Genomic DNA, 288,358 nt, shown 5'->3' on the forward strand with positions numbered 1-288,358 from the left:
AATTAGCTTATTTCTCTGACTCCTTAAGGACAAATGATAGAAGAACTGTCCATTCCCAGTACGGTGGAGAGATTGCTTGTTATACCAGACTAACAAGTTATAGTTTATTTCTTTGGTCTTCTCTTAAAATTACCGTAATATGACTTGAAGTGAGTACAGAATTTCTACTACCTACCCTGATTTTATATTTCTAATAAGGCCAAATACATTCTAATCAAAACACTGAGAAAGATGTTAAAATGTCCAGAATCAAGCAGATTGAAAAATAATAGCTCACTAACATGTGCCAAAAATGAGTTCAGAAAGACTTATATGAATTCACACATGCATTAAGAAAATGACGAAAAATAAAAGCAAACATAGTGTTACTGGCCTTGTACCAGACAATATGAAACTGTTCAAAGTCTTATTTAAATAAGAACAAAATTTAAAAGAGGAAAACAAAGAAGCAGCGAAAAAAGGATGAAGAAGAAAGCACTATAGAAGAAAGGAAAAAAGGAAGGCATTTATGCTATAGCAGAAAATATAGAGGTTATTTTTAAGTGTGCCATTGTTGAAGAACCATTTTAAAACATAAAGGTATGATCTATGCAACTATAAAGCGAACGCATGTAAGAAACAATGAGATGCAAAAAATAATTTAGAGAAATCAGCCCACATACATTAGGATGTTAAAATTAACCTTCAAACAGATGAAAAACACCTTACCAAGGGTAATACAGCATGTTGGGAATCATCTGTTGAGGTAAGGAAAGTAGATTCAAACAGTTTTATAACTTCACTAGAAGAAAATTCACAGTATATTTATGAACAGGAACTAGGTCTATCACTAGCAGCGCCATATGATTTTACTTCCATCTCTAAAAATTTCAAAACAGGATAGTCAACACTAGAACAGCTTTCTTCAGTCTCAGAATATCCAGGGTATTGATAATAACCTTGAGTATCTACTAAAAAGAGAGACTATAATCATTTTACCTTTCACATTTTCCCCCAAACTGTCACTGTCCCATGCCAGAAGGACATTCTTGCGTAAAAGAAACAATGTTCATGCAATATTCGTGTTAGATAGTTGACAGTGCAAGCTGTCAAGCTCCCCAAGTTGTATAACACAGATCAAGGAACATTTTTGATTAAAAAAATAAGAAACTGCAGTTTTACATTCAGTCCACTGAAATAAATAATATAGGTATGAATAAAACCCAGTGCATGATGATATTACAGTGAACAAGATATACACATGGATCAGGTGGTATGTTAGAAAAGGTTCAGGGAAGAAGTGACACCTGAACTCAACTTCGAAGGACAGCTGATCTGAGTAGTTCATGTTTGCATCCAGAGGTTAGAATTCCGAGATCCAAAGTCAGCAAGTTTTATTTCCTCTGAGGTTTCTCTTTCACTTGAAGATGGCCATCTTTTCCTTTGTCCCTAGGTGATGTTTTTTACGTGTTTGTACATCCCAAATCTTTTCTTTCTGAAAAGGTACCAGTCACATTAACTTAGATGTCATCCATATGATATCATTTTACTTTAATTATCACTTAAAAGGCCATATATCCAAATGCAGGTACAGTCTAAGATACTGAACACAGAACTATAGCATATACATTATGTATAGAGATATATAATCCAGTCTATAAATTGCTCAATATAAAAATTTACACAAATTTAAGATACTATTAAGGAGGAAATAGAATTTTTATTGCAGAGAGTAATATCATTTACAAGATGGATGAATTTGGAGAGGGTACCATATATGCCATATATATATGTATATCTACATATATACATATGGAAGTATATATACATGTATATACATATGTATGTAAGTATATAAGTATATATACATGTATATGCATATATGTTTTACCTGTATGTTTGTCTATGTCTATGTATTTAATCTACATCTATATATGTAGATATATATGAGTGTGATAACGTTTTGAACTTACTTTATGTTCTATACATGTATTTATGTATAAATGTATCATATATTCACTTTTCTCCTTAGTCATTAACAAACTCTAGAGTTGAGGCATATTATTCAGACTTGACACAATGAGGACTTCATTAAAGCCACACTGTGAGTCAATGACCTCAAAACCTTGGTTTTCCAGATATAAACAAGAAAGCACTTGGAGAGAACATTTCTACTCCCGCATGGCAGGGTGTATTCTGAAATGAGAGAAATAATTAAGTCACACTTCTGTGATGGAAAAAAATAATGAAGAAAGCAAAAAGACCTAATAATGTTTCTAGGTACAACCTGGTTCTTACAGAACAGAATGGAAGGATCCAAGGGAGCTCTTATTCTAAACCAGATTTCATGGGCTTGGGTACACCTAGGTCCCCTAGTTAGTAAGTGGTCTTTAGAACATAGTATTTAGAAGTGGTATTTGTGGTCTTATTCTTTTGCCTCAGGAATTTTTATTTTTAATAATTATCAAGGACCTCACGGTGACACAAAATAGTTCGTGTTAACCTAAAATATAAAACCAATAACTTTTGTTTTTTTCAGTTGTCGGCCTAAGTGCTGTCTTGTTTCTGAGTTCTTCAGTTCAAGGTGAGCACTCTACCACTTGAGCCACAGTGCCACTTTCGGTTTTCTGGTGGTTTATTGGAGATAAGAATCTCACAGTTGTTCCTGCCGGGACTGGCTTGGAACTAGGCTTCTCAGATCTCAGCCTCCTAAGTAGCTAGGATTAGAGGAGTGAGCCACCAGTGCCTGGCAGAAATCAGTAAAATTTAAAGTATGGTTAACAAGGATAGATTTGGTTTACAATTTTCTAAATCTCTAATGATGATCTCTCATGATAGAAGATGGTTGATTTCCCCCACCCCCATCTACTTCTTTCATGGCTAGCATGTTTTTATTTTTGTTTTGTTTTTGTTTTTTGTAATACCACTTTGAGGACTAAAGAATTTGAATCTCAGTGATGAATTTGGGTGCTCTAGTATTTGGTAGACAGACATTTAGAATTGTTATATCCTCCTGTAGGAGACATTCTTTATTAGTATGTAATGTCCTTTTTTATCTCTTCTCAATAATTTTAATTTGAAATATATTTTATCTGATATTAGGGTTGCAACTCCTGCCTGCTTATGGGAGCCCTTTGTTTGGTAGATTTTTGTCCCAGCCTTCGCTTTCAGAATGTTTGTTTTTGGAACTAACCCATATGCACATCAGTAGATGAATGGATCAAGAAAATCTGGTATATATACAATGGAATTCTATGCTTCCATCAGAAAGAATGACACCACCACATTTGTTAGTAAATGTAAAGATTTAGAAAAAATCATATTCAGTGAAGTAAGCCAGACCCAAAAACATATGGGTCCCATAGTTTCCCTAATTTGTAATAATTAGTATACATCTAGGATAATAGTACCAGACAAGCAGAAAAGCTCAAAAGCTGTGCACATGTGACCATATAAGATGATGCTAAATGAAATGAACCCCAAGATATGGACACAAGAGTTTTTTCTTTGTTGTTGTTGTTTCTAAACTATGTGATTTTTTGGTTTCTTTTGTATGTTCTTCCCCCTATGTCATATCCCCTGTTGTCACTGTATTTGATTTTGGTACCCTGCATCTTGTATATACACTTGTCTAATTTGAGGAGGAGAAGACAATATCAAAATGCAAAAACAAGGACACAGGATTATCCATGGTAACAATGATATTCTCTAGACACCATGTTGGAAACAAACTTGACTGGGGAGGGAAGGTATAGTAGTAGAAAAACAAAGGAAGGGTTAACCATGTTCAACAAGAAATTTACTCATTACCTTACTCATGTAACTGTAACCCCTTTGTACAGCATCTTTACAATGAAATAACATTTTTTTTAAAAAAAGAGAACTTGAAACCATACCCTGAATTTATATGGCCAAGACAGTACTAGCTAATGGGTTTGCACCAAGAATATAGTGCAAGTATCTGACAGCTGTGCTCAATATATACCATTTTAAAAATATGTGTACGAGCTTTTTGGCTTCTTGTCATATTTAAGCAGATAAGGATCATTGCACACATTAAAAGAAAGGGTGGGAAACCACTTACAAGTTACATGATCTATGGGATCTATGGCAAGTCATCTTTTCAATCTACCATATCTCTATCAATAAATTGCAATAATACTATTACATCACATATGTTTGTAGGTTTATTAAAAGCAGTAGATCAGATATTTTATATAGGTAGTATAGCCACATCCTGGCACTTAGTGATTACTAAATCAATAGTAACTAATATTTTCATTATAATTAGCATATCTTTTTGATACTTAATTTTTGAGTTTATTTGCTTTATTAGCATCATTTAACCTTCATGTTTGTAAAGTAGGATTATCACAAACATTATATTGTAATCAAAACAGTTGAGATACATAAAATCTTTGCTTTTTCCAATAGTTTTTGCTTCAGTAAATTCCTTATTATCTATTTTTATTATCTTGAATTATTTGTACAAAGGAGTTGTCATTTTTAAAAGCAATTTATGAATACAGTGTCACTCCTTTCGACATTCTCATTCATCCCTCCCAACTCACCTTTCCCTTGACTTTTTTTGATATTGTAAGATATGCATTGAATTTTTTACTGCATTCTCCCCACTTCTTCTCTTCAATCATCAATCCTGATTCCCTTAACTCCAACCTCTTCAACTACTTGTTTCTTGGTGTTTAGTTTGTTGAGTTGTAAGGAATTACATTAAGTTCTCTCCTGAATCTATCATATTTTTGCAAATATCTTTCTTGGTGTTTAGTTCATTGAGCTCTAAGGAATTATATTGAGTTCTCTCTTGAATCTGCTATATTTTTGTAAATATCTTTGCAAGTATTTTTGTAAAGAGATTTACATACTACCTGAAATATTTATTATATATTTATACATTAATATAGCTTGCACATATGAGAGGAAACATGTAACCTTTGTCTCTCTGAGCCTGACTTCCATTTCTTGGCAAATGATGAAATATTCTTTCCAATGGATGAGTAATGTTTTCTTGATCACCATCTACTGAAGAGCATTTGGACTGGTTCCATACCTTGGCTATGGTGAATAGTGCTGCAATGAACATAGTTGTGATGGTTGCTTTACTGTATCCTAATTTGCAATCTTTTGGATAAATGTCCAACAGTGGTATTGCTAGATCATAGGGCAGTTCGATCTTTAGTTTTTAAAGAAAACTCCATACTGCTTTCCAGAGAAGTGAACAAGTTTGCATTGCCCAATTTTAACTACAGAGCTCCTGACTAAATCAATATTTCTTTATTATAAAAAATAGTTTTATGAAAAATGACATGATCCTGGTTGTCTAATAATTGCCAGCCATGGTTTCCATAATAATGATAGAAAACCAATGACAATGTTGTAATTTTTCATTTCATTCTATGTCCTCATTTTTATTCTATATTCTCAACCTATATAACTTTGTCTGTTCTTATATAAACTCTAGACTAAAATTTTTAATCTAATCTCAGAACAAAATTGATTTTGAAGTCATTCATTCCTGTCTTTTCCAGAAAGTATTTTTAATCTTTCTAACCCTGAACCAATTCCCAGTAGCACAACTGTGATCAGAGTTTTGCTTCTGTTTTGCTTATAGTTTAAGATCTGTATTCCTTCCCAAGAATGGTGAGATATCTTCTTTGGTGGATGACCTCAAGAGCTTCTTTAAGATAAGGAAAATACAGCACTTAACTCAATTCCTCCACTGACGCTGACATCAATGTAGTTCATCAGGACTGAGTCGAAGGCAAGAAGTCAAAAGCTGGAAGGGAATGAAAATTCTGTGGCTAGGGAAAAGACAACCAATCCATAAGTACTGAAGTATAATTCATCAAGTGCTAAAAAACATTGTATAGATAATCAATTCATGAAACCAGCTGTCTTCTGTCATGACAGAAATTAGAGATAATTCAGTGAGAAAGTTCAAAATAAAGCCCTAGATAGAGTCTGAAATATGATCATTACAATATAAATGGCCATTCTTCATGTGTAGAATCCGTGCTAGAGAAATGTGTGACATTTGCTAGTTTCGTAAGTGGCTGAGTATTCTTGGAACTTCAGGCATGCACTCCAACCAAGGAATGTTTGTCAATGAAATCCAGAATCTCAGCAAGTATGATCAGGCAATTTTAAACATGGGAGATAACATTTCTGACTAAAGTAATTGCTAGTATCAGCTTTACCATGGAGGGAGTACAGAAAATGTCACTATGGTCCTTAGAAAAATATGAAAAACTTGAAAATTAATTAGAACACAGATAGCAGGAAAAATGATCACCAGAATTTTGAAGACATAGGTGAATTCAGATGACCACAGTCCAAGATATGCACCTGATGCACACATTGAAGTCATAAACAGGTCTGGACAAGTAATTTTGTTGAATTTCTAGAGGCTAAGTGTGGATTAGCACAAGATAAAGAAGATATTCCCCCAAACACACACCCAAACTCTAACAAGTCAAGAACCATCCTTTTCCCTTCTTTCTTTCTTTTCATTTTTGTCTATGTATTTGAAAAAGTATACATACAAATGGAAATTAGAATTTCAATTGAAGAATTAAAAACTGAGCATCTCAATGGTTATGCTTCTTTTTTTAAATTTTTTTATTGTAAAAATACTGTACAGAGAGATTACAGTTACATGAGCAAGGTAATGATTACATTTCCTATTAAGCATTGTTGCCTCCTCCTTTGTTTTTCCCCTACCATCCCTTCATTCCCACCTCCACAACTACTTCTTTTAATAGAACCAAACAATAATTCTGTATATTTTGTCACTTGACCTATGATCAAAACAATTATTTTTCTTTTCCCTTTTGTATGGTTAGAAATAAGAAAATGCAGAAACATGGTTTTTATCTAAATAAATAATAGTGCAAGTCGAATATGGAAATCCTGAGGGATTTTCTTTGTAATCTTTTGAAATGCTGATCAAAATCAAACAAGAGAATGCATTGACAGGTCTGTCAATATATATATTTATAGTTAATATAAATTTTGAGTACTGGCATTTACTATATGATGTTATGTATGTAAATTGTTTTAGAAATAATATGCAACAGACTTTTTATTAAGTTAATAGTATGTAGATTTCGATGTTACTGAATACCTACCAGTGGTATGAAAAATAATAAACATAGCCATCTTAGCAAGAATTGCATGCATAACTTTATTTTACAGTAATTGCTTGCTGAACTTGCTGTACTATGAGGCAAGTTTCATGACTATCTTTCAGAAATGTGTGAAAGCACTTTGTTATTCTCCTCTGCATTTCTGCGTTTTTATAGTCCAGTTCATTTTGTCTGCACTGTGAAATACCTTAAAGGGTAATGTGGTATTCTGACTCTGGTAGTAATTTATTACACCAGTTAATCTTGTAAAATTGCCCTCTGGATGTAATAATTTGTTATTCTTTTATTAGACCTTCTTTTGCATACTGTGTTTATCATAAAGATGTCACCATTGTGATGCCTAGCAACCATTTCAATGTTCCGGAGGTGTTTGCATATATTTTCCTGGGGGAGAGATCCACGCGGTCCCTGTATGGGAGAGCTGTCAATGATTTCTGATGTATGAGGATAAAAGGAGCCCCTGCTGCAGACTCCAATAAGCTCCAGTCATGGCCCGAAAGCAGTGACTTGGGCATCACTATACCGTGTTAGAAAATGTGTCAATTATCACATGGACCGCCTAAGGGTATTGCCTGGGTCTAGGTCATAAAACCATCAAGACTGAAGGGGGAGAAAATTGATGAAGAAGTAAGTTGAATTAATTGATAACGAAAAAGAAGCCTGTATATGGAATGTTCGTGGTAACTTGAGACTCCCCAATTTTTTGTCAGAGAAGCTTTCCTGTGGATGATCCCATGAGTAAAACTAAAACTGTCTATTATCTTCTCTGACATAAAGTGTATATAACTGACATTTTAGGCATTTCCTAAAAGTCAGTCAGTAGTTGTCAAACTAGTCAAGAAGCCATAAAAATAAAAATAAAATCATGCTAATAATGTTACTGCTGTTTTGCTATCATTGCGACTCTTAACATACCATACCACTGTTGGTGTGTGAATGCAGAAAGGGACACTAAAATATATTGCCCAAGACCAAAGCCAGGAAATCTTTATGCACCATTTATGTGGGTTTTGGTGCAGTTTACTCACAGAAGGCAAAAATTACATATTTTCATATATTTAGAGTGTTTCTGAGCAGTTTAAAAGGACCTCTTTTCTATAATCTCTTGTGTTACCCTGGAATCATATAATTATATTTAATGTCTATTTTCAGATAGGATTCCTTTAAATTAAGAAGCCTGTAGAACAGCGTCTAAAACAAGTCACTTCACTAGGCAGGAGACATTATTAAGGAAATTTGTTCTCTATATAATATACCAAAAATACCAGCCAATCAAGTTGTTTTGAGGAAATTGAAATTTATACAACAGCACTAAGTCCATAACATTTTAGATAATTCTGAGTAGAAACTTTGCTCAAAATAATGAAGTAGTTAGCCCCACACAGAATTTGACATTCCCAAGATTGCAACCTCAAACTTTCCCAGAGAAAATGCATCTAGAAATCAAAGGATATCAAAGGAAAATAGACTCCATGGTTTCCCTCATTTGTAATAATGAATCTTAGAAGATCACAATAGCTCAATAGTTATATATATATATGACCATAGAAGGTATGAAAGCAAGAGGCTTTTCTTTTGTTGTTGTTGTTTTTAATCTAGTATATGAAGTTACTTTTTTTCTTTCATTTTTCCCTTTGGCTGATCCCCTGTTGTTACTGTATTTCATTTTGGTACTCCCATGTATTGTATATATGTTTATCTGAATTAGGGAAGTGAGGGGGAACAACAAACTGGTGATACAAAGGGCAAAAGGTGAATCAATGCAACAGCGATACTCACAAGACAGTATGTTGGAAATGAACTGTACTGTTGGGGGGGCAGAATTGGTGGGAAGGGGAACAGGGAGAAAAATGAGGGAGGGAGTAACAATGCTGATAAGAGATGTATGTACTCACTACCTTACATATATAACTGGAACCATAGAAGCTTGTGAAGAATGCAAATTCTTAACCATCAAAAAGAAAAGAAAAGAAAATGTATCTCAAAATATTTTGGCAGCATGTAGGTCCACCAGTTATCCATCCTGCAGTTGATACTGAGCAGAAAAATTGCTTCTATCTTGTAATTGTGCAATAACTACAAATTTTCAGTATTAAGAAGAACATGGGAAAGATTTTAGCCATTCTTCCATAAGTAAAATGGATGCTATGTTTTTTGTAATGGCAGTTTGGGCTATAGTGGTGATTTTGTTTTATTTTTTGTTTTGTTTTGCAAACTGGTTTAAAATTTAAATACATTGTTTCATATCTTTTTTAATTTTATCAAGGTGATGTATAGAGGAGTTGCAATTAAGTTACGTACTTAAGGTAGTGAGTACATTTCTTTTTTTAAAAAATACGTTTTTTATTGTAAAAATACTGTACTGAGGGGTTACAGTTACATGAGCAAGGTAATGAGTGCATTTCTTATCAAGCATTGTTACCTTCTCCTTTGTTTTTCCCCTACCCTCCCTTCCCTCCCACCTCCACAACTACACTCCCACCTTCCTCTCTCCCCTCTTCTCTGCCTACATTGTAAAGCTCGTTTTTCAACATAGTGTCTTGTACATCTCATTGTTACAATGGGTCAACCTGTATCCCTATTTAAACATTTTGGGTTTTTTTCCCCTTCCCCTCCCCAAGCTAGAGAAGTATATATACAAGATGCAGGGCACCAACATCAAATACAGTGAAAACAGGGGTTCTACCATGGGGGAGGAATATACAAAGTAACAAAAAAAAATCACATGGTACGTTAGAAACAATAGCAAGAAAGAAAAAAACCACTTGTGTCCCTACCTTGGGGTTCATTTCACTTAACATCATCTTATCTGGTCATATGCACAGAGCTTTTGACCTTTTCTGCTTGACTCAGACATATACTAGTTATTGCAAATAAGGGAAACCATGAGACCTATGTTTCTTTGGGCCTGGCTTACTTGTGACCCTCTCCTTTCTTTTTCTTCCATTCCCCCCGCAATTCCCCTACAAGTTGTAAAGTTTCCTTACATTCTCTTTATTCAAATTGTCTTCTTGCATTTGATTATTTCCTTGATGGTAAAAATAAATTTTGCAAGAGAAAAAGTCATATAAGAGAAAACTCACTTTGTTAAAATATTTACTAAGGCCTTTCAGCTCTTCAATTTGAAACATGTTCTGACTACCAGAGAGTATTACACTGAAACTGACAGAACTTACCGAGCCATGCCTCCTCCATATTCTGTCTTTGCATACACTGATTCTATTTTTTCTAGATATAAAATTGGAAAGTGGCACAATCTTCCAAATAAAGACTTTTTTTCAATTTATAGTGCATATGCCAATTAGAATATGGCAAACCAAAGAATCTGGAAGTTTACTTTTCCCACATGTTAGCCATGAAATTGCTTAAATTAAGAGCCTTCATTATAGCATGTAAAATTATGTATGTAATAAAAAACCTAACTTTCTTCATAAAGCTGGAAAAAAACAGAATCATTCCTATTAAAATGCTATATGTCTCAGTAAACCACAAAATATTAGTTGTAAACAACCACTAGACTCTTGAATTATTTGGCTCCATCACTATTGCAATCATTTTTTAGTTGCCTGGGACTTTTTAATGTACACAAAAAGCTGTCTTCTGGTAGCAAAGTGAAATAAGAAAAGCATATTCTATATATCAGGCTATCAATTTATAACATTTTCATTTATTCTCTTTTTGATTATAATTTTAGGACTTTTTCCTGAAATGAGATAGACTATAAAACTATTTCCCAAAATGTGCAAAATGCATCCTGAAATGGAACTCTAGAAAATCAGTTTGGAGATAATTATCTTCCAAGAGTCTCAAACAAAGACACAAAAGGACAGGTAAAGAAAAGTTTCAGGTCATGGTAAATTTCCTACCTGAATTTGTATAAAAGAACCCTTTAAAATAATACCAATAGTTCTTTCTGCCCATAGACATTTAGTAAGACCTGTTCTAATAATGTATAAGGATAGAGAGTAGGTATGAAAAATACACTTTAAAACTGACCTGAGTTGTTTGTTCTTGTTTTCAATAAAGAGTTTTCTACTTTGTCTTATTGAAACACATTTATCTTGCAAGGATATCAGAGAAAAGGAATCAGCCACTCCTCCTCCAAGATAAATGGAAACTCTGTAATCAAAACTTCTATATCTCAGGCCTATAACAATACTCACTTATTTGTACATGTGACATAATGGCTCCAGAAGAAGGACTGCCTGCAGAGCACCATGTTCTCCTGAATAATAAATAATGAACATGCTGATACCCATGCTAGAGGGAACCTTCTTCAGTCACAGTAGAATTGCTTTGCAATGCAACCTATAATAATTGACAGGATGCAAATAATTTGGCTACTAGAGAATATGCCACAATTTGTTGCAATTAGATTCAGTTTATGTGAAAGAAAGCAGAAGTAGCTAGACAAAAGCCTTTTAAAAAAACTTTTCCACATAAACAATGTCCAGAGATATGGATATGTAGTTTAGCATTATTATACACTTCATAATTAAAAGAAATGCGAGTCTCTTACATCTTTAGCTCATGGGTTTTTCTCTCCAAATAGCTGTTCAACTACCAACACTCCAAGTTCATACTTTAACAAGAACTAAATTTGAAGGATGAGAAAACTTTCATTGTTGAGGAGAGAAAAAGAACATTAAAATCAGGCAGGTGCCAGAGGCTTAACTTGTTATCCTAGTTATTCAGAGAATTGTGATTTGAGGTCAATCCAGGCAAAAAGTTCATGAAACCTCATCTCAAACAATAGCTGGATGCTGTGACATATCCTGTTGATCCCAGGTTTGCAGGAACTATGAAGAGGAAATCACAGTCCAAGGTGGCTCAAGTGAGAGACAGACAGAGGGAGAAAGAGAGAGAACAGAGTGGGGTGGGGGAGGAAGGGAGGGAAGGGGATGAAGAGAGACAGAGAGAGAGAGAGACAGAGACAGAGAGACAGAGACAGAGAGACAGAGATAGAGAGAGACTACTCAAAATACCCAGAAAAAAAGGTTGGAGTTTTGGTTCAAGTGGTAAAGTGCCTACCTAGCAAGTATCAAGTCTTTAAACACCAGAAAGAAACAAAAACCTAAACAACACACCAAAGTGATCCTATTACATGATTAAAGAACAATGAATTTTCTTTCCCTCGCATGCTTCCAGGCTCAATGCTGTTTGTTTGTGTGATCATTAAGGTCACAGAATCCTTTTGTCCATTCTTCTCCATCATTCCTAAGGTTCCATCTTGACTTTAAGCCTGGACCTGAGGCATGAATGTGTCCAACTTACAGCTTATGGAAGGAACATGTGGAATAAGAAGAGGGAATGAAATGGAAGAGAAAAGAGAGAAAAAGGAGCAAAGAAGAAAAAATTCTCTCCTGTCTCTTACAAAGAATGTCTACCTTCACAACCTAACCACCTGCCAAAACCCCACCCCCTCCTAACTTCATCCAATGGATGTGAAAGCTTCTGCATATGCATTTTGTAAGGACTCCAGGGTTTACCAATAAGGAAAAAGAAGACCCTATTCAATAAAGAGAACTGATAAGGAAAGAGGAGATCTATGCAAGTGGGAAATAAGGCCTACTGTGTGTTTCTCTTGACATACAAGAGAGCAAGATGATAAAGATAAAATTAATGATCATGGTATAATTTAAAGAAATTAAGATTACATAGATATAATTGGTTTTAATTAAAGCCATGTTTACAAAATATTATTTCTTATTGTTATTTCAATCATACCTCTGAAGACTTTGAAAAGGCTCAGAGCTCAGCATTATATCTATTTAAATACAATATTCTAGGTATTTCTGACTTTATATTTGACACTCAGCTTCACTTAATGATCTGCATTTATTGTATTTTGCCATATTATTAGAAGCTCATTCCTATTAATGGAAAAAAATTATTAGAAGCTCATTCCTATTAATGGAAAAAAAGAAAGGAAGAAATAAGTTGAAAAGCAGAGAGGGATGGATAGATGTTGAAATATACAAACAGATGTCTAGACAGATAAGAGACAGATAGAAGATAGATAATTTAGATCTTGTTACACTATACCTTATAATTATTCTAACACTTGGAAGCCCTTGAAAATATACTTTGTGGTAAAAAGGAAAGCCATTATTTCTTAAGATAAAAAATAATTTTGACTTCTGTTTGAAGTGAAGTATGTGAGTTAAGTCGTTCTAACAGCAACAATTCTCACAATATTGTGTGTTGTGCTTTAGTAGCAATATCCATGAAGTCCTCACAGTGTTTTACCTTCTTGTCAAAGCACATAAATGTGATCATTTATGTGAGGGTACTAAGTCCAAACCAGAATAAACTAGCAACTGAGGAATTAGTGGACAATGCCATTTCGTTTCATTCAGAAGGGTTAGAATTCAGTTTAACTTACCAGGAAAAGTAACTTTAGGAATAATGCTATAATTGCTATGTCTCTATATGGGTAAGCAAACATATGTTCACATGCAAAAACACACATGTAACATGTCTTCAAAAGAAAAGCTAAGGTTGCCCAGGACTCTGTCCAATGCGGTAAGAGGAGACCAACAACACTTACTATACACTAGAACATTGCTTATAGAGTATTAGTGTAAATATTTAAGTTCAATATGATGTTATAGACCAAGAAGTCTTTTGTCAAATGAATAATAAGCAGTCAGGAGATCAGAGAGTTGTTCTGTCTTGTGACCTAAGGTGATAGAAGAGTCAGAGCAAATGTAAACCAGCTGGGTGCTCATGCAGAGTACACAGGGAGTGGCTCTGAGTCCTTGGATGTGTGTACACACACAAATCTATGTGTGTGCTTGCTTCTGCCTCCTGTCAACTGTTCTCATTAGGTGGGATAAAGACTCAGGCACATGTTTAATGTAATTGCTAGTAAATATGGTAACTATTTTCTTCCACTAAAGTTACAAAAAATTCTTTGAATTTTCTATCAGGGACTAAATTTGTAATGGAAAATGATGTCTGATGGTGTTTAAAGGCAGAGTATGTCACGTTATAAAGCATAGGTCTCTTTTAAGTTATTTTTTTTAACTTCTTGACATGTGTCACAATTTGGAGTTCTGCTCTCATGGGATAAATGCCAGATTACATGGTGTAGTATTTTTATCCTCTGTACTTTCGCTGTAGAAGCATACAACATCAAAGGAGAGGCAGATCACTCACATCAGCAGAAAATGGAATACGACTATAATATGCTGGCTTTGATCTTGCCTTCTAGTAATTATCTTGGCTACATGCATGCATGCATGCAATGAGAGTACGATTTGAATTAATAAGCCAAGAAATCTTAGAAAAATGTAAGAGGTAGCCCTGAATATAAACTTTACCTCTACTCAGCTTGATAGACTGCAATTGAGTCTAGCAAATTGTGAGTTCTTAATTTAAAGCATTAATCCTGAACTGTTATTCTCTTTTTAACTTGTCACTTTCATTTAGTACTGCATCCTTGACAATTAAGGCATTGTCACTTCAATGTTCCATTCACCTCTACTGTAGAGCATTTAGCTAACTTTTTATCTTATTTCATGTAGGTTTTCACATAACAGGATCTAAGGTTAAAGTAATCATTATTTAAAAAGTCATTGTCACAGGGAAGTCTACTATCATTAAAAACGGGTGTAAAAATCTCTGTAGAAAGTCTTTGATCTGGAAAATAAATCATCCACATCTACACAGGATTTATATACAAAGTATGAGGATATTGATTTCTTAATCAACTCCATTATGTTATATGAGTTTGTTTACAAGTATTTTTGCTACATTGGGTACACAAGATTTTATATTTTCCTGCATAAGAAAAAGTTACCATGTCTATTGGAGGCAATCAAGTAGGTATGTTTGTTTCAACAGCTAGTATTTATGCAGTATTTGAAGTTTTGATTTATTTTGTAACTTGATTAGCTTCAATATAAAAATATGACACTCAGTTAACACTAAGTTATAGAATCTTTAGATTGTAAAATGTTTTCTAAAAACATTGTGTATTATCTCAGTTGAAAGCTTACTTCATGGACAATAATATTAGGGTTGCTATCATCAACTTTTTTGTTATCTGATCTATGCTTGAAAGAAACTAGGTCCAGTGGGTCCAATATATTCCTTTTCTGTCAACCAAATGTAAGAAAATTAGATTCCTATGAATTAGAGTCCCCTGTCAGGATAATAGGGAAGCAAATAGCTATTCCCTTCCAAATCATAGCAAAAGAGCTTTTCAATCTTAGGAAGAAAGGTCAGAGGTCATTAGTGAGTAAACTAAGAAAAGACAGAATTTCTTCAAAGAAATGCTCCCTCTCTCTAAGTGGAAAACAATTCCTGACTCTCTCTGCTGTCCAAACTCATTTTGTAATAAATGAGAAACAGAAAATTACCTTCCAAGAAAATAGCAACCACAGATTTTATGTTTTTAAGTGTTGTGAATTCTACTTCATGGTACAAGCAATAATAAAAATAAGTATCTATGTTTCTAAAAGTGGTGTCCAATTTTTATCCAGTGATGTGTTGAGAGAGCTATCTAGAATACTTTAAACTGATGTTCATATGCCTTCTGCAGTTACCAAGAAAGGAATGGGCACTCAATGATACACATCCTTGTCTCTCATCTCAGATTTCCCATATCCTTGATTGCTCTAGAACAGTGAGAAAAATCGACTCTGGTCTGTGAGACAGAAGCCAAGCAGGAATTCAAGTTCAGCAAAAAGTTAGGTTTTTGTTTGTGGGTCTCACCTCCTGGAGTGCTGACAAGCAGGAAAGCAGCCATCGTTATAAGTATGTGCTAGATTTTCCCTGTGGTTTTATTTTTCACTGTGGGTAAAATGAGCAATGTTGGAGGTCTGCAGACCAATAATTAGCTAACTCTAAAGTAAGCATCCAGTGTTCAGCAGTGGGAAAACGTGTACAAAGTGAGCTTTGCCTCTACTGAAGTGAAGCCGAACCAATTTAATTTGGGGGGGTGGGAGGAGTAGTTAAAGAAGGATGATGCATCTATGCATCTCGATCAAAGTTCTTCTTTCAAAGACAAGTATATCGAAGGGTGGGCCTACTATGCTGAATGAAGGAATCCTCAGCATTCCAACTGGCCTCTTGCTGCAGAACTTTCATGGCCTCAGTAGCTTACAGTCCCACCAACCAAAATCTGAAGCCTTGTCTTTATTTATTTATTTATTTTGTTGCACTCCCTCATTGCCAAGTTCCTTGGAAGCTTATGTGTTGAAGAAAAGGTCACCAAAGTTAAAGTGGTGGCTGGGAGAGTGTCCCACATAAGCAATGCCTGTTGCCAGTGGCTGTTATATGTTCACTTTTCCAGCTGAATGAAATCCAACAGGAGCAGCTTTGGATTTCGGCTCACATCAACCCAATCCCTTCAGCAGGTCTGGGGATATTAAAGTAGGGGTGATTTAGGGAGCAGTATGTGTCAGCCTCCATCAGCCCAGGAAGTGTAACATACCACTCAGATCTGGGAAGTCATTCAGCATGGCTGTGTGTTCTCACCACCGCCAAACAGTATTTAAGCACAAGCTTTCTGGCTTAGTGCGTTGAATAATTGTGGTACACTCTTTGAACAGAGAGAAATCTAAGACATCCAAAGTGGTTTAGGAACACCGAAAGCTTCCTTCTCTGGTTTGTACTCAAAACATCAAATATATTTAAACTGCTGAAAAGTTATTTTGTCCCAGGAATGTGTAGATTCCAGGATCAGCACCAGAAATAAAAGTAAATTATTCTGGTAATAGAACATTGTGGTGTGAAAACCTCTAAACAAACAATAGCTCCTTCATGATCTCCAAGCCTATCAATTATGTTTATTATTTCTCCGAATTGTGGCATTGAAAAAAACTTTAGTGCTGGGTTGTTTATAGCACTTGCATATTTCTTCAGAATGCCTCAGACAAAGAGACAGTCCTGCAAATGACAGACTATAATTTCCATATTTCTACAAATCTCTTTAATTTCCTAAATATACAACAAAAATTTCTTTCTGAGGTCTCTGTGACCCAAAGACTCAGACCATAATTCAAACTCCTACTGTCCAATGTAAGCAACATGGGATAGAATTGTGGGTTTGAGGGTCACATCTGGGGGACAAGCCATTTCAGAACCATGGGTAAACCTTTCTTCTCCATATGGCATGCCTTATGGACTACTTGACTCTTTTTCTTTATGTAATTATTTGTGAAGAAATTAAACCCAGTGAAAGTCCTGTACTTACTGCTCTGATTGGATCTATACACTTAACTTAAAATACAGACACTGGAGACATTCTATTTTGGAATATCTGAGTATAAGTATGTTTTGTTGTTTTCTTGTGGTGCCAGCCACATAATATAATTATTACCTTGATCTTGGGTTTTACTGCTGAATTCAATGTTTCAGAATCTCTTTCCTACACTAGCTAAAATTACTTCTTTTTAAAAATTTTTTTTATCATCTTACCAATCAGTTAGTGAATCACTAAATTTGACATAAGATTAAAAGAGATTAGGATTTTTAATTTTTTTAATCTTTATCTGAGGTAAAATACTGTTAACACATAGAAGATAAATTACCTTTCCTTCACTCTTCAGCCTTTTAGTTCCAAAAAAAGTGATAAAGATTAAAAAGTTAAAATTCGGTAATATTGCAATGTAATATTAAAAATAAAATAGTTGTGATTTTACAAAAAAGTAAAAATAATAATTTGAGTTTGGAGGTCCATGTGTATCAGAAACTGTTTTTATGATCAGTAAAACATAAAAAGGAAAGAGAAAATTCAAAAAAGAGAATAGCTGTGAGGATTCCAACATATATTGGAAAGCTTACAAATACTTTCTGTATACTAACTACTGAAAATATTCTAGGAATTTTCATTTTGCTAATTGAGATAGAAATCCTAGTGAACTGGCATGTGGGAATTATTTTTTCTCGTTCTGGGGCTTTAACTCTGGGCCTGGGCATTGTTTCTGAGCATTTGTGACCACAGCTAATGCTCTACCACAGGGGACACAGTTCCTCTCCAGGCTTTTTGTTGTCGTTGTTGTTGCTTGGAGAAAAGTCTCATGGACTTTCCTGCCCAGGCTAGCTTCAAACCATAGTCCTCAGATCTCAGCTTCCTGAGTAGCTAGGATTCCAGGCATGAGCCACCAGTGTCTGGCTGGGAATTTTCTCACAGAATTCACATATACCAGTATCCTGTTGTTAGTTTATAATTTGGACTTGGGGATCCTTGCTTCTTTTATCCTATTTTGTTTAAAGACTCTTTAAGTAATTTGAGTACTTGACATGAAAACACCCCACTACTTATTTTATTCGACTGAGGGGATGTTTCCCAAATATCCTGAAAACAGGATTAGTTTTACCTGCTATGATTTTGTGCCAATCAATGAAGTCATCCACCCCTCTCACAGATCACTGAAGTGTATCTTCTCTGTCACTGTGTGAATTTCCTTTAATTAACACAATGAGTAAAAAATGTAAAAAAGTAAAACAGAACAATTATGTCAATAATGTAAATATGCAGAATGAAACCTGTAGGTGTCCTTTACAAGCAGTGCATTCACAATAAGCACAATCAGCCAAATGTATTTATATATATATATGTATGTATATATGTATACATATATATAACAGTTATTATTTCTCTTTATACATCTCAATATACAGAACATATTGGTGCGATTAATGTTGATGGCCAAACATACAGTAATTATTTTTATTCATTGCCTCTGTATTTCATGCGACTTGAAGCACTTTCAGGTTCTCTCTCTCTCTTATCCATCTAAAGAGAACAGGAATGTCTTCTTTAAAAAAAACCTCAGGCTGGGAAGGTGGCTCAGTGGTAGAGCGCTTGCCTTGCATGCATGAGGCCCTGGGTTCGATTCCTCAGCACCACATAAGCAAAAAGAAAAAAGCCAGAAGTGGCGCTGTGGCTCAAGTGGTAGAGCGCTAGCCTTGAGCTGAAGAGCTGAGGGACAGCGCCCAGGCCCAGAGTTCAGGCCCCATTACTGGACCCCAAAAAAAAAAAAATACTATTAAAAAAAACCTCAGTTGGTCTCTTCATGTTGATTTAAGGTTACTGATAATGTTGTGGAAGCAAATATTCTCTTTTAATTCTCCCACTTTGCCCAGAGCCCGTCTATGATCCTTCTGTTTAGAAGTAGCTGGGACCACAGGTGTGCCTTGAACTGTAATCCTCTTATCTCAGTAATTGGTCCAGAGTCTCTTATCTTTTGTTCTCCTCAGATAACTTCCCATCTCTCCACCCTTTCCTGTTCATACATCCTAAAGGACACAGATATAACAATTCATTTCATTCTGGATGAAGTCCTCCTGGATTTGTCATACAGAAATGCTGAGAATGAGGTACGTAGCATGGACAACCTCCAGAGAGATATTGAGAAATTTGACATTAGTCCTAATTGTAAAGCAGTAACCAGGAAAATAAAGGATAATCCAAGTGAGAATGGGAATGTACTACTTTGTGTAGACAGGTAGCTCAGATGATTTGTATTTTACAGAGGCAGTTAAGAGAATGCTGACCATTGAGGGCTTATACTTTTATTCTTAAATGCTCAAGAGTCTGAGGTTTGAGGACTGATATTCAAAACCAGTCTAAGCAAAAATAAAATAAATAAAAATTAACTAGAAAAAGTTAAAAGTTGAGAGTTTGACTCAAGTGGTAGAGAGCCAACTTTGAACATGAGTTCAAGGCCCTGAGTTTAAGACCCTAGTACCAATATAAAAAAAGAACAAAAAAAGAAGAGAGAGAATACTGTTTTTCACAGGATCCTACCTTTGGGTCCTGAAGAAAATAATTTGTTAAAGTCAGTACTCAGTTTTACACCAACATGTGAAATATTCCTTAAGAAAGTTAAAAAGAGAAAAGCAGAAGCAAGAAAGAGAAAACAAGAAGAGGAACAAATGGGACACTCACATGCTCAAATAGTGACCAAAGATTACAGTGACACAGACACAATAGTTAGACTGAATGCAGTTACAAAATAATTTTAGAGGTTACTCAAACAATGGGACCAAGAAATTTTGATTGTTCTGGTAATCAATGGTTTGGTAAGCATGAGAGCATACCACAGAACCTTAGGAGACTGTAAGTTTCAGCGAAAGGAAAGAAGCACATGGTTCAGGCCACAAAGAGTTTAATGGGGGAGAGCAAACTGTTAACCCACACAAGGTGGAGGTGTGTGGAGAGAGAAGAGAAGAAAAGAGAGGGAGGAAGAGAGGAAAAGAAGAAGAGGGAAGAGAAGAAGAGAACAAGTGGGAGATGGATGCATTTAAAGAGAGAGAGAAGACAAGAGAAAAAAGAGGGAAGGGGAAGGACTGTGCGAGAGTGGGATTATATAGGGAACAGTGAAGGTGTAACCATGGCAGATGCAGAAGTGAACTCCAAGCCTGGGGAACCTCTCATTGTCCTAAGGATGTGTGACCAGGGTGGTTCAGGAAGTGAACTCAGCACATGAGGAAGTGACTTCAGAGTCTGAGATCCTTTGCTGACTCACAGTCAGGTGATTGACAGTCAGGTGATTACTGATTTCAGACAGGCTATATGCTGTCTTTCATGAAGAGGATGTGGAGAGAGGCTATTCTCCCAGGCTGGCCTAACAAAGACATTTCAAAATACAGATAAGACTCTGAAATCAATTTCATATGGCTGAAAAAATAATTAACTGGATCCATTATGAAACCACACTAAATCCCATTATTGGTTAGGAAAGCTTTTTAACTAGTATAACCAAACAGCAATTCTGATTTCCTTATATTTCTGTTTCTTCTAGTTCTAAAGAAACATGTAACAATATTGAGATATGGGAAATATAAGAAAACACTTCAGTTCTAGTATGGGAGACAGCTTTATTTCAGCTTTTCAGCTCCCATGTCTTGGTTTTCTCTCACTCGTAAACAGCAGGATAGAGGAAGGTAGTATGAAGGTTATCATTAAGCAAAGTCAGGATCTCATTTCTCTCTCCAGTAAGTCTTCAATTTTGAACTAGGGGAAATGGCAAGTTAGCATAGAAGCTGCTCCTAAAAATGCCCAGCGTATGGCAGTTTCTTTTATTTTAATTTTTATTTTGTGCCAGTTCTGGGGCTCGAATTCAAGACCTCACACTCTTGCTTGTCTTTTTTCACTCAAGACTGGTGCTCTACCACTTAGGCCACACCTCCACTTTCAACCTGTTGCTGGTTCCTTGGAGAAAAGCATCTCACTGACTTTTCTGCCCTGATTGGCTTCTAATTTTAATCCTCATATCTCATTTTCCTCAGTATCTAAGATTACAAGCATGAGCCACCAGCACCTGACTACAAACTATTATTTTGAAAATGAAGTATTTTGATGATTAAAGATGACTTTTTTTAATTCTACTTAATTTTTCAGCACATAATATTGGTTCTAGTGTCCTGCAGAATTTAGGGATGGTGAGGCTGACATGCTAAATGTAACCAGCACAGACTTGGATGAAACAACATGAATGACTGGAAAGATGGTACGTGGTGATTACAAATTATATTATTAAATTGGCTCTCATGAGAATTCTTACTTTTACTAAACTTGGTTTTATTCTGCAGTTAGTTTCCTACACATGAAAGTGTGTTAAGGATAGGAGAACTGGAACTACAACTTGCAAGTCAAAATTTTACACCATCACAAAGCAGGAATAGCTCCATAATCTCTAACATTGGCTATGCTTTTCCATAAAACTAAAACATCAATATTTATTGATATAGTATCAACATTAGTGGTTATCCTTCTAAGTAATTATGTATTTAAATTGATGGGTTATTTTTTGCAATGACATATAATTCTACCTTTCAAAGTCAGAAGCTTTCTTCCATCAAAAGAGCAAAATGATAAATCTAACAATGTCATTGATAATGATAGAATTTTAGGCATTAAATATGTGCTTTAAAATGTAAAGCAAGATAATATTTAGATCATTTTTGCATGTGATTAGGTACTAAATTATATATATATGGGATACCTCATTTTATCAAATGATGTCTTTACATGTATAGTTAAATAAATATTTATTTTTAAAACTCTTCAGAAGAGAGGGGAAAGGATTGTCTTTCATCATCCAGATTCTTCTTTTTGGATTCATGAAGGATCAGTCATGCAATTTTTCAAATACCAGAGTTCCCAGTCAAAAAGGTACAGCATGTAATATTCCAGGAAATTACATTTCAGAATTTAACAGTAACCTCCTTATGAGGTTTCTTCCTCTTGATCTAGGCAGCATTATTTAAAACCAAATCTACATCTTATTGCTTGTTTTACTGTGAACACAAGATTAACAAAGCAAAATACATAAAAACAATTTTTTACTTTCAAATTTGAACTTTAAAGGACATTTCCTTTGTATCATTAAGTTCTTTACAGAATAAATTGTGTGTGTATTTGACATTTTTTCCTCTGAAGAGACAAAAATACAATATTATGCTATTTCACATATATATGAGATAATTTAAAAATAAATAAAGGCAGTAGGATATACACATGGACAAGAAACTCAGCTTCAACTTTAATTTGTCATTTTATGTCAAATGGTGGGTCCTTACTTACATGTAAATAAGATAAACATGAAAGATGAAACTAGCTTTTATATTCATATTGAGTCTTGTCTTATATAAGCTCATAAAGATGGGCATTAATGTTTATTCTATCATATTTATGTAAATAGTTTAAAATTAAATTAAATAGTTTTCTCATGTGTAAATAGTTTTCTCATATTAAATAGTTTTCTCATGTGTAAAATAAGGAGTACTTTGGATTTTGGTTGGAGTTTAACTAAATAGAAAGTAAAAGATGCTCTTTTATTTGTGATATTGTTTATCTGGTCTATTAGTGCTCACAATCATTCTATCACATATATGTTTTTTCAATATTTTCTTTTGGGGAGAGGATATATGATTATAGAAAATCATAAGATAAAATAAACAGCTTGATGATTTATAACCTTTCTAGGCAGTGGGCAATGAATATCATTCAGTAACTAGCTTTTTGTCAATACACACATTACAGAAACTTTCTGCTTGAAAATTTCTAATTTATCAAATTATTATAATTATAATTTATGCAGTTGTTTTGAAGAATATTATGTATTTGAGGAAGTTAATTTATGAACTTAGATTAATGTGTAGTATACAAAAAGAACTCTGTGAAGTGTTGGCTGTTATTATAATTAATTTCTTTAAGCTCCACAATGTGAATAGGCATAGTAGCTTATTTGTGTAATCCAACTTACTGAGGAGGCATCAATTGGAGAGCTTGAGGTTTGAAACCAACCCAGATGCAAATATCCTGAGACTCCATATCAAACAATAAAAAGATAGGGATGGGTCTGGGAATGTGGCCTAGTTGTAGAGTGATTGCCTAGCATGCATGAAACCCTGGGTTTGATTCCTCAGTACCACATAAACAGAAAAACCTGCAAGTGATGTTGTGTTTCAAGTGGCAGAGTACTAGCCTTGAGCAAAAGAAGCTCAAGCCCAGTAACCAGGCTCTAAGGTCAAGCCCCAGGACATGCAAAAAAAAAAAAAAAAGCTCAGTTTTCCTTCTGTGTATAGAAAACATAAACAGGAAGATCACAGTTTGAGATAGCCCAGTAACAAAGTAAAGTCCTATTTAAAAAATAACAAAATTAAAAGAAAGGACTGAGAACATGGCTTAAGTGATAGATTCTCTGCCTAGCATCCCCAAGGCCTGAGTTTAATCCCCAGGAATGTCAAATAAACAAGTGATCTAAAAATATGCTGATAAGAATACTTAAGAATAATTACCTTTAAATATCTATGATTTTAGGGGCGTTAATTTTAGTAGATTCAAGCTTTCTCATTAATGTTTATTTGTAACTCATTATTTTAATTTTTTACCTTCAGTTCATATCCTGAGAAATTCAGTTCTGTTCCTGTTTATGTTTAACTTTACAACTGCTATTATGATTCATGACGGTTGGGTTGATAGCTAGCATTATTTTTTTTAATTTTTTTATTTTTTTATTGTGAAAATACTGTACAGAGGGGTTACAATTACATGGGCAAGATAATGAGTACATTTCTTATCAAGCATTATAGCCTCCTCCTTTCATTATTCTTATGGGAGACTTAATATTTAAGTCCATATCAACCTGTGTAACATTACTTAGATTATGTTTTGCTCACAGTCTTCAAATATACTGACTTAAACTAGTGTAACTAATTCATATAATGAACTTACTTAACTAAAAATCTGAGTTCATTTATGAAGTTGTTTATGAGAGAAAAACCTTTAATGTTAGCTTCATTTCTTTCAATCTTTGCTGTCACCTACCAATACTCCAAGACATATAAACTACATAAACACACACACACACACACACACACACACACACACACACACACACACACACACACACACACACACACACACACCCATCTAGTGTGATTATGGTTTGTCTTCACAGTATCAGATTTGGCTTATGAAAAAGACTTGATATTTATCTAGGCATATACTACCAGTCACCTCTCATGATTCCTGTGACCTCTACTCCCAAAAATGAACAAGAAATAACATGTTTCTGTCCTTCCTCTATTATAATTTGATTGCAGTAATTACCTAATAATCATGAATGGAATAAGTAAGGGCCACAATCATTGCCTTTGTAGCCATTTAACCATCTGTCAGTCAGATTGGAATCATCTGCTACACGTGAGGTCTTCTGCCTAATGTATTTCTCTGCATTTATTGGTCAATTAATTCATTCTATTTTATTTTGCTATTTCCTTTGCAAATCAAAAGGTATAACAACGTGCTGTATCTGGCCTGCTCTGGTTAAAGTTAAGTATTGCCTTTTTAATTTCCACTTCCAAAGAAGATAAGTGACAAATGACATAGTAATTTTCCTATTTCTTCATGTTCATAAAACATTGATAATATGATTTTTACCTTCCCTTTGTTCTCAATTAAATGAAATGCTCCAATACAATTAACATGCTCTTGCAATTTAGGTTTTCTTTAGAGGTTTCTCTTGTCTCTGATTAACAGCATTTTCCATCCATTCTGAGAACCCCCGACTGCTATTCAGGATGTTCCATTATGCCTGCCAGCTATAAATACAATTGTGAACCAATATCATTTTAATTGTTTCACTAATAACTTGTTTTAAATGATTCAACAGTCATCAGGAAAGATAAGTGCTCTTGTACCCTGCAGGCTTATGGGCATGATGGTATGAGGCAATGTGGAGAGCTGTATCAGAATAATGAAACCGTATGCAGAAGATAATGACAAAGCACTCACATTGCCACAAAGATAAATGAAAACAGTAGATCTTCTTTGCTCAGTAATATAACATCCGTTTCTAGCTCCCATTTCAATCATTAGACCATCCAAACAGATTAATGCACAAATACACATAAGCAACATGTCCCATAGTAACAGCCATATGCTCCCATTTTTTTCCAGGCAGACTGTGAATGATGGAGTTAACGAGCTATACAAATGCTCTTGTTAATTAACCAAAATTGTTACTTTCTCATTTGAGGGGGGGGGGGTTTAATAAATTAGACTTAATTACACCAGATAATTGCAACTGCCAGGCACTAAGCAACTCCTCATTCTGTTCTTTTAGTGACAAATCAACAATTGCAACCCTTGCCTATTTGTGTGGATGAATTTAATAAGCAAACAGCCCTTTTATGTTAATGGTTTACTGGCATTCACGGGCTTGGCAGAAGAAATGTGCTGGGGGAGGGCTTACTAATGGCAGCACATAATCACATTAATTAAAATATAACTGCCATTTAAAGATTTGTAGTGTGGAATTAGAGCATGTTGGGAACTGAGAAAAGCAAGCTAGAGTGCATATTAGCACCATTACTTCGTGTTCCCTGCACAGCAGTCAGCAACCTCATGTGTCATAAATGTAATTTATGAGTGCTATTTGCTTTGAAATATATGTTTTTAGTTCACTCATTAGGATGTAAAAATTTGCAATGTCTGCTTCAGGAGGTTCAAAATAAATTCACTAAAAGTTAAGCCTTATGATCTGCTTTTAACAAATCCCTCAACAATGATTTTTTTAATTACGACTTTTATAATTTCTTGAAATAAAACCAACTGTCTCCTTTTCTGAAGACGAATTTAAGGCTAAATGCCTATCAATTGTAGACTTTTAGTTATATAGTGGCAGGCAAATTTTATTAGATCTCTAATAAATATAATTCCCAGTTTTATCTCTTTGTTCTTGAGAAGGTTGGTGAAAAATTCTAAGTATTTAAAGTTGGGCACATGCAGAGAAGATAGTTGAGAAATTTTCTTATAAAGCTTCTCATTAGTCTTTCTCTGGGATCCACTTGTCAGTTTTATAACTGTCCTTGATCTAAATCGATCTGCTTTCCGTGTCACCTAAAAGAGGCTAGGAATGTTCATAGGATTAGTTGTCATAGGACCATGACAATACCTTGGGGAATATTCTTAATTGATTGTTAACAAAGCCAAAAGAATTATAGTTTAAAGAAGTAGCTTTCTGTAACCAGATTGCACCTTATTAAAATTTTTTAGCTTTACCAGTGTAAAATTTTACAATGAGCTATTATTTTCCTTCATTCAACCAACTAGTTAGGTACCATAAGTTCTAAAACTATAAACTTAGCTTTCTAGTAGATGGAATTGGCTGAAATGGAGTGTGTGTGAATCTTGTAAACTATATGCTGCTCCCTTTTTTTTATAAACTTCTAAGAAAACTTTCTATCACAAATAATTTGACTATGGTATAACTAATAAGACAATTGCTCTACTAGACTCTTCCCCACCCCCAAACTAAAAACAGCCCAGCCAGACTAATGGGATATGTTTTTTATGTGAAGTCCAAGGCTACAGTTGATCATGTTGGTGTAGGTTAACATTTGTACAACAGAGAAAGCAGCTCTCCCAGTGACAAGTCCTGCTTCTCTGGCCTGGCAAGTCTGCAATAGGTTGAGTGGATCCAAATATAATATTCCCTACCAACTACAGCTGTTTTTCTCATAGAAAAAAAGAAGACATTAAGACATTAAAATACACATGGAAACTGTGATAGAATCCCAATGCTTATCGGGGCTCTGTTGCAACTTCCCATTGCTACTTTTTTACTTAGTTTATTTGAAATTAGTTTCATGGCATTGTAGGGTAGACATTTGTGACATGGGAAATGTTTCTGCTTACTAAATAAAATAAAATTTGTATTGTATCATGCTTTTAGTTTTCACATATAGATCTTGTTTCAGTTCATACTTGTACTTCTGCAAAAAAAAAAAACACTGTAGAAATGTCATTTTTGGAGTGCAGTGTACTTAGTGTGAGGTAGTCATGGAATTTCATGAATGCTGTCCAAATATGGTCCAATGTAGTCATTTAACCAATTAAGGTACTCACCCACACAAATCACAAGTGATCAGTTTGAGTTCATATAACCATCAAATGGAACAATGTGGTAGATCTGGGAAAAATATCTAGCTCTTTGGATTTTTCACCATTTTTCCTGAAGAATTTGCTTAAAAGAAAACCTAAGGAAAACTTAGTTTGGGATTTTTATTTTGTTTGTTAGTTGTAGTATATGTATTTCATTTCCTTTTACTCTTAATTTGAATTAATAAATATACATTGATATATCTTGGAGTAGTCCCCATAGGATCAATATTTAAAAGATGCAAGGACCTATGTGGCAATTATCTAGTTTCCTAGAAATACATAAGCTCAGTATCACATAAAGTTCTAAAGTAGTGATACGTGTTAGGTGTACCAGAAATAGAGACAGTGCAATCAGTATCGATTAAGAAAGGTTGATTATGTTCAGAGTAAAAAAATATATGAAGCAGAATAAAGTGCAGTGAAATATATCAGTCTTTGTACTGTCACAGACTAAACATTAGCAAGAACATGGCAAGAAATGGGGGTTCGGTTGAAATCCTATGACTTATGCTGGGCACTGGATCAGATGGTTGCAAAACCATTGGCAAGTTCTTCCCAAAAGGGAGTCGTATCATATATTTAATTAATTATTAGATGACAACTCAAAAGACAGACTGAGTAAAAAATTTGAAGCAGAAAAACAACTCAAGTAGATGTTTACAGGAAAGTAAATCAGTAGAAAGATTTTTAAAAAGAAATATAGCTGGAAAAGATTGAAAAGAAAAAAGTTTTTTTAAAACTTAGCAAACATTTGTATTTTGAGGAATGAGAGGAGAATAATCTAACTCTTTTATAGGCTTCTGATAAATCTACTGGCTTTAAATTATTTCCAGTTGATTCTATTCCCCTCCCTGCTTTTGATATCTGTTCTACTATGAAGAAGCAATTACTTTTGTTTGATTTAGTACATTGGCTGCAAGATAAATTTAAAATTAAGAAAGATAACTTTTGGATATTCTAGTAAAAAATCTACTTACTAATCCTGAATTGAGTAATTGTATTATTTATTCGCTGAGTGTGTTACTTTGAGCAAGATATGAACCTATTTCAGATCAGTTTCTGAATATGTAATACAGTTTTATGTTAATTTTATAATGCACTCAGTAAGCTGATTTATTCCAGGTGTTTATTCTAGCATTGTGGCTATAACATAAGTGATGAGAAAGTGGCATGTTATCATTCCTGCTGGCTAAGAAGTAGGTTTAAGGGAAGCTGCACAGACAATTGAAGGTTCCATTGTAAACATCTCCACTGTCAGGATTGTGAACAGTACTTCTGTGAGCTCCCTTAACATATGGCATCCTGTTGATATAGAGCATGTACTTAAGAAATATTTTTCTAATGTATGCCAAAAACCAAATGAATGTTCCTATCCAACCTCCCACAAATAAAGAGGACTCCAACTTGCTCTTACTGTCATGTATTTAAACTGAAAGAAAAATTCACCTGCAACACTGCATGCTCCACTAAATGTTAAATGACAAGGCTGAGTTTGCAGTAATGAGATTGGGGAATGTCATCACTCCACAGGCACTGAAGCCAAGTTCATTGCAATTCAATGCTATAGCATGGGGACTTGGGATGCTTAATTTAGTGCTATCATTATTGTTTTTATATAAGAAAAGAGTTAGAATTGGAAATAGCCACTCACAGATTTCTTGGAGTGCCCTGACTTTAAGAATGGGTAAGTGGTTTCTTTGGGCCATTACTGACATCTAGGTCCCATGTACCAACTTCCTATGTTACAAGAGGCTGGCATCTGATTATGGCTGTCAGAATGGTAAAGGTGAGGACTATTCTCCAAATCAGAGCATAAAGATGAGACTGATTCCCTTTAAAAGTTTCCGTTCTAGTTAGAAAAGATATTTAGAAAATTAGGATTGTGGGACCCTATTTTAGCCATACTTTTACTCTTCACATTACTCCAAACTGTTTAAATAATCAGTTATTTTTAAATAAACCAGTTAGATAGCATTTATCAGATGCTGCATCATCAGTAATAATAAAAATACCATACATTCTACTATACTAAAATAATATCAGCACAACCAACCATAATGACTGAAAGAGGGAAATGAATGAGGAAACTGCTCAGATTGCTTAGGGGAGATTAAAATATTAAATGACTTATAGTTGTAAACCATCTGGATTTTTACTAAGTAGACTGAACAACAAAGTCTTCACTTAATGTCTTGAATGACCATCTGGGAATATGGAATGCCATATGGCAGCTAATTTCACTCCCATGGCTAAAATACAGTCTGTATCCCCACTCTGACAGCTTCAAGTTATGACACCCTTCCAAACTTGGCAGTTATTCCCAGAATTAGATTTCAACTTGAAATAAAACGATCTGGTTGAACACTTGACCCAAGACCAAGTGTCAAGTGTGACTAGTAATTTCTAGGGAAAGTACTGAGCCTAATATTCCTCTTCCTGCTCTCTGCTCAGTCACAGACAAGTGTGTGCCTTTGGTTTTCCTTTTGCATAGTTGTCTTCCTTGTGCATGACTGTACATTATTTTGCTAAATGTCTTTATTGAAATACATATATAAATATACACACATAAACACACATTACCTAGTAACATATTTTGTTGCATCCTAAAATAGTAAAACCTTGAAAGATACAATAGGTACTCAATGAAATAGTATAATCTAGCTGGGCGCCAGTGGTTCATCCTATAATCCTAACTACTCAGGGGGCTGAGATCTGAGGATCATGATTCAAAGCCAGCATGAGCAGGAAATTCCATGAAACTCTTTTATCTCCAATTAACCACTCGGAAAACCCGAAGTGGCACTGTGGCTCAGGTGGTAGAATGCTCGCCTTGAGCTGAAGAGCTGAGGGACGGTGCTCAGGCCCAGAGTTCAAGCCCCACAACTGCCAAAAAAATAAAAATAAAATAGTATAATCAGTCTACATAGCTAAATATTAGGATCTATATTGGTCAGAGTAAAAGACATAGATATTTATCATAAAAAGTAATATATTCTATGAATAATAGAATGGCTAAAGATGTGGTATTTAAAGACTGTGTACTGAGTCCATGCTTCCAAGTTTAGACACTTTCTCTAGAACTTAGTAAATCATTAATATTGAGGTTAACTTTATAAATCATAATTTTGAAAAAACAGAAAGAACTTCTTATATGGCCAAAGATGAAAGTGAAGATTGCTGCTAGTCATATAGAAGTCAAATTAAATTGAAATATTTAACAAATGTAACAAAACATTAAAACTTATTTCTTTTTTATCAATTTCAATAAATTGATAAAATTCAATAAATTTCAATAAATAAAGCAATGTAAAGAAGAGAATTTATGGGAGTTACAATCCTAATATCAGATAAAATAGACTTCAAATTAAAATTAGTGAGAAGAGATAAAGACTATCAGTATATACTAATTAAGGGATATCTCCTTCAGGTGGATATTACAATTCTAAATATCCACCAAACAGTGGATCACCCAAATTTATCCAAGAAACACTACTTTCCCTAAATTCAGGAATGAGACAAGGATGTCTACTCTCTCCAATTTAGTCCTAGAATGCCTTGCTAGAGCAATAAGACAAAATGCAAAGATATAGGGGATCCAAATAGGGAAAGATGAAGTAAAACTCTCCCTCTTTGCATATGACATGATCTTGTCTTTAAGGCATCCCATGAACTCCACTCCCAAGTTACTGGAACTGATCCCAAACGTTGGCAAAGTAGCAGGGTATAATACAAACTCTCAAAAATCAATGGCAAAAATAAACCAAAACAATTGCTTTTCTGTATGCCAATAACGAGAAGAACGTGGCTAAAATCAGAATAGCAACTCCCTTTGGAATAACCCCACACAAAAAAAACCTAGGAGTTAACTTAGCTAAAAAAGTGAAGGACATCCATGATGAAAACTTTAAAAACCTGAAAAAGGAAATTAAAACAGAACTTAGAAAGTGGAAAATCCTCCCACGCTCCTGGATTGGAAGGATTAACATCATGAAAATGGCAATACTGCCAAAGGCCATCTACAAATACCTACCCACATCCCGACCCTATATTTCAATGAAATAGAAGAAGCAATCCAAAAATTCATATGGAACAATAAAAGAACCCAAACAGCAAAAAACAATCCTTAGCAGAAAGAACAGTGCTGGGGGAATATCAATACCAAATTTCAAACTCTACTACAAAGTCATAATAATCAAAACAGCTTGGTACATGCACAAGAACAGACCTGAGGACCAATGGAATAGAACTGAAGACCCAGAAATGAACCCACAGACCTATAGCTACCTATCCTTCTATAAGGGAGCTAAAACATTAGAATGGAAGAAAGTCAGCCTCTTCAGTAAATAGTGCTGGCAACATTGGTTAAACAGCTGCAGAAAACTAAAGTTAGATCCTTATATATCACCCTGCAACATAATCAACTCCAAATTGATCAAAGACCTCAAAGTCAAAGCAGACACTCTGAAAACATTACAGGGAGGAATAGGAGAAACTCTAGTGCTCGTTGGCACAGGCCAAAATTTTCTTAATAAAAGACCCAGAAACATAACAAATCAAAGTAAGTTTGGAAAAATGGGATTGCATGAAACTTTAGAACTTCTGCATGGTAAAGGACATAGCTAGCAAGATCAGTAGAAAGCCTATGGATTGGGAGATCTTCACTAACCATACAATCGACAAGGGTCTCATATCTAAAATATACTTAGAACTCAAAAAATTAAGTTCCCCCAACAACAAATCCTCAAAGAAACAACTGCCTGATAAATAAGTGGGCTAAAGACTTAGAGACTTCTCTTAAGAGGAAATAAAAATGACCAATAGACACATGAAGAAATGCTCAACTTCTCTAGCCATAAAACAAATGCAATCCCCCATGGTATAACCCCTGTTTTCACTGTATTTGTTGTCGGTGTCTGCCTCTTATATATACACTTCTCTAATTCAGGGAGGGGAAGGTAAAAAACAAAATGCTTAAATAAGAATACAGGTTGACCCATTGTAACAATGAGATGTACAAAACTCTATATTGAAAATGAACTTTACAACTATGGGCGGGGGAAGGAAGGTATGGTAGGGGGAAAACAAAGGAGGAGGCAACAATGCTTGATGGGAAATGTACTCATTACTTTGCTCATGTAACTGTAACCCCTCTGTACAGCATTTTTACAATAAAAAAGTACATTAAAAAAACTGGAGCAAATGTTTAATCAAAAAATGCAAATCAAAATAACATTGAGATTACACCTCATCCCAGTAAGAATGGCTATAATCAAGAAATCTATTTTTGGGGTGATTTTTCTTTTTTTTAAACAAGTTTTTTTATTGTGAAAATACTGTACAGAGAGGTTACAGATACATGGGCAAGGTAATGAGTACATTTCTTATCAAGCATTGTTGCCTCCTCCTTTGTTTTTCCCCTACCATCCCTTCCCTCCCACCTCCACAACTACACTCACCCCCTCCCCGCATCTCCACCCCCACTCCCGCGTTGCCCCGCGCCTAAATTGTAAAGTTCGTTTATCAACATAGTGTCTAGTAGATCTCATTGTTACAATAGGTCAACGTGTATCCCTTTTTAAACATCTTGTTTTTTCCCAACAGATGCTGGAGGGGATGTGGCCAAAAGGGAACCCTACTGCGTTGTTAGTCGAGTGTAAACTTGTTCAGCCTCTTTGGAAAAAGCAGTATGGAGATTCCTCAAAAATCTAAACATATAACTCCCCTGTGACCCAGCAATCCCACTTTGGGGCATTTACCCAAATGATCACAAACAAGGCCATACTAAAGCTTCCCAACTATATTTATTGCAGCATAATTCACCATAGCTAAGATATGGAACCAACCCAACTCAATAGATGAATGGATCAAGAAAATGTGGTATATATACACAACTGAATTCTATGCCTCCATCAGGAAGAATGGCATCGCCCCATTTGTTAAGAAATGGAAAGACTTGGAAAAAATTTTATTAAGTGAAGTAAGCCAGACCCCAAGAAACATAGGTATAAGCAGAAAAGGTAAAAAATTATGTACTTATGACCATATAAGATGATGTTATGTCTCTCCCCCACGGTATAACCCCTGCTTTCACTGTATTTGATGCTGTTATAATTTGTGGAGGGGAAGGGAAAAAACAAATTGTTTAAATAGGGATACAGGAGGACCCATTGCAACAATGAGATGTACAAGTCGTTATGTCGAAAAACGAATTTTACCACTTTGGTGGGGGGGCGGAGGAGGGTTGGGTTGGTGAGGTGGGGGGAGGATGGGATGGGAAGGGGAAACAAAGGAGGAGGCTACAATGCTTGATAAGAAATGTACTCATTATCTTGCCCATGTAATTGTAACCCCTCTGTACAGTATTTTCACAATAAAAAATAAATTAAAAAAAGATGATGTTAAGTGAAATGAACCCCAAGATAGGGACACAAGAGGTTTTTAATCTTACTTGCTGTTGTTTTTAATGTACTTATAATGTACTGTGTGATTTTTTTTTTTTATTTCTTTTGTATGTTCTTCCCCCATGGTATAACCTCTGTTTTCACTGTATTGGATTCTGGTGCTGTGCATCTTGTATATACATTTTTCTAATTTGAGGAGGGGAAGAGAAATAACAAAATACTGAAATACGGATACAGGTCGACCCAGATGACAATGAAATTTACAAGATACTATGTTGAAAATGAACTTTACAACTTCTTGGGAGGGGGGATGGAGGAGTTAGGGTGATGAGGAGGGAAGGAATATTAGAGGAAAAACAAAGGAGGGAGTGACAATGCTTGATAGAACTGTACTCATTACCTTACTCATGTAACTGTAACCCCTTAGTACAGAATCTTTATAATATATATTACATATATAATATATATTTATAATATATTTACTTATAAGTAAATTTTAGTGGCATGTGCTTGATTAATTCTTGGAGAAAAAGACAAAAAAGGAAGTTGAATGAAAACTACTTTCTACTGATAACATATTTTCCTGGGATCAGATAGAGTCACATGTAGAGGAGTAGTATGGAGTTATTTTCAAAATTAAACATCATAAACAACAGAAAAGGTTTAAGTATTCCAGACTAAGCTAAGAGTATGTTTCCTAAATCCCAGGAAAGAAGAACAATTTTAAGTGATCTGATGGAAATGATCTGATGTCATAAGTATAAAACAAAATTGGTAAGGAATCCCCACACCTGAACAAAGGGTCATTTTGGAATCAGATAATACCTAGTAGGTTCAAGTGTTAGATTACAACAGAATCATCATGCACAATACTGCCTTCCCTCTCTTACCCCAGAACTTGAGAAGGTCCAAAAATATGAAAGGTGAACTAATTAGATAAAAGGTTATATAATTGTCATGCCAATACTAATTAAACATTTAATTCCTAATACCTAGGAAAAATGACTTATAGTATAATAAAAAAAAAGTGATTCCCTAACATTTTATTTGAGAGACATGATTAAGTCCACTGAGTCATATGTTCAGAGGAAAATAATGTCACAAAAGAAAAACCTTATCTGAAGAGATATCAACAGTAAGTATCTCAGGGGTAAAGCAGTAGAAATGAGATACAGTTCTGCAGCAGGTGCAGGAACATGCACAAACGTGTCATGAGCTCAGCACCTCTGAAAAAGGGAGTAGATAGAAAAGGTTTTAGTGGAAGAGGAGCCAGGGGGAGCTGAGAAACTAAAAATACCTGGGAAGAACCCACAATGTAAGGAATACTACCTAGGCATACTCCCTCCAATGAAGAATGTGGAAGGGAGAATACCTTCCTTCTCTATTCTTATTATTACAGTAAGCCGAATATCATTTCCTAATATCCACCCAGTCTTTCTCAAGTAGATTCAAGAGCCTGCCTAGGATGAACACATTACTAATGATAAAAAGCCATTTGTGAAAATAAATAGGTGCACCATTAAACAAATGGTGTAATTATAAACAAAGTCAATAGTTACAATGGGCTCTCAAATCAGCATGTTTTTGGTTCTCATGGAGATATGTACTCAATCAAAAAAATCAATGAATATTAAACAAATAAAAATTTATATTGAACATGCAGGAATAAATAGATGAAATAGATAGTTAAATTGCTATAGTCAAAAAGAAAATTATTGGACAGGAAGTTGAATAGTTAAAGAAATTAAATGAATAAAAAAATAAGATTAATTCAGAGGGTGAGATATATTTTATTGGAGTTTATATTAGGTTAGATAGAAAAATACCCCAAATTTCAGTGGCTTAGGGCACTGAGGCTTTATTTTACAACCTGAAAAAGCTGATGTATAACAATCCTCCAGTATAGCATCCCTCACATGTCAGCACAGTAATTCAAATCAGTGGAAATGCACATAATACAAAATACATACATAACTATCATACATGCACACCCATGAACTAATTGCTCAATGCTCCCACTGTACAATTTATTGCCCAAAGCATGGGACACAGACAAGTCCAGTTTAAAGCAGGGAGGAATAAGAAGTTGATTTGTGAATTCCTTTCAAAAAGGAAAAGACTTGCCCTAGTGTCAGGATGGGCAAAAAAGAAAAAAAAATGAGCAAGAAGTACTGATGAAAGAAAGTATAAAGAATTGTTTCTCAAAACTTCAAACACACATTTATCTTTTATGGAGATTTACTAAAATTATATACTAGGTGTTAAGCATAGTTCAAAATACAAGTTATCAACAAAATTTTAAGAGGAAACCAAAAAGATATAAGCCTTGAAATTATTACATTTAAGTAATAAAAACTAAAAGAGTAAGTGAAAAAGGTGGCAGCTTTTGATAAGAAAAATTGAAATGTACATTAACCAAAAATAAATAAAATGGAAGTTCAGAAACAAAAATTATTACAAAATTAATAGAATACCATATAAAATTATTTACAATGATTTGGAAATTATTATTACGAAATGTAAGTCTCTACATTAGTCTAAAGGAAAATATATATCATTTGATTTGAAATAGGATCAAAGAGGAAAAAAATGCCTATATTCTCTTTTTGCACAAATGTTTTCTTTGAAATGTATACAAAAATGCAATGAAACAAAATAGATTACTTCAGTATGAAACAAAATGAAGTGTTCTTTTTTCCCATGGATAGATATTAAATGTGTCTGAGACTGATGATGATTCTCAGATCTAAATAAATAAATAGATAGATAAATAGATAAATAAATGTCAGCTTTCTTTAAAAGATAGATATAGATTATTTTAAGAGCTATATATAACTAAGAATAACCATCAATTTTCATTTGGGTGGATTAGAGGACAAATTCATGTGTGTACATTATTAAAACAAATAAAGGTTATTTTTAGTAAACCCATTTCAGAGAAGAAATTGAAAAAAATATGAATAGAACAAAACATTATAAACAAGCATTTTCCTTAAAATGTATATTCTTTAAGGATAATTTAAATAATATATTCTAAAAATAAGACACGAGATGAAACATTATTTAAGAAAACATCTTGTAACTACTTTTGGTAGGTTGACTATCACATTCCTTGAGTAAAATGTGTGTACTGCTTTGGAACGCTTCTGGGATACAAATTTTCACCTAGTTCATATTGAATCTCCTTCATTGGCCACATGTCCACAATCTTTATGCTTATAAAAGAAGAATTGAGCAAATGTTAGGCAATGGCAAATCAAATGATGGACTCCTATTTCACTTTAATACATAAATGGCAGTAGAAGTTCTACTCTGGTTCAAATATGTATAGATTATTCAAGAAGAATGAAGAACACAAACTCAAAACAAGTAAAAGTTTAATATGTGGCACTAAAGCATTTGAAATGTTTTGGGGAGAATGTAGAATAAAAGGGTATGTTTGGAAGGAAATCTTATCTGGTGTAATGTATTTGTCTTTCATCAATACTTCTTTATAATCTGCTTCATGATTCTCTGTTGGATATGTTCTCACCATCATCTTTGAGGGGCTCCTTGATGCTCCTATAGTTCTCAGAAGATCCTGATGGCTTAAAGCTGTAATGTATAGATAAAACCTCAACTGTTCTGCAACAACATTGACCTTGCTTGTGGAAACAAAGCCAACCACTGAACACTGTCTGGGTTTGTCTAGCTTAGTGACCATTCCTGGCAAAGGTAGAATCTAGGTCAAAAGTAGTCAATTTACTTATTATTAATTGCACATGGTATACATATTTATCATATGATAAACTTTTAAAAGATCAATGGATATTGCTTTAGCTTCTTTTAGAAGAAAAATGACCCTCCATTTGTCAATCTGACCATTTTTACACAGCCAAGGCTGAACTTTAGCCTTGGCTGTGTAAACTAGCACAGCCCAAGAATGGATATTTGATCTTTGGCCTCCTTAATCTGCTCAGATTTGTTACTGCTTTACAACGTGACTGGCCTTTGTCAATGTGAGCAATTTGGGAACATAGCCCTTTCTAGAACAGATTACATTGAGTGAAAGAGAGACATAGCAATTTTGGAGACTATGTAATAGAAACTAACCCTGACAGAGAAAAACTTTAGGAACTATTAGAGCACTGATGATAGGCATAGACAAAATAAATACATAAGTATATATATACATATATATATATATATATATATATATATATATAATATCATCATGTACATGTAGGCAGAAAAAATAAAATTGCATTTCCTTTCCACAGTGCATAGAGGAAAAGGTTCAGGCTGAAATTAGGGGAAAAGGCAGTAGTAAACTTGTACAGAATCCTATCATTCTCAGCAAATATTGCAAGGAGAAAGAATAGAAAATTTATCACTTTAGGAGGACTTGTTAAATTTAAAGAATGGATTTTGGTGAGATAACATTTGTCTATAATAAAAGTTGTAATTAAGGTACTATAACAAATAGAAAAGAGAAACTCACCATTGCCAAGATATTTAGGTTTTATAATAAGCACTTGTAATGTATATGCACATGTTCAGATACAAGCTAGAGGAGAAAAAGCTGTATAACTATTGACTATCTACCATTATGCTTTGTGTGAATTGACTGAATCAAACTTCCTAGAGGAGCTCAGACATAAAGGATTATAAGGCCTACCATTGGGGAGATGAAGGAAGGAGCATTTCAAAGAGCAGAATATAATGCACAACATGAAAAGTGAAACAATGGGAAATAGATTATTGTGTTTGAGACAGGAAGGAAGATGCCAATCCTCTTTTAGCGCAAAAGAGACTCCAATTTCTCACTAACAAAAAGTGGAATACTAGCATTTCTTTGAGAGTGCCATTGGTTTCTTCAACAACGCATGCAAAGATTGATGGTGCTTGTAGCAATGACCTTTATAGTCAGAATAAAGGCAAAAGGAAAAAGTCTGAGAAATAAGAAATTAAAAAAAAAAGAAGAAAGATGTTACTGGAGTCAAGTCAACTGAGTTTTTAAGATTATTGGAAATAAGCATAAATAAATCTTTTTTTTTAATTTTTTACTGTGAGAATACCGTACAGAGGGGTTACAATTACATGGGCAAGATAACGAGTACATTTCTTATCAAGCATTGTTGCTTCCTCTTTGTTTCTCCTTCCCATCCCTTCTGTACTCCCCCTCCTCTCCCCACCCGATCCTCCCCCCCCAAACCAAAGTTGTAAAGTTCGTATTTCGACATAACGACTTGTACATCTCATTGTTGCAATGGGTCCACCTGTATCCCTAGTTAAACTATGTGTTTTTTCCCTTCCCCTCCAAAATATTTAACAAATACATAGTTTTTTTTCAAATTTTCTCTGGTGACAATTTCAAACCGACACTTTTGGAATTGTGAAAATACTGTTTCCATGCAAGCCGACCAGAGTTCAAGCCAAAGCTCTGTGGTTATTCCCTTGATAAATGCTTTACCACCATAAAGTGTGAGTTCATTTCCCCTGGTCAAATGTAGGAGTGGCAGTGTTCCTGATTTTTTGTTTGAAAGGCTGAGGAGTTGGTTCCTCCAGGAATTCATTTCCTCTAAGTGTTTGTTTTCTGTCATGTTTCTTTGTGTAACATGGTGTTCATCAGAGAAGTCATATCAGATCTAAATACTGGCATGTGACTATAAAGTTTTATATATAAAGGATGTTGCTTAGCTGTTTATGTTATATAAAAGCAGTTTATTTGGGAGGAAAGGGTCACCAACAATAAATCAGTAATTTTTCCTTGCTGCCATCAGTAGAAACTGATTCTTGCTTAGATCAATGCATAAAAAAGTTAGTTTAATATCTTTGAAATATCTCAGCACTGACATCTCTGTGTTTAGAAATGAGCATTATAAGCCTTTAGGATGTTTTAAATGAAAAGGAAAAATATTGAAGTATAAGTAGTTTATACAACATTGTGATTATTATTGCTAGTGATAATAACATCTACAGATGATGAACAAATAAATATATATTTTTCAAATTTATATGTTCATAAAGTCACAAGTGAATTAAAACCTGGTATTCTTTACAGGACAGTACATTATCTTCTATACACACAAATAATTATGAAAGGAGAAATCAATTGTCAGAATTTATTAAGTAGTCTACCTTACATCGATCATGCTATGAAGCATTAAAAGGCAAGTTAGAAAGAAAATAATAATTCAAATTATTGAGTTATAAATACTTTGCAAACCAATTCTTTTGATGAACTTATTTCCTGATCAGAGCAATGCTATATAACTTTTGATCATTGTTTATTTTTTCCATCTGCACTTCTTTCAAGTTCAAGTCTGGATTATCTTGAGTTTGTTGCTTTTCCCCCATTAAATTGCTTGAACCCTATCTCAAAGCCTGAGCCATGCTTATGTTACATAACACCCAAGGGGAAATTTGTTTCCTGTAGAGGCTCAGTTAAAAAGATGCCTTTCCACATAAGGAACTTTAATTTTTTTCTGAATATACATTTTTCCCTGAATGTGAAAATCTGCTTTTCATTATAGCATAATGGTATGTGTTTTTGCTGGGGCATTTGTGATCCAAAGCTTACCTCAGCAGGGTCACTTCACAGTCTCTTAAAGTGAATGCGAAGAGCAAAGCTTAGGAGGTACAGTTCACCAAGCTCAAGTTCAGCCAGGCAAGAGCATGGCTGTGTTGTCCAAGTGGAGTCATGTCTATCAATCTGCACAAGAGATCTTACCTCTCTGGGAACCTCATAGCTAATTGTTTTTAATTAAGCCCACATTTCCAAAGACAACCAAATTAACAGTTCGTATTTGCACAAGGTTAAATGAAGAACAAAAAGAAAATAATGTGTTCTTTGATATTTGTACTGGTAAGTTTTCATTTTATCCAAATTAAAAAATATTATTTAGTTATTTGGGTTTTTTTTCTTAGATAACTCCCTCCATCCTTCCTTCCATCCCCCTCTTTCTTTCTTGTTTGCTTCTTATTCTTTATTTTTCTTCTCTCTGTTTCTCCTCTTATCTGTTTCTCTCTGTATCTCTGAATCTGTCTCTCTCTCTCTGTGTCTCCTTCTCTCTTTCTCCCTTTCTTTTTCAATGCAGGTACTAGGGTTCAGACTCAAGGCCTTGTGCTTTTTGGAAAACATCTCAGCATTTGGGCTATGTCTTCAGCCCCTTTTCCTTTGATCATTTATTGAAATATTGCCTAATGCTTTCCCTGGATGCCCACTTGGTGTAAGTAGCTAAGACTACAGGAGTGAGCTTCCATACCTATTTAGATATCATTTCTTACAGAGCATAGTAAATATCTATCTAGGTTAGAGAACCTTGGAGGCTGAGTAATTGACATCTTGATTCCTATGCTGAGAATTTCATGCTCAGAGTCCTAAGGTTTTAAGGCGTATAATTTCTAAAAGCCCAATGGTTGGCTCTGAAAACAAGCAGAAGTTTTGCCCATGGCACAAATAAGGAGAGTAACTTTCTCTTGGATAATTTCAACAGTCTATAATACAGAAGTGTTATAACTAAGCATTAAACTCTTCCATGATATTTGTTACAATGCAGTTATAAGTAAAGTAGATAAATAGTTTGGAAATTATGCTCAACAAAGTTTCAAGTAGGAATTTCTTCTATTTACTAACAAATATCAAAAACCAGACTTTCTTAAAGAATGGAGTAAACATAGTCCAAAAACAGATACCATAATACAATTGCATGTATGTAATGCTTAAGGGTTTGCAGAAACATTTTTATTCTAGCAAGAATGGATTATTATTCTTTTGTACTCATTCTTTGAGAAAAAAAAAAAAGATTAGCCCAAGAACACAAGTTTTAATTTCAATCCCTCATCATCATTAAGAGGAAAAGTGATTAAATATTTAGCACTCACAGCTCCCTGTGGAGTGGTTATTATCATGCCCATTATAAGATGAGAGGAAAACACTAAGAAGGATTAAATAAATTGCCTAAGGACACACAGCTAGACAGACAGTGGCACAAACAGGATTCAAACTCAGAGTTGATCTAAAGAGTATTCTCCTTTATTTTTCTCTTTCTTTCCAATAAATTGTCATTAACATCATGTTATCTAAAGAGCCTCCATGAGTTACAAATAAATATAAGGTTCTTTATTCTATGAATTATCTGAAACTGAAAATGTACTCATAAAATGATGTTGTATTTAGAGATAAAGGAGAGACTTACCATTAAGATTAGAGTTTTCAAGGAAAGAAAATGAAACCGGAAAATGAGTAAGGGAGCCCCAGCTGGAAGAGGAGAATGCTTGGAACTAAAGTTGCCAGGAGAGTGGTTGTCTTGAAGTTCTTCCAGTCATCATGAGAACCATGTACACATGATGCAATGTAATATGCAGTGAATGTTAAGTGGGATTTTTATTTGTTGAATTAAAAAGCATGGGGAATAATTACCAAAGTAATTTGGCTGAAGTGAAAATTTAATGAAAAAAAGTAGCAAGATAAAATTGGGCACATAAATGAAAGGGAAGAATGATTTTCCTACTCTGGACTCTGGCCATACTCCATTAAGGAATAGCGAGGTCTTTGTGAATTGGATGATGAAAGACAAAGCTAGAAAAGTTAGTAATAGGAAGAAAAGAACCCATGTTCATGAAACCCTACATCAATTATGCATATAACAAAAAGAGAAGTCTTCAGGTGCGAAGGTCTAAGTGAATTTGGATGTTCACAAAGGCAGCTTTCATAGGCTGAATAGGAGACATCTACTGCAACCATCTTCTCTCAGTTCTTCCATCAGACCAAGAATGTTACCCCTCTTCCTATTTATTGGAACAAGAGGTACTGCAACAATCTTGCATGTGATGCATCTAACATTGTTCAATACAAAAATTAAAAAGCACACTACAAAAATACTTAAATGAAAGTCTTTCAGAAGTGAAGCCATTCACACAATCCTCTATTTTACCAGAAAATATCTTTCCTATAAATACATGGAATCATAATAATGTTTTGGATTCATTACACTGACTTAATAAAGCTCCGACACTTGAAGAGAAAGTAAATAAATCCTTGTAAATATATCCCTCTTAGCAAGTTTCACCTACAATTAAAAATATAGGAACAAATTTTAGCACTAAATAGAATTGACTTAATTATAAAAGAAATAAATGTTTAAAATGTGATTAGGATTCACTATTCAATTCAGTGTGTCCTCATTTTGCATCTAGACTAACTTAGAATGTGACCCAAAGACAAAGCATCACCATCTTAAATGGGAAAAGACACTGGATTTCTGCGTTAATTGAACAAAAAAATTCTTTCTGATTTAAGGGGAAACCATGATAATAAAACCTTAGGCCACAAAGAAAACATCTTAATTCAGCATAAAATTAAGTTTTTAAAAAAGTAATACAGAAGCCTACTGACCTCTTACTGCAAAATTCTTACTGTAAATTTTTTTTTAAAAAAAAAAGGAAAGAAAAATACAAAATTATAAGATCATCTGTCATTTGGACTGGGTAAAATCCAGCCTTTTAAGTATTTGTTTTAATCCTCACCTCCCACAATAATCAAAATAAAAGAATATTGGTTACCTGCCACAAGTCAAGTCCAACACCAAAGCACAAGTGCATTGTTATTATGTCCCACTCTCTTATAGAGTAAACTAACACCCAAAAGTCATCCAGAGTTGCCCTTCAAAATCATTTGCAGCTATTTGTTATTTAATCTCCAAAACAATACATTTGTGACAAGGGTCAAGATCTATTTGTAGGCAGCCAGGTGCTTAAGTCAAGTCACAGGAAAGTCGAGTGTTTTAGGGTTTCATTCAAGCAGCTCAATTTTCATCTCTGTTTAATAAACCAATGAAAGTAATAATACCTAACCCAAATATGTATGCAAAATGCATGATCATAAAAGATAGATATCTTAGCTGCAATAAAAATTTTAAACCGAAAAATAAATAAAAAGATGGTTCATACAGCTGTGGGGCTTGAATTTACAAAGGAGTATTTGTTAACACAGTAATGATGGTAACATTAAGAGTTTATGTCTCTTAAAAGTTCTTCAGAGCTCAGACTATTCACTAATACACTGTGACAGACGGCATATAAGTAGGCCAATGTACCACTTTGTGCGGGCTTTTGTTTTAAAGTTATTAATCCACAAAGGAAACCAATAGGCATATTTTCTAGGAGAAAAGTATAAAAGCAGAGCTTATACATACAAAAAATAAAGACTGGCTTCGAACCAGTACTGAAATAATTTGAAATAGATTGCTCTCCAAAACAAGAAGGAAAAATAAATACATAAATGCATAAATATATACATAAGGAAATAAATAAGGAAATGGCTACCTTCTTCCACTTTCAGTGTGAAGAGACAAAGGCTACTCATCTTTTTTCCATTAAGCCTTATATCCTACCAAATCTAATATTTCTCTTTTAACAATATATCAAATATCTGTGATGTAATAGAGACAATACATTCTCTTCAGTTCTATATCTCTACATATACATACTTACAATAAATTAACCATATACTAACATTTGATGTGGTCACCTTTTAAAAAGTATTTAAACATATTTAAATATAACTAGATTTAAATGTGTTTAATTTTGTATGCGTAGAGAGAGGGAAAATTTGAATATGAAGAAGGGTTAAAAAGAATAAGATATGGGTTGGGAGATACGGCTGAAGTAGTAGATGGTCTGCCTAGCAACTTATAGACAATGAGTTCAATTTTGAGTATTGAAAGAGAATGAGAGAGAAAGAGAGAGAGGGTGAGAAGGTACAGGACATGGTGATTATAACAGAAAGAATTCTAGTCAGCCCTCTGGAATCTTGTCTGTGCAGAAGCTTGCAGCTTACTTATTTAGACAGACACTGTCTCTGTGCCCCTTTACCAAGCAACAGACTAGGAGGCAACACATCACCCATGAAGTTCCATTTCACTGTTTGATTACACATTTTTGCATAAGCAACAGGATATTGTGTACCATAGTCAAGCGAGATGGAAAAATCAATGAACTAAAATCTCAGCATTGGAATTTGAACTAAGAGTCTCATACTTGATAGGAAAGAGCTCTACTACCTTACTTACACCCCAGTCCATTTGCTTTTAGTTCATTTCCCAGAGAATGGTCTGACTCTTATGTGGGTCAGCCTCAGATCTTTATGTTCCTCTCTTTCTCTCCTGAGTAGCTGGGATTACACTAGGCCAAATTGCATTGTAATCTTTTAGATTTGTTTCTAAAATGCAACAAGGATAGACTAAAATTAAAGAAAGATTATTTTTAATTTAGTATGTTTTTCATAATTATTGAATACATTTTTAAGAGAAAAGACTAAATTTGAATATCAAACATATTGCTAAATGTTGTATATGGGGCCAAATATATCCAAGGAAAAATGCATATGTTCTTTATCTGTGTCTATTGTATCTTTATATGGAGAGTATTGCCCATACCTACATACACTTTTAAGCACAAACAAATTAGTCAATGTGTGACTATGAGAAATTATTTTTAAAATTATGCATCCTCATATAGATACTTAGGATCTGAATTCTGTGATGTGAACATCACATTTCTGGCCAAAATCTCTTTAACAAGTTATTTTGACTCTATCTCTAACTTTGTGTTGCTATTTTTGTTGTTGTTATGATTAGTTGTGGGTCTTGAATTCTGTTCCTGAGTGCTGACCCTGAGTTCTTCAGCTCAAAGCAAAAGCTCTGTCTCTTGATCCACAGCTCAATTTCTGGTTTTCTGGTGGTTATTTAGAGATAAGAGTCTTGCGGACTTTCCTGATTGGGCTGGCTTTGAACCACGATCCTCAGATCTCAGCCTCCTGAATAGTTAGGATTACAGGCATGAGCCACCAGCACCCAATAAATGTTACTGTTTTTTAAAAGGAGCTGACAATAGGCTTTGTATGGAGTACAATCTACTGTGACTTAGAAAACAATGACCAACATAATAAATGTCACATATCTATCCTCCAACAAGAGATAGTTAACTCTTGAGTGACAGGTATCACCAAACAAGCTCTGTAGAGCTAAACAAGAACTCTCTGAGAGTTCTTCATTTTACTGTAATCATAACTGAATTCTTTAATTCATTACTACCCCACTCTAGCCTATAGTTTCCTGTGTTGAAACAATTCATGAGCAGATTCCCATTTTGTTTTTATCTTTTCACTTGTAATGAAGGAAAATAATTCATTAGCAAATGGTTACTGAAGAAGTGTTATATGGCTTGTACAATTCCAGATTCTGGGGATACTTGAAATCTATATGGGAGATTCATTCAATGAAGGAAAAGGAACTAGAGAATGTGAGTTTGAGAAAAGACCTACCAGAAGAAGGACCAGAAGAAGGCCAGTAATCCAGGATGATATTGAGGCATAGATCTAATGGTAAAATAACCACCAGTGCTAACACCTTCAGCAGGACCAGGCTTGGTGTTTAAGGAATCACAAGAACCAGTGTGCCTGGAGCAAAGTGGAAGGGAAATATTTATTATGAAGCATCAGAAGATCAAATTGTGAAGACCTTTGTGAAAAATGTGACTTTTTCTCTAAATAGAGCATAAAACATCAAATTGTTTGAAGAGAAAATATGCATGATCACATGTAGTTAAAGAAGGATAAAAAAACACTTTAAAGCAATGTTTCATGGCAACATTGAACATAGATAATTAGGGAACAAGTGATAATCCAAAGAGAAGGCTATTGGAAAAATAATGGTAGTCTCTTGGCTGAGAGTAGCAAAGATAAGGAAAGCTCCTGAGAACAAAATGAACAGGGCTTGCTCAAAGATTAGGTGAAAATATGAGAAAGAGAAAGTTTAAGGACAACTTCAATATTTTTAAAGTAAGTTTTTTATTGTGAAAACACTGTACAGAGGGGTTATAATCACATGAGCAAGGTAATGAGTACAGTTCTTGTCAAGCATTGTTGTCTCCTAATTTGTTTTTCCCCTACCTTCCCTTCCCTGTTGGATAAATGGGATTGTATGAAGTTGCAGAGCTTATGCCTGGCAAAGGACATAGCTAGCAAAATCGAGAGAAAGCCCACGGATTGGGAGAAGATCTTCACTAGCCATACAACGGACAAGGGTCTCATATCTAAAATATACCTAGAATTCAAAAAATTAAGTCCCCAAACAACAAATCCTCAAAGAAACAACTGCTCAATAAATACGGGGGCTAAAAACTTAAAGATAAACTTTTCTGAAGAGGAAATAAGAACAGCCAATAGACATATGAAGAAATGCTCAACCTCTCTAGCCATAAAAGAAATGCCAATCAAAACAACATTGAGATACCACCTCACCCCAGTTAGAATGGCTATAATCAAGAACTCTAATAACAACAGATGCTGGAGGGGATGTGGACAGAAGGGAACCCTACTGCATTGTTGGTGGAAGTGTAAACTTGTTCAACCGCTTTGGAAAGTAGTGTGGAGGCTCCTCAAAAGACTCCACATAGATCTCCCATATGACCCAATTCAATATTTTTGAACAAGACTCTAAATAAAGAAAATGACTTTCAGGGAAGTGGGAATCTGTGAGATAAAGTTTGGGAAATCCAGAAAAATCTGGAGAGTGTGGCAGTGAATTTATTTAAACTTTCATGTGATAAATGATGGATGATACATAATACATAGATTGGTAGCCACATAGATATAAATAGATAATGTCACTTTATCAAGAAAATAGATTATAATGTTAAAGTTGGTTCTGCTGTGTTGGGCTCAACAATATAATAATGTTTTGGCTATTACCATTACTTTCCTATCTTCTACCCTATTTCACTCATTACATTCATGCAAACTGGTTTGAAAAAAGGTATTAACATTTATTTGTTCAAAATAACATTGAGATTCCACCTCACTCCAGTTAGAATGATCATTATCAAGAAACAACGGATGCAGCAGGGATGTGGCCAAAAGGGAACACTACTACACAGTTGGTGGGAGTGTAAACTTGTTGAACCACTGTGGAAAGCAGTATGGAGGTTGCTCAAAAAACACATAGAGCTCCCTTATGACCCACCAATTCTACTTCTGGGCATTTACCCAAATGATCAAAAACAAGGCCATGCTAAAGCTGCCAGCACAACCATGTTCATTACAACATTATTAACCATAGCTAATATGGAACCAATCCAGATGTCCCTCAGTGGATGAATGGATCATAAAAATGACACACAATGGAATTCTATGCTTCCTGTATATACATGATGGAATTTATGCTTTCATCAGAAAGAATGACATCACCCCATTTATAAGGAATCATATTAAGTGAAGTAAGCCAGACCAAAAGAAGCATAGACTTTATCATTTCCCTCATTTGTAATAATTATTATATTTTCCTAGCATAGTGCTAAGAGATCATCACAATAGCTCAATAGCTAATTAACTCCGAAATACGGAAACAAGACATTTTTCTTTGATGCTGTTGTTTTTAATGTACTGTGTGAAGTTAATTCTTCTTATTTCTCTTGTTTTCTCTTGTTTTTCCCTGTGGTTTATCCTTTGTCATCACTGTATTTGATAGATATCCTGAGTATTGTACATACATTTATATGAATTAAGGAAGGGAAGAGGTGAGACAAAGGACAAAGGTCAAACCAATGCAATAGTGATATAAGACAACATGTTGAAAATGAACTTTTTTCATTTTCAACATGTTGTCTTGGATGGGGAGATATTTAGGGGGAGCGAAAGTGGGAGAAAAAGAAGAGAAGAAGTAACAATGTTTGACAAGAAATGTACTCACTACCTTACATATGTAAATGTAACCCCTCTGTACATCACCTTGACAATAAAATTAAATTAAAAAATAAAATAAAATAAAATTCATTTACCCCCACTCAGAGCTGCAAGAAGTAATTCTGTAAGTATGAGACACTTATCAATTCTTGTTTCTATGCTTTGCCAGCACTCCACATTCAGCAATTACATCCTATCTTGTGTCCAAATCTCCTTGAACGCCAGTCTCAGAAATAGCAAAATGTATGGGGTGATTAGTGACTCAGTCAAAGGTGAGAAAAAAATGACACAAAATAATTGATGGCTTCGGACTCTCTATTGTAGTCAGAATAAAGATCTCTAAATAGGAAGGAAAGAATGAGGAAATTTGTCCATTCCATCAGTCTAAATGTTGTCTTCTCCATTTTAGGAGTTCTCCATTTTGTTTGTTCTAAGTATATGTACCAATATTGGAATGAAATTGTATTGATTCCTAAGAATTTTGATGATTCAGTAGCTATGATGGTTTCACAGGTACATTAATGTACTTATCATTATAGACTACATTAATGTACTTATCATTATAGACTACGAGAGAAGCATGTTTTCTTTTTTACTTATTTTTTCTAAATGAACATAAAACAGTATGGGTATCTCAATAGTTGGATCTGTTACTTTGTGTTGCATACATTTTGATTGTTTTGCAATGCTCTTTGTTTTCTTTTCTTCTTCTTTTTTTTTGTTGTTGGTTGTGAAGCCTGAACTCTGGGCCTGGGGGCTGTCCCCCAGCTCTTCAGCTGTAGACCAGCACTCTACCACTTGAGCCTCAACCCCACTTCCGGCTATTTCTGCTTATGTGGTGCTGAGGAATCGAACCAAGGGCCTCATGCATGCAAGGCAAGCACTCTACCACTGAGCCACCTTCCCAGCCTCTTTGTTTTCTTTCATTACTTTGTTTTATTTCATCAAGGATTTATTTCACCATGCTAGGATGAAGTAGTTTGAGATGACAAACATTTTTTGCTCTCCACACAGGAAATGGAAGTAAACTCTCCTCTGTCATTACTTTCTATTGTCATTTATTCTTAATCAAATAAAAACATTTCTCAATGCCATTCCTCCTTTTATTCTAACATACTGCTTCTACATTCTTCAAATGCTCAAAATCCACCACATATGTACTAATACAATGAAAGTCACCCTTTGGAATGTCGCTAAAACAATGCGTGTTCTATGCATTGAATCAAAATATGCATACCCCTGTCCCTGTATTTCCAAAGCTGTTTCTGATTACTGATTGAAAATTCCCCTGTTCTTCATTAAAGGTTGAGATTCTTTTAAAATGCTTATTTACGGCTGCATGGTCCTCAGGGGCAGACTGTGGATTTAATTGCCTACAGCACCAAATCTCTTTTAACATTTGGCCAACTAAGCATTAGGTAACTTGTTGGCTAAGGGGCACCACATTCCTCCTCAGTGTATGGATCAGGTAGCTACAATCCGATATGCTTCATTTACTTCCAAGTATTATTAACACTAATGAGCATTATAGACACACATCAAGAGAGTGGAGAGAATAGAGTCAGTGCTCCTCAGACTTCATTAAACATGGGGTCCCATTATCCAGAGGCAAGATTCTAATTGTAGACTGTTCTTTAAAGACAAGAAAACAAATACTCAATAATTAATAATAATTAAAAAAAACCTGCTGCTTCCATGTTTAATGGGTAGCTCATATTCAAATAGAACTGTGAGTTGGAGAAGATACTTCCGGAGGGTGAAAGAAGATAATTAGTGTAGTGTCATAGAAAATAATTCATTAAATTGTGAGTTTTGCTTTCTCCAACTAGAAGTGAAACTGTCAGGTGTCCAGGCTAATTGTGTGTGTGTGTGTGTGTGTGTGTGTGTGTGTGTGTGTGTGTGTGCTGTTGGAACTGTGATCCAGGAGGTAAATTTCTCATTTAAGCTGAAATTTTGTGATGTGAGTTATATCCTGTTAATTACTGTTTGTGCTTATTTGCCTTTAGCTTTGTATTGGCGATATAAAATTAATACAAAAATTAAGGGGTGCCTTCACTCTTGGAAAAATCAGTGAGAGTGTGTGTGTGTGTGTGTGTGTGTGTGTGTGTCTGCATGTCTGCATGTCTGTGTGTTGTTTCTGTGTGTTTGAGGCCAAGTAGATTTTCAAGGTCTCTTCTAAAAGGATAACCTTCATACGAGTCACAGAAGTTTAAGTACAACTCTGGATTAGCCCAGCTTCAGCGAGGTTAGACACAAAGACCGGGCGCCTACAAAGAGAAACGATAAGCACTTATAATAGGTATCACTCAACACAGCACCAAATATAAATCAAAACTAACAAACACCCTCCCCCACAAATCCTCTCAAGTTAAGTTCCTTGAATTTAATTATTATAGCAAATGGTAATATAACAAGGGTGTCTACTGTCAGGGAGAAATGTTGAAAACAGATGTGAACCACGCGAAGCATATGTAAAACACATGGGATCCGCCGCAAGGTCACGGGACCTATGAAGGAGCACATGTGGAGCTCGTGAGCCACGTGTGGACACAGGCTGGGAAATCACGTGCTTCTCTTCACTGCCAAGACTCAGATCATATTCTAAAGAAATCAGGGGCTCTTAAATAAACTTTGTACTTCTTAAGGTAAGTGGATACCTTTTTGTTTAAAATCCCTTAGTGCAAGCAGACAAGGTTCCACAGATCTAACTCAGTGCTTGAAAATACTCAAATCCTTGTTTCACTCCTGTTTTCCTATCCCAGGGTAATTCAGTCGATTATTCCAAGGGAGTAATGATTTCTTCCTTGCCCACAGCTAAGTCTTTGAGGATACCATAGCTTATCAGGAAACCTAAGTAAACAGGGCCTAAGTGTGAGAATTAGGAACATGTATGCCATGAGTGCCCTTTTCTTCCTTGACATAACCAAACTGATGCATTTGGAATAAAATTAAATGCTTCCACACATAGGAAATTATTGAGGTGTAAAATCAAAGGATAATATTTATTTTGTAAGGGGGACAATAAAATATTTATATACTTTATTACAAATATCAAAAAGACATGGCCCTAAGAGTAAATACTTTAGATAGCTTCCACGTATATTTTCGTAGTACTTTATTTATGAGTGTGCACTTATTTGTTATCTAAATATATTATTTAGTTAAATCTCCTACAACATTATAGTACAACTAAAAATACCTGTGGAAATAATAGGATAACCAAAGCAAGAGTCATACATAGTTCGGTTCCTTAGTTCTAGACATTATTAATCCTAGTATATCACACAATTTTGTGAGTCTATGTTTTTGTGTGAAACAGGTTTGTTATAAATTTTAATAGGCATCTTGTAATTTCACCAAACATTTTGTGCAAAACTATACTGTAACTAACAATCCGTATGTATGTCAGTTATTTTCATCCACACTACACCTATGAGTAATGCTGAGATTCAGGAACATAAGCCAATTGTCACATAAGCAATAAATAGGTACCTTTTCCTTAAAGTTCACTTATTCTCTTTCAAAAGGCAAAGCTAAGCAGAGTATGTTCTTATTAGCATGCCATTCTTTCTAATAGCAATTCGGCTGACATTTACTGACATCACAACTAGCCATAAAGAAAACAATATCTCATTTATATTTTTTAAATATTACATTTTCCAAAAGGAAATAACAGTCGGGGTGCATCTGCCTTTTTATTTTTTTACTTTTTGGTTTGTTTGGCAAAAAAAAAAAAAGCATGGTTTCCTTTCTTCAGTTAGTATACTTAGGTTCTGCAAACATGATAAATATGCCATATACTCATTAAAACAAACTAAGAATCAAATTCAGGCGATAAAATTCAAAGTTCAAGATTTTTCACTGAGATAAAATACTGAAATATAAGACTGGTAAGGCAGACTTTCAACATTGTTTACTTGCATATTTATTTATTTGCATAAAGATGATGGTGCTATTAACAATGAGGTGATTGTGAGCAAGCACTATGACTCATGCGCATATTCCCAGCTATTTGGGAGGAGGAGATTAGGAGGGTCCATGTTCAAGTCTATCCCCCAAAAAAGTTAGTGAGAATTTTTTTTACTGAGCAAGCAAGCTGGGCATGACAATGAGTGCTTATAATCTTAGCTATGCAGGAACTGTATATAGGAAGTTTATAGGGAAAGATTATCCCTGATAAAACTGTGAAGAAACCCTTTTAGGAAAATAACTTAGTGGAAAAGTACTGAGTGGGAAAGGTGATTCAAGTGGTAGAGTACTTATTTAGCCTAGAAAGCACCAAGGCATGAATTCAGATCCCAATACTGACAAAAAAAAATAAGTATGTGATGGGAAAAACAATCAGATTAATGGGAGGAAACAAACACAAAATGGAAAGCAAACAAACCAAACAAAATAGAAAAAAACCCTCTTGTTTCCATTTCTTGGAAATTTTGATAAATATCATTTTACACTATTCGTGGAAATGTAAACTTGTTCAACCACTGTGGGAAGCAGTATGGAGGTTTCCTAAAAGACTAAACAGAACTTCCCTATGACACAGCAATTTTACCAACTCCTATGCAATTATCAACTAAATTTCAAAAGGTCACACTAACTACCTGCACAACCATGTTCATTGCATCATTGTTTACCAAGATATGGAATCAACTTAAACATACTTCAATAGATGAATAGATCAAGAAAAATGTGACACACACACACACACACACACACACACACACACACTCACACAAACACTGGAATCCTACATTACCATCAGACAAAAAAAATGATATTGCCCCATTCCTAAGGAAATGAAAAGACATGGAAAAAATTATATTAAGCGAAGTAAGTCAGACCCAAAGAAACATAGGTTGCATAGTTTCCCTCATTTGTAGTAATTAGAATGTGCCTATAAATCTATAAATAAACCCAATTGATGGTAAAAGACAAAACCTATACTTGGACATGAAAAATTAAACAGGATTCTAAACATTTACACAGTGAGACCAAAGGAGGATATTCATATAAAATGATGTTTATTGGAATAAACTTCAAGAAATGGAAACAAAAGTGTTGTGGGGTTTTTTTTTGTTTCGTTTTTTTTTTTTTTGCCAGTCATGGGACCTGGGCACTGTCCCTCAGCTCTTCAGCTCAAGGCTAACACTCTACCACTTGAGCCACAGCACCACTTCCAGCCTTTTCTGCTTATGTGGTGCTGAGGAATCAAACCCAGCGCCTCATGCAAGGCAAGCACTCTACCACTGAGCCACTTCCCCAGTCCTTGTGTTTTTGTTTGTTTGTTTGTTTTTTCTGTTATTTCCCTTTTGTTGTTGTTTCTTAATTCTGTGTCTTTTGTCCTGTATGTAAGCTTACCTGATTTGAGGAGGGTAAGCAAGGACACAGAAATGGTGGGACGAAGGGTAAACTAATGCAGCAGTGATACTCAGTAGACATTATGTTGGAATGAACTATACAACTTGCAGGAGAAGGGAGTAGGGAAGGAGAAAACTGGGAGAAAACCAGGGAAGCAGTGACACTGTCCATAAGGAAACATACATGTTACCTGACTTACGTTACTGCAATCCTTCTGTATATCACATTTACAATAAAAAGAAAAGTTTTTTGTTTTTAAAAAAAGAATCAGAGAAATGGGATGAATAGCAACACAAAATGGATCTGAATATCAACTTTTGTTACTATTTCCAACAGTAGACAGTTAACTTCCTGAAAACTTGCTACTTCAAGTTGCTGATTGTCCTTCGTATATATCAGTACCTATTATTTCTGTGCCATTAGTATCATCATCATCATCATCTTCAACTAGTTTAACAAAACAATTTCAATTTAAGATTTCCATTTAAGTGGATGATGGTACAATATATTTTGGTACAATATATTTTCTACTAGTCTCTCACTTATCTCTCCATCCCCACCAGTTTCCTTGTTCTATTTTCATGGAGATACAATGAGTATTACAATTCTTTTTTTTTTTGCCAGTCCTGGGCTTGAAGCTCATGGCTAGTGCTCTACCACTTGAGCCACAGTGCCACTTCTGCTTTTTCTGCTTATGTGGTGCTGAGGAATCAAACCCAGGACCTCATGCATGCAAGGCAAACTCTCTAATACTTCTACCACTCTACCACTCTACCAACTTCCCAGCCCAGGAGTATTACAATTCTATTCACCCACACTCCCTCTTTCCATTTGCCAACAACCCTTTCACTAACCTCCACCTTTCCTAAATCACAATATGTGCAGGTTCCTAATTTTTATTTTGTTGACCTGTATGTTTCACCATCGAGTCTTATGCCTGTATAGCTTACCTTAGACAATTTAATGTTGTGTGCATGTGCAAATGACCCTGTATCTGTTCTTTGCAAATTTCAGTCTCTTATCTCTGAAAGTTGCAAAGCTAGTCTTCTCAGAGATATGGTTTTTTGAGCTATGTCTTTTCTTGTATAACTTTTTCCTTAATATCTGGCTCGTTGTCATTTATATTTTAAAATAATATCTTTTAATCACTGAAGTGAACCCTTCCTAAAATATCCTCAAGATTTTTTTTCTGTTTTTCTATGAGTTTGTTTATATTTTGTGCCTATTTATTATCTTGTCTTCTCAGAAAAATGTGCCAGAAAAATCATTTATATTAACTTTATGTCCACAGTGCTTAGCTAAGTTATATATAATTGACAAGAGAAAATATAAGGTGAAAATATAAATATAAGGTGATATCATTTTGCCTTTTCTTTCTGATTGACAAGTTCACATATTCCATTTGGGTGCACTGGTGATGTTCAGTATTAAACTAATTTTAACCCTAGAACATGGTCATTAAAATAACCAGTGTATTGGATTTGGTTCATTTCTCTTAATTTAAGTTTGTTGAAATCATTTAGCCTTGTTTAAGTTGTTGAGATTTATGAAGCATCCTTTAAAGAAGTGACTAGAGAAGCTGACTGTCTCTTCTTGTAGGTGATAATACGTTAGACATGATGTGTTATCACTTTGCATGAAAAACTCACCCTTTCCAAGAAGCTGGAAAGAATATTTACATCAGTCTAGCATGTGTAATTATAGACAACATCACTAAAATAGATCTTAAATTCTTCATTCTGGATTTTGACACAAGACTGGATACCCATTTGGATTATCCCTGTATCTCCACTGGAAGTACACAAAGAGCAATATTTTGTCATTTCAATTTACATACCCCATTGACATTTCTGCATTAGAGATGTGCAGCTGAAAATGTGAACCTCAGCCCTTTTCATTTCATCTATATAAACCAGGAGGAATCAGAAGCACTACACCTTCTGGATGTGTGCTCCCTGCCATGTGCAGGACAGACCTAGCTTCACCCAGTGCTCCGAAGGGGCTGCTGATTGTAGAAGCTCACATTTGATCCATGTAAATTTGAGTCTGCTGATTAGTTTCTCCCAAGATTGAGTCTTTCACATGAAAAGAAAAAGGTTTCTAACTGAATCACAACTGATTTGTCTTTTCTCACCCAAATCTCTCTCATCATAATCCATGCACTCCTGTAAAACCACAATTAGGATCAAGATGTATAGAACTTACATGAAAGGTGATGCTAGACTGGTTTTGTAATCAGCTAGACCCTTCCCATCTTATCTTAACTGAAGTTTCTCTATCCTTTCTTTTTTTTCAGTCTTTATCCTTTCATTTTGTCATTGTTCTTACTACATGAAGGCTTTATGCTTGTGGAATGTAATTTCTATATTGGTTGGCATGACTTCTCCTACAACCATCTTTATTGATTCCTAAATGACCAACTGAAATATCATCTACTTTGAAAATTTCTTCTTTTTAATTTTTCCAGATCACTTTGTACTATGTGCATAGAGGACATCATCACAGTTATGAACACCAGTCACATATGCATCCTTCTTTTTTTTTTCTCTTTCCTCATGGTAAAATACCAGAGCTTTTTATCTATTTATTTTTTTTATTGTGAACATACTGTACCGAGGGGTTACAATTACATGGGCAAGATAATGAGTATATTTCTTATCAAGCATTGTAGCCTCCTCCTTTGTTTACCCTTCACATGCCTTCCCATACTCACCCCTGCCCTCCCGTCACCCAATCCTCCCCCCTCCTCCCACCAAAGTTGTAAAGTTCGTTTTCGACATGACAACTTGTACTTCTCATTGTTGCAACGGGTCCACCTGTATCCTTAAATGACTTGTTTTTCCCCTTCTCCTCCACAAATTATACCAACATCAAATATAGTGAAAGCAGGGGTTATACTGTGGGGGAGGGACATACAAAGCAGCAAAGAGATAATCTTATAAATGCATTAGAAACAAATGCATGAAAGAAAAAAAAACATTTAAATACATATCTGAAGGTTCATTTTCCTAACATCACATTATCTGACCTTTTCTGCTTGAAAGTGCTCCACCTCCCTAGCCATAAAAGAAATGCAAATCAAAACAACATTGAGATACCACCTCACCCCAGTTAGAATGGCAAAAATCAAGAACTCTAATAGCAACAGATGCTGGAGGGATGTGGACAGAAGGGAACCTTACTTCATTGTTGATGGGAGTGTAAACTTGTTCAACCACTTTGGAAAGCAGTATGGAGGTTCCGCAAAAGACTCCACATAGAGCTCCCCTATGACCCAGCAATCCCACTTTTGGGCATTTACCCAAATGTTTACAAACAAGACTACACTAAAGCTACCAGCACAACTATGTTTATTGCAACATTATTTACCATAGCTAAGATATGGAACCAATCCAGATGCCACTCAGTAGATGAATGGATCAAGAAAATGTGGTATATATACACAATGGAATTCTATGCCTCCATCAGAAAGAATGACATTGCCCCATTTGTTAGGAAATGGAAAGGCTTGGGAAAAATTATATTAAGTGAAGTAAGCCAAGCCCAAAGAAACATAGGTCCCATGGTTTCCCTTATTTGCAATATCTAGTATATGCATCCTTCTTATATGAGGAATTCTATTATACCTATTTATATTCCATATGATCCTGCATGATTTAAACAGAGAATCCTCCAACCCCTCAATGATTTAAAGAGAGAAAAGTAACCAATATAAAAAGAAAAGAGAGAGCCCAGTTAATGCACTATGTCAAAATGTGCTTCAGAAGAGAATTAATAATTCATCACTCAATCTCAACAGATTCATTTTTAAATGGGAACAGTCCTTAAGATAAAGTAAATTTTTTAAATTGCAAACATGACTGTCTCTGTTTTTATAGAGTATTGTGTGTATGTTGGAAATTTTTTAAGCAGAACTTATTCTTTTGTTTTTATGATAACATTACATTTCAATATTTTACCAATTATTATAAGCAAACAGTACCTGTGTTTATCTTTTTCCTTTCACTATCACAATTGATTTATCACTGAACTTTGTTTCCTTCCTTCATTCACAAGGATGCTCTTCATGAACTCATCTTTAGATGATCTCAGGTAAACAAATAACACTTCTCTGAAATAATCACAGTATCTGAATTAATCAATGATCACTAAGTATTTGCAAGATGTAATATACAAGGTGTACTTTGGCTCACTAGGTTGAAACATGAAATAAAATGCAAAAATAACCATTTGTGATGTTACAGATTTCTGATGCTGTGATTATTGAGCTGTATAGATGTAAAACACCTCTGATCTGAGGTTCTCTTAAAGACACAGCTGTCCTAAAGAGACAGAATACTATGCAAACTTTAAGGAACTTGCAATGTGAATGTGTTCTATGCTCTCTTTGTCTCCCTTCTCCCCTTCCATTTTCTTGTCCCCTTCCCCTCTCCCTATCCCTCCCCCTCTCTTTCTACTTCTCCTTCTCCCTCCCTCCCTCCCTCTCTAGCTCTCTCTCTTCCCCCCTCCTCTCTCTCAAAAGGAAACACATGTTGGTGAGGATTTGGATTCAGAAACTGCATCCTGAAATTCCATTGTGTTGAAGTTTTGTTGTTTCCTTTTAAAATCATCTATAAAAATCACAATAATGTTTTTTTATTTCATTTGAGTTGTTTTTAAAGAAATACCAGAGACAATTGAAAACAAATTTGAATTCCCTCTCTCTGTCACACTCATGCAAACATACATGCATACACATATATAATCAGAAGAACAAAAGACTGATAGAATAAATGTATTGATTTCAAATTTTCTTCTGTAATAAGCAGAGCAAAGTGGAATGTGCTGCGCCCTGAATGCTGCATGTGTACTTAATTGTGCCTGAAATTTGAGACTTGCTTTCCCCCCAAGTTTGCTGCATTATACTGTGAAGTCTATAAACAAAACATTGAAATCACTTAGGCCAGATCTGTCCTTATATCTGTATTATGGCAAATATTATTTCAACACACATTCCCAATACTAGAAAGCACGACATTGTGAAAACATTCCTTATTATACTGTCATCACCTTTCAGTAACCTCTGCAGCCTTCCAAAAGATTTTCTTTGGGTCACAAACAGGTTTGCTCTCATAAAACACGCTGGAGCATTTCTGATACCAATGCACACATCTAAACCCATCTATGTTGAAAGGATGTACATATAAACAGCAGGAAGGAGGTTTATTATAATGTCATTCTTTTCTGCCATGGCTTGTTGGAAGGCACGCTCATAAAAGAAGTTGTGGGAAGTATTTCCAGGACAGGGTATGGGAATTAGGCACATAATTTTGACAATAGTCGGAGCAGTGAGTTTAGTTCCACCCACATATCCTTATTAACTGCAAGCTTTATTTCCACGCTGCAAGACCTCAAGTTCCTGGTTCCAGCAGCAATGCTATCTGCCAGCACCCCATAAAGCTTTATTTCCCCCTAGGTTTCCATGATATGACACATTTGGAAGATGTTCAGTTCCTACCTTCCCCTGTGGACATTCATTTTGTGTATTTTTATTGTTCTCTTAATTATCTGCACATAGAGATTAATTCCAGAATGTACAAATGGGCTCCACTGCGATTTCCACAGTACACTCTAGATGATAACATCACTTATGAATGCTAGTTACAAGATTCCAGGCAGGCGTGTGGTTGATCTGAATGTGTGGGACCACGGCATTCAGATATCTGCTTTCAATTTGTCTGCGTTCTTTTCCCCTGTTATTTTCTCTCTTTTATGGCTGTATTAATTGTTACCAGAAGTCCCTATAGTACTGAGCAACCAAACAATGGAATGTAGCACATTAGTAATTACTGTTTTGTTCTATCTGACTAAAGTGTCAGTGCAGCATAATACTGATATCTTGGGAAACATTCACCAAATGTCGATTCTCAGGGTATGGCCACTAGCTGATCACCAGGGCTGTCCTGTGATACATTATGGACCCAATTAACACTGATTATACTTGCAGAAATAATGAAAGTTCTTAAGAAAAATAAGGTTAAGAATTAGAGCCCAAAGTTTATAGCTGGCATCCAAACTATACACTAGCAGTATAGCTTGTTGAGTTAGCAGCAGAATGGGAGTATCCTTTTAGTATTTGGCCAGCTTTAGTTCTGCGTGTAATTTTTGACAAGATTGCCATATCTTTTTCACTTAAAAAAACAAAAAACAATATTATAAACTAATAAACACTTGGATATGATTTTTTTAAATGAGTAGACCCCACAATTTGTGACAAATGTTACTCCCACAGATTTAGGCTGAGAGATCCTGGCAACAATACAATAGTATTAAAGCTATCCATGGTTTGCATGCTATCAGTTGAAGAATATGGCATAGATTTGTAGATTGCGATGGAAGTTAGATTTGATTCAGCCAATGAAGAGTAAAGAAAAAACACTTCCTGGTATAAAATCATTGGGATTTTTACTTCAGCAATGGTTCTAGAAGACACATAATTTCCGTTAATTTAGAAAAAGAAATAATAATAAGCTTTCTTTCCCTCCCTCTCATTTCCCTGTGGTTTTAATTTAAAAAAATGTTAGTCATCCTAGTTGCATATTGGAAGCATTGAAGAGTTTGCAAATAGTAGTGTCTTGACTTCATCCAGAACAATCAAATTAGGATATGGAATTCTCAAGGGTGTGTTTCAGGAATGGGCAGATTTAAAACTCCTCAAGTGACATCAATACGTATTCCAAATTATGAACATTTTGAAGTGTTTAGCACCTTTTCCAAGGTAAATAGCATCATGCAATCTGGTAGTGTATACATATTTGTAGATTATACTCACAGTAGATTAAAGCTCACAAATGATATTGTATTGCATATCAATAGGAAATATATCTTTTGCTTATATGACTGTGCAAAAGGTAGAAAGCTTGACTGAATGATAATAGTACACTTGGTAGCAAGCAACACCACCTTTTGTCTCTTGCTAGAATGCAAGTGTTCAACTGTAGGGACAGATTCAACAGCCATATTTACTCACATTTATGTTGAGTCCCATCATTCTGTTGATGTGGATACAAATGATAGGAATTTATTCTTTCCATGGTTAAATAATATTCCATATGTACCCTATTTTTTTATCTGTTCATCTGTCAATGAACACCCAGGTTGATTCCATATCTTGGCTGTTGTGAAAACTGCTGCAGTGAGCAGATGATGCAGCTGTTTCAATACACTAATTGCCTTTCATGGGATCTGTATCCAATAATGAGATTACCACATCTGATACAACAATTTTATTTTTAGCTTTTTCAGGTATCTCCATATTATTTCCCATAGTGACTATATTATTTTCTATTTGTACCTCTGTCCTTATGAACTGATACCTGTTTTCACTAAGTACAACATGGTAGGTGTTTTGTATCATACCAAAGCTCATATGTTGAACTATTTAGTCTTAAAAGTTAGAAAATCTGGTGTCACACTGATGATGACTCATGTATTCATAAATGATTGTATGGAAACATTGCTCTGTGTGTGTGTGAGTGAGTGAGTGTGTGTGTGTGTGTGTGTGTGTGTGTGTGTGTGTGTGTGTGTGTGTTGCCCAGAATCAAATTCAAGGCTTTTGTTCATGTCAGCAAATATTACTGACCTGTGTTCAATCCCTGGAAGCATTACCTTTATTTCTACCCATAATGAAAACATTTTGGGTTTTCAGAGATAGAATATGCCAGAGATAGAATATACTCAAGAGTTCTGTTTTATAAAAGAGAGCATTTGCTATTATAGAACACTGTCATCACTTCAAACACCACTGTCAATTTTAGATTTCCACATTGCAATGCAGAATGATTTTCCAAGGTCCAGAAATGACTCTGGGAAAGTCAATGTAATATTAGTAACACTAGCAAATTCTATTTAGGATATACATTAATGTACATGCACATGAACACATATATAATTGTTTACTATTTCAAAGAAATTACTAATATGATTTCTCATGTAAAATGAACAGTAGTTCATAAAACCCTGAAAAATATAAAGAGCACAATTCCTTTATAATAGAAATGTTACAAAAACATTTCTAGTCCTAAAAACTACAGAGAACACGTGGAAAACTGAAAGTTTCAGTATGTAAATTAAAATAGCCAAGCTTAAAGGAAATCAAAAGAGGCTTCAGTTAAAAGTACCATCTCCAATATTCTAGTGTGCCCTGGGATGAACAATGTAGAGAGCCAGATCAGACAGGATCTCTGAATGTAGATCATATTTTATCAAAGCCAACTTCTTGGTCTGCAAGTGGAACAAAAGACATAGTTAAACGAATGCAGAAATAATGAGGGTTTCAGATTTCTAACCTAGGCACCAAAAGATGTTCTCTGAGATTTCAAAGCATAGGAGTTCATGCCTGAAATTGCACCACTGCCTTAGAATTCCCACATTCCACTGACAAGATTTGCAAGAGCAAAGGTTTCAGCCACTGAATTTCCACATTTTTATAATGAGAAGAAAACACGTGTGATATTTTTCCTATAAGAAATTTGTAAATATCAGTCTTTATATTATTTGACAAAGGAAAGTTTGTGTTCTATAGAAAATTAAACTCGTTGTTATGCTTCTGATTCTAGACACTAAGATTCAAAATACTAGGTGTTTGGCTATTGCTTGGCAACTGTTACCAAAGAACCATATCTTAACATTTCAGATTTGATGTGCAGTTAATCTTAATACATTGGGGCTGGGAAGGTGGGCAGTAGTAGAGTGCTGGCCTTGCATGCATGAGGCCCTGGGTTCGATTCCTCAGCACCACATAAGCAGAAAAAAACAGAAGTGGCACTGTGGCTCAAGTGGTAGAGCACTAGTCTTTTTTAAAATATTTTTTGTTGTAAAAATATTGTACGTAGGGGTTTCAGTTACATAAGCAAGGTAATGAGTACATTTCTGATCAAGTATTGTTGCCTCCTCCTTTTTTTTCCCTCTACCATCCCTTCCTTCCCACTTCCACAGCTACACTCCCCACCCCGCCCCCCTATCCAGGCCTAAATTGTAAAGTTCATTTTTTAACATAGTGTCTTGTACATCTCATTGTTACAATGGGTCAATCTGTATCCCTATCTAAACATTTTGTTTTTTTCCCTTCCCCTCTCCAAATTAGATCGACATCAAATACAGTGAAAACAGAGGTTATACCATGGGGGAGGAACATATACAGCAACAAAAAAATCACATGGTATTATAAATATGTTAGAAACAATAGCAAGAAAGAAAAAAATTACTTGTGTCCATATCTTGGGGTTCATTTAGCTTAACATCATCTTATCTGGTCATATGTACATAGCTTTTGACCTTTTTCTGCTTGTTCCAGACATATACTAGTTATTGCAAATAAGGGAAACCATGGGACCTATGTTTCTTTGGGCTTGGCTTACTTCAGTTAATATAATTTTTTCCAAGTCTTTCCATTTCTTAACAAATGGGGGCAATGTCATTCTTTCTGATGGAGGCACAGATGGCATAGAATTCCTGTGTGTGTGTGTGTGTGTGTGTGTGTGTGTGTGTGTATTCTTGATCCATTCATCTACTGAGGGGCATCTGGGTTGGTTCCATATCTTAGCTATGGTACATAATGCTGCAATAAACATAGTTGTGCTGGCAGCTTTAGTATGGTCTTGTCTTTGATCATTTGAGTCAATGCCCAAAAGTAGGATTGTAGAACACTAGGATTGAGCTGAAGAGCTGAGGGACAGTGCCTCATCCCAGAAGTTAGGCCCCACGACTGACAAAAAGAAAAATACTAACATTGTTCAGTGACATAAATATTTTGTAAACAAATAAACAGAAAAAGTAAAAGTAAGCCTCTTATTTATTTTTTTCTGTCAAAGATCTCTAAAATGATTTTTCTGCCTTCCTTATTCTTTGTGATTAGGAGCACAGAAATGGAATAAAACCCAGAACATCAGGGGTTCATACACACAGTCTTCCTCTTGTTACCAAAGTGGCTTAATCCCTATGAACCTCAATTCTCATAAAGTAGTCCTGAGAATACCGCATTTTCATTATTCACCTTGCAGAGCTACAGTGATTTTACAACGTGAGCATTCAGCTCTACTACAGTGTGTTATCGACTGTATTATTAAGGCATGCTTAACAGGAATCTACAGCATAGTATTGAGCCATCTGAGTCTAACTTCCAATAGAAGAAACTATTTGTATGTGCTAATTGGCAGTAACAATACAAGAATTCAATTCAAGCCTCTCCAAATTACATGACTTATATTCAACTCCAGATATGACAGAAAGTTTAATATATATAGATATATGCATAGAATATATAGTATATATGTTTTGAAGTTATATGTAGCATATATGTTAGATACAGAGTAGCTATATATATATATACTTATAGTCTTGAAAGTCATATATATATATATATATATATATAAATATACACACACACACACATTTCTTGTAAGCTGTTACTTCTAAAATACTATTGAAAGCCTGAAGAAATTTGTTCCTCTGAACCTTCAGTTGTAATTCAAATGGTGCAGAAACATGGAATTTTTTTAATGCTAGGAAAAATGTGAAAATGACTCACTGTGTATCTGTTTTTCGCAATAACTGAAGTCCTTAAACAGTAGTGATGTATAAGTTATCTTAGCATTTCATAATGCCATTGAGAAGAAAATCAAATCCATGTCTCACATATATTTGTTCTTATAAAGAAAAGCCACTGCCTTGCCCATAAAGGAAGTAAATCACTCATAACATGCCAACATATAGTCATATGCAGCAACTGTGAATAGGTCTGTCAGAATATGTCCCCTGAATGGCCAATGTAATATTACAAAGAGATGTGTTTCTTAAGAATTGATTGGCTTACTGTGCTTAATATATCTTTTTCCAAGTTTTTTTCATTTTCTTATGAATGGGGCAATATTATTCTTTCTGACGGAAGCAGAGAATTCCATTGCATCTATATGCCATGTTTTCTTGATCCATTCATTCACTGAGGAGCATCAGGATTAATTCCATATCTTAGCTATGGTAAATAATACTGCAATGAACACAGTTTTGCTGCTTTGTGATCATTCCGGTAAATGGGCAGGAATAGGATTGCAAAGACATAAGGAAGCTCTATGTTTACTCTTTTGTGGAACCTCCAGACTTCTTTTAGGAGTGGTTGAACAAGTCTATATTCCCACCAACAGTGTCTTAGCATTCTCTTTTGGCCACATCCCTGCCGGAATCTATTATTATTTTTATAATGGCCAATCTCAATATTGTTTTGATTTGCATTTTTATGGCCAGAGTGGTTGAGCATTTCTTCATGTGTCTAATGACTATTCTTATTACTTCTTCTGCGAAATCTCTCTAAGTCTTTGGGATATTTATTAATTGGATTGTTGTTTCTTTGATGATTTGTTAGTGGGGCGTTTAATTTTTGAGCTCTAAGTATATTTTAGATATGAGGCCCTTGTCTAATGCATAACTAATAAAGATCTTCTCCCATTCTGTGGACTTTCTATTTATCTTGCTAGCTATATTTGCCATGCAGAAACTCTTCAGTTTGGTGGAATCCCATTTTTCCAGTCTGTCTTTGATTGTTGTGATTCTTGATCTTTACTTAAGAAGTTTCAACCCATGCATAGGAGTCCTAGTGTTTCCTTTATCCTTTCCTGCAATATTTTCAGGATACCTGGCCTTGCATTGAGGTTATTGATCCATGTGGAATTGATTCTGATGCAGGGTGACATATAAGGTTCTAACTGTAGTTTTCTGCCAGCATTATTTGTTGAAGAGGCTGTCTTTCTTCCATCCTGTGTTTTTTGTTCCTTTATCAAATATTAGGTGGTTATAGGTGTGTGGATTAATTTCTGGGTCTTCAGTTCTATTCTATTGGTCCTCAGGCCTGTTCGTGAAAATGTAAATTTGTTTAAGCACTCTGGAAAGCAGTATGGAGGTTTCTCAAAATGATTATATAGAGCTTCCCTACAACCCAACAATTCTACTCCTGGGCTTTTTATCCAATTGACCAAAAACCAGACCACACTAAAGCTATCAGCATAACTATATACATAGCAGCATTGTTTACCATAGTCTAGATATGGATTCAACCAAGATGCTTCTCAGAGGACAAATGGATCAAGAAAATGTGGTATATATACACAATGAAATTCTATACTTCTTTCAGAAAGAATGACATTGCTCCATTTGTAAGGAAATAGAAAGACTTGAAAAATTATATTACTCAAAGGAAGCCAGATCCAGGGAAACATAGGTATGTGGCTTCCCATATTTTCAGTAATTAGACTGTGCCTATAAATCTATAAGTAAACAAAATGGATACTAAATAACAAAAATTTATACTTGGACATGATTAATTAAACAGAACTCTAAACATGAGCACAGTGAGACCAAAGGAGTATCGTCTTAGGAGAGGATCGCAAAGACTCAATAGATATTTGTATATAATCATATAAAATGACATTTATTGAAAAAAAACTCCAAAAAATGAAAACAATGTTTACTTTTTATAAATTTTCTTGTTTTATTATTTGATTTTCCCCTTTTGTCACTGTTTTAAGTTTTGTATTTTTTGTCTTTGTAAGTTTATCTGTTTGGGGGAGGGTAATGAGGAACACAGGAACAGTGGGACAAAGGCTGAACTAATTCAGCAGTGATACTCATTAGACGTTATGTTGAAAATGAACTAAACAGCTTGTGAGTGTTCACAAAGTGTAATCTTAGGAACAAAGAACAATTAAATTACCAACAGACAACAACCAAACTTGTGAGCGCTATGATCTTAGACCTTGCAGTGCAAAACTATGGAAAGACATATCTGCCCTGTACTTTTCTAGCCTCAGATATTTTGTTATAGCGGCACGAAATGGACAAAAGCAAGCCAGTCATGTCCCTGGCATTTGTCTTTGTGTGGGAAATATTGATATTGAACAGTGGATATGGCTATGTCACCCACACTAAGAAGTCTTTTTTGAAGTCATGTGTAGTTCTTTACCTTACTCGTGAGGCTTTTCTAACCATGATTAATAGAGCAAGTTCAAGGGTATGAAATAAAAATGGCGTTTTAAGATCCAAAGAATAATTAGCCTTTTCAAGTTGACTGAGATTTTTCTGAATAGAGGGTTATTTGGTGAGAACACACATAAAATACCATTATTGTTGCACCCATGCCTTCCCCAAAGTTCATCCACAAACTGTCACACAACTCACTACAACCAGACTATCAGTTCTGTAACTTCATAATCAATGAGTTTTCTAAACAAATAATAGTCATTGTTCACAAACTGAAAATCCATGCATCTTCCTTCTTTCCTTAAATCACCATTAGTTAATTAGATGTACTCTGGAAAAATTTCTTATCACATCTTCACCATGGCACTCTTGTTGTGTTTGTAATGTCCCTGTGTTTAGTAGCATCTAATTATGGCAAGTGACAGCATATCACATGTAACCATTCACAAATAAGTTCTTCTATTTTATTTACTCCTTGAGAAACTTAGTAGAATCAACCCTTCATGGAGTCATAACAACTGGTTGAAAAGTTGTAAAAAAAAAAGTACACAGAGAAAAAGTTATGAGAAAACTTTTACATATATATACATATATTATAAAATTGATAAACTGATTAGCTGGGCACCGGTGGCTCACACCTGTAATCCTAGCTACTCAGGAGCCTGAGATCTGAGGATGGCGGTTCAAAGCCAGCCCAGGAAGGAAAGTCCGTGAGACTCTTATCTCCAATAAACCACTAAAAAACTGGAAGTGGTGCTGTGGCTCAAGCGGTAGAGTGCTCGCCTTAAGTTGAAGAGTGCAAGGACAGCGCCCAAGACCAGAGTTCAAGCCCCATGGCTGACAAAAAAAAAATGGTAAACTGATAAAACTAACTGATAAAATAGTAAATCAATTTTAAGAGGTTTTTAGATTAAATTATACCTACTTTGTGAAGGAAATCTCCAATCAAAGGGCATTGATGATATGATTTCAACTAGCCTCAATAGAAAATCAAGTTAATAGTTATCTCTGGAAGAGAATAATACATTGGTACACAAACATTGGAAAATTCATTTACTTTGTCTAGGAGAGTTTTTCAGAGGATCCATGTACAACACAAACTGCCACATAAACTTCCCAATACCATTGTATTTTTTGTTTGTGGAGCAAAGTAGCTTACATAATAAAATATTCCAGCAAAGAGGATTATTCTGCTTTGGTCCTCACTCAAAATTAGAATTCTATGTGATAATCTGGTAAATAATTCTGCAGGAGGTTTAAATTTTATATATCATGCCTCCCCATTTCAGAGGCAAATAAAGCATCAAGTACAACCTTCAATGGTGGAGATCAGCCAGGTGAGGTTTCTTTTGCATAACACTCATATTTCAATAGGTGCTTAATATTTCACTCATTCTCTAGTAATTTTTAACAAACCTGAAAGTCCCTTGGATGTTTCCAGTCTTTGATTTTACCATACATGGTCCTTATCATGGAACCTTGAATATGTACTAATTCCTGCTTGTCAGCCCAAGATGTACAGTATCATCAATATGGTAAGTTTGATTCTCTGAAATGAGGGAGGGGCAAAGGCCAGGTATTGAGAGAGAAACTCAATCTTATCAATGTTATGCTTCCAATCAAATTTTTGTATATCAGACTAAATTTTCCTTCCATATGATATACTAAAAACTAATAATTTTTAGGTAGAAAATTATTTCCATACTGAGAACTTTGTGATCAAGTGGCCATTTCTACAGGCCATTCCCTCTTAATTTCTGCTCTAGCCCTGTTCACCACTTTGATAGCATGCTTCCTTGTCTCTGATGGCCTGTGCAGCACACAGAGCTTTTCTATTCCTGAAGAATCACCAAGGGACTTTTCCTGAATGTTGAAATTTTGATCAATATAGGAAGGGGATACACTGGGTATCCTGAGGCATAAGTACATAGCTATAAAAGGTTCTTAGATTGCAAATATATCCAAGCATTCCCAAATTCACAAGTCTATGGTTCATTCCTCTGAAATAAATTAGGAAACAAATTGCTTTTTAAATTTCAGTTAATGTAAGTTATATTGTATCTAAATATCATTCCAAGATAAGAGCAAGGGTGAAAACTGGTCTCCTGTAGTGAAAATATGAATCTATTGTAATTACAGAGTGATAAATTATATCATTTCCTATATGATATAGATACTAAGGAATCCTCTACACTTTCAGGTTATATTTAAATGGTTGTTATGTAATTTTCTCATGAATAAGCCATATGATATTCATGCCTCCGATATGTACTGGAAGAGCCCTCCACTCTAAAATGGAGGAGTAAGTCTTGAAGGGATTTGGAAAAACTGAAAGTAGGAAACATAGCCTTTTTTCAGAATACTGGATGATTTTTATGTCAACAAATACCTATTTATTGGTACAAAGGGAAAGGGTCAAGGTAGTTTTATTTCTAAAACTGAAGAGTTTATTAAGTCTTTCCCAATCATTCTTCCAAATTAAATATAATTTGGAGACACAGGACCAAACTTTAACCTATATTATAAGTATATTGGACCAATGACTAGAAAAGTCAACAATTGCTGGGAGTCAAACCTAGAATTTCTCTACTCCCTTGCACTTTAAGATTTGAAAGTATGGGCAGCTGACTTACTTTTTTTCCTATAAACTCTTCAATTCAGTTAGTGGCAGTTAGTCTACACTGTGGTTCTTATATTCAGCATAACATTCATGTCATCTTATCTGCTGAAAAATTTATCCAATAGGCAATTACAGGTGACTACAGCAGATAATTTAAGTAATCATATTGTCACTGTATCACAGAGACTATAGTCATCATCTTTCCCACAGGTAATATTATGTTTTAAAATTTCACCACATCAGACAAAAAAAATCCCAGAATCCTCTCCCTGTAGCTGGTTTCATGGAACCAATTCTGGTAGTAAAATTCCATTAATGTTAGATAACAATCATAGTAATCATTATTGGTGTTTCAAATAGAAAGTTATTTATTTAGAATAGAGTAGTTATTCTTAGAAAGCCATTAAAAGACTGGTCATTTTAAGATTCAGAAAACTGCAAATAAGTCTCCAATTTGTCACTAACACTGGAGAAGGCATAAAGTTTCACAAACCATAAGGACGTTCTGGCAATGAACACATCTGGCTCCAGACATAAAGCAGGAAGTTTACAAGAAAAATTCTGGAGATTAAAACAATCCATTGTGTTCCCCACAACTATAGGAATTGCAATAAGGAGGTACTATCTACTTTCTTCCATGCTTATATTAGTGTTACTAGTTTTAAGACTCTCAACACGACCCTTAAAACAGAGAATATGGGAAAAACAATACTGGGCTTTCATCTGGAAGAACATGAATGGGCTGAAAGCAGAGCTAAGAAGCCTCATGCTTTCTAATAAAATAGCCTTGGCTGTCCTGGCATAGTTGATTTGTGTTGGATTCTGTGGAATGTATGGATTACTGAACATAGCTAGTTACATAAGATCTGCCTTTGATGCTCATAGTTTTCTTGAAAAACTAATATCTTCCACCTATCTTACTTTTCACAGTACTTCACAATGTTTATAGATATATTTACTTATTTACATAGATATGTGTGAAAGATTATATGTCTGCTGAAGGTTATGAAGTAAAAATAGAAAAGTAAGATTCTGGAATTTTTTCTGTGCACCTATAACTATACTGATGTCACTGTAGGCACTGTCGGCGTCTCTGACCAGAATGACTGACCCAGATTTCCATCCTCCCTTCTTCTGTCATACTTCTCAGATGATACTCCATAAAACACAACCCTAAAAGATATAAAAAGCTAAGAACACACACCTGTATGCACGCATGTTACTGATCTAACCAAAGCTTTTCAATAATTTGACAGGGCATAATAGAAAAAGTTCAAATGCCTTAGTAGAATCAGTTGTGCATTTGATACACTTACAAGTCTAGCATCTCTCCACCTCCACTGTGAGGCATGAGTGTTTTCAATCTTTAGAGGAAGCTTCTTTTCAACTGTGTCTGATTCTGGTGAACTTGGTTAGTTACTTTATAGTCAAAGAGACTTGTATATAAGAGAGATTGAGACAATGAGGTCTTTCTTTTGCATGTACCATGGGCACATATCTTAAGTAAAGCTAACCATTCAGCCTGTGAAGAATTAAACTAAGTGACATTTCTGTAAAAATTATCTGTTCTTTAGGATTATAACAAGGAAGACAAAGGTGAAGAGCTGTAGCCTTGAATTTGAATATGTAACAAACATCTTTTGCATTTTGAAATAAAAGTTCCAAGAAAGGGAAGGAGGAGAACTGTGCTTGGTTCTAGCCACACCTATGTCTTTGTCTTTTTCAATATTTTCAATGCAGAGACTCTCTTTAATGTCTATTATATACCTATAGAACAGTTAGTTCACAGTTTCTGTATCTATTAAAACGTTTGGAGGAGTTCCGGGAAGATGGCGGAGGAGAAGCTGGAATCTGAACAAGCTCTTGCATAGAAAACAGTTTCAGAGTTCCAGTGAACAGTCCCAAGCCAGAGAATCACACCAAGTGTGCCATCACAGGACAGAGAGTTAGTCAAGAGAGGAGAAGCCAAGCAGACACATCTGAGCTCCTGCCAGCAGCTGCTGCTGCAGCGGCAGGGTCGCGGTGGCGACCACCGCAGCGGGGGCATGCCTGAGACACAGTCCGGGATGAAGGAGCCAGACGCAGCGGATGAGCGGATTCTACTCAACACCAGCAAGAACCGACAAGGAGCGGACAACTTCATCCTGCACTTTGCAGACCAGAGACGACCCAGGATCCAAGACTCAGCGTGAGTAGAAGCCCGACTTCCTCACTCCTTCTCAGGGAGCAGAGGAGGGAAGGCCACCCCTCCCCCCCCAGCACCGGTGATCTCCATCTTGGATACCGACAAAGCTCGGAGGAGCGGCTAGCTCCAGCTCAGGCCTTGGAATAAAACGAGTCATTTAGCAGGTCACAAGAACTTAACGGCGAAGTGACCTCACAGACTCAGTTCCATCCAGGGAAAAGTCACCCAGCTCAGGCGCCAGCCATTGGAGTGGCTCTCCTCACCGGGTAACCAGAGCCAGAGGCTGCCCCTCCCTCTAGCAGCCACCACAATCAATTGTAAAACAGAAACCCTGAGAATGGCTCCAGGCTGGGTGCTGTGAGTTTTTTTCACAAAATAGCCCCAGGGAAAAGCTACTGTTTGTTGAAAGGCCTCAACTCTACCCAGAACCTAGCCTCATCACTGAATCCCCCTCTTTTGTGATTCTCAAAGCAGGTCACCCTCCCAGTAAACTAACCTGGGAGGAGGATCTCAAAATCTTGGGTAAAGCAGAGCATTTTTCTGCCTGTTCCAACAAACTGACTTAAGAAACCAATCAAGCCACAGGACCTCAAGCTGACCAGAGACTCCAACCAGACTCTGGTTACAGACAAAAGGGAGATACAGGACTCTTCCCACCCCTCCCCCCCCAAAAAAAAATCAAAGAACTTTTTTTTTCTTCTTCTTCTTTTCTTTTTTTCTTTTTTTTTTGTTTTGTTTTTTTTTTCTTTCGTTTTTTGTTACCTTATATATATAAAAATTTTTTTTCCTTTTCTAGAACTTTTATTAATCTTTAATTTTTGCCTCTTCTGAAAAAATAATTGTTTTCCAGTAACTTTTTTTTTTTTCTCCTCTTATAATTTTTATTTTAGGAATACGTGAATATGTGTTTTCCTTTCTTTTCTTGTCTTCTTTCTCTTTTTCTTTCATTCTTAATTATTTTTTTGTTTTTTGTTTAGCTCTACTGAACTTCTGATCTTTTCTTCTCACTTTCCTATCCTTTCCACCTTTTCCTCTTTTGTTCTTCTTTATGTGACTTAACTCTTGTCCTGCACATCCTCAGATAAAGCCATAGTTAACTAGTAGACCCTATCCCCCATTGTGTACACACTTAATCCACAAACTTATTACTCAATTCAAAACCTCTGAGACTTAAATTCATTAGTAGCAGTACTACCTCTTTATACCTATATAATATTTTAAGCATTTTTTTAAAGTTTTTCACATCTCCTCTATGTCCCTCCCTTTCTCTCAACATATTCACATCCCTCTCTAAATAGATGGTCTTTTAATATCTATAATAACATTAATTTTTACGTTTCTATTTTTTTTCTGGTCTCTTTTCATTCCCCTTTCCCTTTCTTCTTTTTCTCTCTCTCTCTACTTGCATCCTACCCAACCTATTTCCTGCATTGTGATTAGGACATAGTTAACTCTCCCTGTGCCTCCCCACACCAATCTATTCCTATTTTTTACCCACATCTCTCCCTAACCCTAATAATTTCTGGTTTTCCAAATTCTTCTCTGCGGTTCAAAGTCCTTTAACATATAGTTGTTTGATGTCAAATAGATGTATCTGTTGAACTAGATTGTATCTGTAGACTATTGACTGTACAAATGCAAACTTTGGTTGATGGTTGCCTTAAGATAGTGTTCTAGCACAAAACTGGTGCTATCTTCATCTCAAATGGGCAGAGTAAGCCGGAAAAACACAAGAAAAATGGCAAATTCGGGTATCTCAATTCCCAATCTTGATAATCAGGGGTTAGAACAGATAATGAATAATCCAGAGGAGAGTTCCCAAATAGCTCTACAAATACTGCTGGCAAACATGATAAATGAGAAGTTTGACAATGTACAAAGGACTCTGTATGAGCGTGATAGGGAGAGAGAGGAGGCATCCCAGAAGTTTATACAGGAATATCATAAGCGTGAGGAAGCTACTCAAAAACTGATACAGGATTTGCATGAACAACTTGAGAATACTCAAAGAGAAAGGGAGAAATGGCATGAGCAGGCTAAGAACACTCAAAGAGATCTGCAGGAATCCCACGAACGGGAGGAAGCTAATCAAAGAGTAATACAGGAATTGAGAGACCAGGTAGAGAACACACAAAGATCACTAAAGGCATTCATGGAATCCATTAACAAAGAGCTGAAGGAAGTCAGGGAGACCACAAAGGGAACGCTGAATGGAACCCAACAGAAGGAAAGGGAGCCCAAAGAAACCATAACCAATCAACTAAGCGATTTGAGGACAAACACTGAACACCAAATTAAGGAAGTAAAGAAATTCATACAAGACCTAAAACAGAGCTTCAACAAAGAACTTGAAACCATCAAAGCTGACCAACTAGAAGGAAAAGAGATAAAAAAACAAAGTAGAGAGTCTTGACAGCAGGTTAGACCATGCAGAAGATCGAATCTCAGGGATTGAAGACAGCCTAGATATTATAGAGAAAGAACATACAACCATCCAAGACTAGTCCAAGAAATATGATAGATCTATCCAACACCTGGAAGACACCATCAGAAGGCCTAATCTAAGGATAATGGGTGTAGAGGAGCACCTAGAAACAGAAGTTAATGGTCTAGGAAATTTGTTTAACAGGATCCTAGCAGAGAACTTCCCAAACATGCAAAAAGATAGGCCTGTCCAGATACAAGAAGCCTTTAGAACCCCAAATAGACCAGACCAGAATAGGACATCCCACCGCCACATTATAATCCACACAGGATCAACTCAGAACAAGGAAAAGATCCTTAAAGCTGTCAGAGAGAAAAGGGTAATCACTTATAAAGGGAAACCAATTAGGATCACCTCAGATTTCTCAGCAGAGACAATCAAAGCAAGAAGAGCCTGGAATGATGTATGCCATGCCCTAAAAACAAACAACTATCAACCAAGAATACTGTACCCAGCTAAACTCTCCTTCATAACTGAAGGCCAAATAAAAACCTTCCATAGCAAAGAAAAATTGAAACAATACATCTCCACCAAACCAGCCCTACAAAAGATTCTTAAAGATGTCCTACACATAGAAAACCAACAAGACCGCAATAAAGGCCAAGAAACTGTACCCAAACTGAGAATCCAAGAACCATAGGAAGAACCCAGTTTTCGCAGCCCCCAAGAAGGTAGATAACATGGCAGGAACTCCCAAATACCTCTCAGTCCTATCTCTTAATGTTAACGGACTGAACTCTCCAATTAAGCGACATAGACTGTCTAGTTGGATTAAAAAACAAGACCCTTCTATCTGCTGCCTGCAGGAGTCACATCTTGCCTGTAAAAACAAACATATTTTCAAAGTTAAAGGCTGGAACAAAATCTACCAAGCAAACGGACCGCATAAACAGGCGGGAGTTGCAATCCTAATATCAGATAAAATAGACTTCAAATTATAATTCCTGAGAAGAGATAAAGAAGGTCGCTACATACTAATTAAAGGATCTCTCCTTCAGGAGGATATTACAATTCTAAATATCTATTCGCCAAACAATGGAGCACCCAAATTTATCCAAGAAACACTACTTTCCCTCAAATCCCACATAGATCCAAAGACATTAATTGTTGGGGATTTTAACACACCACTCTCCCCACTAGATAGATCAACTCGGCAAAAACTCAACAGAGAAACCGCAGATCTAAACAGCTGCATAGATCAACTAGACTTAACAGACATCTACCGAACATTTCACCCAGTAGCACCAGAATACACGTTTTTCTCAGCAGCACATGGAACGTTTTCTAAAATAGACCACATTTTAGGCCACAAAGCAAACTTGTCCAAATGCAGAAACATTGAAGTTATACCTTGCATTCCCTCTGACCACAAGGGAATAAAATTAGAACTCAACACCAAAAGCCACCAAAGAAAGTCCGGTATCACATGGAGGCTGAACAGCAAACTGCTGAATCATGAGTGGGTCATGGAAGAGATTAGAAAGGAAATTCAAATGTTCATGCTATTCAACAAAAATGAACACACAAAATACCAGCTCCTCTGGGACACAGCAAAGGCAGTACTCAGAGGCAAGTTTATAGCTCTGAGCTCCTACATCAACAAATTGGAGAGATCTGAAACTAACAATTTAATGAGACATCTGAACCTCCTTGAAAAAGAGCAGCAAGATAAACCCCAATCCAGTAGATGGAAAGAAATAATCAAAATTAAATCAGAATTAAATGAATTAGAATCCAAAAAAACTATAGAAAGAATCAACAAAGAGTTGGTTCTTCGAAAAACTTAACAAAATTGACAGACCCTTAGCAAATCTTATCAGAAAAAGAAGAGAACACACCCAAATTAATAAACTCAGAGATGAGAATGGAAACATCACCACGGAAACAAGCAAGATTCAGAACATTATAAGGGAATACTTCTCAAAACTTTATGCTAATAAGTTTGAGAACTTGACAGAAATGGACCTCTTCCTAGCAAATATTGACATGCCAAAACTAAACCAAGATGAGTTAAACTGTCTTAACAGGCCCATATCAAGCATTGAAATAGAAACAGCAATAAGAGACCTCCCAGCTAAGAAAAGTCCAGGACCAGATGGTTTTACAGCGGAATTTTACAAGGCCTTCAAAGCAGAGCTCACAATTCTCCTCCAATTCTTCAATGAAATTGAGAGAGAAAGCTCACTACCGAACACATTCTATGAAGCCATCATAACCCTCATCCCAAAACCAGGCAGGGACTCATCAAAGAAAGAGAACTATAGACCCATTTCTTTGATGAACATTGATGCAAAACTTCTCAACAAAATTTTGGCCAACCGACTTCAACAATTCATCCAAAAAATCATACACCACGATCAAACAGGATTCATTTCAGGGATGCAAAGCTGGTTCAATATACGCAAATCAATTAATATTATTCATCACATCAACAGGAGCAAGAATAAGAACCACATGGTTATCTCAATAGACGCAGAAAAAGCATTCGACAAGATCCAACACCCCTTTATGATGAAGGTTTTGGAAAAATTAGGAATCCATGGAACATTCATCAATACAATAAAGGCTGTATATGACAAACCTACAGCCAGCATTATACTCAATGGTGAAAAACTAAAGCCATTTCCTCTTAACTCAGGAACAAGAAAAGGATGCCCACTCTCTCCACTTCTCTTCAATCTAGTATTAGAATGCCTAGCTACAGCAATAAGACAAGATGCAGACATAAAGGGGATCCAAATAGGGAAAGAAGAAATAAAACTCTCCCTCTTTGCAGATGACATGATCTTGTATTTAAAGAATCCCATAGACTCCACTCCCAAATTACTCAAGCTGATTCAAAACTTTGGCAAAGTAGCAGGTTATAAAATTAACCCCCCAAAATCAATGGCTTTTCCGTATGCCAACAATGAGAAAAGTGTGGCTGAAATTAGGAAAGCAACTCCATTTGTAATAGCCCCACAAAAAATAAAATACCTAGGAATTAACTAAAGAAGTGAAGGACCTCTATGATGAAAACTTTAAAATCTTGAAAAAGGAAATCAACACAGAACTTAAAAAATGGCAAAACCTCCCATGCTCCTGGATTGGAAAGATTAACATCGTGAAAATGGCAATACTTCCCAAGGCTATCTACAAATTCAACGCAATACCTATCAAAATTCCACCCTCATTCTTCAAGGAAATAGAAGAGGCAATCCAAAAATTCATATGGAACAATAAAAGACCCCGAATAGCAAAAACGCTCCTCAACGGAAAGAACACTGCTGGAGGAATATCAATACCAAATTTCAAACTCTACTATAAAGCCATAGTAATCAAAACAGCTTGGTATTGGCATAAGAACAGACCTCAGGACCAATGGAATAGAATTGAAAACCCAGAAATGAACCTACAGACCTATAGCCATCTAATCTTCGATAAGGGAGCTAAAACAATAGAATGGAAGACAGACAGCCTCTTCAGTAAATGGTGCTGGCAAAACCGGTTAACTACATGTAGAAAACTAAAGCTAGATCCTTATATATCACCCTGCACCAGAATCAACTCCAAATGGATCAAAGACCTTGAACTCAAAGCAGACACTCTGAAAACATTACAGGATGGAATAGGAGAAACCCTGGGTCTCCTTGGCTCAGGCCGAAATTTTCTGAATAGAGACCCGGAAACACAACAAATCAAAGAAAGGTTGGACAAATGGGATTGCATAAGGTTGCAGAGCTTCTGCAGGGCAAATGACATAGCTAGCAAGATCAATAGAAAGCCCACGGACTGGGAGAAGATCTTTACTAGCCATACAACGGACAAGGGTCTCATATCTAAAATATACTTGGAACTCAAAAAATTAAACCACCCAACAACAAATCCTCAAAGAAACAACTGCCCAATAAGTAAGTGGGCGAAAGACTTAAAGAGAAGCTTCTCTGAAGAAGAAAGAAGGATGACCAATAGACACATGAAGAAATCTTCAACATCCCTAGCCATAAAAGAAATGCAAATCAAAACAACATTGAGATATCACCTCACTCCAGTTAGAACAGCAAAAATCAAGAACTCTAACAACAACAGATGCTGGAGGGGATGTGGACAGAAAGCAACCTTACTTCATTGTTGGTGGTAATGTAAACTTGTTCAACCACTTTGGAAAGCAGTATGGAGGTTCCTCAAAAGACTTCACATAGAACTCCCCTATGACCCAGCAATCCCACTTTTGGGCATTTACCCTAATGTTTACAAACAAGACCACACTAAAGCTACCAGCACAACTATGTTTATTGCAGCATTATTTACCATAGCTAAGATATGGAACCAACCCAGATGCCCCTCAGTAGATGAATGGATCAAGAAGATGTGGTATATATACACAATGGAATTCTATGCCTCCATCAGAAAGAATGACATTTCCCCATTTTTTAGGAAATGGAAAGGCTTGGAAAAAATTATATTAAGTGAAGTAAGCCAGGCCCAAAGAAACATAGGTCCCATGGTTTCCCTTATTTGCAATATCTAGTATATGTTTGAATCAAGCGGAAAAAGTCAGAGAATGTGATGTTAGGAAAACGAACCCTCAAATATGTATTTTAATGTTTTTGTTTCTTTCATGCATGTGTTTCTAACGCATTTATAAGATTATTTCTTGGTTGCTTTGTATGTCCCTTCCCCACAGTGTAACCCCCGCTTTCACTATATTTGATGTCAGTATAACATGTGGAGGAGATGGGGACAAACAAGTCGTTTAAGGATTCAGGTGGACCTGTTGCAACAATGAGAAGTACAAAATGTCATGTCAAAACCAGCTTTACAATGTCGGAGGGGGGGAGGGGGGTATGATTGGGTGGGGGGGAGGGGGAAGGCTGGGAAGGGAGGTGAAGGGTAAACAAAGGAGGAGGCTGCAATGCTTGGTAAGAAATGTATGCATTATCCTTCCCATCTAATTGTAACCCCTCTGTACAGTATGTTCTCAAATAAAATAAAATTTAAAAAAAAAGAGACAGAGGCAGGCAGGATTAAATAAACAAGCATTGTCACAAAAGAAAAAAAAAAAACGTTTGGAGAAATTAAGGAAACAACTTGAAATGTAAGCACTTTCTTTTCTATAAAATCATTGAGTTCAAATTTTGAATCATCCAAATAATGCAAAACATCTAAAAACCAAGCAAACAAGAACAACAATAAACCCCATGACAATCAGCTTGATTCAGTGCTACAGAAAGAGCTTTATTATCTAGTGTGAAGTTGTGTGTTTTTATGAATTTATACATTTTGTTCTTACATGCTCCTCTATTTGTGTGTATGTGTGTATGTGGTTTTGTTTATATTCTCTTCAACCTCCTGTATGAATCCCTTGCATCCATCATCCTCTTATATGAATAGATTGCATATCTTGTTCAAGAGTATCTTCAAATCTCACATTTCCACTAATCCTTTCCCAGAAATATTTCCTGTGTACTTTTCCATCACAAGTCTTACCATATTTGTCCTTTCTTACATATAGAGCTCCTGTTTTCCTTCTGTCTCTTCTGTATACATGCATGTATGTGTGTATGTATATGCATATGAATGTATGTATGCATGTATGTCTTGAAGATCCTTTTCTTATTATTTGGACTCATCTAGGAGACTGTTTATACAAGATAAGTTCACAATACATGTTTATTGAATGAATGAAGTAATGTACTCCATGCCAACAGTTTTTACTGCTTTATTTTCTCTTTTACTAAGAAGAGATTTGTTTTTAATTTGGTTTCTATTATATAATTCTAATTTAAGTTTATAGTTAAACTAAATAACAAGAAGTGGATGTGTGGCTCAAGCAGTAGACAACCAGCTTTGAGTGAAAAACCTAAAGAGGAGTTCCCTAATCCTGAGCTCAAGTCCCCAGTACTGACATTCACAACCAACCAACCAACAAAAAGAACCACACATAACAAAATGAATGTATTCTGTTAAACATTTGTAGCATTATATTATCATGGGCTAATTTATTTTCTTCTTTTTTATTTTATTTGTGTGTGAGCATGTGTGCCTATGTGCATGAGTGTATATGTGTGTTTGTGTGTACATGGCCACATGTGTGTGGGGTGTATTTTTATACACCCCATCTCCACTTTCCAAGAGCTTTGAGTATAGGTATGTGCCACAACATCTAGCTTTTAAGTGCTTTTGGATATTGCTATTTACAGAAAATATCTTATAAAAGTGTAAAAATATGGTATGTTTCCCAGTTGCAGTCATAGCAAAATCAAACCCTAAGAGCTAAATTTTAAGGTCAATTGATTAAATTCTACTCAATTAAGCTAAAATTAATTTTGTGTAATTTAAATTATTGGACAAAATGTATGTAACATGTTAAATGAGATATAGGTTTTTTTGGCACCGTAGAAGGTAGAAACATTTATAAACACTAATTTTGGTGGAGAATGCATGAACAGAGAATACACTTTTGGTTTGTATATCAAAGTTCACATTTAGAACTTCACCAGGTGCTTATGCCTGTAATCAGAAGGCTGAGATCTGAAGATCACAGTTCAAAACCAGAAAATTAACCACCAGAAAACCAAAATGGCGCTGTGGCTCAAATGGTAGAATGCTGGCCTTGAACTGAAGAGCTGAGGGACAACGCCCAGGCCCAGAGATCAAGCCTCAGGACCGACAAAACAAAACAAAAACAGAAACAAAAATACCCTTTTTACCCTCTTATAGTAACTCTTTACCCTCTTATAGTAACATGATGTCAGATAAAAATTAATAAATCTAACTAACAGTTAGAAAAGCCAAGCTTTTATAAGTTTTTATATCATGTCTTAGTACTATAATGCAGCATATTAATAATTATGAAACATATAAATACCAAGTGTCATGATTAACCTCCAGATCAATTTATTTTTTATCAGAATAGTAACAAAGCAAATTACATAATGGTTTTACACTCATGTGCTGCCTCAAATTGTTTTGGTGAGATTTCAACAGTTTTCTTGGTCCATCATCCTCCAGTGGTACAAGTAACTGTGGCCAATGCAATAACTTTGGCAGTGGTAATGCCCAGATGACAACCTCTGAAGTATGTTGGTCCCAGCAGTAGCAGGGACATCTGGAGCACTTTCCACACTTGAGATTTTCTTGGCTTAACTCCACATCCACAGCTGTGTGCTATCTCCAGTGCTATTTTCAAGTAGAGGAATGTGGCCAGACAATAATATGTCTGTTGTGTCCTTTCATTATGAGACAATTCAGAGTGTGTCTGTGTCTCTGTGTGTATTGATGCTTATATGTATTTATGACTATATTTTGCTCTTGAAAAGGAATATATATGTATATATGTATACTATATGCCATTAATGTAGTCTTGCTATGCAGACATCTGTGTATGCATTTATATATGCAACATCTGAGCCAATTATTCAGAAAATTTAGCATTTGAAAACTTTTCTTTACTGTGGGATATGATTATTCTCTTTACTCTTTTAGTACATCAGTACTGTGCATGTACTGCCAAACTCTAGATGCTTTGAGAAAGTAACATGGGAAAATGAAGATTACTTAAACATAGCCCAGCCACTACGGAAGAGATGATAGTCTTGCCACTGGGAAAAGGCATAAGAGTTTGAAAAGTCATAAACAAAACAGCATTTCTAACTATCCATTATTTAAAAGCCTCAAGCTACAACATCTATTTTTAATTATAATTATAGTTACCATTTATCCATCAAGAATTGTGCTTCTCACTATGCATAATTTATCTTATTTAATTCTCACAACAACCCAGTAGAGTAGATATTAATTCCATTTCATGTATTTAAAAGAACATGAAGCTCAGGGTCCTCAAAGGTCATAAGTGAAACCGCAATCATTCTATCTGCTCCCAAAGGTCAAAGCTTCTACTAGTTTCTCACTTACAGAATCCAGCCCAATTGCTTGCCAGTCAACCCATTTTCTGAAATAAGTCATAGGGTAAACATTCAATTGTGTAGACTTCCAAACACAAGCACAAAAAGGTCTCAATCGGAATAACCTATTAAGAAGTAAGAGGACATCCCAGGTGGAGTATTTTCCATTAACAATAAACAAGGTGAAGTTGGCAGAGCAATTGGTAATACAGTTGCCTTCTCTGCAGCACTGGCCAATGCACACACTTTTCCTCCTATATAATTCCCCTTGGAATATTTGTTTTAAGAAACAGTATCTCATTATAAATTTTTTTAAAATTACTTCTGGGCCTTGGTGGCTTAAGCCTATAATCCTAGCTACTCAGGGAGCTGAGATATGAGGACAGTGGTTCAGTCAGCCCAAGCAGAAAAGAGACTCTTATCTACAATGAAATATCCCCCTCCTCAAAAATGGCCAAAAGTGGAGCTGTGGTTCAAATGGTAAAATGCTACCCTTGAGGGAAAAAAAAAAAAAAAAACTCTCATGGAGAGTACCCAGGCTTGAACTCAGTTCAAATCCTAATACTGGCAAAGAAAAAAAAAATCAATTACTGAAAATTGTTATCAATACAGTATTTTTCCATCTTATTTTTGCAATGATTTCCAGCCCCCAAAAAAAGAAAAGAAAAAGAAAGAAAAAAAGAAAGAAATTGAGGATTCTAGCTTTTAATATTGCAGTCGTATGTGAAGTGCTTCCTTCCTCCTCTTATTCACATCTTGTCACTTGTTTTCTGCTATTTTGTTTCTGATATATGGAGTTAGAATTACAAAAAATGATTTAAATTATTGAATAAAGTAATACGAGTAAAACAATTTTTAACATGCCAAAAAATGTTCCTGTTTGAAGTAAAAGTTTTTGAAAAATCTGAATTATTTATTTGTTTGTATTTATTTATTTATTTTGAGTGGGCATTACATATGATAGCTGGTACTGTATCACTTCAGCCATACTGTCAAGGCCTTTATATTTTGTTATTTTTGTAGATTAAGTCTTTGGTTTTGCCCAAATTGACAGGGTCAGCAATCCTCCTTCAAGTAGCTCCTTTCATGTCCAGGTATGGACTACTACAGCCTGCTTTTTTTTCTTGATATGAGATCACCTTAACATTAGACCAAAGTTAACATTAAAACATGATACTCTTGATCTTGTCTCCAGCATAGTCACATGCCTGAATCAGTGTGAGATCTCCCACCAGCTCAAAGGCCTAGCTTTTAAAAATAATGTAGAGTGAGGTATTATTGAGTAAATTCAGTCAAAACAAAAAGCAAGATAGGAAGACAATACAAATTACTAATCTATAGACACCCTGTCTAAAGTTCCCACAGTTTGTACAAAGAGGTGACGTGCTATCTTTTTCTGGGCCTGGGCGCTATCCCTCAGCAATTCAGCTCAAGGCTAGCGCTCTATCACTTGAGCCACAGCACCACTTCCTGTTTTCTGGTGGTTTATTGGTGATAAGAGTCTCACAGACTTTCCTGCCCAGGCTGGCTTTAAACCACAATCCTCAGATCTCAGTCTCCTGAGTAGCTAGGATTACAGGCCTGAGTCACCTGTGCCCAGTTTAAAAGGAGATCTCTTTAAACAAGGTTCTTAGGGCACCTCTCCCTCTCCCTTTGCTCCCTCCCCTTTCCATTCCCCTCCCCTCATTCCTCCCCCTTCTCTCCTGCACTTTGCCTCCTCCTTCCCTCCTCTCACTCCCCCCCAACTCTCTCTGTCTCTGTCTCTTTCCCTCTCAGTCTTGAACAATTTGCTCACCAATGCTCTCTCTGATTCTCATTGTATGTGTAGACTATTATCCAGTCCAAGATTTTATCCAGAGCAGTTTTGACTTATATCACATAACTCCCTATTAAATTTTTGGCTAATCTACTGACCTACTGTTTATCTCAGTACTCTCATACCATGGCCCAGCTGAGACATTCACTTGAATCGAAATTGTAAAACACTTATAGAGGAATCTCAGAGTCACAATTTTTAAAATATTGCTTCCAAATTGTAAACAAAATAAATCTCCTTCCTTATTTATGCCTTAAAAATACCTGAAAATATCTTGTACTTTAAAGTAGATGCACTTTTACTAGGATTATTATTTATTTTAAATTCTATATTAAATTCTATATTCATATATTTCATTTCATAAATTTTCTATGTAATACATAAAAATGGAATGAAGTTTATATAATGACCTAAGTTGAGACTGATTCCTGTATATATAAGTTTATTTTCTTCATTTTCCTCAGTGGGCATATTCTCCACAAAGGATTCTTTTTATTTTCGTGATGATTTTATAAATATGATTCCTTTACTTTATAGACTACTATCTTCCTTGCAATATTGATGAGAAGTGATGCCAATTAACATCATTTTTCAGTGAAGACATTCATAAATTCCGTTATTAAATCTGACATCACTTACAGGACTTTAGGTAAATGTGCTCAATCAGTGAAGCAGAACTTTTACTGGTTTTCAAATTGGAAACATCTTTTTACATAAATGAGTGTGGATTCTTTCAAATGTTACACCAGTCTATTATAGTTGCAAATATTACACGAGTCTATTATAGATCAACAATGTTTTTCCTGTTTCATATTATTGATTTGTCTGGGTTGTCTTTTCTTAGAATCGTCTTGTTACATTTATTCAATAATTTTGTTAATTCTTTACCTATTTATTTATTTGAGACACTGCCTAGGCTGCCTTCAAACTGCAGCCTGACTCAGTCTCCTGAGTGTTGGTATAACAAGTATTGACCACCATGACCAGCCTTCATGTAATATTTTACTACCAATATTTTCCTTCTCTTTTATAAACAATTTGGAAATGAGTTTCCAATTTTTCCATTCTCTACAATAGTTTACAAAAATTCTGTGACTTCTTTTTTAAATATTTGTAACAATTCACAATGATACACAGGTTTTAGGATTTTCTTTGTGTGAAAAGTTTTATTCATGAATTTATTTACATTCATTGATTTCTCTCCTTATCGCACTTTCTATTTTATCTTTCAAGAGCATTTTACCTTTCAAGAGCTCCTTTCATTCAAGTCAGAAAATCATAGTTAAAATGTACTACTAAGCTCTTCTGTGTTTTATTGGCCTTCTATATGCTTCTAGTGAACATTTGTGTATGCACACAGGCAAACACTGTAAAACAATGGAAACCTGTTTTGAACAAAACATTCAAAAAAGTGTGTGTGTGTGTGTGTGTATGTGTGTGTTTCTCTTGTAGACCAGAGAGATAGCAGAAAAACCCTCTAATAGAGTGTATAGTCTTACTGTTGAAGGCATAGTACATATATAGATACATATATATATATATATATATAATTTTAAACATAAGTGAGTACTATTAAAAATCAAAGTCAGAAAAATACCAGTTATCATAATAGATTGAAGAAGAAAGTTTTAATTTTGGTATAGTACTAACAGGATATTAAAATGGGCATTTTTGGATAGAAATCCAAATACTATCTTCATTAAAAAAATCTATAGAAGAGATACATATAACAAATATAAAAACCAAAAGTCCAGGTGCTTATATTGTCCTGAACATGGTAAGGGAGGCTGAAGTAGTTCATACAAGGTTTTGCAGATATACAGCCTGTACAAAATATTGAACCATTTAGTCATGAACTGAAATCTCCACTACTGTGGTTTAAACTAAGCTTTTCCTCTTTTAAAACTGATTTAATTCTGAGCACTAGTGCCTCACATCTATAATCCTAGCTACTCTGTACAATCATTTTTAGTGATGTTAATTCACCTCACATTAAGAATCCTCAGCTAATCAAGATAGAGAAGTTACAGTACCGAAAATTATTAGTGTAATTATTTCCATGAGAATCAAATAATTACACTATATAGACAAAGTAAAACAAGAACATTCATGGCACATAAATACATAATAAACTCAGCTTCTGAACATTTTTTAGTATTCACTAAGTGTTCTTATTACTTCAGCAGTTCCCTGAAAGTATTAAATGCATGAGTTCACCTCTGTAACCAAGTTAGGAACTTCAGGCTGGGAAGGTGGCTCAGTGGTAAAGCGCTTGCCTTGCATGCCTGAGGCCCTGGGTTCGATTCCTCAGCACCACATAAGCAAAAGAAAAAGAAAAGGAAAAAGCCGGAAGTGGCGCTGTGGCTCAAGTGGTAGAGCGCTAGCCTTGAGCTGAAGAGCTGAGGGACAGTGCCCAGGCCCAGAGTTCAGGCCCCATGACAGGTTCCCCCCTACCCCCCCCCAAAAAAAGAAATGAATACAAAGTTAGAAACTTCATAGGCATCATTATCACCGTGACCTGAGGCAGATGGTGACAGTTTTTATGTTATGCTTTGTCCATATTAGGAACTTGTATTGTTCCCATGAAATATTTTAGTGCATTTGTTTCTTATGATAAAATTTTATCAAGCAGCAAACTCATGCAAGTGAAAGAAACAGTTCATAGGGAAGAGGAATTAGAGGCCTGGCTGAAATGGTAGAACACTTGCCTAGCAATTATGAAACACTGAGCTCAAATATCACTATAGTGCCCTTCCTTAAATAAAAGACTAAAGGAGGAAGTGGAGCTATGGCTCAAGTGATAGAGCACTTGCCTTGAGCTGAAGAGCTGAGGGACAATGGCCAGGCCCAGAGTTCAAGCCCCAGGACTGACAAAAAAAAAAAAAAGAATAAAGGAGTAAAGGTAACATTGTTATAGCTGAGACCATTCAGACAATTGGGAATATTTGAATTCCACCATGGTTTTCAGGATGCAATTTCCTTGTAGATAAACAGATATATAAGTATATAATAAGTATATAATAAAAGAATAAGCAAAATCTGAGTTCATGCATATCTATTCATTTCTAATTGTCTTAATTTTTGTACTATTAATTTTATTGTAGCTGTCAGGTAATAAAATAAAATTAGATTAAACATGTATTGTTTGTGCTTTCATTGAGACTTTAATGGAAATCAGGACAATATTCTTCAAAATTCTAGAAAAACCCAGACATTTCACTTCAACAGCCTATTTAGAGAACTATGCCAGGTGAAATCCAACTTCATGTTTTCTTTCCCAAAATGTAGGAATTTCGAGGGAAAAAATGTTCTCTCCTTCAAGGGAAAACATATCAATAATGAGTACTTATGATTTTACATTGCAATGATATTTGGAGCCAATTATGCAGATAATCATAAAATATTTGTAAATGTTTAGGAAGCCATAAAAAGTATGTATTTCCTGAATATTTTCCAGGGATGTGCTTTTTTATATAAGAACATAGACATTGTTTTCACATCAAGCCCTTCCAGTCTTAATGGATTCAATTTGTTTTATCTAACAAACTAGAAATAAAATGGATTAGAAGAAACTGAATATATTTGCTTCTGAAATTGCTGAGAACACTGAAAATGGAAGATAGTTCATGTTCCTTTTTCTTCTCTCATATACTTTAGACAAAAGGCTCTGCAATTAATCCTATAATAATTTTGTCTCAAACCAAAACAGCTCTATCAAAACTATAAATTCTGTATATAAATACTGTTTTAGACACTGATGTAGTTTTATTACATGTGTATGCATACTGGATCTAAGACATGTAGAATAGACCAGGACAGCATGCTCTTGTTCTGTAGCTGCTCTAAAATAACAACTATTTGGTCCAAGTCTACCTTTGCAAAAAGGGCATTCTTTTTCTTCTGAATTTCAAAGAAACAATAAAAGGATGTCTAAAACTAGCGTCTCTAGACATTAAAGATCATAGTCATCAACCTTCCAGCAACTATTCTAAAAAAATCCTACAATTTTTTGCGTAGGTGGTTATTATTTTAATTCCAATAAAGTGTTAAATTTACTATTTAAAAATTTTGTTTCTCTATTTAATTTTTAACAATAATAATTTATCAGGAAATATGCTAATCTTTACATACAGAAAAAGGTATCTTAAAAATAAATCCAAGCATTTTTAAGATGTTCTATATTTTAAGTTGTCAAAGGCAGAAGAATAAAATCAGTACTTTCATTGAATCTTAGAAAGAAACATAACCTAACTGAAATTTAATACGAAGAAAGAATTTCAAATTTTACTAACTGATCTGTCACTGACATTCTTTCCCACAACTGACTGTCCCAGGAAACTTAGTATTAAAACTTTTAAGATAAGCAAAGCTGCCTCAATATCACCTAGGATATGAGTGTACTTTAATTTGCTGGTTATAAATAAGTTCTAATTGTCTGGGACCGTTTTGTTATTCTCTCTGGTTAGGTATTGATTTTTGTTCTTCCTATAGTTCCCAAAAATGTAAATCAATAGGAACAGCAGATATGACAATAAAAATCACCTACAGGAAAAAAATTTATGTCATATTTCTAAGTCTATAAAAATTTTGGTCTATAAAAATTCTACCATATAAACCAGTATTTTTCATCATCCTTCTTAGAACAAGAGCAGCTCATTTTAATTTTGAAAATAAAATGCTTATTGTCATAAATTTTACAATTCAAAAGAATTTTTCCAGAGTATCATTATCAATTTCCTCAAAGGAATATTTGATATTACTGTTTTGTAGTACTTGAGACCAAGGTATATGTTATTCATCTTTGTAGCCCAGTGCATGCACACTGCTTAGCAATGAGTATATTTGCAAGGATTTGTTTAATAAATGCAGTAAAGTATTCAATCAAAATAATTTAAAACATTCTTTAATTGTAACAAAAACCCAGATCTGAGAGCAATAAGTCGGCTCAAAATCCTTTCCAACCTACCCTATTTCTGGGTCTATAATATATCATTGATTTTAACATGTGTGTATGTGTATGTGTATGTGTGCATGTGTATGTGTGCATGTGTGTGTGTGTTGGTCCTGAGGCTTTAATTTGGGGCTTGAGTGTGTTTTTTGCCCAAGGCCAGTGCTCTACCACTTGACCCACAGCTCTACTTCTGGCTTTTTTGTTGGTGATGATGGTTAATTGGAGATAAGAATTTCACAGATTTTTCTGTTCAGGCTGGCTTTGAACTGAAATCTTCAGACCTCACCCTCTTACATAGCTAGTATTACAGATGTGAGTCATCAGCAGCTGACTTAAGCATTGGAAATGATCAAATATTTTAATAAAATTACATAATTTCCTTGTTATCCTGTGTATATTATTAAATAACGTCCCAATCAGTGGTAATATATCATTGATTCTGATTATATGATATGAACTTGAATCACAGAAATATTAATTTATGTAATATTAGTTAAGATATTTGATCAATACTGTCTAGAAAATTCTCTTTATCTTTTAAGAGAGTCTTCCTCAAGGATAGTACCCAGGAACAAAATAGATAAAAAGAGAATTTAAAATAATTCTAAATTAAGGGTGGATATCTTTTTAATATTTAAGGTATTTCAGATACCTAATTCACCAGTATGGACTGAACATATGGCTAGCTATAAGTAATATATGCAATGAAAAGCAAATTGAGATTTCCCTTCTGGAACAAAGCAATCATTTTATATTTTACATATGGGAAAAAGTTTATTCTGCTAAAAATATACTACATTGCCCTCTTCTAGTTCATGACATGTGCCACCCATAGGTCCCCAGCTAAGAACGATGCTATCATCTATACATCAGAGGAGAAAGCACCTGTGTGCTGTGTTGATAGTCACTCTAAACAAATATTTATACAGTTGAGATGAGAGATAGAAAATGTCAGTCCCAAATCCACCCATGATGGCACATACACCAGACAGATGACAAAGTCTGGCTCAGGTTATAAAAGCTTCTGAAATACTTGAATCATATTTTTGCAACCCTTGAAAGAATTCAGGTTGGAGATTAGGAGAAACCAGGCTCAGTTCTGTCCATAATCCCCTTTATCTGTCTTCTAGCTAACAAAATGAAAACCTTAAAGCCAGACTGACAAACAGAGTATGAAGGGCCTGCTACCACATTGAAGAAAAAACAACAACAAAAATAAAATAAAAAACTAGGCAGCTGTATGTTTAAAATTGCTTCTTATATTACCATTATTTTATATTGTTGTTAATTATAGAAATAATGAACTAACTCACTATATGGCAATATTCTTCTAAATTTTCTAATAGATATGGCATTCTGTAAATTATTACTTATAACTTAATTCTTGTTTCACAGGGCATACCATGAGGAATGTGCAGAGAAGGTAAATCAGTGTGGAAACAAATGCCTCTCAGGTCCAGAAGTTTATTAAATCTCTGACACTTGAATTGATTAAGGTGAAAAAGCATTTAGAGGAAGTCCTTAAGGAAGGAAAATGGAAAGGTCATAACATAAAGGAGAGAAGCTTCCAGTTAGATAGTAAAAAGTATGTATGATCATTCTATGCAGATGGGACCAGAAGCCACAAGTAGGAAAAACAGTACAGGTGACAGGTAAGATTTTGTTCTAACATTGATATTTCAAGAGAGATGAAGAGTAAATTAATCATTAAGACTCACTGATTTCATAACATTCAAATCAATTTTTAAAAAGGAAAAAGAGGAATGCAACCATTCAACAGGAAACACTGATCCAATACTGGGAATTTTTCCTCCCAAGCTAAATACATAATGATGGTGATCAAATTGTAATAACAAATAAAACAGCAAGAGAACCACAACAAGCCAAACAACTTAGGAGAAAAAAAGGGAAGAAAACTGTATTCCCAGAATTTAAGGGAGCAACAAAACCTCAACATTAGAGCAATACATAGTAATTCAAGGAGAACTAGAACCAAAAAGCCTTATTTCTGAGGGTTGGGTTATAAATATCTGTTGATGTTTTCTGACAAACAAAATAGATGCTGGAAAATAATAGAATTATATTTCATAGTTCTGACATAAATTGCTATCTAAATTAAAATTATGTGCCTATTTGAAAACACATTAAAGTACAAGAGGTAAACAGACATTTTTGTTCATGGACAGATAAAACGATTTTCACACATCAAACAATAACTCAAAACTAAAAAATACACTCATGTCAGCCACTGAAGTCATCTGAGAATGTTAAAAAACATTTTGATAACTGAAAAAAATAGTTTTTGTTGTTGTTGCTGCTGTTATTTGTCTGATTAGTTTTTCACTTTGGAAGTGAATCTCAAAATCTGGGAATTAAAAACATTCTCATATATTTTAGGAAGGAGAAAGGTTCATTTTCTAAATGAGAATGAAAAAGACAAAAAATAAAGTAAAATGGACTTGACAGAAATGCATGATTTGATGACAAAAAGATTTGAGAAAAAAATTAACCCTTTTAAGTAGGAGGTAGTTAAAAGAAATAGTACTAAAATACTAAATAAAATAGATATTCTAGTCAGAGTTTGAATTTTACAGGGATACAAGGAACTATTACAAGGAAGATGAGATAATGATTGGAGATAGACTTTATATAACTAGGAAAGTACATTGAAAATTTCAGAAACTACTCAACTAAATATTGTGTTCATGGTTCAGATAAACATTGAATAATAAAGATATAATGATAATAATGTATATAGGATAATAAACAATATTTTTATTTTCATAATAAAACAATAATTGTATTATTAAATAAGGAGAATACTTGGAAAGATAAAAACATGCAAAAATAAATAAATAACAAGTCAATAAACAATATCAATAAACAATAAATCACAAGAGAGTAAACACAGTTTTAAGAATTCCAATGAAATGTGATAGTGTAGACTTATAAGCAATTGGCAAGGCTGAAACAGAAGGATAGTGAACCAGCCTAAGCTACACAGTGAAATCAGGTCTCAAAAAATAACAAACAATAGAACTAAATTTTACTTTACTTTAAAAAGACACATATAAACCCTGTATAAGATGAAACACCATACATAACTCAAAATAAATGATGCATGCGATGTATGTTTGTCAGAATTATGTCTGTCACATAATGATGTGATTTTTTTTCCCCTGTGCCAGGCCTGTGGCTTGAAATCAGGGCCTAGGCATTGTTCCTGAACTTACTTGCACTCAAGGCTAGCATTTTACCACTTGAGCCACAACTCCACTTCTACCTTTTCTCATGGGCTTGCCTGCCCTGGCTGACTTCCTGAGATCCTCAAATCTCACCCTCCTGAGTAGCTAGTATTATAAGCATGAGCTACCCCAGCATGATAGGTTATTTTAAAGACAAAGCAAATGAAAGTTCTAAATAATCAACTTCTTTACAAATGAAATTGGAGCTATTTTAAAGTGTAAATTGGGAGTTATATCAGATGTATGGTGCCAGTGAAATATGAGAATAAAATACAGTAGAAAAAAGATAATTTGGGGCTAGGAAGGTGGCTCAGTGGTAGAGCGCTTGCCTTGCATGCATGATGCCCTGGGTTTGATACCTCAGCACCACATAAGCAGAAGAAAAAAAAGCCAGAAGTGGTGCTGTGGCTCAAGTGGTAGAGCACTAGCCTTGAGCTGAAGAGCTGAGGGATAGTGCCAAGGCCCCAGAGTTCAGGCCCCATGACCAGACCAAAAAAGAAAAAAGATAATTTCACCTTATGAGGTTTTGCAGACATAAATAGCATTTATATAATACAGGCAGTTTGACAAAAGGAGGTTGGGAGCATAGCTTTAATGGCAAAATGTTGTAACTATGACCTCATTAAGTTTTTGCTTTATATGCAAGAACAGAAAATACAACTTGTCTTCATAACAGATCTTGTAATATAAATTTGAGATGGCCATGCTCAAATGGCTTTGTAAGCTGTCATTTATCCCATTACCCCATATTTTTCATAGTCTTTCTCATGGCAGATTTCACTGAACAGCACAGTATTAATATGATTTTAGACAATATGGGCATTAATTCAAAATTATAATTGTCTCATGAATATCTATATTATGCAATGAGTTCACTATTTCTAATCTATTCTTCAATAAGAATCTAGAAATGAAGAGGGGCTGTTAAGGTTTAGTTCATGAGCCAGTTACCATTACAGAACATGCTAGGTGTGCACAGGTTTTCTTTGTATATTTAAAATAACAGGAATTCATTTTACATTTAATTGATGGGCATCTCACACACACAACTACTTTGAAAATTCTTGTATATAAAGAGAGATTATCTTTTCATTGTTATTATAAAGGTGATATATAGAGGAGTTACAGTGACATAAATCAGATAATGAGTACATTTCTTTTTGTACAATGCCACCCCTCTCCATGCTCTCTCCCAGTTCTTTGCTCCCATACCCACCCACAAATAGTATAGTTAATTTTCAACATGAAATCTATAATTATCCCTAATATTATAACATTTAATATTTCAGGAAAAAATTCCTCATAATAATTTGTCTGGGCACAATAAATAAGACAGAAATGTATTAAAATCCAATTTAAAGGTCAATAATTTATTTAAAACCCAAATTCCATAGTGAAAGCAAAGAGACTAGTTATTATTGAAAGGCAAATAATGTGTAAACATTATTAAAATACATGTTGCTCCATTTTAAATAGTCTACAAAAGCTGCAACATCCATTAGTGTAGTTGTTTAAGCTTACTATCTTTTGATTTTATTATAATGTTAAGGAAACCATTTCTTATTAACTAGAAAGTTACTATAGTGATAGAAGTGTGGAATTTTAAAGTTTGTATTGAAATTGGGCTTAGAAAAGGCTTACAATGAGAAGTACAAGTTGTCACGTCCAAAGGAGCTTTACAACGTCGGTGGGGGGCGGGGGGGAAGGATTGGGATGGAGGGGAAGGGGGAGGCTGGGAAGGGATGTTAAGGGTAAACAAAGGAGGAGGCTGCAATGCTTGGCAAGAAATGTATGCATTATCCTGCCCATGTAATTGTAACCCCTCTGTACAGTATGTTCACAAATAAAATAAAATAAAATTAAAAAAAAAAAAAGAAAAGGGTTAGGAAGATCTAAATTAAGTCTTTGTTTTTGAAAGTTTGAAGTAATCATAGGAATATATCTTATCTCCAAATCTAAAATCAATGCGTCTTATCATGCATATGCATTAATTCATGTTAGTTATTTAAATTATTTTGTCTAAGCTGTGTAAAGCTGGTAGGAAAATTCAAACAAACATGTTTCCTACACTTTGCTAAGCATGCTATAAAATAGAAATGCTCCTATTATTTATTTCATTAGAATCTCTTGAGCTTCTTGAAAATGATTGTTAAATTTTGGAAGCAATCTCCATGACAATGGAGACTAGTACGCTCACAAATGATCCTACTACAAAGTCCAGACTTTCATTATTCACCCATTCCCCTTTGTTGTTCTTCAAATTTCCCTTTTATATACTATTTAGAAATTATGTAGGCCAAGCACTGAGGACAAATGATGAATTACTGCTTATGGAGAAGAGATATAAATATCTTATTGCATAAATAAACAGATAAAACAATGTTTTGTAGACCTCATAAAATAAGGCCCTATACACAATTAACAATTAAAATGCCAGTCGCCGGTGGTTCACGCTTGTAATCCTAGATCTCAAGAAACTAAGACGCTTGTAATCCTAGATCTCAGGAAACTAAGAAATGAGAATCGCAGTTCAAAGCCAACTCTGGGCAGAAGAAAAGCTACAACTCTTATCTCCCATTAACCACCAGGAAGCAGGAAACGGAGCTGTGGCTCAAATGGTGGAGCACTTGCCTTGAGCTAAAGAGCTCTGGAACAGCGCCCAGACCCAGAGTTCAAGCCCCATGACTAATAATAATAATGATGATGATGATGATGATGATGATGATGATGATTTTATTGCCCAGGAGAAAAATTGGGCATATGTAGGCAAGCTAGTATATCTTTTATTCCTCAAACAGTGTAAACATTTACAATCATTGAAGGGAATAAGAAACTCAGATACCGAGGATGAGAAAAATTACAGGGAAAATAAACTTGAGAGCAAATTAAAGACGTATTTTTTATTCTTAACCAAGGTTAGCCTGTTTTGTTACGTAGCATTCATTAAACTTAACGTTTTTCCACCTACAATTTGGACTCCAATGTAAAATACTAATATTTTAAAAGCAGTAATAATTGGATTCATTCACAAATTGATACCAATGGATCAACACAATAGACTTATTTGTTGGAAACAAAATAGGTATAAACATCAAAGTCATTAATTATACTTTGTCATCAAGGTGGACAGAAGTTATATTATGTAAAGGTCACTTGTGGGCTAGAGGCTATTTATTATTTTCATCAATGACTTGGATGATAGAAAAGTCTGTGAACTTAGTAATTTACAGTTCTCTTTAGTTGGAAAGCCTGATTAACACTTTGAATGTCAAGATCAAAATTCAACATGACCATAATATGACCTCAGCAAATTGGTGAAGTGGTTTTGAACAATGCAATTCAATAAAACTATGTCAGATTCAGTCTCTAAGGGGATTGGGAAGGAAATGAAAATTCATAATAATGTAAGTGATACTATTCTAGTGTGAATGTATGTGTGTGTATTTGTTGGTAAATGCACATAATATGGAATATAATAAATAATATGTAGTATGACTATTCTAGTGTGAATATATGTGTGTGTGTATTTGTTGGTATATACACATAATATGGAATATAATTAATAATATGTAGTATGGCTTGAGGCAAGAATTTAATGCCAGCTTTTAATTTGTTTTCTCTCCTCTCTTGGAATAGTGCTTAACTCTTTATAGATGTTGTCTTTTCCTTCTTTCCTTCCTTCCTTCTTTCCTTCCTTCCTTCCTTCCTTCCTTCTTTTCTTTCTTCCTTTCTTCCTTCCTTCTTCCCTCCCTCCCTCCCCATCCCTTGCTTTCTTTCTTTCCTAAGGTACTCTAGATTTGCCTCAAACTTTCTTTGTAACTCAAGCAGGCCTTGAACTTGAGATCCTCCTGCCTTAACCTCCTGAGTGCTAAGATTCCATAGTGTCTCTCTCTCCTCTCTCTCTATATATATCCATATATATACACATATATATTCAGAATATATCAATTACTTCCCACCATATAGTTATGTTACTGTTACTTAATATATTATTCAAAATATGGAGTTAATATCTACCAAAATTAGAGGGTATAGGAAAAACTAAATTCCCTGCATCGCAGCACATATTCTGTGATGTTATGGTAGAACTGAGAGGTAAAAGGTTCACAGAGAGGTTATCCTCTGAAACAAACAACTGGTAAACAGCAATGTCTGTAGAACTGGATGCCATATTAAAAATACTGAGTTGCTGTTGACATAGATAGAATGACTCAAAATAAGTCCCAAAATGAACATCAGAAAGGCTACATGTTGACTAGACTTCTTAAGACAAGCAATTTGTATTTTAGGGTAAATGCAAGATAGTTATTTTCTTTAATAATATTAATGGTTAATGATTCAATTCAGTATAATGCTTTTATTGTACTGATTCTTGGCTTTAAAATTCTCCAGGTGAGGAAGAATGGATAAAACTATCCTTAATTCCTTTACCATCAATTCTAAATTCAAATTGAGCTGTTTTATTTCCATCCATGAGTCAATAGAGACATGCACAGTAAGCAAAGTGGAAATAAGGGTAACTGGTTAATTTCAATTGCCATATTTAATGAATCTCAAAGAAATTCAGCTGATGCATGTCTTTGAATGATTCATATTCAATTATTTATAAATACAGTGGGAAAAACTGCAGAAGCCCAGAAATTTTAAAATGGTGAAAAGCCTGAATCACTCACATTTTTTTCCTACAGGTTTTCCTGGACTGTGCAGACCAGATGTTAAATGTATTTATGTCTTTAAATGCCTGTTTTAGAATTTCATTGGAAGTACTTTAATATCCTTATTTTAAAATTATCTACTTTAACTAGAATTCATTCACAAAAAATTCATGATTTAATTTTTCTAATTGCTTCTAATTGAGACTTATGTTTTGAGGAAGATATAAAGATTCAGAAATAAATTAATGTAGGTATATCCATGAAGTATAATCATATTTTTACACAGAAGCTCAAACATACATTTGAGAAAAGATAGCCATTTCAATAAATGGTACAGTGAAACTTGGATAGCCATGGTCAGAAGACTAAATCTAGATTCCATTCTTTTCCATACAATATTAATATCAATTCAAAGTAGATCAATGATCTAATATAATGATCTTAATATAAGACCTGAAACTTGGAAACCACTGCCTGAATAATAAGAAAAATACTAGAAGATATTGTCATAGGCAGCTACTTATTGAATAGAATGCTGACATCTCAACAAATAAGAGCAAAGCCTGACAAACTGAACTGCATCAAACAAAAAAGCTTATGCATGTCAAAGGAGCTAGTCAATAGACTGAAGAGACAGATTAGAGAATTGGAGAAGAATTTTGCCAACTAAGGATCTGGCAAGTGATTAATTAGAATATATAGGGAGTTCAAAAATCTAAAATTTTTAAAGAACCAAAACCTCAGTTAATAAATCATCAAAGGAACTCAACAGGCAATTCTCACAATTTTTTAAAATATGTTTTTTATTGTAAAAATACTGTACAGAGGGGTTACAGTTACATGAGCAAGATAATGAGTACATTTCCTATCAAGCACTGTTACCTCCTCCTTTGTTTTACCCCTACCCTCCTTTCCCTCCCAGCTCCACAACTACACTCCCCCCCTCCCTACCTAAATTGTAAAGTTTCTTTTTCAACATAGTGTCTTGTACATCTCATTGTTACAATGGGCCAACCTGTATCCCTATTTAAACATTTTGTTTTTTCCCTTCCCCTCCCCAAGTGTATATACAAGATACAGGGCACCGACATCAAATACAGGGGTTATACCATGGGGAGGAACATACAAAGAAACAAAAAAAATCACATGGTACCTTATAAATATGTTAGAAACAATAGCAAGAAAGAAAAAACAACCACTTGTGTCCCTATCTTGGGGTTCATTTCACTTAGCATCATATTATCTGGTCATATGTACATAGCTTTTGACCTTTTTCTGCTTATTCCAGACATATACTAGTTATTGCAAATAAGAGAAACCATAGGACCTAGGTTTTTTTGGGCCTGACCTACTTCACTTAATATAATTTTTTCCAAGTCTGTCCATTTCCTAACAAATGGGGTGATGTCATTCCATGGAAGCATGGAATTCATATATATATATATATATATATATGTATATGTATATATATATGTATATGTATATGTATATATATATATATATATATATATACATACCACATTTTCTTGATCCATTCATCTACTGAGGGGCATCTGGGTTGGTTCCATATCATATATATCCCAATTTAAAAAATAATACCAAATAATAAGTAGGTGAAGAAATGTTCAATATCCCTGACCATAGAGAAAATGTAAATCAAAATGGCATTGAAATTTTATCTCCCTCTAGTCAATTATGTATAAATACATTAAGCACATAAATACCATGATTGCTAGTGAAGTTCTAGAGGAAAATGAAGCCTTATACAGTACACTGATGATGGAAATGAAAATTTGTGCAACCACTATGGAAATTAATGTGGAGGTTGCTCAAAAAATTATAAGCTCAAGGACTATAAAGTTAAGAGACTACATATATATGCATGCATATATATAATATATATGTATATGCCTATATATACACAAATATAGGAATATATATCCACATATATAGGCATATATACACACACACATATATATATATGACATATTTATAATTATTGGACTGTTGGAATAGATTAGCAGTAAAGAAGAAAGGGAATGTTTAAGAGTGAACAACAGAGAGGCGTTGGTGGCTCATATCTGTAATTCTATCTGCTCAGGAGGCTGAAACCTTAGGATCATGGTTCGATACCAGTCAAGGCAGGAAAATCCATAAGACTCTTACGTCCAATTAACTACCAGAAAACCAGAAGTTGCACCGTGGCTCAAAGTGGTAGAGCACTAACCTTGAGTGAAAGACCTCAGTGACAGCCCTTAGGTCCAGAATTCAAGCCACATGACTGACAAAGAAAAAAATAGTGAAGATAGTAAAAATAGGATGACTTCAAGTTGTTGAGTAAGTAGTAGAATTGGAGAAACAAAATAAACGAGATTTTATTCTGGCTAAAACATTGTTATATGACTTATGTTATATGTTAAATCCTTTTCTACAATAAGAACACATACATTTACACAAAAGTAATGATAGGAATATATAACATGATTTTTTTGGAGGGATTATACTAATGGGAGGGGTTAAGGTGAAAGAAGTCAAAGTACTTCAGGTACTGGGATGGAAATGGAATAATAATACTTGATGAACCTGGTTTGGAAAGAGTAGGATGAAGGATGAGGGAGACAGACTAAGGGAAAGTCTGATCAAGATACATTGCATGCATATATTAACCTATCAAAATGAACTCTGTACAACCTATTACTTACAAATTGATGTGAAGTGGAGGAAAAGAGTATAATACTGCTCCTATTTGTTTTATTTGCTTAGTTGTATATTGATTTTCTTACTTATTTATTTTCACTGAGAAGTGTTTATGGTTGATGTCTTTCAATTTATATTTTCTGTTTAGTATCATATTTTTGTCTTAGCAAAATTTATTAAATTATTTTTCATTATCCTTTTATTTTTGCAATACTTTGGGATTAAACTTAGGGCTTCATATTATGTTAGTTCTTTAGTACTTGAGCTACATAACCAATCCATTGACTTTTAATTTATTTTTCATATAAAATCTTGTATTACCTTTGCCCAGACTAGCCTTGGACCAGTGATCCTCAGACCTCTACCTCATGAGCAGATGGAATTACAGTCATACACCATCATACCTAGATCTTAAAAATTATGTTTCTACAGAATCACATATTTTCCTATGTCTTCTGTAAGTTTTACATTTAGTTGTAGTAACTGAATTTATATCTATGATCTAGTTATAATTATTTTATGATGATTTTAGATAAGGGTTGCAGTAACTTTTCTATATTGCTATCCAATTAATTTGTTGTTAATCTAAAACAATGCTATAAAAACACATACATTTAAACACATAATTTTATATTTTAGGATAGCTACATTAAAACTTTTGGAATGTAGAAGTAAAATGAATTCAAATATGGAAGTAAAATAATTCTAAGACTAATTCAAATCCTAATGTAAAACTTTACAATCACATGTACACAAAATAGCAACATAAAAATATGAAAATATTAGTGATATTAAAAAATTTTTAAACTTTAACTGAAAGAGCTAAAAGAAATATTGCACAAAGTAAAAGTATAAAATGTCTATTAAGCATTTGGAGGCAGCAGCAAGGAGAGAAACAGGAAGGTGAAGCTATCCATGATAAGCAGAATGTAAACCATTTGAGAATTACTGCACCTTTAGAAAAGGAAAAAGAACTACAGAATAAAATAGTCATAAATCTTTTAAAGGGAGATTTCCAGCCAGAACAAGGAGGTAAAAGTCTACAGGGGGTTAATTAGGCAAATCCTAGAGATACATCTTTACTCCTGGGCTTGACGTGTTAAAGATGTGTGTGCTTTCTATTTCACTTCATCGAGGCTTACCTGCCTGTTTTCCTTTACTTAAGGATGTGTTTAGCTGCCTGTTATACAAATTCCAACACACATGGTAAATGTATTTTGCTCAGTTTTCTTGTTTTAAGGCCCATCTGATGTCTCATAACACTATTTCTTTATCGGACAGATGCACTATGTGTAACTCAAGGTTGAAGATTTTCTTCCAGTGCTTTAAATATATTATTTTATATTCTTTCATCCCACATTGCATCTGGTAAAAAGTCTGTCATAATTCATATCTTGATTTTTTATGCTTTTCTATAGCAGCTCGTGAAATTCTCTCTATTACTGTTTTTAAACATTTTATATAATGTGGTGGTAATATGTGTGTTTCTTGAGGTTCATAATGGCTTATCTTCTGGTTAAGTTCTTTTTTTCCCATTTTTAAATATTTCCCCCCTTCCATCACTCCTTGGTTTCTGAGAGTTTTACTTATGCATGTAATTTAGCTTGGTAGTACCCAATAGAATGTGTAAATGTCTAAAGATCAAAAAATGAATTATCATATTTTGATTTCTAGACATTTATCTGTATTTCAAAGATTGGTAATTTTAAAAAAGATATGCAAGTATATCATTAATCATTATTTTGAAGAAATAAAATCTATTTTCTGAAACAGTAGACTACATATATTATACTTACATATAGAATAGCAACTCTAAACAAGGAAAATACTATGTATAATGCTTCTTAGCACTCTTTACTATAAAATCTAGAATGTTAACTGGAGTAGACAATTGGAAATTCTTATATTCAAAAAGCATTTTTCAACTGCAAAATGCTAGAAAGTATTAAAATGTTGATTTACAATGATTTAATGAATATAATTTTAATACAGCATTATATCTTAAATAATAGATTTATTAGATGTAACAAGCTATAAGGAATCAATAATAACACTTGATAAAAATTATGCTTGTTATTGAAACCACTCTATCAGTTTCCTTCGCAAATTCTCATAGATTCACTAAATGAATGTTGGTCTACAGATTTTGTTTCAGAGAAAGGAACTTTTAGTCTATTTACAAATGATAAATTAAACTTTAAATTGAGCAAAAATATGAAAACTCTTCTTTTCATGTACAAGTTTTAATATTACCAGGATTAGGATAGGGCTTGAACCATAGGGTGCTGCGACTGAGGGTTGAGGAACCTTTGAGATGGAGATGTTCCTCTAGTAGTCCTCCTTCCTTTTGCTCTTTTATTTCCAGGCCATGTGATCCTCCACATTCTTCCTAATATCGCCATTTGGCCACCCACCTGTACCAAAGATATAGAAGAAGCAAGTCTATCTGTTCATGGTCTGAAACCTCTAAAACTCTGAATCAAAATGAAGTCTTTCTCTTATGATGCCATTATGTCTAGCATTTCTGTAGCAGCACCAACACTGAAAGCATTTTTAATAACATTTGTAGATAGTGTGATAGTGTATACCTCCTCTCTTCCTATCTATCAATCATCTATCTATATCTCTCTATATTTATCTATCAAGATATCTAATGCATAGAAAGCCAGAGAGATAAGACCTTGTCTGTTAAAAAATTTCATCTTGCCGGGTGTCAGTGGCTCATGCTTGGAATTCTATATACTCAGGAGGCTGAGATCTGAGGATCACAGTTCAAAGCCAGCCTGGGCAGGAAAAGACCATGAGACTCTTAGCTCCAATAAATCACCAGAAAACCAGAAGTGGCTCTGTGGCTCAAGTAGTAGAGCACTTGCCTTGAGCTGAAGAGCTCAGGGACAGTGCTTAGGCCCAGAGTTCAAGCCCCACAACTGACACACATACACACACACACACACACACACACACACACACACACACACACACACAAGCACACACACTCACACACAATCCATCTTCATAAACACCCAAAGTATACCTAAAGAGGGATTTAATATCCTCTCAAGCTTCATCAACCTAAAACTTTACACAGAGTTGCCTGTGTGACTATAGGCCATAACCCTCTTTTTAAGGACTTTTATTTGACTAAACAAACACAAAAGAATGTACTACTATGAAACATTTGTTCCCCTTTGAGATGTAACTCATCTCCCTCATCTCCTATCATCTTACCATTCACTCAAATCAAAGATATATTTCTTGGGGGTCTGTGAGTCAGAAATCATCAAGAATCATAGAGATCCTATATTCCAATCTCCTCTTGAAAGTGGAAGTCTAATTTCTTGGGCAACAATTAGCAACAGGTCAGCAAATGTGCTGACCCTTCCCATAACACCTTGGGATACTCCTCCTGAAGTTAACCCTGTCCTTAAAAATCTCAGTGTGTTTTTGGTTTTTTTTTTTTTTTTTCACAGAGAGGCTATACAAACTATTACAAGAATCTAAGTAAAGTGTTTCCAAGCAATTTTATTATATAGGGAGAATTTTTTCTTTGATAACCTGTGTTTATGTGTGTGATAGTATGTACATACATATATACCTACCACACATATACATACATATATACGTGTATAATACTCACATGGATCAACATACATTCATAAAATAGCCACTGTAGTACAAATTTCTTAATTTTCATTTTTGGCTTCTTATGATTGAGCTTGTTTTTATTAGGAAATAGTAAAAATACTTTAGAAGTATTTTTCAACAACAAAACATAGATATTTCAAAAGAGATAAGAGATTTCAAGAACAGGTTTTCTAGAACTGAGCATGTATAACAAATATACAATGGCTTGTTTTAGTCTGTTGATTAATTTGACCACACATAAAGTAGATACTTCATTTAGCACCCGAGTCTCTGAAACAATAGAGAAAAATGAAAGTGCATATGTTTAAAATGTGCATGGATTTCTTTTCTCAGCTACAAAACATTTTTACAGTGATACACAGGGAAATATATTTTATACAATGACATTACGTATTTATACACATACATACACACACCATTTATAGACAGAAACATGCATATACAACTGAATATATGCTTTTGCACTAAGGACCTTAAAAAAGCAAACACTAAACAACTGTCCTATTAATATGTGGGCTAAAGACTCAAAGAGAGACTTCTCTGAAGAGGAAATAAGGAAGGCCAATAGACACATAAAGAAATGATCAACTTCTCTGGCCATAAAAAAAATGCAAAACAGCATTGAGATTCCACCTCACCCCAGTTAGAATATCAAGAAATCTAATAACAGATGGAGGGGATGTGGCCAAAAAGGAACACTAATGTACTGTTGGTGGAAGTGTAAACTTATTCAACCACTCTGGAAAGCAGTATGGAGATTCCTCAAAAGAGCACATAGAGCTCGCCTATGACCCAACAATCCCACTTCTGGGCATTTATCCAAACTATCACAAGCAAGGATATACTAAAACTACCAGCATAACTACGTTTATGGCAGCATTATTCACCATAGCAAAGATATAGAACCAACCAAGCTGCTCCTCCGTAGATGAATAGATCAAGAAAATGTGATATATATGATATGTAAAAGAATGACATCATCCCATGTGTAAAGAAATGGAAAGACTCGGAAAAAAATCATATTAAGTGAAGTAAGCCAGACTCAAAGAAGCATAGGTCCCATGGTTTCTCTTACATGCAATAATTAGTATACATCTAGGATAATCTTAGCAGATGAGCAGAATAGCTCAATAGCTATGTACATATGCCCATATAAGATGATGCTAAGCAAAATGAAATCCAAGACATGAGCACAAGATGTTTTTCTTTGTTGTTGTTGTTTTTAATGAACTATGTGGTTTCTTGTTTCTTTTGTGCATACTTCCCCCTAGGGTTTATCCCCTGTTGTCACTGTATTTTAATTTGGTGCCCTGGTATTTTATATATATATATTTGAATTAGGGAAGAGAAGGGGAATAACAGAGTGGTGAGACAAAGGACAAGGGGGAACCAAAGCAACAGCAATATTCACAAGACAGTATGTTGGAAATGATCTGTACAACTTGGTGGGGGGGGGGAGGAATTGAGAGAAGGGAAAGTAGGAGAAAATGGAGAGGATAACAAGTTTGACAAAAAATGTACTTATTACCTTATTTATGTAACTGTAACCCCTCTGTACATCACCTGGACAATAAACATCTTTCAAAAAACCCACTAATTTTTATATATTTTTTATTTTTCATATTTTTTATTGTAAAAATAGAATACAGAGGGGTTAAAGTTACATGAGTAAGGTAATGAGTACATTTCCTATCAAGCATTGTTGCCTCCTCCTTTGTTTTTCCCCTACCATACCTTCCCTCCCTCCCTCCTCAACTCCCCCATCCACCCCCTCAAGGTGTAAAATTCATTTTCTACATAGTGTCTTGTACATCTCATTGTTACAATGGGTCAACCTGTATCCTTCTTTCTTTTTTTTATTGTGAAAATACTGTACAGAGGAGTTACAATTACATGGGCAAGATAATGAGTACATTTCTTATCAAGCATTGTAGCCTCCTCCTTTGTTTCTCCTTCCCATCCCTTCCCATCCTCCCCCACCCTGTATCCTTATTTCTTTGCAGCATTTTGTTATTTTTTTTTAATGATACCACATAAAACACTTCTATGTACTACGCACTCTAAAATTGTCTATTCCATGTTCATCAGTGCAAATAAAACTAAGGTCATGACTAACTAAATAGTGGTACAACTTTAATCTAAAAATCATGGTTATGTATCCATATAGGATTTAAAGCTCATTGTTAACATATCCATAAGTTGGTTTTATCATAAAAGTAAAATAAAATATGTTCTTTATATATAGAACAAACATTATAAGATTACATCACCCAAAGAAATAGTTTCTTAGTTATTTTCTGGGGCTTTTGCCAATAGGAGTGGCTCTTTATAAAGTTGTGGATCAAATATAAAGTATTTTCTTAAATTAAATATTAAGACCAGTGTGATTTGCAATTTGCCAAACCATTTAAAAGTAGATTCTAGCAAGGAAAGGACTCATTTACTAAATTACTGCTAAGGAACTCAAAGGAAAAATATGTTAGTTTAAAAACAGAAACAATAAGTATACAAGGACAACCATGTATCTTGAAAGAATTGTTGCTTGCTTTCTCTCTTCATTTGCAGATTTCAGGGTGGGAAATGACTCACAGGTCTTTTAGTCTTTCTTTACTTGTTGCCATAATTCTCTTAAGGCTCATACAGACAAGGAAAAGATATGAGAGGTAAAAATAATGCAATGAATTATACAATATTCATGAAAACAGGTATTGGTTTAAAAACTGTACATTTTATGTCATGAAGTCATGATAAACGTTATAATTAATGACATTGATAAGAAAAAAGAGAAAACATTTTTGTTCTTTTTTTTTTGTTGTTGGTCGTGGGGCCTGAACTCTGGGCCTGGGCGCTGTCCCCCAGCTCTTCAGCTGTAGACCAGCGCTCTACCACTTGATGAGCCTCAGCCCCACTTCTGGCTTTTTCTGTTTATGTGGTGCTGAGGAATCAAACCGAGGGTCCCATGCATGCAAGGCAAGCGCTCTACCACTAAGTCACCTTCCCAGTGCCATTGTTCATTCTTTATATGATAGCCAAAATAGGAAATTTGCTGTAGGCTAGAAAGGAATTACTTACTACTAATTATTACTACTAATATAGGAATAACTACTAATTATTTAGATAAAAAATGTATTCATACTGATAACCATTCATAATATTATGTACTATAATATTAAAACTTAAAAAATCTATTCTGTGGCCATAAAACATTTTCATAAAGAATTTTAACTTTGCTATTATAAAATATAATTTTAAAAGTTTATCTTCATTTCTATACAATATGTTAGAAGTTTGGAAGATTTTTTAATAAACCAAGATTTTGCAATGATTTTATCAGTGTCCCTCTCTCATCCATCTATTTTTCTTTTCTTTTTTTTTTTTTTTTTTTTGGTCGGTTGTGGGCCTGGGTACTGTCTCTGCACTCTTCAGCTCAAGGCAAGCGCTCTACCGCTTGAGCCACAGTGCCACTTCCCCACCTATTTTTCTGTTTGGTGAATTGCAAAGAAAGGTAAAGTAAATGTTCTTTGTCTCCATTTATTTATTCATATTTATTATTCATTTGTACTAATTAAACTAATGCAAATATGTGAAATTTATTCCTTGAGTAAATGATTTTCTGTTTAGAGCATGGAGGAATTCAAGATGTAGCATCATCAAGACCTTCAGCTGCTTGAAATAATATTTGTTGCTTTTTAACCTGCTTAATCAAAAGTAAAATGGAGCTAAATTATACCTTCCTTTTGACTTCAGGTGAGGATCTTATAAGGGAGATTATGTGAAAATACTGGAGTATAGTATATTCTCATTAAATACAGTTCCATTTTCTATAAAACAATCAATTCATTACCTTGCAAATCTCTGAGATATGTATGATATCAAAACATTAATAGAACACTGACTGGGCCAGATTAGTTTAATTCTTTAAATTTAACATCGAATTTAAAGAGTTGCTAGACCAAATAGTTGGAAAGCTCTGAAGCAAATCTCTGCTTGAATTAATTGCAAATTTAGTGAAAAAACTCTGTGTGTGTGTGAGTGTGTGCTGTGTCCTCTATGAGAGAGAAGGGGGAGAGGGAGGAGGGAGGAGGTGGGGAGAGGGAGAGGAAGGGAGAGAGAGAGGGGGAGAGAGGGAGAGAGAGGGGGGAGAGAGGGAAAGAGGGAAAGAGCAAGAGCAAGAGACAAAGAGAGACACACTGAGAGAGAGGCAAATCACGTTATGGATTTTAAAACAGAAAAGCTAAGAACTGTTTCTGTCTACCTGCCACTGTCTGGGTAATTGTCAGTGTTTTTAACCCTACCTCTTGCGCAAGGCTGTCATTTCACTAAAGCTGATCAGGTCAGAGTGTGTGCTGGGCGATCTGTTCATCTACAGCCAATGTTAACACAATAGAAAATCTAGGCAATCTCACTCTCTTGGGGTTTTTGAATTGTTCCATTGAGCATTGAGAGAAAACTGGCTAGCGACTTGCACGGCTGATGGAGTGGCAGTCCCAGACAAGAGAAGAATGAATATAGTAGTCCCTTGCTATAGTAGTCCCTGCAGTTCACTTATTGTGGCTTCACTGGATCACGGTTTGTTTGTTTATTTATTTATTTAATACATAAATAACGATCCTTCACCCATCTCGGGAGGTAGGTTTCGGAGACCCCCACAACAGGTGAAAATCCGCAAAGCAGGCATAAACGAACTGCAGTATAGCAAAGGATGACTATGTAATACTGCTAAGGCGGTAAGTGAGGAGCACTGTAAACCTGGACAATAGTGGTAGAGGGAAGGCAGAGTCAATCAAAACACGCACACACTCATTTATCTCACATAAATAAGTTAAAAATTCATGTGGGCTGACGCACTACTTTTTGCAGTGTGTGAGTCATGAAGAAAAACGAACAAACATCCCCGATTCTACATACACATTTAAATATGGTGAAGGATTTTGGAAAGCTTTGCATTTAGTGTGGAAATTAAATATAGGCACTGGAGAATCCTGTACTGGACACACGCGGGTGTGTCCTGGTGAGCAGGTCTTCTACAATCTACTTGGAGGCCATCTCTTTCATGCAACCAGTCCTCAAAAAGATGAGGGTATGTCAACCCGCCTCTCAGCATACCTTCAGCTTTACATCAAAACCTGTCAAAGGCCAGCAGCATGTCAGGGGACATAGTAAAACCAGAAAACGTCCAGGAAATCCAGATGGGGTGGGTAGCTGACAAGGGCTACACTTAGTAGATAAGGCCTTGCCAGTGCAATGAGTGCTGACCAAATCTACTTAAAACCCTTCACTAACGACCCGGGCCAAGGTCTGAGTCAGGGAAGGAAGGTTTCTCAGTTTCCCTGTTCATAAGTAGCATGGGGAGAGTGTTTCCCATTATAGTCACTTCATAAAAATGCAAGCAAAAATATCTTAGGCTTTTACTTGAAATATCCTTGGCATCTTATGTATAAAATATAAGTGTACTTGGGAGTATAAAACTAAATGATTTATTTAAGTAATTCCATAGGATTCCTGGTGAAATCATGAACAAATATTTCTGAAATAAACACATTTGTAGCCCAAAGATCATCACTGCTAGCAGAATTAACTAAAATAAAAATAGTATTATCAGTTTTATTTTTAAAGAAAGAAATAGAACTTATTTGGTAGGAATTAGGACACTAGACACACTTTAATTCTTCAAATTAACATGCAACCAGTAATTACTAAAATGTGGTAGGATCTCCAATGAGCTCAACCCTACTTCCCACCCACAGACCAGTTCCTATTTTGGCATTGACTCAGTATAAGCGCCAAGAACTGCATGGGTGAAATCCCTTTGGGCAGTGTTAAGGTACATCATTTCAAAAGCACAGCATGTGCTTGTGCAATCCAAACCCATTCTTATATTAACATGCTCACCACAAAATATGTTACTCCACAGAGATGTCAATTCAGCATTCTCTACCAAATTCACACAAGCAGAAAAAAGACCAAAAAAAGTTTTATCAAAGGCTTAGCCAAGTATTAATAATAGTTAAGCCAAGCATAGATGAAGAGAAATATTAAGATGAAAAACTCTCTAATCAATATGTGTTCAAATTCATTTCTGGCTTTAACACGGACGTATTACTTTAAATAAATTAACTTCTGTGTGTTTTCCTTTCTTCACCCATCCCATAGAATTAGCAAGCAGTGTGAGTTTCATTCAATTTTCTCATGTCTGTATAATTGTATAGGACTGAGGAATACACACTAGCCTTGAAGCTATTGACCACGCTAAAAGGGGACAGCATGAAATGAGATATTCAACTGACTTAAACAATACAAAAAAGAACAAATTTGTATAAATTCCTAACAAAATCCAATTTCTTATTAGTAGTTAATAAGTAGTTAATGAAATAGTTAATTCAAATATGTTATAATTTTTTCCTTTTTTCCCTTTTTTACATGGATACAATAGAGTTTCTAAATTTCATTGTAATTCTATTGTACAGTTCTAGCACATCATGTAGTAAGTCCTTATTACTTAGTAAATAAATTAAATGTTTTTAAATATTTTGACTCTGGAAAAGGAATGAAAGAGCTATTAGTACTTTGTTATTTCAAATATTTTACATAAGCATAAATATGAAGAAATGCAAATTTAAACCTAACCTTTGTTTGCATAAGTTTACTTAATAGAAAATTCACATTCTATCTAAAGATTGAATTTTCTTATCTTTTTTTTTTTCCTGGGTGCCAGTTCTAGTGTGAGAACTCAGGTCCTAGCTGCTGTCTCTGAGATTCTTTTGCTAAAGGCTCTACCATTTCAGCCACTTCTGGGTTTTTGGTGATTAATTGGCGATAAATTCTCATAGACTTTCCTGCTCAGTCTGGCTTCATACCTCAATCCTCAGATCTCAACCTACTGAGTAACTAGGGTTACAGGAGAAGATTTAGACAAGAATGGTTTAACAGATATACTGTTTTTTCCACAAGAACACCAAATACTAGGTAGAGTGAAAGAGGAGAGAAATGCAGAAATAGCACCTGTGAAGAGATAGACCACAGAAAGCAGGAACAAGCACTCAAAGAAGACATACATAATAGAAATAACCATCCAACGGTACATAGAATAGAATGTGGTTACTTTTGAGTTCAATCTAAAATAATATCTAAAGTTCTACTCCAAATCATTATAAGTAGTCTATTTTCAGGAAGAGTCTTCTGCTGCTCTTGTTTGATGGTGTGAAAAAGAAGTACAGGTTGTTATGAGGTAAAGATGTTTATAAAAGTCTCTGGTGATACAGGAAGAAAGAATCAGAGGAGATGAATTCATCAGAATCTAGAAATCAAAGAAATGACAAAGGCAAGTATAGTTTCTTGGAAGTGGGTGGGTCTAAGTGGTCTATCATATAAGAATTAAATTTCAAACCCATCAATGAAACTAAAAAAAAAATTTTTTTTGGGGGTCCGGTCGTGGGGCCTGAACTCTGGGCCTGGGCACTGTCCCTCTGCTCTTCAGCTCAAGGCTACCGCTCTACCACTTGAGCTATAGTGCCACTTCCAGCTTTTTTCTTTTTGCTTATATGGTGCTGAGGAATCGAGCCCAGGGCCTCATGCATGCAAGACAAGCTCTCTACCACTGAGCCACCTTCCCAGCCCCATGAAACTAAAAATTAATTAAGCTCAGCCTATTTGAGAGGGTGGGGTTTCCAAGGAACTGGCAATTAAATTATATTTACTGATACCTTTGGAGTAGGAATTACAAGAGTAAAATAATCGTGGCTAACATTTATATATTAAACATTTCATTTAAATTTTTTTCAATAGACTGGCTCTTTGAATCTTTGAGTAGATATAGTTAGGAAATATTATTTTCTCCATTTTAAAGATAATGAAACTGAAGAAGGCTAAGAGAGAGATGGTCATTCAGAAATTAGGTTACAGAAATACAAACACTTATACGTGTGTCTTCAGTAGGTAAATGTTATTTTCTTTCATTTCCATATATGTGTGAGTCTCTCCTCAGTAGAAGAAATTGCAATTATTCTTTTTATTACTATTAGTTTTTATTGTGAAAATACTACACAGAAGGGTTACAACTTCATGAGCAAGGTAATAAGTACATTTCTTTTTTATTATTATTATGAAAGTACTGTACAGAGGGGTTACAATTTCATGAACAAGGCAATGACTACATTTCTTATCAAACATTGTTGCCTCCTCCTTTGTTTCCCCTTCCCATCCCTTCCGATGTCCCGCCCCTTCTCTCTGGCACCCCGCCCCCACCAAAGTTGAAAAGTTCGTTTTTTGACATAAAGACTTCTACATCTCATTGTTGCTATGGATCCACTTGTATCCCTATTTAAACAATTTGTTTTTTCCCTTCCCCTCCACAAATGATACCAACATCAAATACAGTGAAAACAGTAGTTATACCGGGGAGGAGGGACATACAAAGCAACAAAGAAATCATCTTATAAATATGTCAGAAACAATAGCAAGAAAGAAAAACTATTTGAGTCCTTATCTTGGGGTTCATTTCGCCTAACATCAAGTTATCTGACCGTTTCTGCTTGACTCAGACATATACTAGTTATTGCAATAAGAGAAACCATGTTTCTTTGGGCCTGGCTTACTTCACTTAATATAATTTTTTCCAAGTCTTTCCATTTCCTAACAAATGGGGCAATGTCATTCTTTCTGATGGAGGCACAGAATTCCATTGTAAATATGTACCACATTTTCTTGATCCATTCATCTACTGAAGGGCATCTGGGTTGGTTCCATATCTTAGCTATGGTAAATAATGCTGCAATAAATATAGTTGTGCTGGTAGCTTTAGTATTGTCTTGTTTGTGATCATTTGGGTAAATTCCCAAAAGTGGGATTGCTGGGTCATAGGGGAGCTCTATGTGGAGTCTCTTGAGGAACCTCCATATTGCTTTCTAAAGTGGTTGAACAAGTTTACACTCCAACCAACAATGCAGTAAGATTCCCTTCTGTCCACATCCCTTCCAGCATCACTTGTTATTAGAGTTCTTGATTATAGTCATTCTAACTGGGGTGAGGTGGTATCTCAATGTTGTTTTGAGTTTCATTTCTTTTATGGCTAGAGAGGTTGAGCATTTTTTCATGTGTCTATTGACCATTCTTATTTCTTCTTCAGAGAAGTTTCTCTTTAAGTCTTTAGCCCACTTATTTATTGGGCAGTTGCTTCTTTGAGCATTTGTTGTTGGGGGACTTAACTTTTTGAGTTCCAGGTGTACTTTAGATATGAGACCTTTGTGCATTGTATGGCTAGTGAAGATCTTTTCCCAATCTGTGGGCTTTCTATTGATCTTGCTAGCTATGTCCTTTGTCATGCAGAAGCTCTGCAATTTCATGCAGTTCCATTTGTCCAACATTTCTTTGATTAAGAAAATTTCGGCCTGTGCCAAGGAGACCTAGAATTTCTCTTATTCCATCCTGTAATGTTTTCAGGGTGTCTGCTTTGACTCCGAGGTCTTTGATCCATTTGAAGTTGATTCTGGTGCAAGGTGATAGGTAAATATCTAGCTTTAGTTTTCTACAGGTGTTTAACCAATTTTGCCAGCACCATTTACTGAAGAGGCTGTCTTTCTTCCATTCTATTTTTTAGCTCCCATATCGAAGATTAGATGGCTATAGGTATGTAGGTTCATTTCTGGGTTTTCAATTCTATTCCATTGGTCCTGAGGTCTGTTCTTGTGCCAGTACCAAGCTGTTTTGATTACTATGGCTTTGTAGTAGAGTTTGAAATTTGGTATTGATATTCCTCCAGCAGATCGTTTTTGCTATTTGGGATCTTTTATTGTTCCATATGAATTTTTGGATTGCCTCTTCTATTTCCTTGAAGAATGAGGTTGGAATATTGATAGGTATCGCATTGAATGTGTAGATAGCCTTGCGAAGTATTGCCATTTTCACAATGTTGATCCTTCCAATCCAGGAACATGGGAGGTTTTTCCACTTTCTAAGTTCTGTTTTGATTTCCATTTTCAGGTTTTTAAAGTTTTCATCATAGATGTCCTTCAGTTCTTTGAAATTACAATTATTCTGTACTAATTTTCATATTATGGTTTTAATTCCTGGTGTTGATTCTACAATAGTCATCCTAGTAGATCGTTGAGTAAGGATGAAGTTGTTGATAATAAATTTAATAAACATCTTCAATATCATGATCCTGAATTTAATGAAGAAAACCCTAGAAATTTGAAAACTCTATAAAAATGTATGGAGGGAATGAAAACTAATGAGGCTTCAGCATTACATTGCTGAATCTAAAAACATTCATTTAAGTAACATTTTTATATAAATCTAAGTGTTACAAATTCTGTGTGCTATCAACTATATTCCTGTAAGAAGAGAATATGAATCTTCAAAAATCACAGCTTTTAATCTCAAGTTACTCCCAGTCTAGTTAGGGAAAGGCATACAAGAATTAGAAGGCAAGGGAACAAACATATAAAAGTAAGAAAAGTTATTAGCAAAACACAGAGACTCAGAGATTGGACTCTGTGAGTGAATATGAATGAAGGGTATCCTGGGTCAATAGCCACTAATCAATATTTATCTGGAGTATAATGTCTTGTTTGACCAGAGATAAGATTTTACAGTAGATTTATTTAATAGGTAATCATTGGGTAACTGTTAAGCTTCTCGCTTTCCATCCTTTCTTTTTTTCTCTCTTTCCTTCCTTCCTTTCTCTTTCTTTTTTTCTCCTTTTCCCTCTTCCTCCTTCACTCCCTCTCTATTTTTCACCCTCCTTCCCTCACCCTCTTCCTCCTTTTATATGTGACGTTAGTCAAGTTATTCAACTTTCAGAGACAGTTTCATTCTCAATAAAATAAAAGAAACCTATATTCCACCATCTATATTTCAATCTAAGGAAAATCATGTTTATAAATATCACCAGACATATATTACACGTCATATAAAATATAACGTAGCTGAATATCATACTTATTTATCAAAAAATGTATGAGACAAATTGATTTTCTTCCAGATGTTGTTAAGAATACCAAAGCAACATTAGATGTATTAATACTAAGTTAAAATATGGAAATATACTAGAAATTGGAATAAGCACTCTATGAAAGTATTTTTAAGTTTACAATATAGAGTATCATGTTGCATTATTTATTTGTTTGTTTGTTATACAGTGTCTGGAAATTTCTTTTCATTACTTCTTGACTACCATTTTTCTTTATTTGAAAGTGTGCTATGAACCCATTTCATCTGTTTCTTTACTCCGTTAAATGCTTCGTGCCTCATCTCCATGTATGGGTACAAGCAGCCTTCTGCAGTATGTGTAATTTGTAAGAATGTAATAAATGCCTCCAGAAGACACAGTCTGAACCATCACCACAAAATGAAAGCATTGGAGCTAACTACACGCAGAACCAGCTAAACTAAAAGCAGCCCTTGCAAAACAAACCATTCTTTTCTTAAGCAATCAGTGCAAATTGCAAAGGCAACAAACATTTTAGATCCAGATGAAGAAGCCACAGACAATCCGCAAAACCTCATATGAAATTTGCCACATATTACAGAACTAGAAGAAAACATTTGGTGGTGTTAAAAGGTGACTGGGCCAGGATATTCTCAGAGTTTCTTAGAACTCTCAAATGCATGAACTCCAGCCACTGGCATCATTTCACTGGCATTTTCCACAGGGTGGGGCATTGGAAACATCTTTATTTAATTATGAAATGCAATCATTGAGAAATTGTTAATTTTACTAAAAAGGAAAAGGCATAATATGAAATAAACAGAAAATGTGTCAAGAAAGTGATTGTAATTAGGTCCATCAGATTTATTGAAAATATGTGCTCCAAAGTTGGGGGTGACAATGAGCCCAGAAGAGTCTAAATAATGACTTTTATCTCATGAACAAACAAACGAACAAACAAAAACCATTGTATTAGGACTCAGGGAGGCCAAATCCAAATTCAGAAACTGACATGCAGAATTTCAAATGTCTCACCAATATTTGAAAAATGTGAATAGAGATGCAATGAAGAATTGATATTTGGATTGTATTCTTAAAATAAAGCAAATATTATAAGACCCTAATTCATGAGAATGCTTAAATTGTTACCATGTAGTAAATCTACCATATTCTCAGAGTGTTAACATTTTGAAAAACAATGTGCTCTTCTCAGTTCTGATTCCTACCCTCAGTTTTTCAATCATCACTGTGTGTGGAATCTTATTTTAATATGAAACATATGGGATTGCTTTCTTAAGAACTCATCTATTGTCTTCACAGAATGCACAATTCCTCTTATTTCATCCATTCTCTTTTTATTTCTTACCAAGGCTTCTGTACAGATTTGGACTTTTCTTTCAGCATGTAAGAAATAGCAAAAGACTATAAACTTTCATTCAAATTATGGCTATTTACAGGACAACAGGAAAACATAACCATTACTTCATTACTGTATTAGTTTCCAAGGATTGGTTTTCACTATGATGTGATAATTTTCAACTTAAAGTTAGTTTGTTTACTGGGACAGAGAAAGAGTAGCTCCTCTATCCAAGTCTAGTATTGAATGCCATACAAAGCAGAACGTCCTGATGTTGAAGAGTTAACAACATGCTTTGTAGATTTGGGCATTAAGTGTTTCAGAAAGAACCCAAGATAAAAGGCAAAATTGACCACCTATGGTATTGAGAATTGGGTTCTAATGGAAGAAAGTGTGTGGGTAAGGGAAATGTCCCTGCAGAATGTACTTAGACCTCATCTCCTTCTTCTCTTTCTCTCTTAGTGTGATGACCTATGATGAGCAGTCTCCTCGGCTTTGTGTGTCTACCATGATGCCGTGTGCCACTAAGAGCCCAAAGAATCAGAGCTCAGCAACCATGCCCAGAAATCTCTTAAACTAGGGTCCAAATGAACCTTTCCTCCTCCATATGTCAATTATTATTCTCAGGTATTATTCTTTTCAGTGGTAGAAAACTAACACAGTTTGTCAGCAATATTGGATATTTTCAGACTAAGTAACATGTCTTCCCTTTTCACTGACGTAAAAGAAGAAAGGGTCTGGGAAATAGCCTATGTGTTACCTGAAAGTTATGAATAACAAGGGATTTAGAGAATGACATGGGAAAATGTTCACAAGCATGGTGACTTTCAGATGGATTAATCATGATCTCTCACTCATTAACTCCTGCTTTGAAGACCAAATTAAATTAGCAAGTACTACATTCTAAGTTAAGAAGGATACAGTTCATACACTTACGCACATTACAACTAGTGCCATGAAATATGCACATATGTATTACTCTTACGTCACAGAAATATTAAAATTTTATTATTGAAGATTGATATTATCATACTGTTTTTTCCTAAAATGTATTCTTTCAAGAGTATTTTCAACTATGTTAACTATACTCTGTGCTGAAACATTTACTTAACTGTGTATTTCTATGCTAATTAGCTTCAGGCATTTGATTATAATATTTTCATGATATTCTATGGCATGCAACTTTCTAGATAATGCATATTATCAATATATTGTTATATATATATATATATATATATATATATATATATATATATATATACACATATATATGTATTGTCGGTTTGGGGGCCTGAACTCTGGGCTTGGGCACTGTCCCTCAGCTCTTCAGCTCAAGGCTAGCTGTCTACCACGTGAGCCACAGCACCACTTCCAGCTTTTTCTGCTTATGTGTTACTGACGAATCAAACCCAGGGCTTCATATCTGCAAAACAAGCACTCTACCACTGAGCCACCTTCCCAGCCCCTATTGTTATATTTTTATTAGTATTGGTTACTTAAGAAAAGAATGCATTCATGAAGATTTCTAATTTTACCTAATGATTATACCTAGTAAGAGTTTCAGAAAGTATTTATGTGTTCTTATTCAAGAATAACTCTTACTGTGGCCAAGATAAGCCAAAATTTAAGCACTGACATTTCCAAGCAATGTTTAATTTTTACACAGCAATAATTCATATAAACTCCTGCAACCATTCATATTAGTACAAAAAGGAGACAAATGGAAGTATTTTGTATGGTTGTATAGAGAAAGACACACAGCCATGTACAGACAAAACATGTACAGATAACACATACAAAAAGGATGGATACTTCAGAAAATAAAGGTACAAAAAGAGTAACAAATGGGAGGAAATAAGCTCATTCAGTGTTCCTAGAGTTTTAAAACCAAGATAATCAGAAAATAGAACCTAAATATTTATTTTACATTAGTGAAATTATAATTATAGTGAATTTATTTATTATATTGGTTGAAATAGAAATAACTACAATAATTTCTAGTGTAAATTAAGATAAGCATATGGACACCTGACTTGTTTTAGAAATCAACTATAGGGCTGGGAAGGTGGCTCAGTGATATTGTACTTGCCCTGCAGGCATGAGGCCCTGCGTTCAATTCCACAGCACCACATAAGCAGAAAGAGCCAGAAGTGGTGCTGTGGCTCAAGTGGTAGAGCGCTAGCTAGCCTTGAGCTGAAGAGCTAAGGGACAGCACCCAGGCCAAGAGTTTAGGCCCCATGACCGACAAAAAATAAAGAAAGAAATCAGCTATAAATACCCATGCCATGATGAGGAAATTCCAAAGATATGTGGCTACTTCAACAATGCTGGTAAAAGAAGCACACTGGAAGTAATTTGTATGTCCAAGGGGATGATATTCCTTTAATAATTTATAGTATATCCATATAATTCAAGATTAGAAAATGTGAAGTACATAGATCCTTTCTTACAAGTACAGACATCAAAATACATTAAATAAAAATTCAAAACATTTCATAGTGTCAAGTCAATGTATAGTATGTATACCCACAATGGAAAAGTTACATGTTCATAAACTACCTTAATGAAAGCAAGTACTTACAGTGTCACTTCTAGATATATATATATATATCTTACCTTTTAAATTTATCTACACATATATAGTCATAAAGAATTACCTCTTTGTTATTTTGGCTCAGTTTTCTATATAAAGAAATATTATATCAGAAACTTAAACATACAATGTACTTTGATGCTATGTAGAACCTAATCAGAACAAAAAGATAGACCATAACTTTTAATCCATGATTCTCTTCTCAATTAGATTCACTTTATGATAAAAGTAAATAGGATAGGAATATAGAAAGTAACCCAAGGGAAAATTTGAAACAAATTTTAAACTCACTAATGAAAATATTACTTCAGATCTTTTAGTTATGCAATATGGAAGTAATATAAATGAGAAGTGATAAAAATGGATGATGCCAAAATTAGAAAAATATGAGCAACAATGTTCTACTCAAACTTGATATGACATTAAAAACTCTCTCAATTAATGTATTGTTAAAGAAATGGAGGAAGAAGAACAATTAAAAATGTGTTAAAATGTAGATCAGAAGATAAATGAAATAAAAGGGAAGAAAGGAATGTAGAGATTGTTGTGTAACTGGTGAAAGTGGCCTGTAATCCTAGATACTCATGAGTATTGTGGTCTGGAGCCAACCTGGGCCCACAAATCCTAGAGACTCTGGTTTTTAAATGACCCCCAAAGAGCCAGAGGTAGAGATATGGTTCAAATTGTAGAGTGCAAGCTAATGAGCTTGAATGAGCAAGAAATGTAGAGTGAGGACATGAGATCTTGATTCAAGCCCGATTACTAGTATTAAAAAAAAGGGGAGGGCAATTATGGAAGTGAAAGAATAGTCTGAATGTTCCTGGTCAATAATTCCAAAAGAATTCAGTTAAAATTTGCCTTTGATTTGCTTAGGATATTGGTAAATACCACACAGATATATCCAGAGACATACACCTTAAATAACAATATAAATAGATTAAAATTGAGTGAACTAAACTTTTAAAAATAATTGAAGTCTACGAATTTCTGTCATCACTTGGCCTTGTTTGAAAGCTGCAGGATGGGAGATGGGAAGGTTCCTTTGGGTCAGAGACATTTGGAAAGAAGAAATTGGCAGGAGAAATGGGAAGAGAAGCCCATATTGCTCACCCCATAATAGAAGTGGTTAGACTTGGACCAATTATCCTATAGAACATGTAGCATCCCTGTCAATTTTAAAATTAAGTTACACAAAGCAACTTATATACTTCTCAAAATATAATGTTATAATTTTCATAACTTAGAAATTCAGCTTTAGAAAACTAAAAGAATCTGGGTGGCCATTTAGGAAAACCTAATTATCATGAGGTGGTTTTTGCTTTTTCAAGTATTTCAATCTGTTTATAGAATATCATTTAAAAATAGTCATTGGTTAAGGATTTTTGATCATTAAATATGAGAGAATAAAGAAAATGGGTTATTTAATAGAATTAGTAACACTTGCAGCCTATCAGACTACTCTTCTAAAGAAAATGCAATTTAGCACAAGAAATGTGGTTGGAAACGCAGACTAGAATAACAACTACTTTCTTCTGATCCACCCATGATTTATACAGTGGCTATTTCAATTAGCATAATCATTCGTGTTCATTGGGATGTGAGGTCTTTTGTTTGGGATGCCTCCTAATTACAGAAGCCTGTTTGAAGTGGGATCTAATTTTAACTTGCAATGCCAAAATATGATGTGAAGGGTCTGTTTTCATTTCAAGAACTGTGGGTATTGCATTTCCAAGTTAAGATAGCTGTCATCAACTGTCTGCATGACCCATATTAAGACAAGAAAATGGACTGGCAGAATATAAAGTAAATGGCTAAAAAGGCCGTTTCTCTATTCAGGTCAATCTTATCCATTACAATTTTTTCTGTTATCATACTTCTTATATATAAAGGAAGCATTTGTATTAACAGGAATCCCCAAAATCACTATATCAGTTACATGGAAATGAAAAAAAAAGGGAATAAATAATTCTCCTTTTGGTTTTCTAACCAGTAATTTTGTCATTTAAAATGTGTCTCTGAATCCCAAGTGCAAGGCTAGCTTTTCTTGGTTTTGTTGTTTAAAAATTGTTGCTATTATGACCATATAACTTCTAAAAACAGTACTCCAAATTGGACTTTTTAATCGCATTGTTGCAATTTATAGTACCATTATTTGTAAGAAATGGTAATGCTTGGACCAAATTTTTACTAATGAGGGAACCTCTGAAAATAATTTCAATAGCATAGAAAACACATTTTAATGAAATTTAACCTTATTTATTTTAAAGCAGCATTATATTTGCCATGGTACATCAGGTGCAGCAAGCATTTTTCTCTCATCACTGGTAGTTTCCATATGGTAGCCCAATAATCTTGCCTCTCATATCTATACATTCTGACATCTTCTCAAATGAAGGTTGAAACTACAGACTTGTTTCAAATAAAGAGAATGTATTAAAAGTGGATGAAACTGCATTCCTGCCATATTGATTATGAACCGCTCGACAACAAAACCCTGATGGTGAAGAAATGAGGAAGCCAACTTAAGGCAAGGACCTGATGTTCTGAATATAAACTACCCTCGAGACACTGAATCCTTATAACAACCTGAATTAATTCTTTGGTTGCCACATATGATTTGTAAGAGTCACCAAGTGACTACCATTCCATAAGATACTTAGTGAGATCTCCCCAGGTAAATCATGTCCGACATCCTAAGGTTTTAGGCTGCTAAAAAAAAGTAGTTAATATTATTATATTATATATAAAAAGCTGTTATACAAAAAGTAGTTAATATTATTATATTCTGACTGAGGGGAAGATACATAGAAGATTTAAAAAAGAAATAAATAGGAGATTGTTAGGGATTTTCATTGTTCATCAGCAATAACTTCCTATTGAGGAGAGGTGTTCAAAAGCAAGGAGGAATGCTATTTTGCAGCATGAGTAAACACAAACACTAATTCCCTCCTTAATCTCATTCCAAAAGTGAAAATATTCTACATGGGCAACTCTGAGGGAAAGTGTCCATGATCCTATTATGATATTTCCTCTTTCCTCAAGAAAATAGTTTGTTATATTTATGGGCCACATCCTTTAAAAGAAGAAATAAGAAAAAATAAATATTTGAAAGATGTTAAAAAGGTGTTTAGTTTGTGTACTGAAATTTTTAGGCAATACTATAATTTTGTTACATAATAGTTAATCAGAATTTTATTCTGAATATATCTGAATTATATTAATATTTGTGAATCGCCATATTAAGTAGTTTGTGTTCATTAACTGAGTCATCTGTTCATGTAAATCTGGGATATAGTTAAATTTGGAAAAGGGAAGAAATTAAAACTCACCAAAGTCACCAGCTAGAACCTTGTGGTTCTGGGATTAGAAACCAAGTGTGTTACTGAAATGTCATCCTATTACCACAGTTCTATATTACTGTCCCTCAGTATTGGTGGAGAGTTGGTTCCTCATAGGTCACAAAATCATGTATGTTCAAGTCCAATAATTAAAATAGTGTAGCACTTCCATCGAACCTACATACATCAGCTATATCCTTTAAATCAACTACAGATTGCACACAATGCTTAATAGATTGAAAATGCTGTGTATATAGTTGTTATTCTGTATTAGAGAATAATGACAAGATAAAAGTTACACATGTTCAAATTGATGCAACTTGTATTTTTTTCTTTCTTTCTTTCTTTTTTTTTTTTTTGTCGGTCATGGGGCTTGAACTCTGGGCTTGGGCGCTGTCCCTCAGCTCTTCAGCTCAAGGCGAGTGCTCTACTGCTTGAGCCACAGCGCCACTTCTGGTTTTCTAGTGGTTTATTGGAGATAAGAGTCTCACAGACTTTCTTGCTCGAGCTGGCCTTGAACCATGATCCTCAGATCTCAGCCTCCTGAGTAGCTAGAATTACAGGCGTGAGCCATGGCACCCGGCATGTATTTTCATTATTTTTGATCTTCAAGTCTTGAATCCTCCTTCTCTAGTGAGGAATCCATAGACAAATGTGTATATCTCAAGATTTTTACCATCCAGATTTTGGCCTTGGGTTTTCATAGATTAACTACATCGCAATGTTAGAACTGATAGATTGTTGTAAGTCTATTGATCACTATGTTCTAGTGAGCACAAGATTAACCTAAATATTTAAAAGACTCCATCAGTCTATGTTGAGCAACATGGAAAAATCAGGCCTTCATTTTTAAGTAATAACTTAATTGTCCTTTAATGAGGAAAATCAGGAAGAAAATGGTCTAGTTAAAAAAGGCTTCAGGCATATTGTGGAATTTGAGCTAACATTCAATAATAGTTGTGAGTTAAAGTTTATAAAAAAAATATATATCAAGAAACGCTATTTACATTTCCTTGGCTGTAATAACAAGGATATAACTTATATCTCTCTAGTGTTGTACATCAGGAATTGAATTTGGTTTTTCAATAAGAAACCTAAAAGATAATTGACCTTAAACCTGAGGGAAATAGAACCTACTCAAAGATGAGTCTTGCAGCTTATGTTGGTCTGAAGCAAACTTAAGGTCAAATATAAAACAACACTTGAATTTATTTTTTAATTAGATCTATCTAGCCCAGAAATTTTGAAATGCTCTCTGGATAATAATTTTCTTTTGTAGGAACAACTCTGGAGGATTCTAACATAATTCTTTGGATATGAAGAATTACAGATCAAATCTTGAAGAGGTACCTTGGCCAGAATGAATGATTGGCAGCTGAGAATAACCAGATTGATCCTGTATGGCATATTCTTGAATTCAAAGGAAGACACTTAAGTAGGTCATGGCTAAAAAGCAGCCAGCCAAGGATACCCACTTCTGTCATCATTAAAGCTACCACCACACCCATTGTAGATTGGGTTCTCTGGTAACAGTTCATTTTGATGGATTACTGGAGATTGCTATGGGCTTACATCAGGACAGGAAAAAGGCAGGAATAAAAAGATTAAGAAATTTACTCAACCTGTGGTACAATGAAGGACCCAGACAATTCTATGAAGAACTTGAATGGCTCTTCTGAGTTATCCCAAATTAAGGCTGTGGGGTTTCTGTACCATGTCACCAATCAGTCCTGTAGACAAGTCAGTCTGGGCCGCTAGGCAATGCACATGATAGGTGTAGCTGTGAGATATCAGCAAATACCCAGGAGCTGGTAGAAAGTGGAGTTATCTGTTGAAGAAAATCACTAGAGCACCTCATCTACAGTCCTTCTACAACTGAGGGTGAATTCCTGGCAAAAGGAGAGGAGAGGAAAAAAATGAGTCAAAAAAAGAAAAGTTTAGGCAAAAGAGAATATGCTCCGTCAATTTAGATTCTCCATTTCCCCACTCTCCCAAAGTAGCAGTGCCTTCACAGGACCCTGGAGACGCTGTGCACGCACCCACCACTGATAATAATAGAAACAGCAGTGTTCTTTCCTGTTTCTTCTTCTTGGTCATACTCTCAGAAATTAACCTATCTAACTGAAGGAACTGACTGACTTCCCTGAACATAAAACAAAGCTCTTTAGTTTGCCCTTAGAGATATATCAGAGCCCATTTTTCCTCCTTGTAACTCTGACCCTGGGTGTATCTGACCTAATCTCCCTTGGAATCATCCAAACACTATTACATTTGGCAAAATAGCCAAGGGTGATAAAGTATGGATTTCTGTGCTTCTACAATGTACTACTTTACCTTAAAGATGAAGCGAATAACACAAAATTAAAGCCCTGTATTGAGTGTTTGTTTGTTGCATTTCTTTTGCACCAGTATGCTTGAGTGATTAAGCATCTGTCTTTGTGTAAATGGCAAGAAAAAAAAACATGATGACCAATGAAATACATGTATAAAGTCAGAGGATTTTTTTGGATTTTTTTCTTTATAGGAAAATGGCAGATAAATATGTCTAAGATTGATTCTTCTGTAACCATAGTAACATCAAATGTAAACTGTTTTCAGTTCAGGTATGTGATGCAATTTTATCTTCAAAACAATCCTGTGAAGCACTTCTAATTCTATTTGATAAAACTGAGGTCAAAGGAAACACACTATTTTCATCAGGTCACACAGCTAGATAGGGTAGACCATGTATTTAATTACAAGTGCTATATTTCAAACTGCCTTGTGAACTTGTTTCTTGTTGATACTGAGAATCACAAAAACTTTTAAAAAGTGATGAATGAAGTTCGACAAATAAGTGTTACAGAGTACAGGAAGCAACAAATACAAATAAGATTTGTTCTATGTAAATTGTGGTGGGTGTTTTTTTTTGAAAAGCATTGCATTAAAAAGCATGGAGAGCTGTTCACTGGTGGCTAGCCCCTGTAATCCTAGATTATCAGGAGGCTAAGATCTGAGGATTTCAGTTTGAAGCCAGCCTGGACAAGAAAGTCTGTGAGTTATCTCCAATAAACTACTGAAAAGCTGGAAGTAGAGCTGTGGTTTAAGTGTTAAAGTGCTAGTTATGAACAAAAGAAGCTAAGGGAAAGTGCCCAGGCCCCATCCTGAGTTCAAGGCCCAAGACTGCCCCCCCCCACCCCACACACACTCCAGTGGAAGTCAGAAGGTATTGATCGGTGGTAGACTATTTGCCATATGGGAGACTACTACCATGTAGGAGGTCCTGTAGTATCCCCTGGTACCCTAAAACAAGCATTGGATATTAAAAAATCCATAGTGAAAAATTTATTTTCACTCTAATTTCCATTTTCCCATCTCTTCCAAAACAACAATTTTTATGAGATTTTTAAATTTATTTATTATTATTAAGTAGTTGGACACAGAAATTTCAGTTCACCATGTAAGTTTGTTAAGTACTTGTAAGTACAATGCAATTTGGTCAATGTACCTTATTTTATTAGATTTTTAAGGCCTTTCTACTGTTTCCTTATAAAATAAAATGTATACAAATCATTGACATCAAACACAATATATAGCTATATTCTTTTTACTGACTGCTCCTCAGTTTCATTTTAGTACATTACAAGTTATCTGAGACATTTTTATAAGTACGAACTATATGTTTAATGGACCCATCATTACTTAATTAGCTAGCAACTCATCAATGCAGTTTAAGATTGCTTCTAACCTTGTCTATTTGAAAATCATACTCTTTATCAAATCATCTAATTATAAGGATATCTGGATCCTAAATTTTCATCTTTATGTGCTAACAAGTAAATAAGATCAGTTTTCTCTTAAATGACTATTAAAGGAAGTGTGTTCTTTCAGAAGTGTCTGCCTTTGTTCAACATATCTGACTGCCACGAATCTAGAAAAGTAAGTCCTTGTAAAGTTTCATTGAATATATTTAAGGTCTACTTAAGATCTGGCACTCAAAAGTTCAAATTGGCCAGGTGCCAGTGGGTCTGACTTAAAATTCTAGCTACTCAGGAGGCTGAGATTTGAGGCTCACCATTCAAAGCCAGCCAAACAGGAAGATCCATGAGACTCTTATCTCCAATAACCACCAAAATAACAGAAGCAGGGTTGTGTCTCAAGTGGTAGAGAACAAGCCTTGAGAACAAACAAGAAAAACAAAAACTTAGGGACTGTGGTAGAGTACTAGCCTTGAGAATAAACAAGAAAAACAAAAACTTAAGAGACAGTACCCACATCCAGAGTTCAAGCCCCAAGAAGCATGAAACAAAATAAAACAGAAGCTTAGATTGTAATCAAATGCCGTTATTTTGTTTTAATGTTTGTACATATAGTATTTGAGGTGGAAATCCAGAATCTGGGCAGAATCTATGTGATTCTGTATCTTAATCAAATACTATCCCTAAATACAACTTTCATAGAAAATGCTTCCTTGTATTTTTTCTTCACACCAAAATGAACTTCTGTGTAACAGACCTAGTTGTTAGTAATGTGCCTCCTGTGGACTGTGAATGTGTCCATCAGCACACAGGTTATCTGAGTTGCTTTTTGTTATTAGGAAGAGTAGGTCTAACCTAAGCAATGATTTGTCTTTTCATCCAATGGATATTCTTCTCATGTCTTCATGACATGGATGTTCTTACTAAAATTCTCAGATTTCTTTTCATCATAATTCAGTCAAAACTTGGACTTTCCATTGTGATACACTCTCCAGTGTCAACCTGAATTATCTATTCTGTCCTATTATGTAATCTAGACCAGGCCTGACTAATGACTTTGTCACTCAAGAATCTCTACATCCATTTTTCTCTCAAGAATGGTCATGGAGTCAATCAAATTCAATGTGCCATTTTTTTTTTCAGGAGATAAAATAATGTTGATTCTCCTTGACGTGAGCATTGGGGAAAAATTACATATATGAAGGGTTTGCTTAATCCAGTCAATTAATAGGGAATTTCAGTAGTATGTATGAAAATAAATTATTGGGAAGGCAACAGTTCCAGGCCTTGAACAGAGTTGATTTACTCCATTCCTGCTATATTTCTCAAAGGAAAAGATGACAGTTTAATATTTATATTTACACAATCCATAAATGGCAGAGGAGAGTCAAACATAAAACCAAGGTTTTCCCCTCGGAGACCAGGCCCACGAGTGAGTTGCCAACTTTCAATGTGATGGAAGAGTGCTGATCGACTGAGGGATACGATCCAATCACAAGGAATTCTGTCTTATCTGGATTCAATTTTAGAAAATTTTGGCAATTTCCCCACAGTAAGTCAGCCAGCCAAATAAACAAATCCATTGAAAAGAACGTGTATAATACTTCTTGAAGCGGAGCGAATGATGTGCATGACATCTTTGAGAATGTGGCTGAGCAGTGTGTCTCGGAGAGAGCCACGTGCATGCACATGTATAAATCTCCATAGCGTTCAGATCTAAGCCTTAAGGGACTCTGTTATGTGAGGGACATAATCTGTTGACAAGTCCTCGATGAAGGAAACTGGAATTAAGCAAGAAACAAAACAAACAAACAATGTAGATAGAGTTTTTTGAGGGTTCAAACATAGTGCAAGAAATTTCCTGTTAGAAATGCAGCCTCTGCCCAGCCAAAAGACTTGGGAGCAGCAGCTCTGTCAAGAGCAGGAGAGTGTCAGCAAGACAGCCAGATCATTTCTGACGCTAAGAAGTGCAATTTATGTGCCATGAAAGGACAGAAATCCTGACTGAAATTCATTCTAGATCTGATGACAGTTAAGATACTCCTAGAGCCAGATGACAGCGACTTTCTCCCACTGATCTTAGTTAAATTAAAAAATAAGGTGATATAAGTTTAGCCATCTTGTGTGTGTGTGTGTGTGTGTGTGTGTGTGTGTGTGTGTCTGTGTGTGTGTGTGTGTGTGTGTGTGTGTGTGTGTGTCTGTGTGTTTAAGGAAGAGTTACAATTGCAGATTCTAAACATGATGGCAATTTGCAGAAGTCGGAGATTAACCATGAGGGTTAAACTGGAGCAAGAAAACAGAGAGTAGCCTTTTGCCAGGGAGGAAGGCCAAGGATTAGGACTGGAAGCGACTGGCTACAGCTTCAGGATAATATCATTTAAATCCTCAACAGAAAACAAATTAAACTGGGAGAAAAATCTCGATTGCCAGATTTATATGGACTGAAGGAGACAACGTAAATTCAAAACTTCTAAGAATTCCTGTGTGAAGAATCAAAAATGTCATCAGAGTAAATATTGAAATCTCTCACAATAAGCAATTTCTAAGACGGTTAGGGTGACAGATCCAAAACTAATTGAAAGAATTCCAGAAAAGAGGATCAAGAAATCTTAGGAGCCGGAGAAATAAGCAAAGCTGCAAAGGATAGAACACTTAAAGGGCCACGATCACATTTAGTTTCATGTTATGTTTCCTGTGTTCCTTTTGCTTTATTTCAAATTTTATATTTGGATGAAAACAATTATACATCAGCAGTCTTTCTTTGCATGTAAAATAAAAATGTTTTTATTTATTCTTATTTATTTGTTTTTCTACCTGCACTTTTTATTAAAGAGCTGGTACAATGGCTCTGTGAACCTTTCGTTTGTTCTTATTCTTCTCAGAAAGGATGTCTGGCTTTACAGATCTCCAGCATCCAACCTTTGCTCATAACTCAGTGCAAGCAGACTGCAGAATATCATAAGTATTGCAAATAATGGTCATTATTTTAAAGGCACAGAATTAGAGTGACAGAAGTCTGTTTTTTAAAAAATGGGTGTCTAGTATATAGATCTAATCATCACCGTCTGACATTTGTAGGTAGGATATATTTGGTGACCAAAATACTTGACAGATTTTCTTTTAAGTGTGAAATAAAAGCCTGGTGTTCAAAAGAGCCGTGAGGACTAATGGAAATCTGACTGATTTTTTTAGACTGGAACAAAAGAGATCTGTGAGGCTGTCACCTTTACCAGCACTTCAAGGGACACGAGAAAAACCAGAACACTCTTAGGACAAGCTTCAGGACAAGCTAAACATATCACCCCAGGTTATCTGAATTTCAGTTGATGTTAAAAGTCTCCTGTAAGGTATGTTGAACCCATGGCATTGCCATCCTGTATGAGAACTGAGAGTTTTCACTCACAAGACTGAGCCAAAGACATACTTGGTTTTAATTAATTACATCATAAAATCAAGATAGGTACTTCCTCATGCAAATCAAGATAGGTACTTCCTCATGCAGTGTTTAGCTGAAATATATGTAGAAATTGTGGTTTAAAAATACAGTTTTTTTAATCTGGAGTTTGAAGTTACTGCTATATTGATGAACTCAAGTTCATCAAAAAGAAAACAGTTATGTAGGTCTTCAAAACACATAGGATACATGTGGTGTGAGGGAATTTCAGCATCATTTCCTGAGCTTTCCTTTTGCTGAAATTATGCATCTTATCTCAGGGTGAACTAACAGAGAACAATGGTGCACAAATGAACATCCCCAAATTTTTTAAGTGCAAAGGTATGTTTGTCTGCAGCATTTCCATTTCTAACTGAAGCTGCTCACAATGCATTGATTCATTGCTACATGGTTTGCAAAGACTACTAAATGAAACAAAATGTGTGGACACATGTTGTTTGTGTGAACGTGCAAACTTCTAACAGTGTCCAGATATGGTGTAACTCAGCTAGTTAGATGAGAACTTAAGACAAACAATCCTTTCACTTAATGAAAGGCAGCAAGAGAGAAAAAATGTGGATAATTAGAACTCACCACTCCTATGCTCAGCTCCTACAAAGCAGTCGTAGAAACACAATCCCAGAATGAGCCAAAGTCCTAACAAGGGCTAAAAAGCAATGCATCTACTTGCCAAGGGAGCACCAGGCCCAATGAATCTAATAGGATAAGTAAAGAGCAGTAGCTACAGGTCTAACAGCTTCATGTTCTGAAGCCACATTCTCCAGAACTTTATTAGATCTTCCAGTCATAATAGCAAAAATAAATACATTAAATATAAGATTTTGTTTTGAGAAAATTAAATTCAAACTACCCAGAATTTTTTGTTTGTATTCTTCTTCTGTTAGCCTCTCAAGTATGTCATTAATGAAATCTACTTTATTTTCATTGTGTTGTAAGGTTCTATCATCGTTCTAAGCACTTCTTCAAGCCCCTGGGGTATTTCTATTGATTAGGGTGCCATCTACTGGGCAAAATAGAGATTTTTTTTCTCCCATACAGATTGCTCTCGAAAGAATCAAATTAAACAAGTTTGATTTGAACACCGGAAACCTTTTTTCCCCCTCCTTCATTTTGTTCTTTAGCTAACATAATACATAGTACCACATTAGAGAAGACATGTCTTTATAGAATTGGTTAATTTTGCACCATTTTTCCTGTCATTATAATCTTTGCTACAAGAATGGCTACATTCTGAGAAATGCTCTGTCCTCAGTTCAGTCATTGTCATATGAATGAGCTATCATTCAATCCTAATGCCTGGGATGTTTTATTCTTACTTCCATGACATTTGTATTACAGTGACAAAGGCTAAGGCAAGAAAAGGAAATGATACAAATTCCATTCAGCTTTGATCATTTTAAATTCTCATTTTGTGCTTTCTCCCATGCCTAGCTACTAAAAACTAGTTTTCCCCTTTAAAAAAAAATAATAAGACTGAAGGAGGAGTGGGAAAGAAAAGGAAAAATAACGAGTTTATGAAACCGAACCTCTAGTGTGCACCTCTTTTAATGGTTTACCTTCACATTTAACACACCAGGATAAATTGCCACTGGAGACATCAAAGCCTGGAAAGTGAGCCAGAGTGATTTCCACTCACAAATCTACAGTGGGAACAATGCTTTGTTAAAGTGAACATGTGATGTAGGGCATAAGTGCCACACCACGGCAGAATGAATGACTGAATATAGCAGATTTCCTATACAACACAATATGAGCCACTGGTGACTCTCGTTTTAACCATCTCCAAACTATCACACCGCCATATTCTTCAACATATAAGCCAATATTTTAAATTGTTAAAATTTCCATGTGTTCAATTATATTTTCTCTTTTCTTTCCTTTTTTCAAAAACATTTCTGCAGCTCTAGTAATTTGAGGATGAATAGAGGAACAGGTGGCTAAGGTTTTCTTTTAATGAAACATGCTTTAAAAGAATCATTCTGAAATAACACTAATGTTAAGGGATAGAATCTATGTTTCATATATACCACAAACTATTGATATTTGTAAGATCATAATGTAGCTGTTGCTGGAGACACTCATTTTCTATGAAAATTTCTTTTTTCACTAAGTGCAGAAATCAACTCAAATTAATATGAAGTAAAAAGCAGTTTTTCTTAAAGTATGCAATCTAACAATAGGAATGATATTTTTATAAAGTAAACAGCTAAACTAACAGATATATTATATTGTAATTGATTTGAAAGAAGTAATAGAGACACAAAGGATTCATTACACATGAAATATAAAATTCAGTTGTTTTCTTATTAATAATTATATCACATGCAAAACAACCTATGCTTTCCAAGAGTTTTGCAAGTTCTGTTGTACAATAATACAAACAAAAGGCTGTCCCACATGGATTTAGTCAGAAGAGGAATTTGAAAGATGTTTTAACTTCCAAAATAAAATGAAGAGTGAGAAACTATTTCATTTAATTGTAAAAGTTACTGAGTTTTTCTTCAACAATGTTATCAGAAGGTAAACAATGACACTGAATTATGAAACTAGGATGAATGTAATAATGTTCACCAACAACAAACTGGGACTGAATGGAAAAATCAATATTTAGAAAATAAACATATTTTACTGCATCTTTGGTGTGGGATAATGAGTTACTGTATATATATCTCTATAAGGTTGAGTATCTCCACTTCAATTTAGTCTCAACTTAATATGCAGTTAGTTTCAGTTTTGGAAAGCATATTTTGTCAGCAATTTATGGAGCCCACAGTACAAACAACAAGGGGAAAACTTTCCTGTTTCACTGTTACATTTAATGACTTTTCATTATTTTTTCTTCCAAAATTATAGTTATGAGGTAATTACTTTTCAATAATTAGTAATACTATACCACAGCTGTTAAATGTTATTTAGTTATCTAATAGCAAGGCAAGTGATCAAAATAATAAAATTAAGAATTTAAGATTAAAAATTAAAATGGCTCACTTTATTTTCTCAAAATGAAACCTATATCATTTTGTTGTTTTCTTTCTATATCTTCTATAAGGGTCTTTTTTTTTTGGACCACAGCACTTTTAAAATCCGTAGATCTAGTTTTGACCTGAGAAATTTCTTTTGCTATTTCCTTTTCAAAGTTGTAAAGTTTCTGATGCAGGAATTAAAAGTAATGCTCATTGGGTTAGAGTATTGTTTAGTGGAATGGAGTATATTGTTTTAAATTCTATGTTGTTCAGGAAACATGCTTTCTAAGCCAAATTCAGTATTCATTATGCATTTTGCAGTGTGTGTATGTGTGTGTGTGTGTATAAGTGTGTGTGTATAAGCGTGTATATGTGTGTGTGTTCCCAATGTCATAAAGTCATCCAGTCTGACGAAAAATATATAAATGGACAGTTAGAAAGTAGATTAAGACTTAGATAGGTATAACTTTTAATTGTACCTGCATATTTTTGATTTTCTCTAAAAAGTCCTAATTATCTTCCTTAATTTTTTACAATTTAAATTTGAAATAATCAATTGAAAAATGTAATATATTATTTCACTCATTTCCCATCATATATAACTTCGTTCTTTTGGTGACAAGAAGAATTTTTCCTATTGATGTACATCAACCATTGTTTACCCATTTACATGTGTATGTTAGTTTCCTAATTTAAATGGTTTAATTGGACTTAAGTCAAATGAAAGCCACATCCCTTATAGCCTACTACTGGATGCTGCTTCTTGACTTCCTGTAGCTGGTGAAAGGGAAAATCTGCCTCCTTCAAGCAAAATCCAAAAGCCTTAAAGTATTTCTCTCAGAAGAGTACCTATGTAACATTCAGATTTTTCATGGCATTTGGTATTTGCATGGCATTTGGCCCGCATAGTTCATTTGTGGCCAACAGTCTTCTGTACTTTTCCCTTTTCACACAGGACACAGCATCTAAATCACTAATGAAGTTAGGATTGAACTAATGCTCTAATTAATGCTCTAATGTGGTAAAGGGAGACAACAGCATTGTGTCTTTTCATGCTGCCTACATAATATGTGTAAAGTAGCATCCCAGGCTGGAATAAGTTTAATAAGCTTTGATGAGAAAGATCAGCATTATCAGTTCCCTCATGCATCCTAACAAATTCAGAGCACCCACCAATAAAGGGGAAAGCCTTCTGGTATGCATGTGCAAACATGTGGATTGGGTTAAGATTTCCCTGAATCACACAGACAAAAGCAAAAACTGTAAATCAATTCCATCAAAGAACAGTTGGAATTCAGTGTCTGAACTTTGTCACTAATATCATTTCTGTCTTCTGGGCCAAGAGTTAAGTTTCTTAAGGTAGCTATCGAGAGATGAACAGGCAGCACATGTAATCTTGAAATAATTTAATAAATTGTAGATTTTTTAAAAATCAAAACCAATACTTCTAATGTACCCATTGAAGTTTATCAGATAGAAAGAACACGCTGAAAATTCTCATCTGTTTTCAGTGAAGTAATACTTGGAATTATTTTATGATTCCATTGTCACTATGACTTACTAAACAATATGACATACAGAGAAGAAAAATGAGCGGGAAAATGTAATAATCTGGATGAAAATTTGGAACATATCATTGGAATCAAAAAAGGATTAAAAACCTTAAAATGGGGTAAAGCTGATTAAAGAACAATGAAAATTTCAAAAAAAATTCATGGGGAAATATATATCTATATATTTATATCTATCTATCTATCTATCTCTCTCTATATAGCAAGCATTCAGAGCATAGGAGACAGAGAAAACAATGGCGGTATATGAAAGGAAAGGAAATTTTAATCCAAGTAAGAAGCAACTCCAGTAAAGAAAGACAAGAACTGAGGAACAAATATCTTAAAATGTAAGAACGTAGGCATAGGCATATTGAACAGAATGCTGGAGGGGGAAGAAATGATGAAGAGCCTGAGTAGCACAAGCCTGAGGGATGCTGGGAGACAAAAAGAGACAAGAAAGTAGAAAAATAAGGGGAAAAAATCATTGAGAAAGACCCAGAGAAAAGACACACTGAACATAGAAGACAGAGAGAGATAGTTAGGCATAAATGAGAGGTCAAAACAAACAAAAGTTAAGAGGGAAAACCCACAGACAATATCTATTTAGTCTTATTCCAGAAAGGAATTGATTTGTGTGTGTATGGGTGTGTATGTGTGTGTGTGTGTGTGTGTGTGCATGTTGTGTGTGTGTGCCTATGTGCATAGTGTGTGTATGTTTTGTATGATAAAAACAGTAAGTCTGGTGTCTATAAAATTATGCAAGAAATCTGTCCTGAGTTCATATTTGGAAGTATAAAAGGATAAGCCTTCTAATGCTTTACAACATTAGTTTTATATAGTTCCATTGAAAGATTTTTTTACTGAAAGAGTAGACTTTGTGAAGATATTTAATAGAGAAAATTATAGGTAAACAATTTAGGAAGCAATGTAGAGGTAACTATAAGTAACATTTTGGTTATGGCTTCATTTGATATGTTTATAAGGAATTGGTCATGTCACATTCTTCAGGAAATATTAATAAGTGAGCAAGTCTTATATTTGCATTTTAGTTTAGAAAAGTGTCTCTAGGAGACTGTTCAGACCAAGACTATAATTTATAAGTAATTTTACTTTTTCTTTTTGTCCATCATGGGGCTTGAACTCTTGGCCTGGGCGCTCTCCCTCATCTCTTCAGCTCAAGGCTAGTGCTCTACCACTTAAGCCACAGCATCACTTCCCATTTTCTGAGTGGTTTATTGTAGGTAAGAGTCTCACAGCCTTTTCTATCTGGGCTGGCTCTGAACCACAATCCTCAAATCTCAGCTTTCTGAGTAGTTAGGATTATAGTCATAAGCCACTGGTTCCCGTCCATTTAATATGCAAGAAAACGTCAGTTCATTTGAACATATGACAAAAATACATGATGTGTGTTTATAAAATATATTCATATTAATACATAATAATATACAGTAAAATATTTATTTGTGTATACCATTATTTAAACCTACTTTTTGTCATGGAAATTTAAGTTTCATTTTTTAAATTAAAAAAAAATATTTGAAACAGGAATACATACACAAATCTTTTGTTTTCGATAAAATGTGGAGGCAGGAATAGAACAGTAGCATTTTGGGTGAATTCCTAGGTTTCTGTTAAGCAATAGTCAGTCACAAAGATTCTTCTGTTTCTAGCAGGAAGTTGCTACAAGACAATAGATAAATCATTTGACAATTAATTTTATAAATAGTATGTGTATAAAATGCAATGAACACAGTCACCTGAATTATTACAACTTTTTAAATGAGTCCTCTTCCACTGATTTTTTTCCCAAACTCTGTACTGTAAGCTGTATAAAACATTCTTTAAGCATTTCCATAGCCTAAAATCCTTTAGGATTTGCTATCTTTCACAGGGATATAGAAATCATTTACTTATTTACTGAGGTTCTATGCTTTTTTTTGAACTATCTTTGTGTCAGACTCATATCCCCTGGAATGTCAGACCCAAACCATACTCAAACTACGCTTCTGCTGACTGCTTTCTCACACCTTTCCCCAAGCAAGACCCATCCTCTCCCTACCATGACCCTACCCTCATTTCCCTTCACCTTCATCTTGCAAATTTTCTGGTCACATTACACAAGACTTCTCAAATTCTCAAAAGCAGATCACTAGAGTGTGTGTGTGTATGTGTGTGTGTGCCTGTGTGTGTGTGTGCCTGTGTGTGTGTGTGTGTGTGTGAACATTACAGTTTGCACTCTGAGAAAAGGCTAGAACACTGTCTCTTAGCTTCTCCACTAAAGGCTGGTACTATACCACTAGAGCCAAAATCACACTTTCTGCTTTTAAATGGTTAATTAGAGATAAGAATCTCACAGACATTCCTGCTCAGGCTGGCTGAAAACTGCAATCCTCACACCTCAGCCTACTGAATAGCTATGATTACAGTGTGAACCTCCAATTCCCACCTTGGTTTTTAGAAGTTTTGAATATCATGAATATCCTACTGAATTTAATTTTTTTTCCATTTTGTATGTGAGCTCCACATTGTTAAGAAAGTATGCTGGCATATTGCAGATGTTCTAGTAATAAATTGAAGTGATTAAAATGAATTTAAGCAGGTAGAAACTCACAATGAATTCTTTCTAAAACAAATCATGTGGAATAGTAGAGTGACTCAAGTGATAGAGCATCAATGTAGCAAGTACAGGACCCTGAGTTCAAACCCAAGAACCATCAAAATAAATAAAGCCAATTATACATGTAAAGAGTAGAATAAAACAGTCATTAGAGAGGTTTATCTATCAAGGAAAATGGATCCATCTGACACAATGGGTCAACAGAGCAGCTCTGACTATTTTAATAATTGTGTATACATGTGAGGTGAGCCTCCAGACATTCAATGTTGATGGTAAGGGGGTTGACTGACTAGTCAGGTCATTTTCAGAGATTGAGCCAGGATGGCATTTCCAAACTTGTGTCCCAACAAAATGCTTTACTTTAAGATTTAAGGAAGTTTACAAGGATTTAGAAAGGTTTAGTCAGAACTCCTAAAATACTTTAATAATTTACATGTGGATAAAGGAATATATATTTCATCAACAATTTATATAGATATGTTTCCTTTTTTATGTGATGATCTAAGATAAATGAATGAATGGCTGCTATATAAATAAAACCTGCCAACAAATTAAAGAAGCAAAAGACCTTTTGTTCAGTGCTATGCCAGGAATTTTTAGCTATTTGGCATCATTTAACTTTTAAACTATCCTGAAAGCAAGGTAGTATCTTCTTTAGAGGAAATAAGATTTGATGAGATCATCTTAAAAGGAAGAATTCATGGGTTATATGATCTACTACTGGGAATTTTGAATAAAATGCTGTGGAATATCTGTTAGGGAAAAAATGAATAGCTGATTTGCCACAAATAGGGGGATGGTGGAGTAACTGATCCGTTTTAAAAAAAAGCTTTGATGTGAGCAGAATAATAGTTAACCAGCTATGGGTATGTATATCCAAAATGTATTGAAGGAAAATGTAAAGTGTAAAACTATGAAAAAGTAACAAAATACCCCAAACAAAAAGTTAAAATTAGGCATATTGATTTCAGTTCTTAAAGAAATGTTGAAAGCAAAACATTAATCGATGTTTATATTCAGGGAGGAAGAGAGACAGAGAAAAGGAACAGAGAAGGGAAAATGAAGCAAGAGGGGGGAAGAAGGGAGAAATGTTATTCATATGAGTAAAGACTGCTGGTCAACTAGTATACTATGAATACTGAAAACCTGGGAGAGGTCTTACATCATTTAGATAATCAGTATTTGTTAAATAGGTATTTTTTTAAAGGCTACCCAACCACTTATGAAAGAATGATAGTGAAATATCAAGCATTATAGAAAATATCAAAAGATCACTTAAAGACCAAAATTATTGGATTATTTATTAAATATGATAAATAGTAAAACCTAGAGTAAATGGTTGTAAAATATGTGTGTGTGTTTGTATGTGTGTACATATTTCAAATTGGCCGTTGGGAAATAGTAGGAGAAATAACAGAATATATCTTTAAAGGATATAGATTTTTGTTTGAGCATTTCAGAAACCACAGTAAGGAAAACAATGGTGTAAATTTTCAGATAATATATGTGAATTGGACCATTTGGTTCCTAAGCTAAGTTGATTTAGCAGGTTGGCTTGTTTGTTTTTCATTTTCAATATTCTTTGAAACATGACACACAGCAAACAGAACAGTGTATGTACTGGAGATTTATAAAGAATATTGTGGGTTGGGTATGTGCCTTAGTGGTAGAGTGCTTGCCTAGCATGCATGAAGCCCTGGGTTCAATTCTTCAATAAGACATAAACAGAAAAAGCCAGAAGTGGTGTTGTAGCGCAAGTGGTAGAGTACTAGCAAAATGAAGGTCAGGGACAGTATCGAGGCCCTGATTTTAAGCCCCAGGACCTGTTGCAACAATGAGAAGTACAAAATGTCATGTCAAAACCAGCTTTACAATATCGGAGTGGGGGGGAGGGGGGGTATGATTGGGTGGGGGGGAGGGGGGAGGCTGGGAAGGGAGGTGAAGGGTAAACAAAGGAGGAGGCTGCAATGCTTGGTAAGAAATGTATGCGTTATCCTGCCCATGTAATTGTAACCCCTCTGTACAGTATGTTCTCAAATAAAATAAAATTAAATTAAAAAAAAAAAAAAGAATGAAAGAATTTCAAACCAATAGCTTAAGTGGCCTCTGTTAATTGTACTGTTTCTTTGCTTCCCCTAAATTAAACCAAATATTTGAAAATTGATTACCTGGTGTTATTTGATCCTAAAGGTTGAAATAAATACTAATGTAATTTATAATAATAAAAAAAAAAAGAGGAGGAGGAGGAGGAGGGGGAGGAGGGGGAGGAGGAGGAGGAGGAGGAGGAGGAGGAGGAGGAGGAGGAGGAGGAGGAGGAGGAGGAGGAAGGAGAAGAGGAAGGAGAAGGAGAAGAGGAAGGAGAAGAAGGAGAAGAAGAAAGCAAGCAAGGCAGGCACTGTATTCTGAGGGTTACAGTTCTAAGTTTGAAGCCAGCCCTGGCAGGAAAATCTGAGATTCTTTTCTCCAATTAGCCACCAGAAGACCAGAAGTGGTGCTGTGTGCAAAGTGGTAGAATGTTAGCCTTGAGCAAAATTGCTCAGGGATAGCATCCAGGACCCAAGCTCAGGCCCTATGACCTACAAAAAAAGCAAAGAAAGAATATTGATTATTCATAGAGTATTGATATTTGACAGTCTCAAAACATTAAAATATCAAGAAAATGAAATGGCTTTGGCTAAATATGTGTATATATGTGCGTGTGTGTATACATATCTGTATGTGTAAACACACACAAAGGAATCAGAAAAAACTCATTTTACTCATTTGTAACATTTTATTTAACTAGACACAGAGTTTATATGGACAATCTCACTGTATAGGGAATTTAAGGTTTTGCTATCAGTTCATGTGTAAAAATGCAAATAGAGGTTGCATGAGTTTATAATGGAGAAAGTCATTATCAGTCATGGCTTCTGACTTCTTGTCCTCTCTAGAAACCTATTCTTATTTCTTCAGTACAAATGAATGGAAATTAAGTGTCAAATGCATTCAGGTACAGAAAGGCTGTTATTAGTCATGGATGCATGGCACATGTTTTGTATAAACAAAGAAGCATTGTACAAGGGAAATATAATTCCAGGTTCATTTTGGAGCTAAATAAATTTGGCATCATTTGAATTAAAGCTTGGGTAGTTGCTACTGTCAGATTAGAAGAATCAGCTCATACTGAACGTTAACACTATCACATTGTCACACAAGTCCATTGGAGGTAACAGTAGTTGAGCATTGTGATTTTGCTGGGAACAGCTTTGATTTCTAAATGTACAGTCACTGTCTGCTAAAACTTTCATTACAGTTGCAGTTGAACATTAATGAGAAAAATCTTAAGGAAAATAACATAAAACTGTAATACATAGGCTTTCTAATCATACTTATCAAAACTCTATGAGTAGCAAGTAGAACACCAGAAAAACAGGTTTTTCTTAACTTCTAACTATGTTTGAGTTAACATGAATCTCCTGAGAGTCAATAAAATTAATTTCATGTAAAATTATTTTGACCTAAACTTTCTTTTTTTTGATTGGTTGTAGGGCCTGAAATCTAGGCCTGGGTGCTGTCCCTCAGCACTTCAGCTCAAGGCTAGTGCTCTACCACTTGAACCACAGCATCACTTCTAGCTTTTTCTGCCTATGTGGTGCTGAGGAATTGAACCCAGGGCCTCATGCATGCAAGGCAAGCACTCTTCTACTGAGCCACCTTCCCAGGCTCCTTGACCTAAACTTTTTAAGCAGAAACAAACCTGAAACACTTTAAAGAAAGAATTCAAAATGGCATGTCAAAGATAAGTACTGAAATTTCATGTGGCCCTTAAAATAGTTAATCCCTTTAGGCTATACCTGTATTATAAGCCTTACTTTTTTATTTATTCATCTGATTTCTCATTTTTCTTAAAATTAATTTTCATTCACTAATTAATGAGGTCCTTATTTTAAAATATTTAAATTAGTCATCTGACCTACTAAAACACAAACATGTCCATACTGCTAGAAAAGAACAATATTACACAAGCTTGTGAAATCAAAAGTTCTTTGGATGTTCTTGAAGATAAAATGACAATACTCTGTTTAAAGCACCTGAAAAACAAGACTCAATGTATGTACAAATGAAAAATGAGGAATCATTTCTGAGATTAAACATAGAATACCTCAATTAAACAATTACTTTTATTCTAGCTCTGTGAGGAATAAACACAGTATTCCACTACCTTAATATTTTACTAGGACTAAAACACACTCATTTTTCTACCTTGAAAACTTTTCTGTACTTTATTTTAAATTCTAACAAAATACAATAGAATACAAGACTGATGAAATTATGTAACCTTTAGAGCAGAAGTCATGTTAAGCACTTGGACAACTGCTTTGTTAGTTTAAGTACAAATGGGAAAGCCAAGAAGAATGTTTTATTGACTGTCACTGTGGCATGCTTCAAAATGATTCAATATGTAACTATCAATTTCTGAAGGCCTAATAGATTTCCAGGAATAATCTACATTTATCAGTATTTTTAAATAAGGGTAAGGCTACCTCTGTTTTCATGATCCTATCATTAACCATACCAGAAACCAAGAAAGTCATTAATGGCACTATCTCTCCCTGACAAATTTTACTCTTATCTTTGTCTTTTTCTCTGCATGAAAATCAATTCAGAAAATCTTGTTAAACACAAATAACTACCTAACACTCATCAGTACTAGTGATAATACTCATTGTTAACTGATCCTTATTCACAGTCTTCTATTCAGCCATCCAAAATTGTCATATTCCAATATTCTCTTATCAGAGTATTATTCACCTATTTGTCTTTAATTGACATAACTTTTACAACCTTATCATGTGTATTTTGATATATGTATGTATTTCAGAAAGCTAAATTGAGCCAAATAACATATATATTACCTCACAAACATTTATTTGTTGGAAAAACATCCAAAAATGTACTCAGTGATTTTAAAGAATATAATACATGTTTATTATCTGTAATCACTATCATATATATAATAATAAATCTTTTGAAAACATCCTTACTTAACTGAAATTTTGTATCTTTTTATCAACATCACCTCATAACCACCTCAATCCCTAGTGATCATCTTTCTCAGCTTCTATGAGTTCATCTTTCTAATTCCGCTTGGAAGTCACATCATACAGCATAGCTCTAAGTCTGGCTTATGAAATATAATATAATGTCCTCCAGAAGAGTTCATACTGCAAATGATGGCTATGTTTTCCTTTTTTAAAGACTGAATATTATTCCATGTGTTTAAAGGCCACATTTTCTTTATTGTGCTCATGGAAATTTAAACTGATTCTGTATCTTAACCTATGGAAAACAGTGTTGCAATGAACCTGAGAGTACAGATATCTGAATTTGAGCGAGCAGATTATGACATATATACACATATATGTATCATATATATACATCATATGCATGTACATTGTATGCATATACATATACATAGTGTATATATACATACAAATATTCATATGCATCCAGTGTTAGGATTATTGAGTCATAGAGTGGTTTAATTTTTAACTAATTGAAAAACTCTGTACTTTCTTCTATAAAGCCTCTGCCCATTTCAATCCCATATATAACATGCAAAGTTTCCCTTTTCTTCAGATACATGGGATACTTTATATTTACCCTTTTGATGTTTTGATGTTACATTTATTCATACTTTTAGTATATATTTGTTGTGCATCATGCAAGACACAGAAGACAGAAAAATGTACGGAGCAGATGCTACATCAAGAGACATCATATTCTAAGGCAGGATAACAGTCACTAGCCATATATAGATATTTGAATTTACATTATTTACAGTCAATTATAATTGAAAAATGAGTTCTTTAGTTGAACTAGTCACACATCAAGAGCTCAGTGGTCATAAGTGACCAATACAGAATTTAGAATTGCATTAGTGCAGATTAGAGAGTATTTTCATCACTACAGAGTATTATTGGGAAATACTGGGCTACAGAGAAAAACAATCAGGCACACAAACAATAAAAAGTGCAGACATATGTTCAGAGTATTAGGGAAATTCAGGTTTCATTGGCCATTCCTGTAATACTAACTATTTGGGAGGTGTAAGCTGAAGAATCTTGTACTTAAGGCCAGCTGAGAAAACAACTTAGTAAGATATTATTTCGAAAAACAAACAAATAAAAGAACAGAAGGCATGCCTAAAGTGGGCAAGAGTTCTTGGTTTGCTTCGCATACATGAAGCTCTAGGTTCAATACCTAGTTATGGAAGAAGAAAAAAAAAGAAAAGGAAGAAAACCATACCAACAGTATGGTTTTGATATGCATATCACAAATATTTCATTCTATAATCTCTGACTAGAAGTAGTTGGAAGCATTGAATCTAAGAATTCCTGCCGCAAGCCCGTGGCTCACGCCTGTAATCCTAGCTACTCAGGGAGGCTGAGATCTGAGGATCGCGGTTCAAGGCCAGCCCAGGCAGGAAAGTCCGTAAGACTCTTATCTCCAATAAACCACTAGAAAACCAGAAGTGGAGCTGTGGCTCAAGTAGTAGAGCACTCGCCTTGAGCTGAAGAGTGCAAGGACAGCGCCCAAGCCCAGAATTCAAGCCCCACAACCGACCAAAAAAAAAAAAAAATAATAATTCCTATAGCCTAATGTGGTATAAAGCTTTTTACAGTTAAGGTAGAAGGAACATTTGGAGAATGGTATTTTCCCTACATAACAATGAAATGTACAAAACACTATGTTGAAAACAAACTTTACAATTTCAGCATGTGAGGAGGGGTAGTTGTAGATGTTGGAGGGAAGGGATGGTAGGAGGAAAACAAAGTAGGAGGCAACAATGCTCAATAAGAAATGTACTCATTACCTTGCTCATGTGACTGTAACCCCTATGTACAGCATTTTTACAATAAAAAATGTACAAAATATAGAATACCAGAGATTAGTAGATGTGAGGATGATTTTCTCTATGGAGTTTAGCCACTATATCAGAATATCTGTGAGATACATAAAAACAGGATAGATTATTCAAAATTCTCTATGATGAGAAATCTAGTGACTAATGAAGAGTAACTATAGCAAGAAGTTAGAAAACATAGAGATATCACAGAAAACAAGCATGGACAATTGAAACCAATCATGTTTCAATTCTAACCTGTGTTTAAGAATTTATTAAATGGTATCTCAATGTTGTTTTGATTTGTATTTCTTTTATGACTAGGGAGGTTGTGCATTTCTTCATGTGTCTATTGGCCATCCTTCTTTCTTCTTCAGAGAAGTTTCTAGTTAAGTATTTAGCCCACTTATTTATTGGGCAGTTGTTTCTTTGAGGATTTGTTGCTAGGGGATTTAATTTTTTGAGTTCCAAGTATATTTTAGATATGAGACCCTTGTCCATCAAAACAACATTGAGATACTACCTCATCCCAGTTGGAATGGCTATTATCAAGAACTCTAATAACAACAGATGCCAGAGGGGATGTGGACAGAAGGGAACCTTACTGCATTGTTGGTGGGAGTGTAAACTTGTTCAACCACTTTGGAAAGCAATATGGAGGTTCCTCAAAAGACTACCCTATGACCCAGCAATCCCACTTTTGGGCATTTACACAAATGATCACAGACAATAGCATACTAAAGCTACCAGCACAACTATGTTTATTGAAGCATTATTTACCATAGCTAAGATATGGAACCAACCCAGATGCCCCTCAGTAGATGAATGGATCAAGAAAATGTGGTATATATACACAATGGAATTCTATGCCTCCATCAGAAGGAATGACATTGCACCATTTGTTAGGAAATGGAAAGACTTGGAAAAAAATATATTAAGTGAAATAAGCCCAAAGAAACATAGGTCCCATGGTTTCCTTATTTGCAATAACTAGTTTATGTCTGAGACAAGCAGAAAAGTTCAGATAAGTTGATGTTAGGTGAAATGAACCCCAAGACATCCCCCTACCCCTCCACCTCCTATCAAAGTTGTAAATTCACTTTTCAACATAACGATTTGTACATCTCATTGTTTCAATGGAGGAGAGGCAAATGTTTTTTTTTTTCTTTCTTGCGATTGTTTCTGACATATTTATAAGATGATTTCTTTGTTGCTTTGTATGTCCCTCCCCCACGGTATAATCCCTGCTTTCACTGTATTTGATGTTGGTATAATTTGTGGAGGGGAAGGGAAAAAACAAATCGTTTAAATAGGGATACTGGTGGATGCATTGCAACAATGAGATGTACAAGTGGTTATGTTGAAAAATGAACTTTACAACTTTGGGTCAGGGAAATGGGAAGGGTTGGGAAGGGGAAACAAAGGAGGACGCAACAATGCTTGGTAAGAAATGTACTCATTACCTTGCCCAGGTAATTGTAACCCCTCTGTACGGGGGAAAAAAAGAATTTATTAAATGTATCCTTCAATTCTCCTCATAGCAAGCATAGCACATCCATCTTTCCCCTCTTGCATTGATCACATCAGTTTTGTACTAGCTGTCACAAGCTCCAAAACTTACACAAGTGAAGCAGTTGAGAAAGGAGTGAAGTGAGACCCATATAAGATAAGCAGAAGTACAGCACAGAAAGTGAGAAGTTGTAACCAACATGGGTATAATGCTGGGGCCCTGGAGAAAGCATGCTTTCTACTGTGAAGAAGTCATTGTACTATTTTTCCCTACTCACTGCTTGAAGAAGCAGGCCTTGCTTTACAGCTACCACTTTTCTTTAAAGAAGCTGCAAATCATATGAAAGCTCATGTCTATAATTTCCGACTGTTTTGTTTAAACCAGACAGGCCTCCAAAGAAAGATGGTAGCTAATTGGTGTTCCGAACAGAACATTGTAGGAAGCTATTTACAGATTAAGATCTATTTAAATGTAAGATTCATAACCCCAAATATTTAATATAGAAGCATTTTAATATCCTTGAATTTTCATGGCTGATGATCTTAAGACAACTGCTACCTAGACTTCCTCATAGAAAGGAAGGAGTAATCCGATTGATGATGGACGCCTTAAGGAAGAATCCAACATGGCAGAGCTGTTTCAGACAAGTTGTTCCACAGGGGCAGAGGATCTTCCCAGCCCCCAGGTTCATTGTCAGTTTATTATCAAAGGCACATCCTGCAGTAATATTAATAGAGTTCCTTCCGCCACTATACTGGTATAAAATGAATTGTGTATACAAATATGTCCTATCTAGGCAGATTTAATTTTTTTCTCTTTTAATCATATTTAATGTTTAGATTTAGGGATGCTCCATAAGTATATGAATTATATTAACCTGGTCTTTAATAAATATGTCTGGGCTTTTCAGGAAGGAAAGAGGACTTGAGTGAAACAATTTGATTGAAATTCTAAATCATAATGATGCTTTAAAGTTTTAAATTGCCTAAGACAGTCACAGTATTCTCCTAATTGCTGGAACACATGGATCATTGTAGCATTTGAAATTATAAACAAAGAGCATTATATTTTTAACACATTAACATTTTAACCATGGACTAATCTCCCTGTGGTATCAGTATAAGGTGAAAACAGTGTTTCAAGTTTAAAAATTCAATTTATATTTTCTGCTGCCGTTACTTGTCTCCTATTGTGAATATTTATCATTTTTATAGTTGCCATTTCCTTAATAAAAAGGGCCATATTTTGTTGATGCCACAGCTATTTCCCCCCCTCAGGAAACACAAAAAGAAAGAGGTTAAAATGATTTAATTTCTCAAAATCCCAGGAAAGACAACTTTGTATATTTTTATGTCTAGCAGGAAGGTATATTATAAGGGAAGAGATAACAAATATTTTGACTAGTAAGTTTGTATGCATAATATGCACAGGACTTTATACACAGGTTCTCACACACTAAATTCTAATGAGAAACACTGTTCAAAAAACAAAAACAAAAAACCACCCTATCCACATGCTAGAGTAGAAATGAGGGAGAATGTTAGCGATCTAATAATGAGCATATGATTGTTACAAGCTGAATTTATCTGCTAGTCTCACAAGGAAGGGAAGGGAAGAAAAATGTCTAGGGGGCAGAAGGAAAATAAGGGAAGAGGAGGGGAGAGCAAACACAGAAATTAGGAGAGAAGCAAACAATGAGAGAGAGAGAGTGAGAGAGAGAAAGAGCAATAGAACGTTCCAGCCAACAGTCACATCCATCTGATTTTTTTCCTTCTCAAAGAAAAAGAGAGGGAATTATAAAAAATACAAAAATTCATTTGCCTTTGGAGATCCCACTTGAATGTTTACACGGAGAATCAAGAAGGGATGATGAAAGTGGAAATTAGGGCAGAAATGAACAGGCTTAGAATTTTGAAAGTAGGAGGATCATGCTATCTAAAACTACAATAAATATGTGGTACACTAAATCATGCAGCATTCAAAAGGGTGGTTTGTCTTATATATTCATTTAAAAATTTTAATGTATATTTTTATTGTAAAAATACTGTACAGAGGGGTTAGAGTTACACAAGTAAGGTAATGAGTACATTTTCTATCGAGCATTGTTACCCCTCTCCTTTGTTATATATTTATTTTGGTCTAGCATTCCTAATAGTGTATGTGTTTCCTTTAAAAGGTATATGTGTGTATGTTTGTGTGAGTGTATCTAATTGAAGCTTTATTTTTGCTAGAGTAACCATAGGTATGTATATTAAAGGAGAGTTTGTCTTCTTGTATACCTTTGATTTCATATACAGATAAAATAGGAAGAAGCAAAGAGTCATTGTTAATAGACTAGTTTACTATGGGTTTTCACCTGCCAGTATTCTGTGATGTACCTAGAAGGCAAGAATACATGACTGCATTAGTTTTGCCACAGCCATTGTTCTATTTTTTATTGTTATTGTGAAAATACCATACAGAGGGGTTACAATTACATGGGCAAATAGTGAGTACATTTCTTATCAAGCATTATTGCCTCCTCTCTTGTTCTTAATCTCCATATTTACTGTCCACAGAACATCTTCAAACAGAAGCACAATGTCTCTTATCAGTTCCCGCTCTTGTTTCATCAAATGTTTAAGGGTCAATCTCTTTTTACCATGACTATGCTGGCAGAATCTACATTAAACATGAAATGCAACAGTGAATGGGTGGAGATTAGTGAAGTTGACTGGTGAGAGAGAACATATAGGATTTTATAAACAGCAATTGCCTTCTTATGAATATAATTTTTGACAAAGCCCTATACAAGAAAATAAAACACCTTATTTGAGGCCTAATTCAGCTTATGCAAAATTCCTTTTCATCCTTTGTCATCCTTTTACCTTTTTAATTTTTAGTGTTTCCCAGATTCTTTAGGTGTAGGAAGAAACAGGGATTTTGCCACACTTCCATAATTTATTTCAAGAAAACTTTTGAATTTTTCATTATGCCTTGGCGAAAAGCAAAAACAATAACAGTAGTTGAATGTATCTGATGGAATCAAAATCCAATTTAAGATGAAGAGCAAAATTATGAACTATATGTTTTTCTATAATTCTATTTCTTAGTCATGACTGCTCTTAGATCAACTGGATTAGTTGGTTCACCACTCCATTAGATAGAAAATGATCCCTTTGGATTCTTTTCCTTGTTTCCCTAGGAAGAAAATGGATATGATTTAAAGTCCAAAAAATTATGAATGATTTTTAGAAATTTTCACTAAGCCTTACAGATTTATATTTTGTATTTATCAGCCTACCCATGCCTATCTACCCATGCTTTTAAAACAAAATTGGCATTCCTATCATGTATTATCTTATGTGAGTTATATAGAATTCATACTCATATTTTAAAATGTGCCTACTTCTATCCAAATTTAGTATCTATGCTATTTTTACAGCTTATATTTATATAAATATAAGCTTATATTTATATCCACTGTGCATTTTGTAGATATTTACACTTATAGATTCCAGGTAAATTAACACTCCTTCTAGTTTCAAGGAAAATACAAGCTGCAAATTAGCACACACAAATGTTAGGTCTGAATGTCATGTATATGTTTCTGGAAATACATATTCTAATAAAAATTATTTTCAATTGAGGCACCATGGTCAAGTTAGTAATACAGAAAAATCAATAAGTGAAATGGAGAGGCAGTTATGCACTAGCCAGGAAATATTTCATATTGGCATATTTGAGTTCATTTGACAATTCAAAGTATGGCTCAATCCAGTGAGATATCCAAAGTAATTTCAATCATATCAATGCAATAACATGAATTAGCCTACAGAAACTTTCCTAGCCACTAATGATGTAATGATGACCAATAACACTGTACCTTTTTTTTAATTATGAAAATATGGGACAGAGGGGTTACAATTACATGGGCAAGGTAATGAGTGCGTTTCTTATCAAGCATTGTTGCCTCCTCCTTTGTTTCCTCTTACCATCCCTTCCCATCTCCCCCTGCCCCCCGCCAGCCAAAGTTGTAAAGTTCATTTTTCAACATAACGTCTCGTACATCTCATTGTTGCAATGGGTCCACCTGTATCCCTATTTAAACAATTTGTTTTTTCCCTTCCCCTCCACAAATTATATCAACATCAAATACAGTGAAAACAGAGGCTATTCCGTGGGGGAGGGACATACAAAGCAACAAAGAAATATCTTATAAATACATTAGAAACAATAGCAAGAAAGAAAAAGCATGTAAGTCCTTACGTTGGGGTTCATTTCGCCTAACATCAACTTATCTGACCGTTTCTGCTTGACTCAGACATATACTAGTTATTGCAATAGGGAAACCAGGGGATCTATGTTTCTTTGGGCCTGGCTTACTTCACTTAATATAATTTTTTACAAGTCTTTCCATTTCCTAACAAATGGGGCAATGTCATTCTTTCTGATGGAGGCATAGAATTTCATTTGTATATATACCACATTATCTTTAAAAGGGAAATTATATGATTCTAAATATATTAGTAATGATTCTAAAATATTTAGTATATATCTAATGTTTAACTAGTAAAAATATTAATAAGGATTCATGACTACTTGTCCTTTAAAAAAATTAGAAATCGGGGCTGAGAAGGTAGCTCAGTGGTAGAGTACTTGCCTTGCAAGCATGAGGCCCTGAGTTCGATTCCTCAGCACCACATAAGCAGAAAAAGTGGGAAGTGGCACTGTGGCTCAAGTGGTAGAGCGCTAGCCTTGAGATGAAGAGCTGAGGGACAGTGCCCAGGCCCACAGTTCAGGCCCCATGGCCAACCAAAAAAAAAAAAAATTAGAAATCCTGTTGCCTCTTACTCTTTTCCCATTTTCTTTCTGAGAGAATCCATCTTGTATGGCAATGAGGTTTCTGAACACATTTTTAAATTTAACTACATTGAAATCTTCAGTGTACCAAAATTAAATGATTGTATACTTTTGGACCTTTTATCCTAGCTTTTTATTGATACCTTCAACATACAAAAATCTACATTTTTTTCCTGTCAAGGCAAAAACCACTACTTCCTTAGGAATTGTACCTTAGTTTTTGCGAGGTTTCCTCAATTTATTCTCTGACTTCACTCTGGAAGGTTTAGTTTGTATATGCTTTAAATGCTTTGGAGCTGCAGTTAATCTTTTTACATTAATGTCTTGTCCATTTTTGGCAGATGGATACTGGATACCTGATGAATGGTTAGCTTCATAAAAGGCTTGTATGCTGAATCCATTGGTGTTGCTTTTTATTATTCAAAGTCTCTTGTTTTTATTTTTTATTTTATTTTATTGTCAAGATAATAAATTATTCAACCAAAATTGTCCTTTCTTGGAAATGAACTTTACAACTAGAGAGGGAGGGGGGGGGGTGCAGGGAAGTGGAGGGGGAAGCTGGAGAAAATGAGGGAGATAGTAATGCTGTTTGAAAAGAAATATTCTCATTATCTTTCTTATGTAACTGTGACCCCTCTGTACATCACCTTTGCAATCAAATAAATACTATAAAAAATTGTCTTTTCTCTGAATCTGAATTAACTTGAAAAATATGTACTCATTACCTTTCTTGTGTAACTGTAACCCTTCTGTATATGACTGGACCTAATTCTCATTTCTCTCTCTCTCTCTCTCTCTCTCTCTCTCTCTCTCTCTCTCTCTCTCTCTCTCTCTCTTTTTCTCTCTCTCCCTCCCTCCCTCCCTCCATTCCCCTTACTCTCTCTCCTTTTTGTCAGTCCTGCAGCTTGAACTCAGGACATCAGGGCTGTCTCTGAGTTTTTTCACTCAAGACTAGCACTTTACCTCTTTGAGACATAGCACTACTTCCAGTTTTCTGGTAGTTAGGGATAAAGGCGTCACAGACTTTCCTGCCTGGAGTGGCTTTAAACCACAATTCTCTGATCTCAGCCTCCTGGGGATTATAGGTATGAGCCACCAATGCCCAGCTGAACTAATTTCTTTCTACTTTCAGATACTTATCAGTAATGTGGAAAGAAAATGCCTTAACCAACATAAGTCACACACACACACACACACACACACACACACACACACACACACCAATGAGGTTAATGCCCACTTACTCCATTCATGGCATGAGTTGTATGAGAGATACAATGCACACAAAATGCCCACCCAGGCAACTGACGCATAGTAAACCCAGTAAACTGTAGCTGCCTAGCAAATGCGTGTGTGTTATCATCAAATATTTATTGGATGCTCCTCCTGTTTCAGCTTCTCATCTCGTCATACTTTAAATGTTTTAAGCACCTTCAAAGAGAGGCTAAAGAAATTGGCATCCTGAAAAGGAAAAAAAATTAAACATATAAACAACATTACATACACAGAGAGTTAATCTTCATTTCCTTAGATCATGATTGGAAAGATCAACCACAGTACATAGACCATAACTTGACTATGAAAGGAAATGTTGGCAGTGAAATAGAGCTGTAAAATTACATTTCCTGGAAATTGTTAAAAAGCACAATTCTTTCAATCCATACATCTACAATAAATATGGTTGAAGTCTTATCTAAAGAAAAGGAAAAGGCTTATCTAAGGAAGGTAGTCTCTTGGAGAAAAATGTCAAACACACAAATCTCATAAAGCCTTTATTCCAACAAACACAACATAAGGTTTTATAAACACAATCCCTTCCCTAAAGTTTATTTTACATATGGACTAATATAACAGATACTTTTCTAATTTTGGACCCCCCATCTCATCTTTTGGCCAGCCTTTTCACTGTCACATTCATTATACAATAAAAAATGAGGTAGCTGAAAGTTATTAGTGAAATACTCAAAACCTTGAAGTAGGGCAATCACCAAAAATGTGAGACTTATACCAAACCAACTGAAATAACCAGTTCCAGATTCAGGTCTTTTTGATGACCTATTACCCCCAAAAGTTTTGCAATAGTGGTAGCCAATAGCTCTGGTCTTCATTATGATTGTCTCAGCTTACTGCCCTGAAGAGATGAGGGATACAAGAGGTGCTAATCCATGAAGCAAAAATTCCCAATGATTTACACCAGAACTAAAGAAGTAGCTTTTTCCTCCCTCCTCCTCGATTCTCTGCAAGTAATTTCCTTGATAAAGTACAGCCCATATGTGGACAGCGAAATATACTAGCAGATACAAGGGCAGTGCTGCAAACATTCTCATCATATGGTTTAAATAATATGAGCTAGGTCAATGGTATTTCATTCATTCATCCATTCATTCATTCATTTAGAGATCAATATTTTTGAAAATGCTAGAGAGAAAAAAATTAAATGAATATTAGAGCCATGATTGCCTACTAAAAATAACCACATCATTTCCACATGACACCACTAGGAAAATCTATAACTTGCTTTCATGACTTTTACTTCAAGCAGTTCTTGGTTGCAGAGGAAATGTTATGAAGAACTATAGTTTTATCATCTCCTTGGAAGGGTCAACATCTCTAGGAATTTTAAATATTTTGTTTTGTTTTGATTTTGGTTTTACAACAGAAGGTGCTGCCCAAGAAGCCCTGCTGAACCTCCCATTCACGACCAAATATACAATGCTAACCTTGGTCTACATACAATTCCATAGCAGTTCTAAGTCCTGAGTCTGGTTTCAAAAAAAAAAGAAATTTATTCAAATGCCACTCTTCCTATCTTGATCTTTTTCTCATTTCTGTTGTTATTCAGAAAATGCAAGGGAGTTTACAAGTTTCCTCAGAGTATGCAGCTAATCTTATGCAGCAGGGCATAAAACAGCTTTTTTCTCCCCCCTGTTTTCTGTACAACAGCGCAACCTAGTGTCCAAAAGACCCTACCCTTTGGGGTCAACTAAACCGCAATGACAGTTCTTTCATACATTTGATCATTTGAAATATCATTTCACACCTTCCCCATGAATTTCTTTTCTTAAACTGATTTTAAAAAAGAAAAATATAAATCCCATTAATTTTGTAGGTTGGTAATATGGGTGACCTCCATATACTCTTTTATATACTTGTTTTTGAATACTCAAATGCATGCAGAGAACTATTTACTCTGGTCTTAATTTTGAAATACTGAGTAAACTATTTGTAATAGTTTAATACAATAGTTTAATTCAAAAGTCATGTTTTTAGACTAAGATTATGTTAATAAATGATCGATCTTATTTTTCAATAATTGTGTATGAAATCTTAACAATAAATGTGTATGAAAAAATATGTTCTATGTTTCCTAGACACACTTGAGAGAAAGAAAAACAAAGACTAAAATATTACAAATATATCTAGTCATATGTAAGGATATACATTTAACAAACAAAATAATAGCATTTGCTCATTAAGTGGCAATTTAGAACAGTAAGCTTATTTTCATGCCTAGACAAATTAAAATCAATGTCCTTGAATATTAACTAACTTTCATGTAGCTTACTTAAATTCTTTAAAACCACTCAGTATTAAATTTCATGGCAAGTCCTAAAAGCTAACTACTTAATAGTTCTTTTGTATTGATTTTCTTGCTTTTGATGCCATTATATATATTCATTTTGTAACTGAAGATTTTTTAGTCTACTACAATTCAAATATGTATTTAAAAATAAATATATGTAAATATATATGAACTTCACAGGGAAAAGGGGGAAAACAACCTACTGAGAAGCCATGAATAAAAATGTAACAGTTTTCCTTTGTAAGAACATGGTAGAGAAGATATCATTCATTCTTCTTGTTTATAGGCTATGCTATGGTAAGAATTAAATATAATTTAGTGAGACAATAAAATCTTCTCAACTACTGTGCTGTTGTGTTTGGGATGGATTTGGGGATGATTAAATGTGTAAATCACACAGATCTGAAACATTTTTTTCTCCTGTCGTTCTCCACCCCCCCTTTTTTTTTTAGTTTTAGCACCTCCTTAGATGGCATCTTGATCGTGCATGCACTGTGAACACAGAAGGCCTATAGGTCAGACCTGAAATTATAGCTAAACCTCAACTCCTGAGGTACACAGGCTGTTTATATCGATGAAAATTTATGATCTCTATACCCTAAATCCCCGGTCTCTCTTTTACATTGACTTCTTTACTATTTGCTGTTTATTTTATGGTGATCCCTTGCCCTCTATAAATATATCACAGTTACTTAACCCCAGATCCCACCCCTAGACTTCAGGACTTCAGAAGGATCTATTTGTTACTTATTCAGCTACTGGGCATTTCGTAATCCTCCACATTAGCAGCTATTATTTTATAGCAGTGAGCATTTTCCAAATTTTCATCATCTCTTAACTGTTAGCCCTCTAAGTACTTAATAACACTAGTCTTAGAACTGTTGTTTAGAGATTATGTTGAAGTGGAATTTTTTTCTTTAAGCTCACACAATGACTGAAGTATTTTTCTATTAAATATTTATCTGTCAGGGGAAATAAGAATAAATTTAACTGTAAAAATTACATTTAGGCAAGCTTAATTGCTTTATTCTGTTTTAAATATATGGAACTTTAAAAACCTGTCCTAATCTTAACAACATACAACTGTGTAATTAAAGTTTTCCATTGCTAGATACTAATAATTATCTTGTTTTGACTGAACTCCTTATTTCAGCCCCAAAATAAAGCTGGAAAATAATAAGGGATTATAGATTTGCAAAAGCTATTGTCTGATATTAAAATTGTTAAGAAAATATGAGTCAGTATTATGCAAATTCTGACCTAATCCTAGCTGCATTCGGGTAGGTAATTGTATTTTTTCTTTAAAAGAGGACAGACCCTACAATAATTATGCCTTGTTAGTGTCCACATTGCTACATTTTTGATTTATGTATTTTTCTGGGAGTTGACAGATAAGCAAGAAAAATTGACATATTATAAACTAATAAAAATAAATAATATCAGAATCTGCCCAGCAGCCGTCTACTTTGGGAGGCTAAATCAATGCATTAATCACACAAACTGAAGCAAACTATAGCTTGTACTAAAAATTTTAATACTACACATCAAACAGAAATAAATATTTAAATTGCTGTGTGCTGTTTTTAAGGTAAATACTATGTACGTACAGTGCCTAAATGTTATCTTGTAGGATTTTTTTCTCTGGTTTCCTTGCAATTCAAGATACTTGTAATTTTTCCTTGCATATGGCTATATTTAATATGCCTGTGATACTTGACCTTTCCACCTTTTCTCCAAAGAATATTTCTTCATAGAATATTTGGTTAGTATGTATTTTCAGTGATGTTGTTAAAAATTTTATTACTTGAATGATGCCCTTAGATACTTCTGATTATGCACTATTAACTATGTAAGGAAAAAAATGAACATTTCAAGCTCTGGAAAGATCTAATGGCATGAGTCACATTGTCTGTATCACCATAGGCAAGACAAATTGACAGAGAAAATAACTATCTGTGAGATCAGGGTTTGGTAAAGTCTAGCAATGGACACTGCATAAGCATGAATGGAAATACATAAGGACCATGAGTATTGTCTCTCTTTTAAATCCGTACAGTTTATAGCTGCATATTTAGTTTGTGTACTGATACTTTCCTTTAACTACAACCCTAACTGGGGAAAAATAAATGATTCAGCAATAACCAATAACAGTGACTGGTTGAAAGTTGTAGCTTCTGTTAATCTAAACAAAACTAATCATTTTAAGGTTGATAGTAAAAGTTCAATGTCTTTTTGCTACTGGAGTCAGATGAGCTTCATAATCAAGATAGACAATTATCTTTTGGATATACAATGAAAGACAGAAAAATTTCCCCATGGTTGACATGGATGTGAGCAGCAGCATCTCAGAAGCTCTTCCTTATACAAGAATGGCAAATTTCACATTAATATTTCATGATACATTTATATTGGGAGAATAAATGAAGCTAGAAGATTAATCTTCTCAAACATATATAAATTCCAAAATTCAATAAATCCATCATATGGTGAATATGGGGTAAACCCTTAGTAGGTTCTATATGTCCTAAAATGTAGGTATTGATAATCTGCTCTACATAGCTATTTCAGTGTCCAACAATTCACTGTCTTCTATAAAATCTTACTGGAATTTAGTTTCCCTAATACATTGATGGTACCTGCTATTATGTTATGTGCAAATCTTTTTAAAAAAAAACATAGGAAGTATCTCCTTTAATTCTGAACATATTCTTGGGTTTGATTCAAAATTAGTAAAATAGAAGTCTTTTAGAAATACTACTTTGGGTTTGTTCGATGAAATTCCATTTTAAAATCCACAGTTTTACAATAATTCTTGGAGTTAGGCAATCATTGTTAGCCAAGAAATTATCTTGATATACCCTTCAACTTTTCCTTGATAGATGCTAGAACATTTTCTGTCATTCTCTTTTTTTTTTAAGTCAAATGTATTTGTTTGTCAAGGAAAAAAGTAAGTATTACTGTATCTCATAATAAGCCTTTGAATATCTTCACTTAAAGGTGGAGACAAGTCCTACATAAATGAGACATTCCAAGCAACCTTGCAAATAATGGGAAATGAGAATTAGGTCAAACGGAACTTTGGTGAGCAAAGAACTACACTCTAATTTGAAGAAAAAAAAGTCACACAATGGGCTTGCATCTTTAATAGACTCCCAGGAAACAATACATAGTCAGAAGAATAACTTCAATTATATGCTCTTTATGCTTTGAAGTGGAACAAATCAGAAGTCAATAAAAGCTATGAAGCAGAGATGTTTTCAAGTTAGTCTAACTTTAAAAGCTATTTTGTGAATGCAGCTTTAAAAAAATCTATTATGTTTTAGAGAAATTCTAGGAAATATGCAATTTAGGTTAAGAACTATTTACCTGGAAATCCAAATTCCAAACTATTCCTAAGAGATCAATAAAGACCAATATTGAAATATATCAGGATTCTGCTGAAATAGGATTCAGGCTTCCTCTCTTTCTTCCCCCCCCCCCCTCTTCTGTCTTTGTCTCTCTCTCTCTCTCTCTCTCTCTCACACACACACACACACACACACACACATACACACACACACACACACACACACACACACACACATACATGCACCCACATTTTTTCTTGGTGTCACTAAGACTGTGATTCTCAAATCCACAACAGGAATTTATAATAGCATCCTCACATGATGCAGTGTTGAAAGCAATACCTTAACTGACCATAATTGCACAGAGTGTAGACATTGACCACATAAGGTCAGTGAGCATTTAAAATATAGTGATTAAGTGTAAAGTTTATACTAGATTTCAAAATCAATGTAAAAAATGTCAACTAATTCTTCAACACATACATGTTAAAATGATAATGTACTGGAAATATATTATTAAATTTGGCTTCATCTTTCTCTTTTGCACATTTTTATATGACAGGTAAAGAATTTGAAGATGTTTGCATGGATCAAATTATACTTTTAATGTGTAGTACTGATATAAACAAATATCTGGTGAATATTAAGGGCTTTAAAACAGTTTACTATCAGCCATTTTAGCAGTTGTATCAGATTTTATTTTCTTTTATTCTATGTCTTTATTTCAAGTTCTGTGTACTTCTCTGAAAGTTAATGTAAATGCACCACCAAAAAATTACACTTTATTGAAAGAAACTTTAAAACAAAGAGCTTTGAGTGATAGAATTGTCAACATTTCAACCAACTATCAAGTTGTGTATTTGGACAATTTTCAGAGAATGAATGAGAAAAAGAAAAATGGAAAAATATCAAAAGCATAAGCAAAAGTACTAAAAATAAAAATCAATGCCTTATGTGAAGATTACATGTACCATTCATGTATAGATATCATAAAAATCTGAATCAAAACACAGTGGTCATTGCTAAAATAATCTAAATTAAAACATGCTTATGGAGTTTATTTTGTCTATTTTAAAATGAAAACAAAACAAAATGAAAAAAGTAATGAACATTATGAACACAAGAAAAATATATAATATAAATAATATGTAGTATATAATATAATAATATAAATAATTATAAATTCAAGTCATGGTCATTAGTGAAATGCAAGCAAAATCTGAAAAAAAAAACTATTCTTGAGACTTTATTGAAGATAGGTTATATAATTCTTTGTATTTCTTATTTCTCAAAGGACAGACAGGGGACCCTTTCGTTTCTTCTTGTAGCCTTTACATTTTACCCTGGTGTTATAGTTAGCTATCCCCTTTTTTGGCTTCTCTTATTAATCCTAAACTCACCCAGATAAAAGTTGTATTCATTACATTTTGCATCTGTCCTTCATATAATATAAAACCATAGTGATTAAAAACATCCACAAATGATCAGTTTAAAAATTAGCTGATTCCACACTACAATAAACTTTCCATAATTAAATCTACTAATTTAATTTTAGTGCTCAGTCTAGTAGTAACTAGGTCTGTAATCTTATAAATACAAACTAATTCTAAGATTATTTATTTTTAATATCAATTAAATATAAAATTTCAAAATTTTACTTTGAGGATCAAGTTGGAATGTAATTATATTGTAAAATTATATTCCATTTTCTTCCTTTTTCCTTTTCTAGTTCCTCACCCTTCAAGAAAGATGATCTATATCTCATTTGAGTTGTATGATCTTTTCCTATTTTAACTCAACTGGGTTTTCCATTTGCTAGTGTATTCCTAAAGATTGCCTAATCTTCAAAAGACATTTCATTATGTAATATTTTTGATGTGCATTGTGCAAGCACCGTATTTATACTGTAGAATTCATTCTAAAATACATATTCACGTGACAGCCCATAATATCCTTGAAACAGCCATTACAGTCTGTCAAATAAATAATGCGCATTTTAAAGATGGTCTTTATGTGGGATGACTCTCCTGCATTTTCATGAGGCAAATTTTTCTTTTATTCTTTAAGAAAAAAAGTGCACAAAGGAAATGAACATGCAGAAAAATATGTTAAGGTAAAAGTGACACAAACCAGAAAATCTGAGGATCCTTTATCTTCCTGCTCTTTCTACTGCTCCACCATTCCAGACCATAACATTTTAGAAAAAAAAAAATGATATGGAGATTACATCATCCTCTGTAACCTTCCATTTGTGGATATTTGCAAATAAATAGAAATCTTATTTTGTATATCTTTGTAATGTGAATTATATTTTGCGTTAAAAGTGACTTTTTTCTTCAAAACCATAGTTTATTGGCAAAAGCAGTAACATCTCAGTAGTGTTAGTCATCATATTTTCATTATTTTTAAATGGCAGGTTCTTCATTCTGATGGTTATGCCAAGTACAATTCTAAGTATACTGATTTCCCAGCAATGTTTCACTGAACTCCCATTGGAAAAAAAGGGGGGGGGGAGTTAACTCTCTTTCCTGCTTTTATGTCTTACCAGTGTCTAGAATGCATATGGGAAAATGAAAAAAAAGTGAAATAACACTTATTAATGTCTGCTATGTGCTAATACCATAATATATGTATGCTTTTAGTGATCTCCAGGATCATTCTGGAATGTGACTATTACTGTTACCAGCCTATAATGAATCAGAAGAATTAACATATAGGAAATCTAATAGTTGCAATATTTGACTCTATTGCTTATGCTCAAAGAAAACAAAGTAAAAGTACATTTGCTTCCACTTAATAGATACTAATGATTACAACTGTTACTTAATAGGTACATATATCCATGCAAATATTCAACATACTATTCTTCATGAATATATATATTGACGGAGAGCAGTCCTGGGGCATCTAGAGCTCTATCACTTGAGCTACAGAGCCACTGCTGGCTTTTTCTGTGTGTTTATTGGAGATAAGAATCTCATGGACATTCCTGTCTAGGCTGGCTTCAAAACACGATCCTCAGAGCTCAGTCTCTGTATCAGTAGCTATGATAACAGGCATGAGCCATTGATTCCTGGCATCTTTTGTATTACAGAATACTCATGCTATTTTTAAATTGTATTCTACTTTATATTGTAAATAATGTGATTTGAATCGATAGTTCTCGGATAAAAAATTATTGATAAAAAAGGAAATATTTACTTAGGTATCCATGTGATACATATGTTATAGATGTCCGGCTTCTTTTTTTGAGTTCAACATCTCCCAACACAAAAGAAATATTAAAACAGAAAGGGCTGGAAGTGGCACTGTGGCTCAAGTGGAAGTGCTAGCCTTGAGCAAAAGAAGCTCAGGGGCAGTGTCCAGGCCCTGAGTTCAAACCCAAAATAAATTATAGTAGCTTTAAAACTGCCAAGAATCTTAAGATTGGAAAGAAAATGTATGTAGCATATCTAACCTTTTTGAGAAATGTGGCATAGGTGTCCCATGAATTTCAACAGTGCAAAATTAAAAAAAATAAGGTTGTTTGTATCTAGAACCTAGGACCAACATGAAATGCTGTCAAATAGAAACATGTCACCATTTGTATTTCAAGTGCTCTATAATCACATATGGATGATGCCTATACAGATTATTAAACATTTCTACTATTACACAATATTCTAGTAGGCAGATTTTTAGTTGCTAGTTAACATAGCCAAATGGAACTTCCCTTAGACTTCCATAATTAAGTATATGAAAAATTTAAGACACTTTTCTTTAAAGCTAATATTAAGTTCCTAACATAAAAGGAACAAAACTACATGCTGAAAATTTCACATTTTACTTTTAAATGTAACTTTGGTGCATGTTTAAGGCAACTAAGCCACTCTAACTTCTTTACCTGTTTTGATATTCATGATGTTAAAGAAAAATTGGCAAGTTATCTTTTTTTGTTTTTTTGGGGGGGTCTGGTCGTGGGGCCTGAACTCTGGGCCTGGGTGCTGTCCCTCAGCTCTTCAGCTCAAGGCTAGATCTCTACCACTTGAGCCACAGGGCCACTTCCAGCTTTTTTCTTTTTGCTTATGTGGTGCTGAGGAATCGAACCCAGGGCCTCAGGCATGCAAGGCAAGCGCTCTACCACTGAGCCATCTTCCCAGCCCCGCAAATTATCTTTATATACTCCAAATTAGCTACACTTGTTTGTTCGGGTGCTTGCTTGTTTATGAAACCATATAAATCACGTTTAATGCTGGAAATAAATTTGAAAACTCAGATTCAATGTTAAGCGAAATGAAAGTCAAGATAGGGACACAAGTGTGTGTTTTTTTTCTTTCTTGCTATTGTTTCTAATGTATTTATAAGGTACCATGTGATTTTTTATTGCTTTGTATGTTCTTCCTCCATGGTATAACCCCTGTTTTCACTGTATTTGATGTCAGTCTAATCTGGGGAGGGGAAGGGAAAAAACAAAATGTTTAAATAGGGATACGGGTTGACCCATTGAAACAATAAGATAGATGTACAAGACACTATGTTGAAAATTTATGTGGGGGGAGGGGAGGTAGTTGTGGAGGTGGGAGGGAAGGGATGGTATGGGAAAAACAAGGGAGGAGGCAACAATGCTTGATAGGAAATGTACTCATTACCTTGATCTTGTAACTGTAACCCCTCGGTACAATATTTTTACAATTAAAAACTTACTATAAAAAATGAATATCAACTAGTAGAAATTCAATAAACTATTCTTCCTTTGTAACATATTTTTTCTCCTGTGTTTGCATGAACATTTTTAAGTCTGAAAGACTCTGATATCCACCTACAGGATAAGAAAACTCGATGTTTCTTTCTTTCTAGTTTCATCAAATCAATTGGAACTGGTAATCATTTTTAGGAAGCTGAGTTGATAGCTTTAATAAATAAGTGCAGTTCTCAAAAGATTTTTGACAGTAGTAATTGGCAGGATCATGGGACAGCAAGATACTTGAAATAAGATAGCATACTTTAATTTGTTTGTGATTCACTTAATCCATTTAGCAATTCAGTAAAACTATCTTAAAATACTATGGTAATACAAACACAGATATCACACATTTATCACAAGGATTTCACATTCCACATTGAACAACTTGTAAATGTTATATGTCATTAAAATAGAGTAAACAGAGAACATAACATTACAAAGAGTAATCACATAATCCTTCATTTAAAAGAGAAATTTGCACAGAGAACAGATGAGAAGTCTATGGAAGAAATGTACCCCTGCAGAGGGAACAAGTAAAAAACCTCAGCTATAGAAACTAGATTCCCAAGTTAAGGTATATAAGCAAGTCTAGTGTTTTAGAAGTATGCAAGACAAGAAACAATTTAGTAACAGATACTTTCTCATTAAAACTTAATGCATAAAACAATGTAACTGAAAGTATTAAGTGACCAATAAGTATAGGCCCAAATTTATCATATAACCTTCAAGTCTTTTTTTAATTAAAGCACATTTTAAAATAAAGTAGATTAAGTTGAAAGCTATATTAGGATAATTTTATTATGCTATATGATTTAAAGAGATTGACAAGGTAAATTAGAAGGTTAGCTTATTTCCAATGTGTTTAATTATTTTGGAATTGCTATTCATACTATAGGAAAATCTCTGATGATCTTTGACTTCTCTTTACTAAGTCTCATTTTATTTTTTCTCTACACATGAAAAGGCAGTGCTGCCTAAGAGGTACTGAAGATAATAATCTTGTAAACAGTAAGTTTCATAATACCAGACAAAAGGTAGATAACATCACTGTCCTTTCCTCTGTTCTAAACAGGATGTAGGCACTAACAAGGCAACAGTGATGATGGAGGAAACAACTATTCCCATAAAGCTAGAGCATATATCTTGTTTTATTATTAATTTGATTATGTTATACAGGATCATTAGTTCAATGATAGAAGTAGAAAAGAAGTACATAGTCTTATAATGCTTTTTGCAGAAATTTAATACGTATTGATGGATCTCTTATAATAAACCATTCTAACCCTTATAACAAACTGAAAATATTAGAGGTGACTTAATGGAATGTTTGATAACCCTACCTATGTCTACTTAAGACCCATTACAGTCCTGTACAAGCCATTGACTCAATATCAAAGTTATGTGCAACATGCATGATTGCTCAATTCTTGGGATAATGTTACAGAAATATGCTATATAAATGCTATATAAATGGGCCAATATTATTTGCAATCTAAAGACACATGAGATATTTAGTATTCATCTATCATGAAGCTTATTTCTAAAATTTTCTACAAAATGATTCTAAGTTCAGTACGGTTAAAGCTTAGAATAAAATGGCATAAAATTTATTCATATAAAGATGAAAACTCTGACCCCAAAGTCAATCCATATAAAGTTTTCAGTTATTGGGGAAATCATTATACTGAGTTTTAGGAAATATAACCTAAAACCACTTTCTCATATAAATTTGAGATGTGCAAAACCAACCAATCACATTAATAAAAAAATTCTACTGAGAAATTATAAACAGTATTCATTATCTCCAGATATCTGACTGTCTAAATAGCTGCTAACATTCAGAATTCAAAGCTTCTGGTGACAGAATATGTTCAGATATCTGCTATATATTAGTAGATTCTTGTAAAATGTGTTGTCCTGTAATTTTAGCGAATGGTTTTATTAAATAAATTATCCTGAATCAAGCAAATAATAAACCAAAACTTTGAAATTCTTGATCCAGGGAATGCTTCTTTCTATAACATTGAAACTTTGGGTCTCTGGATCTATCTTGGGAACCTATTTCACAATTCGTAACCTGGCTCCCATTTTGACTTTAGCAGCCCAAGATGAGATAACCAAAAGCTAATATAATATGATTATGTCTAGTCGTAGGTTTATTCTGAATGTGACTGGCAACATATTTCTCAGTACAGGTTTGAATTCTACAAAGTGATGCATTGTTTTAATCTTAGGACTTTATTTTCTACATAGAAAAAAATGATAATGTGTCTTTAATCAACTACTGTAATTGATATTTAATTAATAGTGACAGTTTCTTAAGCATCTCCAAGAGATAAACATGCTAAAGTATTAAGTAATAATCAATTTAGTAATAAATAAAAAGTTCTTAGTATTAAATTAGCCTATAACATGATATAATGATATAATGAAATAAGCTCTTTAAATGATATAATAAAATAAGTTCTTCAAATTACTTTACCTATCATACATGACTAATATGTTTCCAATTCTGCAACTAATTACTTACATGTATAATGTATAGCATAAGATTCTAATGACTGCATATCATACAGGAGGATCAATAGTATTTACTGATGAGAAGACAAACTATATTTCCATAGTTTAAATATTTACACTTCAATAAATATAGATTTGGATTTTTGGGAGATAATTATAAAACATATTATACTTTCATGAAATGTTTGTTTCTCTTCGGAAGGAATGTTTAAAGAAAATCAGAAATCCTGGGGTTTAGTTTTTGTGTCTGCCACTAGTAACCCTAAGCTTGAAGAATTAAGTTCAATTCAATTCAATATAACTTCATTAAATATTTATGGAACAACCTTCTTTGTGCCAGGATGGGAAGAGAGAAACCTATTTGAAGGCAGAGGGGAGGAATCCAGTGGAGAACAAAAGATTGAAGATGCTAGCAAGGAGAATAATTGATGCAATAAGAGTCTGAGACAGGGACGATAAGATAAAGAGCACAAATCTAGGGGTTAGTCTCAGTAAAGAAAATGAGCAGGTCCCGCCAGGAGATATGAGTAAAAACAAAATATAAACTAAAGATAAAGTGAGATTTTTGAGGAGAGAGAAAGCAAAGTAAAGAATTTCATAGGAGGGAAATTATTTTCTCAGTTAAAAGATGATGAGTCATGTTCTGGGGTCAAACACCACTTGGAATGTGGAGATAGTAAAGGTGGAAGTCAGTTCTAGTGGAGAAAGCAATAAAGTGGGAAAGGAAGGCCTCAGAACAGGCCAAGATACGCTGAGGGCTTGGCATATATCACCGTCAATATAGTTTCCTGGTGTTCTCCATCAAAATGAAAATCAAAAGGCATATATAAAGTACTGAGCAAAGTTCAGGTTTCCTGTCCTTGATACTAAAATACCACATGATAAAAGGCCGAAGAATTGAATATGTTTAAATAGTGAGATGTAGATATTTCTTCAGTGTTACAGTGGAAAATAATGATGACTAAGATGAGAAAAGTGGAGTTTAAACTGGAGAAATGGCCTGAAAGAAATAATAATGACTATCAAAAAGTAAGTTAAAGCTGAGTGCCAGTGGCTCATGCCTGTAATCCTTGTTACTCAAGAGGCTGAGATCTGAGGGTCATGGTTCAAAGACAGCCCTATCAGGAAAGTCCCTGAGTCTTATCTCCAATAAACCACCAGAAAACCGGAAGTGGCGCTATGGCTCAAGTAGTAGAGCATTCATCTTGAGTTGAAGAGCTGAGAGATAGCGTTCAGGCCCAGAGTTCAAGCCCCATGACCCACCAAAAAAAAAAAAAAAAAAATCAATAAATAAAAGAAAAAGGAAAAAGAAACAGTTAAGTCTCATGGAAAAAATATAAAAATGATAATGAATGAAATTTAATTAATTGGAAAGCTAAATACATATTCTATGATCATGGAATTCCTTTTTTTGATGACTTTATTTTATTGCATTAATAAATATTACTTCAGGGTCTGCTTGGAGAGTCTAGGAGGAGATAAGCAAATCAATTTCTTGGCCACATTGACTTACATTTCTGAAGGGGGCCTCATTCTAAGACTAGCCATGGTTCCTGTGGATCAGGGGCTGGGATGCTCATGTTGTAACCAGGGGTAGTGCATCCTAAACCCCTTGGCAGTTTAGTTTCTAGTGGGGCATTCAATTTCACTGTACTTGTACATATTATAAGGAGGAACTTCAGATTTACCTTTCCTTGTCAATGGGACTCCATGGTCATGGAATTTCAAAATTAGAACATCTACTTTATTTAAAACAGTAATTTTATTTCTTTTTATTGCTATTGTATGGGTGATGTACAAAGGATTCACAGTTACATATGTCAGGCAATGAGTACATTCCTTTTGAACAGTGTTATCCTTTCCCTCATTTTCTCCCAGTTTTTTCCTCCTATCTCTGCCCCCCGCAAAAGTTGTAGTTGATTTTGAACATTGTGTCTGATGAGAATCACTGCTGCATTTGTTCACCATTTGTCCCATCATTCCTGTGTTCCCCCAAACATATAAACTTACAAATGAGACAAAATGTACAGGAAACAAAAACAATAACAAAGAAAAAATCTTCTGGTTTCCATTTCTTGGAGTTCATTTCAATAAAGATCAATTTGTAGGATCATATGCACATAGCTATTGAGCCTTTGTGATCCTCCCCTAAGAATATCCTCCTTTGCTTTCACTATGAATGTCTAGAGTCCTCTGTAATTTATCATGTCCAAGTGTATTTTATATCTTTTACTATCCATTATGTTTACTTGTAGATTTATAGGCACATTCTAGTTATGACAAATGAGGAAAGACAGGCAACCTAATAAAAAAGCAATTTTGAAACCTAATATTCAAATCAGTTCACCTTTTCAAGTTTCCCAACATTCCCCAAATACTACCATCAGCTGAGGATACATAAGCATCCTCAATACATGAGCCCTCTGGGTGGACACATCACATCCAAATCACAACATTGGGCCATTACATGACATGTTGGTCATTATAATTATGTACAGTAAAATTATCATATGCACTTGAATATGCAGTTCAATTTTACATAGCATTAACTCAATCATTCTGTCAGAGGAAAACACTGGTGATTGTAAAAGAGATGTTTATATGCTATATTACTTCATGACATGTTTACTTTTAATTTGGTTCACTTTTAGACATCATCCTAACAGACATTCCTAGCACAAAAGAGATAAGAGGGAAAAAAATGTGCCCACAAAGTTTCCCAAATCTCAGTTCTACCTCAGTTTATCACTATTTCTACACAGCATCATTAGTTCTGCTTTGAATTTTATTGAGTCCATTAAGTGTTCCAAAATACTTTAACTGTATTATTTTACATACTTTGACTCTTACATGATAACCAATGCCATTTGTTCTACTTTGTAGTCAGTGAAAGCACAAACAGTTTAAATAACCTAACCTAAATAACCCCGGGTAAGTTGGTGCACCAAAAAAAGGAAAGAAAGAAAGAGACAAAGAGAGAGAGAAAGAGAGAGAGAAAGAGAGAGAGAGAGAAAGAGAGAGAAAGAAAGAGAGAAAGAGAAAGAGAGAGAGAGGGAGGGGGAGGGGGGAGGGAGGGAGGAAGGAGGGAAGGAAGGAATGAAGGAAGGAAGGAAGGAAGGAAGGAAGGAAGGAAGGAAGGAAGGAAGGAAGGAAGGAAGGAGACAGAAAACCCAGAAATTTTGATCCTGAAGACTTTCGTTAAATAATTAAGTTAGGACATACCTATTAATCCAGAAAATGCAATAGTATGGAACCTTTCCTTCTATCCTTTCTTCCTTCTTTCTTTCCTTCCTTCTTTCCATCCTTCCTTCCTCTCTTCCTTCCTTCCTTTTTTCTTTCCATCCTTCTTACTTGCCTCCCTTCCTTCCTCCTTCTCTTTTCCCCCTTCCGTTCTCTGTCTTATCCTTGTTCTCATTTTCATTTTGTATTTTTCAATGTCATTTATTCATTGAATGCTTTGGGCAGTCTTCCTAAGCACCAAGCTTTAGAATTGATGCTGACACTGAGTTATAGGTGATGGAGATAGAGATTACACATTTGTGAGACCACATTTTAAAAAGCAATATATAGAGTCACTGAGACTTGAAAGACATACTAAGTTAGAGTGGGAAGAGGAAGATAGAAATTGGGTGATGAAAAAAGACAAATAAGCAGAAGACCAAGTATGAAAAGAAACTTGTTCCAGAATAATTAACCAATATTCAGTAAACTTCACACCTGTCTAGAATGATTAGAACTCATGTATAGAAGAGTTGAGAGATAAAGCCAGAGAATCATATCAAATTTAAAAAAAATCATGTCTTATAACAAGAAAGAGCAGAGTGCCAAATTCAATCATATCATGGGAATCAATTCATATCATTGGAAGGTCATTAGGAGTTCAAAAAACATACAATAGTAACAAATCAATTCAAGATTCATTCTGCCAAAACAATATGCTTAAATGATGTAGCTTGTGTTCATGCCTTATGTGTTCATGGTAACAATACTGTAAACATTATTCTATTATTATTCCTTAAAACATTTAAAAATATTAAGGCTTAGTGAATTCAAACCCAATCTTCTTAACTTCCGAGTCACAGATCTTAACCATTAAATGGGAAAATTTGGAAATTTTGTAGCTATACTTATTATAATTTGCACATATACTAAACATATTTGTATTTCATTTCTGAATTTCAATAAATTGGCTTTTGTATTTATTCTAACTGATTTATAAATGTGCAAATATTCTCCTTTTCTGTACTTTTCAGCTTCCTACCTCAGGGCATTCTCTGTAGTGACAGAAACTTCGTCAGTCCAAATACATGTTATTCTCAAGGTAACTCTCTTATGAATATATTTCCTATTGCTATGGAATGAAATTACAGGGCTGGGAAGGTGGCTCAGTGGTAAAGCGCTTGCATGCATGAGGCCCTGGGTTCAATTCCTCAGCACCGCATAAGAAAAAAGAAAAAAGCCAAAAGTGGCACTGTGGCTCAAGTGGTAGAGCGCTAGCCTTGAGCTGAAGAGCTGAGGGACAGCGTCCAGGCCCAGAGTTCAGGCCCCATGACAGGACCCCCCCCCAAAAAAAAAAAAGAAATTACAAATTAATGCTTAGCAACACAAGTTACCTATCTTACAGTTCTGGAAATCAGATGACCCAAATATCTCTTACTACTAATATCAAAGTAGTGGGAGGGCTAAGTTTCTCCTGAAGGATCTAGGAGAGACTTGTGCCTAGCTTCTTCCAGTTTCCAGAGGATGACAGCATTGCTTGGCCCCTTGATAACAAAGGGGTCGTCATGGCTCATCAAGTCTTTCTGATGCGCATCACTCTGGCCTTTTACCTTCATCTTCTATTTTGAAGATGTTTGCATGGCATTGGACCCTCCCTCCTACCAATTAATCTCATTTTTCTACTTTAAGGTCTACGTATTAATTATCTTCATCCCCATTGAAATGGTAACATTTTTACCATATAAGTTAACATATCCAAACATTTAGATATGGTTCCTGACATTTGGTCATAGGTGTATTTGAGAAGCTATTATTCTGTCTGCCATAACTCCCAACCCCTGGATTCCTAAGAAGCTGTAAGTAAGCTCTCTAGTCTCCTTGGGTTTTTTGGACACACAATTCTAAGTCTCATTTTACATGGTTCTTCACACAGAGTTTATAATGAATGAGCCTAAATGTATCCAGCAGAAATTAATCCAATAATAAATGCTTTGCTGGCTTTGATTTGTTTACTATAGGACAATCTCTTCTACCTTTCTTTCTTCCTGTGAATCTCCCCCCTACACACACACACACACATACTATGGACAATATGTTTCCAAGTCCTTGACTTAGGCTTTAATTTAGGAAAACTCAAATATCAAACATTGTTTCCAGAAGTGTTTATAAATAACAATACCGGAGAATAGATACTATAAACCTCAATGATGGGAGCTGCATCACTGATCAAGATGTATTGTATTCATAAATTGACATAATAAATTGAAACCCTAGTGTACATCTACTTAAAGATAATATTTTTAAGAAACTATTACATTTTGATTAGAGGAAATACTGAATCTCAAGTGAAACTATAGATTCTATTACTTCCTGAATAAAGGCTTTGTAGATTGTGGTTCCATTGTATGCCTGTTCAATTAGCCAGTAAATACTGATGATGAGTGATGGTAATGGGCTATTCAGATCTTAAATTAGGGGCCAAATAGATTTGTGGTGGCAGATAATGTGTCTTCACTGAAACAGGGTATACTAGTCAACTACATATAAACTGACCTTATCAGACTTCTACTTTAAAAAATTATATTGAAATTGAATGAATATACAAATAAAGTCCTCCATAAAGTTTTTGGGTAAAGGATAACTATAAAGTTTTTGGATAGAGGGTAACTAACACTAAGAATAATGTTAAATTACTAAGTGATTATAAGAAACTATGAAATTTTGAAGTTAATCAAAAAGCAGAAAATAGACGACATGTAATAGAGAAGAAAATAGATGATAGAGATACATACATACATACATACATACATACATACATACATACATACATACATAGAAATAAAGCTGTAGGTAGAGATGAGAGAGATATTCTTCCCTACTTCTTTTACCATGCAATAGAGATTGAGATGGAGACAGAGAAGGATAAAAATGCAGCTAAAGTTAGAAAGAAAGACAGGCAAAGACAAACAATAACAAAAAATATCATTAAACAAAGGAGAAAGAATAGGGTAAAAGGCAAATATTACTGAATTGTTGGTTTTTTTGGCCTCATGCTCTCACTTAAGCCTGGCAGGATAATCCAGTATTCACTTACAGTTGTGATAATTTGTTAATGACTGTAAAGAAAAGAAATCAGCCACTATTTACATTACTACATCATTACATTTACATTATTACATCATTATTCCCTGTAAGTGAATTTTTATGGTGGGGATCTATTATGTATTTTTTCTTTTATGGTTTTTTTCTCTCAGATAATTTTGTAATAATTTTAATATAATTTTATTTATAATGATCCTTTTTATAGTTTAGTGAAACTCTTGCATCTAGATATTAATGGAGATGTTTTACTAAACATGGATATTTTCTATTATTATTTCTTCATCTGTAATCTTCAGCCTCATCTGTCTCATCTCCTCTGAGACTCCAACTTGCATGTATGATGAACAACTTCATATTGAGCCACAGTTCAATGTTCCACGTGTTTTCTTTTTCAAAGTTCTCTTCTGTGCTCTTCATATGGCATAAGTGTAGTTTATTTGCATTGAATTCCATAGGGCTGTAAATATTTATTTCAGAGACTGCAGCTGTCAGTGATATAATTACAAATATGTTTATTTCTATTTCTCCACTGAGATTTCCTTTATTTTCCCATGGGTAGACTTTTCTCTGTTAAAATCATCATATATTTATAAAAGTTCTGGCTAATAACATCTGAACTCAAAATCTATATACATATGACCATATAAGATGATGCTAAGTGAAATGAGCCCCAAGATATGGACACAAGAGGTCTTAATTTATTGTTGTTTAATTTATTGTTTTTAATGTACTATGTGATTTTTTTTGTTTCCTTTGTGTGTTCTTCCCCCTGTGGTATATTCCCTGTTGTCGCTGTACTTGATTTTGGTACCCTGCATCTTGTATATACATTTGTCTAATTTGGGGAAGGAAAAGGGAAAAACAAAACGCTGAAACAAGGACACAGGATGGCCCATTGCAACAAGGATACCCACAAGACACTACATTGAAATGAACTTTACACTTGTGGGGGATGGGGAGGAGTGAAGAAGGTGGGGGAGGGAAGGGATAGTGGGAGAACAGCAAAGGAAGGGGTAACAGTGCTCAACAAGAAATGTGCTCATTGCCTTACATAACTGTAACCCCTCTGTGCAGCACCTTTACAATAAAATAAAAAATATCTGAGCAACTTTGAGGTACACTTCACTTGACTATTTTCTCCTTATTATGGCAGCTATTTTTGCTTGTTTTTGTGTCTACTTGTATTTAATTGTATATTTGAAACAATGAATATACAACTATCTACCAGTATGCTGATAAAGACTAAATTATTGGTTATTCATTTTGATCCTATGAAACATTTTTTTTTCTTTGATCTTGTGGATCTGTATTGATTTTACATCTAATCCTATGGCACAGTCCTTACCCATAATCCTAGTCTTTGGACTCAAGGCTTGCCAAGGTACTCAGCAAATTCTTTTTAATGTATCTAGGATAGAGTTCTAGTCACATTTTTAATATCCCTATTCTTGTCCCATTTGTTCTCTGGTTGGGCTTACCAGAGGTGTCACAGCCAAAACCTTGGCAAAGACCTGTGTAAATATGGGGTTTTTTTTTTGTACTTCTTCCTCCTACTTTGTTCCTACCCTAAAAACCCATTCACTCCTTCAGCTCAAAAATCTATTTTCTGCCTCTTCAGTTTAATGTGAACATCTTGATGTGTTTGAATTCTTACTCTTCACTTTATAATTAGGAAGAAAGATTAGACAAATTGGAAGTTTGCCTTATTTTCTTCCTAATGGTTTCCAGTGAAGGAAAAATAGATGCTTTGTGCCTTTTTACTTTTTCATGAGTCATAGAGAAGGAGGGAAAGTTACTATCAGTAATTCTCCTATGAAGAGTTATGACATGTGAGAAAGTGTTTTTCTTTCAAAACAACTGTTGCCTCTTTATCTATTTGATTATAGGACATGCTCCTAAGTTACTAGAAGAAGCTATGTCAGAAGAAACTATCATAGCAGTGAATTAAAAATATAACCCATTAATAAAAGGGCCTTATTACATTTATTCATTTACATACTTGTTACCTATCATAGCAGTGAATTAAAAATATATATTCTATTAATAAAAGGGTTTTATTATATTTATTTACATATTTACTAAGAAATTCTACTGTCTTGATAGAAAAAGATTATATAATATAAATGAAAATCGGTAAAACAAAGACATTTAAATCTTTAACAATTCAAAATAAAAACAAACCTACTATGTAGCCAGGTTAAACTACTGGAAAGCCAGAGGTGTTAAAATTAATCACTTACTGCATGTTTTTCTTCATTTATTACAATACAAAAGGTTTAAAATGGGAATGTAAATTGGGAAGTTAATGAAAAACAGCCTGAGTGTTCACTGGTGAAAGTGTAATTGTTTACTATAGTTTGAACATAAAATGCCTACGAAAGGGCCTGGTCTTCAACTTGGAACACTACTGGGTGGTTATGTAATCTTTAGGTGGCTCTCTGGGGCTGCACGAAGGGTATACTGAGATGTGGACTCATCCTTTCTCTCTTTGATTCCTGACCACCAGGAGCTGAGCAGCCTCCTATGTCATTCAGTCCCGTCATAATTTGTGCTGCCACAAATCAAGAGCAACAGTGCTAACTGTCCATGGACTGAAACCTCTGAACTGTGTGTCAAAATGATACTTTCCTCCTCTTAAGAAGATTGTCTTAGGCATCAGTTGTCATTTTGATATATGTTTGAAACATAAGTTTGAAACATCTCTATGATTCTGGCTAAATCTAGAGACTGTGGTGAACTTACATTCAGAAATATTCAACTTTAAAGAACCTGGCAGAAGGGACAATTTGAGAAGCAAGAATGGTGTTCTGGATCCAAACATCCTCAGTAAATGCAGGTTATGGTCTTTGGTATTTTAATTTCAAATTAAATATAATGAGGGCAGAAGTCAAGAGTTTAGGCCCATTTGAAACACAGAATGGCTAATACCAATAGGGTTAGATTTAGAAGAAAAGTTTATAATACTTCAATGAGCCTTAACACAACAGATACTCCTACTAAGAAATGGCCTGGTGGAAGTACAAAGAAGGAAAACCAAGATTTAGCTTTTGTAATTTATATTTCATTTCAGGGTGCAACCATTAGCAAGTATCGAAAAAAATCACAAACTAAGAAATGAGTTTGTGTTAGGTTTATTTATAATTATTTTATCTCAAATTAACTCCAGCAAACCAAATAATGAAAGCTTTTAATGCACAAATATTTGCCCAATTTAATTCTTTCATATTCTCAGTGTCTCATTTAGCATGTAATAAATATTTATTGAGTGTTGTATATACTTTTCCAAATAATTCACAATTAAATTGTTATTGCTAGACTAAATAAATTATAACTGACAGTAATCTTTAAATTATTAATCACATTGTTTCTACTGTATATCTAATTTATATTTATGATTAAATATATTTGGACCAATCAAAATCATGACAAATAGAATACTATTAATATTCCTAATAGGCACAATACTTTCTTACATATTCATTGAAGAGAAGTTATTCTGGCATCATTTGTAACTAGGATTACAGACTCCATGGATAAATTTTTTAAACAGTTGTATAATCTATCAATTGGTGTGTACAATGCCTCTTGGACTTTGTTACAGTTTCCATAACTCCTCCAATCTATAAAAGCCCCACCCATCCCCTTTCTTTTCTAGTTCCATTTTCACATATGTACATTGAATCTTAACATTGTATTTTCCAAACCATCTACTCCCTATTCCTTTGCCTCTTTCCAAATCTCCTTTAACACCTACCCCATTCAGACAATATATGATTGATTCATCTTTGTACTGTTCACATTTGATACTGATAATTGATCAAAGAGGTTACACCATAAAATTTTTCTATTTTATCAGGAATATCCCAGAAGTAGGCTTTATTCCTTTAATTGTATTCCGTAACAATAGAAGAAATCATATGCTCATTATAGAAAAATTTTAAATTGATTTTAAGTTACATATTCTTTAAAAAAAACTATATATCCTTAATTTTTAAAATATTCCACATAGACCATTCTCTTTAATTCAGGGCTGATGTACATGGTTATATAATTTATGAAATACACAAAGGACAGAATCAAATGGGCCCATCGGACTACAATACAACCAACAATTTTCTAGACTAGACATGTAGGAGACACTGATTCTACCCTGGGACGCAAATGAGCACTTTAGGTTAAAGCTGGTCCTGATTTAACACATTTCTGTGCATTGCAGAGTAATTGCATGAGTAGCACACGAGCTTTTGTTTTTCTGAAGCATTTTGAGGATAAATTGTCAATATTGTAGTCTATCACTGTGTTAATATTTAATATTTCTTTCCTACATCAAGGCTTTTCCCCTACATAAACATTGACTAGCAGAAAAGTGACATTTTATTTCACCTCCAACTAAACCTCAGGCCCCACTCAAGCTTCACTCAATGTCTTCAAGAATCTCACACTGACTTTAGTGGTCAAGACTTTGCTTCACTCTTGGGCAATTAATAACCCTTTTCTGGGCTGCAATGAACTTGGTATCTTGGAACAGTTTAGTGATTTAATTACTTAGTCTATCTCTTAATTCAGGATCATCTGATTCTCCTCATGTTTAAAATCAGATTCTATTTTATCAGGAATATCCCAGAAGTAGGATTTATTCCTTTCATTGGATCTTTTCAAGTGACATACAGCTCAAGATTTGCTGATCACAGATGCCTTAACTTTATTTAATTAAGGTGGTACATTATAAAGAGGCTTTCCTTTGCCATTTATAATTAATAAATATCTTGAGAGAGGTTGAAGCCTTGCAAATATCCATGCCTCACCAAACTGTTTTTTAATTATTAGTTTTCATTATCAATACAGATTATGGTTCATACCTTGTTTTTTCACGTATGATCCACTAACATCCCTATTTATTTTGAGGCTCATATTGACCCAGTTTGGACTTATCAGAACCCTTTAAATGCTCTCCATCTTTGTGACATAATAGTCTAGACTAATCTTACAAAATTTTCTACCTCCACCATTATTTACAGGCAAGATTTGGATAATGAATTGTAAGAAAGGTATTTTCAGGGTCCTCTTAGTAAAGAGTAAGGGGATATTCACATATCTGTTAATACAAGATAAAAATTTACACAAATGCTTCGATTAAAATTTGATTGAGCTAATTAATTTTTCTTGTTAAGCATTTTATTTTTAAAAACTTATTGACTGTATCTATTTATTTCTACCTTGTCTCCTCAGAAATCCCTCTGTCACCACACATGCTCTGGCTCAGTCAAATCACCCCAGGCCAGTCATCTACAGTGTCATTCCACTGACCAACTCAGATACTGAAACATTGAAGCTAGTTCATCTCTTTCATGTGGAACTCACCTCAGCCAATATAGGCAGAAAAGAGCACTCAAAGGGACTCTGTGCAAGGATAGCTTCCCCTCCTTATTGGGTTCCAGTGACCAGAACAATTATTTCCTGCTTATCCTCCTCAAATTCTAACACACTATTCTCCAGCTATACATTACTGCCATACACATAACACAATTATTTATGCTATGCTTAGGATTTGATTATATTGAGAAAACTCTATACAATACTTTCCTTGGCCCATCCAACAGTGTCCCACCATTGCAAGTATAGGATATACCTGACCAGGTGCAATAAAACTGCTTTAGGACTGAGTTGTTCAGGAGATAATAGCAAGAGAAAAATGTATGCAACCTAACTGTGGTGAGTTATTTCATACATTAAGGACCAATACACAAAGATACTGAGCTTCTTGTGATTAATAAAACCTACTCAGACAAAATAAATTAAAATGATTTCAAATGCAATAAAATAAAGTATTTAGAAAAAAATCTAATAAAAATGATGTGGAGCTGGCGCCAGTGGCTCATGCTTACAAATCTAGCTACTCAGGAGGCTGAGATGGGAAGATAACAGCTCAAAGCCAAACTGACCAGAAAAAGTTTCCACGAGACTCTTATCTCCAATTAACCACTCAAAAAACAGAGGTGGTGTTGTGGCTCAAGTAATCTAGCACTAGCCTTGAACACAAAGAGGCTTAGAGACAGCATACAGACCCTGAGTTCAAGCCACACAACTGACAAAAAAAATGTTGAGTTGTTGGAGAAAAAAAGTTAAAATTTTAATTTCAAAATGTTTAATTAATGGAGATTAAAATCATTTTGAAACAAATTTCATGAAAAATTACTATAAGAGTTAATGTTTTTGAATATCTATAAATATTATAGCCAATAGAAATTGAAATAGCATGGTGTTGGATCAATGGTTAAAAATATTTACTATTAAATTTGAATACATAACCCAGAAATAACCTACTCATCTAAACTCACTTGTATGTTTTGTATAGAAAAAAACAGGGAAAGAGTATATGCATTTATATAGTAAATATAGGATAATATTTATGAAAAAGATGCAAAAGGCATGGAGAAAATAAAGAAGATAACTGATATTTTAAATTACTTAAAATAAAATATATATAAAGAAAAGAAGTCATTAAACATCTATAAAAGATCATTTTCATGTTAAGATATTTTAATAATAATGACAAAAGTTTACTATTCATAGTAAGAACTTGGTTTAAATAAATAGGAAACATATAAATGCAAAAAGGAAAAAAAATCAGAAAAAGTGGACTTGCAAGCCATACAAGAATAAATATGAAGCCTGATTGGAGTACAATTGCTTAAGCACATTACTAATGAGGTAAGAGTATCCTGGCTTCTAAATGTGTCCTTCCTAAATTTAAAATATGTTCAAATCTTCTCAGTCATTTCCTGTTTTTGTAACTCAGGGTAAATAATTTTTCTTTGTCTAGATCCTTCTTTAAAAAGTGAGAGTGATAACATCATGTAATTTATAGATTTATTATGAAAACTAAATGGTTTAATGCATTTACTTAGAACAGCATTCAACACAGCATGCAAGTACTGAGAATGGTGCATATTATTAAAGTTAAATGGGTCTCTATAACAAGCTGAACAGAAAACGTAATTTAATAAAATTATATTGATTAAAATGGTCTTGGAAGAAAACAAAAATTAGTTTAAAAATAATATTCCTTGGGAAAAAATCCAGAAACTTACACAAATTTTTAGATACAATTTTAAAATATATAAAATTATTTGATTGTATTTTTACTATGTGATAAATGGATCAGTACATACTAGAGGAAGATATATATCAGCTTCCATACAGATGTGACCTTGGGGAAAGATAAACTTAAAATATGCAGCATTGCATTTCCTTTTTAGAAACTGGTAAATAAGTCAAAATGTCAATATCTGTTTAAATCCTTATATTATAAACATGAATGTCTTATTTACTGTACATTTTAACTATTTTATAATTTAAAAGATTTCTAAAACAGGCTTAAGGCAGAGCATTATTTGTTCATGATTGTCAAAATGATTCCTGAATCACTTTATAGTTATGCATGTACATACTTTGGCTTGCTACTAAATATAATTTTTGACAACACAAGCAATTTTCTTTCTAAATTTTAATATTTTAGGGCTGACCACTGTTTTGGGTAAATGACACATATACAATAGAAGTTTAATGAATAGATTACTGAGAAAACTGACATTTTTTTAATGAGGGTTTTTATGGCAGTACTAGGGTTTGAATTCATGGTCTCATAGTTGCTAGCAGACACTTAGGTTATTTGCATAGACTCTGTGTTACTTAGTTATCTTTTAAATTGGGTCTCAAATGTTTGCCTATGACCAGACTCACATTTTGCTTGTCTCCATCTACAATGGGGATTACAGTCACATATCACTGCTTTCAGCTTGTTTATTGTGGTGGGGTCTCACTAATGTTTTGCCTAGTCAAACTGCTACTCTTAGAAAAGGAGAGATGTAGGCTGGGAAGGTGGCTTGCCTTGCATGCAAATGAGGCCCTGGGTTGGATTCCTCAGCACCACATAAACAGAAAAAAGGCAGAAGTGGTGCTGTGGCTCAAGTGGTAAAGCACTAGCCTTGAGCTGAAGAACTGAGGGACAGCACCCAGGCCCAGAGTTCAAGCCCGAAAACTGACCAAAAAAAAAGGAGAGATGTTCTAGGTTAGCAACATACAAACACAAATATACACTCATCTATCTAGAGGAAGGAGTGACTTGAAATAATCTGACATGCAGGTTGAAGGAATAAGGGTTTAGTATAGTTCTTTTCCGTTTGGCTTTCTATTATCTATTCTTTTTAAAGTCAAATGATGAAATAATCCTAATACTAAATAACTTGGATGTAATTTTTTCTTTTAATTCTTCCAAATATTGCTATTATCTTCAGATTTCTCTTGTCTTGAACATTTTTTACATATCTTCCAAAATGTACAATTCTGTACTTTCTTAATGTTCATCTCTGCTAACAGTCTTCTTCATTTACTTTTTTTTTCCAGTCGTGGGAATTGAACTGTGGGCCTGGGCACTGTCCTTCAGCTCAAGGCTAGTGCTGTACCACTTGAGCCACAGAGGCACTTCCAGTTTTCTGATGGTTTATTGGAGGTAAGAGTCTCACAGCATCAGGCACCAGTGACTCACATCTGTAATCCTAGCTACTCAGGAGACTGAGATCTGAGGATCCCAGTTCAAAGCCAGCCTGGGCAGGAAAGGCCATGAGACTCTTTATCTCCAATAAACCATCAGACGACCATTAGTGGCACTGTGGCTCAAGGGGTAGAGCACTTGCCTTGAGCTGAAGAACTGAGGGACAGCATTCACGCCCAGAGTTCAAGCCCTATGACCAAAAAAATAAAAAATAAAAAAAAGGCTCATGGACTTCCCTGCCCGAGCTGGCTGTGAACCATGATGCTCAGGTCTCAGCCTCCTTAGTAGCTAGGATTACAGGTGTGGGCCACCAGTGCCCAACTATTTACTTTAATATTACATAAAACAGGATATTTCTCATCCAAAAAGTAAATGGCTGGGTGCCGGTGTTAATCATTCTGGATACCAGTGATTTATGTTGTAATCCTAACTCTCAGGAGGCTGAGGTCTGACTATTAAGCTTTGAATTCAGCTTGAGTAGAAAAATCTGAAAGACTCCATCTCCAATCAACCAGGGAAAAGCTGATCAGAAGATGCATCAACTCAACTAGTAGAGTGTCAGCCAAAAACAAACAAACAAACAAAAAAAGCAAGCAAAGCCAGGACCAAGTGGCTCATGCCTATAACCCTAAGTACTCAGGGGACTGCAATCTGAGAATCATGAGTCAAAACTCACTAAGTTCAATTTAGCAAACATAAAGTCTTGATTTCAGACCCCCCAGAACCTAAAGATGCTAGCCTTTTTTAATTAGTTTAGAACACTGTCACCAATAACCTTGTTGTGTGTGTGTGTGTTGATAAAACAACTTGACACTAGCATCAAACCAAGTAAACATAGCTGGATATTTTGAGTGAGTGAATGTGTGGGAAAATAAAACTTGTTATACCTTACATTTAACTAATTTTTTTTTGTCATTCATGGGAATTGAACTCTGGGCATGGCCATTGCCCCTTAGCTCTTTAGTTCAAGGCGAGCATTCTACCACTTGAGCCACAGCACCACTTCCAGTTTTCTGGTGGTTAATTGGAGATAAGAGGTCCATAGAATTTTCTGCCCAGGCTGGCTTTGAACCACAATCCTCAGATCTTAGCCTCCGGACTAGCTACGATTACGGGCATGAGCCACATAAAATACTTTTATGTATTCTCTCCTAATAAATTTCTGATTATCAATGGCAAAAATATGCAAAATTTCAAAATATTTAATTTCCAATGTTATCACTTAAAATATGTTCAGCTTCTAAAAAGACCATAATACTCTTTACATATGCAATTTTATTTATTCCTTTGTTTATTAATTTAAAAATCTACACATTTAACACACAGTATGTTGGCTACATCTTAACACACTGAGAAAGAAAGTTTAAGCCTACGTCTAAATGAAGGGAAAAATCAACAAAATAATAAACTAATATTTAGAAGAAGGAAAGGACTATGCATATTTGCTTTCACCTTTGTATAACAATATGGCACAGAGCTTGACATATTGCTGGCTATTAAAAATCTATTTGGTGAATACATGAGCTAAGAAATAATAAATAAACTCAAAGCATTACAAATAAAGAAATAATCACCAATTTTGTCTGTGGTTGTTAGAGACATTAAACCAATGATGATTTTGACATATGCATTCAGGTTTAAGAATGAGATTTCCTCTTTGGGACTGTCTATCATGCATACTTTATGATTTTATTGAATAGTCATAATCATGAGAACTTAGCAAACCCTTAAACACATATTTAGCCATATTATAAACTGGTATTCTGGAGTCCAGAGGAAGATGGCGGAGGAGAAGCTGGGGGCTAAACAAGCTCTCCCGTAGAAACCAGTTTTAGTGTTCCAGTGGAAAATCTAAGCCTAGAGAGTCACACCCAGTGTGCCATCATAATACAGAGTTTGGTCACAGAGGAAAAATTCAGGCAGCGTGGTTAAGGAGACAGATTCAAGCATTCATTGGTGAATGTGGCAGCGGTGGTAGTGTCTGCTGCCATGGCCGCCATATCAACAGAGAGAGCCTGGGACAAAGGCGCCAGAGGTGGTATGAGAGTGGATTCTACTCACTGCCAGCAGGAACCGATAAAAAGTGGTAATCTTCATCCTGCTGACCACAGACAGTTGTAGACTGTGGGATGGCCCAGAAGCCAAGGGAAAGCATGAGTACCCCACAGACATCCTCACTCCTTCTCATGGAGTAGCAGTGGGAAAGTAGCCTCTCCTCCACCACCAGAGAAGAACTCCATCTTTGACAAAGAACAGGCCAGAGCTGCTAATACCTTGGAAGAACTCAGGCCTTGGAAGAAAATAGGTCAAAGGAACCTGACCTACGTGGCTCAGCTCCACCCTTGGGGAACTTTGCCCTGCCCAAGCAAAGGTAGCTCCCAAAGGGCAGGGCAACTATCCTCAGTGGGTAAACAAAGTCAGAGGCTTCCCCACCCCTCGGCAGCCAGGGCAGCAAATCCAGCTCCTCCAGGGTTAAAGAAAAACAATTGGAAACTCATTGCACACAAATCCTGAGAATGGCTCCAGGCTGGGCTGCTTGAGTCTCTCAGGAGCTAGCCTATCAGGATAAAGCCATTGATTGCTGACAGGCCACAGCCCAACCTACCACCCAGCTCCCTCAGAGCAACTCCAAGCTAGAGGAAATGGCCATCTCCCTCTTCTGTGATATCCAATGCAGGGTGCGCTCCCACTGAACTAGCCTGGGAGGAGGGTCATAAAATCCCTGGTAAGACAGAGCTTCTTTCTGCCTGCCCAAAAAAACAATTTAAGAAACCAATCAAGCCAAGGAAAACCAAACACCACAACAAACCAGAGACTGCACCAAGAGACTGAGATCCCTCTACACACACCCCCCCATAAAAATTGAAGAATTCTTTTTTCTACCTATTTATTTATTTAAAATTGTTTTCTATTTTTTCATCTTTATTTTAGGTTTGTTTATTGTTTTTTGTTTTATTTTGCATCTTTTATTCTCTTTATACTCTTTTCCTTTTTGGTCCTTTTTTGTCGCTTTATTTATTGCTGTCCTGTTCATCCCAGATATATACCTGTCTTCCAGTTTTAGACCTTATCCTTCATTGTGTGCATATTTCATTCAGATATCAATTACTCAATTCACAAACTCTCAGCCTTAACTCCTTTAATTGTATTATTTCTTTATACTTATATAATTTAAGTGTTTCATTTTTAATTTTTAAAATTTTTCCTTTTTCCTTTTTCTTTATCTCTCTTCTCCTTTCCTTCTATCCCTTTCTTCTGAGTTTAGGTCTTGGTTATAGTCCCTCTCTCTCTTTCATTCCTAACATTCTTCTAATCTTATTTTCTCCTCACAATTTTCCCTGAACCTATTAATTTCTGGTCTGCTGACTCCTTCTTTGATTTTCTTTTTTTTTGGGGGGGGGGGGTCTGGTCGTGGGGCCTGAACTCTGGGTGCTGTCCCTCAGCTCTTCAGCTCAAGGCTAGCGCTCTACCACTTGAGCCATAGCGCCACTTCTGGCTTTTTTCTTTTTGCTTATGTGGTGGTGAGGAATCGAACCCAGGGCCTCAGGCATGCAAGGCAAGCCCTCTACCACTGAGCCACCTTCCCAGCCCCTCCTTCTTTGATTTTCTTAGTCCATTGGTCCCTAGTTGTTCATTGTTGAACTAGATTGTATCTGTTGAAATAGATTATATCTGTACTCATTATGACGGTGTCAAACAAGCTGTGCAACTATAAGGCTCTGTTCAATGCTTGCCTTAAAATAGTGTTCTAGAGTGAAATTGGTTTTGCTTTCATACCCAAATGGGTAGAACAAGTTAGAGAAACACAAGAAAAATGGTAAGTGTAGGAATCTCAGCTCTTGCTCATGATAATTAGGCAATAGAGCAGTTAATGAATAATCCAGAGGAGAGTTCCCAAAAAGCTCTACAAACATTACTGGTAAACATGCTGAATGAAAAGATTGAAAGCCTGCAAAGGATTCTGTGTGAGTCTGATAGGGAAATGAGTGAGCATGATAAGGAAATGTGTGAGTGTGATGAGACTAACCAAAGATTAATACAGGAATTATGCAAATGTGAGAAGGCTAATCAAAGATTAACAGAGGAATTGCATGAGCAGGATGAGAATAAACAAAGATTAATAGAGGCATTCATGGAATCCACAAACAAAAAGCTGGAAGAATCCAGGGTGGCCACTCAGGGAATGCTGAATGAAGCTCAACAGAAGGAAAGGGAGTCTAATGGAACCATAATCAATCAACTAAAGGACTTGAGAATGAGCACTGAAAACCAAATTAAGGAGGTAAATAAGTCCATACAAGATCTAAAACGAACCTCCAACAATAATTTGAAGCAATCAAATCTGAACAATTAGAAGGAAAGGAAATTTTAAAAAAGTAGAAAGTCTTGACAGTTGGTTAGACCATGCAGAAGATCGAATCTCTGGGATTGAGGACAACCTAGACATTATAGAGAAAAAAAAAGACAAGTGTTCAAAGTCAAATCCAAGAAATATAATAGCTCTATTTAACATTTAGAAGACACTATCAGAAAGCCAAACTTAAGGCTAATAGGTGTAGAGAAGGGCTTAGAGAAAAAAAGGTCTAGGAAATTTATTTAACAGGATCCTAGCAGAGAACTTCCAAATCATGCAAAAAGATAGGCCTATTCAAATACAAGAAGACTTTAGAACCCCAAATAGAGCAGACCAGAACAGGGCATCCCACCGGCACATTGTAATCTTCTTTACATCAGTTGAAAGCAAGGAAAGGATCCTTAAAGCTGTCAGGGAGAAACAATCAATCACTGATAAAGAGAAACCAATCAGAATAACTTCAGATTTCTCAGCAGAGACAAATAGGGCAAGAAGAGCCTAAAATGATGTATGCCACGCCCTAAAGGCAAACAACTGTCAACCAAGAATACTGTACCTAGCTAAACTCTCTTTCATAATGAAAGGACAAATAAAAACCTTCCACAGCAAAGAAAAATGGGAACAATATATCTCCACCAAACCACCCCTACAAAACATTTCTTACACATAGAAAACCAACAAGAGTACAATAAAGGTCAAGAAACAGCCCCCAAACAGAGAATCCAAGAATCATAGAAAAAACCCAGTTGGCATAGCCCCCAAGAAGGTGGATTACATGACAGGAACTACCAAAAATTTTTCAGTACTAAGTCTCAGTATTTACTAGAAAGGCTATAATCAAGAAATCTAACAATAGATGCTGGAGGGTATGGGGCCCAAAGGGAACCCTACTGCATTGTTGGTGGGAGTGTAAACTTGTTCAACCTCTTTGGAAAGCAGTATGGAGGTTCGTCAAAAGACTAAACAAAGAGCTCCCCTATGACCCAGCAATCCCACTTTTGGGCATTTACCCAAACAATCACAAACAAGGCCATACTAAAGCTACCAGCACAACTATGTTTATTGCAGCATTATTCACCATAGCAAAGATAGAGATCCAACCCAGATGCCCCTCAGTAGATGAATAGATCAAGAAAATGCTATCTATCTATCTATCTATGAATTCTATGCCTCCATCAGAAAGGATGGCACCACCTCATTTGCTAGAAAATGGAAACAGAAAAAAAATTATATTAAGTGAAGTAATCCCAGCCCAAAGAAACATAGGTCGTATGGTTTCCCTAATCTGCAATAACTAGCATATGTCTAGGACAAGCAGAAAAGGCCAAAAGCTATGTATATATGACCATATAAGATGATGTTAAGTGAAATGAACCCCAAGGTAGGGACACAAGGGGTTTTATTTTTCTTGCTGTTGTTTTTAATGTATATATAATGTACTATGTGATTTTTTTGTTTCTCTTGTATTCTCTTCCCCCATGGTAAATACCCTTGTTTTCACTGTATTTGATATTGGTGCCCTCCACCTTGTTTATACATTTTTCTTATTTGGGGTGGGGAAGAGAAATGACAAATGTTGAAATGAGGATACAGGTTGACCATTGTAACAATGAGATGTAGAAGACACTATGTTGAAAATGAACTTTACAACTTCGGAGGGGGAAAACGAACTTTACCACTTCAGAGGGGGGGTTAGAGAAGTTGGGGAGGTGGGGCAAGGTGGGATGGTAGGGGAAAAACAAATAGTTTATTTAAAAATTAACAATTTGTAATGTGTAACTTAACACATGTGGCTGTGTTTTCAAGGTGTAATAGACATAGAGCATTTATGACTGGTGCTTCTAAAACTTTATGTACACAAGAAAATAAGCATCTTATTGAAGGAGGCTGGCAACTCAAGATAAAATATTTTCTTAGGAGGTGCTAGATTTCTGAAAAGGCCATCATTTGAGAGCTTCACAGAAAGAAAATAGAATATGAATATTATGTTTCATGCAATACATAATGTATTATATTATTATATGATATTATGAGCTAAGAATTTTGGTAGAGGATTTATAATATGGTAATAATATAAAAATGAGACTGCTTCATTATGTGTAGAGAGATTAATTAGTATGAATTCAAGATTATCACAATACAAATGTCATATAAATAAATACATTCAGATATGTGCATATAAACAGGTTAATATATGCACTTAAAATTCTTTGCTCAGTTAGTGGAGAAGGCTCGAAGAAAAATGATGACATCTCAGAGGCAATGAAAACTCTTAATCCTCAGATCATGTATCCTAATGATATTTTACAACAAAAGTCATCAAGGGTACTCACAGAAGAGCCTGATTCTAGGAGTAGAGTTTGTAATATCTAGATAAGTCTGGAGCACCTTGTAAATCCAGAAAGCAAGGCCATGGTAGGGGGCCTCCTAACACAAGAGTATATAAAGGGACACAGGAACTATCCACCAAGAATAACTACAGCAACAAATTTAACTAAGTAATATTGACTTATAACTCAACATTTAAAATAGATAGCAATGATTCCCTATTTATAGGGAAGAATGAAGAAGGGTATGAAGAAGGAGGAAGAAGAGGAGGAAGAAAGGAAGTGAAGTAGATTATGATTTTCTTTTTTTTTTTTTGTCAGTCACGGGGCCTGAACTCTGGGCCTAGACACTGTCCCTCAGCTCTTTAGCTCAAGGATAGAGGTCTACCACTTGAGCCATAGCACCACTTCTGGCTTTTTCTGCTTATGTGGTGCTGAGGAATCAAACCCATGGCCTCATGCATGCAAGGCAAGCGCTCTACCACTGAGCCACCTTCACAGCTCAATTTTACGTATTTTTAAATAGATACTTCTCCTTGAAGGACAACATCCTACTCATGTTTATGCTATATGGGACTGAAATAGAAGAAGGCAACTTTGCATTAGAGAAATCTGACAAAGCCTAGCTCAGCAGTGTGATCAACAGTGATGAACCATGTTAGTTGTATGCAACAATGAGAAGATTGGACAAATATGTCGTTTTACCTCTGTGATGTTCTATCCTCAAATCCACATCTTGGTTTAACTATGGAAATGCATGCAGCAAGTCTTTATTGAGGGCTTCCCTACAAAATAACTGACCAGAATTTGTCAAGATTATCATAGTCATAAAAGTAAGAAAAATATGAGAAAATATTGTCATAGTCCTGAAGATGCTGTGATGAAGAACTACTAAATGCAACTAAATTACTAATAAACTCAGATCCGTCATTGAAGTCCATCTTGATAAAACTTCAGGAAAAGTGAAAGACATATAAACTTCCATAATAACAAATTTATTTTGATTCCTCGGTCATAACAAATATACCATAATGATGTAAACTGTTAATAGAGAAAGTTGGATGCTAGGTATATGAACATATTCTATATTATCATTGAATTTTCTTGTAAATATAAAACTCTTCTTCAGTAAAACATTTATTAAATATAAACCTCATGATTACAAACCAGAACACAGTAAAACCACCAACAGAATGATTTCAATTGCAGCACTATTCACCATAGCCAAGGTATGGAATTAGCTCAGATGCTCCTCAATGGATAAATGGATCAAGAAAATGTGCAATATACACACAATGGAATTTTACTAATCTATATGAAAGAATGATATGATATACCATTTATAAAGAAATGGAGAGACTCAGAAAAACTTATGATAAGTGTTGTAAGTCAAGCCCAGAGAGACAAAGGATCTATGTTCTTTATATGTGGTAGGTAGAGTGAGCTTATAAACTTACAAGTAAATGCACTGGTGGTATGCAAGTGTGTGCAAATGTATTAACTGAAATAGGGTAGATTCAAGGGGAACTCCAATAGTATAATTCCTTAGAAAGACAAAAATCAAAATTCAGCAAAATAAAATACCAGGAAACAGGTACTTGAAAGGGTGGAGTAGTGTCAAGGGGACCGGAGTACACAAATTAAGAAAATAAGAGGAGGAGAATTCAGTCAAGAGTCCAATATATACCCTACAACATTAAGAAGGGTGAAGCACAGGGCATGTAAGAAAGGGGTGTGTAAGGAAGGGAGAACATTGAAAGAGAAGTCATCCATAAAGATATACAGTATTTATAAACTGCTTTGTTAAATGGCAGATCCTTTTCACAAGTACTTAAAAATAATTTTTAAAAAAGAAAACAAATATTGCAGGGTGCCCATGGCTCACACCTATAATCCTAGCTACTCAGGAGACTGAGATCTGAGGGTCAGGGTTCAAAGCCAGTCAAGGCAGAAAAGTCCCTATGAGACTCATCTCCAGTTAGCCACTCAAAAGTTTGGAAGTGGTGCTATAGTTCAAGTGGTAAAAGCACTAGCCTTGAGCATAAAGAGGCTCAGGGACAGTGCTCAGGCCCTGGGTTCAAGCCCCATGACTTGTCAAAAAGAAAAGAAAAGTATATATATCTTAAACTATAAGAAATGAATCTACATTTCTATTAGTGCTATTAGCAACATCATTGTACATAAAGTTCACTGTGATGTTATTACCTCATGACCTACCTCACGTTGACTTGTTGGAAAAGACTTTTGTAAGTGCACATTCACAATATTTTTGCTATTCAAAGAAAATTATTTGATGAGAAAGCGAAGAAAAGTTGGTTGTAGAGAAAACAATGTTTCTGTTGCAGTATAGAAAATGATAAGCAGAATCCAATCTTGGCTTTGAACAGCCAACAGGCAATGAATGTATGAAACCACTATCAAGTCAAAATAACAAGTGGGGAAGTAACAACACAAAAGCACACACACACACACGCACACACACATGCACACACACACACACACATGCACAATTTTTTTAGCAGAGAAATTTTGACCACCTAAAAGCAAGAAAAATGTTATAATTAATGAGTGACTTTAAAGTTGTTTTGTTTGTTTGTTTGTTTACTTGCTTGCTTACTAGTTTGTCAAGACCCGAGAAAAGGATGTTTGTAATCTGGCCAGCTGCACTACTCCCTAAACTCCCTTTACTTCAAAACTTCACACAGGGGCTGGGAAGGTGGCTCAGTGGTAGAGCGCTTGCCTTGCAATGCATGAGGCCCTGGGTTCGATTCCTCAGCACCACAAAAGAAAAAAGAAAAAAAGCCGAAAGTGGTGCTGTGGCTCAAGTGGTAGAGCGCTAGCCTTGAGTTGAAGAGCTGAGGGACAGCGCCCCAAGCCCAGAGTTCAGGCCCCACAACTGGACGCCCCCCCCCCAAAAAAAAACACACAGTGGGAAAGCTACAGATTTGCTAAGGTTCTGAAATGTCAATTCACTCAGCTCTTGTGATTACTGACAATTCTAAGCTTTCAGACAAATCACCTTGTCCAGGCATCCCATGAGACAACGATTTTATCAACTCCTATGCACATCTTCTCTGGTAAGGATAAAAAGGAGACTGTTTTTGGACAACAGTCACTTGAAAAATATGGCTAGTATTTAACCTGAATGTGCTTCTGCAGTAGTTTTGCTGAAGAACAATTATCCATTGAGACAATTTGCTTATTGTTTTATCAGAAAATAAAAGATGTAGGTCTTGAAGGGCTCATACGATATTAAAACTGATTATGAATATTTAGATTTTTATCAAATATTTATTATTTCTTGAATTCAAGACAAATCATAATTCACTCAAATATATCATGAATAAAAGAAACTTTACTTTACTTTTACATGGTTTCCTACAGCATTGTACTACCACTGACTGTCAAATTAGAATTTATACTTAAAGTGGTTGCTTGGAAATTACTAAACAGAGCATAATATGTGTGTATATGTTATTTTTACCCCAGTTAGTTCATGCTGTCACCTCATATACCATATGACTTGGTCATTGTGTTTATCTCGGATAGGCATCCCACATCTGGAGATTCTACATATCAAATGAATCACAGACTAGGAGAGGCTGTGAGTCTTGATTCAATTCAGAAGCATTATAAAAAATGCATTCTATGAAGTTCAAGTTAATCAAAAAAATTACTCAGTCGTTCTTGAATTCTGAAATAAACATACAATAGGCTAGACAGAAATTGTCAGCCTGTCATTATAATACTGGCTGTTAACAACCACAATTAAGGCAGACTGCATATCAATTATTTGTCTGGAACATCAACTTCCCTAAGCATAAAAGGAAGTAAGGCAGCCTGCATTGCTGTCTCCTCTCTCCAGCTAATTAGTACTGTTTTTAATGGCTTCATCTGCCCAGGATCAATTGTCTAATAGGAACAGTGCTCTGTCAGTTAATAAGGTGAGGAACTGCAGAATGTGATTATGTCTGGCTCCAAAATAGTGCTTCCAACATGGTAAAACAATCATGTGACAGAATAAATAGACTAATAAACCAAGCCAGTAGTTTTTGTCTAATTCTTGTGCATAGTCTTCCAGTGACATTTGTTGAGAAAAATCAGGAGTTGAAAAGTTTGAGGAAGAAAAACATGAACGAAGATTTAAAGACAACCATAAGTAAGTACACACACACACACACACACACACACACACACACACACACACACACACACACAACACACAACTTCTGGAAATTTTAGTCAAGGAAACTAGTCAGCAGTATCATAGATGAATGTTTAAGATATATTACCACAGGGAATATTGATGTGGTGATGGAACCTACTTGCTAAGAATGCTTTATGAAAAAAGCAATGATGTTATTGTCCTGACTGGAATATAAACTATGCTCATATTCTAATCCAAGAATGACTCTCAAAGATGAAATGTGGAATACGGTATTGATTTGTATTCAATTCTCTTATAGCAACTATTATCAAATTTGTATAAAACCTGTGATTTGAATAAATGGGCTAAACAATACACTGTCTCAAGGAGACTCACCTGAAAATATTGTTATACATCATGGACTTGGCTTATGGGATAAATCAAGATAAATTGAAAGGAATGATAGAAAGTCATCATTGTCTTGAGAGTTAGGGTTAAGGACAAGGTCTCAGAAGCTATATTACCCAGGCTGGAATTACCAGACTGCATAAGTAGAACAAATTACTTTGTTTCTGTGCCTCTGTCTGTCAAATGGGAATGATGAATACAGGATAAACAAGTTCATCAAGAAGAAACTTCTAGAAGACAAAAAAATAAGTTTATGGAAAAAATAGGATACAAAAACTAATACTAAATAAATAAATACTAAAATAAAATAGAATACTGTGACTCAAATGCTAATTCCTTCTAGTGGCAGTTTGAGATGTAGACAGTGTACCATGTAAATTACTTTAAAAGATTCTATAACCCAGCTCTTCCTTTGTTAGTTAATTGCTGCTAACTAACCCATTAATGAACTCAAAATCTGAGTTTTAGCAGCATTTATGAAGACAGTTAGCATTGCTTTTAATATAAAATGCAAATGTCTATGACAAGATGATGTCTCTTAACCAGTGCTGCTCTGCAAAATTGCTATATTTAAGATGCATAGTGCTTCAAAAATCAAGAAAATTTCTATTAAAATTAGAAATGCCAATTTCATTTAACAGCAATGCAGTCAAAATACTCAATGCACATCTTCTGAAACTAAGAAAATTAAAGGGATGGAATGAGTTTGGAGGGCTAGGAGAGAATTATGAAAGGGGTGATATCAATCAGGAGGCACTGTACTTAAAAGCTGCTTTGTTGTATAGTAATTCCTTTGTCCAACTAGTTAAAGATGATAAAAATAATTTTAAAAATTGTAAAGTCTTACAGTACTGAGCCTGTATTATCATAAGCCATCCTCTTCCAAAGCTGCAGAGCAGCTGCTTTCTTGGGTCCTGATCTTTTGTGAAGCAGGTATTATAGACATCTGATGTTCTATTACCTTCTGAAACAATTGAGCATGAATCCACCGGAAGTGCCTGAACTTTTTGCCAGGCTTGCTAACCTTCCATTCAACCACTAATAAAATAGCATAATGAAATATCACAATAATAGAACTTTCCTAGGAGCTTTATAAGTGAAGGAAAGGTAAAATGATGCAGACATTAAAATTTAAGCTTATATACTTTGTCCCATTCCTACGTATCATTCTTGCATTACTCATATGTAGTGAATTAAGGGATTAACTAAATACCTCTGCAGATTGCTTTGGGCCTAGAAGAGAGGAGGGAATGGATATAATATGGGAAGTGTGTTATGAGCATCAATATTAATTATGGGGGTTAATTTTTTGAAAGTGCAAATCTAAACATGACCTCTTCAAAGTTAGATTTTTTAAAATTAAGTCATTGTTAAAATGAGTCAAACTCAACTGGATTAAATATAATGTACAGAATAGATTGCTTAAAAGGTCTCCCTCAATTATCCACATACAAGGGATTATTTGCTAGATCTTGTAGTTTAGTTATCTCTAAAATCTTTGGTTTTCCAGTCTAGCTGTTAGTGGCTTTGTGGATTTGAGCAAGTCATTTAACCTCTCAGGTCCTTAGGGTACTTTTCTACAAAATGAGGAGGCTGGGCCCAGGCACCTTCCAGCTCTCAAAAGCCTATTCTACAATTCCAGGATGCTGGGGGCAGACAATTCATTTCAGGGTTTTTTTTTTGTATAAATGACATCCAGTGTCACGAAATAATGTATCAAGAGCAGCAGCAGGGTCTTTCTATCTTGAATTTGGTTTGAAGCCAGCAGATAGGGTTGCTTGAATTCATTTTTTTTCTTTGCTAAGGGGATAGGATTGATGACCTAATGGGCCCTTTCCATCTCTTGTATCTTTGATGAGGCTACTAGGCCTCTGAGTTGGGAACTGTAAAGAGTTACCGTGGTGAATTCTCTTTTGTAGTGATTTTCTCCTTTTGATCATATTTGACATTTTTGCAATTGTGCTTTGATTCAGATTATATCCTCCACATAGCTCAGTGTGCTAGTGAGCTGAGACTTTGCTAAGATATAGACACACAAGTACAGAAATTAAAAATGACAAGACTAAAGTATAGCTGCATGCTGTTTATATATAATATTTGAAGTATCTGTAGTTGAGTGAAGTTCCATAATGGTCAATACACTTTAACAAAAACTGTTATATATTTTTTCTATATAACAGCTTACTGGAAATGACTAAAACATCTCTTTCCAGTGTTCTTTGTTTTTCTTTTAATAATTCCTGAGCTGCATATTTGATTACAGCCTACCTAGAAAGATAAAAATGTGAAAATGGGGAAAGTAAACTCAGTAATAATTTTGCCTGCAGTCACAATTTAAAAATAAAATAAAATCAATTCTTGTAGGAAACAAAAGTTCAAAAAAGAAATCATATTTGTTTTACATATTCTCTTTTACAATTAAAATAATCACCTTAGCATTCTAAATAGTGGAATATAGAAAAATTCAACAAATATTGGTAATTACTCAGAAAATAAAGTCATTAATTTGCAGGAAAAGGATGGAACTGCAGAGTATCATGTGGACTGAGAAAAATCTAGCTCTAAAAGGCAAATGTGGTATGATTAAACTCACATGAAGAGTCTACACCTAAAATTATAGTAATAGTAGTAGTTGTAATAATACTTATACTAATACTAATACTAATACTAATACTAATAATAATGGGACATGACTCTGAAAGGGGTACTCTGTGGTGGTGAGGAGCCAGAAATAGAAGAGAAAAAGAGAGTTTGCTAGGAATGGAGAGTGACTATAATCAAAGAACGTTATATATCCACATATGAAGATAACATAATGAAATCCATTAAATACCAATTACAATATGGGTAAGGAGGCTAAAAAGTGTGATAGAGCACAGAATAGAGTATATTTCATACATTGATAGAAATATGATACAGAAAGTCATTTGTAATAATTAATTGTACCAACAAATAAAGGTTTGAATCTAAAATATTATTGTCCAAAGCAGAAAAGGTCAAAATCTATGTACATATGACCATATAAGATGATGCTAAGCAAAATGAACCCCAAAAATAGGTACACAAGAGATTTTATCTTTCTTGCTGTTGTTTCTTTTGTATTTTTTTCCCACATGGTATAACCCCTGTATTTTATTCTGGTGCCCTGAATCTTGTATATACATTTTTCCTATTTGGGGAGGGGAAGGCAAATAGCAAAATGCTTAAGTAAGGATACAGGCTGACCCATTGTAACAATGATATGTACAAGACTCTATGTTGAAGATAAACTTTACAACTTCTGGCAGGGAGAGAGACTTTGGGGAGATGGGGAGGGAATGGATAGTAGGGGAAAAACAAAGGAGGAGGTAACAATGCTCTATAGGAAATGTACTCATTACCTTACTCATGTAACTGAAACCCCTCTGTACAATATCTTTACAATAAAAAATTACTAAAAATAAAAAATTAAATTAAATTAAAAAATAAATAAAATAAAATATTATTGTACAATTCCTAAGGTAATTTGGAAACAATCTCAAAATTCCTTCAATATTTCCAGAACCAGTCATTTCCAGAACCAACTTCAATACATAAGAACTCAAATTGAAAGAATAAAAAGAAAAGAGAGGACATTGGAACTTCTGTATAATTTTGCATCTATTCTCTAAAATGAACCAATTTTATCAAGTATCTAGGAATAAAATATGTTAAAGATGAAAGTAGGGGACTTTTTTTTTACCAACACCTACCATCAACACTTAAGAATAACTGTGACTTAAGTTTCTTTTGTTGATAAATAATAATCAATATCTTACTAATAAGTAAGGTGTCCAATACAATTATAGCTGCAGATAGTTGTTATGTTTCTTCTCCATAAAATAAATATTTAAGTTCAAAGAACAGTACAAGAAAATTTTTAAATTTCCCTGAGTCATTTCAATATTCACTACTAAATAAGGTAAAAGCAATTTCAACATTAATGCTAAATGTAGACACAATCTTCCCTAATATGAAGATTGTGGTCATACACACACAAATGTGCACATGTTCATGCACACACATACACACACACATGCTGCTCTCATAACAGTTAACAAATTGCTGAGATTATGACATATTATTGCTTATATAAAACACTGACTTAATTTCTCTTCCTTAAAAATGTTATTTTATTTAAGAAAAATGTTTCTACTCCAGTAAAAACAGACTCATTTTCATGAGACAATAAAAATAGTATAGGGAAAGTTGATACTTAATTTACACAAAATTATGGGTTTTGATAGTTTCCATTGATCTTTCCTTTCCACACCCATTTGTGTAAATTCAAATCTGGCCAGTGAATGTAATATCTTATTCTAATGGATATACTTATGATTAGAATTTACCCACCATTTCCCTTCATACTCATTGGCTTTCATTTAAAGAGTTAGTTTTCTCATACAAAACTGTACATTGAATTAAGTCTTCATATCAATATAAATGATATGAAGAATTGAACCTATTGCCTTTACTTTACATGAACCACGTACCATCAGCAGTGAGAATTTTTTTAAGAGCAACAAAGAACCAAATTAAGCTTTGCAAGTTCTGCTACTTATTTACTTTAAGTTAATTTTATTTTTGTGTCAATTCATGGCATTGTACTGAAGGCCTGAATGCTGCTCCTTAACTGTTTTGCTTGACTATCACCTCTACCATTTGAGCCCCAACTCCACTTCTGCATTTTTAGGTGGTAGAGTAGTTAATTAGAGATAAGAGTCTCATGGATCTTTGGGGCCAAGCTAGCACTGAGCTGTCATGTTCCTCCTGAATAGCTAGGATTATGGGCATGAACCACCAGCACCAGTTCTGTTATTACATTTTAAATTCCATAGATTAATGTTAGAGCATAGATTAATGTTAGAACATAACAATATGTTTAAGCAAATTAATATAGTCTACCCATATTTGAATAACAAATTGGATAGAAAATGAAAACCTAATTTAAAATTTAACAATTATCCTTACAAATAAATGTTCTGTCTTATACAAAGATCAACCAAGTTAAACATTCATCCAGTAGTTGAAATCCCTTTCTCATTTTCTTTTTGTAACTCATCCATATAAGAAATATATTCAAACAAATTAAGAATAAAAATATATCATATTTGTATTCATTTAATATAATTACTGTAATATAAACACAATTTAATATGAATTTTAAAAAAACTTAAAAAATTAAATACATTGAAATTTCAAAATGAATTGACATACATTGTTATTAAAATGTATCAACTAAACACTTAAATAATTTTAAAAAAGAAATTAAAAACTAAATTCAATGTCACTATATAGGGCTAAATCAGTTAATAGATGTAATCTTTTCTCGATAATCAGATCTTACAATTTCTTTGTATTTTATTTTTCTACTTCCAATATTTATTATACTATGCTTAATGATGAAACAATACATTCAACATTGAAATTTGGGTTAAATACAATTTTAGAAAACAAATCTCATGCTTTCCTCTTTGTGTCCAGCACACATACATTGACTCATGTGGTGACTCTGATCAGTACCAAACCCACCTCCTCATCATTTGCCTCCTTCTTGGCATTCTAGAATTTCTACATCTAATTAATCTTTTATATTTTTACTCCATTCTAGATTCGTCACGTATTTCAAGATACAAGGATAAAGCCCTCTTATGCCCAGAGAAATTGGACCTCACTGGATAGATAACATTTCTTGATTCCAAATGTGGGGGGGAAGAAATATTAATTTCAGGCTGAGCAGCAAGGCAACTAGCTTGTCAACATCACCAATGTATTTCTTTCTACTTCAGTCAACATCAGCTTCATTATCACAACTTCATGGTCATTATCAGCACTGAACATTAGTCATGCAACTCTAAATACCCATGGCAAATTGAATGCTAAGCACTTTGAGCACATTAAATTAAGTCAGTAATTATCTCTTGAGATTTTATTATCATCATTTTAGAAGAGTTGAACTGCCTGAGACTCATAGTAGCCAAATGGCTTGTTCATCACCTAATGCCAAAATAGGAATTTAAGCAGCAATCTGGTTGATTTGAATTCAGATATTAAACTGTTTAAAGTTCCTCCATTACTAATATTTATTGAATATTTAGGGTAAAGGATTCAAATTTAAAATCACATTGCTTCCATTATACAGTTTTAAAATCTATTGAAATTTACATGTTCAGACTCAACACATCATATTATTGATTTAAGGGTTTTAATTAATTTGTAAGAGCCTGATTTCACAATTTTATAGTTACTATTCTATTAGGAAATAGTAAAGTGTAACAGTGATGAAGATAATAAAAACATATAGAATCTCTTTGTAAACTACTGAAAAAGATTAAATTTACATATAAAAACCAATAAATCTGTAATAATGGAAAAGATACTATTATTAAAAGTGGAGTGTAAGCTATGAAAAAGAGCAAAATAATTTTTAAATAGAAATGACTTTTAAAATAAACCAAATATTTTGAAGAGAAAAAGAACTTCATTGAAATTTTAAATCAGAAATGAATAAAAGGAAAAGGACTCAGTGTATATGAATTCAATGTGGGTAAGTCACACTTCAAAGCTAGTATATCCTGAATGAGTCTTTTCTGTATCTGGCTTAGAAGACTGAGGTGCAAGAGAACCACAGAACACACACACACACACACACACACACACACACACACACACACACACACACACATTTCTATGTCTACACTAAAACCTAAGGATCAAGACAACTCTTTTTGCCTTAGGGAGAAATAAAGTTACAAAGCTGATCCCAAATGCTGTTCTATCTACAGTCTTTCCACAGGTGTAATATGAAAAGGAGAAATCCAGGGTATCTTCCAGTCATTGCTACTAGGTATTGAGACAGTCAGAACATGTTGTGAGATCATGGTCTCTGTTTTCTTCTCATCCACTGGACTCCATTATGTAGTGTGAATGGGATGAGGGATTGAAGAAAGCAGAGATACAAGCCTGATGTTGGCTGAAGAGAGGTAGTTAAAGATAAATGTATCAAAACATTCAAATTCCAATTTAGTAAATTCCTGAAATCAACCAAACAATGATGGAATGGCTGCAGATTAACATCTGGGTTAGTCCAACGCTGTTTACATCTGTAAGCACTCAGATACCCTTTTACACCATAAATGATAAACACCCCAAAGTATTCAATACAGACACAGGAAAATACTTATTGCATATCTAGTGAACGATGCCATGATCAAAGAAACCTTGACCTTCTCTTGTTCTGACCAGTGCCAATATCTGTAGTACTTATAAAATTACATGGCATAAGTGAGAAAAGATATAACATTAAACACTACTCATTGTAAGAAATGAGAGGCAAAAGCTAGGCACTAGTGGCTTCACACCTGTAATCCCAGCTACTCAGGAGGTTGAGATCTGAGGATTGCGTTCAAAGCCAGCCCGAGCAGGAAAGTCCATGAGACTCTTATCCCTAATAAACCACTCAGAAAACCCGAAGTGGCGCAGTGGCTCAAGTGGTAGAGCACTAGTTGTGAGCTGAAGAGCTGAGGGACAGAGTTCAGGCCCAGAGTTCAAGCCCCATGACCAATTAAAAAAAAAAAAGAAATGAGAGGCGAGGCGAGCAACCAATACAGGTTCAAGGCTTTGTTGGGGGAGGGGGCTGACCTGGCAAGCTGCTCCAAACAGAAATGGAGACTGCAACCATGGACAGGTGTGGGCTGAATTTAAATAAAATTTTAGGGAGCAGTCACATACATGAGCAGTCACATGAGTCACATTATGTGGACAATTTGGGGGTAGAGTCAGTTCTGAGAAGAGCTGTTCTGAAGGTGTTAGTGGACTGCAGGAATTGGGATGGGAAGGAGAGTCATATTTCAAGAAAGAGTGTAAGGAGACCTTTGCAGCTGGGCCGGGAATTTGTAAGTCACCGCGGCGAAAACAACACAATATCGAGTAAACATAACGATTTTTGTAAACAGGTAGGGACACAGGATGGGGCCTTAGTAGGCACGCTGACTCTTGAGACCTTAGAATCATTAAGATTAACAACATCAGGGAAACGATGAAATTGTACGGTAATTGTAAAAATAATTCCTATGTATTGTAATATCAGTAAAATTTAATTTCTTATCCACCATTCATCTATATTCACTTGATTTTAAGACAAAAATGATTACATGTTTTGGAAATAATAGTTAATCACTATAGCCATACTGCATTTTTTGTATTTATCAAACAATCAATGCACTGTTAGAGTTGAGGCATCATAAAATGTTAAAACATCTCTGATATCTGAAAATGAATGACAATGTAAAAAAGGTTCTGATTAGGAAACGGATACAGCAGAAATAGGGAAGGAGAAAGGAGAAAGCATGGAGTTGAATATCCATTTGAATAAATAGCACAAAGAAACCTGTGGAAATCATTCAACAAGAGAGAAGGAGGAGTAACAGTAAAAGAGGGGATGAATTTGATACATTGTATACATCGTGGAAATATGACTATAAATCCCTTTTATACAACTAATGGAGGTGAATAAAATGGAAAACTATTACTGATAAAAGGAAATAAACATTCAAAAACCATAAAACGTCACCTTTACCCATATGAAAAGTCAAAGATACTGAAGATTTGGAGAAAAAGCATGAAAAACAGAATCCAGCATGGCTTTTCAGAATGCTAAACTAGCATTTAACAAGTGCTCTTCTTAGACATTGCTCTTGGACATAGTAACTGACTCCTTACATCCCACCCGGAGAGCATGTACTGTGGCTCTGTTAATAATACTGAATCATGCACATATGTGCTGTTAAGTCTGTTCATTCCATTCTCATGTTCACAAGAGCATAGAGTGGTCCAGACCAGTAACCCATTGCTGTTGCCTCAAACACCAGACAATTTCCAGTACACATGTATCTGAAATTACATAAAACGTGCATGTGCAATTGATATCTGAAGGGAAACATGTGAAATATATATGTTCCTATAAACTTTAAGTTGCACAACTGTTTTTGTCATCTTATTGACTGGGATAAAAATCAAGCACTTTTTTCCAGAGAAAATATTGTATATGCTATAAAGTTGCTGATATATTATACAAATAGTCTACATGTCAGAAAAATAAAATGCAAAATAAAACAATTTTCAAAATAAAAAATTAATAAAAAGATTGAACATATAAGAAAAAATAACTGAACAGATGCTAGTTTCCATTTCCAAGAATTTAATCAAGTTATCTTATCAATCTGTACATTGCATGAGCTGAAGAAAAGCAAAATTGAAATTTACATCATTTCCTCCTTATTCTACTTTGAAGGAGAAAGAGCATATATGCACATGTATACGTAACTTTTAAGTGAAAAGTCTCCACAGGGTAGTAAATAATAATGCAAGCTGCCTGCCAATGATGGCTCAAGCCTGTAATCCTAGCTACTCAGGAGAGTGACATCTGAGGATCACAGTTCAAAGCCAAGCAGGAAAGTCCTTAAGATTCTTTCTTCCAACTAATGACTAAAAAGCCAGAAGTGGAGCTGTGGCTCAAGTGGTAGAGTACCAGCCTTCAGCAAAAAAGGTCAGGAACGTACACAGGCCCTGAGTTCAAGCTCTAGGATAAGCACAAAATAAAAGGAAAGCTTTTATTATATATTAGTAAATATTTCAGGGGGTAATAGATTGTTTCTCTTAAACAATTGTCTTTTGCTTGATACCTTATAAATACCTTAAATACCTTATAAATACCTAGATTTTGAAAATATTTCTTAATCAAAATCATTATAACCTACACTACCTAATTTATTTCCAACATTTCTTTCCTTCCCTTTTCAGTACTAGAGTTTAAACTAAAGAACTCATATTTTCTTGGCTTGCTTACTCCAGGTTAGTATTCTATCATTTGAGCCACACCTCCAGCTTGGCTTTTTGCTTGTTAATTAGAGATGGAATCTCTTGGCCTTTTCTGCCCAAGCTGGCTTTGAACCATAACCCTAAGAGTTCTGTCTCTCTGAGTCACTAGGGTTATAGATGTGAGCCACCAACACCCAGTCTTTAAAATTTTATCACCCTGACTCCTTGTCACAGGCTTTGATAAAACTATCGCACCATGATGGAGGGGGCATATTTTTTATCCTACAATATTAACCATTATTTTCAAGATGTTGATAAAGTTAAAATTATATTATCTGGAATAGATGCAGGAAGATTTTTACAAATTATTTGTGTCTGGATCAGAAAATAAATTAATGCAGATTTATTTGTAGTTGGTATGGACTTGATTTATGAAAGCAAAGCTTGTTTATCACAGGAAAAAATATAACCTTTCTTCATACTTTTTACAAAAATTGATTTATTTGCTACTTAATTGCAATAGATAAGATACTAATGAGAAAATCTCAAATTGGCAATAACTTAGAAGAAAAATATAAATACTGTAAGGTATGAAAAGATGGAACTTTATAAAAATAAGTATTAATTGCATGTAATATATAAACTAAACTCAAACAAAATAGAATATTATTTACCAGAAGCCAAATATCAAAATAAAATATCAAATAAAAAGAATATAGGAACATGCTACATTTGACTATATAGATAAAATTTCAAACAACAGGTATATTGCAATTCTTGGCTAAGAATATACAGGTAATTTTCTGATTGGAAATACACAAGGGTAAATAAACACACCTATTGTTGAAATACTGCTTTATGTAAAGCACTTTGTGACCAAAGAGTGAAAATATGAATATCTTATGTATTTCTATTTTAATAGTATAATCACCAGACAGAATATTTTTGCTACAAATGTAAATTGATCTATTTGTAATAAAATGGAAATTTGTTAGTTAATAGAACTAGGGCATAAAATAAATTGACATAGTTCAGAAAGTTACAGGAACACCTTCCTTTCTTTCTGCTTCTCAAATGAAACTGGTCTTCATCTCCCTATCTACGTATAGAAACTTTCCATGATGTGGAGAGGTAGCCATCATAGTCCCAGCTAAAGAACGTTAGTAGAGAGAAAATGTTTTGTTCTTCCATCATCTGTGATCTATTCCCAAAGAAATATTATAAGTATGAATTCATGTATATGACTATTTAGTCAACAAAGTGGCTATTTCTAGTTTGGTCACATATTAATTTCCTTTCACAATACTCTGAGACTAAGTGAAGGAGCAAGTTGTTATTTCTCCATGTGTCTATAAACTCCATGCTGTAGACAAGAGTTAATATCCATTACTTAAAGTTCTATATACTATTCTTTTCACAAAATTAAAGATTTCTTTCATTAAAAATTGTGTCCTTATCCTTGTTCAGATAAAATAGTCAGGTTTTATCTAAAAGTTAACACCTTAGCCTTTACTGGAATTTTTTTACTGTGCTACCTATGTCCCCAAGAGATAATTGGTATGTGAGCCTATTAGCAGTAAATTGTAAAGGAATGCAACGAAGGGCACTTTGATGGACATTTAAATTACCTAATTACCAGTTACACTATGTGTAAAGTAATTTGTAAATAATTGAGCATAGCACAAACAATTTTAACTAACCACATAGGCCCAAGGAAACTTAATTTAGTTATCACATGTGAATTTATATGACTATTTGATTATTTTCTGTGGTTATCACATGCAAGGGTAAAGAGGAGAAGTCAAGGTTGGGAATAATGTTTTAAAAAGTATCCACTAGAGAAGCCGTTAACTCCCATTTCCTTCTCAAACTAGAAGAGATGTTATTCTCCTTTATTCTGTCTCCCTATTTTAACCCTACACTACTAAAATCTTTGCTAAAACTTTCAAAAGCATATATCGGTTTCAGAAAAAGAAATTTCCTACTTTACGTGTCTTTAGTAGCTGAGGTTTAAAATAATAAATTAAGAAACCCAAGTATGAATTATGTAAAACTTGTACAGAAGCTTTTTAAAAGAAGAGAACACATTGAGCCAGCCTCAATGCTTTCTGTCTCACAAATGCTTAGTGTCTTGCAAATGCTTTCTGTCTTACAGTACTTCGGAGACCAGGACAACATGAGAGAACTTGGGCAGATTTTGAGTTTCTAGGATTCTTGTTGAATTGACAATACTAAGCAACTCATATAACAAGGACAGAGTTCTGGAAAAGATCTCTAGAAATCTTCATATGACCTTTTATGTCTGCTGTAAACACCATGAAAACTATAAGCAGAAAACTATAAGCAACTTGTCAAACTATCAATAGCTCCCAAGGGCATATGGACTTTGAATTACAGCCAGTCATACATAATCCACTGATAATCTTTGGATATTAAAGTGTCTTCTCGCGGAACTCATGAGCTAGAAGTTTGATCTTTAAGCTCCTATTGGGATAGTGAAAGCTTTAGCTGATGGTGCCTAGGAGAGGTCTTTTCATTCAGAACATCATCTTGAAGAGGGCTATGGGACATTGTCCCTTTTACCTTGTCCTTTTCCCTTTCTGGCAACCATGGAATGTGTGACTTTCTTTCTCCACATACTTCTATCACATTTGCTATTCTCTCTCTCTCTCTCTCTCATACACACACACACACACACACACACACACACACACACACACACAGAGCAAAGCAAAGGGACCAACTATACATATACAGAAACCTCTAATCAAATGATTTCAGTACCCATGGGTTTCAGGGCTCTCTTCATGTTATTCCACGCACAAGTTAAGGGATTTTAAAACAATACAAAAAAAAATAAGTAGCATGTTTCTACACTAACAGCAAAAAACTATCTGAAAAAGAAATCAACAAACTACTTTCATAATTGCTATAATAAAATAAATGCCTAGAATTGAATGTCATTTTTCATCTTAATTTTAATTCCTAAAAAATTTCCTCAGCATTCTGAGGTCACAGACCTGCACAAGGATGTTGATTTTATTTAATATTTATTATGTTATTAATAGTAGGGATTTTAAGACTGCATACTGAATGATATTACAACAAGTAAATGTTCTAAATTTAGGCAATACCACTATGAAATTATTATAAAAGAAAGTAATAAATTTGCCACAGACATTATGTAAGTTATAGTGAAAAAAAACTATGTATTTTTTTGGAGAAAGAGAATAAATCTTTTTAGTGTTATCTGAAATCAAAAATGTGTTCACATGCTTGTATTGGTTTAAACATTTAAGACATGAATAGCCAAATAGCTGTTAAGTAAGATTAGATATTATATTCTATTATTATAATGGATAGCTAAAAGTAACTTCATATCTAACACTAGTATAGATTGAAAAATAAGCATTCTTTTTTATTTTTATTTTATTTTTTATACTTTTTCTTTCTTTTTTTTGCTTTCTTTTTATTTATTTATTTATTTATTTTTGGTCAGTCAGGGGGCTTGAACTCTGGGCCTGGGCACTGTCCCTAAGCTTTTCAGCTCAAGGTGAGCATTCTACCACTTGAGCCACAGCACCACTTCTGGTTTTCTAGTGGTTAATTGGAGATAAGAGTCTCATGGACTTTTCTGCCCAGGCTGGCTTTGAACCACGATCCTCAGCCTCCTGAGTAGCTAGGATTACATGTATGAGCCACTAGCACCCTGCTAAAATAAGCATTCTTAATCACTGGTGATAGGGATCAAAATTCAAATAAAATTTAGTAAAATAAATTTGAAATCCATATGAAGAATTTAGGTGTGTCACTGGGGTGAGACACAATCACAATGACATTCTAATTTGCATTTCCTGTAGACCAGATACGTTGAGTGTTTCTTCATGTGTCTATTGGCCATTTATAATTCCTTTAAGAAGCCTCTAACTCATTTAGTATTTATTAGTTGGCTTGTTGATTCCTTGAGGATTTAGTTTCTAAAACTCTTTTATATTCTAGATAGGCAATTTCTGATATATTCCTTACAAAAATCTTCATCGAGTCTGTAGGTTGTCTAGTTACCTCGCTAAATATATTATTTGCCACACAGAATCTTCTTAGTTGGTGCAATGCCATATATCAATTCTTTCAAAAAGGTGAAAGATTTATACTATATGAAGAGAAACCAAAGTATATCAATCTTTCTTTGATTTTCTAAGTTCCTGGAATTCACTCAGAAGGTTCCTTACTCTGCCTAGAATTCCTAATGTTTCTCCTACCCCTTCCTGTAGTCATTTCATTGTTTCAGGTCTCTGATCCACCTTTAACTGATATTAGTACAATGTGACACATAGAGATCCAGTTTCAGTTTTGCCATGTTGATATCCAGCTTTCTCAATACCATTTGTTGGAGAAGCTATCTTATTTCCATCTTATGTTTTTTGCTCCATTATCAAATATTTCATAGCTATGGGTCTGTGGCTTTATTTCTGGGTCTTGTATTCTGTTCCATGAGTCCTCAGGCCTGTTTCTGTACCAGTACCAACTGTTTTCATTACAATAGCTTTGTAGTACAGTTTGAAGTCTGGAATTGTTACATCTCCAGCACTACTGTTTCTGCCCAAGATTGCTTTTGTGATTTAGGACCTTTTGTGATTCTCTATAACCACAACAAACAAATTTGAGTTGTTTCTCTATCAAAGCGAAGAATTATTTAGGGGATTTTGATGGGTATCCCATTAAATTTATTGTTTGGTTCAGTATTGTCATTTTCATGACATTAATTCTGCCAATCTAGAAACATGAAAAGTCTTTCTACTTCTTAACGTCTTTTTCACTTTTTTTCCTCAAAATTTTATAAATTCAGTTGTAGAGGTCTTCACTTCCTTGAATAGATTGCTAGCTAGATATTTTATAATTTTTGAGGCTTTTTATTCCCAGATTTCAGTCTTAATTCTCACATTGTTGGTATACAGAAATGCTACTGACTTTTGTAGATTGTTTTTATACCTTGCTACTTTCCCAAAGTTATTTATCAGCTCTGGGAGCCTACAAGTGAAGACTATCCCAGATATTCCCCTAGAGATCGATTAATGGATCAAGAAATTGTGGTTTACATAGTCAATGAAATTTTATTCATTCATTAGGAAGAATAATATTACATTCTTTGCAAAGACTAACCTTTTCCAGGTTAGACCTGGAAAAATCATATAAATAAAGTTGGCCCCAGAGAGACAAAGCATGAATGTTTTCTGACATATTTAGAAACTACAACTAATTTATTAATGTTCATGCAAACCCTTTGGGGTTGTATGCATGTATACACAAATGTATCAAGCAAAATATAGTATTTTCAGGTGAGAACTCAAATACCTGAAAGTAGAAGCTCATATACCTGAAAGTAGATATGGGAAAGGTGGAGGAGAGGTTAAAATAAAGAGGATAGTTGAATGATGACAGGAAAGGGGAGAGAATAGTCAAAAATTAATACATATCCTTCAAAATTAAGAAAAGTGAGTAGATGGTAGGATTGGGAGAGATGGGGAAGAATAATGAAAAGAGGGATGTCAGTCAAGATGCATTATATTCATAAACTGATTCGGTGAATCTTGTTGAATTCTTGTACAGCTACTTACAGATAATTAAAAAGAATTAAAGGGAATGATTCCATATGAATAAGCTTTTCTTAAGATTCTTTAAATACTTGAGAATGAGGTGAGTAGAGGTAGAGCAATATGGGAAAACATTGTACTCCAGGACCGCAGTCTCCAATTAGAGCTCAAAGGAGATGGTTTAATCCATCTCATCAGTATGGGAACTGCTGACTTAGGTGCTAGCAAAATGCCAAGCTATCCAATCCATCTAGTCAGGAAAGCTAACAACTTTTAGGAATTACAGAATGCTGAAAATTGTCAGAAGTTATCAATAAAATAAACTCAGTGAAAAAACTCAGTAAATAATTTCTTAGTTAAGGTAACAGACAAGTTACAAATACTTTCCTTCAAGTATAAGCATTTGTGTTCAAATTAGTTTTAGTTTCCACAAATGTCATTATATATTCTAAGTAAATAAATAAATATTATTAAAATATGATATATATATATATATATATACACACACATAGAGGTGTGTGTGTGTGTGTGTGTGTGTGTGTGTGTGTGTGTGTGTGTGTGTGTGTGTATGTGTACATGAGGGTTTGCAAGTCCTGGGTCTTTAACTCAGGACCTGAGTTTTATTGTTGAAGGCTGGTACTCTACCACTTTAGCCACAGCATTCCTTCTGGGTTTTTGGTACTTAGAAATAGAAGCTTGACTTATTTCTTGCTCATGCTAGCTTTGAACCTTGATCCTCAGATATCAGTTTCCTGATATAGCTTCCTGAGTAGCTGGTATTATAGGACTAAGCCACTACAACATGGCTTAATGTTGTATATCTTTGAATGAAGGAATATGTATTTTATCAGTTGTGTTTTTAGGTCTTTATTACTTCTCTATTCAATTATAAAAGTTACTTTTTAAAAAGTGTATTTGTTTTTCAATTCTAATGTCTTTTGAATCAATTTTTCAAATTTGCTACTAGGTTTATTGTGTTCTCTTCGTGGCCAATAGCTAGGGACTTATTTACTGAACTATAAAAATAGAAAATATCACAAAAGTTATTTCAAAAAAATTCTGAAACAAGTTATCTCAAGAAAAAAAGAAAATAGTAAAATTTTAAATTCAGACAGATGTATTGAATTCTTGGTTATTTCACCAATTTAGTGAAAACAAAACTACTACCCTAATCATGTATCTAGAAAAATGTATTTTTACATTTTGAAAATTTCATACGCATTGTTTTTTTGAAAACATAGCAAAAGAACTTTCTCTCTGTTTTTGATCAGTCATAGAGTTTGAACTCAGAGCCTGGTGCTACCCTTGTGCAATTGTGCCCAAACCTGTCACTCTACCATTTGTGCCTCAGCTCCACTTCTGGTTTTGTGCTGGTTAATTGGATTTAACGGTTACATGGACTTTCTTACCCTAGCTGGCTTTCAACCATGATCTTCAAATTTCCACCTCCTAAGATCATCAGTAGGATTAAAACATGAGGCACAGGCACCCAAGTAAGAATTTTCTCTCTTAACATGGTCTGCTTGAAAAGCCCCTTACCCAGATAAATCATTTGGAAAAATTAATCTTTAAATTTTGTAAATAGAAAACTTTGTAAGAGTGATTTTCCTAATAGAATATTGTTTTGGACAGCCTTAAAGACTAGCCACATTGTGGATTTCACTTTGGTTTCCTCATAATAAAAAGCAGACATAAGAGGGAAGTAATAATTAGGAATTCTAGTGGATTTTCTTCTTAATGTGGTTTATGCCTCATAATATGTTATTAATAGAGAATATCAGTGTTGTGATAATTGCTTAAAATAAAAAAAATCTGAATTTACAAAAGAAATGGCAGAAGAGAAAAATATCTCAAAAGAATCACATAACAAGAAAGATGCCATTTCTAGCCACTTGAGTTAGCCATATGGGTTCTGTCACAATCTGATTATTTCTCCTCTTTCCTCAAGCTTTTCAAAATCTAGGGATTAAAGATAAAATCAAATTGAGATTACTACACATACATATGGATAGATGATAGCTAGATAGCTGGACAGATGACAGATATATATGGAGATAAATACAAACACAGAAAGATAGATGTATCTCTATCTCTCCATGTATCTAACTATGTACAATTTGCTATTAGACTTATAAAAGAGCCATCTTTAAAATTAGGAAAATTACTATTAAGTAACAATACAATGCAAATAATGAAGAATTTGCATGAGATTTGTACAACAATCTTGTGGAAAAGGCAGGGAATCATGATTCTGACTTTATTGTGAAATCATGAGACTCCAAAGACAGCAAAGGTCACAGTTTGGAACTCCAGGCTGCTGTTCTTAAAGTTTTAAAAAGATTCCCTAAAAATCTTCCTTAAAACTGTTAAGAATGTTTTATAAAATACAATACTACATATTTTATTTCTTCCTACTTCCTGCCTAAGGTCATTTTGATATTTATAACATTATTATGGATCATAGAAAATTATCAGTACAGGGAGACAGCTGTGGGCATCAAATACTAAATGATTCCATGTGCTTTATTCAGCCTGCAGAGTGACCATTCCCCATTCCTGATTTAAGGGGTCTAAACACATGAAGATAGGTCTCATTTATTATTGAGGTAACTTAAGTGAGAATTGAGGGCTATGTGTAAGTAAAGTGAGTAAGAAAATAGTACAATTCTAAATTCAGACAGATGTATTAAATCCCTGGTTATTCCAATGATTCACTAAAGACAAATCTACTCTAATCATTTTTCTTGAGAAGTGTTGTATTTTTACATTTTTGTAATTTTCATACAGGTTGATTTTTTAAAATCATAGCAAAAGAACTTTCTGTCTTTGGTCAGTCACAGAGTTTGATGTCAAGGATTGCACGCTATCCTTGCACTATTGTGCTCAACCTGGCACTCTATCAATTGTGCCTCAGCTCCACTTTGTGTGTGTGTGTGTGTGTGTGTGTGTGTGTGTGCGTGTGTGTGTGTGTGTGTGTGTGTGTGTATGTGTGTGTGTTTGAACTTTATTGAGCTAAGGGATGCCCAGATAGTTCATAAAACACTATTTCTGGGTGTGTCTGTAAGAGTGTTTCCAGGAAAGATTAGCATTTGAATCAATAGAAAGTGAGGAATAGATCTGCCCTCATCAGCTAGAAGGTCTGGGCATAATCTCATACACCCAGGTTCAAACAGAGCAAAAAGAAAGTAGTTACTGATGTTGAATACTGCTGAGAGATCTGTGATCTCTTTAAAAAAGTGTAAGAGATTAAGGATCTGGAGGTCACAATGACCTAATTCAAACCTGTTGTGTTCACACAGTAAGAATAAAACTAAAGTTAATTCATGCAGAAGAGGGAGATGAGGAAAAAGGAATTAGAAACCATAAGGATAGAAAATCTTGTTAGTACATTTTATTAAAGAATTAGAACTGTGGAGATGTTCAGAAGTATCAGTAACCATGTATTATTTTTAAAGAGAAACTTCCAAGCTTTACAAAGGATCAAAAGTGAATGTTTAGTAACTGTACCTTTTATGAACGAGTACACTTTACCAAATTCTCAAAGAAAAAACATTGTTTTCAAATAGAGATTCTCCCAGAAAGATACATGATAGACACCAACCATTAATGTTCAATTACAACTATAATCAAAGTGTAGATTATATTTTCCCTGGGGTGGTGGAGTATTTGTTTTGTGTTTGTTTTGTTTGTTTTCTTGCTTGCTTACTTGCTGTACTTTGTATCCAACCCATGCCCTTGCTTATGCTTGGCAAATATTTTACCACTGAATTAATCTCTGACTCCAGTTTTTTGTTTTGTTTTGTTCCAATTTTAGTTTATTTTATTCTTTAACTGGCTCAATACTATGCTGGTTCTGAATTATGTTCTACATCCTCATAAGGTTTGTTTTTATTTCTTGTCAACTGTATGAGTTTCCAACAACAATTATATTGAGAAAAATAATTTATTTGTCCAGCAGATGAAGTAAGGAGCTCAAGTCCCGCTGGCACCATATTAGCCACAAGATGGATGGTAGATCAGGCATCTTATTTTCATGGGGGGGGGGGGGGTGGAGGGGGGAGAGCAACGCCCCTGCCCATCACCTGCCTCCCAGGTGATGGAAGTGGCTAGAACCCTGGATTTGGGAGGGCACTTGGCTGATAGGTTACTGATTCTGTCAGTCTAGTGGCTGGGACTGGGAATTTCCTGTAGACCTGACCCCAGCTAGGACCCTATTTAGGCCCGGACCAACCCAGACTAATTATGCCATGATACATGTTTCTCCATGATCATACCCTGTGTCCTGTCTCCTGCCTCATCTCCAGTCATCATGGCATCCTAATTCAGCTCTCCATCAGAGTTGAATTGGTTTGTTGGTACTGTTTTGTTTTTCTTTCTTTCCTTTCTAGCCTGTTTCCTAACCATGTTAAGTGTATTTGGGGCTGCAAGCTTTTGTAACAATTGGCTGCCTGCAGCCTGCTAACTGCGTAATGAAGACTCCAATATTCCATCTTTCAAAATGTGCCTCTGGGATAATATACCTTATAACACAGGTAGGGACTCGAAGCACATAAATTAGTAATAAATACCAGAAAGAAAACCATACAATGAACTTTAAAAAAATAGCATGGGGAAACAAAGGAGGAGGCAACAATGCTTGATAAGAAATGTACTTATTACCTTGCTCAAGTAACTGCAATCCCTCTGTACAGTATTTTCACAATAAAAAAGCATTGTTTTTCTTAGGATTTTTGTTGTAAATATTGTTTTCTTTAAAATATTCTTCATTGGTTGAATTATTACTCTGTAAAAATACAAACTGGTGTAAAGAATCGCTTTTTGAGGCAGAATGTCTATGATAATGCTAGAAATTTACAAGTTTGCAGATGGTAAAAAGAGAATCTGTGAAAGAATGGCATGAAAACAGAAGTGTTAGGAAACTGAGTCCATTGCAAGGAAGAGTATAAGAAAACTGTTGCGGCTGGGGTGGGAATTTTAAGTCACACCAGGAAAACAATACAACACCGGGTAAGCAGAAATTTAACAGATTTTTGTAAACAAGTACAGGGCAGGGCCTTAATCAGCAAGTTGACTCAGACACCTTAGAGTCTGAAGGAGGCTTGAGCTGGGCAGCTGAGGATGTGACCTCAGAGCCTGGCGGCCCTCCCCAGGTGCTGGGCAGGGACTTCTAGGGAGGGCCTGCAACTTGGGGTCCTTCATGGAAAACAAAGGGGAGAAATATGTGCTGCCTGGAACAGAAAGAAAACAAGAGAAGGAGCCATCTTTCTCCAGTGGACCTAACAGTAATGAGGGAGGAATTAACAACACACTGCCCATAAAGTAGCTAAATTAGTTCAACCAAAAGTCACTATAATGATTGGCTTTCCAGTATTTTGCTGAAGAATGTTTGACATTCTTTGTGTAAGTAAATGTTTCAGCACAAGAAAAAGCTGAAAATGTCAATTATCCTATGCTTTGTTCCTGAAAAGAAAACAAGATATCAACAGAACACGAGAAGTATAGAAAATATAATTTGATAACATTTGCAACCCTTTTAGTATTCTCAAGATTTTAAGAGAAAACATAGGAAATGGTGCTGTGGCTCAAGTGGTAGAGTGCTAGCCTTGAGCTGAAGAGCTGAGGGACAGCACCCAGGCCCAGAGTTCAAGCCCCACAACCCACAAAAAAAAAAAAAAAAAAAAAGAGAGAGAAAACATATCACTACCATTGAAGCTTCCCAATCAAGTTGCCTGCCACTGTCACAAATAATAGGGACCCACCAACAGACCTGTGTTAATTGGGAGATATAGTAGAAAACCAGCTGACTATTTACTTCTGTTTGAGGTTAGACACAGAGTGTCCACCTTCACACACAAAACAGTGTAAAGCCCCAAGTTTACTGCCAATATTAAATACATTGTTTTAAAAATAGATTAATAAGTAAACATCATCTAATGTTTATTAAGCATTTATTACTCACTGTAATTGCCTGACTTCTTTTATTTTCTTATTCTCCCAAATTATGAGGTTGATACCATAATTATTTTCCTTGTGAGATTTCTGAGTTTAAGCATATTCTAACTGTAACACAGTAGAATAGAGCAAACAGTTAAACTCAGGTACTCTACGTGTAATACAAGTATTTTTCAATGGCAAATTTAAAGAAAATGTAAAAAAGTATTTTGATAGAAAAAATTATTTTAAAATACTACATAACTCAAATAATATTCCTTTTCTGAACTTAAAATTATATTGTTTTATTAACATTTTATACTTATGCTTTGTTTCTCATGGTATCAATTATCATTATATTTTAATATTTAATATTAATTTAATATTTTAATATTCACATAAGCATTTTATAAATAAGACACTGGTAGAGTCATCTCATTATATCTCCAATAATTTAAGATTTTTAGCTTAGTTATTAAGTTTAAATGTATTTATATTTTTTTCTCCCTTTAGTTTGTAAAATACCTTCATGCATTGTTTCTTCCAACATTAAAGATTAAAAATTTTCAAAGACATCATCTTGACAGCAAAAATAAAATAAAATAAACATATTTTAAATGTGATTGCTGAAATGGTATAAAAACAAAGACGTTCTTGGGGCAAAATTAAGAGGGAATGGAAACTGGAGTTCTCTTCTGTTTCCTGGGCTGACTGTTCACTCCTGAAATCCACGGGGCTTGACTTGGAAAAGGAACATGCCTAGGAGACTACAGCTTGTCTCTATTGAAAGTATGGCCAGAATAGAGACTCCATAAAGTCACAACCCTCAGAGAAGCAGAGGCTTTATAACAAAGCAAGATGACATACTACTCGTGTGATTTAAGACACCTTAAGCTAACAAATTAAATTTATTCTGTGTAAATAACTTTCTGGATCACTTGTGAGCTGTAAAAATAAATCTTTACCAGAGTGTGTTGATGTACAAATATAAATCATACTGACCTTTTTGTTTTCTTTGACTCTAATTTAGTAACTTCACATTTACTTTCACTTGCATTTAGATAATTCTTCTCAGATATTCTCAACTTTATTTTGTTGTGAGGTGAGAAAAATGGAGAAGACACATTTTGAGAGGTCAAATCTTGGAGTCTTATTGGAGCACTACTGGTCTGCAGGCAGCCAATTGTTACAAAGGCCTGCAGCTCTAAAATACACTTAATACAGTTAGGAAACAGGCCAGAGAAGAAAGAAAGAATAAAAACAATACCAACAAATCAATTTATCTCCAATGGATAGCTGAAGTGGGACACCATGGTGACCATAGAACAGCCAGCAGACAGGAACACAGAGACACATGGCATGGTATAAGGGAGCATGAGCTGGCCCGTGCCTAAACAGGGTCTGGGCAGGGGGCAGGGTCACAGGAAGCTCCCAGTCCTAGGCACCGGACTGACAGGTTCGTAAAGTTTTAGCCAACTGCCTGCCACTGCTTCCAGAGATCCAGGCAAGCACATCACCTAGGAGACAGAGGCTTCACCTCCCACCAAGAAGACCCTACCATCCACCATGTGGCCAAGATGGCAATAGCCAGACCTGTTCTATCTATTTCAATTTCTCATACTGTATCAGGACTTTCAGCAAATACAATCTTCTTAATGACAGCCCTCTTCTGACTAAAGCATTTTCAGTATCCTAAATACCTTCTGCCTTGCTCATTTTTTTATATAATTCTTCACTCCTCCAATGGATTTAGTTAATCTCTATTTATTGCATGCCTTGTCTTGTCCCATTAAGCAAAGATCTTAAGTATCTCAAGTGCCTAGTAGTATCTGGTACAAAGTAGACCAATTTATTTAGTGATGATGAAGTGGGGATGCTAGGTCTAGCTGGTGCCATCTTGGCCATGTAGTACATAAGAAATTAGGTTTAACTGGTGCCATCGTGTCTTCATGGTGGAGGGAAGGTGAAGTCCCACCTCCAAAGTGATGGGAATGCTTGAATTCCTAGAGGCAGAGGCTAGTACTTGGTGATAGATTACTGAACCTATCATTCCGGTTCCTTACACTTGAGAGTTTAAGGAGTTTCCTGTGACCCTGCCCCCTACACTTAACACTATTAGTCCCAGACCAGCTCAGGCACCAGGATGCCATGCCGCGTGTCTCCTGTATCTCCTGTCTCTCCTCGGATCCCACAGCATCCCACTTCAGCTCTCCATTGGGGTTGATCTGGTTTGTTGCTATTTTTTTCTTTCCTTTCCTGCTCTCATGGCTCAGTTTTCTGACAATGTTAAGTGTAGTTGAGGGACTATAAATGCAGACTTTCTAATAAAGACTCCTGAATCCATTTCTCAAAATGCGGCTTCTCTGTTTCTCATGGCTGGACTTACCTTACAACAGTATTAATAAATAAAGGTCTTAAAAATTGAAAAATAACAATGTATTCTTGTAGATTTATTTGTTTATATTTTGCCAGTCGGTGCTTGAACTTGGGACCTGGGCACTGTCCCTGAGCTTCTTCTGCTCAAGACCCACAGCTCCACTTCCAGCTTTTTCTGCTTATGTGGTACTAAGCAATCGAACACAGGGCTTCATGCATGCGAGGCAAGCACTCTACCACTAAACCACATCTGCAGCCAAAATATAACCTTTAAAAGGTAGAATTTTGATTGGTTAAAAGTAGAAGAGGAATTTATTAAACTGGAGGCATAATTCAAGTGTAGCAATATTAGATACTACAAAATGAGGGGGAAAATAGAGGAGTTAAAGCTATGAAGAACATAATAGGAATATCTGGAATTCCAAAGAAGGGAATGGTGAAGGAGGGTTGAGCTAAATTAAAAAAAAAGATAGTGGCTGAAAAAATTATGAAGAAATGACAAAGAGTAGGCATCTTTCAATTTAGGAAACCCAAAACATCCCAAACAGAAAAGAATCACACTTGTAGAAGGTAAAAGTTTTGATGGGACTGTAGAGGAATCTCCCCAACAGACCCAGATTTCAGGACTAAGTAACAAATAGTAGCTGTCAACCAGGAGGAAGGGAGGGTTGACCCTTGTGTCAACAAACAGCCTTAGGGTATTTCCAAAGACAAAAGATAGAGAGAAAAACACAGAGAAACCCTAAGGCACCTTGGTGTGTGTGTGTGTGTGTGTGTGTGTGTGTGTGTGTGTCTGTGTGTCTGTGTGTGTGTTTGTGTGTGTGTGTGTGTGTGTGTGTGTGTGTGTGTGTGTGTATGATCACTGAAGGAACTGAAGGAATTTGAAGCACTTGGTTGCTAAGTAACAATAACAGCAATAAAAGGAAATCAAACTCAGTTACAAATAGATATGAAAATAAAACACCTACCAAAGGCCTGAAAGATGGTTCTTGCATACTTCTTGTAATAAATAAAACTTATTTGTTTCACAATGATTATATATAATGTCTCCTCACAAATTAAAATAAGAAATACATTCCCAAAAGGAAAAAACAATGGGAAAAAAATGAACCACCACCTAGACATGAAGTAACCAACAAAGGAAGACTGTAATGAGTTAAATGTTAGAATTATTATGTAGGGGTAGTAAAATAATTGTTACTGAATGTTATATACTTGTTACTCTATTTTTTTAAAAAAATAGAAGACAAGTATAATTAGCAATAATAATAATTAGGCTTAAAAAGACTATTGGTAAAGGTGCTGCTAGGAAAGATGGACAAACATGAACAAATATTGAGTTAGGAAAATAAAAACAATTTTAAAATGTTACATAAAATCCCTTTTTTTTTAAAAAAATTCCGAAGTGAAAAATCCTATTGGTGGACTTACGAAAAGTGTGAACATAGTTGAATTAAAAAAGATGAAGAATAAGGGGAAAAGTGAATAAGATTGAGGACTCAGGGACTCTGGAATAAAATCAAATGATCTGACACATAAGAAGTTAGAATATCACAGGGAAACAAGAATGAAGAAATATTTTAAAAGAGAAAAGTTGGGAGGTTTTGTTTCAACTATTCAAAACTGAGATAAAAAAAACAAGCATCCATCAACAGGTAAATATATCTTGGCACTTGGATACAAAGAGAATCTCAGCAAAGAGATAACTTAGTAAATGAATAGATCCAATGTGTTGATTTAGTCTACAGTACAGATACCATTCAGAAATGTTAACTGTAGGTGAAAGAAGGCAGATACAAAAAAAAGCTGTGTATTATATAGTTCTATTTAAGTGACATTCTACAACAACAGGGAATTAGGTGCTCAACTCAAGGCAATGGTCTCTGGGAGCAGCATTGGGGCAAAAGGATTGAAGAATTAGTTGTGTCTGGTTTGGAACCCAACATAAATATAATCTTACAGCATTTCTGGGTCTGTCTGTCTGTCTCTGTCTCTATATATTTTGGGTCAAGCTCCTGTTTATGATCCATATTTTTTTTCTGCAGATGTATTTTTTCATTTTCATTGCTGTTGTTTACCCTAGTTTGTAAATATGTCAAAATTCACTTATCAAATTGACTGCTTTTTTTTTTTTTTTTTGTCGGTCATGGGGCTATAACTCTGGGCTTGGGGGCTGTCTTTGCAGGATTCAGCTCAAGGTGAGCGCTCCACCAATTGAGCCACAGCACCACTTCCGGTTTCCTAGTGGTTTATTGGAGATTAGAGTTTCACAGATTTTCCTTTCCGGGCTGGCTTTGAACCGCGATCCTCAGATCTCAGCCTCCTGAGTAGCTAGGATTACAGGCGTGAGCCACTGGCGCCAGACCAAATTGACTGCTTTTGTGATATTTACTTCTTAAAATTATGGCATCACAAGTAATTGGCTAATATTTGAATGTAAGTCATGTATAAGCCTTACAAAATGTATATGGTCTTTTCCTTACCAAGTCTCCTCTCAAACAGACATTCAGCTCAATCTGGGTCTATAAAATACATTGATTCCAATGACTAAAAATAATAGTTTCCCTTCATTATTGATAAGTTTGGGGTTGTCTCTCAAATGTTATCACATCTTCTTTCCCACCAATGTACCACACTTCAATTTGTTTTCCTGTGGAATTTTTTTCCTTCAAACTATTGTCTAATTTAGAGCCAACTATACTCATCCTTTCCAACTCTCAATGTCAATAATTTCACACTATTCATTTTCTAGCTTATAGTAATCTGGAAACCTCAATCACACACAGAGAGAGAGAGAGAGAGAATTGGCTGTCAAACAAAATTTGATGCTAAGAAATTCAACCTCAAACTGAAATAAGGAGAAGAGATTTGGCCTCTGCCATCTTGGCCACATAGTAGATGGTAAAGTCTGGGATCTTGTCTTCATGGTGGGAGAAGGTGAAGCCCCCATCTCCCAGGCGATGGGCATGACTGTCTGTCAAGGGAGGAGCAGGCACTTGCCTGAGAAGTTACTGAATTTGTCAGTCTAGTGCCTGCAACTGGGAGCTTCCTGTGACACTGCTCCTGACCTGACCTTATTTAGTCACGGACCAGTACAGGAGCCATAATGCCATGCCACCTCTCTCCATTTTCCTGTCCTAGCTCCTGTCCCCTGGTTCTTCTCTGATCACCATGACTTCCCACATCGGCTCTCCATTGGAGCTGAATTGCTTTGTTGATATTGTTTTTTTGTTCTTTCTTTCTGCTCTGGCCTGTTTCCTACCTGTATGAAGTGTATTTGCAGGCAACTGGCTGCCTGCAAACCACCAGTGCTGCAATAAAGACTCCAAAATTTGACCTCTCAAAATGTGACTTTTTGTATTTTCTCACCTTGCAACAAAACTGCAATAAATCAGGGTATCAGAACTGATGTAGGATTCTTTTACCTTCAATGATTATGGTGGACAGAGCTACCAGTAAGAATATTTTAAATTGAAAGGTTATGGCAAGAGTACAATGAAAGAATCTTTTGCATCACCTAAAAGTGCATGCTTCTGAGTCTCAGAAACCTACATACAGCAAGGTAACATTGTTAAATCCAAACCTGATTGAGTACTGCTTTTTATTATGGCTATGAAAATCATGTCATGAATACTCTCCATTTATTCCTCTATAGTAAGGATATTCCTAATGAATCTGTTATTCAAAAACCACCAGCATTATATAAGTAATTGCATATTATTGCGTGACATTGACTAAAGCCCAGAAACAGATTCCTCTGCCCTAATTAATTTTTTCAAGCCTTTTATTCAGCGAGATGCCGCCTACCTAGATCTTTGAATGAAAGGATATTAATGAAGCTGCAATGCAGATGATTGTATTGAAAGTGATGAAGAATTTATTAGGAAGACAGTCATCATGGCTGTGCAGTATATGAGGCATAAAACTGCAATAAGTAATGACAGAGTGTACTTTAGGCATGTAATGGGCAGCAGAGCTACAAAAGGAGAGCTTGGAGATATATTATTTAGTAATAAAGTTCCCATAAAAATTGAAATATGAGGTGGAAAGATTAACATGGTCATACAAGTCATCTTTAATGTTCATAGGCAGGTCCTGCCTTTTAGAAAGAGTAAACTGAATTTATGCTTGTGACAACATGTAAGTCAAAACCCTTACTTATATATTCCATGCAAATTACTGTAGACCTTTGGTTTGCAGTTACCAAAGTAATGTTCAGTAGCATTTAAATTTATTACATTAACACTGGATCAGGCGCTGTATTTTCACCTGTCAAGTGGCTAACATTTGTAGGTCATGCCATTAATAAATAGATTGTTGACAATATACAGATCCCTGGAACACTAGTCCTAAATTGGTGAACACAAGATTGTGAATTTTGTTTTTCTCCTGTAAATTGCATATCAATGTGTTATTACTCACTAAAGAAATAATACTCTGTTATCATTAGTTAGCACTTCCCATTTTTCTCAGAGAAAGGTACACATTGCTCTAATTTAGTATATGGGCTTTTCATGAGTTTCTTACCAACTGCATAAACTTGGTTAACATGCTAAATAAGTTTCACCTTCTAGTTTTATCTATGAGAGGTAAATGCAAATATCATTTTAATGAGATTATTAGAACAGTTATATAAATCAAATGGCTGATCACTTATTATAAGTATAATTCAAGTGCATTTTAGTGGATAATGGATCAAAGTCCCAGAGAAGAGACAAAGCACAGCTCATTTCTCATGTAGTCATAGCTTAGCATTGTTTCTGAAGTTCAAGGTCTCCAGGTATCTCATTAGATATACAATTAAGTTGATAGTTATTAGGATGCCTGCAATGGAAATAAGATTGGCTCTATTCAAAGGAAAAATGGAATTATAAGAGAAAAAATGGTAAATATTCACCAACCTTTTATCTGCATTAGAAAATCTCCTATTTCAAGTCAATCACATAAAGTAGAGGAGTGAGATTATCATGTCAATAAACTAGTCATAGAGGTCTCAGTGAGAAATTAATATTGGCTTGAAGGGAGTGAAATACAAGCTATGTGAAGCTTAGGGAGGAACAACAAGTATAAACACACTCCTAGTTACCCCAAAGCATAAGAAAAATGCCACTGCCAATTCTAATATACCAAAGGGAAAACATAAAGTACTTCACTTAATTTTAAATATTAAAGCTCTCAATTTAATAAGGAAAGAAAACAAATTGGATGCTAAGTTTACTAAATTCCATGGTAAAAAATAAATCATTTGCCTATAAAATTATGAGAATGATAAAAGGAATCTGTACAAGCTTTGCTCTTTCACTCAAAGTGCTAATTATACTGCCACGGTGTGTAAGTGATAGGTAGTAAGATGGAAAAGACACTAAATTTGTGGGTAGAAAACAGAGACATGTTTGATTGACCACAACATAATGTGCAGAGAACACTGAACCTATGAAGCAAAGACTATAAGCAGAAATTTCCCTGTCACAAGTGATACTGAGCCTTCTACTGCAAGAATAAGATGGTTACATAGATTCAGGAATAGTTTAAGAGTAAACTTACAATGGATTAACCCTGGTGGTACATAGAATCGGTATAGAGCATATTTTAAAACAGGTATTCTATACACAGTGAACAACTCACACTTAACAAAAAAGCTCAAATATCTTTGGAAAAAGACCACATTCACAAAGTCTTATAATGGTAATAATGTTAAGTGTTTAATTGCCCTACTAATTGCTATATTTTATTGCTAATCTTTCACCATGTAAAATTTGCAAATTAAACATTACCATGTCAGTACATAGAGAAAAATATACAGCATTTATAGCTTGTATCCATGGTTTGGGGCATGACTTGGGGTCTTCGAATGTATCTCTCATGAGTGATTACAATGTACTATGTCAATGTATCTGATGCTCTTATTTGAAGAAATATTTCCACTAACATGACTGGTAATAGCAGATTAAGAAATAAAATTATTGACTTACACAAATTTTTCTCTGAAGGCTAACCACCTGAAAAACAAAACAAAGCAGAAATAAATCCTTTATTCTTCTGGGTATTAGTAAATACCTAACAAACTATTGAGGAGAAAGTAAAGATTGTAGTCCTTACGTTTTGGTTGGTAACATTTGTTGATTTCCTTCATGTTAATACTTACATCACAATCAATGTCAAACTAACAAAATGACCTCAAGGGTTCTATCTCTTTTACTTTTTCTTTCTTTTTATAGATCTGAGCTTTTAACCTTTATCATTCTAAAGACCATTTTATATTTCTTGTAAAAGAGGGTTAGCAATCACATATTTCCTCAAATTTCTTTGTGTTTTTTGAGGAAGTCTTTATTCTCAAGTTTTTTATCTACATATACAATTTCAGATTGCTGGTTTCAACACTTATTTCTACACTTTAAATATGGCTCTCCAATTATTTTTACTCACAGGATTTCTAAATAAGAGGCCAATGTGATGAGCTCAGTCAATAAGTAAGATTTTTTTTTGGGGGGGGGGGGTCTGGTCATGGGGACTGAACTCTGGGCCTGGGCGCTGTCCCTCAGCTCTTCAGCTCAAGGCTAGCACTCTACCACTTGAGCCACAGCACCACTTCCGCTTTTTTCTTTTTGCTTATGTGGTGCTGAGGAATCGAACTCAGGGCCTCAGGCATGCAAGGCAAGCACTCTACCACTGAGCCACCCCACAAGACTTTTATCCCTGGTTTCTTTCACAGTTTCCTCTTTATTGTTAATATTATGCAACTTAAATATGATGTGCTTCTTCTTGGAAGTTTTTTTTTGTTCATCCTGTTTATGATTCTACAATTTCACTGGCCTTATTATTTATTGGCCATTGTGATTTTTTAAATTATCCGACATTATTACTTAAAAAAAATATCTTTCTCCCTTTCTGTTCTCTTCTGCAAAGTGCAAATGATCAGATTCCTGTCAACTGTCTCTGACCTTTTAACACCAGATAAACTATGTATTGAAGCCCAGATATATGATGTGTCAAGACTTGAACTCAATTTTCCCCCCAAGACTTCAAGTTCTAAAATATAACCCTAAGGTATTAAAAAGGTAGAAACAGTTTGACTGTAACATTTACATGTAGAGACTTTAGGATGTGATCATTATTAAACAAGAACATCATAGTGGCACCCCTCCACCATTTCTGAACATGGTGACTTTATAAGAAAAGCAAGCGTCCAGAAGAGAAACAGAAACACATGTGAACTCCTTGTCACTTTATGTATTCCCGTTATCACCATGGGACGTTCCAGCAGGAGAGATATACATATGTGTCTGATCCAAGATAAATTTCTTTTATTTCTAAAATGTACAGCCATAGTAATTTTGTAATAGTAAGACAAAATAGATACTAGAGTGTTTTTTTGTATCAGAGATGAGAAATTCTAAAAATAAAAACTCAAATCTTATATAAAAATTCATAGCAAACCTACCCTTTACCCTGGAGGAAAATATTATTTTTATTAGATAATAAACTTTTTTTTTGATCTGGAAGGAAAAACTGTCTAACCAACTGCTTTACTATGCAAATATTCTTAAAAGAGAGAATCAATCACCAAATCTGAATGTCAGCTTGCAAGATATGCAGAAGCAACAGATCATTGGAGATCATTCCAGGCCAAAAATAATATTTGATATGAAATAGATAAACATGTTTTGAATAAAATATTCAAGAATTTCTATTTTTGTCAGTTAAGCTCAGCTCTACAGATAAAAATAATATATTTTTAAATCTTGAATAAGAATGGATGACTTGAGGGCTGGGAAGGTGGCTCAGGGGTAGAGCACTTGCCTTGCAAGCCAGAGGCCCTGGGTTCGATTCCTCAGCACCACATAAGCAAAAAGAAAAAAGCCCGAAGTGGCGCTGTGGCTCAAGTGGTAGAGAGTTAGCCTTGAGTTGAAGAGCTGAGGGACAGCGCCCAGGCCCAGAGTTCAGGCCCCACGACTGGACCCAAAAAAAAAAAAAAAAAAAAAAAAGAATGGATGACTTGAAAACAAGATAAGAACAAAAACCTTCATAAATTTTGCTACAGAGTGGCAAGTAGAAATTACACAACTATATTGACTTCTTCATTTTTAGTTGTAAATTCACATCTTCTCATTGATCCCATTCTTGCCAATCTCTCAGGGGTGGTGAATCATTTCTCTGTCAAGAACAATTTGGATATGTATAATATTCTGGGTCATACAAAATTATCACTACAGACAGATGACCACAGGCAATCACTGAGAAGAATTTGCACAGTTTATGTCTATCCAGTCATGTACCAACTGATGTCTTGGGCTGATGCGCCCATCCTTGGAAAGAAAGTATTTAGATTGAGGCAACTAAATTTGTTTAAATTATATCGCTAAGGTCTTATATGCCTGCCTTTTGAAATTTCTAAAGATTTCTAGGAAAAGTAGAAAGTTAATGAGGTTTTAAATCCAACGCATATGTAGTGTAAAAGGCAAATAGCTTGCTTATTCTCTGACTGACTGTCTTTCCCTCTACTCATGTAACCAGCAAGACAATAATAATATTCAAAACAGAATTTTAGTCCTTAGGATAGAAGTAAGTATTTTTGACTACACTTTTCTAGGTCCTTTAGGTCAATATATCAATGAATAAGTAATGCCTATACTGCTCTAGTCATGCTAAATGTCATTCTTTCCTGGGATTTGGACCAAACTCCTTTGAAAGGGATAAGATGTTTGGCATAGAATTTGTTTTTAGGAACTTGTCCCTATAAACATCTACTGATAACCCAATTGTGCACAAAACCCAGCATAATATATATTATAAATTAGAATAACTGCAGAAGAGGTAGTTTCTGCAATGTATTCTGCCTCATTTTTGAACAAATATGCTATAAGTTATTTGTTTAATTTAGCATGTCAAGCCCAAATATTCTTTCTTGTATGTCTTCATAGTTGTATGTATATTGTTTCATTTTTACCCACAAACCATTTTCTATATATTATGTTGTCTTTCCTTTATATGTTTAAAATTTGTATGATTTCAGTTGGTGATTATTTCATTTTGCCATTAAAATTGATTCATTTTGTGCTATTCTAAGAAACAGACTACATCATTACAGGGTAGATCATTTATGTTTTCAGTGCTGCTAATTGGTCTTTTGGTTTTTTTGCTTGTATCATTTGGTAGTTGTTTTTATCATAAATGTTTAAGTGTGACACTCATTAAGATTTCTTTCTTGCTTTGTGAAAATCTTTTGCACATCAGTAATAGTCTTAGGTTAATTTTAACTTCATTATGTAAAAAGTTACTTTTTTCACATTTTCTTTATGTCACACAAATAATAAATTTCTCATGTTTATTCACATATTTGTAATTACTTATACATTAGTTTAAAATATATGATTATTTTCAGTGCTCAAAACATCAAGATAAACAATCACTGCCCTACTTCACAATGATTTTCATAGTGTTGTATTATTCCTGTTGCTTTTCAATATTGCTTAAACCATAAATAAAACTCAAATTAGTTACACAAATTTTGAATTGTTAATGATGAAATAACTAATTGAAAATTCAAGAAAAAGAGATTTTATCCCTATCTTTCTTTATAGTTAAATTTTTACAGAAAATTAAACTCTCTAGTTAGTCCATACTTACTCTGCTTAGGAAAGCACTTTTGCATGTAATAGAGAAACACTTTCCAGCAATTCTCAATTTAATTTCTGGTTGAATTTATCTCAACTCTATCACAGATCCCAGACAATATTTCCCAAATATATAAAAGAACAAGTGTCTTATTAGCTGTGAACACTATATCACAAGTCCTTTATATCATTTTCCATACATTGCACATAAATTCTCTGATGATTTTCCTCATTTCTCAAATGAATAAACTGAGACTCAGACGACATTTCTGATACCCAAATCAAAAATTAAACTCAAAAATTTTCAATTTCTAAGACATAGACTTTTTCCACACCATGTCATAAATCATTGTGTTTCAATCCATATCAAAGACAAAACAAAACCTCAACAATTACTTTTTCTTAATAGGTAATATTTTTCATATACTATTTAATTTTTCTATTTTGTAGATCATTCAAGGTCATATAATATGTGGAAAACCCTGAAATCGAAATAATCTTTAAAAAATCTTCTCTTATAACTTGCAAAATTTTTATTGGATTCCAATAATATGTTTTCTTATTACACACAGAGTACTACTTTTTTCTGTCTGGCTTCCCTTAGCAATGTAGTTGAAATCACAATGAAACTGTAGTGGCACCTACTCCCATGTCAGCCTGGCTTAGCCAGAACAAGTAAGTTCAATTTTTTAAATGTCCTTTTTAAAATGCATTATTAGGTGAGAGATACAGTTTGAATTTTGAAATCAAAAGATATGCTAAGAACGAAGCAATCATCGGTGTTTTACTGACTGTTTAACCCCCTTGGAGTTTTCCTGCCCCTTGCTTTGTGTCTTTCTTCACATTACCTTGTGTTTCAAATTTTCTTCCTGGTGCTTTCATAGTTTTAATCTGTCCCAGGAGCAGGTTTAAATGACAGGCCTCATGGAATTTCTTTTCTTTTTCTTTTTCTTTTTTTTTTTTTAAGATCTGAAGAGAAAAGAAGGACTACTTTCCAAAAGGAAAGAAGTATTTACTTGGAAAGAAATTCTCTGAAGGACACATCCATCACGAGCATCCCTCACCTTTCGACTAAGCCTTCAGCACTGCCGTGTGTACTAACGGGGCCACAAGAAATGGTGAAGGGAGACTTCGGGAGAAAGCAAAGGAGCAAAGCAGGGCGATCTCAGAACAGGAATGAAAAAGAAGAAGCTACATGAAAGCAGTAAGGCACGTCTGTTAAGTATGAAATGAAAGCACCAAACCACCTAGTAGAATACAGATGTTCATAATGGGGACCTTCGGTGGGTCAGCCTTCGGGCATCAAACCGGCAAGTAGAAAAAATACTCAAAAAGAAAAGAACCCTTGCTTTTGAGAGACGGAATTTTTTGTTTGTTTTTTTTTTTTAATGTACCTTTCACTAGAATAAAGTATGGTTGAAAATGTGAGGATCTGATGAAGTCTCTAGATGCAGGATAAATCTATAAAGTTTCCTAAAATGTTGAGTTTATTCTAAAGTAAATCTAACATTGGGAAAGTTATGGGTAAAGTATTTCAGATTATTCCCTCACTTGGTAATGACCTCAGGAATGTGAGAAACAAAAATCTTCATGGTATAAAATAAAATTTAAAAAAGTCTTCATTGAATTGTGAGACTATTTCAGGCAAAGTATATTGAAGTACAAGTATAAATATGGCTATAGACAGGCATAGGAAATAACCAAGTTTTCACCTCACACTTTCAATTATAATGGAAAGGAAAAAATCAAAACTATGATTGCAAAATTTTAGGATGACATTAAATAGTTGAATTATTTATTTTAACATATTTTTCAAAACTGTCTCAGAAGTAAACACTAAATGAGGAACCTGAAATCTACTTAAGACAGCGCACATTTGCGTGCATGCATGAACACACACACACACACACACACACACACACACACACATACACACAAGATGTATGGTTATATGAGAAAATGTGATGTTTAGATAGACTTTGAAATCTCTATATTTACCTATGGCCATCTAATTAGTGCTAAGAACATGTTTCAATCCTCCCTTATGACTGTTTTTGAAGACTACATTGTGATGTACTTTTTAGTGGTTACCAGTAATGGTACTATGTCAGTGAGAGAAAATTCTACCATATTTCTCCTATACATTACATCTACTTAATCAGGTCAGGTTTACAAGGACATAGAACCATTGCCTCATTTGTGCAATTCTCTGACAAAATGTCTTAACCTGCAAATACCACAAGTATTGGTACATTTTCGTTCAATATATTGTCTCTAACTTTTACAGTCTTTTATTTCTCCTCTATGTGTTAATGGCCATGAATTACCTGGACAAAATATCATAGACTGAACAAGTAAACCATTTGTCATAAAGACAGAGGCTAGAAATCTGAGATCAAGGTGCCATAATCACTGTAATCACTCATGACCTTTCTTCTATGTGCATGAAAAAAGAGGTCTTTAAAAGTCTCCTCTATATTTTATGATAAAATCTGCCTATGTAGCAGATGGTGACACTGACTTGAGATGCTCCCAAATCAGCCTCTCATGTGCTGGGATTACAGTATGTGTGTCCAGAGATAACTATCTTTTTCTTCAGACATGAACAATTTCTTTCAGTCTAGTGAGTTAGGTCCCAACCCTCATTTGACCTTAATTATCAATTCTGCTCATAATAATTCTTAAGGTTTTCAGATTATCACTATCAATTTCGCTGGATCTACAAATTGTCCAAATTTCCTTAATTTAACTTTTTTTTATTCTTTCTATTTCTTTTGTTTAAAATTTTATTGTAAAGATGCTGTACAGAGGGTTTACGTGAGTAAAATAATGAGTACATTTCTTGTCAAACATTGTTACCCCCTCCTTTGTTTTTTCCCTACTATCCCTTCCCTCCCCTAACTCCCCCCAACCCTCCCCTAAAGTTGTAAAGTTCATTTCCAACATAGTATATTGTGAGTATCATTGTTGTAATGGATCACCCTGTGTCCTTGTTTCAGCATTTTCTTATCCCCCTCCCCTAATTAGAAAGAAAGACCTCTTGTGTCCATATATTGGAGTACATTTCACTTAGCATCATCTTACATCATCATCATATGTACATAGTTTTTCAGCTTTTCTGATTATGTGATAAGATTATCCTACATGTACACTAGTTATTGCAAAAAAGGGAAACTATGGGACCTATATTTTTTGAGTCTGTCTGACTTCACTTACTGTGATTTCTTCCAAGTCTTTCCATTTCCTTACAAATAAGGCAGCATTACGCTTTCTGATGGAAGCATAGAATTCATATATATATATATATATATATATATATATATATATATATATATATGCCACATATTCTTGACCCATTCATCTACTGAGGGGCGTCTGGGTTGGTTCCTTCTCTTAGCTATGGTAAATACTTCTGTGATAAACATATATGGGCTGGTAGCTTTAATGTGGATTTGTTTGTGGTCATTTGGGGAAATGCCCAAAAGTGGAATTGCTGGGTCATAGGGGAGCTCTATGTGGAGTCTTTTGAGGAATCTCCACACTGCTTTCCAGAGTGGTTGAACAAGTTTACACTCCCACCAACAATGCAGTAGGGTTCCCGTTTGACCACATCCCTCCAGCATCTGTTATTATTAGATTTCTCAATTATAGCCATTCCAACTGGGGTGAGGAGGAATCTCAATGTTGTTTTGATTTACATTTCTTTTATGGCCAGAGAAGTTGAGCATTTCTTCATGTGTTTATTGACCATTCTTATTTCCTCTTCAGAGAAGTCTCTCTTCAGCCCACTTATTAATGGGCAGTTGTTTCTTTAACTATTTGGTTTTGGGAGTTTTAATTTTTTGAGTTCTAAGTAGATTTTAGATATGAGACCCTTGTCTGTTATATGGCTAGAGAATATCTTCTCTCAATCCATGGGCTTTCTATTGATCTTGCTAGCTATGCCCTTGGCCATGCAGAAGCTCTGCAGTTTAATGTGATCCCATTTGTCCAACTTTCTTTGATTTGTTGTGATTCTGGGTCTTTATTAAGAAAACTTCAAGCCAGGCACCAGTGGCTCCTGCCTGTAATCCTAGCTACTCAAGAGGCTGAAATCTGAGGATCACCATTCAAAGCCAGCCCTGGCAGGAAAGTCCGTGAGACTCTTATCTCTAATAAAATATCAGAAAACTGGAAGTGGTGCTGTTGATCAAGTGGTAGGGCACTAGGCTGAGGAAGCTGAAGAGCTGAGTGACAGCGCCCACGCCCAGAGTTCATGCCCCAAGACTGACAAAAAAGAAAAAGGGAACAAAAAGAAAAAAATCAGCCTATGCCAAGGAGCACTAGAGTTTCTCCTATTCCTCCCTATAATGTTTTTAGGTTGTCTGCTTTTACCTTAAGGTCCTTGATCCATTTGGGTTTTTTCTGGTGCAGACTGACATATAAGGATCATACACATCAATATTATAATGAGGAATGTTCCATGGATTCCTAATTTCTCCAGAGCTTTCATCATAAAGGGGTTTTCGACCTTGTTAAATGCTTTTTCTGTGTTCAGTGAGATAATCATATGGTTCTTATCCTTTTTCTTGTTGATGTGATGAATTATATTGATTTGCATATATTGGTCCAGCTTTGCATTCCTGAAATGAATCCTGTTTGATCATAGTGTATGATTATTTTAAGAACTGTTGAAGTCAATTGGCCAGAATTTTGTTGAGAAGTTTTGCATTGATGGTCATCAAAGAAATGGGTCTATAGTTCTTTCTTTCATGAGTACTGCCTGGTTTGGGAATGAGGGTTATCATAGAAAGAGTTTGGTAGTGAACTTTCATTTTCAATTTCATTGAAGAGTTGGAGGAGTATTGCTGTGAGTTCTGTTTTTAAAACCTTGTAGAATTCAGCTGTGAACCTATCTGGTCCTAGGCTTTTCTTGGATGGATGTCTCTTATTATTGTTTCTATTTTGATGCTTGATATAGGTCTGATAAGTTGGTTTAACTCATCTTGGTTTAGTTTCGGCATGTCAATATTTGCTAGAAATTTGTCCATTTCTTCTAGATTCTCAAACTATTAGCATAAAGGCTTGTGAAGTATTCCCTTATAATGTTCTGAATCTTGTCTGTGTTGATGTTTCCATTCTCATCTCTGAGTTTATTTGAATTTGTTCTATTTTTTTTCTGATAAGATTTGAAGACCAAGTCTTTGTTTTGTTGTTTCTTTCTATGGTTTTATTGGACTCTAATTCATTAAATTCTGATTTAACTTTAATTATTTGTTTCCATCTATTGGATTGGGGTTTGGCTTATTGTTTTCAAGGAGCTTCAGATGCACCATTAAATTGTTAAATTTGTTACTGTAGGAACTCAGAGCTATAAATTTGCCTCTGAGTACTGCCTTTGCTTTGTCCCAGAAAAGCTGGTAATTTGTATGTTCATTTTTGTTAAATATCATGAACATTTGAATTTCCTTTCTAATTTCTTCCATGACCCACTTGTGGTTCAACAGTGTGTTGTTCCACCTCTATGTGTTACAGGATTTCCTTTGATGGCTTTTGGTGTTGTGTTAAAATTTTATTCCCTTGTGGTCTGAGAGATGCAGGGCATAATTTCAATGATTCTGAATTTGGACAGATTTGGCTTGTGACCTATTTTGGGAAATGTTCAATGTGCCTCTGAGAAGAACATGTGCTCTCATGCTTCTGGGTGAAATACGCTCTAGATATCTGTTAAGTCTAGTTGGCCTATGCAATTTCTCTGTTGATTTTTTGCTGTGTTGATCTATCCAGTGAGAGAGTGGTGTGTTAAAGTCCTCAACAATTAATGTCTTTAGATCTATGTGTGATTTTAGGGAAAGTAGTGATTCTTGGATAAATTTTGGTGCTTCAGTATTTGCTGAATACATATTTTGAATTGTTATATCTTCCTGTAGGAGAGATCCCTTTATTAGTATGTAATGTCCTTCTTTATCTCTTCTTGCTAAATTTAATTTGAAGTCTATTTTATCTCATTTTAGGATTGCAACTCCCTCCTGTTTATGGGGGGCATTTGCTTGGTTGATTTTGTTCCAGCCTTTTATTTTCAGAATATATATATTAGGCAAGGTGTGTCTCTTGAAGGCACAGACGGAAGAATCGTGCTTTTTTCATCTAACTAGACAATCTATGCCACTTAATTGGAGAGTTAAGTCTTTTAATATTGAGAGTTAGGATTGAGAAGTTTGGTAGTTTGTACACATGTTATCCACCTTCTTAGGGCTGTGCCTACTGGGTTCTTACTATGACTATCTGATTATCCGTTTGAGGGCAGTTTCTTGGACTTTATCATGCATTTGTTGGTGCTCTATGTGTGGGACATCTTTAAGTATGTTTTATAAGGCTGGTTAGGTGGAGATATGTTGTTTTAATTTTTCTTTCCTTCATAAGGTTTTTATTTGTCCCTTCATTATAAAGGAGAGTTTAGCTGGGTACAGTATTCTTGGTTGGTAGTTGTTTGTCTTTAGGGTATGGCATACATTATTCCAGGCTTTATTACTTTCATGCTCTCTGTTGAGAGATCTGTAGTTATTCTGATTGGCTTTCCGTTATAGAAGATTGATCTTTTCTCCCCAACAGCTTTAAGGCCTCCATGGTTTCCCTCAGCTTTGTGTTTGTGAATTCCATGAATCCCTCTATTAATCTTTGATTATTCTCATCATTCCCACAAAGTTTTTTTATTAGTATCATCACTCTCACACAATTTCTCTATTAATCTTAGCATCATCACACTCATGCGTTGCCCTATCATGGTCATACAGAGTCATTTGCAGGCTTTCAATCTTTTCTTCACTCAGCATGTTTACCAATAGTGTTTGTAGAACATTTTGAGGATTCTCCTCTGGAGTAGACATTAACTATGCTGTTACTTGTTTATCATGAGCAGGAGATGAGGTTGCTTGACTTACCATTTTCCTTGTGTTTCTATGGCTTGTTCTGCACATTTGGGTATGAAAGCAAAACCAATCCTGAGCTATAACACTATTTTAAGGCAAGCATCACCCCAGAGCCCTATGGTTGCATAGATTTTTTACACAGTCAAAATAGGTACAGACACAATCTAGTTCAACAACAAACAACTAGGGGTCAATGTACTAAGAAAATCAAAGAAGGAGTCAGAGGACCAGAAATTAATAGGCATAGGGAGAATTGTGGGGAGAAAATGATATTAGAGCAATGTAGGGAGAGAAAAGAACAAAGGGAAGATAACTAAGACCTAAATTCAGAGAGAGAAAAAAGAGAGAAAGAAAGGAGAACTAATAAAAAGAAAAAGGGGAAAAATAAATAAAAAAATTTAAATGAAAAACAAAAAATTATTTAAATATAAAGAAATAATACTCCAAAGAAAGGAAGTAAGGCTAAGCAATTGCAAATTAAGTAATTGACGTCTGAATTATTTTGCACACAATGGAGGATAAAGTCTAATAATCAATGATGGTTACGTATATGAGGATGAACAGAATGGCAATTATGCAGAGCGAAAAAAAGAAAAAGGTCCAAAAGGGAAAAGGAAAAAAATGAAGAGAAAAAAAAGGGAAAAAATGAAAAAGTCAGATTTTTTTTTAATTAAGCAGAAGAAAGAAATCTTTGATTTATTTGAGGATCTTAGGTCTTCCTGGTGTCCATATCCAGTCTCTTGGTGGAGTCTCTGATTTGCTTGTGGTGTTTGATTTTCCTGTGGCTTAGTTGGTTTCTTAAATCAGTTTGAGCAGGCAGAATAAAGCTCTGCCTTACCTGCATGGGGACTTTATGACCCTTCTCCAGACTAGTTCAGTAGAAAGGCAATCTGCTGTATGTGTTACACAAGAGGGAGATGTCTGCCTTCACTAGCTTGGAGTTTCTGTGATGGAGCTTGAATATGAGTGGGGCTGGCCTGTCAGCATTCAGTAGCTTTTCCCTGAGCCGCTAGCTCCTGAGAGACTGGAGCCATTCTCAGGGTTTATGCCATATCTAGATTTGAATTGTTTTTCTTTTAAACTTCTGCAGCTCGGAGAGCTACTTGTGCTAGGCGGGGAGGGGAAACGGGGGACTTTCTTCACTGGGTAAACAGAGCCAGAGATAGCCCTCCCTCTCCTCCCCCCCCCCCCTCCCCGTGCAGCAGTGAAGAAAACAGTGAAGAAAGTCGCCCTGCCCTGGACAGAGGTTCCTCTGCTTAGGAAAGGCAACTTTCCCTTGGGTGGAGCTGAGCCCCACTGGTCAGGTTCCTTTGACCGTTCAAAAATGGGTCATCAGTGTCTGCTTCTAAGGCCTGAGTTATGTGCTAGCTGCTCTGGCCCAGTCTTGCCAGTATCAAAGATGGTGTTTTTCTCTGGTGGTGGGGGAGGGGTTACCTTCCAAACACTGTTCTGTGAAAAGGAATGAGAATGTCTTGTGGGGTACTCACACCTTTCCCTTCGTTTTTGGGTCATCTGTGGTTTCAACCTTCTGTGATCATCAGGATGAAAATTACCACTACTTGTGAATTCGTGCTGGGAGTGAGTAGAAGCCACTCTCATTCTATCTCTGGTGTCTTTGTCCTAGGCTCTGTCTGTTGATATGGCAGCAGCGTCAGCTGCCGCCACTACTACCACCACCACCACCACCACCACTACTGGCAAGTGCTCGAATCTGTCTCTTTAAACAAGCTGTCTGAATTTTCCCTCTCTGGCCAAACTCTCTGTACTATGATGACACAGTTGGTGTGACTTTCTACATTGATATTGGTTTCTTTGTGAGAGCTCAGTTAGCCTCCAGCTGCTCTGTCGCCATCTTCCTCCATCATCAACATTTTATATGTTCTATTAAAATCCCTTTTACACTTTTAAGCAACATTTTTTAAAAAGTTCGTTTACTTCATGTTCTATCATTACCATATCCTTACTCTCACATCTCCACTGAAATGGTTCTATTCTATTGATAAAATTAGCTGTTAAGTATGTTTCCCAATTTTATAGAGAAAACTAAACACATTTATATTTATTTGGATATAAATTAAAATTATCTTTATGTATATATATATATATCTTATGGATTTTTTTATTTCTGCTTTTACTCTTGCAATTTTCTGATTATCCTTTTCCCCCATTTGTTTCTCTAAGTACCCTTTAACTCTTCATATTTTATATTGACAGTCTTCTCATCTCCTACTTTCTTTTACTCTCTCTAATTTATGTACATAATATTTAGTTATGTTTTTCCCAGTATTTTATCTTCTCAATCTTTTTCTATCTCTTCATCCCTCTCTTTTCTGTTTTACCACTCATTCTCTTCAAGTACTCCTCATTTATTCAGCATAGAAAATAATTATAAGTTATCTCACTACTACATAAAATTCCTTACAAATCAAATTGTCTTGATCCACTTTGGAGCCAGGCTATTTGGAGTAAATAGCTTCTAGTGTCTCTGGAATTAGGGAACAAGAGCTATGGGTGAGGGGCACTAATTCTCAATGACCACAGCTCAGAAATAATGGGTACATCATTTGCTCATTTGTCACTGGCCCAACTTAAAGAATACTTGTTTATTTGCTATGAAAGATGAGCAATGTAGAAAAGTACCTATTGTGACTGGGAAGGTGGCTCAGTGGTAGAGTGCTTGCCTTGCATGCATGAGCCCCTGGGTTTGATTCCTCAGCACCACATAAGCAGAAAAAGTGGGAAGTGGCACTGTGGCTCAAGTAGTAGAGCATGAGCCTTGAGCTGAATTGCTGAGGGACAGTATCCAGGCCCAGAGTTCAGGTCCCACAACCAGGGGGGAAAAAAAGTACCTATCATATTTCCTGACCACAGACTTGTAAGTGATACTATCTGCTATTAAATTACACTTCTGGATTTTTCTGAGTAGTTTATTAGAGATAATTCAGAGTTTCCTGCCTGGACTGGTTTTGAACTATGATCTTTATGTCTCAGCATCCTGTGTAGCTAGGATTACAGGTGTAAGCCACCATCCCCCAGCTCTTTGACTAATTTAATAGTAGTGTCTGGTGTATATCAACTTTCTACAACATTTGATGTTGAGCTAATTTTCTCTATCAAAAAATTAAACTTCAAAAATCTTCTCATTCAACTATACCTTAATCTGTTTTTCTCCACCCCCAAGAGTGTTTCTTGTAAACTTTTGCCTGCCCTTTATAGGGGACCACTTAAATAAAAAATCACAACCTAAATCTCAAATCTTTTATGCTTGATTGAGTCTTTTATATTGCTGTCTACTGGAAATCTCTGCCTGCATGTCGTATGAACACCAAAAATATCTGTCAAATAAAAAGCCAAACAAGCAATGAAGCTTATCTTCAAAGTTCATTTCCACTAACCATCTGTCTATATTATATACACTGCCAGTTGTATATTTGTCCACATTGGATAGTATGGAAATATGAAAATCTCTGAAGTCTTTCTGTTGATTTTATCTACTGTTAGCTAATCTTATTGTCAGTCTCTTCACAGAGATCTATATCTTACTCTCTTATAACAGTACTTATAACACAGTACTTATAACACAGCTGATAGCCCATAAACATACAGTGGTAAGGAAACTAAAAAAAATAAGCTCACTGTCTACTACAGAAAAACAAAAACATAGAAGATAGCTGTAAGTGTCATATGTAATGGAGCTTGTTAGGTTTTACAGAAACATAACATGGAATTTTTTTAGAATGGAAGTTGTAAAAGGTTCAGTGATCCATTCTTATTCTGGAACTTACATGATCTGAATTCACAAACTATGAGTTTAATAGTTAAAGAACTTTGAACTTTGGAAAGTATAAAGACAATAGAGATAGATATTTAGAAAACCAAAGGCTTTCAAGTTCTAATATTCTAAGAAGTTTAAGAAAGAGATTTCCACATCATCATAAATTGTACCCATCCTGGGACAAATTGCACTTTCAGAAACTAATTTCTTTGGTGAATAAACAAAAGAATCAATAAATACAGGAATAAATGATAAGATGAATAAAATAACTCCAATACTAACTCTGAATCGTATTCTGAACTTACAAAGTTTTATCCACCTGATGGATCTGAATTATGAATAATCTTCTCCCAGTTCTCTATGGTTATCCATAGTCCTTATGAATCACAGACTATTGTGTGATTGTGGTTTCTAAATGTAACTGAATCCTATAATAACCTATCTCTTTCAATATACACAACTTGAGTATCTCTGAGTATCTGTTCAATCCAATCTGTGATAGTTACGTTAAAAGAAAACTACTTAAATGATTTTATGCAAAGGTACTAGAATTAATCCATGATCTATCTACAAGAAAAATGACCATAAGAGAACAAACATTCTAGTTCTCAAAATTATGAAACACTTTACTATATTAGGCTAATCACATCAAGGACTGAATTTGTGCTGACACTCCAGGGACCCAAACTTCACAATAACTGGATTTTGCATTTTACGTAGAAAAGTTTATGTCACAACATCCTAAAATTAAATAAAAAAACACAAATTTTCAATGGATGGCCTTACTCAGAGAATCATGTTAAATAATTTAATGTAATCTAACTATGAATATGAAATACAGAAACTAATAAACCATTGATTAAAGACTAACTTATGTTCAGTGTTCTTTTATACCTGACTCATCAGTCTCTACTTTAAAATATTTGTAAGTAAACCATTTTGTTAAAAAATAAACATCTATTTTATAGGAAGTATATAATATTTTACACTTTTCTTTCAAGCTTTTTTATACCTTGTTTTTCACCATTCAGTGACATGAACTTCACACTATAGTGAAAGTAAAGAAAAAATCTTTGCAATCTTTTGCTATATTTTTTTCTTAATCCCAGGACATCCTTTCTATATAGAATGCTGCCTTTCTACTGAAAAATTCTTGCTTACATCCAAATTATAATTCAAAGAATTCTTCCTTGTTGATGATCTCTGATCCATATACCTAAGCAGCAGAGGTCTTTGCTTCCTGTTCTGTTTTGTAGTATAAAATTTTTATCATATATTAAATGACATCCATATTGGATTATAAGGGAGCATTTATGTAACTCTTCCAGTCATTAGCATTTCTCTAGGCTTTATTTGTCCTGGCACCCACAACACTTGAACAAAGTACATGTCACACAGTAGGTGCTCAGCATGTATGGGCTAAAGAAAAACCAGTGCCTTCTAATTTAATTATTTTGTGGCCCTTATTTTTAAGTCAACTCAAGTTATCTTCTACAAAAATCTTCTAGTATGCTCTCAAAACACCAAAGACAGTATCCCACTCATTAATGTTCCCAGTGGACTTCATGATTTTACTTGTATGTATTAGACAACTGCTAGTCATGCTATTTAAAGCAAATTACCCACCTATTAGAAAACTTAAATGAGTTCTCCATTCCTCATTGAACTAAGTTCAAACTTTTGAAACTGATTTTTTAAGTACTCTCTATTTTTTTAACCTATTCAGAATTGGATTTTCTGAATTTGATATTCATTTTCAGTCTTATTCATTTCTTCAGGGGTACTTACCTGTAGAGTCCCACCATGCCCCACATGCTAGTTTCCTTACTAGAATTCAGAAGAGGCTAGGATTATCATAACCAACTATTTAGTAAAGAAAATTATGGTCCATGGAAAAATTACTATTCAAAGCAAAATAATTCTGAAAAGAGAGGGATCATCCATCTGAACTATGCCACAAACTCAAAACAGTGCCTTTCTTTTATACGAGCTCTGGTTTCACTTATTTAACTATGATAAAGCTCTCATTGAAAATAGTGCATGAGCCAGGACCACTATCTGCGATGTCTCTGGTTTTACTTCATGGCACCTGTATCATAGCACACTTTGGGCAATATTTGCTGATCGATGATACTCTCAATAGATCTTGTCAAGATGCACCTTCTAAGTCCAGACTTCCAAACAAACTCTCAAAGCTTTCATTTCCAAAGAAAACCAGATGACAAGAACTTTAAATTGTACAGTGTTGTGGTTGTCAAATGCAAATAGAGATTTCCTGTGCAGTGAGTGTGCTGATGCCAATTTCACATTTTGCTCTTTGGTATCTGGTTAAAGCTTACTCTGCCAGTGAGCAAGGTTGAGAATACTGTATGCTCCCTGAGCATACAAAAACATCCTTCTTACTATTTCTACATCATGTAGGGGAGTACCATATTCACAGTGAAAAGAGTAAGGATTAGTAAAAAAAAAAAAGGATTCTTTCATTTTCTGGGTGCCCATACTAGAGTCTGGGTTAGTCAACACTGTCTTTAAAATAGATTATGTATTGAAATGAAAAAATCAATCATCTAATATGGCCAGAGAGATTAAGGGAGCTGGCCTAGCTGACCACAGGAGACACTTTTAATTCAAAATCTAAACCATGAACATAGTGATTGTGATCAAGGAGCTTTACAGCACATAAGGGATTCAAAAAGCATATTAATCCACCTCCAGCAACACTGACAATTTAAAATAATGATTAACCTTCTCTCCCACTTGATTCAACCTGGCATATGCATTATACCACTCTAAATGCTAGCAGACTCTTTGCTTATGGCTTCCATTACGTAGCACTTAGCATCCATGAAAACTTTCTTCAAGAAGTAATTACTTTTGAGACCATGGACATGTCAGATGGGAAAGCAGGCACAAGTAAAGAGAACAAGAGGAAAATACTGAAACATAAGAAAGTTGATTCAAATAATAATTTAACAGTGCGTAAAAAGATACTCAATGAGCATTTGTTTTCTCTCTGTTCTCAATATGCAGTTCTATAAATTAGAAATTGCAACTACAAATTACCTAATGCATGTTAAAAGATTCTGTAAACAAAAACAAGATTCTGTAAACAAAGGTGTATTCATTCTTATTCACTAAATATCTAACTCAAGACACAACAGAAACAAAGCTGGAATCCACTCTTACTTAGATCTTTAAAATTGTCTCATTCTCTGTGTGGGGTTCTTAATAGGGACACAGAAATGCTAGAATTTTAAAGAAGGCCCTAAACTTATAATAAATCATTTTGCTTTAGGAAAAATAATTCATTTTTTATTAGTGAGGAGGTATTCCTGTAAATTCTACATTACTAAGGAATATTATGACTGAGTAATTTATTTGCTTCTGTGTTTTACTTTCCTAACCATATTTGGATAAATTTTCCTTCATGTGATTAAACTATACTAGATCTTCCTAAAAACATGCTTCTTTTGCTGTTTCTTTCCACCCTACCCATCCTACCAAATACACTGTGATCCTTTGTTAAAATTCTAAAAGAATAAGAATAAACAATATTAGTCATTGCTAATGTTAATGTGAATATTTTAGTGGTTAAATGATCAATGTTGCAACCAGGATTAGTTCTAACTAATAGATGCTGCAGCACCAGAATTCAGATAGAGCAAGAAGTAAAAATCAGAGTAAGAACATAAACCAAGTGCAGCTTTAGTTATTTAATAATTAATAGGAGAATGGCTACATATTTTTAATATAATTGCTTAAAAGAGAGTATTAAAATTCCTCAAAGTAACACAGCAACATAACAGAAGGCCACTGAGTTGAGAACCTTCCCAAGTCTCCCTCTCATACCATATGTCCTGTACTGTCTGTAGAAACAAATAAGAAATGATACTGATCTACATTATTCACTAGGCATTAGAAGCACACCTCATCTTAATGAGATTTATTTCATGAACTGAAATTTTCTCCAACAAAGGATGAGCTTCTTTTTTGAAGAAATACTTTAGGAAATCACCAAGATGCTGAGGTTGGTAATATAAATTATTTCATATTCAGGGTTTTTGGTCAGTACTAGAGACATAAATCAGAAATAGAAGCTATTGAGAATGATTCCAAAAGTGTTTTAAACATACTTTAAAGTAAATTGTTACATACAGTTGAGTAGTTATATTCATTTAGAGTAAATCTGTGTGCAGATTTCTGAAACAGAAGTTTGTATCACAAGGGCGAAGTGTCTAGACTTCAAACAAAGGGCACCTTCAGCAAATAGCCACCATATAGTAATTTCTGGTACCAAAAACTAATAATTGTTTCTACAATAGATTGAACAGAAAGAAAAGTTTAATATCTTATCATAAAATTTGAAGTAGCTGATCTTGGGACCTCAGAGGAATATAGCGATTTCCCAAAATTGAGACCAATCTTGGTTCTAGAATTTTTCTGAAACATTGTCCTAAAAATCTTTTGTCTTGTGCCGGGCACCAGTGATTCACGTCTACAATCCTACCTACTCAGGAAGCTGAGATCTCAGGAACACGGTTCAAAGCCAGCCTAAGCTGAAATGTCCCTTGAGACTCTTATTTAACAACTAGAAAACAAAGGAGGAGGCAACAATGATTGATAAGAAATGTACTCATTATCTTGACCATGTAATTGCAACCCCTCTGTACAGTATTTTCACAACAACAACAACAAAAAAAAAAAAACTGGAAGTGGCCCTGTGGCTCAAAATGGCAGAGTGCTGGGCTATCCTTGAGTAAAAGAGCACAGGGACAAGACCAGGACCTGACTTCAAGCCCCACGGCTGCCAAATAAATAAACAAACAAATAAATAAATAAATAAATAAATAAATCTCTTGGTTGGAGGAGAAACTCTGTGGTGAAACTCTGTGGTAGATCTGGAGATGTGTAGGTGCAAAGAGCAGTGCAAACAAGGGTTTGGGTTCTGTTTCAGCACTAGAACAAAAGGAGACTTATTTTTATTCTTTTTAATTTTTATTATTTTATTATTTTTATTACATTTTATTATTTATTTCTTACTCTTTTATTATTTTATTTTTTATGTTTCCAGTACTGGAGCTTGAACTTAGACTCTGGATGTTATTAGCTTTATTGCTCAAGGCTAATGTTCTACCGCTTGAGGCACAGTTCCTTTTCCAGCTTCTTGCAGGTTAACTGGAAGTAAGAGTCTCTAGATTTGTCTGCCCAAATCACATCTTCAGATCTCTTCCTCTTGTCTTGAGTAGTTAGGATTACAGGCATGAACCACTGTCACCTAGCAATTCCTTATTTTAAAACACTTTCTGTCATTAGAAGACCAATAAAATTGGTAATGTTCAGAATGAAATTAATTTTCTGGTAGTTGAAATGGAAAGTGTAAAATTTGAATTTTATTCTATTTCTACAAAAGGAAGAGGTCCTTTCCCAGAGAGTCTCTAATCAATGTCAAAGCTGAAGAGAGAAAATATATAAATATAAATACATATAACTATAGATACAAATATGAATATATTATATAAATTATGTAATTTATATTTATATAAATGTATAAACATAATTATATTGCATAAATATTATATTATTATGTAATATTAATATTTTATATAAACACTGTACAAATTATATAGCTATAAATATTATATAAATATAAATATATAAAATATGTATTTATATATAATTTATTATATTTTTTTTCTAGCACAATAGTGATGAACTTACATCTTTTCACCTGCTTATAATGTGTGAAGCAGTGCATTAACATTGTGCATTAACTAGCTAAACTAATGGGCTTCAGGCTTTCTAAACAGAGGCAATTAATTATAAAGGAACTTTATATTTCATATGTTTTCCCAGAATGATGAAAAGCTAAGGTGCTTTAACCCTAGTTTTATGATTGGGAGGATATAGAGTGAGATTACTCCCTGTCAAAGCAGAAATCAGCCCCTTACAGGGAATAAATGCCAATTAAGAAAAATAGAGTAAGCATATTATATCTAGTGTCTTTGTTTTTCTTTCTGTGAATTGACTGCAAAAGCTTTTACCACAGTTTCTGGAGTGACCATCAATGCTTCCTGAGAACACCAATGTAGTGCTTCATCCAATTAGTGGATGCAGAGATGTCAGAATTTTCAATTGTTGCATAAAGTGGAAGTGGGGAGGCAATGGGAATCAGAATATTTTCTTTTGTGAATATTATAAAATAGTATCTTCTCACGATTCCTGCATTCATTCTTTGCCCTATATTGCATAATATGAGTTTCATAAATCTTTAATAAGACAAAACAGAAAATAGAAAAGAAAAAATACTTCATTATAGAAAGTTTTCCCTGTTCAAGATGAAGAAAATCCATAGTTACTAAGGAATATACAATCTTTAAATAACTAATATAACTGAATAATATATTCTTTTCAAAATTTGTCCAAGTTCTTATCAAACAGCTGATAGACAATATTCATTATTTATGGGTTAATTACATAAATGCTATCACTTTATGCTGAAATCCTTAGCAGGTTGACTTTTTCGTTTTGGTATTCTTTATCCCAAATTGCAGCTATAGCAGTACAGAGGCCTCCTTATCCACAAGGCACATATTTTAAGAGCCTGTGAATATCTAAAACCACTAAATACCACTAAACCCTACATGTATTTTTCTGTTACACAAATATACCTATAATGCAGTTTAAAGCATAAATTGGGTTTAGTAAAAAATACTAATAATAACAAGATACAACTACTGTTACAATACAAATGTGGTTTTCTCTCTTTCAAAGTATCTTATTGTACTGTACACATTCTTCTTCTTCTGGTGGTAATGAAGTAAGCTGTTACAATATCTACTTGGTGAGATTAAGTGAAGTGATTATGCAGGCCTGGTAGCATAATTAGGCTTTGATGTAAGGACTAGTTGACCATATGCACTACGATATTATGGCCATTGATCTGTTATCAAGAAGACAAATAAAATGTAATGTGGGATAGTGCATAAGGTTTGGATACAGCTGTGCAGAGGTGACATATCCTGAACAGGATTGTGTAAACTTACATCACACTGGTCACAAGAGTGTACAATTTAAAACATATGAATTTTTTAAACAGTAAGACTTTTTAATTTTTCTTATTGTGAAAATACCATACAGAGAGGTTACAATTACATGGGCAAGATAATGAGTGCAGGATAAATTTTTTTAAAGTAAGACTTTTCTGTTTAATATTTTCAGACCACAAGACTGTAAGCAATTACAAACGTGAAAAATGACATTGCAGATAAGAAGAGTACTATAATAGATGTGTGTTAAGATGGTAGAACTATGATAATTGTTCAAATTCAGAGATATAATACTGTAACATTTCTAGCATATTAACAAAAGGAAGCAATGTGCAACAAAGAAATGAACTTTTTCCTAATCATGAAATTAAGAAAATAACATTAATGTTACCAGTGACCACTCCTGCTAAAGCAATCAAGAGCTTTTTAAACAAAGAGCTTTTTAACTCCAAAAGTTTAATGAGATTGTTCATTTAAACCATTTTGCATAATACTATTTTGGATTTGAAATACTTTTCTAATTTTAATATCAGTATTTTTTGTACTGTGTAAACACTGAAATGACAGTGAAATATCTGGTAAACTTGATAGGAAACTCCAGATGTCAGCAATTTGCTGTGCAAGCTTTAAAGCTGCCAACATGGTTAACCTCCATCAAAAACAGTATTGGTGGGCCAAACTACCAGGGCCTTTCCATCCATCTCATTCACCCAGGATAATGTGAAGGAGAACCTAAAGTCAGTCAGCCATGGACAGCTATGCACACATTTCACTGGCAAGAAATGGCTTTGGGTGGCTCTTGTTATTGAAGAAAATAATAACCCTTTAGGGATCAGTAGGAATCTACTTTTGGAAGAGAGAGGTTATTAATTAAACTTTGAGTAAATGTGATTCTTCATACACCTCATTTATACTGGGTACATTAGATTTCATATTGCTAGGATCAAGGGATTTTACAAAGTATTTCCTATGGGAAAAATTTTTGTCAAGTATACACAGGGTGAGTCAACAGAACATATAAAGAAGAAAAGATGGAAGAAGAAGAATATCTCTAAGCTCAGTTATATACTTTTCTAGAGTGTCAGAATGTAGTTGCATAACCACTTTACTTACAGTAGCTTTGCCAAAACCATCAGAAGCAACAGTATTTGGTAGTCCTTGTTTATTGCTTCTTGTCCCCATGTCAACCCCCTTATATGCTTCTATTTTTTGTCAGCTGCCCAGCAGGTATATTTCTTTGTAGAATTATTTCAGCAGATTGTTAGAATATTGGCCAGAAATAAATTATGTCTCATTATACCCTAACCTCTGTATAGTTTCCTCTCAGATCAACTTAGTTTTGGTTATGTGACTGTCTTTGGCTCAATGGCTGGTCAACTGCTGTGGCTTAAGCATCAAGGCTGATCCTTATTCAGCTCTAACATCATGAAGAAGCCTGAACCAGCCAAGTGCAAACACCTACAGTAATCAATAGTCAGTCCCAAGGGCCAGATATATGGGAATTCTCAGCCCTACTTGACTAGATAAGTGACCTCATAAGTGACCTCTTGTGAAAGCAACCAAGCCAGCTCACTCTAGCCCAAAGTACTAACTCTGAAGTAAAGTGATTATTGCTTTAGACAATCAAGTTTGGGAATATTTTATAACACTGCAGTTAATAACTACCTTCAATTTTATAACATTCACCTCATATGATTTTTTTCTGTATCTTACATTTTCTAAAAATATGAAAAGACACAGCCTCTATCTATCTATCTATCACAAGACTTGAAAGATATAGTTTTAAAAATATAAGTATTTTATAAATATATATGTACTTATTTTTGAAATTCTCCCCATGAGAAAGGTAGTATCAAAAACTCACCTAAACTAGACATTTCTCCATCCTGTGATTATACTCAAGTGGGGCTGTGGTAGTTTGCTAAAAAAGGGACGGATTGGCTGAGCGCCAATGGCTCACACCTGTAATTCTAGCTATTTAAGAAGCTGAGATCTGAAGGAGCACAGTTTGAAGCCATCCTGAGCAGGAAAGTCCACAAGACTATGTTTTCCAATTCACCACTAAAAAGTCAAATTTGGAGCTGTGACTCAAGATGTAGAGCACTAGTCTTGAACCAAAAGAAAGCTCCAGGAGTGCCCAGGCCCTGGATTCAATTTTCAGGAGCAGGACACACACACACACACACACACACACACACACACAGATTAAATGAAATTTGATCTTATTATACCATTTTACAACAATTCTTATTATACCATTTTAAATATGAGCAGCAGAACATTCTGGGAAAATGGTTGAGAAAAATATTTTTCTTTTTCTGAACCTCCTACATCTACCCTACCCCACAAAATAGACATTCTTTCCCAAAAAAATTAATCTAGGACAACAAAAAGAAATGCACAGACATTAACAACAATATGGCTCTGAACAGCAACCTATAGGAGGAACAACCAACCCAGCAAAAGATATACATGGGTTACCAGAAAGTTTGGAGAAGGAATTAAACTGAACCAGAGCCAGGGAATCCTGATTACCATCTAGAGTGCACTGAGGGCATTTACACGTTACCGGAGTTTTTAGGTTCCAGGCCTAAACTCTCTGTTCCATTGGTCATGTGTGACTTTTTGCCCAGCATATCCAATAAAGAGATGAGTAATGATGGAAGACAGAAAAACAAGATTCATTATACAGTGCAGGCACACCATGGAAAGAGACAATATTTCATCCCATTTTCCCTGAATAGACATTGGCTTACAGTTTAAACAGTTTGGAAGAATGTTTCTCAGGGGAGATATGCATAATTATTGAACAACTTCAAACACAGGTGTTTTCTGGTGGTCACAGGTGGCAGTCAAGGTGGTCCAATAGCTCTTTGTCTCAGAATTGCTTAAGTAGGGCTTTGTTTCATAGAAGTCATTGATGTTTAGAAAGAAGTCTTTGTCCTCTGCCCATCCTTCCTGGGTTGCTAGACATCTACAGGAGTGAATGGCTCAGATCAAAGGACCAGATGCAAAATGGTGGGTGGGTTGCCTGTTTTTTTTTTTTTTTTTTTTCCACTTTTCAGTTAATTCCTGGTCTCAATTAAGGAGTCAATTCAGCAGAAGTTTTTGATTTGCTTGTTCCAAGCAAAGTGGAAGCTTATGCATAGCAAGTAAACACAATCCCTACAAGACTGTCTGTAGTTGCTAATGTAGTCTGCAATCGGTGAATCCTTGACACTTATGAACCCAAACCTCCCTTTCACAAACCCAATATATACTCAGGATAGGGAAATAGAATCATAGGATCCAATAAATGTAAATGAGAGGGAAATATAGGTATATTTCATAATTTTAAAGCTATATTATCACATCATGAAAATAATAGAAGAGAAGGAATACTAGAATTTTGAAACTAGAAAATATTTAGAAAAATATTTAGAAAAATTTACCTTCTATTCTAAAAGGGGAGCTGAATATAAGATAAGATGATAGCCTGGAGCAGGTGGCTCATGCCTGAAATCCTAGCTACTCAGGAGGCTGATAGCTGAGGATCACAATTCAAAGCCAGACCGGGCAGAAAATTCCGTGAGACTCTTATCTCCAGTAAACCACTAGAAAACCGAAGGTGGCGCTGTGGTTCAAGCGGTAGAGCGCTCTCCTTGAGCTGAAGAGTGCAGGGACAGCGCCCAAGCCCAGAGTTTAAGCCCAACCAAAAAAAAAAAAATAGATGATAAGATCAGCTAAAGAAAAATATTACTGTCAAATCACATAGAAAGTAAATGGGAAGAGAGGAGGAACTAAAAAGAGAAGATCCCAACAATTCCTTTTATCTTTTACTGGTATTTAAAATACCAGTAAAAATATTTAGACAATGGTAGAAGTGAGTTTAAAGGCACAGGACAGAACTGAGAAACTCAGAAATGTAAAAAAACAATAGAAATATTTGAAATGGTAGAAAAAATATGTTTTAATGAAAGGTGAAGTAGAAGGAATGTAAGTTTGAATAAACATAGGAAGACTGTTTCCTTGGAGAATTGGCTTATTTCAGATCCAGAACAATCAACGAACAAGATATCCCTGCTACATTTTGTTATTCCAGAAAGCTGGGAAAACTATCAAAGACTGCTGTGATGTTTCCAAATACTCAGAAAGTTAAGTTGAATAAAACCCATGAGTTCAAGGAAGGACAGAATCTCAATGAAAAAATTAAATAAATAAAAGAAGTAGAACATCTAATCTATCATTTTTGGATGATATTAATATATCTTTTGTGGGGCTGGGAAGGTGGCTCAGTGGTAGAGTGCTTGCCTTGCATGCATGAGGCCCTGGGTTCAATTCCCCAGCACCACATAAGCAAAAAGAAAAAAAACGGAAGTGGCCCTGTGGCTCAAGTGGTACAGCGCTAACCTTGAGGGATAGCGCCCAGGCCCAGAGTTCAGGCCCCACGACTGTACCCAAAAATAAATAAATAAATAAATGAATAAATAAATATCTTTTGTGTTTCATTTATCTTTTAGTTTTTAACTAGATAAAAAAACAACTATATTTCTTGCCATTACTTTGTGAACTGTAACTCAGGGCAACAAAATACTTGATGAGGACAATGTTTTAGCTTATAAATGAAGAATTAGGCATACTTGAATAAATTAATGTATTGATCATTATTGTCTCCACAATAATACAATCACATGGCTATAACTCCACGGAATTAATCAGCATCTCCTACAAAGATTTACCAAAATAATAAAAGCGAGATCTGGCTAATCCTAGAAATTTCTTTTCCAATTGACAGGAAATAGAGGACTCAAAGAATCATAAATGATGAACCCTGAAAAAGCTGTAAACCAACACACTCAAAACAGTAGAAAATCCTATCATGTAAATGCTTTGGATGCAACACCAAATAATTGCATTAAAATAATGACAAATGGTGTTCTCTTAAGTTAATTCCTTAAAAGAAGACCTTTTTTCCCTTTCAAACAAATTTTGATCATTATCTTGAATCCAAAATAATTTGGACCATTATTTGGACAAATAATATTTAAGAAAACAAAAGGATATTTATAAGAAAAGAAAATGTGAACTGACTGGATATTTCTGAGTATTAAGTCATTATTGTCATTTTTGGGATTTGTGAAAATGATGCTGTCCATGACTTTAATACTGGCAGGTATCATAGTTTAGCAAGCTCTATATACTGAAATTGATTATAAAGACAGGAAGACTTTGATTTGACTTAAAAAAGTAAGACAACTGCTAATGAGGCTCTGACCTAGTAAATAGATTAATTCCTTATTTGGGGGAAGTTATCAAAGGTAGGAAGTTTAGCTTACTTACAGGAAATAGCAAATGGGAAGGTGTGTCCTTTGGGAGCCTCTTCTTGAATTTCCTTTTACTTTGCTTCCTGGCTACCATATTTTTGGCTGCTCTGCTATACCATGCCCTCCCTTCCATCATGGACTGAGCTCTGTGAAATCATGAGCAAAAATAAATCTTTGCCCTCTTAAGTTGTTTATGTCAGGTATTTTGTCACAGTGACAAGAAAAGTAAATAGCACAAGCACAGAGAAAAAAATAGACCGGTCAACAATTGATATTTGATGACACTGACTAATGGACTTTTTACCTTTAGACTTCTGTAGAATTTGTAATTTTTCATATTAAAATATTCTTGTATACAGAGCTGAGCTGAAATTTTTTGTTTTGAGCCTCAGGAAGGGAGATAAATCATTCATGTGAAGGCTTCATTTCTAGCTAAGAATTTTAATCATAATTTTTCCTAATCTATAATATACCTGGAACTCTGATAACCAGATTATTCTGAGATCTGAGGATGATTAAATAGATAAAATAATAAAAAGTCTCCTCAATCATACCTAGAAGAAAGGAATAAAGAGTAAAGCCTTGACCTAGGTCTGAGCTATATACTGTACAAGTAACATAAGATACAAATATATTCCTTTGAATGAAAACCACTTGTTATTACTGTGCAGTTCATACATTAAAATTTTCTATATTTCAGCATTAATTTAAATTTAATGCTTAAGCAGCTTTAAAATTGTCTCATACTCAAAGTTCAAAAGTAATTTTCAAGGCTAAAATGAAGTTAAATCTATTTTCATCATTATAATATATTCCCCAGTCTTCTCTGTGTGTGCTGTCATAAAAGGATGATGTCTCTATATTGTTAGTGCCAGAATTCCCAATGTGTTTTCTGTAGCTCACTTTCTCTACTCTCTAACATACTCTGGAACCTCTGCTGTCACAACTAGTTATTTGCATCCTTCAGATGACTGTGTATCTCATATATTACAATAAAGCACATATGTCCCTATTAATGGGAAGATGAATATTATCACTTTTGGCCTTCCATCCCACATTAGTGCTTTAAAAATGACTGTTTTTCAGTCATGTCTGACCAAAAAATTACACAAAAAATTGTACTCTGAGTAAGTAAAATAAATAATATATGAAATAGAAGATAAACTGAAGAATGTAGGGACCATTAGAAATTCTTGACTCTATAATCAATTATTCCCCAAACTATTGGCCAAGCCAATACTAATGAGATGGACAACTTTTAGGTATATATTTGAAGAAATATTAACAACCACCTCTATTTCAAATGGGAAAACTTTTTTTTCCAGTCTTGAGGCTGGAACTCAGGGCCTGAGCACTGTCCCTGAGTTTCTTTTTGTTCAAGACTAGTGTTCTACCACTTGAGCCACAGCACCACTTCCAGCTTTTTCTGTGTATGTGGTACTTAAGACTTGAACCCAGGGCTTGCATGCTAGGCAATCACTTTATCACTAAGCCACATTCCCAACCCAGAAAATATTTTGTACTTAATATTGTTTAGCTGCACTATTATTTAGTTTTAATAAAAGCAGGTGATATGTAAAGTATTCATTTGAATTCCTAAATGAGCTATTTCTTTGTCTTCCTATGAAGCATCAATTAAAACAATCTCATCAACTGAGCAGTCAAATTCACTAATATCTCTGTTTTTATTTTCCAAGATTTAATATTAGTGTAAAATCAAATCCTTCTTAGTAAATATTTAAATCCTTCATCAATGTTACTTCCATAGCACATAATAAGGTAAATTGGAAAAACACAGGCTGTGTCCAGGGAAATGATACCTCATTAATACACTTCATGAAGAATTGATTCAGTCAGCCATCTGAACTGGAACTTAGATTCCAAAGTGGCCCATCAAACCACACTTCATCTATGTCTCCAAAAAGCCATTAGAAATGAAGTTGATACTTTAAAGTTGAGCTTCATGATGAGGCCATATTTGGATCCTTTCTCAATTCTCTTGTCCTCCCCTCTCACATTAAGGATCTCCACTGCCAGATTAGTACAATAAGTACAAATAGTGATGTTAAAAGGGCAATGTAGTTTACTCTTGTGGCCAAAATGCTCTCAGAACAAGCAAATTTGTTCATATAATTGTTAGTTCTTTCAAAAGTTCTATTAAGAAGGATTTTAGCTTAAGCTATGTCAGCAGTATGACATAACTTTGTGGAAGTCAAGTTGTATAACTAAGAGAGATATATGCAAAACCTTGTACTCATCCTTAGATGCAGAATTTTATGACTTCTGAAACTTGGGAAAGCACAGAGGAAAAGGCTGAGGAAATAAAAAAAATATTTGTTTAATGATTCATTGTCTTATCCCCTAAAAATTTATTTGTGACTTTTTTTTCTTTTAGAGAATAACATATGCTATAAAAAGGGAGTATTTTTTAACTATTTGACCAGAAAACTTTTTGGTAATACTTAGGATTCCATTTAGCTTTACACCTGCCTAGTAAGTCTTGTTAAGTGTTTTATCAATAGAAACTTAGCTCCCATCATTATTTGCTTTGGTTAATTTTTCACATAGAGTTCAACATTTTTCCAAAGTTTATCTTGGATGACTTTCTGACCCAACTTTCTTATGCTAGTAGTATTACAGGATTTTTCTGGCACATTTTTGGATAGGATCTCTCTAAGTTGAAGCCTTCAGATCCTCCTATCTCTGCCTCCTGAGGAGCTGGGAACACAGGCATATGCTACCATGCCTGACCTTAGATCAAATAATTTTTAATATATTCTCTCTATATTTTAAATTAATGCCCCTAAAGCATAGTTATATTCATACCATTTTTTAAAAAAATAGTAAAAGTCTCAACATTTAGGGATACTGATTATTATATTGCAAGAAAAGCCAGATATGATTTTAGGAGGCTTTTGAGATGCAATTCATATATATGCTATAGTGCTATTTATTCTCATACTAAATGGTACATCTTTCTCCTCTGCTTTCTTCTATGTTTCCTAATGCCTGGCTAGATTTTTATATTTATCAAAAATTATTTAATAGTTGCCTACTAAGTGACAGGAGGAAGGAAAAATTTAAAGTTGAATTTTAAAACAGAATTTTTAGTGGCATTACCTTTCCGATTTTGACTTCAAATAAAAACTGGTTAGTGTTTGTGTAAGGGGAGAAGCAGATAAGAACAGAGTCTGAGGTATCTCTGAGTGAGGCTGGTCCCAGAGCTGTTTTAGATCATTGTACCCTCTTTTTAGGGGACAGTGAAAGCCCTTCTGGTCCCAAAGGATCCTAATCCAAGTGGAAGCAGGAGGTGTCCAGAGCTAGAGTGGAAATACTAAGTATTTATTTCAACAGTTAAATGAGTCCTTTCTATACACAAATGAGGACAGATTTTCACCAGATCATCTACCCTGTGACATAGCTCAGAGGAAAACTCCCAGGGAATGAGAATCTAGATGGGCAAATTGTCAACGTACCATCTCCCACATGTGGGATAATGACAGGCTTCTCTGACTCACAGAGGTGAGTCAGGGACACTGGGCTTTTAGTAAATAGATTGCAGGGGATAGTGGGAAAAGTCTACCTCCAGGCAGAGTTTGGGAAAATAAGTAGGCCAAGTTTCTCTTTTACACTCTTTTAGCTCTTTCTTATACAGTGTTTGCTTGCATCCTTATCAACCTTTCTCTTTCTTTCCCTCTTCCTTTCCCCTCTCTCATTCTCTCTCTCACACACATACACACACTCATTAATAGAATCCATGTTGTTCTAATAAAGTTCAACTTATAAACGAAAATGTTAAATTTCTTAAAAAGCAAGTTTTCCTCATATCACAATTTCACAGAGAATTCTCTAATATTAATCACTTAACAAGTGTTTGTTGAAGGGTAAACGAAGAATCAAAGAAAGGAATAACCTGAAAATACAACATGTAAGTGACTGTTATGCATGTACTTAAAGTAGAATTAAATTATACTTTAAATTTATGGTATTATTTATTTAAAAAATTTTTAAATCCTAGCTCCAGGTGTTAGTGTATGAATTCTGAAAAAGATATTTTATTAGACCAAAAGAAGATAATCTTCAAGTACTGATCATTTATTCTAAGACAAATAAGGATTTATACTTTCTTTTGGTGAAACATGATTAGAAAAAAGTAAATATCTCCCTTAAATGTTTAAAATCAAATTATTGAACTTGATAATCTGAATTTTTCCTATCATACTCTTATTTGTAGAACTCAACAGCCTACTCAGCTCTCTGAAAAGTGTCAGTCCAGACCTCAAATGAGCAGTTCATAGATCCTACCAAGAGAGGGTGGGCTAAAAAATTTGCTGTAGAGGCTAGAACATTCAAATAAAGTTTAAATCAAAGCAATATTTTACAGTATGCCTTTCTGACCAATGTTTAAATGCAAGTTGTATATACATGGACCCTGTACCAGTAGTACACTTCACTGGTCACTTCTCTGACAAGGGAAAAGTAATTTGAGGGGAAGAAAAATAGTATATGCTTCATATATCTTCAAATTTCACCCTCACAGAACCTAATCACTATTGAAAAATTGTCGAAATAATAACATTTTGTGACTCAATGACCAGGCTACTATTACCAAGAGTAGAATTTATTTTCTTATGATGCTCAAGTGCACAGGAATAATACATTTCTAGAAGAATGGATAAAACTCTGAGTGACATATAAAAATAAGTAACTCTTGCAATGGAAAAATGTATAAGATCTATAAGGGCTAGCTTGAGGTATACTACTATAGATATATATATATACATGTGAAGAGTAAAGAAACTACAAAAATTTCTAAGATATAATTTGAGATAGTAGATTCTGCACATAGATGGGTAAGAAAAGAAGTTGGTATAACATTTTATTTGTTTATTCAATTTATTTTCATCTTTTATTTAGAGGCTTTTAGACAAGCAACAAAAGGAGATAAAAGCACTAAGGACAATACTGTAGCCCAGCCAATGTTGGAATGTGTGGAAGTAATGATGGTGAAATCCATGCAAATCCTCTGAACTACCAATAGACTCTCTGAAAGCCATCTTAAAACATCTACATTCATACAAGAAAAATGTTATACATTGTTTACATAGGTCAAATAACTCCTAACATTTAAATCTCAAGATTAGAAACCATGTGACTTCCATCATTACCACAGAAGAGGAACAGCTCATGTTTAATGCTGCAATTTAGACAAGAAGATCTGTAGTCAAATATATTAGTCCAAAGATTTTTAAAAAATTGATCTTTATGAAAGCTGAAAGGAAGTTCCTCTTTCCTTCCTAACAATATGTTAGGAAATTGAAGTGGGTATGAGTTAGGGACTATCAAAATAGAGAATAGAAATAAACACTTTTGAAAAAACACAGAAACTTGCATTTAAATAAAATCTTTCCATTAAGAAACATTCAATATCAGACCTTGGAGCCAAGGTCTGATTTAAAATTTACATTTGAGGGATTGCATGTAACTGCAGAGTTTCTGCATGGCAAAGGACATAGCTAGCAAGATCAATAGAAAGCCCAGGGATTCGGGGAAGATCTTCACTAGCCATACAACAGACAAGGGTCTCATATCTAAAATATACTTAGAACTCAAAAGAACTAAATCCTCCAACAACAAATCCTCAAAGAAACAACCACCCCATCAATAAGTGGGCTAAAGACTTAAAGAGAAACTTTTCTGAAGAGGAAATAAGAGTGGCTGATACACACTCAACTTCTCTATCCATGAAAGAAGTGCTGAATGGCTATAATTAAGAAATCTAGTTACAACAGATGCTGGAGGGGATGTGGTCAAAAGGGAACCCTACTGCATTGTCGGTGGGAGTGTAAACTTGTTCAACCACTTTGGAAAGCAGTATGGAGGTTCCTCAAAAGACTCAACATAGAGCTCCTCTATGACCCAGCAATCCCACATCTGGGCATTTACTCAAATGATCACAAACAAGGCTATAGTAACTATATTTATTGCAGCATTATTTACCATAGCTAAGATATGGAACCAACCCAGATGCCCTACAATAGTAGATGAATGGATCTAGAAAATGTGATACACACACACACACACACACACACACACACACACACACACACACACACACAATGGAATTCTATGCCTCCATCAGAAAGAATGACATTCACCCCATCTGTCAGGAAATAGAAAGACTTGGAAAAATTTATATTAAGTGAAGTAATTCAGGCCCAAAGAAACATAGGTCCCATGGTTTCCCTTATTTGCAATAACTAGTATAAGTCGAGGACAAGCAGAAAAGGTCAAAAGCTATGTACATATGACCATATGAAGATGATTTTTAAGTGAAATGAACCCCAAGATAGGGACACAATTTTTTTTCCTTCTTGCTATTGTTTTTAATGTATTTAAAATGTACTCTGTGATTTCTTTTTGCTTCTTTTGAATGTGCTTCCCCCATGGTATAACCCTCTGTTTTCACTGTATTTGATGTAGGTGCTCTGTATCTTGTATATACATTTTTCTAATTTGGGGAGGAGAAGGAAAGTAATAAAATGCTGAAATAAGGATACAGGTTGACCCATTTTAACAATGACATATACAAGACACTGTTGAAAACGAACTTTACAACTTGGGGAGGGGAACGGAGGAGTTGGGGGGGTGGGGAGGAAAGGGATGGTAGGGGATAAACAAAGGAGGAGGTAGCAATGCTCGATAGGAAATATACTCATTACCTTACTCATGTAACTGTAATCCCTCTATACACCATTTTTACAATAAAAAACATTAAAAAATTACATTTGATCATGATTGATTTTAACTCATTTTCCTTCCTATCAAAAGTTGATCAATATGTTTGTATGTATGATTATTATATTATCCTATGGGTAAATTTGACTATGAAATACAGTTCTATGGAATCAGAAACTATGTTTAAATCTTCTGTGTACTTTCTATAAATATGCACAATATATTTAGTAGAAGCTCAATAAAATTTGATTGGAAATGTAACTAAAAGACTATATATAAAAAACCATGTGCATATTATAAATTAAAACAAATGGCAAAATTTAAATGTAATGCAATTATTTAAATAATATCATAGTCATATTTTAAATATATGAATTAGTGGTACATGGTTATTTGAATTTCATATGTAAGATAATATTAAATAATGTACTTCAGAGGATTTATGCATAATTAATGGTAAATATAAAAATCATAGAAATTTCAAAATTCCAACTTATTTTTATAGTGATAATAGAAAAATGCCTTAATCACAAATGTTTTCTTTGTAATAAAATTAAGTCTCATTGCTTTTTCTTATTTAAATTTCAGTTCTGTCTTTTAGTAAGGAAATCTACTAGAGTTTCCCTCCCCCGCCCCCTTTATTAAGATTGTCTTTTTTCCTTTACATATTTGTCCTTAATTAATAGTACCTCCTAGAAGAAGGAAATTTCACAGGGCAGGAGAGTGAGACCAGAAAGGGACGGTGAACACTGAATCAAGGTGACACATAAAAACACCAGGACCAGGTTGATGACAATCATGGTCTGATGAAAAGTTTTTGTTTGTTGGTTTGACAGTCCTGAGGCTTGGACTTAGGGCCTGGGCACTGTCCCTGTGCTTGTTTTGCTCAAGGCTAGAACTCTACCACTTGAGCCACAGTGCCACTTCCGGCTTTTTCTGTTTATATGGTCCTGAGGAATGGAACCCAGGGCTTCATGCATATTAGGCAAACACTCTTCCACTAAGCCACAGCCACAGCCCCAAAGTCTTATATTTTAGACCCTACAGCATCCTTCAGCCTTTAAGTAACTTAAACATGCAAAGCAGAAAAATAAATAAATAAAAAGTTAAAATAAGTTCTTTGATGGGGCAGACTGGTATGTTGTGTCTACACATTCATGAACATTTTGGAACCTGGGCTGGTCTTTCTCTTTCTGTACCAAGGGCCCATCGATTACAATCGGCTTAACATTATATTAAAATCCCAGAATTCCCTTCACCTCTGTCCTGGGCTAAATTTCTTATTTCCTGTGTTCCTTTTGTTTCTCACTTTTGGTCTGAAACTTCGTATTTATATAGTATTTACCACAGTTGCTTCCTGAATTAACATGTAGCAAACATTTTGTTTTACTTTATTTTTTGTCTGTTATGGAGCTTGAACTCTGGACCCGGGCGCTGTCCCTGAGCTCTTCTGCTCAAGGCTATTCTTCTACCACTTGAGCCACTTGTGCCACTTCTGGTTTTCTGGTGGTTAAATGGAGGTAAGAGTCCCACAGACGTTTTTGCCCAGGCTGACTTTGAACCATGATCCTCAGCTCTCAGCCTTCTGACTAACTAGGATTACAGGCATAAGCCACCAACATCCAGGTTAGGAAACATTTTTTTTATTGTATATATATATATATATATATATATATATATATCCATTATCTTTGTTCCCCACTACCTTGACTAATAGAAGGAATATGTATAGAATTCTAAGTTACTTCTCACTTTCTTTGAGAATATTGATACATTGATACATCATTTCAGTTCTTAGCACAGTCCTTGAGAATTCTGAAGCAATTTGGATTCTTTTTTTTTTAATTTAAATTTTTATTTTATGTGAACAAACTGTACAGAGGGGTTACAATTACATGGGCAACATAATGAGTGCATTTCTTATGAAGCATTGCAGCCTCCTCCTTTGTTTACCCTTCACATCCCTTCCCAGCCTCCCCCTACCCCCACCTAATCCTGCCCCCCCCCCACCAAAGTTGTAAAGCTCGTATCTGACATGACGACTTGTACTTCTCATAGTTGCATCGGGTCCACCTGTATCCTTAAACGACTTGTTTTTCCCCATTTCCTCCACAAATTATACCGACATCAAATATAGTGAAAGCAGGGGTTGTACTGTGAGGGAGGGACATACAAAGCTACAAAGAAATAATCTCATAAATGAGTTAGAAACAAATGCTTGAAAGAAAAAAAACATTTAAATACTTATCTAAGGGTTCATTTTTCTAACATCACATTATCTGATCTTTCCTGCTTGACTCATACATATACTAGATATTGCAAATAAGGGAAACCATGGGAACCTTTCTTTCTTTGGGCTTGGCTTACTTCACTTAATATAATTTTTCCAAGCCTTTCCATTTCCTAACAAATGGGGAAATGTCATTCTTTCTGATGGAGGCATAGAATTCCATTGTGTATATATACCACATTTTCTTGATCCATTCATCTACTGAGGGGCATCTGGGTTGGTTCCATATATTAGCTATGGTAAATAATGCTGCAATAAACATAGTTGTGCTAGGAGCTTTAGTGTGGTCTTGTTTGTAAACATTTGGGTAAATGCCCAAAAGTGGGATTGCTGGGTCATAGGGGAGCTCTATGTGAAGTCTTTTGAGGAACCTCCATACTGCTTTCCAAAGTGGTTAAACAAGTTTACACTCCCAACAATGAAGTAAGGTTCCCTTCTGTCCACATCCCCTCCAGCATCTGTTGTTGTTAGAGTTCTTGATTTTAGCCATTCTAGCTGGGGTGAGGTGGTATCTCAATGTTGTTTTGATTTGCATTTCTTTTATGGCTAGGGATGTTGAGCATTTCTTCATGTGTATATTGGCCATCCTTCTTTCTTCTTCAGAGAAGTTTCTCTTTAAGTCTTTAGCCCACTTGTTTATTGGGCAGTTGTTTCTTTGAGGATTTGTTGTTGGGGAATTTAATTTTTTAAGTTCCAAGTATATTTTAGATATGAGACCCTTGTCCATTGTATGGCTAGTGAAGATCTTCTCCCAATCTGTGGGCTTTCTATTGATCTTGCTAGCTATGGCCTTTGCCATGCAGAAGCTCTGCAATTTCATGCAATCCCATTTGTCCAACCTTTCTTTGATTTGTTGTGTTTCCAGGTCTCTATTCAGAAAATTTCGGCCAGAGCCAAGGAGACCTAGGGTTTCTCCTATTCCATCCTGTAATGTTTTCAAAGTGTCTGCTTTGACTTGGAGGTCTTTGATCCATTTGGAGTTGATTCTGGTACAGGGTGATATATAAGGATCTAGCTTTAGTTTTCTACAAGTAGTTAACCAGTTTTGCCAGCACCATTTACTGAAGAGGTTGTCTTTCTTCCATTCTATTGTTTTAGCTCCCTTATCAAAGATTAGATGGCTATAGGTCTGTGGGTTCATTTCTGGATTTTCAATTCTATTCCATTGGTCCTGAGGTCTGTTCTTATGCCAGTACCAAGCTGTTTTGATTACTATGGCTTTATAGTAGAGTTTGAAATTTGGTATTGATATTCCACCAGCAGTGTTCTTTCAGTTGAGGAGCGTTTTTGCTATTCGGGGTCTTTTATTGTTCCATATGAATTTTTGGATTGCCTCTTCTATTTCCTTGAAGAATGAGGTTGGAATTTTGATAGGTATCGCATTGAATTTGTAGATAGCCTTGGGAAGTATTGCCATTTTCACGATGTTAATCTTTCCAATCCAGGAGCATGGGAGGTTTTGCCATTTTCTAAGTTCTCTTTTGATTTCCTTTTTCAAGATTTTAAAGTTTTCATCATAGAGGTCCTTCACTTCTTTGGTTAAGTTAATTCCTAGGTATTTTATTTTTTGAGGGGCTATTACAAATGGAGTTACTTTCCTAATTTCAGCCACACTTTTCTCATTGTTGGCATACAGAAAAGCCATTGATTTTGGGGGGGTTAATTTTATACCCTGCTACTTTGCCAAAGTTTAGAATCAGCTTGAGTAATTTGGGAGTGGAGTCCATGGAATTCATTAAATACAAGATCATGTCATCTGCAAAGAGGGAGAGTTTTATTTCTTCCTTCCCTATTTGGATCCCCTTTATGTTTGCATCTTGTCTTATTGCTGTAGCTAAGCATTCTAATACTAGATTGAAGAGAAGTGGAGAGAGTGGACATCCTTGTCTTGTTCCTGAGTTAAGAGGAAATGGCTTTAGTTTTTCACCATTAAGTATAATTCTGGCTGTAGGTTTGTCATATACAGCCTTTATTGTATTGAGGAATGTTCCATGGATTCCTAATTTTTCCAAAACCTTCATCATAAAGGGGTGTTGGATCTTGTCGAATGCTTTTTCTGCGTCTATTGAGATAACCATGTGGTTCTTATTCTTGCTCCTGTTGATGTGATGAATAATATTAATTGATTTGCGTATATTGAACCAGCTTTGCATCCCTGAAATGAATCCTGTTTGATCGTGGTGTATGATTTTTTGGATGAATTGTTGAAGTCGATTGGCCAAAATTTTGTTGAGAAGTTTTGCATCAATGTTCATCAAAGAGATGGGTCTATAGTTCTCTTTCTTTGATGAGTCCCTGCCTGGTTTTGGGATGAGGGTTATGGTGGCTTCATAGAATGTGTTGGTAGTGAACTTTCTCTTTGAATTTCATTGAAGAGTTGGAGGAGTATTGGTGTGAGCTCTGCTTTGAAGGCCTTGTAGAATTCCGCTGTAAAACCATCTGGTCCTGGACTTTTCTTAGCTGGGAGGTCTCTTATTACTGTTTCTATTTCAATGCTTGATATGGGCCTGTTAAGCTGGTTTAACTCCTCTTGGTTTAGTTTTGGCATGACGATATTTGCTAGGAAAAGGTCCATTTCTGTCAAGTTCTCAAACTTATTAGCATAAAGTTTTGAGAAGTATTCCCTTATAATGTTCTGAATCTTGGTTGTTTCTGTGGTGATGTTTCCATTCTCATCTCTGAGTTTATTAATTTGGGTGTGTTCTATTCTTTTTCTGATAAGATTTGCTAAGGGTCTGTCAATTTTGTTAAGTTTTTCGAAGAACCAACTCTTTGTTTTGTTGATTTTTTCTATAGTTTTTTTGGATTCTAATTGATTTAATTCTGATTTAATTTTGATTATTTCTTTCCGTCTACTGGATTGGGGTTTATCTTGTTGCTCTTTTTCAAGGAGGTTCAGATGTCTCATTAAATTGTTGGTTTCAGATCTCTCCAATTTGTTGATGTAGGAGCTCAGAGCTATAAACTTGCCTCTGAGTACTGCCTTTGCTGTGTCCCAGAGGAGCTGGTAATTTGTGTGCTCATTTTTGTTGAATAGCATGAACATTTGAATTTCCTTTCTAATCTCTTCCATGACCCACTCGTGATTCAGCAGTGTGTTGTTCAGCCTCCATGTGTTACTGGACTTTCTTTGGTGGCTTTTGGTGTTGAGTTCTAATTTTATTCCCTTGTGGTCAGAGAGAATGCAAGGTATAGGTATAACTTCAATGTTTCTGCATTTGGACAAGTTTGCTTTGTGACCTATAATGTGGTCTATTTTAGAAAACGTTCCATGTGCTGCTGAGAAGAACGTGTATTCTGATGCTGCTGGGTGAAATATTCGGTAGATGTCTGTTAAATCTAGTTGATCTATGCAGCTGTTTAGATCTGCAGTTTCTCTATTGAGTTTTTGCCAAGTTGATCTATCTAGTGGGGAGAGTGGTGTGTTAAAATCCCCAACAATTAATGTCTTTGGATCTATGTGGGATTTGAGGGAAAGTAGTGTTTCTTGGATAAATTTGGGTGCTCCATTGTTTGGCGAATAGATATTTAGAATTGTAATATCCTCCTGAAAGAGAGATCCCTTAATTAGTATGTAGCAACCTTCTTTATCTCTTCTCACGAATTTTAGTTTGAAGTCTATTTTATCTGATATTAGGATTGCAACTCCCGCCTGTTTATGGGGGCCGTTTGCTTGGTAGATTTTGCTCCAGCCTTTAACATTGAAAATGTGTTTGTTTTTATGGGCAAGATGTGACTCCTGAAGGCAGCAGATAGAAGGATCTTGTTTTTTAATCCAACTAGGCAGTCTATGTCGCTTAATTGGAGAGTTAAGACCATTTATGTTAAGAGATAGGATTGAGAGGTATTTGAGAGTTCCTGCCATGTTATCCACCTTCTTGGGGGTTGTGAACAGTGGGTTCTTCCTATGGTTCTTGGATTCTCAGTTTGGGTGCAGTTTCTTGGCCTTTATTGTGGTCTTGTTGGTTTTCTATGTGTAGGACATTTTAAGAATCTTTTGTAGGGCTGGTTTGGTGGAGATGTATTGTTTCAATTTTTCTTTGCTATGGAAGGTTTTTATTTGGCCTTCAGTTATGAAGGAGAGTTTAGCTGGGTACAGTATTCTTGGTTGACAGTTGTTTGTTTTTAGGGCTTGGCATACATCATTCCAGGCTCTTCTTGCTTTGATTGTCTCTGCTGAGAAATCTGAGGTGATTCTAATTCGTTTCCCTTTATAGGTGATTAATCTTTTCTCCTTGACAGCTTTAAGGATCTTTTCCTTGGTCTGAGTTGATCCTGTGTGGATTATAATGTGATGGTGGGATGTCCTATTCTGATCTGGTCTATTTGGAGTTCTAAGAGCTTCTTGTATCTGAATAGGCCTATCTTTTTGCATGTTTGGGAAGTTCTCTGCTAGGATCCTGTTAAACAAATTTCCTAGACCATTAACTTCTGTTTCTAGGTGCTCCTCTACACCCATTATCCTTAGATTAGGCCTTTTGATGGTGTCTTCCAGGTGTTGGATAGATCTATCATATTTCTTGGACTTGTCTTGGATGGTTGTATGTTCTTTCTCTATAATATCTAGGCTGTCTTCAATCCCTGAGATTCGATCTTCTGCATGGTCTAACCTGCTGTCAATACTTTCTACTTTGTTTTTTATTTCTTTTCCTTCTAATTGGTCAGCTTTGATGGCTTCAAATTCTTTGTTGAAGCTTTGTTTTAGATCTTGTATGGACTTCTTTACTTCCTTAATTTGGTGTTCAGTGTTTATTCTCATATCACTTAGTTGCTTGGTTATGGTTTCCTTGGACTCCCATTCCTTCTGTTGGGTTCCATTCAGGATTCCCTTTGTGGTTCCCCTGACTTCCTTCAGCTCTTTGTTAATGGATCCCATGAATGCCTTTAGTGATCTTTGTGTATTCTCATCCTGCTCTCTTAATTCCTGTATTACTCTTTGCTTAGCTTCCTCCCGTTCATGCCATTCTTGTAGTTCTCTTTGAGTGTTCTCAGCTTGTTCACGCCATTCCTGCCTTTCTCTTTGAGTATTCTCAAGCTGCTCACGCACATCCTGTATCAGGTTTTGAGTAGCTTCCTCACGCTCATGATATTCCTGTATAAACCTTTGGACTGCCTCCTCTCTCTCCCTATCATGCTCATACAGAGTTCTTTGTATATTTTCAATCTTTTCATTTATCATGTTTGCCAGCAGTGTTTGTAGAGCTATTTGGGAACTCTCCTCTGGATTATTCATTATCTGTTCTGTCCCCTGATAATCATTAGTTGGAGTGGAGTTACCCTGACTTGCCATTTTTCTTGTGGTTTTCCGGCTTACTCTACCCATTTGGGATGAAAGTAACACCAGTTTTGTGCTAGAACACTAACTTAAGGCAAGCATCAACTAAAGTCTGAATTTGCACAGTCAATAGTCTGCAGATACAACCTAGCTCAACAGATACCTCTATTCAACATCAAACAACTATGTATTAATGGGCTATGAACCGCAAAGAAGAATTTGGTAAGCCAGAAATCATTAGGGTTAGGGGGAGATGTGGGTAAAAAATAGGAATAGAGTGATGTGGGAAGGTACAGGGAGAGTTAACTAAGTCCTAGTCTCAAAGCAGGAAATAGGTTAGATAGGATGAAAGTAGAGAGAGAGAAAACAAGAAGAAAGAGAAAGGGAAAAAAAGACATCAGAAAAAATAGAAAAATAAAAGTTAATAATATGCAGATTCAAGAACAATCTGTTCAAAGAAGGTGAATATATTGAGAGAAGGGGAGGGATATAAAGGAGATGTGAAAAACTTAAAAATAAAAATACTTAAAATATTATATAGGTATAAAGAAGTAGTACTGCTATTAAGGAATTTAAGTCTCAGAAATTTTGAATTGAGTAATAAATTTGTGGATTAAGTGTGTACACAATGGGGGATAGGGTCTAATAGTCAACTACGGGTTTATCTGAGGATGTGCAGAACAACAATTAAGTCCCATAAAGAAGAACAAAAGAGAGGAAAAGGTGAGAAGGATAAGGAAGAAAGAAAAAAAAAAGATCAGAAGTTCAGTCGAGCTAAGCAAAAAACAAAAAAAAATTTTTTTAAAAGAGGAAAAAAAAAACAAAGAAAAATGCACACACACATGTATCCCTAAAATAAAGATTATAAGGGGGAAAAGAGTTACTAGAAAACAATTTTTTTCAAAAAATGTAAAAATTAAAAAAGTTTTAGAAAAGAAAAAAAATTTTTTTTGCAAAAGGTATAAAAAAAAAAAGAAGAGGAAAAAAATGTTGTTTGATTTTTTTGGGGAGGGTTGGGAAAAATCCTGTATCTCCCTTGTGTCTGTAATCAGCCTCTGGTTGGAGACTCTGGTCTGCTTGTGGTCCTGTGACTTGGTTGGTTTCTTAAGTCAGTTTGTTTGGATAGGCAGAAAAATGCTCTGCTTTACCCAGGATTTTTCGATCCTCCTCCCAAGTTGTTCAATGGGAGGGGGGTGTGCTTTGAATATCACAAAAGAGGGAGATGGCTTTTTTCTCAAGTTTGGAGATGCTGTGATGAGGCTAGGTTCTGGGTAGAGTTGAGGCCTTTCAGCAAACAGTAGCTTTTCCCCGGGGCTAGTTTGTGAGAAACTCACAGAACCCAGCCTGGAGCCACTCTCAGGGTTTCTGTTTACTGAATTTCAGTTGATTGTCGAGGCTGCTAAAGGGAGGGGCAGCCTCTGGCTCTGATTACCCGATGAAGAAAGCCACTCCTAGGGCTGGCGCCCGAGCTGGGTGACTTTTCCCTGGGTGGAGCTGAGTCTGGCAGGTCACGCCACCATTAAGTTCTTGTGACCTGTTAAATGACCCTAGTTTTATTCCAAGGCCTGAGTTGGAGCTAGCAGCTCCGCCGAGCTTTGTCGGTATCCAAGATGGAGATCTCCAGTACTTGGGGTGGGGGGGGTGGCCTTCCCTCCTCTGCTCCCAGAGAAGGAGTAAGGACGTCAGGCAGAATTCTACTCACGCTGAGTCTTGGTTCCTGGGTCGTCTCTGGTCTGTGAACTGCAGGATGAAGATGGCTGCTCCTTGTTGGTTCTTGCTGGTGTTGAGAAGAATCCACTCACACGCCGCATCTGGCTCTTTTGTCCCGGACTCTCTCTGTTTCAGGTATGGCAGTACGGTTGCTGCCGCCGCCACTGCCACCACAGCGGCAAATGCTGGCAAGATCTCAGATGTGTCTCCTTGCCTGGATTTTCCCTCTCTGGCCTAACTCTGTCCTGTGATGGCACACTTGGTGTGATTCTCTGGCTTAGGACTGTTCACTGGAACTCTAAAACTGCTTTCTATGCGAGAGCTTGTTATGCTTCCAGCTTCTCCTCCGCCATCTTCCCGGATCTCTCCTCAGCAATTTGGATTCTTAACTCTCTCCTTTTCTCTTGCTCTCTATACTCACACATATGTGTTTATAGATTCTATTACTGTGAGGAATTAGAACTATATCTTTATTCTTGCCGTCCTAAACTTCACAAATCTATGCTAATTTAATCCACCATCTTGGATTCCTGGGTGGGTTTTTTATGTAGAAAAATTTATGTCCTTTGTCTCAAGAAAACCACTTTTATTATTCCTCATTTGACCTTTGCCCTATTCTATCCTTCTGAAAATCATATTATTCAGATATTACATCTCTTGAATAGACTTTCTAATTATCTACTGTCATTTTGTTCTTTTTCTTGATAGAGTTTTTAAAACTGATCTCTCAAGACTTCTAATTTTTCCTGTTAGATTTTTTAGGTGTTTCCATGTTTTGTATAAAAGATAATAAGTTGAAACAATTATCTAGAAGCTCTAGTTACAGAACAAGAGAGCAAGAATTGCAATAAACAACAGTTTTACACATTTTCCATCATTTAGCAAGGGCCACAATAAAAATTCTAGGCATTTACATCTTTAAACTGGGCAGATTCCATCCAGTTTGTTTTTTGTTTTTTTGGTCAGTTGCGGTGGCTGGACTCTAAGCCTGGGCACTGTCCCTCAGCTCAAGGCTTAGTGCACTACCAACTGAGCCACAGTTGCCACTTCCAACTTTTTCTGCTTATGTGGTGCTGAGGAATCGAACCCAGGGCCTCATGTATACAAGGCAAGCACTCTTATCACTGAGTCACCTTCCCAGCCTCATCCTGTTTTTTTTTTTTAATCTTTGACTCTTTTTGTATATTTACTAGTTAAAAAACATGATTTCTATTCCTCTTTTTAAGTAAAAGCAGACTTGTCTGCACTCTTTTCATCATCTTCATTGGAAATGTGTATCTGCCAAATGAAAATGAAAAGTACAAATCAGAAACACTGAGATGTCTTCTGACATTACTCATGTGCAGGCTAGTTCTCAAGTTGTCATTATATTTACCCCATGAAAATTGGACATGATTTGTTTGGAGACCCAAAGTTACTTCTACAACTAAGATGTTTGGACAACTGTAGATAAAGTTTCGTTATCAGACTGAACTAAATATGATATAATTATATTTGTAAAATTCAGTATAATTTTGTTCTGTGAACTTACGTTATTAATATACATAGTGCAGATATACAGAACATCACCATCCCTGAAAATTACACAAGACATTTTCCAAGTCAAGTTTGTTAAGATGTTTAAGAATTAAGATAAAAATTGATTGGACAATATCTATATTTCTCTTTGATTACTTCCATGTTTCTCATGGCCAGTGAAACCCAAGCTAACTTCAACTTTCAAAAAATATTTCATTTATTAATATTCATTACACTTGAAATGATTTGTTAAATATCTATTTTTCCAATAAGCAATAGCTTCATTAAAATAGATGCCTGTGAGTATGTAATGCCACTATTATCAGGCCTCAATCAATATTTGTTAAATGAATTAATGGTGAATTGACAAAACAAAGGAGAAAATAACAGCATGATCGCTGAAATATAGGATGGAATTTGAAATGTTTAAAACAAAAAAAACTTTTATAAAAATTTTTGCATAGCAATGGTTTATTTAATTTTGTTTTGCTGAATGTTATGCTCTTTGAGTTGACAAAGAATTGTAGCCCTTGTAGATTTCAAATTAACTGCATCCTACAGAGTAAGAAACAGAAAGCAAATAAGATAAGAAAAATCAAGGTTTCTACTATAAGCACTTTAACAGTGTCCAGTCATTCTTCAATGCACTATACTAAGTTATTATTTCTAGGCAAATTATTATCATGTTTCATGGAAGTAGCATGACTTGTGTAATATAGACTTCTTTGAGTAGGGACTATGTTATTCAAGTGAAGAACATTGAAATTTGAATTGTTCTAGTACAACACAGTTGGTACTTAGGCAAAATGCGAGTGACATTTTCAAGAACTGGAGTGCTTAGTACAGAAAATGTTAACTCCTTTTATGGTTTATATTATTATTGAAGCAATTTTCTAATGCCTTCTTTCTATTTAAGTAAATTTTGTTTATGAAAATGTATAATATAAGTAATGTTATATATACAATCAAAAAGTTCCCTGATGTGCAACAGAGCCCAGTGTTTCATAAAATTCCTTAGAATTGGGCATATTCCTTTTCATACAACTAATAGTTTATTCCAGACACTTTTCTTCACACTTCAAAATAAAATATAAATTCTACTCAGTATATTAGCATTACCATTAATATAGATTTTTAACTTATGGGAAAAGCATTAAGTGTACTTACAAAGTAGAAAACAGAAGGAGCATCTCATGGTTAACAATTCAAATATTTCTCTCCTTTCGTGGGTTAGAATAAAATAGTATAACCAGATGGACATTAAAGACTCACATCTATAATCTTAGCTACTTAGGAAGCTGTGGTCGGAGGACTGAGGTTCAAAGCCAGCCCAAGCAAGAATGTCCATGAAACTCTTATCTCCAATTAACTACATTTTTTTAAAAGCTGGAAGTGGAGCTGTGTCTCAACTGCTAGAGTGCTAGTCAGAGCTAAAAATAAAGCCCAGGCCCTGAGTTCAAGCCACAGGACTGTCACAAAAAAATTATTCCCAGAAAAAGGTAAACAGAAAACCTTTATCTGGTCTATCAATAATACATTCTTGTGTACTTTGCATTGGCATTTGCCTCTAGATGAAAGAAACATCCATTTCCTATCCAAGTTGGTGCTCAGGATCTCAATCCAACTTACCATCTTTTTTAATTTAATTTTGTTGTAAAGGTGACACACAGAGGAATTACAGTTTCATAAGTAAAATAATGAGTACATTTTTGTCAAACTTGTTATCTCTTCGCTCATTTTCTCTTACTGTCTCTGTCCCCGAACCCCCAAGTTGTAAAGTTCATTTTTAGCATACTTTCTTGTGAGTATCACTGTTGCATTAGTTCATGCTTTATCTGTTGTCTCACCACTTTGTTATCCCCCTTCCCTTCCCAAAATCAGATAAATGTACATACAAGGCACAGGGCATCAAAATGAAACACAGGGACAACAGATAAATCAAAAGGGAAAAAAATGAAGAAGAAAAAAAAAGAAATAACTTCACACAGTACATTAAAAACAAACAAAATAAACCCTCTTGTTTCTATATCTTGGAGTTAATTTCAATTACCATCATTTTATATGGTCATATGTACATACCTATTGAGCTATTGTGATTCTCTGCTAAGACTATCCTAGACATATACTAATTATTAAAAATGAGGGAAACCATGAAACCTATGTTTCTTTGGGTCTGGCTTACTTAACTTAATATGATTCCTTTTTCCTAGTCTTTCTATTTCCTTACAATTTCATTCTTTCTGATGGAAACATAGAATCCCATTGTGTGTGTGTGTGTGTGTGTGTGTGTGTGTGTGTGTGTGTGTGTGTGTGTGTGTGTGTATTTTCTTGATCCATTCATCTGCTGAGGGGTATCTGGGTTGGTTCTGTGTCTTAGCTATGGTAAATAATGTTGCAATGAACATAGTTATGCTGGTTGCTTTGATGTGGCCTTGTTTGAGAACATTTGGGTAAATGCCCAGTAGTGTGATTGCCGGATCAGAAACTTCAAACTCTGTTATAAAGCCATACATACATACATATATATATATATATATATATATATATATATATATATATATATGTATACACACACACACACACACACAGCTTGGTACAGTCATTGGAACAGGCCTGAAGACCAATAGAATAGAAGACTTAGAAATGACCTATGGCCACCTAATCTTTGATAAGGGAGCCAAAATCGTCAGATGGAAGAAAAAAGTAGCCTCTTTGACAATGATGCTGGCAGAATTTGCTATACATGTGTAGAAAACTGAAGTTAGATCCCTATATATAATTCTGAACCAGAATCAACTCCAAATGGATCAAAGGCCTCAAGGTAAGGGCAGATACCTTGAAAATATTGCCGGATAGGATAGTGGTTACACTAGGATTCCTTGGCATAGGTTGAAACTTCCTAAATAAAGATCCAGAAACACAACAAATCAAAGAAAGTCTGGATAAATGGGATCACATTGAACTGCAAAGCTTCTGCATGGCAAAGGACATAGCTAGCAAGTTAAATAGAAAACCCACTGATTGGGAGAAGATCTTCACTAGCTATACAACAGACAAGGGCCTCATATCTAAAATATGTTTAGAGCTCAAAAAAATTAAACTCCCAATAACAAATCCTCAAAGAAACTACAACCCCATTAATAAATGGGCTAAAAAAATCAAAAAAGACCTCTCTGGAGAGGAAATAAGAATAGCCAATAGACATATGAAGAAATATTCAACATCTCTGGCCATGAAAGAAATGCAAATCAAAACCACATTGAAATTCCACATCACCCCAGTTAGAATAGCCTAGAAAACTCATAATAACAGATTCAGGGGGAGGGGGTGCGGTTGGGATGTGGCCAGAAGGTAATGCTCCCACACTGTTAGCAATGTAAAGTTGTTGAAACACTCTGGAAAGCAGTATGAAGTTTCCTCAAAAGACTAAACATAGAGCTCTTCTATGATCCAACTTACCATTTAGAATTGACATTGAAGCCATCTCCTTTTATTCTACCGCATTATTTTCATCTATATTTGATAATGACCCCCAGTATATTACTGTGCCTTAAGACATTTATCCTACTTTTATTTTTTAAGGATACTGTCCTACCTAATTTTATATACACACACATACATATACACAATTCCCTAAAAATTCTTTCCATGTCTTGCCCTATATTTTTCTAATGACTATTGCAAAACATATTGAGTTCTTTTGCTAGATGAAATTTTCCTTGAATATGCAAAGTAACAATCTGATTGTTTTCTGTTATATGTTTTGTCCATTTTTTATTTTATCAATGAAAATGTACTGTATTTTTAAATAATTGTTACTTGGATTTCATTCTCCTCCAATTAATATGTAGGCTTTTTTAAGAAAGATCCATTTGGTGTTTTGGGCATCACTGCATCTTGAGCTCTGAAAACTACTCAGAACATATTTGTTGCTGAATAGATATTTAGCAAATATATGGAAGAACCAATATCAACAGATTCCTTGACAAATGAAGTCTCTGGACCTTAGACTTAGAACCAGCTCTATAAAATGAGGTATACAAAGCAAAAATCTTCTATTGTCATCTTTCATTTCTCCAGACTTCTTTTGTCCAGCTATCAGGTAACTACTTGCCTTTTCATGACAACAATACACACTGTGTTCTCTTTTATAGACACTTGCATTTGCGTTCTCCAAAGTAACAAATTATCTTCATAAACATTTAATTTAAGTAGTTCAAGATTTTAGTAGTATTAGGCCAACAATTTATATATAATTTATTCCTATGAAAGCCAAAATTAAGAATAATATTTTTGGTAGAGTACTAGCCTTGAGCTGAAAAAGCTGAGGGAGAGTGCCCAGGCCCAGAGTTCAGGCTCTACGACCAACAAAAAAAAGGAATATTTTTACCCTCAATGTTTATCAAATGTGTGCTAAGATTTTTAAATGAACAACTGTCATAGAGCTTTGTATGTAGCAAAATCAGGAGGCCAATATAAACAACTTTCTAAAATCGTCGTTCTTATCCTTTCAAACCTTTTTCTTTCCCTTCTTTTGTTAATCTCTATTAAAAAAAGACTATCACCCACAAAGATTAAGTAATTACCCCATGCTATTTATGTAGGGCCAGGTATTAGGATACAGGGGATTCCTAGTTCATAATATAAAATAACAAATGCTTTGATGGTTATGGAAAGAAAGGAAAAGTAAGAAAGAGTAGGTAAGTACCCTGACATTGTGAATGTAAGTAAAAGTTTGGGATAGTCAGATTTTTTTTGAGGGGAGGGTTGTCTGGTCATGGGGCCTGAACTCTGGGCCTGGGCACTATCCCTCAGCTCTTCAGCTCAAGGCTAGCACTCTACCACTGGAGCCACAGCGCCACTTCTGACTTTTTTCTTTTTGCTTATGTGGTGCTGAGGAATCGAACCCAGGGCCTCATGCATGCAAGGCAAGAGCTCTACCACTGAGCTACCTTCCCAGCCCCATAGTCAGATTTTTTTAACAACAGACTAGAGTTTATGTATACTATGCTTTATTTTTTCTGTCCTTGTCTTTGTAGAATTAGATTTCTTAATGCATAGCCTCACTAACATCTTTCAATGTGTTCTTGATAATTAACTGTTACTGGAGGATCTTGGACAATACATGAAAATATAAAAAAATTTTACAATGACACCAACATTCCTTGGTCTCTCCAAATGCCATCCATCAGCAGTTTAAAGTCCTTTTGTAAGAAAATCAAATCTGTGAAATTTTCTTTTGAACTTTGAGGTGCAAACCTTGATTTACATGAAGTATAGCATATGATTGAAACATTAAATCCATTCCAGTATGATTATAAGAAAAGTGTGGGATGAACTTAAATTTCCTTACTACAGTGCATTAATTCAGTCAACCCAGACTTGATGATCAAAAACTTCTTGATGACTCAAATGAATCATGGTGCTTATACACATTGTATGTCAGTTCAGAAATGACTCTTATTTTGTATGAAAATCAAAAACTATCCTAAAATTAAACAGAACATTATCATTATAACTCAGACTTCATGAATATTTTAAAATTCTTTTGCTACCTTTCTGGTAGTAAAAGTGTCAGAAAATATTTAGATATTCCTTATTCTGAAAGAAAAGTAAATGAAGCAAAATATACATACTTTAGAAAACTAGATTTAAAAATATTGTTGGTCACAAACTATATAAATGCAGAATAATGAAACCATGCTCAACAGGTCTAGTATTATACCACCCTTAATTGTTGAGCAAATTTGAAAATAGATTTATTGCTAACAGTTATGAAAACAACTATGCCTTTAGTGTTATAAATAAATATGTAGTTTGTATTATCTAAGTGTTCTCAATCTTGCCAGAAAGATAAGAATATCTAATGATAACTTGTATACAAACAGCCACATACTCTATAAATATTTGGACTCTGAGAGAATATATAACCAAAAAGAACAGAACTCAGTGCAGGAAATTAATGCTGGCCCTGAACAGATAGAAAATAATATAAGCATGATCATGAAGCTCTTTATTGCCTTCGGCTTTATGTAGTTTTGGCATTAGGTATCAATATAGGCACGGGTGTCCAGTCTCCTACCAAGCTGTTACCAAATCACTGATAAATTAGGATTTTGTACTTTTCAGTTTCTATAATAATATAGTTCAAGAGATAAACCATTTCACTTTTACTAACTCTAAAGTAGTTTTATATAAGCCATTCGAATAATTCTTCTGAAAAAAATTCTCTTATGATGAACCTGTTACTTTCAGTTTTAGGGTATGATAAATGACAATCTAAAAGTTATTGCCATTGCAAAATGCTCAAAGGCAAGGTCAAGCTGAATCAAGCTGAACCCTTCCTTACTTACAATAATTCTTCCTCTAAAGACCCAAATATAATCATGCCAATTTCAGAGGAAGAACAGATGAACAGAGCAATTTGTTTAAAATAGTATTCCTGCTGTGAAAATATAAGAATACAAGAACAAATCTCTACTGGAAGAAAAAGACAAATAGCAAAAAAATAATGAGGTTTAAAGGGAGAGGCAGAAAGCAACTCAATTCAAAAGTGGAATAGACAACTATGTATCTACAGCATTGATGGGAAGTAATCTGGAATAAAAGACTTAGGAGAAATAGTAATTACTATAATACTTTCCGTCAGTAATAATAAGAAAGCTTTTTAAAATGAAAATCATGGAAGATATTTACTGATACAAATGTCATTTTGTGTTCCTCTGGCTTTTCCATTATTATGAGTGTTTGTTAAATAGTGTGGTCAACAAATAATTAGAGCAGACACACAGCAATGTGCCAGGTGAAATGTACAAGTCACAAGCCATTTCCATTTTGGGTGACAGCAATTTTTCAGGTCACACTAGTCTTGGTCTAAGTTATCCTGTCAAGCAGAGAGCTGCTTTTCTCAGAGTATATCTATACAATTTAACACTTTCCAAAAGGAATGAGGCCATATGTAAAACCATCATCACCATCATAGACATCACTTTTCTTCAGTAAACTTTTGAAAGTTTGAGTATAAGTACCCAATTTGAGTATAAGCACTAGGAGAGCAAGAAAGATGACTGTTGTGTTTTACTAAGGGTCCCAGCTTTATTACTTAGTGCACATTTCAGGTGCTGAATAAAGTTTGTGGAATGTAAATAATTAATGAAATAATACTATTGCATGTTGAAAATATCTATTCCAGAAATGGAATAGATTGTAGAGCACTATCCTGGAGGAGAAAAGGTCAGGGATCACATCCAGGCCCTGTGTTCCAGTCCCAGGACCAGAACATATACATGAAGATAGTTTGGACCAAGCTAGCTTTTGTCTCTATGTCTAAATCCCCTAAAAACAACACAAGACTAACAAGAAGTCTTGATAACTTATTATTCTGTTGAATCTATTACTGTCAACTGTAAAAAACATTATATTTTGATATATTTGGAAAAAATAATTTTAAAAAATTTAGATATTGTGGGTTATCTAATCTTTGCATCTTCATTGCAAAGATTTTGAAGTAAATAAATAAATTGGCATTTTATAATCAATAAAAGGTAAATAACCTATAAACAATGATAACAATGAATATAAATTAGAATAAAATTTATTATAGGGGCTGCAAGTCAATATTTTATAATCTAGCATGTAAAAATAATTTAGAATGACTTGTCTTACTATAAAATTAGCAAAAGAATAGAGAAGACAATCAAAAACAGACATTATAAATATATCAATATCGATATATATAATATATAAATACCTCTTTGATTAACGTGTATAAAATTGTTTTAATATATTAGCAAACATGCAATATATGGGTGAAATATAATATCAATATATCATATACTGTCTTGAAGACAAAGTAATAGTTTGTAGCAATTAGGCTTAATCCAGAAAAGAATGATAATTTTTGTAGTGGTTATAGAAAGAAATGCCATGCTACATTCTCTACCAAGTAAAAAATAATAGTACTTAACTGAGAATAATAAAAAAATCAAGTAAATGAGATTAGGAAAACTGTAGTGTCATCAAATGTAGCAATAATCCATCTCCTTGTTAAAAAAACTTTTTGCTTTTATTTTCTTTTTCTTTATAAAACTCAGTCCTATTTGGTTGAATTATTCTTCTCATTATATATTGGATTCTGTAGAAACAACTGGGATTCTTTCTCTCTAGTCCCAAAGGAAAGCTTTAATTGTGTGTTGCCATGACAAATTGAATTATTAAGACATTTATTACTATATAATTCTACAGTTTTCTAATTTTAACAGTCCTATTAAAAAACCCACTTTCTTTAGATGTAGTTGAGATCTAAAAAATGCAAGGTAACTACTTCACATTTAGCAAGGAATGATATAAGGACTAGTTAATATATTTTACTAGGGTCAGAACAAAGAAGACTGGGTCTACCACTATGAAAGTTTTGATCATTATACATACCTGAGACCATCATTACAGCTTGACTCAGTAACTGATTATGAAATGTTACCAATATTAATAAGAATTGTAGCATTTAAAAGATACCTCAATTGTACTCTACAGCATAGAAGGGATCCAACTAAATATTTATAAAGATAACACCTTAAAAACCAAGTTAATTTTTGAAGTCTGAAGAGTGCATTCATGTGGAAAATTGCTGGGCTCCTAATAAGATTGTCCTACATGTATAGTTTTAAATAAAGCAACCTCTGAGCACATTGATGTTCAATGAGTGATAGAGTTTAGTGGTAGTAATTTCAGCAAGGGGAGAACAAGAAAACATATTCAGCAAAATAGAGACAAGAACCACATTTAATTTTAATCATAGAACTTTAATTTTAATCATAGAACAAAACCAAAGGAGAACTATAAACAAAGAATAATTTAAAAGCTCTAGATAGAAAGACATTTGTCTTCCACAGATTTTGCATGATAAACAACTATAAATTTTGAACTTATTTTTGGATATTTTACTCTTAAGTCTTTAGGACATCAAGAAATGTTTAAAAATTGAGAATTATCCTCATTGTCTGTACAACTGAATTAAGTTTTAAAGGTAACTATCAATAACTAATTAATATTTTTATTGAGCCTCTTCCTACTTTCCGAGATATCCAATCCTAATTCCATTTCAATTGTCACCTCATTTGTCAAGTCTCTCATGTGGCCTTTCCTGCTCTGTCCATGAGCAAATACACTTCCCTGACATTGCACATGTTCATTTGTATATATTCCCATGATCGCTTATGCTTGACTTGTTCTGCATATCAGGAGCCTCCATCATTTTCCTATGAAGGCTTTGTAGATAATTGAGGTTGCTGTTTTTTGTTTGTTTTTGCTAGTGTTAGGTCCTGAACTCAGGGACTGGGAAGTGTCCCTGAGCTTCTTTTGCTCAAGGCTAGCACTTGAGTCAGAGCACCATTTCCAGCATTTTCTGTTTATGTGGTACCAAGGAATCAAACCCAGGGCTTCATGCATGTTAAGCAAACACTCTACCACTAAGCCACATTCCCAGCCCTAAATGAGTTTTTAAACAGTTTGTCAGCACTGTCATTTTAAGCAACTATAGACAACAACACATATAATTATTGTTAGCTATCTTCCAATTAAGGCTTCTTTATGAATGCTGATATCTTAATTTCACAAAATTGTCATAGGCCACATATTAGTCTTCATTTGATAATTGATTTGAACCATCTGAAATTGTAAAAAAAAAAAAAGGTTTAGTTCATAAACCATGCAAAAACAGAGATCTATCAGACAAGATTTGATCCCTGCTGTCTCTTGGCAACACTGCATGTTTGCTAAAGTGAGTATCTATACCATTTCTGCAGTACATAAAGCAATCCTTGAGCACTGGATAAGTGTTCTCATATATTCTTCAAAGGGAATATTGGCATTATCAGTGACGTTTCAATAAATAAAAGCAAATATTTTAAAAGTTCATTCTTTTATCTTTGTTCTCAGAATGTTTATAAGCACCCACCCTTAGTGTTCTTTGCCATGTGACCTCTTCTTTTCCATTAAGTTGTATTGTGATAGCTATTTATTCACTTGTAGGTTTTTGTATTTATCAATGCATCCATTTCTATTGATCTTGTAATAAGAATCTAAAAGACTTCATGACCTAAAAGAAATAAATATTTATCTAACCATTTCCAGAAGTCATAGCCAGGGAGAACTGGCTTAGTCTTGGTTAAGGTGGACAAGTCTACAATGAAGGGATAGGAAGGCAGGGCTATGTTTCTTTCTAAAAGCTGTAAGGGAAAATCTGTTTTAAGGCTCATGACAGAATTTAGTTCCATTCAATTTTAAAAGTGAGATTCCTATTTTTCTGGTGGCTCTTGGCCAAGAATTGTTCTCAATTTCTAAATGTCATCTGAGTCGTGTTTCATGCCCCTTTTACCTTCAAAGCCAAGAACCACTGATAAGTCCTTCTCATGCCTTATCTCATCTGGCTTTTCTTATGCCCTCCATCTTTCTCTGACTTCAATCAGAAAATATTTTTGCTCTAAGAATTGATATGAGACAATCTCTCAATATCAAGATCAGCACCCTTAATCACAATGGCAAAATTCCTTTTGCAGTGTAATATGACATGCTTAGAGTTTTCTTGGTATAGGGATAAACATTTTGGAGGAAATTAGTATTCACCGCAGCATCCATCCTGGAGCACTGTCAGCTAGATGAGTTAAGGCTTGAACGCTTCATCCCTGTTGTATATTCAGTGTTTGGTGTATTAGCCAGATATATAGTAACTACATAGTAAATACTTTTTGAGTTAGAAATGTTAGAGGAATGTTCTCCTACTTATAAGGCATAAACTGTAAGGAAACTTTTCAGAAGTGCAAGAATGGCATTTAGCTCTTGATGATTGTAACAGATACAGAGTTTATTTGGGCCTTCAAAAAGGTACTTTAAAAGCAAGGAAGTTCCTGATCTAGAAGATAAAAACAGCAAGTAAAGGGGTGATGTTTAAAGTAGAAAACATTCTCAATACCTTTCTTGTCTAGATAATTTTTTCTGTTTCCCTTTATGCTTCAAATAAGATATAACCTTATTTTAACCTTATTGTGTAAATAACACAATACAACATAGCATTTTGTCCTACGTTTGCACACATTTGTGTATATACTTAATTCTATGCATTCTTCTGTCAATATTTGGAAATTGAAATAATATCCATCTTCTACAATTATATCAATTCATCTCATCTGGAATATATGTGTAAAAACTTTTCTCAAGATTATACTTAATAAAATTAATTTCATATTTTCAGCATTATTATAAAGTGACAAATGTTTTCCTGAAGAAGTTTTACAGAAACAAAATAGAGAAGTGTTTAGACTTATTTTCTATTAATACTTAGTTGTTTTACATTTAAATTTTACTGAATGACCAAGTGTAAAATAGCATCTTATGTAGTTTTAGTTTGTTTTTCCTCTTGCTAATGTACTTGAGCAAATTCCCATTCACTTATGCATTTCATATTTTTAAAAGCAATTTAATTCATTGATACTATGCTATTCTCCAAAAGATTTTTTTTCTATTTTGTTGTGAGTTATTTTTCCCCAATCCTATAAACTGGATTTCATTTTATTAAGGTAAGCTTTAGTAGTGTCTCATTTGTTTGAAATATCTTTGCTTCATGTTTTTGGAAAGGTAGTTATATATTGCTCATTATTATCTTCCTATAGGCATTTCTCACTGTCTGAGTATTTACAATTAAGATTCAGCCGTTTTCATTCCCTTATATATGTCATTTAGCTGGCTAATAATACCATAAGTAGTTATCTTCGGTACATAGTAGATTTGTTCTGTTGTGACTACATATGAATTTCAATATATTTTTCCTTTTCAGTGAATGTCTAAACATATTCTTTTTATAAATCATAAAATAACCTTAACTCACTTAATCCCCCAACTTTTTCTAATCTTCTTTAAAATTCTAACTATATACATATTAGGTAAAATTGATTTATTTTCCATGCTACTTAAGGGGACTTTCAAGTGTTTTATATACTATCATCTCCCTGCTGCATTAATATAATTTATGTTATTAATCGATGATCATTAGTTTATAATTCCTGGTTTATTATCTATCTTTTCCACTATGTCTTATATTCAATGAACCGAAGTACTAAATGAAATTAGTATAGTTATTAGTTCTAGAAATGCATAGATGGAAAACTATACTCTGTATTTCCACAAATTTTCAGCTTGCTCAAAAATGATGCTAGTTGTTGAATTGTAAGCAGGCTTCTGAGGAAAAAAATCAGATAAAACAATTTGCTACCCATCAAATTCCCCTGAGCTTTAGCCAAAAAGAAGACTTATGTAAGGATGGTAGATCAGAATGAGTTTCCAAGTTGCTACATGTAAGATAGTAGATAGTTGTCCAAGTTGTCCATAAGATCTGCAACAGACTATAAATGAATCCAAACACAAAGAACTTTTGAGGTTGAGTTCTTTTTTTTTTGTTACAGCATGGCCCAGCCTACCTTGACTAATACAAATTTCTAACTCTTTAAAGTCATCATTTTTGGTCAAGTTTTTAATATTTATTATTCTCTAAGCATTTTATTCTTATATTAGCAAAGATTTCAATATCTGATATACTTGAGGCTCAAAATTGTTCATTTCTTCTGCATGCATTGATATTTACTTTAGTTGTTCATTGGTATTTAGTCAATTTAATCTAAGTAAGAATATGATAAGCTGGGTGAAGAATGATTCCAGAGAGGATTTCTGTAAGCATCCACTGTGAAAGGACATCACCACAGCATGCAACTGTTGTAATTTCTCAACTTTCAGTTTCCATGAACACTTTCCCTCCCCTCTGAAGTAAGTCCACGGCATACAGTCTGAATGGCCACTTGTTCCAAACAAACAGGTGCCAGGTCTTTACATAGTGTAATTTCTAGGTTTCTCTTTTACTGAGGATAAATCTTACCATTAGGGAAACAAGATTTTGTGGAAATTTCTCCCATTTCTATAGACCTAAAAATATATTGATCCTTATTCAGCTATTCCTTAAAATACTAGGGCATCATGATTCATCTTCCAAGATTACTAAAAAAGCCCTAGTGTTGTTACCTTTAAATTTTTATTTCAACATTATAATATTTCTGTTATTGAGAAAAAGGAATTTCTTAAAGATTTCTATTTTTGCCTTGAGAACTTAAAAGTAAATTCATTTTAGTTAATGTCATGCCTACATATATGAAGAGGAAGAGTCTGAAAAAGTATGCATTTTTTAAACACAGCTATACACTTACCACTGAGTGTACAAACATAAAAATAATTACATAATAAATGTTATAGAATTTTCAGATTGAAGGTAAAATAACAGCACCAAAATACCTACACTTTTCAATTTCTTAATACTTTAAACATAAATAAAAATACAAAGGTGAAAATCAAACCTATAGCCCATATTCTGACCACCAGATATTATAAATGATCACATTACTCTACAGGTGTCTCAATATCTTTCAAAGTAATACAACATTACAAAATAAGTAGTTTCCAACTGGAAAAAATTAAATAGTAGAGAATTTATGCATGTATTATGTCAATTATCATATGTTGACTTAACCATACTGTATACTACATTTAGCAAAAAAAAAAATCTAACATAAATTGTATTACTTAAAACTATTAAGCTTGAGGTCAATACAAGAAGTATGCCTTTAAAAATAATATTTTATTATGATTATGATACTGATAACCCAATTTAGTTCCATAAACACTTATTCAGATCAAGGGAAAAATCTAACCAGGGTAATAAAGAAGAAAAAATGTTATAATTATGAGAAGCATTCTTTATTACATTCTGACACTATATATCTAAAAAGAATTAAGTCATCTATGTGTGTTATTCCTTGCCTTTCACCTCTCTTTAGATTATTTATTAATCCTTGACAAAAAGATCAATATATTGTGAATTAATTTATATACATTCAATATTGGTGAGATAAAATATAATTATGAAAGTACTATTACATAAGGAAGTACAAGCTAGAGCTATCATAGATATTTGCAGATGAGCTATGTCTCTCTCATTTCCTATACTTTACTGTAAAATTAGATATAATAACATGATTTCTTCCATTATAAATTGAAATATTCTTAAATTTGTTGAAGAATCTCTATAAACTAAATGAAAGAAATTATTAATCCCCTTGGAAAGTAAGTGGGAAATGCACTATAATTGGTAGACTTCATATAAAGTTCTTGGAATTTCTCCAACTACATTAGCAATTGGTCATCTTAATTATATGGTCCATTAGTTGAAATCTGCATCACGAAACTACCATGCACAATGCTTGCCAACTCTTCTATCCGATGTGAGGTCAAAGATTCCTTGCTCCTTATAAAATGAAACTAGATATATTAAGTTAAAGAATTTTGAGCTCATTAAATATACAACCTCAAGTTAGTCATGATATCACACAGAAAAAATACTGCAATTCTGGAGGCAAAGCTTAAAATGCTTTCAGATGTTTTGTGATGCAGAATATTCCAGCAAAACTCTGGACACTATAAAAGATTAAAAACAGTATGTCTATCACTGAAATACTTCTATGGCTTATATATTAGTGCTTTACAATGTTGACACTAATGTCACATTTTAACTGGCAATAATCATGAATATGTTTCTAAATAAAAGGGAGATTCAGAGCCAACCTCACTGTTGTTAGCAAACATTCCAATCAGAAGTATCCATGAATTAGAAATAGAAGCCACTCTTCAATGCTTTCTTTAGCACAGTCTTACACAAACCTGCTTAGGCTAACCAGCTAATACTAAATCATCTATTCCATAGCGATTCCTTCAACTGAGTAAGGCACTAAACTAACATTTGTGAGAGCTGCTATATGATTCATGCAGAAATACTATGATAAATAAAAGAAAATCTATCATCCTCATTTTTTTCAAAAGCACAAAAACTTACCAAATGTTGTTTATCACAGAGCACTCATTTCTCATTTGGTATATGAAACTTATTCAGATTTATTGCTAAAATTCAAAGTTTATAGATACACACATTTTAGATTTTGTCTATTTACTTGCCAAAATATTGAGCTAACTTAGAATAGTGTAAATTATTTCAATCTAGTATTATCTGACATTGTCAACCATCCATATAAATCATTCTAAACTTTTTTCTACTGAAACATGCTTATATTTTTATGCATTACAGCTTCTAGATCTCTCAAGAAAAGTAATAAAAGTAAACACTTTTCAGGTCCACTGAATTTTCAGAAATCACTGAAAAAAATCTAATTTTACATAAGAAAATTCTTAGATTAGCTGACCTCCAGTTCTTGTGAGTTAGAAAAGCTGCTAAATGGTTTCTCAATGCCTCTTTGCTCAACCACAGATTCATAGCAATGCTCATTCTGAAGTTTCTCTTCTACAGCTTGTGCCTTTCATCAAGAAGGAAAATGGAAGCAGTTGAGCAGACCTACTTTCTTCAACTCCTTGCATTACACCTTGGACTTCTGTGTGTAGTCATGCCTTAGTCTTTGTCTTGCCTTGAGAGAAATAACAAAGTGGACAAAAAAATTAAAATATTTTATGTTGCCCATAAAGTTTTCTTATTGAAGATTAATGCTTCCCTGGTGAGTCTTACATTGTCCTGTATTGTTCTAGTCCACATCTTTAGCTAAATATCATGAAGACTATGTTTTCTATCAATTCTTTTAAAAGTATGTCTTACTGGTAACTTTTGTTTTATTGGATTGCTTTGTATGCAGCTGTTTCTATCTCTGCATATTATCTTTCTTATTCTCTTTCTCATTAGGTTCAGTTGCATTTGGAGCCTCGCAGCCTCTTAGCTCATCCTCCCTTTTAGTGGGTCAAGTACTGGGATCAAATCTGTTATGGTGGAAGCTTTAGAGATGATACAGCTTAAGTCAAATTGTTTTATACAACTCTGGCTGGCTGGAAACGGGAATAAAGCAGTTTCCTGGAATGAGCTGTGTAGATAGGATGAGCTCTATGGAGTTCAATCTATTTCCTAATCCTATTAGTCTCAGGGAAAAGAGATAAAAGACCATTAAAGTGGTACAGATGTGTCCTAGCCTGATGATTGCTCCCCATTCTCTGACAATGGTTGCTTCTTGTGATCAGTAAAAAAGCAGATAGTGCTGAGGAATCTTAGCAAAAAATGACCTTCATTGGCAGCATTGAAGATGAAGAAGAATTATATATATATATATATATTTTAAATACAACCAAAAAGTTACACAGTATTGTCAAAATCTATTAGAAGGAATTGGAGCAAATTTCCGCCCGTTAAAAGCTAAAAGACACGTGAGAACATGGGAAATGGTAAATACACGGTGATTTTAAAAATATTGACAAAGAACAATACGACTGTTTTCAATTGTAGTCTTGTCATCATAACCATCATCCAAATCTTTATCTAATACTATAACATTTCTCCAGGTTCTTATTGTCTTAGACCTATGTACCTTTGAACAATTTTAATTTCATATTCACAACACATGCAACTAGGACTAGTATCCCATTTCTAGGTAAGTAGAAATTTTGAAGTGGTAAAATCCCCATGATGGGGCTGGGAAGGTGGCTCAGTGGTAGAGTGCTTGGCTTGCATGCGTAAGGTCCTGGGTTCAATTCCTCAGTACCACATAAGCAGAAAAGGCTGGAAGTGACACTGTGGTTCAAGTGGTAGAGCGTTAGCCTTGAGCTAAAGAGCTGAGGGACAGTGCCCAGGCCCAGAATTCAAGCCTCATTACCAACAACAACAACAATAACAACAAAAACCCATGGTGCTCTCATTAAAATTAACTCTCTCTATTTTAAACCTAATAATAAATTGGATTGTGGTGTTATGTCTATAATCTCAGCCACTTGGAAGCAAAATCAGGAAGATCCCAGTTTGAAGTCAGATGAGAAACAAAGTTAAGAAGGCCTCATCTCAACAGCCAGATAAGAATGGGCCCAATTGCACAGAAGGAAGAGTTAGGATGCGCTGGCCTATTGCCACAATTAAACAACCTTTATTTTTCTGTGCTTTTAATTTTATCCACAATAGAATATTTTATAAAGCATTTTATAACAATAAGGGAATTTGAACTCAGGATCTCTGGGTTGTGAGGCACGCATCCTACGACTTGAACTATGCTCAACCTGATTTTGTCTTAGTAACTTTGTTTTTGATTATGTGTCAGGTTTTTGCCTAGGTTTAGCATCCGGTTGCAGTGCTTCTACCTATGGCTTCCTGCATACCTAGAAGCTGAGATTTCAGACAAGTGCCATCCTGCCCTGTTTATTTGTCAAAATGAAGTTTCTCTAACTTTTGCTGAGGTTAGCATTAACTATGCTCTTCCTGTCAGGTGAATTACTATACATGGCCAATATGATTGAAACGTAAGAAGCAAACATTTAGTTCATTTAGTTACTTGACTATTCTACCTGGTAGATTGGGTTTTATTTTGATATCTGCCTTTGTACTAGTAGTACTAAAGCAGCTGCATATGATGAGAAATTTCTGTTCTTGCATGTATGACCAGAACTCAGACCTTCTCCTCATAATTTCCTCATTTCTGACCCCCCCCCCCACACACCCCTGAATAAACTTTATTTTCTGTGAAAAAAATATCAAAGGAACTAATAATTCTAGGCAAAAAACTTTACTATGAATTTCTTGGTTTCCTTCCAAGTTTTACACCCAGCATCCAGCTATTCTTTATAAGCTGTCTTTTCCAGGTCTCATCACTTTCCCCCAGAGTTCTTTGCTTCCACCTTGGCCCTTAATCTTTCTTTTTTTTCCAGAAGTGGATTAATTTAGTTCCTGATATATTGCAACCTACAGTCATCATTCATATCTCTTCAAGTTGACAAAAGAGCATCAAATAAAAGATCATCCCATTTGTTAGCTAGATAAATCCTCACAATGTGACTTTGAAATCATTACATGGCATACATTTTTCTGTTACTTATTTAACACATTTCAAATGCAAGACTCCTAATGAAGTGTTAAGAAGGAATCACTTGGAGCTCTTTATCTAAGCAAGACATAACATGAACTCACTAAGAAGCCCTGACCACATCCAGTGCATTTACAGACAAATATATAATCAGGATAATAGGATGTGATATGCATATTTTCAGGAAATTGGGTAGTAAAAGATGGAGACGAAGAGATTGAAGAGACAGACATCAGTTAAGCTGAACTCTAAACTGAACGCTTCATTAATGGTATTGCTTCCCAATTAGTCTGGAAAAATTAATGAAATTGTAAAGAACATGACTAATGGAAGCAGATAATGCTGAGCTCTGGTTTATCAAGCTCATGATGGTTAATAAGAGGTGTTCTTATGGTTTTCATACAATCTCTTTTGTTTTTTTTTTGTTCATATTGTTTTTTCCCTCCATATCCATGCTTTGCTTTTCCCATTTCTCCTGCCATCCAGGACTGCTCTGGTAATCATCTGGTCCTGGCTACTGGCTTTTATTGTGTTAGCTTTCTTTCGATTATTATGAATAATATACATGATATAAATCTTTTTTAGGGAGGAAAATTATTTTGGCTCATGGATTCAGAGGCTTCAGTCCATGGTTCCTTGACTTTGTAAATCTGAACTTGTAGTGAAGCAGAACATTGTGCCAATTTAAGAAGACATCAAATATCCAAATCACAGTACTTACATGGTATTCCCAATTATGACCATGAAGTTAGCCAACTTGTTATCTTCCACTAGCAACTGAATTGTGACTTCATGTCATTAAAAAAATCTCTTGATAAATACAAAAGATTCAATTCATCCTTGGAAAAAGAGGGGTTTTTTGAATAGTGGTCCAAAAAAGCAATTTCTTTTTTTCAATACATCATTTATAGCCAGCTATTTTTCTGCATAGTCTTTTGTTGCCTAATTTTCTGGTGAGGATCTTCAGTACAATGGTGAACAGAGGTAGTATAAATGTGCTGGCTAGTCATGTTTCTCATGTTAGAGGAAATACTTTCAACTGTTATGTATGAAAGTAGCATATATTTAAATATGAATCTATTATATGGAGGCACCTAGTCTATTATTTTTATACATTTTTATGTTATGTGCCCTATAAAGTGATGTTGAAGTTTTTCAAATGCTTTATGAGCAGCTGTGGAAATGATTACATCATTTTATCCTTCATTCTGTTCTTGTGATATAGTACATTTGCTTATTTACATATGTAGAACCTTCTTTACCCTACCAAAGGTCAATCCCATCTGACAGTCCTTTTAATATGATAGTAAATTTTATTTACAGTATTTCATTGAAGAGTTTTGTATCTATATTAATATATATCACCCAGTAATATTGTGTTGTGTCCTTTTCTGACTTTTGGTATCAGAGGATTTGGGGGGCGGGGAAATTTCATAAGGATTTGCAGTAAATTTCTAGAAATATTTGGCAGAATTCTATAGTAATCAGGTCCTAAGCTTTTCTTTGTTGGAGACTTTTTGCTTCTTGATTCATTGTCATTATTTACGTATGTACATTTTCTATGTCTTTATCTTTGAGTTTTGGTATGTTTATGTCATAGTAATTTAATCATTTGTCTAGGTTATCTAATTTATTAGGTAATTATTAGCTTACGGAAATCTTAAAGCCATCTACTATTCTTGCTTTTTGGGGGATATCCCCCTTTGTAAGTTTCTTCTGTCCTTTTCTCACAGGGCTTGTCAGTTATATTTATATTTTCACAACATTAACTGTTAATTGTATTGGTTTCTATAATTCTTATAGACTATATTATTTTACTTATGCTTTGATATTTATCATGTTCTTCCTTTTTATTACTTTAGCTTCAATTTGTTCTTTTTTCCTCTTTCTTTGTGGTAAAGTTAGCTATGCAGAAAGATTTGACACCATTATTTTCTATTAATATAAGTATCCGTCTCTATTAGCTCCCTCTAATCAGTGTTTGCTTCATTCATTACTTTCTGTCTTGTAGTTCTTTTGTTTGTTTCTTCCTCCTTTTCCTGCGGTATGATAATTTTCAAACTGGCAAAATTTTATTGTTATCTTTTATTTACCTGCTTCAGGATATTTTGGGGAGCCGTAGGTTTTATATAATCTCTTAAAGTTATTAATATCTGTTTTAGCTGATAACAATTTAATTACAACCACATAACAAATACACTACTCTTTAACTCTCCTTCCCAACACAGTATCTGATTATTATAACAACTGGAATCTTTTTATGTGATGGAATTTGCAGTCTTTCAGATACATGATCAAGTATGGTATAGCAGGATCTATTGAATTCTACTTTTACGTTATTTGAGTAATTTTGATGTCCATGTTGATTACACTCTTACATTCTCACTTCCACTGAACAAGGAAATGGATCCTTTTACCTCTTATCCTTGCCAGCACTTACTGTTTTATTTTTTTATGATAGTCAAGGAAAAGCTTATTTTGAAGTACAATTTATAACACTTGACTATCCTAAACCTTATCATAATAGTTTGACTCTTGGTCAGGTTAAATTTTCTTTTAGCAAAATCACTATGGAAAACAATTCCCCCTGAAAACTGCAAAGAAGTATGACTATGTTGGTACTCCTGTGATACCACATTTGGACATATATCTGAAGGAATGTAATTTGACATACAATAGAGATACCTGCATATCCATAGTTATTGAAGCATTAGTCACAATAGCCAGGATATGGAATGAAACTGGATACCAAATAACTGACAAATAGATAAAGAAATGTGTTATACCTAAACAAAAGAGTACTATTGTATGGTTTGCAGGAAAGTAAGAAGTGGAGACCATGAGACTAAACAAACTAACCCAAACTCAGAAAGACAAATATCACCTTTTAACTCGTATGGGTGGGTATCCAGAAAGAAGGGGAAAGAGGAGAGCAGAGGATAATGGTGGTGAATAGAATCAAAATGCATTTTTATAGATGTAAGAAAACTACAATGGTATCCACTCAACCCTGAAAAAACAAGGGTGAGAGGACAGGACATTGAGAAGATAAAAGGAATAAATTTGGTCAAAAGCACATGTAAACTATACATATATGGAGACATCACAATAAACTTCCCTAGTATAATTAATGTTAATAATAACAAAACAAATGAAATTTATGGTTTTTAATGTACGATTCTGTGTCCTATTTTGACTCAACATATTACAAAGACTAGGTATTAAAAGATAAATTTTAGGCAAGCACAAATGCTTCAAAACTTCAAGTTACACGATTCTAAGACTCTCTGGGAATGAAGCATGGAAAAATAAGTTTGGGACCCAATTTATTCTTCTACAAATAAGCCCTGGTGGATTTTATACCTTTAGTTCTAACGGTTTATATTATTTCAGCGTGAACATTAGAACAAAACAAAAAAACTTAATAGTAATAGTATTATTCATAGAGAAATATGAAAGAAGGAAAATCTGAGGATTAATGTCCTTAATATTCATTTCTGACAGGCTCTGTTCAAATTTGGATTGTCTGGTCAACATTTGGGTCTGATTCGTACTTTCCAAATCATGGTGTGCAGTGTTCTAAATCAATTCCCTCAGAGAGATTTAAGGATAACTTTTCCACAGGTTTTCTCAATTAAAGATGCATCTAGCTCTTTGCCCACATCACCCACATCTGCTCATAAAAAATGAGTAATGGAACCCACATGTACTGACTTGTGATTCATTTCAGCGTTTTGCAGGTGCAAATGCAAGTTTTAAGGTGCAAAGTGGAGCCACAAATGTTGCAGGCTTGTCCAGCTGAAACTCTAGGCTTTAATCACATCTAAATAACTACTCAGGTAATAGCATCACAGGATTTTTCTCACAAAGAGGGTGTAATAAATATTGCAGATTGAACTGGTATATATCAGCAGATGAGGCTACATTATTTAAAGAAAATGAAATATAGTCAATTTTCACCAAACCTGGTATTTGTTAAAGCATTTTTCATGTGTTAATCCAAAATGCACCTTACTATATTTCAAGACAATTTTCTTTCCAAGTAGGAAAGAAAATACTTTTCTTTGTGTATACAACCTTGATCAAAATCTACCCAAATCACCAAAATCTAATTGTACATATTCTTGCAACTTTGGTATGATCCCACTAGAACAACTGCCAATAGTTGATTACAAGTAGTAATACAGGTGCCGATAATATTAACAACAGCAAATCCCCAAAGTTATTTATTTGCAGTTTGGATATGTATTTAGAAAACCTCTTTTTTCAGCAGAGATCCACACTAATTTCATTTTTCCATAATTCCTTAGAATTATCTATCTTGTTATCACATCATTTTCATTATCTAGGACATCTAAGAGTATATAAAAACTATCCCTTGTGAGTTACAACATAAAACACATCAGAGAAGACAAGAGCAGAGGAGAAACATATCTCCATGATTACCTCTTGTGACCATATTATCATGAAATGTATTAATATGGCAGGCTTTGTCTTCTGATGTCCAGCTATATTTTAGTTATTATTTTCTTTAAGTAGGGGAAATATCTTCCTAACCTAGTTTAAAAAAAAGAAAGCAAAAATTTCTGGCTTATGAATGAAAGAAGCCATGTTATAGAAAACAACACGACAAACAAATTACAACATGACATATTCTTATATTCATTTCACATTGCAAATTAAAATGAGCATTATAATTATGAAAATATATTATTTTAAACAACTTATGGGAGTACATCAATATCCAAGACAATAGAAAGTATTGTCTAAAAGAATTATTTTGAAAAGCATTTTTTGATAGTGAAAGAAATAGACTCAAAATCAACAAGAAAGTTAGAGATTTTTTTCTTTTATTTCATGCTTGAATATATCTATCTCCTCTCAAACTTGAGTCCGAGATTAATGAAAATTAACTTCTATCTTTACATCTTAAACCTGTTAAAATACCTCCCAACCTTCTCCTTCTAAGTCTGTTTACCCAAATCCTGCCAATTTTTCAAAGTACACCTCAAATCCTGCCTCTTATAAAACATTCTCTAACCATTTCATCTGGAAGCAATCTTTCCTTCTTCTAAACTTCCATAGATTTATTTTCCATACTACTCATTTAACACTTATTATTTACTGACTGATAGAGAGATGTGACATTTTCTGAAATGTTGAAGCCATAGTAGAGATTTCTTATGCTTTTTTTACAGAAAATAATATTGTACATTTAAAGTAAAATTGACATATTTTCATTGATTTTTTAAGGATACAAAATCTAGTTGGTTAAAATATATATTATAGTATTGTAAAAAGAAAATATTTATGGAATGCTAATATATATCAAGTATTATTTGGAGGACATTACAAATATTAAAATTCCTAACTTTCTTACAAATATTCAGTTCTTAATAAAAGAGAGTTCATATATGTATACATGGATGTGTATATATGTAAGTATTTGTATTTTCTCTGTACCTCTGTGTTTATATATGTATCTATATATGCACATGATTATACAGATATATTTATGCATATGTATGAATATAAAAATAGAGTGTTTTTTCTCACAAAAATGGGAAATGGAAATGAAATTTTGTACTTAGGTAATTAATATGAAAACATCAATATACCATTAATAATTATGAATATGTAATTAAATTTATGTGTTTGTCACCTCTGTGACATATGAAAGAGTTCACTACTAAATATTAAGGACTATTTACAACAACAGGTGTCCATAGATGGAAGAAAATATAAAGATAATGTGGTATGTATATATGTGTATATGAACAATAGAACAGAATTCAACCCTAAGAAGGAAAAAAAAAAACTGTTATTTGCAACAACATGGGATAAATTGGAGAAATTCTTCAGGCTAAAATGAACCACACATAGAGAGAGACATACCACATGTTTTCACTTTCATGTTTATTTTAAAACAAAAATTGAACTCATAATAACAGAGACCTGAATCATGGTTACCAGAGGCTGGGAGTAGAAATGGGGGAGGGAATAGGGAGATGATAATCAAAGAAATCAAACTTTCTTAGATAAGAGTGATTTTTTAAAGTTTTATAACTATCAAAAATGTGGTAAATCTAGCTAATAATTGAGTCATGACTACTACACAAAAGCAGAGAATTTTCCCTATACACGCTGACTTGGCATCATTGAGGATGGAAGAATAAACCTCACCTTGCTAAACTCGTTAAGGGAGACTGCACATGGTATTGTACAGAGTCCAAAGGAATGTGAAAGCAAAGAATAGGATACCAGGTTATAAATTATTTTTCCATGCATTGTACCCACCCAAAGGATTGTGAAAACTGAAGAAACAGGCCAAGTGAATAAAAACCTTTATATTTCATAGACTATAACAGAAGTCAAATAGAAGTCAAATAAAGCTGTGTTGGCCAAATAGAATTGAATCATAGATTTACACTTGGGTAGGGAGTGACCATTACGTTGCATTTCAGGTTTTTCTTAGTCTAAACATATTTTATACAATTTTTATTTCATAATTTATACAGCCTTCAAATTCTTACCACTTTATTATTTGTTAGTTTTTGATATACTTAGGTATTCTCACTCAATCTTTGTTACAATTATTTTTGAAAGAAAATAAAGGAATATATCTTGAATTTATTTGATTTCTATTCAATATACTATAGAAATCTGGTGCAAAAGTCTGATATATGAGGGTTCACACATACCAGGGCAGACATTTGAACTCACACATTAACAACGTCTTGCCTACCAGTGAGAAATCCAAGACAACAGAGGAAATAGCTTCTATTCATCTTAAGCAAGATTTATTATAGTGCCAAATTAGAGTCTAAATTTCTATTCTATAAGAAATTAGAATATCAGTAAGATATCACCTTTAATAGCTGGGTTTTGGTTTGTTTTTTTTTTTTTTACTGTTTCTTTGTTTTATTATTGCATTTCCATTTATGGTAGTGTTCTTATTGACAATTGGCTAATCCTGACTTTTAAAGTTATTCAAACACAAACACATAGATCAAGCAAGTCATCATTTCATTCGAATTTTTTTCTTGCTATAAAAGGGGAGATGAATTAGGAATTAGGTTATTAAGAGAGTGGCAGAAAAAATGTGAGGGGGAAAAAGAGGCAGAAGCTATCTCATGTAGAGAAAAGGGAAATTATGACCATCCATCCATATCAGAGATCATACTCAAAGCTCTGTCATCTCCCTTGTTCTTTACTAAAAGGTT

Source organism: Dipodomys spectabilis, unplaced genomic scaffold (genome assembly GCF_019054845.1).
Source record: "Dipodomys spectabilis isolate Male_0828 unplaced genomic scaffold, ASM1905484v1 ptg000063l, whole genome shotgun sequence".
NCBI lineage: Eukaryota > Metazoa > Chordata > Mammalia > Rodentia > Heteromyidae > Dipodomys > Dipodomys spectabilis.